The 221,540-nt window shown below is 41.7% G+C and overlaps 7 protein-coding genes, 3 long non-coding RNA genes and 4 other non-coding genes across 23 annotated transcripts in view; 10 read left to right on the forward strand and 4 right to left on the reverse strand.

The window, feature by feature from the left end:
• gpat3 (glycerol-3-phosphate acyltransferase 3) overlaps positions 1 to 5,307 on the forward strand; it is an 11,398-nt gene extending 6,091 nt beyond the window's left edge. Inside the window, exons 5-13 of the mRNA XM_051378583.1 lie at positions 152 to 226; positions 397 to 486; positions 639 to 732; positions 813 to 928; positions 1,911 to 1,966; positions 2,058 to 2,143; positions 2,895 to 3,023; positions 3,935 to 4,014; positions 4,336 to 5,307. Of these exons, the coding sequence (XP_051234543.1) occupies positions 152 to 226; positions 397 to 486; positions 639 to 732; positions 813 to 928; positions 1,911 to 1,966; positions 2,058 to 2,143; positions 2,895 to 3,023; positions 3,935 to 4,014; positions 4,336 to 4,447 (838 nt within the window). The 3' untranslated portion in view covers positions 4,448 to 5,307. The remainder of the gene's footprint in view (positions 1 to 151; positions 227 to 396; positions 487 to 638; positions 733 to 812; positions 929 to 1,910; positions 1,967 to 2,057; positions 2,144 to 2,894; positions 3,024 to 3,934; positions 4,015 to 4,335) is intronic.
• A 35,853-nt stretch (positions 5,308 to 41,160) lies between these two features.
• On the forward strand, positions 41,161 to 93,779 carry LOC127351460 (uncharacterized). The gene is made up of 5 exons (XM_051379008.1): positions 41,161 to 41,302; positions 91,616 to 91,722; positions 92,406 to 92,623; positions 92,676 to 92,945; positions 93,343 to 93,779. Exons 1-5 carry the CDS (start codon positions 41,161 to 41,163, stop codon positions 93,761 to 93,763), a joined length of 1,158 nt encoding a protein of 385 aa, XP_051234968.1. The 3' UTR covers positions 93,764 to 93,779.
• Positions 86,725 to 146,995, forward strand: rpl17 (ribosomal protein L17). Of its 2 annotated transcripts, none has more exons than XM_051378611.1 (7): positions 86,725 to 86,736; positions 144,071 to 144,120; positions 144,312 to 144,352; positions 145,412 to 145,546; positions 145,720 to 145,818; positions 146,494 to 146,685; positions 146,916 to 146,995. In XM_051378611.1, the coding sequence occupies exons 2-7, from the start codon at positions 144,081 to 144,083 to the stop codon at positions 146,961 to 146,963; spliced, it is 555 nt and encodes a 184-aa protein (XP_051234571.1). In that variant the 5' UTR covers positions 86,725 to 86,736; positions 144,071 to 144,080; the 3' UTR covers positions 146,964 to 146,995. The 2 variants fall into 2 exon arrangements, with proteins under 2 accessions (XP_051234571.1, XP_051234570.1); XM_051378610.1 differs by lacking the exon at positions 86,725 to 86,736 and adding an exon at positions 143,565 to 143,638.
• nkx6.1 (NK6 homeobox 1) lies at positions 136,422 to 140,334 on the reverse strand. Of its 2 annotated transcripts, none has more exons than XM_051378598.1 (3): positions 139,371 to 140,334; positions 138,312 to 138,484; positions 136,422 to 137,001 (listed from the first exon to the last, which is right to left on the reverse strand). In XM_051378598.1, exons 1-3 carry the CDS (start codon positions 139,927 to 139,929, stop codon positions 136,756 to 136,758), a joined length of 978 nt encoding a protein of 325 aa, XP_051234558.1. In that variant the 5' UTR covers positions 139,930 to 140,334; the 3' UTR covers positions 136,422 to 136,755. The 2 variants fall into 2 exon arrangements, with proteins under 2 accessions (XP_051234558.1, XP_051234557.1); XM_051378597.1 differs by having other exon boundaries at positions 139,365 to 140,334.
• On the forward strand, positions 144,153 to 144,221 carry LOC127352329 (small nucleolar RNA SNORD58). The gene has a single exon (XR_007881072.1). It is a non-coding gene; the product is annotated as a small nucleolar RNA SNORD58 (small nucleolar RNA).
• LOC127352330 (small nucleolar RNA SNORD58) lies at positions 145,584 to 145,649 on the forward strand. Its single transcript, XR_007881073.1, has one exon. It is a non-coding gene; the product is annotated as a small nucleolar RNA SNORD58 (small nucleolar RNA).
• Positions 146,276 to 146,340, forward strand: LOC127352328 (small nucleolar RNA SNORD58). Its single transcript, XR_007881071.1, has one exon. It is a non-coding gene; the product is annotated as a small nucleolar RNA SNORD58 (small nucleolar RNA).
• On the forward strand, positions 146,763 to 146,830 carry LOC127352327 (small nucleolar RNA SNORD58). The gene has a single exon (XR_007881070.1). It is a non-coding gene; the product is annotated as a small nucleolar RNA SNORD58 (small nucleolar RNA).
• A 2,545-nt stretch (positions 146,996 to 149,540) lies between the features above and the next one.
• On the reverse strand, positions 149,541 to 173,884 carry mfhas1 (multifunctional ROCO family signaling regulator 1). Of its 2 annotated transcripts, XR_007880823.1 has the most exons (3): positions 170,560 to 173,884; positions 150,740 to 150,972; positions 149,541 to 150,662 (listed from the first exon to the last, which is right to left on the reverse strand). XR_007880823.1 is itself a non-coding variant. In XM_051378551.1 (2 exons), the coding sequence occupies exons 1-2, from the start codon at positions 173,504 to 173,506 to the stop codon at positions 150,842 to 150,844; spliced, it is 3,078 nt and encodes a 1,025-aa protein (XP_051234511.1). In that variant the 5' UTR covers positions 173,507 to 173,884; the 3' UTR covers positions 149,541 to 150,841. The 2 variants fall into 2 exon arrangements, 1 of the variants encoding a protein (XP_051234511.1); XM_051378551.1 differs by having other exon boundaries at positions 149,541 to 150,972.
• Positions 152,590 to 153,334, forward strand: LOC127351281 (uncharacterized). Of its 4 annotated transcripts, none has more exons than XR_007880840.1 (3): positions 152,590 to 152,966; positions 153,003 to 153,038; positions 153,255 to 153,334. It is a non-coding gene; the product is annotated as an uncharacterized LOC127351281 (long non-coding RNA). The 4 variants fall into 4 exon arrangements; XR_007880841.1 differs by having other exon boundaries at positions 153,291 to 153,316; XR_007880839.1 differs by having other exon boundaries at positions 153,183 to 153,272.
• Positions 157,574 to 163,353, forward strand: LOC127351278 (uncharacterized). 3 transcript variants are annotated; one of them, XR_007880836.1, is made up of 3 exons: positions 157,574 to 159,912; positions 160,048 to 162,785; positions 163,178 to 163,353. It is a non-coding gene; the product is annotated as an uncharacterized LOC127351278 (long non-coding RNA). The 3 variants fall into 3 exon arrangements; XR_007880834.1 differs by lacking the exon at positions 163,178 to 163,353 and having other exon boundaries at positions 160,048 to 162,002; positions 162,609 to 162,915; XR_007880835.1 differs by lacking the exon at positions 163,178 to 163,353 and having other exon boundaries at positions 160,048 to 162,915.
• Positions 173,885 to 175,977: 2,093 nt separating the features above from the next.
• ppp1r3b (protein phosphatase 1, regulatory subunit 3B) lies at positions 175,978 to 180,536 on the reverse strand. The gene is made up of 2 exons (XM_051378601.1): positions 180,368 to 180,536; positions 175,978 to 178,058 (listed from the first exon to the last, which is right to left on the reverse strand). Exons 1-2 carry the CDS (start codon positions 180,388 to 180,390, stop codon positions 177,188 to 177,190), a joined length of 894 nt encoding a protein of 297 aa, XP_051234561.1. The 5' UTR covers positions 180,391 to 180,536; the 3' UTR covers positions 175,978 to 177,187.
• Positions 180,537 to 190,296: 9,760 nt separating this feature from the next.
• lmbrd2b (LMBR1 domain containing 2b) lies at positions 190,297 to 205,702 on the forward strand. 2 transcript variants are annotated; one of them, XM_051378560.1, is made up of 18 exons: positions 190,297 to 190,496; positions 194,562 to 194,757; positions 194,842 to 194,948; positions 195,386 to 195,487; positions 195,576 to 195,743; positions 195,852 to 196,062; positions 196,142 to 196,216; positions 196,296 to 196,409; positions 197,434 to 197,617; positions 197,830 to 198,011; positions 199,087 to 199,220; positions 200,085 to 200,190; positions 201,818 to 201,915; positions 202,398 to 202,501; positions 202,578 to 202,624; positions 203,286 to 203,400; positions 203,484 to 203,610; positions 204,199 to 205,702. In XM_051378560.1, exons 2-18 carry the CDS (start codon positions 194,584 to 194,586, stop codon positions 204,260 to 204,262), a joined length of 2,112 nt encoding a protein of 703 aa, XP_051234520.1. In that variant the 5' UTR covers positions 190,297 to 190,496; positions 194,562 to 194,583; the 3' UTR covers positions 204,263 to 205,702. The 2 variants fall into 2 exon arrangements, with proteins under 2 accessions (XP_051234520.1, XP_051234521.1); XM_051378561.1 differs by having other exon boundaries at positions 195,389 to 195,487.
• Positions 205,703 to 206,471: 769 nt separating this feature from the next.
• LOC127351279 (uncharacterized) lies at positions 206,472 to 208,685 on the reverse strand. The gene is made up of 3 exons (XR_007880837.1): positions 208,593 to 208,685; positions 208,396 to 208,458; positions 206,472 to 206,616 (listed from the first exon to the last, which is right to left on the reverse strand). It is a non-coding gene; the product is annotated as an uncharacterized LOC127351279 (long non-coding RNA).
• Positions 208,686 to 221,540: the final 12,855 nt, after the last annotated feature.

Consider the following 221,540-nt stretch of genomic DNA (forward strand, 5'->3'; position numbering starts at 1 on the left):
CAGGTGAATTGGTTGGGAAGCGTCAAAGTGAGTTTTGCACGTCCAAAAACGTTTGTGGACACGAACCATCAGACTCCAAAAATCCAGGATGCTCCTTCGACGTCAGTCATAAGAGACTTTTTAACACTTCCTCTCTCTCGTGTTCCTGCAGGATTACGCTGGCCATCATCGGCCTCTCGTGGCTCGTGATCGGAACGGTTCTGGTTGGATTTCTGCCCGAGAGCAGGTACAGCAACGAGACACAGCAACACAGCAACACAGCAACGAGACACAGCAACACAGCAACGAGACACAGCAACACAACAACACAGCAACACCTTTAAAGAAACAGTTTCCTGGTGTAAAGTTGTGGTTTTAATGTTCTCAGATGAAGTTTGTATATTTTGTGTTGGTCAGTGTGAAGAACTGGCTGAGTGAACTGGTCCATCTGACCTGCTACAGGATCTGTGCCAGAGGGCTGTCAGCCACCATCCACTACCACAACAGGTATGTTATCCCCTACCACAACAGGTATGTTATCCCCTACCACAACAGGTATGTTATCCCCTACCACAACAGGTATGTTATCCCCTACCACAACAGGTATGTTACTGTTTATGATCAGGAGCCGCTAACACTTTGTCCTCTCGTCCCCACAGAGAAAACAAACCTCAGAAAGGAGGAATCTGTGTCGCCAACCACACCACTCCCATCGACGTGGTGATTCTGGCCAACGACGGTTGCTACGCCATGGTGAGTGTCGTCCGCGGGTGCGTCTCTCTCGCCACGTGTTTTGATGTGATGTCACACTCAGCACTCTCTGTCGTCCACAGGTGGGTCAGATCCACGGCGGGCTGATGGGGGTCATGCAGAGGTCAATGGTGAGGTCGTGTCCTCACGTTTGGTTCGAGAGGTCAGAGATGAAGGACCGGCACGCTGTGACCAACAGGTGAGACAGGACCTTTCTCACAGCAGCCATTTTGAAATGAAACAGTAGGGTAAACACAGTAATGAAGGCTCTGTTCCATTTAGTGTAGCAGAACCTTTGCAGAGAGCCGACATGCACAACAGCAGCACCCGGAATAAATAAATAAAGATATTAACTGAAGTTTTACAGTTATACAGTAAATATAACTAACTCTCATACTGTAAATGTAACATGTGAGTGTGTTGAGAAGACACGAGTTGGTGTTTTTTGCTGGTTTTCGGACAGTCGGACACAAACAAGCCGAGTCAGAGTTGATCAGCACATTAAAAAATGAGGTTTGATGAATTTAGAGGAACTTACAGGACTTCTGCTTTAATCCAGTGACCTGGTTGTTTTCTTTCTTCTGTACAGGGAGAGTTTGTGGATCTTTAAAATACTGACGGATATCATTTTATATGAAGTATAATTGTTGATGTGTATATCGAAAGTTGAAGTTAACATGATGCTTCAGCAGAGTTAAAAAGAGGATAAATAGCACAAAGTCAATTGTTACCTGGAAATCGTCTCTCAAAATTGTCCAAGTGTCGTCCCAAAGAGACAAAAACGTGATTTTGCTCAGTGTGATCAGTGGTTGTTGGTTAGTTTGTATTGAAGTTCAGGGAAGCAGAGACATTTAGAAACAACTGCCTGCGCACAAACAGTATTCAATTCACTCTCAGTCTTCACCTTAAAAAGTTAAAGGTTATATATACACTTATACAATCACTGCCACTGGATGTCACACTAGAGTACCAGCGTCTCAAACCAAAACAAAGGGGGGGCTACGACCCACCAGACTCCATTAGAAAAAACTTGTATTTTTACCTCACAGATCATAAAACACACTTCAAACACAACAGGATAGAGCCCTAGTGAATGAGACTAGTGGAGGTTTCAGTGGAGGATCCAGAGTTCAGTGCTTGAACTGAAACAATCTACTGACAGTCTGTTCCTCTGTCTGCAGGCTGAAAGCTCACATCGCAGCCAAGACCAAACTTCCCATCCTGATATTCCCTGAAGGTCAGAGTCTGCTGCTGTAGCTGGTGATGTGAGGATGATGATGGTGGTTTTATGGTCGGATAACTTCTGCCTGTGTGTCTGTTTCTAACAGGAACCTGCATCAACAACACTTCAGTCATGATGTTCAAGAAGGGAAGCTTTGAAATTGGAGGGACCATATACCCGGTCACAATCAAGGTAAAACCAGTGGAAACCAGTTAAACCTTTAGAGGAGCTGTAAAGGATTAAACAACCAGCTGAGACCACCTGAAATAAAGAGTCTTTAAAGCAGAATGTGGCGTCTTGTTTAGGTCTCAGTTTAATCTCAACAAGACTTTTATCTGATTAAATAAATGATGAACCAGTGCCTGAGTTGGACCAAAAAAGGGACCAGTACCCTAATTCAGAACAACTTTAATTCTTTTGCTGTTTCTTTTAGTAAAGCATGTTTAATCGAGGAAGGATTACAAGAGATTATAATCTGTTGTATTACAAACTAATAATACAACAGATTATAGCAACATAACTGAACAAAATATACCCTTAACACACCATCCCTCCCTCCCTCCTGCTCAGTAAGTAGTGAACAACAATAAATGATTATGCTGTTTCTAATTCATTTTAAGTGTTAATCTGCGTTAGTTACGCAGTTGTTTATGAGAACCCTTCAGCACTGCTGTACGCAGGGTTTTAGAAATACAGAGGTCCAAACACTGAACTTGTGAGGGAGGTTTGGGGGCATCAAGGTAAAGTTATTTTTAGGCAAATATTCTGAAGAAATACAGAGGTCTAGTGAACTCAGTGGTGGGTACGGCCATACTCACCAGAGGTGACCGCAGTAAAGAAACTCAAGGACAAAAATCAGAAGTACTGACCCGTTTCAGGCACTGCTAGTACACAACAGGAAGTGACCATAAAAGGATGAACTCGCTCTCTCTCTGTGTCTCAGTACGACCCTCAGTTCGGCGATGCTTTCTGGAACAGCAGTAAATACAACATGGTCAGTTATCTGCTCCGGATGATGACCAGCTGGGCCATCGTGGTCAATGTGTGGTACCTCCCTCCAATGACCATACAGGTACAACTCAAACAGCTCCTCCTCTCAACAGGAACACACACTTTCATTACACACAGTTTGAAGCTGATCTGATTTAAATTATTAGATATAACTAAAATATTTAAGGGCCCTTTTCTTGTTTATGTGTTTTTCTTTATCTATTTCACAGCAAAGCAGACATAATATTATCAGCTGACTGGAAGTCAAATAATAAAACATATTGTGGTTTAACACTACTGTGACCAAAGAAGTGAGACTAAAGTTGGACCATATAGACAGCTTCTCTGCAGAGTACACCACATTTTATGTATGTGCATTTATATCACTCAGAGGAGGCACAAGTACACACAGTCTTTACTCAAGTAGAAGTGAAGATACTTAAAAAGGAAGTGATTCTTTACTCCAGTAAAAGTGAAAAAGGCTCTGAAATGTGCTCAAAGTATAAAAATAAAAAGTACCGACTGTTTCTGTGTAAAGCTAACTGAACCTTCAAACCGAGTCGAGTCTCCCTCTCTCATCTGTTTTGTCTTGTTACGTCTGCATTTTAACATAATTATAGACTATTATCATTACAACAATATAAGAAAAAAACACAGATTATAGTTTTATATAGCCGGCCTCTGTCTCTCAGACAATTAATTTATATATTAAATATAACTTAATATTGTTTCTAGAGCAGCAAAGTCACTATATAAACTCAACAATATCTCACTGGAAACAAATTTAAAATAATAAAATAATGTAATAATTTGCTCCAATAATCTGACACTAATTGTCTTTCAAAGACAGTAAAGAGTTCATTGACTCCATTTGACAATAATACCTAAGTTACAGAAGTCAGGACAGATACAGGACAGAAATCAGTGCTCTAGATACAGGGCGTAGGTCAATGCTGTAGACAATGTGTAATCTGTACTCTGTGTTGTGAGCAGGACGGTGAGGATGCAGCTCAGTTTGCCAACAGAGTGAAATCTGCCATCGCTCAACAGGGAGGACTGCTGGACCTGGCATGGTGAGGATCATCCACCAAATACTCAGATTACTTCACTCATTGTCAGCAAGTACTGTACTTATAGAGTATCTGTAGTTCTGAGGTACTTTACAGGAGTAATTATTACTTCCACTTAATTTCAGAGAGAAATATTTTTCACAACTCTCGCAGTTCACTTATATTTCCTCACATGTATCTGCCATCTAGTTTGTGTTTAACATATTATTTATTGATGATTAAAGTTTACAACGGTTGTTTGACTGAATCTATATAATATAATAATAATAATAATAATAACAAGAGTGATATTTTACTGCTCGTCCTCGTCGTTGTCTGTTTCAGGGATGGAGGACTGAAAAGAGGAAAAGTGAAGGATTCGTATAAAGAGGAGCAGCAGAAGATGTACAGCAGCATCATCGTCGGACAGAACTCCTCCAGCACAGAGGAGCAGTGACACTGGTGATACTGGTGATACTGGTGATACTGGTGATACCGGTGACACTGGACAATCACTCCCAGTGACCTGGAACTAGATGAACATTCCAGAGTCGTCTGAGAACTCGTTTTAAAGTCTTATTTTACAGTTTTTAAACTGTCACACCAAAGTTCAAATCAGCTCTTATTTTGAAGTTCTGTGTGTGTAGGAGTGTATTTCTACCAGCAGGGGGCAACGAATGACAACACATAATCTCCTTCATCCATTTCTCTCTCCCCCCCGCCCTCCTCCTGACAGTCACTGAAGACTGGAGACACTTTCTTTCTCTTTGGGAACATATTTTATGTTTGTTTATATTTTTTAAACCATATTTGTTGTTGTGAGCTGATCAGAAATAAACATTATTCATTGTAAACATTTATTTTCAGACAGTATTATGGAAAGGATCCCTACAGAGATGAGAAACACTCATTTTACCTTATTATTATTTTACAGTTTTTAAACTCTCACACCAAAGTTCAAATCAGCTTTTATTTTGAAGTTCTGTGTGTGTAGGAGTATATTTCCTCCAGCAGGAGGCAGCGAATGACAAGATAATCATCCTCTTCATCTATTTCTCCTCCTCCTCCTCCTCCTGACTGCCAGTAAAGACTGGAAACTCTTTCTTTCTTTCTTTCTTCTTTCTGCGAGAACGTCTTAAATGTTTGAATTGTTTATATTTTTTAAACCATGTTTGTTGTTGTTGCTGCTCAAAAACAAATATTGATTGTAAAGATTTATCTTCATACACATTTATATTCACTGCACCTGTGTTTGTTTGTGTTATTGTTTGTGTTATTGTTTGTTTTGATGCAAAATAACATGACAGACAGTCTGTGTATGAGGTGGTGTATGTTGTGTATATATATCTATATTTATGATTATTATTATTATTATTATTGTTCTTGATATTATTTTTAACATTAAGTTCCACACATTGTAAAACATTGTTTTATTCTTGCCAGAAAACGTTCTGTAAAATTATTTACAATAAGTTTAAATAAGTGGAACCGCCTCACTGTGAAAGATAATTAAAGATAAAAACAATGAAAATAGAAAGTAAATATTAACATGAATGTAAAAAACAAGAAACAAAAAAAGGAAAGGAGGAAAAATAGAGCAAAACAAGAAGAAAGACTAGAAATAAAGAAATATCCATAAATAATAAGTGACTTTTTAAACAGTTTTCTAAATGTGTTATAAAGCAGTGGTTTCCAACCTGTGGGTCGAGACCCCCATGAGCGGTCGCAGGATGAATCTGAGGGGTCGCCACGTTAATAAGACGAAGCAGAAACATTCTTCGTCACTTCTTCAAACGTTCCTTTATTCTGCATAAAGTCATTTTACTTCTAAAACCTCGACCACACGAACTCGTGGCAGCGTTTGTCCCCCAGCTATTCTCCACCCTGCTGTTATCACTGACCTCCGCAGGGCTCAGTGCAAGTACATGACTACAACTAATCATTTTTGTCACTGATGAATCTTCTAGGCCGCGTCAGACAGTATCAGACCCAGTTCAACCATTTTGACCGACGTTAAAATCCAGCAGCACAGGTCGACCCTGTTCAGTTGTAGTTTACACAGGATGCAACTTTATTTATCGTGGACTGGTTTAGAAACCAGAGCCGGTCTGGTGGAAAAGGATCCTCCTGGTCCACATTTCTCCTCCCTACAGTTCCTGTTTGGAGCCATCTGATATCCGCCCAGTATCTAACCATCACATGTAACAGGCTGATACTGAAACAAAATACTAATAATACCAATAATAATAATAATAATAATAACAATAATGTTCATAACTTTTTTATAAAGCACTTTTTAAAAACTAGAAAGTGCTTTGATAGATGAAGCAAAATGATATCTGTGATACACAAAATGTAATTAAATATAGAAATAAAAATAATAAACACAAATAAAAATATACAATAATAAGAGCCATAAAAATAATAATAATACATGCATAAGATAAAATAGAATAAAGATGAACACATGAAGGCAGGTCTATAAAAACGGGTCTTCAGAAGTGATTTAAAAGAAGTCACTAAACTTTATCTCTGTAATATTACAGAATATTTCACCTGGTAGAGCTGCAGCCTCTCGTACCGTACGCTGACCGTGGGTTCAACCCCGACCCTCCGGCCCGTCTCATCCTCTCTCTCTCTCTCTCCTCTTTCTGTCACTCTACAGCTGTCTCTATCCATCAAAGACAATAAAACCCCAAAATACATAATAATAAATAAACAATAATCCAATAATCCACCGCTAGAGGGAGTTTGCGTGCCACCAGTGGTACACGTACCGTAGTTTGGGAACCAGAGTTCGAGCCTATAAAATGTCATAAAATAGTTTAAATTACTTTTCCTCCAGTTGAAGCGAGCGGTCGTCAGTTACGCTGAGGGAGAATAATTCAATTTTATTGTGTGAAATTAAGTGTTTTAATTTGAGGTTCCAGAATCTCGTTTTCAGTGAAAAACATGAATTTAAACAAAAATAAATACATTAATAATACTGATGATAATGAAATTAAATCATCACACACACACACACACACACACACACACACACACACACAATGAATCATAAACTTAAGGTTCAAACAGAAACAGGAAGAAATGTTGAGTCATGAAACAGATCTGAGTTACAGACAAACAGATTTATAAAAGATCAATAAAGTTCACAATACAATAAATAAAACTCGTTCTGAATGAAAGAAAAATGAAAACAGTCAGTTATTTTGAATGAATGAATGAATGAATGAATGAAGATCATGAGATTATTCAGACACATTAACAAACAACAAAACAAACATGTCAACTGTCTGACAACAAAACACATAAACAACAAACAAACATCCACAAATAACAACAACATTATTCATAACACAAAATCATCCATTAATGCCGTCTGCTGTACGCCCGATCAGTTCATTAATCAATAATCAATAATCAATATACAGTCTCTATTCAGAAACATCAGAAAGGTTCCATTAAAGCTCTCAATGCTTTTAATTATGATATAAAGGACAATATCAACTGAAATAACAATAATCAATAAATAAATCATAAATCTGTTTCTTCCACTTTTATTCATATTAATAAGAATCAGCAGTTGTGATGTTTATACTTTATTATTTAGTGCAGGATGAAGATATAACAGCCTAATATTAATGATCATGGATTGAATTGGATCCAGAACCACTGAAATAAATGCCAATAACTAAATTCTGAATGATAAATAAAAATAAAACAAAGAGCAGCCAATGAAAATGTCTCCTCGAGTTCAATGCAAAGACAAACCCACAGACATTATTCTTCATCTTAATCAGTAACAGCAAATAAAAGCTGTTTTCTCTCCATGAATATCAGGAAATTCTGAATCCTTCATTGATGTAAAAACATCCACTGAAACCTCAAAATACCAAATACAGACTGAATTTCAAAATAAAGCGTTCATTAGAGTAGAGCTTTGATCGGACAGTTGCATGCACTATTCATAAAATATTACATATATATTTAATATCGTTTTTTAAAACTGACCTACGGCACCGATTGGACCCGAACCCAGCGGATCACATCAGGCCCGACCGGAGGTACGACCCCTGATTAGAGGAGTGTTACTCAGATACTTTTAGACTTTACGAATATTAAAGCTCCAGTGTGAAACATTAATATAATATCTATAGGTAGGTTTTCATTATCGTTTAATCAGCTGATAAGAAGAATCATTGTGTTTATTAGAATGAGACGTTTTTATCTACAGAGGCAGCGGGTCGTCTTCTGGTAGAGTCCGCCATGTTTCTACAGGAGCCCAGAGCGGACAAACCAAAACTGGATCCAGAGAGGACCTTCATGAGCCACCGTAGTTTCTCCCTCGCGTGGGACTAAATCCTACATAATAATTACACAATAATTACACAGTAATTACACAGTAATTACACAATAATTAGACAATGAGTTCAATAAAACAGTAAATGTACGTTTGATAAATAACATTTAATATTCAATATTCCTGTTTTCAATGTGATTGTTAACTTCTGTAAACTGTCAGTTTGACAAAGATCCTCAAATTAAATTATAAGTTCAACTAATCAACTACACATTTCAACTTCAATGCCGTCTTTGTGTTATTACAACATTATTATTATTATTATTAATATTACTATTAATAAAACATTGCTACTGAAATGAAGCTTTGATGGTGTTTTGTTCTATTAATGTTTGTGTTGGTCAGCAAGTCGTTAAAATATTTCAAACTGGGTAAATTAATAAAAAATGCTGCGTTATTAAATAATTAAATAAAATAATCAAAGATTTTACAAACAGCAACAAGAGAAACATTTGCAGAGGTCAGAATTTGAACTGACGTCGAGTAAAAATGAAACTGATAATAATTATTGAATTTTACAGTAAATGTAATTATTGATTATGACGACTTTACACTAAATCTTTGTTTGTATGAGATAAAGTGACGACTGTGATTCTTCATCAGTTTAATGTTTCTGATCAGCTGTAAAATACAGAAAGACAGTAAATCTTACTGTATTTTACAGCAAATTATTATTATAATATTATTATATTATAATAATGTTATTATATTATTATATTTCTGTCTGTTTAATTTTCTTTCCAAATATTCACAAAATACATAAATTCAGTTTCAGTTTATTAATAAAATGAATGAATTAAAGTGTTTATCTTTTGGTAACTTCTGCTCATAAACCCGACAGGTTTCATCATCATCGTCTTCATCGTCTTCCTCCTTTTATAAAACAAACATTTCACTTCTCTCTGAATATTCTTAAAATAATCTGTTGTCACATTTAATTCATGATGTCTGATATTTTATTGAAGAGATTCTTATTGCAACTTCTTTTTCTGTGTTTTTCTCTGGAGTTGAAGTTGTTTTATTTCAGATTTTATAGTTTTATTTTATAATATATTTTAATTAATATAACAAACTATAATATCTGGAATGTTTCCTCTTTTAATAAGTTTTAGTTTAATTTAGATGCAACAAACAATCTTTACAGAATTATGACTTTATATTATATATATTATATACAGTATATTATAGCTGCATTCATTATTATTAATGTTTATCAATGCTTTTCCTCTCCTGAACTGTAATCTCTCATTTTATGGTTTTTGGGGGTCATATTTAAAGACGTCTCTGACATTTTATAGAAAACCTGAAGAATCAATAACATTGAACAAAAAGGGTCCAGAAAGATCATATCATATATAATAACATACAAAAATCAGTCAAAGATCCAGTCTTCAGCTGAGACAGCGCCGTTGTTTGTGCATTTATTCGTAATGAAAGCAACTGTTAGCCGCGGCGCTAACACGCTGTAATATGACTTTCAGTGTGATTGTTCAGGTGGGGCGAGTGTGTCCTTGATAATAAAAATAAAAGCTGGTCGTCCTCCGGCGAGAGCGGAGAGCGGCTGCACAGCTGAGTCGAGGCGGGCCGTGTTTACTGTGACGGCGCTTTAATAAAGAAAGCAGAGACTGTGAAATAGCAGCGAGTTATTCTTCCACACACAGCCGAGCTTACATCTCGCAGCCTCCCCGGCTCTCACACCGCAGCTCCCGCCCCAAATAACAATCCCACAACTCAAATTGCTTGAACAGAAATGTTTGTTCTCCCCTAACAAGATTGTGAATTATTAATAGGATCTAAAGCCGATTCTATAACCCGATTGCTGAGGTGGGATTCTTGGCGAGCGATGCTCCACCACACCATTTACTGTGATGTATGTGTCTGCACATCTTTATATCCAATTTAATGTGATTCAGATAGATTTCAGAGGGACATCATAAAAGGCATTGGAGTGACCCTGACTGCAGACTCCATACAACCACCCCGTATGTCCCAATATGTTGATTCAATTTGCTCAATTTTACTTTTACCCTCCAGTGATCTATACAAATGCAATGCAGGTACACTAAGTAAATATGAATACATTTCCAAATTGAATCCAAGTGAATGTAGTCCGCAGAGGACATCATTTTAAATCACGCTGTGCTGGGAACTGAGCGCTCTGACCACTCACGAGGGTAAATGACTGAGGCTCTCTCTAAGACTCGCCATTAGTTGGAGTGTAATGCCTTTAAATACATTGTTCTGCCATCTATTCTGTGCTCCTGCTGTAATGTATGGAGGCTGAGGAGGTCCAATACAGAGAAAGGGATCAATACACGCAGGCACTGTCCATATTCAGAGCCATTCCTCACATCTAGATGTTGGCCAGCGTGCAGTGTTTCTTATCACAACCACCACATTTACTCAACTTTAAGCTTCTTTCTGCTCGTTGTTTCTCTTCAGGTCGAAATCTCACTCGCTCATATTACAGCTGGATTCATCCGACACAGTGTTCATATATTAAAGCACCGGTTCCAACCTTCATCTCTCACATTAAATCAGTGTCCAGTAGGTGATTTGTTCATTATTATTAATATGGGGGATGTCCCAGTGAGAGCTTTATACTGGAGGTCAGAGCGGAGGTCAGTTCAAATTCAACAAGGTCCACTTCAAAATGTCCTCTACCTTGTGTTATTATTATTGTGATTATTGTCTTGTTTTATTATTTTCCACAAGATAAAAATGGGAAGTCTGCAGACGACTTTTACTTTCAAATACGCTCTGAAATAAACCTTGTTAGGCTAACGGTTGTGTCTTATTTTGACTTTAACATCGTCTCTTACATTGTGTTCTTACTCAATATATGTGCTCTGCTTACTTTAATGTTATTTCTACAGATATTTATATTATCATGCATCATTTAAAGACGGGGTCCTGTGGGACCAGAACCTTTTCAAACAAGGCCCCAACGTAACAGCAGCACATAACATACATATACGTGATGCTGGCAGCGTCCCAGTACAACCAGGACAGAGTGAAACTGACCACACAGCTGTCACTGACACACAAACAACAAACTACAGACGATATAAAGAGTCCTTCCCTCCTGTCTCTGGGTCTCTGGGTCCGTCTGACCAGAAGAGGGAAATATGAGACCGAGCTGCTCAGAGCGCTCATTTACATACGCTAATGAAACCAACTATAATTGGTCAGAATTGATTTTTTTTTTCCTGCTTTGATTGAGCTACAATTGAGTCTGAAGTTCTTCAAGTGGAGAACTGATTGATCTGCGGTTGAATTCCAGTTTATTTAGTTTAGAAAATAATTATGTAGTCGAGCAGCGATTGGAGGACCGCTGACCTCCTCTTCCAATCGCCGTCCCCCCTCTCCTCCCCGGGCTGTTATGAGAGGAATCATCCACAATCTGTCCCCGACCACTCATTGTGTTTGACTGAGTGAGAAGGTGGAGTCACATGAAAAATGTCCTCCAGCGAGGTACATGAAGGTGTGAAATTGCAGACTCCTCTTTGCCCTCGGCCCCGCGCCTCAAAAGGTATTTCTCCTTTTATTGACAGAGCGGCTGATGGCGGTGGCGGCCGCCGGCCCGCCACATCTTCCTCCAACCTTGATTGCTTTTGTTTCCAGGTCACCTCCTATCTATTGCTGCAACTTTTCCAATTTCTCAGGGCTTGTTGTATAAAGACAGAAAGCACCAGCGGCACTCTGGGTAAACGTACAGAACGCTCACAGATCCTCCCTCCTGACGCAACTTCATCAAACGAATAATAATCAAATAAACGTCTTGGTTCATTAATATGAAATGATCTTAGCGTGAAGATTAATTGCGTTAAAGTTATGAGAGTGTGTTTGCTGAGGGTCTGAGCTCGGGGAATGATGGATGATGAGAGCAGCGTGATGAATGGAGAAAGCAGCGGAACTAAATTGAAAGTGTACTCATCCGTTCTCGCCTCACAACTAATGATAAATTGAGCGTGTCGCGTTGAACAATACACGCTGAGGTTTAAACACAGAGGGATTGTGGGCCGTCAGGTAGCCGCCTCTGACGGGAGGTATCAATCTTCATCTGTGTTCATCACCTCACTGCTAATTATTATCGCTAATTATTGTCTTGATTTCGGTGTTTCTTTACAGTTGTAAGGTCTCACTTTTATTTTCAGCGGTGGAAGAATCAGAATGTAGAAAAGTTACAAGTTAAAGTTCTGCTTTTAAAATTTAAGTTAAAGCTGCAGAAGGTTATTTTTATTAAAATAGAAATAGAAAATAGACATATTCACTGAAACTTTTATTATATGAGAGTCGAACATGAGACAGATAATCTGTGAACTGATCAGGTTCCTCTGGCTCTTTGTGATCACACAACCGATCCCTGTGAACTCTGTGCAACCCTCGAATCGGATCCAATCACAGCAACTTCAACCAATCCTAGTTTCCTACGCAAAATATTGAGTCACATGTCACCAGACTAACTTTCTTGTTTCTGGTTGTGATGACGCAGACGCGTGCGATGGAAACCTCACACATTCTCACGCTGCTGCACAAAAGCTGCTGTGAAACAATCAAATCTAAACCAACCTGTGAAGGACTGATTGGCACTTCGCTAACATTACGTTAGCTAGTTTCTGTATGATTTCATCTTGCAGAGCTAATAAAGTCTCACATTTACCTCCAAACACAGATTTTATTCTCTCTGGAACAAGTTTTCTTCATCTGTCCACTTTCTAAAAACATCGCAACATGTATCACAAATAGCTGCTGTGAAATCAGACATATCAGGATGAAACAATCCTACAAACAGCCGGTGAAATCCCGGAGGGACTGAATATATTTCATCATCAACCAAAGAACGGGACACATTCAAATGTTGACCTGATGATGGCGCTCTCTCTCCGATCCTGCAGTGGTTGAACCGAACTAACGGCTCCTCTCTGTGTGTTTGAGTGTCTTTTGTTTAACATGATTTAATGTCCACTGTATCCTGTAATCAACGAGGACTTTACAGCTGATCAATCTGCTGTTAAAGGAACCGTATTAAAGTTCACAATAAACTGTTTAATACTGACTGAAAAGTTATTAAATTAGGTTTATTATTATATTTTATTCTGAATTATTCCATTTAACCTCCATATTTCATCTTTTATAAGCAGAATATAAACAATTAAAGTCAAATTACAGATTTTATTGAGTATCGATATCACAGCGACAAAGACGTCAACTCAAAGGAAATACACACAACAACACATATTTGGCAATAATATAATAAGTCCGTGTGGTTAGTTAGCATTGTTCTAACATTAGCCTTCAGACGTAGCTAACTAGCTAACAAACTATTGATGTAGGTTAGTTAGCTGCTGTTTTTGCTGACGTTAGCTTACAGATGTAGAGCTGCAGGTTGATAAATGATAAAATAAATACATTTATGGTCAAAGGCAAAATATAAAGCTTTATTTTTCTTTTTATGCTCCATTTTAATCATTTAACTGAGAGGACTATTTAAAGATGTGTTCAGGGACTCGTGTGTTGCTGTAAAAGGTAACATGGATAAACACAGTCGGTATTTAGGCTCCGCTGACTGAGACTCACAGAAACAACTTTCAAAGAAAATTACACATCTGGATTTTATTCCAACTTCATATTCGGTTTAAGTCCATGTCGAACGTCATCCATCACAGCCCACGCCTTCTGATCGGCGTCTCCGGTGAGGTTGGGTGGGGAGGGGGGGCGAGGTTCATCTCTCCTCTTCCTCCAACCAGAGCGAAAGCAACGCCGGCTGCAACCCCACGTCTCCAATTTCATTCTCAGCTGCAGGAAATAAAGAAATAAATAAAAAATCAGCTCAGCGGAGCAGCACGCTCTGCAACTTCTCCACGAAATGAATACTTTTTAATTTCTGTGCCGGGGATGGCCCCGGGCCCCAGGACAATGTTGATGGATGATGTTTTAATGCTGCTGAATGTTATTTTTACTGAACAGGGAAAACTATAAATTTTTACTTCATTGGCAATGATTGTGCCCTATGCATAAAGGCGCGGCGGCGGCTGCGCGTCGCCCATGAATAATCGCCTCTCGCAGCAGATGTTACTTTGCAGAAACCAATTCCTCGGATAAGATTTGCAGAAGATTAATTGTCTACAGCTGTTTCATGGCCCGCTGCAATCTTAATACATTTATGATAAGTTTAAAAGCTCACCAGAGGCAGCGGAGCCTCCTGAGTGAGGCTGCCGACAGAAAGAGACGCTTTATTCTTACATCTGGATTCATATCCTCCGTCAGATTCATCATTAGCCTTTATAGGCCGGCCGTCATTAACGCACGAGATGCAACAGAGTCTCCCTCCTCTCCCTTTATCCTCGCCGCACACACATATTTTCATTTCTCCCCTTTTTGAGTGACTGAATTATTCAGATTTGTGCAAATGAGTTGTTTTCATTTTCCCCCCCTGGAAGTGGAAATTGAAAGTGACCCAGCGTGACCCTCATCTATTACTCAAGCTAAATTGCAGTGAATGTGCAGTCTGGATCATTGTAAGCATGCGGGGGCTTTGTTAACCGCCGGGCTGTGACCCCCCGCGCACACGCAGCATCTGTACCAGTTTGGAAGAATCGGCGTGTTACGACCCACACGCCGCGCTTTTATACAGACACATTTGAATATTCTCCGCAGAACAAAAGCAATCATGTTCGGAGCGCGGTGGCGGGTCAGGGGGCCGGCGCCCCCCGCTGGGCCGCTAGTTTAAGGTTTAAAAGTTCCTGACACCGACGGAGGGGACGTGAATGGTCCCGAGGTTTTCATTTAACCCCCGGCAGCTCCTCCTCCCCGCTCATTGTGCGCCTTTCATCCCGGCTCACATCATTTATTCTGTGAATCATCTCAGTGATTGAAAGAATGAGAGGAAACCCGCCGCCGCCGCCGCCGCCACTGGCTCTCTACTGTTTCCTGAGTGGAGATATCTTACGATGATATCTCCATTTGATATTTTACTTTCATTTCAATCAATAATGAATATTTTTCATAATAATTTGAGTGAAAGAAAATAACAAGGACGTCACACTGCAACCACAAAACAAAGAATTGACCCTAAGCCCCGCCCCCTTTTTGCTCTGTGCTCCAATCACAGTCGAGCTAGCCTCGGTCAACTTCCTCCTCTCCTGTACTTAGATATGCTATGCTAGGCTAATCTATGTTTGAAAGACAACCACATTCTGAAGATGGTTAATAAATAAAAGCCTATCTAAACAACTGGTGTAAATGAACTAGTTAGTTAGTTAGTTAGTTAGCGTTTCGCTAACATTAGCTTTCAGATGTAGCTTAGTTAATTATATTTCTGACCACAGATCCTCCTCAATGTTACAGACTCGACCTTTAATACAGTGATAAAAACACATTATTCACAGTTATATTTATTAATGTATTTAAATATTTTATATTCTCCGCACACACAGAACATGTATGTGCACATATTGAGACATTATTGAGGTCATTGGTTTATATATTATTATAAACCACATAGATTCAGCTGCACACAGCGAGGACTGTATCGTCAATATCCTGATCACACACACACACACACACACACACACACACTGCGTATAGGCTGACAGGAAGTGGTCATAAATAACCCGGCCTTTACCTCACGCCTGCGACACCTCAGACATTGAACATGACATAATACGCTGTAATAAAACAAAACCTTCACTTCATAAATTTGTGTGATTTATACGGAGGCTCCGGGATGAATTCTGCATCATAAATATGCAAAAACATGAAAGCATCGCGGCCGCGTAATTTTAATTTATTCTCGTGTGTGACGGCGGGACTTAATTACTAATTCTCTCTCAGCTCTCCGCTCATTAAGAAATTTGTGTTAATGAACTGAACGTCTACCTTTTTATTCTGTTTTTAATTCCCGGCGCTTTACAAACAGCGCTCTGTATTTAACACACATCCCTCCTGCAGGACGCCGGCGCTCCGGCTGCACAGAGGCTGTAATACGAGGAAATAACAGCCACATTCAGTCCTCTCACATCATCATTCCACCCCGCCTCTCCAAGCACACCTTCCCGGCTTTGTACAAACAGATACCTGTCACGTATGAGGAATAGGGCCGCTCCGTAACAAATGCCTCATTCTCTGCGGATTATTTACTTTTAATGGGCGGGTGGGATGAGAAAAGCACTTAATATGTGCTCACACGAGGCGTGATGTATGGGGTCATCGTAGCGCCGGTGGCACCGCCCCGGGCTGCTCGTTTGAAATAAATCTATCTGAGGCTCGCAGCTTTACTACAGTGTACGCTGGAGCAGAAATGTGCTCTATTAGATAGTTGATGTCCCCGAGGAGTTTAGCTTTTTTATCATTTAAGGGGCCTGGAGTGCAGAGGGTGTCACACACTGGAGCCAGAAGACAGATTCCTCCTGCGTGTCAATGGATTCAAGGCTAATATTAAGGTCAACGTTGCTTTTATTGTCTCCTGAAAGAGAGAATTTGCTTTGATTAAAGGGATTGTGTGTAATTAAAGATGTCCATGACGTCACCCTCAGGTTCCTGTAGAGCCGCTGTGAAGCTCAGCGTGGTCGGCTCTGGCCGTCGCCATCTTGGCGGCTCTGACTCCAAAATATGTGTAAAGAGGAGGGGCTGAGGCACCGACCTGTCACTCAAAGCAACCACGGCCTTAATTATCCATAACTTTAATCCTTAATATAATTTAAAGGGGTGAGTTGTACAGTTGTGTCATTATGGAGACTGACTCACTGCTGGAGCCTCTAGTGGCCGTTAGAGGAACTGCAGTGTGGCTTCCATTGGAGGTTTCTGATTGGTCCACACAAAAACAACAATAAAAAAAGATGTTGTTTTACCTGGTGAAACAAATGAATAAACAACAACTTTCCCTGATAAAACTGTAACATTGCAGCTGATTTGTCGTCGTAGCAACGTCCAATCAGCAGCAGATGTATCAATAAAGGGGCGTGTCATCTGGTAACAGCCGAAGGATACATGAACCGGACCAATCGGTATCCTGAATACTGAAACACTGGCAGCTACAGCGGTGGGAGCTAGCATCACTTACATCAGAACTCGAGAGCATTTATTCATTGGAAGAAGAGCAAAGTAGCTAACGTGCTAATGTGCAACAGGACGGTGCTCAGCAGTGAACACGGTTGGACCGAACACAACGTCGACGTGGATTCTGAGTACGAATACTGAGAATTTATTTGGTTGAACAGATGCAGGTAGTGTACAGGAGGCGCAGTCATGTGACCTGTTGCCTGACAGGTAAAACTCAGGGAACCACCGGCTGCTGTTTGTGAGGACGTCAGTCTGCAAAGACAAAAGCAGGATTTTGTTGGAAGATGTTTGTCCCCTCTTTCTCCTCCCTTATTGCTCGTGTGACAGCTGGATGAAATATGCCGGCTCTTTTGGCGCTGCTCCTCCCTGACACGACGTCTATGGAGGAGGCCGCGAGGATTTAAATGGTGCCATTTATTTGCCATTTGGTGTTATTAATATTCATGATCAATCATCAGCAACGAGGCCCCGAAGAGCCGCTGGTTCTGTGTTTTATGATGGTTATTAATGACGACCTGAGCGCTCACTTCTCCCACTCATACGGCTCTGAACTCTTAATGATCAAAAGTATTAATCCCCACAGTATTCCATTATTAATATCCTGGACGGAGATAAAAAGTAATATTAATGTAAGTTCAACATAAAGACAGAGTCATTATTTAAGTGCTGTCATCGTTTGTCTTATTTAAATACCGCAGTGATAAGGCTTTATTTTCATTTAAATAAAGACATTAATTTCTTTAATGCTGAGTAATCAAAGACATATTTTGGAGTTGAACTGAAAAGCCTGTTAGATCGATCATAAATCTTTTTAGGAATTACCGGTTATGGATTGCCCTCGATTACAGTCGTATTATCTGTCTCTGGTGGACAAATACAGACGACCTGATTCAAACATACAGTGAGGTCAGATTGAAATTAAAACTTCAGCTCCTACAGAAGCTTTAAAGAAGCTTTACTGACACACAGTGACAGATTACATTCATAAGAACATTAAATTATTTTATAACTTTGTGAACGTTTCTTACTTTTCCACTGAAGAGAAATCTGATAAATTTACTTTGTTCCTCAGTCAACCTTTGCACCTATTTAACAATAATTGCTATAACATTCATACGGTGTTAAAAACGTCTCATTACGTTCCCCTGAGAAATATTTTAACTGGATAAAACCTGAAGGTCAAAATACTTCCAGGTCAGAAAACCAGTTTTATAGAGTTTTATTTTGACTTTAACCTCAAAAATAAAGGAATTAATTTTGGTTATAAGCAGGTTTCAAACAGATGAAGGACAGCTGAAGGGGATACAGTTACAGGTGATACAACAGGTGATACAACAGGTGATGGGATCCAAACGTGCGACAGAAAACAGGAGCTTGATACAAATGAAAGTCTTTACTTTAACCAGACAGAAATCCAAAGTAAACAAAGACAAACTGCCACAAGGTGAATTAAACAGAGGCAATATATAGTGAGGGGAACTAATGAGACTCAGGTCAACGTGATAAAAACGGCGGAAAAAAGACAAAACCAGGAAATAAAGCAACGCAAGAGGATGAAAACTACAAAATAAAACAGGAAATAACACACGCAGACTGACTACAAAACACTAATGTTTGTGACAGAAACTTCACTTAGAGTTAATCTCTCATTTTGAGTTAATCCATCAGTAACTGTTGTTGTCCTGAATACTGCAGTTGGTTATAAAAGTTGTATATTTGTACAGTAAAGAGCAGCAAAATCCACCTGGAGCCATCATCAACAACGTAAAGCAGGAAGTGACATCGCCTCATTAAACAGGTTATAAACTCTAGAGCTATGATCAATATGGACCCAACAGAGACTCTTGACTCTTTTTCTGTTTTATAAAACTTGAATTGTGAGAGAAACAAGAATTGATTTTCTTTACTGTGGTGTCGTACTGTCGTACTGCCTGCTGTCGGTTTTAAACTCATACCAACAGCAGTCGCTATGAGTTTAAAACCTGAGGCTCCTCCATCCCGCTGCGTCGTCAGGTTGCAGTAAACAGCGTTTCCTCAGAGAGAGGAGGTGGAGGTGGTGGCGGCGGCGGCGGCGGTGGCACTTGTTGACGGAGCGGGGTGTTGTTGGGGGGATGGATCAGTAGATTATGCGACCGGGACTGTGCACTCGGAGAATGAGAAGCGAGGCCTCAGCCCGCACACACCCAGCTGCCTGCTGATCATCCTTTTAATAACCTGTAATATTGTGGCGGGAGATCTGTGCCGGCTCAGTCTGATTGATGGGCTCTCCGATGAGACATCACAAGTGCAGCGAAGATCGACCAAACAACTAAACATACAAATTATTAAAAAAGGAGGGGTTACCCTCTGCACCCCGGGAGGAAAGTGACTAACCTTTAGTTAAGATGATTCCATTTTCCAAGTGCAATTTATAGTCTATTGACTGGAGAAACTGTCTTTTCAGATATGCGGAAATTGTCCTACATTGCAGATGAGATCAGCCGCTTGACACCGGATTTGGGGGCCAGGGCGACAGCAAATATCACATTAGCTGCCCGGGAGCTGGAGAGATGATATCAGACTGTGTTTCTGCTCTGGACAAACACAACCACATATCATCCCATCTCCCAAACACAACCTCAACCACCTTACACACATCAGCTCACTGCAGCCAACACTGACGGACACATCGGAGGCTGCAACCAGTTTTACATAGGAAGTAAAGTATCTGACTTTAATCACATACCTGCAATTAATGTTCACCTTTTTATTAACAGAAACCTTAAATCTTATCTCCAGGGTGCATACGAGTATCTATATAAGTTACTGTATATATTCATTTATCTGTTTCGTTATTCTATGAATTTCATTGTGTACCATGAAGGAACTTCCTTATAATAAATAAATGTCCTTTATTTCTGAATATATGAGATTTATAATATTAATATAGCAGCAAACAACTCACAGCGTTTGCTTACATTGCTGGTGGAGAGTGATAGTGATATTACGGCTGTTTGTGTTAAACTAAAGGTCTATCTCTGTAGGGATCCTTTCCATAATGCTGTCAGAGTAGCTAGATGAACATTTGTTGATTTATATGTATTTTATATGATTAATACACAGTATTGTATTTTGTTGTCAGAAATGGATTCACCATCCTCAATAACCCTCAAACTCACTCATATGTTGTCCAAATCAGCCAATCAGCTGCTGAGATAATGTCCATATAGCTGATTATTAATGCTAATTATCCAACAAATGCAAGTTAGTATCTGTCAGTTTCTAACTGCTGAACATTTCTGACAGGAAACTTTGAGGTACTCAACATTTCTGGGTTCACACACAAGTGAATATTATTGTACAGCAGTTACACACAGAAGTTATCTTACAAATCTGTTTTATAAATCTTTATCTTGTGCAAATTAAATTAGAATATTTTTAAAGATTTAGATCTTATTAACAGAAGTTGTCATCTTGTTTTTATGTTACCAGTCTTTCTCCAACAAGTTCTTAAGCAGATATTGTAGGATTGTGAAGATGTTGCACTGTTTCAGTGTCACACACACACACACACACACACACACACACACACACCAGCACTTCTTCAGTCACACTGATTAGAGGAAGAAATCAGGTTCTTTGTGGTGTTTCTCATTACCTCTCAGCCTGCAATGTTTTGACAGCAAGGATCCTTCACTTGCCACTCAAGTCTATCAATGTCAGCAGCCGGGCTCAGACACACACCCATATATTTGGATTAAACAGTCAGAGTCATTACAGCCAATGTTATTGACCTTTTAAGATACAACTTTAATAGCTTTTCTCTCCCCTCTCCGTCTGTCTCGCTGTGAAACATGAGAGGCCGCCGTGCTGATGAAGTCCCCCTCAGGGTTTGCCTGGAATTGGAATCAAATACTTTAGATCCCCTCTTCCTCGCAGGTAATGCCGCCGGCTTTGTGCCACCGAAAGGAGAAATTAAAGGAAAAGCACACAATGAGAATGAGGAGCAGGCGACCGGGATTACGAGGAAGGACACTCATTTTCCAGTGGCCAGCCAAGCTAGACAAAGCCGGAGAGTGGGACTAAGACCACAGCGGCGGGATGTTAAAGGTGTCGCATAATGCCTCCTCTGACAGGAAGCAGCAACATTAGAGAAATATTATCGAATAAAACAATCATATAAATAAAGTCTTTAAATGAACCAGTTCATTGTTTATCTCATTCAAACTAAAAACCAATAATCCAGAAAATAACAGTATAATAATAATAATAATAATAATAATAGAGAGAGTAGGCCACAGATATAAATCAACTCCGAATGTGAATTAGTCATTTAAGTATTATTTACAAAACAATAAAAAATAAGTTGGTGTATTTAAGGTTACTGACACATTTTACGGATGATACTCGTAAACAGAATATTATCTGAACCTGAAACTCGTTCCAGCCGAGGACTTTTATCTTCATTAATAGAATACAAACTTTATTGTCCACTAATGTAGAAAATTAGAAGTTACATTAATACAAACTAATAATAATAATAATAATAATAATATGATTTATATAATATAATAATATAATAATAATTGTTTATATCATATATAGCTGACACCAGGAGTGTTAATATAATAATTAATAGGCTCAGCAGCCATTTTGTTGCAGGTTTTAATAAATCTGACTTTAATTACAACTGGGAGGCCGACATGTTGTTCTCGTTGGACGTACACATACAGGGCGCAGACTGTAGAATGTTTCATGTCTTTCATATTATTTTCATTTTTATTTAGTTTTATTACATTTTTTCTTAATTTAGCTTAACAAAGCTACGGAGCTACCGCTACAGCAGGTTAGCTCGAGAGCTTGAATTAAACTAATTTAACTAACGTGTAGGTTTCTGTGTGCTACTTGTGTTAGCTGAGCTAACGGCTCAGAGCTAACGGAGCAGCTGCTGTCAGACTCTCTTTGTCCGCTGGAGCTTTTTCAGTCACTAGAAGCACATTCACGCTGTTTGGAAAGGTTTCTGCGTGCTACCCGTTTGTAACATTAGCTACGCTAGTTGCTCAGAGAGGCTAACTCTCCGGTGTCTGAGGGGGAGCGTCAGGCTAACGGCTACGTAGCAGGCTACAGTCTGCAGAGTGGACGTCGGTTTTATGGATCAGGAGTTGGTTGGTGCCGGTTTCAACCAGCAGAGGGCGCTTTGTGTTTCATAGTAAAATATGTAACCAACACTAGTAAATACCCAGATACAGACAGAGGAAGACGTGCTTTTGGGGATTTATTTACTGTTTAAAGTTAAATAGTTTAACCTAACACGTAGTTATTTCCTTATATTTAATAATTGCTGGAGGGAAACCTGGAGACGTCTCAGGTGATTTCCTCTCCACAGGTGTGATTGTGTAGGGGGTGGTGAGGTTGATATCCTGCCCTGTCTCAGCTTCTATTTATCATCTCAGGTGCGTTGAAGTGCCACAGCATGTGATGGAGGATGACTCATATGTATTGACAATGGCCATTTGTAAATCACAGCGAGCGCGGGGTCGCAGCCTAATCTGTTCTCTCACTTTATATAAGAGGAAGATAATGCGATAGAACTTTTCTAAACTCGCAACCTTTTATCGCCGACCCCCCCTCACCTGTCCAAATCAGTCTTATTGTTTTTGTGCTCGTACCTGGCCCCTCCACAGACATGGCAGCCATGTCCTGTTATTCACTGTCTTCAGCCATCAGCCTTTTCCAATCTCACCATCAGGGAAGTCACAGCTCTTTGTACAAGTGCCTTCAGTAATTGAATTTGCTGCAGAAATAGCGGCCTGGAAAATTTCATTTTCGCTCCCCTGGCGGACGTGTGTGTGTGTGTGTGTGTGTGTGTGTGTGTGTGTGTGTGTGTGTGTGTGTGTGTGTGTGTGTGTGTGAGAGTGTGTGTGTGTGTGTGTGTGTGTGTGTGTGTGTGAGTGTGTGTGTGTGTGTGTGTGTGTGTGAGTGTGTGAGAGTGTGTGTGTGAGTGTATGTGTGTGTGTGTGTGTGAGTGTGTGTGTGTGTGTGTGTGTGTGTGTGTGTGTGTGTGAGTGTGTGTGTGTGTGTGTGTGTGTGTGTGTGAGTGTGAGTGTGTGTGTGTGAGTGTGTGTGTGAGTGTGAGTGTGTGGAGTGTGTGTGTGTGTGTGTGAGTGTGTGTGTGTGTGTGTGGTGTGTGTGAGTGAGTGTGTGAGTGTGAGTGTGTGTGTGTGAGTGTGTGTGAGTGTGTGTGTGAGTGAGTGTGTGTGAGTGTGAGAGTGTGAGTGTGAGAGTGTGAGTGTGTGTGTGTGAGTGTGTGTGAGTGTGTGTGTGAGTGAGTGTGTGTGAGTGTGAGAGTGTGAGTGTGTGTGTGAGTGTGTGTGTGTGTGTGAGTGTGTGTGTGAGTGTGAGTGAGTGTGTGTGTATGTGTGTGTGAGTGAGTGTGAGTGTGAGTGAGTGTGTGTGTGTGTGTGTGTGAGTGTGTGTGTATGAGTGTGAGTGTGTGTGTGTGAGTGTGTGTGAGTGTGTGTGTGTGAGTGTGTGTGTATGAGTGTGAGTGAGTGTGTCTGAGTGTGTTTGAGTGTGTGTGAGTGTGTGTGAGAGTGTGTGTGAGTGTGAGGCACATCCCCTCCTTCCTAACCGATCTGCTCTCTCCTCCATTTCCCAGTCTCGATGCTTTCCCACAGACAGCCGTCCCACTCCATTTTGGACTCTGCACCAACAGACTCACCTGCCCCCTCTTCATCCCTCCTCCGCCGCTGTCAACCCCTCCGTCCTCGCAGCCTCTCAACCAACACGAGAGCGCTGATATTCTGCTAAACCCGGGATTATGTTCAATGATATCCTATATTTTTCTTACAGTCAACAAATCCCACGAGAAGCCCCGAACCAACAATGAAATGAACCATTTTCAGAGGATTTGCTGCTTTTCTTTTTGTCTTATAAGACAGTAAACTGAATATTTGGAGTTTTTGAGTTGTAAGTCAGACAAGACAAAACATTTACTGACATTTTATGGAACAAACGATTCATTAATTACCAGATGAATCCGTAGATTGACTGATCATGGAAATAAGTTGTAGTTCTAGTTTTAAGGGAACGTATTAAAAATAAAGACAGTTGCAGTTTCTGCAAAACTTGAATCAACTAAATGATTGTTCAGGGTTCAGGAAAGATGGTCTTTGTTAATTGACCCTTCCTAAGCCCCGCCCCTTTCTCAACCAACTTCCTCCTTTCAGGTACTTAAATATGCTATATGCTAGGCTAATCTATGTAGAAAAGACAACCATATTTTGGAGATATAGATATAAATAATTATATATATTTACACTAACTTGAGCAAAACACTAGCTAATAAGCTAATTATTATTTTCATCTCATATTTTGTCTGTCAGACCCACAAATGAGCAGGTTTTAACATAAACCTCGAAATTCCTACAGACGATCAGAAACTGAATTTCATCAGGAAATATTTGTTGCTTCATTTAAAGTCATTCAGCCATCAGCCTTCGTCTGCCTTTGTTTCTGGTGTTTTAAATGTTCATTTATAAGGTTCCCTGTTCAGTTGTAAAGTCATTTTACTACATTTTAGTTGCTGAAAGTTGTGATAATACTGTTTATTGTAATATCTGATTGATACTGACACATCCCTACTGTGTAATTTTGAACGGGAACCCGCGAACCTCGCAACTGTCCCCCATCTGCCTCTCATTCCTCTCCCTGTCCTCATTACTGGTGATCTCCAAAATCCTGACTACCACCACCACCAGTACCAGTCAGCAGAGCTCTGCTGCAGAGGCGGGGGGGGGGTGCAGGAGGGGTGGACTCCTGGGCTTGTCACGGTGGCAATTTTCTCCTAAATACCTTCCACAAATAATGGTTTTCAGAATGAGCATTAACAGGGTTGATTACACGAAATGGCCCTTTTAATTTACAGCGGGCTTCTATTGATCACAGGAGTGCAGATTAAAGCGTTCAATGAAGCCAGTGATGAGGTATTAACCAGCTGGAGCCCCCCGGGGGCCTGAGGGGATCGGGGGAAGGCTGGCCGGGGCTCTGCCTGTGTACAGTTATTCCCCTGTAATGAAGTGCCTCTATGCAGCGGCATGGAGCCCCGGCAGGAAAAATAGATTGAAGATGATGAGCTCTTCAAAGTCATTTCTTGCTCTCTCATTCCACCTCATGCCCGGTGTCTCCTGTCCTACCGTTCCCGCTCCCGAAAATACCTCGGATTTACTTAGCCGGCTGGACCGATGCAATTTTTATGACCTTATTGCTTTTTTACCATGGTAATAGTTTTGAATCAATTTATCAATCTGCAGCAGCCATCAGGCATGTTGCCCTCAAAGATCAAGTCCAGGTCATTCCATCATTGCACTCCGGAGCACTGAGATGGAAAGGCAGGAGGAAAAAAATACACCCCCCCTGCTCCTGCACCTCCTCCACCTCCTCCACCAACGTACCCCATCACTGCCACGGGCCATATGAGAATGCTCCTCAAACAGCTTAGCAAACATGCTCTCACCAGTTTAACCCCTCATCCAAAACCCCCACCATCACGCTGTCTTTAAGAGCCCAGTGCAGGGATTTCTTATTATCTATCGCCTTGTGATGGAGAAGTGAGGGGGGGGGATAGAGAGGCACCGCCACAATAAGAGCCTCTCCAGTTTCAAAAGTGTGTGTGTGCCAAAAGAGCAGCTCTCTTAATCTGTGCTCTGGCATGAATGTGCCCTCCTAATCAAATGCTACCGCTTTAAATAAATTCACATAAATCTGGAGAAACGCTCCTCCGAGTTTGTTTTATATTTTCTCAGATTGATTTCCTGTTTAACTCAAATCGATAACGGATTGAGGAGGACAATTTCTTCTTGCAGGGATTAATATGTTTAAATGAGCGTCGCGGCTCTACTGTCCTTTGTTTGGCTTCGGCAAATGTCAATTAATGCTCCATATCCTCGGTGAGATCAGGCCTGAGAGCTTTCATTCAATTAGGCTGAATTATCTGAGGCTACCGTACGACACATAATGCCACATCAGTAATGTGATAATGCTTCACATAACTGCACAGATACCGAGCTGCAGTGTGAAATATTCAACATTATATCCTTAAATCATTATTTTTAGATGCTAATTTCACTGTTGAAGCAGCTTGTCTGAAACTTCAAATGTTGAAGCTGGACGTAAACATGGAGGTCGAAATTAGGTATTTTAAATCTCCTCGTTTAAACGTTCAATATGTAATTTCTGCCACTAGGGGGTCTCTCACATCATAATAACAAAATATGAAGTGTGATGAGGTGGTGAAGCAGCGTGGGATCATGGGAGTTGTTGTCTTCACCACCATTGGCGTCATTGCAGTCAGCTTCTCCCGGTTAGGATTCCTTCAGTGTTCATGGTTCAGGAGGTTTCTACCGGGAGCCCAATGATCCACAGAGGTCTCCTCCTCTCCAACACAAACAGACCCGCTGATTAAAACCACTAAACACACTGAATAAAGCAGTTCCACCTTAAACACACTGAATAAAGCAGTTCCACCTTAACAATCACTGCTTCTCCCACGCTGTTGGACAGACAAAGGACGTCCCGGAGGGGCTGCGAGCCGAGCTGCTGCTAACGTTAGCTCAGCTTGTTTCTCTGATAACTTAAGATCCAGACGTCCGATGACTAAAATCCTTCATCCGGTTCAAATCTAGAGTTAAAAAGCACCAAGATCTAAACAGTGGATAGTAAAAATGTGGCTTCTGATTATTGATTATTGATTGAATCAGCTACATATAGAACATAACTCTAGACGCTGTTTAATGATTATAGATTATTGATTTGAGTTCTTGTTGTTGAGCTGGAGCAGCTCTCACTTGCTCATTCAATGGGCTTCATCTTCTCTCCGTATACATCCTGTTCTGGTTCCTCACCTTCACAATGCGTTTTGAACAGTCTCCGCCATTTTAATGAGGAAATGTTAAATATTATGGCTTTAATGTCCCGAAATACTGAGGTTGGAAGGTTTTTGGCTTGGTGTTAATTCGACTCTAAATCCATCCTTTTTATTCGGGATATCCAACCTGAGGACACCAAACCACAATATATGTCATCTGTTAAGCATTTTATTCAACAGCATAAAAAAGAAAAAGCTCACACTTTCCTGGTTAAAGTGGAGAAAAAGATTAAAGCAAAACTTCAATCAAAAGCCACAATATTTATGGAGAGACTGATGCTGTTTTTTTCTTCAATTAATTACATTTATCTCATTATTTAATTCTACTTGTCAACAGGATCATCTCCTCTGTGGTTGTGTGTTGAGCTGATGTGATAAAATTATTCAAGACTAAAGAGGATATTTGGTTTGAGCTTATTTGCTGTTTCGCTGTCTGAAAAGTCAAAGGATCAATAAAGTTATTACAACTCATCCTGATCCTGATCATCATCCTGTTTCAGTCTGGGCTCCAAAATCCCTATAATGATAGAATTTAGGTAACATTTGATTAATAAAAGTACAATTTGCATTAAAAAAAATAAGAATTACTTTTACAAAAGGAGCAGATTAGTTTGAATATATTTTGTGTTTAACTGTACACTCACAATCCTCTTGGTGGTCTTTGTGGTTCACACTTCAGGTCAGCTTTACATCGGTTCTCTGTCCTGCAGGAGATCTCATCCTGTGGTTTTATTTAGTCTGGAATATTTCCACTCTGGGCCTGTTATTCCCACATGGATCCTTGTCCTGAACTGGAGGGAGGGGGGTTGGTGTGATGCTACAGTAACAGAGGACAGACACCAGCAGCCCCCTGTGGTCAGGGGTTGGAGGGTTGTAGGAGGGGGGGCTACCAGCCTGCAGCTGAAGCCAGAGAAGGTTTATTAAATTACTTTAAAGCTTTATGTCATGATCAATAGCAATGTGTTTATTTTGCTGTTATTCATTAGAGATTCAGAGAGCCTTTAAGAGGCTCGTTAGGGTGAGATGTGTGCGGGGATTCACAGATGGATGTCTTCTCTCTGCCGGAGCAAAAAGGAGACGCTTTCACAGGACACTAAATATAGAGCCTCTGTATGCAGCCTGGGTGGTGGACGGACCCCCCACCGGTCTGGTTTTTGTTGTTTTTAGCCGTGCTAGCAGTGCGGCTCTATGGATGTTGCCCCCACTATTGGAGGAAATTCTGCACATTCATCTCTCTCAGAGGATGATTCCCACTTATTTAAATGAACTGTGATTAAAGGAACGCCACGATGAGATTCACATTTAGGCCTTTTAGTCAAATATTTCAACAAGTATTACTAGCATGCTAACGTTAGCATTTAGCTTAAAGATCCCATGAAACAGAAAGCAGAGTGCTGTTTACATGTTACGTACAACTGTTATTGTATTTCATGAATCTCTAAAATACCATTAAAAATACCTAGCTTTAAGCTGTAGCCGTTTCCTACTGAACATTTTACAGTTGAAAAGCTGCTCAAATGGTCACCGATGAAAAGTTGTCCCAAACAGACAACAACAATTCGCTATAAGCTCAATAATGTGGTTGTGTAAAACAACAACAAACCAAATACAGAAGTGTACATTAACTTTGAACGTAGCGCTGGTGCTGCTGTCGACGTAGAGGACTTCCTGGCTGCAGAATCGTCCAATAAGAACGGAGCTGCGCTGTGACCTCGTGCAGCAGAGACCCTCTTTGTTTGATATGGACCGGACGAAGTTCGGTATCAAAGGTGGCCAGATATGATAACAGCAGCCTGATGTACCCCCCCGCTCATCCCCTGCTAATATATTGAAATACTATGCAACATGCTTAAGTAATAGATGAGCCCAATCACAGTCGGGGCGTATGATTGATTATTTGATGACACTTTCTGGTAGTTTTTAACTCATCCTTTCCCAGTGACCGTGGGTGTGTGTATGGGGGGGCTCGTGGGTATTGAACATGGAGCACAGTAATGGGTTCATGGGGCCATATGTGATGAATATTTAAAATGTAACTTACATGCAAGGGCACAGACTAAATTATTAGTTTAGGATCACTCAGAGCTGAGACGACGAGTCCATAAACAAATCCATTTCTCTCTGTCAGGTTGATTTTTACATGATGATTGTTTGTACTTCTGACTGTAAATCACTCACAGCAAATATAATGAATAATACATTATCCTGGTTTACATGATGAACAAAACCTAATCTGAACGACAGGTTCCCAAACTGGGGGTTCGGATTCCTACAAAGGGTCACAAGATGAATCTGAGGGGAAATAAAATGTCTGCTGCACAAAATCTGGTTATTTTTAGACTTTACTGCAGTGGCGGCCGGTCAGACGTCCACCAGAAAGCTTCATTCAGAGTCAGGCTCAGTAACTTATAAAATATTTGATTTTATGAGGTTTGAGGTTTTATATAAAAAATTCACTGCCACTAGATGTCGCACCAGAGCCCCAACATCTCAGACCCAAACAATGGGACCTACAGTCCACCAGACTCCATTCACCAACCAGCAGTTTGACCAGATAATCGTACAACAAACTTCACTCTGGAGAGAAACTTACTAAAACCGTCTTTGTGAAATTTGCTGAAATTCCACCAGGCACGACTTTATGACGTCATGTCTGACTTCTTAAGATTTGAAGACATCTTCAAAAAAGCTTCCTCCTGATCTTCCCTCCATCTAAAACAAGTAAATGAGTGTAAAAAGGACCAATAAAACAACAGGATCAATGAGCGTTTGGCTGAGCTGAGCTAACGTTAGCAGCAGCTCGGCTCGCAGCCCCTCCGGGACGTCCTTTGTCTGTCCAACAGCGTGGGAGAAGCAATGATTGTTAAGGTGGAACTGCTTTATTCAGTGTGTTTAAGATGGAACTGCTTTATTCAGTGTGTTTAGTGGTTTTAATCAGCGGGTCTGTTTGTGTTGGAGAGGAGGAGACCTCTGTGGATCATTGGGCTCCCGGTAGAAACCTCCTGAACCATGAACACTGAAGGAATCCTAACCGGGAGAAGCTGTCTGCAATGACGCCAATGGTGGTGAAGACAACAACTCCCATGATCCCACGCTGCTTCACCATCTCATTACACAAACAATTACAAATTTCTCTGAGTTTGAACATTGTTGGAAACATTTGGGATAATGTAAGAACACAAATCAACTACATATAGAACATAGAGCCAGAGTTTATACACTGTTTAATGAGGAAATGTTACAGATTAAAAATTTAATTTGAGTTCTTGTTGTTTAGCTGGAGCAGCTCTCATATGCTCTCCCTGGGCTTCATCTTCTCTCCATCCCAAGAACACAACTCAACATAGGTCTAGTGTTTATAGACATGTAAATGCAGAAACGTTACATATTATAGCTTTACGTGAAAACTCTTTAGTCACAAATCAAGTCCATACTAAGACCATAACCTGTGATAAACAGTCACACCTAGACATTGCTTCATTTGAAGAGGTCACGAGCCAAAAAGGTTGCTGTAATGATCTGTCTTTCACAAAGAGGTCATTTCCTTGAATGCCACAGCAGTAAATAGAGAATAATGAAAGCATGAGGTCTTTGGGATTAAACAGCCAATCAGGAGCCGGCGTCCAGAGTCCTCCGGCTGCCCTGACCTACAACATTCCCAGAAAGAGGCTCTGTATTCTGGCCAATATTGGACTAATCCCCCCTCTATCTCCCTGCTCCTGGAGGTCAGCCTTAAAAAAAGCATTAAGCAAACAGCTAATGGAATTAAGGCTATAATAATATAGGGATATAGTGAGACAATTCTATTAACAAGATATAAATCATGTTGAGTGTGAGGTAAGTGTTTTTTAATTGATTGATGGAAACGGCGATCCATAGGTTTTCTGGAGACTAACAGCCATTTACTGTCTCCTGCAGAGTAAAAGAGGCAAAAAGGGAGAGATAAGAAAATTACGCCGGGCTGAGGAATAAATTATTCAGAAAAGATAATCATTTTGTGCTGACATTACTAATGTGAAGAAGCATTTAATCTCCCTCCTGTGGGACGGGGACCCGGGTGAAGGTTTTTATAAAGATTAAAACTGCAGCCAGAACGCCACGCTCTTATTACCCACACTGCTGTCCTCTAATCAAGGGGAAGAGAGGCTCTGCAGTGCATTCTGGGATTCTCAGAAACATATTCATTGGCACACACATGTTGGTGTACACAAACACTCATTAATATTGAACATTTACTGTATGTGTAACTAAAGGCAACAGCGTGAGCAGAATATATTTTAAAACTCAATACAAAAAGAGATATTACACAAAAATAGGAAAACCATAAAAAGTAGCTTAAAGGGAACTTTATCTGAATTCCATTCTACAACCTTCTCCTGTAAATGACAATAAAACAATATTGAATCAAATTAAAAGGCAAAGCACAGTAAAGAATTAGAAAGAATTATACTAAAAAGTTCAACAGACATTACATTTCTGACAGAAAAGACAAAGAAGAACGTAATTATTTTGGTTTGTTAAATATAATTTTTTCCCAAAGTACAAAAATAGACAACATACTGAAAGGAATCATTCTTGAAAATAAGTTTAATGCTCATATATGAAAATGTAGGTAGAAATTTCTTTAATTCACTTATTGTGAGTACAGATTCTCCTGACTTCTCTACACATACATATTAATAAACTTAGAGAGGGTTTGGAAGAACTTCCGTTCATCTAATGTTCAGAATAACAGCTTTTAATATTTCTTTTCATTTAATTCTCAGAGCAGCCAAATAAACTGCTGTCAGACAAATAGTGAAAACACTAAAATACCATCTACAGTTCAAAGTTCTTTCCAGCAGCTCTAAGGCTCACAAATATCCTCATATCTACAGATATCTTCATTTGTTTAATCTGTACAGAAACAGAAATGTAAAAAACCCCACATATTTTCTCATATTTTAATCACGTTATCATTTAATTGCTAATCAATAATTAAAATACACAGAGGAATCGAGAAAACAGGCGTTAGACATGAGATGTCCTCGCTTTGGCTGCATCGTCCACCGCTGTTTACAATTGAGAACCACTGCCATATAGTAAGGGGGGCTTAAAAAGTCCAAATATAACCTGCTATTATAATTCACAATGGACAGAAATGGAATCGGAGGGTTTAAATTATTTTCTGTCATGCCCCCCCAGGGGACAGAAATTTTTTCACGCCCCCCCTCAATTGAAATACTATTGATACAATCACCTGATTATCACAATAGATTAATAAAATGAGCTGAGATAACATCTGCAGCAACTTAAAACAATTTCCAAGTTCAGTTTATTAACTCAATTTGTAACATTTAAACAAGACTGCTCAGTCGGTGTTATTCTCAAAACAGAGAAAAAAGTGCAAATGATTGACTGGGATGTGCATTTTTATAGACTTAACTTGGTAACATTCAAAACTGTTTTAAACTGTAAACATTGGTCACTTGTCAGCTTCATCAGCTTATTCCTTTTCAAAAAGGTATATGACTTTTTAACATTTGGGGTTTTTTTGTACAAAATTTGCAACAATATTGGTTATATTCAACGTTTGTCTGTTAGATGTTCTGTGAGTTGTTCTTGGAGGTCGTCTGAAATGTCAAATATACGTCTCCCGATCGTGTCATTGGACAGAGGGACAGTATTCAGTGTCTCTTTTCTCACCTATGATTGTGACCATGTCCAATGCTGCCAGAGTATTAGCTCCTCTGCTGTTGTGTGATGGTTTTTTGCACCTTGCGATGTGGCGGTGTTTGTACGAGGCTAACGGTGCGTTTTTATTTACTGATGCTGCGCTCACTGAATGACCGGCCTGTTGGAGATACTCATCGAAAACTGTACTGAAACTGAAAAAAGTCCAGTGGCTTATTGACATAAGTGGGTGTAAGGTCTCCAGGTGCCGTCTTAATTTGTTTGGTTTCATGCTGTCCGCTGCCAGAGTTTTTAAACATAAAACACACACAGGTCTTTCCTCATTTCCGACCATATTCACGGTAAACCCAGGGCTATGTAGGCTTCGTCATATTTCCTGGTCTTAATAGGTTTATGCCGGTTACCGTCACTTGCTGTTCTTGCCTCCTCTGTTTTTCTTTTTACTCCTGTCAGAAACTTCTCCATCTCTCCTCCTCCGTCCGACACCTCACTGCCGGTGGGGCGCGCCCCACTATTTGAGAAGTACTGGGCTAATGAGAGTTTAGATAGTGAAGTTACCTTTAAATAAGATTGATTAGACAACAATTTGTTACACTATTTTTGTAATATACGAGTGTTAATATCTGAGAGGTTTATTTCATTTAATTTTATTTCTTATTATTATTTTTCATTTGTATCTTGTATTTATTTATTTATTTAATTTCTCCTTTTAGTCTTTTGACTTAAAATTGTCTGTTTGAAATGTTGTGTATACCACCTGTGTCTCAGTGTAGTCTGTAACTGTACACTGTACACACGTGTTTTGAGTAAAATGTCAATAAACATATTGTTAAAAAAAACAAAAAACTGTACATTTCTAATGCCGGACAAGGTTGAGTTCAAAGTTTAGATCTTAAATAATAATATAAACTTTAAAAACTTAATTTAGTTCTGACACCCCTTAAAATCAAGAAGGCCCCATGACCCCCAGTGAAGCTTTGGTGACCCCCAGGTTGGGAACCACTGGCTCAGAGGAACCCAGAGGAACCCAGATCAATGGTTTCTGAGTGTTCACACAAGTTTTGAAGAGTGTTTCCTGAAGACACTTATTGAGGCCTAAGGAGCTGATGAAGGTCTGAGATTGCAGAACTCTGAGGTTGCACAAACCTTTGCACAATCATGTTTTAATTTTTGTTCTGTATATTTAATAAAAGTAATAAATGTCTGAATGTTTGCTGTACATGTCGTGTTTTATGTTCCAGACTTCGGCCTACACCCGCACTGTACTGGTTCCTGTAACGTTACAGATGTCCGTCACTGTTCTGGACGCCTGCAGACGAATTAACGGTTGAGAACCATAGAAAAGAGGAACAAACTGACACATTATGAGAGTTACAAACTAAGATGACAAACGGGCGGTTGAGCAGGAAGTTAACAAGAGCGTGATGGTCGGCCGCCGTTATCTCCCCCTCGTGTTTATTACAGCCGGGCTCTTGTTGGGGCTCGGCGTGGCGCTGACAGTGATCGACAGCTCCTATTAAGAGGCTCTCCGGCCAGCAGCTGGCAGGAGCAGATACATTAAATAAAACTCTTATTACTTTTCATTGGCTCGGCCATAAAATATGACCACTCAATAGTTGCTGCCTTCAGATGCAGTTTGATACAAGATTTTAATTTGAGAGACTGCTCCGTAGCGCCGCTGCTATTGACAGCGGGCTTTGTTTGGGGGCAGTAATGATGGTGTACATGTGTGAGTATTGATGGTCTGTCTGCTCGGGGCTTTGTTTGCCTGTTATATATGTCTCTGCTTGTCAGGCCCCGACCGGGATGTTATCAGACCTTCCTCACATCTCCTCCTCCCGTCTCCTCTCACCCCTGTCTGCTTATCAGAGCACGTCTTAATGTGGCCACCAACTGCGCTCATACGGCGACCAGAGCATCGACGCTGCTGCTGTTAGCGTCTGAAAGCGCTATGAAACAGGAAGTGCTGTTTGCTTCCTCTAAAGGAAGGATTGGTCTCTACAGCAGCCAATAGCAGTTAGGGCTATGAGCTAGCATTAGTGTCTTCCAGTGACCGGGGCCGGACAAAGGACCGAACACAACCTCTTAGACTGCCCGGGAATCCAGTACCAAGGTGGTTTTCCTCCCGGGGCTGAGGCAGTTAGCTTAGCTGCATGGCTGACCGAGCTAACAGCAGTTAGCAGTTGGCTACTGATCAATCTGTCCCTCCAGGATTTCACCGGATTTTTGGGGCCTAACATTATTTCACAGCAGCTTTAAAATAATAATTGCAATTAATTTGTGATGTTTTCAGGCATTTTTTTTGATATAATGAAATTGGAGGAGAAAGTGAAAATTGCAAAAGCAATTATGTTTTGTTTTGTATAATTCATTAAAAATCGAAGGCAACTTGTATCAGTAAGAATAAAATCACTTGTAGTTTGGTGATGTTTTGCGTGGGGCACTGCTCTGGTTGGACAGTTTTTGCAGGTCGTGTAGAATCACAGTGATTGATGATCGATTGATGATTGATTGATGATTAACAGGGTTGAGTTTGGACTGTAGTAACGATACTAAGGATTCAACACATTATGATTTTCTTACAATTTTGTTTTAACAAAATGAGATTGAAGACTGAAAAAAAACAAACAAAATGTACAAAACATTTGTTCTATTTTTGTTTTGTGATATTTTATTGATTTCTTTGTTTTTTTAAACCCACGACAGCGTAAACGTAAACTGAGGGATATAAAGTGACTGTAATAAATACAGATACTGTACTGGTTGCATAAACAAAGATAAAGAACAGATTTTATGCATATGATGGTTTGTTCTATATACTTTGACAAAAATTTAAAAAGCACAAACTACAGCAAATATGATAATTACTAATATTTATCATACAACTATTACTACAAATAATTTTACACACACACACACACACACACACACATATATATATACAGTATATACTGATTGATTGATTATTGGATGCAGGAAAAGAAAAAAAAGAAGCCAAAGATTAACAGTTTAAAGTGAAAACACTGAATTCCAACTTGGTCCTAAACACAAAGAAACAAAACATTCAACATTAAAAACTACAAACAAACATCCTGAAATCCACAAAATATAAAATACAAACAGGAACAACGAAAATAACGTTGATAAAATTGATCAACCTGTTCCCCTGTTCTATGAGCCAATCTCATATTTAAAGACTTTTTATATATATATATATATTTATATAATCTCCCGTGACTAATATTTCAATACTAAAATATACTGTAAAACATTCCTGTTTGATAAACTATTACCCACAATGCAATTTAAACCACAGTATTTTACTGTGCTGAATAAATGTGGTATTAGTCGAGGAGGTTTTACAGTGATGTGATGTGTTTAGCATTGTTAGCATTTAGCTGGAAGCCATGTTGTTCCCGTGGCTGCAGACTTTTACTGTTCTTCCATTTAAACTCTTAATTACGGCTCTTTTTACGTCCCCTGCTGTTTCTTTTATACCTCGCCTTTATGTCTCTTTATGTCCCGTGTGAAGCACTTTGAGTTGCCCGTTATTGGAAGGTGCCGCGCAGATAAACTCGCCTTACAAGATAAGACGTTGTGTCTGCAGCCGCCGCGGTCACACAACAATAGAAAGACGCATATTACAGCTGATATCTCTCCATCCAGCCGCCGAATGGGCCCTGAACACTCATCTAATGATGATGTATTGGAAACAGGACCGTCCAATAACGCCGCGCCCGGGCCCCGTGTCTCCGTGGTGACGGCGGGACATCTGCATGTTGGCTGGTGGCGAGGGTCCATGTCACGTCTCCGGCTCTGTGTGCTGCATATTAAAAGCTTTATGGAAGCAATTAAATGTGTGCTTAATGGCCAGGAGTTGGCAGAATGATTGTACAATTGAATTAGCAGTTATGATGGCCCACATTACAAGATGAAGTAAATGCAATTACCTCAGGCGTTTTCCCTCTCCTCCTGTCAGCTTCAGCAGCATGATGGGACTTAATTAGCTCTTGTCACATACACTTTCCTCCTGATCTAATTCTCTGACAGCTCAGAGTGGAGCCGGCCCCCTCTGTCTGCCTTCACGTCGATGTTCTCGGGGCCCTTTTATGCCGTGATGCATTGGAGCTGACTCATCCCGATAATAATAATGGCTGCTCTGAGAGTTCGGACCGGCACCGGAAACAAATGCAATTAAGATGTGAGCTGGTTTACAACTTCTGGGACGTCGGAAGTTACAAAAAATATCTGTTCAAATGTGTTAAAGAGCAGTTAAACTGTCAGTTTAACCCTTAAAGATCTCCTCAGTTGTATTGTTCCCATATTTAACAACTGACAGAACATCTATGCATTTTTACATCAGAATCCAATCATTGAGTCTTCCTGCTCTGCCTCAACTCCGCTAACTGCTAATGTAGCTGCTGTTAGCTCACTGCTAATGTAGCTGCTGTTAGCGTGCAACCAAACGGGGCTCAGCAGCCTCCCAGTGAACTGTTAGCCAATAGTTAGTTAGGTTGTGCAGCTAACGTTAGCTGACGTAGCTGATTTCTGTTTCGTGGACTTTAAGATAAAACAGATGAGTCGGTCCCTTTCAGTCACTGGATGCATTCGCTTCAGATCACCCGTTTGATGACCTGTTGAAACGTGTCTTTGAGTTCCCCTTGTTTCAGCAGCAGCGAGTGTCCACAGGTCAAAGGTCGTCATCATCCTCTACTTTGCCTAATTACAGCTGGAGAGCAGCTCTCACCCCGCTGCAGCAGTTCTGAATGGTCCTGATGGGAAAAGCGTGGCGGCAGTTCAAAGTCCTGTTATGGAAATCTTTAATATTTAATACATCGATTAACATTAACAACTCAGGCAGAACTGTTTCAACAGTTCCATTATTATTTGATATCTCTCCATAGAGCGATGATGGGTGGTATAATGAAAGGTGGATCTCTATTTCAACCTTGAAGGGGTTGGGCAGAGTGCCAGTAATGAAGACGTATTAAAGCTTAATGTAGCTTAATGTAGCAGGTGTCATATATATAATGTACAGAAGCTCTTTCTAAAGCATTATATTCATCGCTACTACCTTAAAAGCCACTAAATCTTCTGGGCTAAGTTAGTCTGGCTATGATTCTCTTCCAATTAATCAATAGAAAAATTGTTAACACACCTTAACTGGGATCCATTAGAGTGTCCCTGGGTAATAAATGTTCCCGCGGTGCTCTGAGGAGGGGGGGGCAAACTGCCTGCTGCACTCAGGTTAATGGGCAAAGTTGAGAGAAGTGACCACTAAATCTGCAAGGACACCACATTCACACTGGCCGAGCCTCCATCGCTGGCAAATGACCGCGCCTAAGAGCCTTGGCGCTAATCAATTGTTTCTGCGAGAGAGAGGAGGGAGAGCGGCGGCGCTCCGCAGAGACCCAGCAGAGAACATCAAGTGTGATTCATTTAACCTCCGTTGGAGTCCGTGCATGGCGGCTTCGTACAGGTGGAGATGTTGTATTGATACAAAGACCACTTATCACCGCAGACTGGAGGAAACTGCTGTGATGTATCGGCTCAGGTCTGCGAGCGAGGACCTCCCCGACCTCCTGCCTCCACGCTGCTGACCGCATGTGCTCATAGAACTGGATCTATTTCTTTATTCAGCTGTCAGTTATCAGTCCGATTGTAACAGAAAGGTCCAGAAAGAGCTGCTGCTGAGGAAGGAGAAATATCCACAGATCAACAGGAAGCAGAGAGCTGTTTGTTCCCTCAGTCAGAGACGTATCGCAGGTATTGATCAGAGTTTACAGCAGCCAGTAACAGCTAGCGCTACGAGCTTTTCCTGCTGGGTCCGGCTCCTGGCCTCCCGGGGCTGAGAGATTAGCTGCCCGAGCTAATGGCAGTTAGCGGTTAACGTAACATTAATGTGGCCACGGTCAATAAACAACAGCAAGAAGAATTGACTTGTTTTCCAGAATCTCCTCACCTGTTGCCAGTTGAAGTAGAAAGCGTTTGTGGTACGTAGCTAACACCGTACACTGTGTACTAACAACATCATCAGGTTTATCGGAGTGACGAGCTAAAATACATTTCAGATGTTCCAAGACAACAAAGTTCATTTCCAGGTTTTCCAGGATGTTTTGGGAACTCTGCAAACAATACAAACAGTCCAAAGCCTGTAGAGATCTTTACATCACTGACTGGATCCAGATCCATAAATACTGATTGAACTGATTCAGGTTGGAGCAGTTTTTAAAAAGAAACTAATTTCTTGTGAATGATATTATAATAACTTAAAAATGAGTTCATCATATTAAATAAATGTATAAGCAAGTTCAAAACACTTTGTGAACTTATGTGTGAATATAATTTATTGTTTTTTGTTGTTGTTGTTTACGTTTATTATTTTATTCTCTGATGTCGTTGTGTTACTGCAGCAGCAGGTTTGTATCTTATTTGTTATTAATAAAGAAAAAAAACACCAACATTAAGTTTTATGGAGGTTAGGAGACAAATAATTATTACACTGTAAAACCATAAAAGTTATTTTAACCAAAAAAGTTAGTCAAGAAAACATTATTAATCAAGCAGATTTAGTCATTTCAATTGTATAATTTTATTTGTACTGTGTAAACAAAATACCCAGTAAAATCTATTTAATCAGGAAAGTTTCTGTTACTTCATGAAGAATCTTTTTTAACTTAAATAATTGAGTTTGTGTTACTTAAAGTTTTCAGTGTAATCCATTTCAACTGGTTTTTGAAGTAAATTATTACAGTTTGTATAATTATATAATTATTCATGTTCGGGGGGAGTGACGTCCTGGTTGTCTGGGTTCTGGTTCATACACTGATAATAATAATGAAAATAATAATCCAGTAATGTCACATTTGATGGAGCCGTTCTCTGTAACACAGTTTTGAAGTAAATGTTGTGACTTCTGTACTTTTATTGAAGACTTTGAATGTTTAATGGAGTTTTCTGACTTCATGTTGAATAGAAACGTCTCTTTAGACCGCCAATAATCTGTAAAAAGCTGTTCTTTATGTGTAATATTCTCTGTTGAAGCTGTTTGTGACGCCCGTTGGTGTTTCTGTGACCCAGTACAATCCTCCCTCAGACAAACACTCCTCTTTACCGGCACTCCGGCGGGAGATCCGTCTGCAGACGTCGGCTCAGGACGGACGACGCTCGGGATGAAAGGGATATTCTGGCTGCCGCACACGATGCAGCAAAAATAAACGCCTCGCAGCGAGCTAACGTCAGACTGGCGAGCAGCGGAGGCGTGCTCTGTGCCCAGTGTGTGGAGAGAAAACAGCCTCCTCCGCAGGACGCCCCCGCCGCCCACACATCCAACCATAAACCTCTGTTTCTTTTTCCTCCTGAGCATCCAGAGCCTTACTCATGTTTGCTTTGCAGATCTTTTGATGACAGTGAGTGTTGTTGCTGTCCAAAGTCAGCAAATGATTCCTTCATAATGTCTCATCATACAGTTATTGGTCAGATTCACACAATTATCAAAGTCTCACTTATTCATCTGATTGTTTATTAAAATGTCCAGAAATACTCAGAAATACAGGAGAAACACTGGCTGCAGAAGTTGCCTGAGAATCCTCCTGTTTGGTTTCCTTCAGTATGAACGATTCCACTGATATTTATCTGAGTGCACTGCTAACAGGAGCTGCTAATTGCTACTTTGGCTACTTTTAATGGACTTCATTTAACTAAAACGGAACAAATATAGGCTAACAGAAGTTAACCAACAGCTAACTAACTGTGGTTCAGAAACTAATGAGATCTTAATGTAGTCCTCTAAGGCCAAGTGTGTCTGACATACTGCCTCTGAATATGTTGATATTAAACGTTTAGCACAAAGACACAGAAAACGACCAGAAACAGACAAAAACATGGCGGACTCCACCAAAAGAAGACCCTCTCCCTCTGTAGATAACAAGTCTCATTCTAAGGTAACAAAAACACTGAATAATCACCTAAAAATAAGAATCGTTGTAATAAAAAGGATCCTATCAATATAATATTACAGTTACACACTGGACCTTTAAATTGTAACTAAATGATTAAATTATTGCAGCTAAAAGTTATTATTATTCACAAAAGTGGTTAAAGTGAGTATTAAACTAATGACAGTGTCTTTATGGATCATGTCTGTGTGGAGGTCTGGAGACTCCAGATGAAGTCCCTGCTGTTCCCTGCTGGTCCGGACTGTGGGTCCTGCTGGTCCCTGCTGGTCCGGACTGGACCCTGCTGGTCCGGACTGTGGGTCCTGCTGGTCCCTGATGGTCCGGACTGTGGGGTCCTGTTTGTTCAGGCAGGTATTGGAGAATCAACATGTGTGTGAACCTGCAGCAGAAACTGTCAGAGGATTGAGAGGATCTCAGGTGAGCAGCTGTAGGTTTGTGCAGCTGATGAATGAACCTGATACGGAGGACAAAGAGTGTAAAAAGCAGCACATCTGCAGTCTCATTATGTGGCTGCAGCGAGTGCTCTCTGTTTCTCTCCTGCTCAGTAATACTAATGAGAGCTAACATCTGAATCTATCCCTCAAATGTCTGAATAGGGAAAAAGCATGAACTGTTGCTTTTGGCAGCGGCGGCGGACTCGCCATAACACGCTGTTAGTGCTGTTTCTCCTTTGGCTTTTGATGGCAGCGGGGAATTTATGTGGCAGTGGATCTATCTTACGGACCGGCCCATCTGCCCCGAGCTGCCTCCACTGGCAGCGTCTCCCAAACACTGCAGATTGCTAATGTGGCATTAAACAATAAATGGACGAAACGCCGTTCCTTCAGTAATTCCTTCAAGCCGTCAGAGTCAGCAGCTGCACCGTCCTGCTCTTTTTTTATATCTATAAACCACAAACTGCACGCTGGTTCCACTGTGGAGGCAGCTTTATTTACACAGAACGTTTCATCACAACTGAGCTCAACTGCTAAAGTTTGACATCCTCTTCTTCTCTTACAGACAGTTAGATGTTCATATGGACTCATACTGTCAGTACAAGAGCTTTGATGGAGCCGAGCCCGAATATCTGCTTTAAATAAATAATTTTAAATAGTTTATTACAAGTTAAAGTAAACTATTGTATGTATACTATACTGCAAAAAAACGGAGAACTGGGTCCAGTCTGGTTCAGACAAAGAATACTTTAAATATGATTAGACCGATGGAAGTCGCTGTAGCTGCACATTGTGGTAGCAGAAAAACAACAGAACAGGTGGAGAGTAACACAGAGAAACTATGAATGAAAGTGTAACGTCTACAAACAACCAGCACCAAAGCTTTCAACATTACTGCAAAGCTTGTGATAATATATTGTGATATTGTGGTTTTAGCTGGCTAATGTGCTATTGTGAGCTTCCTTCCTAACGCAGACAAATTGCTACCTAGCTAATGTAGCAAATAAAAAAGTGCAGTTTGTGTTCATGCTTTAGTTTATCAGCTGTTATTGATATTGATCAATAGAATTTGAAATATACACTAAATACAGTCGGTTTACTCACTGATGAGGGCTCACTTAAGTTAAAAAGGTCGGGAACCAGCATACTGATATAACACTCAATAAAAACAGTTGTGTGTAACAGTTTATTCATTGTGTTATTCATTTTAAAGGAAAATCGTGTTTCTTCACTTGTGACCTCGTAATTTGTAAAACAACATTTTCAGAAAGCAAAGAGTCGTTGGATCAATCAGTTAATTGAACCATTATCTGGGGACAGGCCGGCCCAGCAGACAGCAGAACAAGAGTATCTGTGGCGAGCAGACATTTGTTGGAGCCGCCGCTTCATTCTGTCTCCTCCACTGCCACAATTGACTTGTCATGTATTTTCCAGCTAATTAGCTCTTTTAAATCAGGGGTTATGTAAGGCTGGCATTGATAAGAACACAGCGGTAAATTGACCGTGTAATGCTGCCATTCATTCGGGGACAATGACCCCCTGTAGCGATAATCAGGATTAATTAAAGACCGTTAAGGAAGAGTGATGGCGGGGCAGCATGCATGCTGGGTAGATAGCAGGGCTCTCTCTTTAACAGTGCTGTGATTGGTCAGTTGTTGTCAGAGTGTCGGGGGTTAACTGGCGGGGACGAGGGGTGACGCTGCTCTGAAAAGAGGAGGGGAGCGTTCAGACAAAAGGTCGTTAGAAAGTCAAAACCTTTCAGTTTACACACAGCAAGTAAAAGTAAGTGAGGCCAACAAACATTTAGAGACCTGCTTTATTTTTATTTTCATTCAGTCGATGCTTTAGACAAATGTATGGAAGCTCATTTATGTCATATAGATCAAATGCAATCATGATAAGAGAAAAAATATGTAAAAATAACATTTATTAGCTACTTTAATTAACTATATTTTATTTTTGTGATGCCTAAATTTCAACCTTGAATTCTGTATAAATTTGAAAATGAGACTCAGTTGATGCCTTCAGTAACGGTTATGGAAGCTCATTTATGTCAAGCAAATGTCAGGAATGATAAAATTAAAAATAAACAAATTTTTTTTAATGCCTGAAAAAGACACAAGAAGTTTTATTTGTACTCAGTTGATGCTTTAGATAAATGTATGGAAGCTCACTTATGTCAAAAGAAGATTAAATAACATTAGTAAGATACTAAATTGAATTTTAGGGACAAAGGACGTCCCGGAGGGGCTGCGAGCCGAGCTGCTGCTAACGTTAGCTCAGCTTGTTTCTCTGATAACTTAAGATCCAGACTTCCGATGACTAAAATCCTTCATCCGGTTCAAATCTAGAGTTAAAAAGCACCAAGATCTAGGGCGCCCGGTTGGGTCAGTGGGTAGAGCTGGCGACCCATGTGTCGAGGCTAAGTCCTTGCTGCAGCGGCCCAGGGTCCAACCTGCGGCCCTTTGCTGCATGTTATCCCCTCTCTCTGCTCCCCTTTCCTGTCTATCTTCAACTGTATCTATCAAATAAAGGCAATAAAAGGCCAAAAAAATAATATAATAAAAAAAAGCACCAAGATCTAAACAGTGGATGGTAAACAGTCAGTGTATGACAGCTTCTGAATATTGATTATTGATTGAATCAACTACATATAGAACAAAGCTCTAGAGTTTACACACTGTTTAATGATTATAGATTTTATTTGAGTTCTTGTTGTTTAGCTGGAGCAGCTCTCACTTGCTCATTCTCTGGGCTTCATCTTCTCTCCATATACATCCTGCTCAGGTTCCTCACCTTCACTTGTACAGAGCATTCAGGGGTTCACCAACACGTCCCTCTCCGTCAGCCTCTGTCCATTACCCTATGCGTTTTGAACAGTCCCCGAGCAGCACTGTGTGATTACTGGTGGCTCTGCTGGTTTTCTGCCATTAAAATCCAGCTTCTCTAACAAAGTGGAGCTCCCTGTGCAGCTGCTGACAACCATCAGACAGGATCCAGGGCTCTCTCCGGGGAGCTGCGAGCTCTCCTCTCCTGCAAGCACAGAAAGGACTTGTCTCTGTTAATTGTGGTGCGCTCGGGGTGACAGGTAATGGGGCTGTGGAGGAGGTGAGGCAGGGGGAGATTGGGGCCCTGCTCTGCTGCAGCCTCCACTCTCCTCCACTCCGTCTATACAGGCTGGCGGCATAATTCACTGACCATTAGCCTGGAGATTTGTTATTGCTCACTTTTAAAGGCACTGACAGAAGGCATTTCAGCCGCCGGACGGCTCCTCCGCCGGGAATTACAATGAAGGATTTTGCTTCTGCCGCTCCATTCCCGAATCCTTCCTGGAAGTCACTGCAGCCGCTCGCTCGCCTCAGCATTCAAAACATCATCTTCACTTCTCCTTCACGTGCAGGGACCAGGAGGCTGGAAATTGGCTGAGGGGATTCCCAGTCATGGAGCTTCTGATTTGTCAATCACTTTTCAATTAGCAAATGAGCTCCAAAGAACCAAGGTAGCTCCTGGTCAGAATGAGTTCAATCACCGGCTGGAAGAGCTGAGGTAGGACGGAGGAGAGCTGAGCCAGCAGGAATTATCCTCCCCTTCACACACAGCAATGAAATTAACTGAATATAATATAATTACCACTATGCAATTGATCAAATGGTCAGATTCTTAATGCGGGGCCACCGAAAGGCCGATAATTGACTTAATCCTGACGGGGACGAGAGAGCAAACATTGTAAAACAGAGCAGAATGAAATGTAACAAATAAAATAAAGCTGCAAGCAGTGATGATCAAACCCTTGCAGTGCGAGTGTGTCGGGGCATACTGCGGTTGCGTCGTGTAGACGACACTGTGAAATGTCAATTAAATCAGATGATTATGCTACACAAGCTTTACTTCCTGTTTCCAATAGCTATGAAATATGACTCAAATGAGTCCCGCCCTGAACACATCTACCAATATTCAAACGTGAAGTTTGGAGCAGGTTGGACAAAGTACACTGATGTTAGAACAACTTCCTGTTTCAAATTTTTTTTAACACCACGGACGCTCTTTGATGAAAATCCAAGATTTCTTTTACAACTTTTCATCGTGCACTTCTTTAGAGTTTACTCAGCAATTTTGAAGTTTATCCTATCAATTCTCTAGAAAGACTTTATTAAAATACAACTGGCCGACTTCCTGTTGGGTTTGGGAAATAGGACCAAGAGACTTTTTGGCTTTTCAGGTAATAATACATACGTGTACCAATTTTCATACATGTTGGTCGTACGTGTCTTGGGGGCTGATAGAAAAATAATTCTTGCATTCCAGTAAATATTAAACAATAAAATACATAAGCAGGATCTCTGTGGTCAAACATTCTTTATTCATTTATAGATACTTTTGTGTTTTTAAATCTATTAAACACAACAGACCAATCCTGGTTCGTAGGTGGAAGTAAACATCATCACTGCGGCATCTCACTTGTTAACCGCTGTCAGCGTGCCAACGAGGGCGTTGATGTTTCCTCCTCTGATAACGACCGATATGAACGAGAGAAAGTCTGTATCCGCCGGCGTCTCATTTAATAGAAGTTTCAATGATCAGCACAAAGGACGTCACAGGCAGCACGGTTCTGCTAACAAACGAACAGTGTTAGCAACATAAATCTGTTGGTCTTCCATCGCAGACAATGAATTCGTCCAGCTGCCATTGTTGGACCGCAGAGGTCAGCAGAAATGAGGGAACCTACAGCGTCTTTATTAGAAGGCCACTGATCAAGCAGCAGTTGGAGTGAGGGTGTGTTCTCTTCCTCCTTTATAAGATCCCTCTGGTGACTGTACCAGATGTACCTGTTCAACCAGAAGGAATTGATCGTCTAACTAATCTCGTTGACGTAGCATCGCGGCTTTGATCGAAACGCCCGGCGACTCTCCTCCATCACGGGTGTTTGATCTCTCCTCCTCAGGTAGGAATGGGAAATGAAGTGATCTGTTTTTTTTCCCTCCCTCCTCTGTCAGCAGCTTTGACCTCCCCCCCTTCGACGTGACAGCGGCCGCTGAAGGACGTCCCGATCGGCTGACGCTGCACTTCCTGCCTGCCGTCAGCGCGCTGGTGGCTGCCAAGGTGTGAGAGGTCCGGCTGCAGCGCGGGCACTTGATGAAGCAGAGGAATCGATGGAGCGAGGAATGATGAAGAAATGAGAGGCGGAGACGGACAGGCCGCAAAAATGAGTGTGGCACATTTTGTGGTGGGGGGTGAAACTTCAAAATAAAATGCAGAGGAGGGAGGAGGTAATCAATAACTGAGATGAAACAGGCATCCAAACATAGGTTGGTTAATGATTTTCATGTTGAAATAAATGTGAATGAAATCCTAATTAAACCATCTAACAAGCTTCCTGTTCGTTTACCTGCTGTTATCCTGAATATTTAACAGAAAATATGAAACCGGCTGAGGGTTCTCAGTCAGAACAACAATAAGCAGACAGGACAATGATTGATGAACAAGTGGAATCCTAAACTGCTCTTTGGTTTCTCGCCAGACAGTCGAGGTTTATTTGTCTTCATATCGGGGCGAGTCTGTGTTTATATTCGGCCTCTGGAGGAACCACATGTCCTGAGAAATGACCCAGCCCACCAGGAAGAGCGCAAATATGAAGTTCTGCTCATCTTAAAGTCGTTCGGTGGGAACAGTGAGAGAACAGTCCTCCCTCTGATTGTGAGATTGAGGGGATTTTAAGAGAATATTCGCCCTTTAATCTGGTTTACTGCAGAGGTACGAGCCTAAAATTAACAGATTTTAATGTCAATGGAGTTTGCTTGATCAGGGCTATACTAACTTATGCTAACTTAGGTCATAGTAAGTAAGTAAGTAAAACAGACAGCTGAAATCAATAATATTTTCAGCTCTTACCAGGTAGTCCACCATTATTTTATATTTTCAACTCTTGCGATTGAGGCACCGACATGCTCAACTAACCAGAGGTTAGGTAACATCACGCTGCCGTAAAGTGGCATCAAAGTCGCTTAATGAGCTCAGTATTGGACCTGATACTGGTATCAGTAGTAGTTTGTGTTGTGTGTGTATATGTAGTGTAATAACGTGATTAGTGCGACTCATGCTAAGGTTAAACATTGTTAGTTACAGTCAGATTGGCACCAAATCTGGGTGATGTAAAATATTACATTTTATAGTTTGGAACTACTATTTTACAGCTAATTTTTGTCCATTTACATTATAGATGTCATGAATGTTGACTTTAATTTCACTTCATTAGATGTATATTTAAAGAGTTCCTCCAACCTAAAACACAGCTGTTAGCTCAGCTACAACGCAATAAATAATATTAACATATATGTAGCTGTTTGTATTGTTAAGTTCCACATTCAGATTTTGTGTCTTCAACTTCTTTAAAAAACCTAAATCTGATATAGAAAGTGTAATAGTGTCCCCACACTGTCCGATCAATACTGAAGGCTGAATATGAGAACAATAAAACCTTTCTAACAACCAGCAGACACAGATTCAATATTTAATGAGCGGAGGTGAAACATCACAACAGTAGGAGCTCCTGCAGTCTGCAGCCGCTCCACCGTTTCCAGGCAAATTGATTTATTTCACATTATTAATGAACTTTGCTGCAGTTCCACTTGTCAGGCTCGGCCTGCGAGGGTCAATAACGAGAGGAAACTTGATGTTAGTGGATCCGGCTTAAGTGATTCTGTCGCGCTAACGATTCAATATATCAGGACAAATGTCAGCTGCTTGTAATATGTTGATTCTCGGGGCCTGATCTGCATAAGCACTGCGTCCACCGGGGGTCTCTGCTGGGGGAGGATGGACAATGACAGCCTGGAAATTCTTCTCAATAAATATTTGATGTGGAGGTAAAGACATGAGAGCAGAGTGAAAACGCTCCTCACTGAATAAACCAACACTGGAGACTGTGTGAATCCATAAAGATGTAATAAATTAAATCTACAAAAGTTATTACTTACTTATTTATAAAGTAGTTTTAAAAGTGAACAGATTCAGTTCAACTTCAGTGTAAAAATAAACTCTGCAGTACTTAAAGTGGAATTTTAGTCTTTTATACTTTATAATTACCTGTACTGTAAATACATATAAAGGTAATTTAGTATAAAGGATAATGTTCAATAAAACACTGTATTGAAAAGGACATGAAAATAATTAATTCCACTTCTTTTTTTTTTTTACAGAGGTACTCCATCCTAAAACGTGTTTTTTGAGTTGTAAACTGAATAATATGAAACACATGGATTCTGTTAATATTCACATTATTAACAATACGTCTGTTTTCAGTCAGCCTGAACCTTGTAAATCCAATGCTGACATAGAGTCGCTATAAGCTGCTAGCTTAGCGACAACACAGCTATTAGCTCAGCTACAAACAGGTAGCACACAGAGACTTTTACAAACAGCGTGAATGTGCTTCTAGTGACTGTAAAAGCTCCAACAGACTCTCAGCACAGCAGCTGCTCAGGCTGGTTAGCTCTGTTAGCTCTGACTACCAGCTCACTGTTCCTGCTACGCTGCTGTGGTCACTACGGTTGGTGTCGAGGCCACGCACCCTAAACTTACTGTCCTCTGCAGGTCTCTGATGTGTCAGTTGAGAGGGAGGGGCTAACAGGACTGAAGGGGCGGAGTAAATATTTATACTTTATATTTATAATAAGTGCACTTTAATGCTCATTTTAAGCTGTAATTCAGTGCACTTATAAAAACTAACCTACAAATGCTTATAGTGGCTCTTCAGTGTACTAATGAAATTAGTTCTATCTAGAATTATATCGTATTCTTACACAAATAGTTTACTTTACTTTATTTGAGGTTTTAAGTTCATTTCAAATACAAAACAAATATAAATTCTGTCACAAAGCATTAAAGCCATAAAATTCATACATGTGTTTAAAAGTGGGAATAGTCTGACATGGATGTTTGCATGGCCTGCAGTGATGTGTGAGCTCCAGGCGGGGAGGCGGGGGAGGCGGGTGGGAGGCGTGTAAACACTTAAGGTGACTAAACTGCTGGCTCGAGTTTTCTGGCCCACTGCAGAAATCAGTGCGATGGATCGGATGGGAGAGATTTAGTTGCAGGTGACAGAGGTCGGTGGATTGTGTATTCTGTGCAGTCAATAATAAAGTTAGGACTTATGCCCGCGGAAAGTTAATGAGCAATCACAAGGACCTTGGAAAGTCATTTGCATCTGGGCACGGGCTCCTCACTTTGGCTGGGAGAGGGCCCCGGGGACACGCAGAGAAACGGTGATACTGCAGAGCAGGAGAGCTGCCGGACGAGGAACAAAGGAAGCAGTGCACACATAACGATCACAGCTGATATCACTGAGCACGAGCTTCTTCAACGCAGACCTTTTCCAGTTCTCCAGTTATTAGTTCTCTCTAAAGCTGCTCACTGTTCTCTGAGCACAACTACATATTTAATAACTACATATTTTAGACATTTAGTGTAATAGATTGTTTAATGTTTAAATAAAAGCTGTTTGATTAAATTTTCTGTGATAAAGGCGACACTAACCGACAATATTTCACTTCCATAACAGACTAGTGGACAGAAAATGCCAAAACACACACATTCAGCTGTTTATTTTACTTGGCATAAGATAAATCCTCATTTGCATATTGAAAATAACATTTTAGAAAACGTCTAATTTCCATATTTAATCATAAAATGTCCTAAACCTTGTAATACCAAAATGAATTCTCTTAATGTGAGTAATCAACTGAGGAAATTTCATGCTGATATTTATTAGTTTAAATTTTGACCCTGTTATTTTACAGTTATTTTTTTAAGGCCGTTTTCTCAAAATTAGTTTTTTCTTAAACTCTGGAAGGTTAAAGTCAGAAATCTCCTCTTCAGTAGTTCTTACATGCATCAGTTTTATTCCTCTCTATAATCTGAAGGTTTTCACTGAGGACTTTGTTTAAATATTATAGCCTGATTTATAGAACATTTTATTACTAAATATATGGCGAATATTCATTTTTTAAGGCTGTTGACAGTATTTTCTGATTTATAAAGAGATAAAAAGAGATATTCTCTCTAAAAACATCAAACTCTAATATGTCGACAAAAGGAAACAAGAATTTGGTTTTTTTCAGTGTTCAGATTTCAGTTCTAGAAATTTATGAAATTAGTGATTTAATTAATGTCTCATTTGCAAAGTAAACATAACATTTGAGAAATAACTGTCTTAATGTGAGTAATTAACTGTTAGTTTACATTCTGACTGCAGTGAATCTTTCATTCAGATCTTTAACTAAATCTCGTTCAGCAGCTTCAGGTTTATTCCTCTGTGTTCATATATATATATATATATCATTCACAGCCTGATTTATTGTTCATTTTATTCATAAAAATAGGATTTTTTTCCCACACTCTCAAGCCCCGCCCCTTGTGCTGATACCTCAGTTGACTCCGCCCCCTGATGGAGCAGCAGGTTTATCCTGGATCTTGCTCTCTGTAGTCTTAGTCTGCCATCAGGATGATTTCTGAGGCAAAACCACATTCAGGCACAGTGAAGTTGGAGAAGTCAATCCCAGCGTTCAACAGGCCTTTAAAGGCATCACCGCCACCGCCACTACGCTCGCATGGACGATTCCCTGTATCACAGGGTCGCGCTCGGCCACACCGCACCGGCCGTGTAATCACCTCGTCTGCTTTCACATCCACAGCTATGAGGCTGTAATCTGTCCAGCACACTGCGAGGCAGGACCCAGGGCCCCTTCTCCTCCTCTCCCCGGGGGCCCCGCTGGCCTGTGTGGCCCCTCTCGGCCTCCAGAGAGGGAACCAGCGAGATCTTCCACATGGAAATGATTTGTCATAAACTGTAATGTAGCATTGGTGCATTCGTTGAAGCCGGGATGAGACGGAGAAAACACATTTAGACAAATCTCCACCTCATCTGCGGTTCCACCTCATTTCCCCCACTGCGGCCCACAATCCTCAGCTTTACTGGAGACATCACTTTATTTTAACATTTAACTAAACTATAAAGTCGTGAATGCCGGTCAGCATGCAGTCACACATTTTGTCCAATCATAAAAACTCACTGACCTGAAAGTATTAACAGGACACAGATTTAGAATAAAAATATGTGTAATTTTTGCCTCTTTGTTGGCAGATTGAGACAAAAGCAGATTTTCATTTCTCGCCATCAAACAGCAGGTTTGTTGCATGCTACATACATATGCTAACAGACTGAGGCTAAAGCTAACAGGGACACTGCTCAGACTATAAATACTGACACTGTCTCAAAATGTCTCTTTGGTCTTTCTGTACAACAGTTTCATCTCTTTTATCTGCAGACAGACTCATCGAATCTCAAATTACATGAAAATGCAGAAAACTACATTAAATGACTCGACATATGTGCTTTAATAGTTTTCAAGTTACATGTGAATAGTGTAATAATAATAATATTAATAATAATAAGATGTGCTGGATCTTGATACTGATCCTCGGTTATAAACATATTTAAAGGATCAGTTTTTCCGTGGCGGCTCCTGGCGCCCGCAGCGCCCTCCGTGGAGCAGAATTGAGGCATATAGTTAAAGCAGGCGGAGGGGAAAAATACATTTCATTACTTTGCTTTGTGGCATTTTTTCCACGTCATTACAGAGCAGTAATGGGCGATCACAGGCAGAAACAGATTGCTCTGCTACTCACATCCAACAGGCCTCATTTTAATGTGCCACCATTACGCGACTCACTGCTTTGTTACAGTCGAGTATGAGCGCCTTTTCTCCCTCCTGCCCCGTTTTCATGCATCTGTATAGAGAGAGTAGACGCTGCTCCGTCCTGACATGAGACAAATGTTTCATTCAAATGTTGCTTTCGCATATTGTGGAGGAAGTAATGAATTCCCGCGCCGCGGCGGCAGGCCCGGTTCAACCGTGTCAAGCCTGAGCGCGGCGCAGGCACGGCTCCACAGCAGCAAAATTAAATTTAATGTTCCATTCGCCGCGGGAAAGGTGCATAAATCAAAGCTTTTGATTTGCATGGACTGTGGCGAGCAACCTCATCCCATGCAAAAATAAACCAGGACAGAATATGATGTCACGGGAAAAACAATGTAATCTCAGACTTCCTAATAAAAACAAGCAACAGGCGGGGCCGTTTAATTCAGACCGCTGCTCCCATGTCAAGTATATTATTAAAAACATGGCTCCCTCCCGCCCTCCGCTTTCATTTAAGGAGAGAGGAAGCAATTTGAAAAGTTTAATATCGTTTCCCCCGAACCAGAAAAATGAAAGTTTCAACCTTTAAAATCAACAGAAACAAGTCGAGGCTGTTAATGTGGAGACAAACCTGAACCCTGTACGGGGGCCAGGGAGCGCCCACACAGGGACTTTTATAATATTTAATAAAGCTTTCTTGTTCAATCAAATGGAAATAAAAATAAAAATATAGATTTTATTTGATCAATAATGTGAAAATGTAAAAAACATTTCTTTGTATTTTTATATTAAAATCCAATCATTGTGTCTTCCTGTGAAACTAAATGCGACGCGTGCTTACGTCAGCATGAACTAACTGATTCCAACCAATAACATCCTGATATGATGGTGGTACTGTTGGGTCTCTGTAAATAATGTTATAAAGAGTTCGCTCTAGACCTGCTCTATTTGAAAAGGGTCCTGAGATAACTTCTGTTATGAATTGGTGCGATACAAATAAAACTGAATTGAATTGAATTCACCCGTCAATCAATCTTTAACTGTTAGTGACACAGAGCTCACTGATCACTGCTGCTAGCTACTGCTAATGTAGCAACCTAACAACCACCTAACAACCAAACACTGGCTCTGGATAGGACCTTTCACAGCCACCGTAGTTTCTCCTGCACACTTTGAAGGCTGACCTGTATTCAGTTGTTTGCAATCTGCAGCTTCACCACGAGATGCCACTGAAACCTGCACAGTGACAGTAAATGGCTTCAGAGAGTCCTTACATTAGAGTTAATGCTGTTTATCACTGATCACTGAAATCAGTGCCGATGTGATCAGATGTGATCAGATGTGATCCAGTAAAGTGGACAATCATGCTGATAACTTTGTAAATCAGTAAAAAGCTGCAGCTGTCGGTTCTGTTGTGTGTCTGAACTTTAATATCTCAGTTACAGAAATCGTATTCATCTTAATGTACTGAAATATTTACCTTAACATCCGATTATTGCTTTCTGTTTGTTTTTCATCTTTTGTTAATGCACACGGGAGGTAATGTGATTACTTCCTCAGTAACAGCGTCTCCATCAGTGCGCGCACACACACACACACACACACACACACACACACACACACTCACAGTGAAATGATGCTTTCAAGTACAGTGATTATCAGGCGTATCTTTGATGTCTCCATTCCTGTAAGCTAACGCCAAATAGCTCTGCACTTCCTCACACACACACACACACACACACACACACACACACACACACACAGGCCCATTAGGAATCAGCCTTGATCAATACCCAGTGAATTAGAGTGCTACTGATCTGATTAACTCCCCATTATTTTCTACTGGCCCTCATTTAGGATGCATGATGAGAAAATATCCCACGTTCTTCTTCTTTAAATGAAACACACACACATCCTGGGCTGTTCCGTTCACCCTCCCTGTCGGTCTCAGAGGCTGTGTTCGATCCCGGTCCGGCTGCTGAGCCCGGTTCTGTTGCCCGCTAATGGCAGATACAGTTAGCAGCAGTTAGTTAGCGGTTAGCTACATTAGCTAAAGCTATCTGTCCATCAGAGAGTTGAATACAGTTAGCTAACAGTAGCTTTCAGATGTAACTACTTAGCTAACGCTTGACAAAGATCAGTTACCTCCTGTTTTGCTTTAGGCTAACTTGTTACAGAGTGAAACGCTAGCTGACTTGTTAACTAATTTACATCAGTTGTCAGTTAGTTAGAGTTTTACCAGAGCCCGTGTACAGAGAGCCTGGCCTCTCCCCATAAGGTCCCATTGTACCGAACACTGGTTGCAGTTCCAGCAGAGGTCCACTGGGGGCGCTCTCCCATCAGTGCAGAATGAATGGGAGCAGATGGAGCTGATTGTGGTTGAGAGATCTCAGATGTGATTGTAGTTTTTAAAGTTCAACATGGGTTATAGGTCGAAAGCTGAATGAACGAGTTCTGATGTCCTTTAGATTTCTTACAGGACGAGTTGTTGTTGCCCATAACGCGCTAGCATTCTGCTAATGAACGCTGATTGGTCAGTGAAGGACTGATTACGACCAGAGATCCCGCTCGATGGCATCGTGGCATCCGAAGCGGGAATATGAATATTTCGGCGTGGGGTTTAAAACAGCCAAACAAAAACTCTCTCTAGCCCGTGTATTGACAGGGAGAGTCTAACCTGTGTCGGCTGTGTCGTCGATGCCTCGAGAGAAAAGGAAGCACAAAGAGACTCGAGGCTCGCCGTAAAGCGGTATCTCTGTACGATGTGTGTGACGTCACTGACATTTTAAAAGACTTTAAAGAAAATAAGTGACTCTAAAGAATCTAACACCCAGCAATGTGTCATTACTAGACAAACACTGATATCCTGAGAGAAGAGGATTGTGAGGGTATAGCTCCATAGAGCTCCATTCATCCTGCTCTCATCCTGTGAGCGCCCTCACATGGAGCCAGAGGGGAACTGCAACCGCTCAGAACCCGGAGGTTTACTGAGAGTGGAAGTTCTCCTTATTAGCCATTCTCTGGTTTTACTGACGTTAGCTTTCAGATGTTATTAGCTAGCTGACAACTGACATAGATTAGCTAGCTAATTACCTAGCTGCAGAGCAGAATGCTAACTAGCTAGCTAATGTAGCTATAAAGTAGGTCTTTTATACAGTAATCAGTGAGGCCATAGATGTCTGTGACACATCGGCCCTTCTTTTATTGATTATCAGGAGACTTTTTTGACGAGAAGCTAACGGTAGCTCATCACTATCTGTTTCCATGTAGTTGTTACTGAACGTAAGTGGAGGCTTTGCGTTACATCCTGTCCGGTGATGAGGTGGAACAGGTCTCACTGTAGACCTGCAGTCCCAACCCTGTTTCCTCGGTGCTGAGTCGGTCCGATCTCTGAACTCTGCTCCTCTGAGAGGACGCCGGGGCAGATGCAGGTTATTGAAATGAAATGGATCTACTCTAAATCTGCTTTTCTCCCCCTGGTGCTGTAACAGTGGGAGATAGAGGAGACGAGAGAGAGAGGGGAGAAGCCAAGTCCTCCCGAGGCATGATGGGATTAGTGGCTGGGGGCTATAGAGCGATTGCGGCGGCCCTGGATGGAGAGGTTCAGGTGTAGCGGCTCACCCCTGTAGTTAAAGAGATTATCAACAATGAAAATAATCTAAAGAAAAGTTCCTGCACTCCACAGACGCCTGAAAAGTCCTGGCATTTTCCAAACAAATTCCCAGAAAAGGCTTTTTATTGTATAAGTGTGCGGGCGGGCGGGCAGTACAGGTGGCCGTGTGCTCACCCTGTGATCCCAGCAGCTCCACTCGCCTCCACAAACTTAATAACACACAGCAGGGATGATAGGCTTTTATATTAAAAGCCATATATTCTGATTAATTCTGCTCTTTGTGAATCCCACGCTTTAAGAAACAGACGGTCGGAGAGGCAGAGACGATGTTACACAATGAAGGTTTTTTACATTTAGTTAATTGATTCACATCACATTGAATCTTTCTGCTGCATCAGTTCACATTCACTGCTGTTCGCAATCATTCAGTCCGTCCAGGAAGCTGCAACTGCGACAATTAACGCAGATTCAACCAAATCCGTGAATCCTGCGCGACTTTGTTGACATTTTTGTTCAACCAACGCAACTTTTCCACTAATGTGACCAATGATCATAGTTTGATCACAGACGTTGTATTTTACTGCTGGTGTCTGTCTCCTCAGTGTTAAATAAATAAAGTTTTAATAAGTTATAACTATTTCAATATTATTCTCAACATGAAGTAAACTTTTCTCTTGAAATATTGTGACCGTTCTATTAAAATCTTTTCCTCACATTTTACTTGAAATTTATTTCAACATTATTCTCAAAATATGTTTTTCTTGAAAAATGTTCTGACTTTTCTTTAAATATAATAAATATAAAGATTTTATCAAAATGTAACATTATCCTTGAAATGTCAAAATCTGACATTTGACTTGAAATATGAAATTTTCCTCAAGTTTGACATTTTTCTGAAAATATACATTTTCTCCAAATGTTACATAATTATTTTCAAAATATTACAAACTCCCCAAAACTGAAACTTATTGATCTCCTATGGTTGGGTATTGTAGAGAGATTCTTTGACCTTTCCAGGAAATCTGTTGCCCTGATCTGTACATAGCCTCATACCATAGCTGTATAATAAATAAAATAATATTAGGGAAATAAATTTAACTGCAAATGTCCTAAGATTATTATTATTTTCATTATAATGATCTGGCAGACTGTAATCTTTTAGAGAGTGAAAATTCAGATTATTCTTCTAGCCATGATGTCATATGTCACAATGTAATATAATTATTGCATTTGAAAAGTTGTATGAAAACTTAAGTTTGTATCACAACGATTTCTTCTTGTGTTTATTTTTGCAGAGACAGTAACTGCGCCACAGTTAGCAAACAGCTAACAGCTAATGTACATCTGTTGTCCCCGAGCAGGTAAACATGAAACATCGAATGCAGATTGACGTTATTTTATATGAAGTTATTGAGTTTCACTGCAGATTCAACTGAAGAAAACTCCTTTAGATTCTCAGATATGAAACGTAATTGACCGATAAAGCAGCATTAATATTCACAGCTACATCAGTATTTTATTTTGAAAAATCCCAAACACACTGATGTTTTGTGTCCACATAAAGTCCGCAGCTGCTTCTCTGGTTTGGTGCGTTTAATGGATTGTCGGCCGATCGCAGAGCTTCTTTTGGACTGTTTATGAACCAGAGGAGGAGTGCGGTTGCGGGTTATGAGCGATGTTGTGGAGGCGGAAACTTCTGAGCATCATGAAACGGGGGGAACCATCTGTGATATTCCCTGTGCTGCAGAAAATAACTGTTAATGTCCATATGTCTGCTCACAGGCAGCCTGCTACAGGGGACGGGACTTTAAGTTATTGGACTTGTATTGATGACGAACAGAAATATTCTCTCTGACTTTATGGTTCCTCACAGCTCACCTGATTGGCTGCTGCCAGCCGCCTGAAAAGGAGGGTCTGAGTCCGCTTTCAGGTGGTTTGTGGTCAATATTGGGTTACAGCAGGGCTGTAATAAGGATTATTCATCAATCTGGTGATTATATTGTCAATCAGTGTAATAATGTGAAATAACTTCCCCCAGTTGATCCAAACTGACCTTCAAATGTCTAATTGTGTCCGTCCAACAGTCAAAAAACCCAAAGTTATAAAAACAGAGAAAGGCTGAAAACCTCCACTATAGAAGGAACTAATTAATAACTGGAACCTGTTGGTTACAATATGCAGCTTCACCACTAGATGCCACTTAAAACTATAAATTGAAGTATATACACTTGAATGCACTTGATGCATAGTGTATATAGTTTAATTTATAGTTTTATATCTTCTAATATCTTCTAATATTAGTAATATTTTTATTGTGATATTTTTGTTCTCTGTTTTTGCACTACTTTGCCCTATTGCTGCTGTGTCACCTGAATTTCTCCTAAGGGGGATATATAAAGGAATATCTTATCTTATCCTACACACTAATAATAATATAAATACAAAATAAATAGCCAACAATAATAATAAGAAGAAGAAGAAGAAGAAAAAAAGGTCTGCAACCAGTTGGTTTGTCCGCTCTGGGCTTCTGTAGAAACATGGCGGACTCTGCCACCAGAAGAGGAGCTGCTCCATCTGTAGATAAAAATGTCTCATACTAAAGTAACAAATGATGAATCACTAATAAAAACATACCTATGGATATTACAGTAACACTGGAGCTTTAATATTTGTTCTGTCTAAAATGTTTATTTGAAATACTTTAATCATAAACATTTAAAAAAGTGAAATAAGTTTGTTGGAGTAAGTTTTTGGCGTACGTGAGTGTTGCAGAGGCGGCGGGGGGTTTGAGGGGTGAGGACGGGGGAGGATTGTGGAGAGGCTGTGAGAAAAACACACAAGCTCATACACCAGCGATTCAAATCAATTTCAAAGCGGAGCCGGAAAGAAATTTCTGTCCCAATGAGCCCGGGGTTCCTCGTTTGGAGAAGAACAAGTACACAGAAGTCGAGAGGGAGGAAGAAATAACCGGCCTCAACTTCTCCGGATTTCAACTTGCAAATAAAAAAGCAAAGCAATCAATCATGTCGGAGAGCCCTCATTCCTCGCCGCTCCTTCCAGGCAGCGGCAGAATGAGATCGGACAAGACTAGAATATGCAAACTTATTCTGGACGGCAGGGGAGAGGTGGAGGGAGGGCGGGGGTCCGAAAAAGATAAATGGGCATTCCAGGGGCCGACGCAGGGGCCTGTTAAAAGTTTACTGTCACAAACACTAATTAATCACCGCAGCAGAGGCTATTAATCATATATTAATGAGATGGTCTCTTTACTTTGGCCCGTCCAGGCCTCCTCTTGGCCCCTGTGGCCCCTGGAAGCCTCGCTGAGCAGAAAGCATCCAGGACTCAATTAATCTTCTCGCACCTCCGCAGACACCTTCAGTGAAAGCAGGCAAACATTCACAGTGTCCATATTTCTGGGGGGATTTTTGGGGACAGTTAATCAGGCGGCGGCGCTGCGTGCAGATCGAGGCTGTCTGTTTCAGGCTGCGGGATAATATCCAGACAGACGGCGTGCTGACGCGTCTTCATCCGGCGTTTAATCTGTTCCCTCTGCAGAAAGAGGTGAAAGTGACGGGGATGAAATGGACTTGGCAGATTATTTGGAGCGATGTCTTTTTGATTGTTGGAATTGCACCTTGGAAACACATTCGCTGGTGTCAAATGAAAGCTCATGTTGTGGTCAACCTCACTGCTCGCATTGCACTCTGGGTATCGATCGAGGTCGTTCTGCTCTGACTGCTGAGACTCAGTTATTTCATTTGATTCGGCAACGGCTCTCAAACACATCATGACGAGCTTTAAGGAGATTCTCTGTCCCACAAAAACAGACAAGATCTGTCTGATATTCACCAAAACTATTTCTCCTAAAGTCCAAATGAAAACTGTTTCTGTTAAATAGAGGTTCAATTTGAGGATGTGATCTTAAAGGGTCAAAGTCTGCCAAAAACCTTACAAACAAATCAATTTCTTTCTCTATTTTTATATTAAATCCAATAATTGTTTCGTCCTATAAAACAAAATGTGATGCATGCTTACGTCAGCATGAACTAACTGATCTCAACCAATAACATCCTGACATTCACCCGTCAATCAATCTTCAACTGTTAGCCACACAGAGCGAAGATTCATTAGTTAGCAACTGAACGGGGCTCAGCAGCCTCTCAGGGAACACAACCTCCGAGACAGACAGTTGGACGACAGCGGTACCGAGGTGATTTATGGAGTTTCCTGATGGGCTCGTTGCTAAAAGAAGCTAATGTTAGTGTCAGCGGTCGTTAGCTCATGCAACTAAGGCTAGCTGACTCAGCCAGGAGCCAAACTTGGCAAGAAAAACACCTCAATACGATATTCCGTGTCGTCAAACTGTCCGTCCACATTGGACACCATATACGTTCGGTCCGTCCACTGTGAGCTATGTGTGAGTGTGTGTGTCTACCGAGCGCCAACCTCCTCTGGCAAATGAGAACTGCAGCTGTGTCTACTATCAGTGTTATGGTGAATTCTCTCGATGTTAACGGGCTCAGACTGATGACTGTAAACCAGCAGCAGCGAGGACGAAGCTCATCGTCATCCTCAGTGCTCACAGTCCGCAGGAAGGTGTGATCACGTCCTCTCTGATGGACGGGCGTAACCACAGAGGGCGATTTAGATGTCGGGGAAAATTAAATTTGTTCCCTTGGCTTCAACCGTTCCTGCTGTCAGTCTTTGTTGTTGATAATATCAGACTGAATAAAATATGGTTCAGTTGGACAGGCTGAGATTGCAGCGTGACTCCTGCTGCTGAGGGTGAATGAGGCCGTAAACAGGAGCCGCTTGTAGCTTCACCGACTGACACACTTTAATATTCCTGCAGCAGCCTGTTGAGTCTTCACCACCATTACTGTCACTGCACTCAGTGCCTCCCGGATCGGATTCCCTCCTCAGACCAGTGGTTGCTGTAAGTTTTGAATAGTTCCTGTTGAAAGGCGTAGACCCTCCTAAAGGGAACAACTTCCTGTAGTGTGCACTTGAAACAGGAAGTGATGTTGTTTCTCTGTGTAGGTTTGTCCAATGAACACAAAACCTTTAAGATACCTACAGAGTTGTATTTTGAAGCGGAGGGCCACTGAGTGAGGTGGTCTATTTGACAGAAGCCGCCACCCACTCACATCGACAGGCACAGAGCAGATCGCACTGGCAGGAAGTCAGACACAAACAGCATAGAGAGTCTGGTCAGTTTTCAAAATATAATACGGCGCAGACACCGGACCGATCAACATCGTGGCACCAAACAGGAAGTCACACCACGGACGACAAGAAACACTGTTTATACACAAAACAACGTTGGACAGGAATATGCTCTGAAGACGCTCACGGAGTCAAACCACGCCGCAATGTCAAAGCCTGGTGGAATTTCTGTCAGAATGTTAGCATGCTAATGTTAGCCTTCTGTTCAAAGCACTAGTAGTTTCCAGTCGTTATGCTAAACTAGGCTAACCCTCCTGACATGAGTGGCATCTGAACGTCTCGCCCTCAGACAGGAACTGAATTCCCAAAACACTGAACTGTTCCTTTAATGTGGTCTCACCTGTGTGATGAGAGGACAGGTCAGGGCTTTCTGGGAGTTGTAGTTTCCGTCGGGGCGGCAGCGTGTGACCTGTGAGCTTCCTCTTCAGAAATGTTTATCACACGTTGGGCATTAATAAACTGGAGGAGTGCATTAAACAGTGCAGGTGTCAGTGCATGCTGATGGAGAGAGCTGCAGTATTGTCCCTGCTGTATGCAGATCAGCCTGAGGGTCAACTACTGCACACACATACTAATGCACAAACAGCGATACAGTATGAAACAGCAAAAACTCACACTGACAACCAGCAGCCTCATTACTGTCTGTGTGCAGCTCACTGAGGTCCAGAGAGATCTCTTATTGTACAACTGTTTCACAATGTATGGCAAAAATGATTCTAAATCAATTTGTAAAGTTATATTGAAATCCAATAGTTTTTCTTCTTCCCGTCCTTCTGCAACCTGCTGCTGGTGTTTAAAATCCTCCGATGACTTTAGGCTCTAAGAGAAGTCGGGTCCTTTGAAGTGTGATGAACAATTTGGTTAAAATACTGTTAGCAGAGAATATTAATGGAAAAATAAAACAAACCAAGTTTTGGACGTCTTTCATCTGATCTAATCTGAGTTATAAGTGGAAGTAAAACAATCTGGTTTTAATACAACAGGAAAACTCATTTTTAATTGCTTGTGCCCAGAAATCTGTTGAGGAGTTCCTGTAGAAACTGTTATAATCCCAGCAGGGTCGGCAATAAATAATATGAAAATTAATTCATCATTGTTGTAAACCTAAAGTGAAACTGAGTGTGTGGAGCCATTACACAATTAATAAAATGTTTAACATCATAAAGGTCAAATATGTTTTGCAGCTGCAGACAAACATACTTTATTTTGAACAAATGTCTCATTAATAAGAAATGTGTATTATTATAAAGTTTAAATGAAAATAAATCAATAACTAAAATAAAAACCTGCCCTTTAATATTCACTCAGACGAGGTTTAACAAAAGACAGTAACTCTCAAACGAGGTCTACATTAAGTTGTGGAAGGACCAGAATGCACTGCAGCAGTTTCCCGCCTGTCTTATGCCCTAAAGAACGGGCGTCATCACATCCTGATTGGCTGAGAGCAGAATGAACCAACCTGCTCTCAATTATTGATCAGGAGTCCCCACAACCTGCAGCAGGTGATCTGATCCAATCTGCTGGTTAAAGGATGGAAGCACAGAATCAGCTGCTGTCTGTTGGCCACAAAACAAAACATCTGAACACATTTTTCATGATTTCTGATAAATAAAGTAGATTTGAGTGAAGGTCCGTGGCGAGCTGAAAGGTCTCGGACTCGGTGTGTTTGTTGCCTCATTAAGCGAACGGAGCTAAATGAAGCGCGGCACCACTTTACACCTGCAGGATCGGCGGCTCCGGAGGATAAAGCAAATGGAGCGTGAAGTTACAGAGCGCCGTCCGCACGAGTTTAACACACAGGCTGACAGACTGTTGCTCTCAAAGTCTCGACTAATGAGCCCCGAAGGAGCTCAATGATTTTACATCCAGCGGTAAAGAAACCACACACGTTACACACCTCAGATGACCGGAAATTTCCCTCCAAACTTTTAACATCAATAACTCCTGGAGGCCTGTTTCCTCCAGAGAGTTGAAGAATGCTTCAGTCCTACAGTCAACACTTCATAATGCTTTGATTCTCACTTCATGTGCACAGGTTTGCAGATGGGCTGAAACTAACGGCACCCCTGACGCTGGAGGCCTGCTGTTTAATTAGGTTTTAAAGATGGCAGGACACACAGGCAGCTCTGTGCAGGTCGGGATGTTCGTCCTGTGAGGAGACCAATGGTGTACGTCCGTATTAAAGGTTTCATATGTAGACTGTGAATCATTGTCATTATATATCTATAATAATCAGTGTGTGTGAGCAGAGAGTGAACGGGTTGTAACGTACTGACAGTACTTTGCTACTAGTGACATAATCAAGCTAACAGCACAACCAGACAATATGTTCCACTAGCTTAGCAGTAATGTTAGCTTTGACTTTGGACTCTGTGTTGGACTCTGTGTTGTGGACTCTGTGTTGTGGACTCTGTGTTGGACTCTGTGTTGTGGACTCTGTGTTGTGGACTCTGTGTTGTGGACTCTGTGTTGGACTCTATGTTGTGGACTCTGTGTTGGACTCTGTGTTGTGGACTCTGTGTTGTGGACTCTGTGTTGGACTCTGTGTTGGACTCTGTGTTGTGGACTCTGTGTTGGACTCTGTGTTGGACTCTGTGTTGTGGACTCTGTGTTGGACTCTGTGTTGTGGACTCTGTGTTGGACTCTGTGTTCAATTCAATTCAATTCAATTTTATTTGTATAGCGCCAATTCATAACAGAAGTTATCTCAGGACACTTTTCAAATAGAGCAGGTCTAGACCGAACTCTTTAACATTAATTACAGAGACCCAACAGTACCACCATGAGCAAGCACTTGGCGACAAGGGCAAGGAAAAACTGTGTTGTGGACTCTGTGTTGGACTCTGTGTTGGACTCTGTGTTGTGGACTCTGTGTTGGACTCTGTGTTGTGGACTCTGTGTTGGACTCTGTGTTGTGGACTCTGTGTTGTGGACTCTGTGTTGTGGTGGGTGTCGGTCGTTTGTAGTCGTTAGCAGACTCCATTTATAAACTAATGTTAGCTAGTGTTGCCCACTGTCGGCACTGTAGGGAAGCGGAGAGAGAAGGCACTCGGGAGCATAAAGGTCACAACCTTTGACCCTCATCCTACATAGAGACACATAGAGATCAGTCCACAGACAGCAGAGGAACAAAGCTACGCAACAACCTGTTCACTCTCTGCTCACACACACACATTGATACACACACTGACACACACACACTGATTATTATAGAGACATAATCAGAATCCCACATATGGAGCCTTTAATTAAATATGTTGTAGATGTATAAAATAAAGTACTTGAGAAAAAGGTACATTTTACTAGTAATTATTGAATATAATTGAAAATTATATTGAGGGGCGCCCGGTTAGCTCATTTGGTAGAGCTGGTGTCCCATGTACCGAGGCTGAGATCTGATGAACACAAACATTATTGACACCGATTTAGATGTAATTTAGAGTTTTGTGTCCCTTGAAGCCGACCTCTGGTTGGTCTCAACACATCAGAAATATAAAGTGGTTCCTCCAGCTCACATTTATCTAATGTAAACCAGCACTATAACCCTCCTCCTCCTGTCTTTGAGTGATCCTTGTTGATCCCCTTTTAAACTGATAAGTTATGGACGGGAATCAAAGCCCAATTGGAGACAAATGATCATAATTAAGCACTCAGGCAGCCATCGGAATAATGAGGGCATGTAAAACCGCACGCCAAAACTGAATCCCATTTCCATCAATGACCTCCAGACGGTGACACTTATCTGTAATAACGGCCCCCGAGTGGAGGGATGACATAATAAACATGCGACCCTGTGTCCAGGTTTGTCACAGAGATGTCCTTTAACTGCAGAGACACTCTCTAATTGGTTTGCCTGCCTCGTGGAGAGAGCGACCCCCCCCGCCTATAATTACCCACAAAAAGCAGGCACGAGGGCTTGCGGGCGCAAGGCGTGTAGGTCCGGGGCTGATGGGTGCACTCGCTGTCCTTCGGTACATTACCCGGGGATCACCTGAGGAGGGTGACACAGATAGATCTCCCTCATGTGCCCCATGGGGGAGTGTGATGGCTTAAAAGCAAGGTGGCCACGGGAGACCCATTGACCTGAGGACAAGAGATGGAGGAGGGGGGGAGGCGATGGGAGGGTTGGGGATAGAGGACGAGGGGGGAGGACACAGTCATCTGCTGTCAGTCTGTCACTGCTGCTTTAATCAAGGACATACTGCTGCAGGGCACCTGAACCTGGTCTCTCCGTATCCGCAGGACTTCACTTCATTCACATTTTATAATATAAAATATATATAAGATGTATTACAACAAACTAAAATGTATTACAACAAACAACAAAAGTTCAGTTTGTGAATGTTACGTTCGGGTCAGTGTCTCCCTCGCTGGTTCCGGCCTGCGAGCGGAACAAATTGGGGGCTCGTCCGGGACTGTCCGGGAATATCAGTCAGCTGGTATTAATCAGAAACTGCGATCACAACAATTAGCACACATTCAACCTTTCATTTTGTCCAATCATTGTAGTTTCATTCACAGCAGACCCTCGAGCGTTGAGTCAGCGGTTGGAGCTTCCTCAGTTCAGAGTTCCTGCACGTCAAAATCTGGAAAACCTGGAAATTTAGAGACTAGTTTTACAGTCATGGAAATATCCTGGAAATAATCTGTGTTGGAAGTTTTTATTGTATTTTAGCCGCTCGCTCAGTTTGCAGCAAACTTCTGGAATCAGATCTATTTTAGAAACGTTGCAGAAGATCCCGTTTACATTCAGACAGCCTGTTATTAATGAGGATTAATGACCATAATCATGATTATTTATTTCCAATTCTTATACAAAACCATTGATCGACTTTATGTTCTATGAAAGACTGTTTGTGAAGTCTTTTAATGAACTATTATCTTACAGGCAGCAGTGAGCGGGAACCCTGTCAGATCCTCTCCTCACGCTGAGGACTGCTGAAGTCTGAGGAGAAGATTGTTTCGGTGACCCTGACATCTGATGACTCAAGCTCCACCCGGGTGATTATTGGCCACTTGACAAGCTAGAAATCGGGTCTTAAAGGTTTCAGTTGTGTCTGTCCGTTGGGTACCAGGGCCCGACCAGGACTGCCAGAGAAGACTATGGGAAGATGGATCTGTGTGTTCAGAGGAAACTGTGTGGTAACATTAATGTTATGATTGGTTGGGCCGGAGCCCTTTGATGACATGCTTAATGAGGGGTCTGAGGGTGCAGCACAGCGGGGTGAGGGGGGAGACCTCCCACATCAAACAGCGACCCCCATCTCCCCCCCGCTGCTCCCCCGCTCTCACCCCACGCTCTCCCTGAAGACGGGAGTGTCGGCCTGCACTTTAACTGTTGAAGCTGCGTTAATGCAGAAGGGGATCGAAACCCGTTCTCATGGTTTAAAACAAACTCTGCTCTTATTTTGGTAGTTTGGTCCTGATTTTCTAATAATAATAATAATAATAATAATAATAATATCTGAGACCTGAAGACAAAGACTGGAAACAAACATACACAGATATAATGATCATTTCCACATAAACAACTTCTCACTATTAACACAAACTTTATAATAATTACGATAATACACTGTAAAAACATCTGTAAGTTTATGGGGTTTTTTTACATGGAAACAATATTATTATTAAAATATCCTGTAAATGTTTAATGTAAAATAATGTGAAAAATCTGTAACTTTAAATGATATAATTACTACTTAAAGAAAACTTTTTTTACATAAAAGATTAATATAAATTTGCAAATCTATAATTTGCAGATATTTACTGTTTATTTAATAGATTAGATTATTAAACTGTTATTATAGTAATACTGTTTATACATTTCTAAAATTATACAGATTTTGTGAAAATTAAATAAAAAAAAGTTTTCACAACAAAAACGTTGAATAAATGTTTTTTATCAGTGTATATATACTCTTTATTATCAGGTTGCCCCAATAAGTCCATTAAAACGCTCCAATTAATTCAGAACGCTGCAGCACGAGTACTGACAGGAACTAGAAAAAGAGATCACATCTCTCCTGTACTAACTTCTCTGCACTGGCTCCCTGTAAAATGTAGAATATAATTTAAAATCCTCCTCCTCACCTATAAAGCTCTTCATGGTCAGGCCCCTTCATATCTTAAAGAGCTCATAGTACCCTATTACCCCACTAGAACACTACGTTCTCTGAATGCTGGGCTACTTGTGGTTCCTATAGTCTCTAAAAGTAGAACAGGAGCCAGAGCCTTCAGTTACCAAGCTCCTCTCCTGTGGAACCAGCTTCCAGTTGTGGTTCTGGAGGCAGACACCCTCACCACATTTCAAGAGTAGGCTTAAGACATTCCTCTTTGATAAAGCTTATAGTTAGGGCTGGATCAGGTGAGTCCTGAACCATCCCTTAGTTATGCTGCTATAGGCCTAGACTATCGGGGGATTTCCCATGGTGCACTGAGCTCCTCTCTTCCTCTCTCTTTCTGCACTCATTCATGTCCCATTAATGCATGTTACTAACTTCACTTCTTCCCCGGAGTTCTTGTGCTTTCTCGTATCGCAGGTTCTTATCGATCCTGGTGGAGCCTCCTGCCATGGTCCTGCTAGATTGCCATTACCAATACTGTTGTTGCTGTGCACCTGTCTCTCTCTCTGTCTCTCTGTCTCTCTCTCTCTCTCTCACCCCAACTGGTCGAGACAGACGACCACCCACCTAGAGCCGGAGGATCTGTCCTAGGTTTCTGCCTTTTAACAGGCAGTGTTTCCTTGCCCTTGTCTCCAAGGTCTTGCTCATGGTGGTACTGTTGGGTCTCTGTAATTAATGTTAAAGAGTTCGGTCTAGACCTGCTCTATTTGAAAAGTGTCCTGAGATAACTTCTGTTATGAATTGGCGCTATACAAATAAAATTGAATTGAATTGAATATATATATCAGTAATAATAATAAGATAATATGACATCATATCTTGTTATTGGAAAGATATTTAGTTATAATTAAGAGTTATTACGTACCACTTCCTCTGGTTGAAGTTACTGCTGTGACTTCCACTTAGCTAACGTGCTAATCTGAAGTTATAGATGGAGACATGAAGCATGACTTGTTTTATTAAATGTTATATTATATATTATATATATATATAAGAAATATATCAGCAACCAACTTTTAGCTGTGTGAGGATATAGAGGCGTCGTGGTGAAACTGCTGTTTTTATCATCTCAACGGTGAATTAAGGATTTATTTCCACCAAACCAGAGTTGGTGATTGTTGGAAACACTAACAGAGACGGTTTTAATGAGTTTTATTTTAGTTGTTTTGGTCTGAGATGCTGCTGCGTCAGTGTCACATTCCATATCTATAACCTTTAAAGCTGGCTAGCAAAAATTTGACAACTACACCAGAAGCTGATGTACTTTTTAAAGCACATTAAGTTCCAACTGTGAAGAATATTTTCACAGTTTTAAATGAAATACCTGCACATATGCTCCTCATTCCTGAGGCTGAACCTGACCAGATTCTACACTTTGGGCCATAATCTAAACTAGCGGCATGTCGTCTGTCAAACATCATGATGGATGTGCGTCCGAGTCAAATAAACCGCCAGAGCTCCGTGTTATTGCACGAGTACAAACAGCTATTCACATGTCTGTAGCTGTGTGTGTGTGTGTCCCACTCTCACAAGTTTACTCAGCTTGGGAATTACATCTTACAGATGGCAGCTTCGCGAGGGGAACGGGCTAATGTCACCGGGGGAAAATATTATTGCAGCGCTGACCTCCGTTTGAAAGCGCTCTGACCTCACAAGACATCATCAAAGACCCGACCCCCCCTTGGACCTCGCTCTCACATCGTGTTTTAAACAGAAAGGTTTGGATTGGTAATGACGACAGAGACACCTTCCTGCCCCAGAAATAACTTTAAATGAAATAACAGAGGTCAGAACCATTAAGAGTCTATTTGAGGAGATGTGAGACTGCAGCGTGTTTTCTCAGAGAGCAGAAATCCCCGCGGTGTTTTCTTTAGACCACGCTCCAGTGCCGAACATCCCTCCACAACATCCACATCAAAGTGCGTCTGCTGAAGGAAACGCTCGGAAAGTATATTTTAAAACTCAGTGTGACTTCACTCTCCTGCCATCAGCTGGAGGAGGAGGAGGAGGAGGAGGAGGAGGAAGAGTTCCTCGCTGTCTGCCTCCAAACAATCCTTAATTTGAATCTGTGAGATTCTCCAGGAAGCTCCATCGGTTACAGACACACAGAGCAACGCTATCTGTCCAACATGTCAAATCTTTCAGATTCACCATGAAACAGGAACAGTTCTCACATGATGCAGATTTAATGGGACCTGCAGGTTCTGGTCCCACCAGGACTGAACAAAGACCAGAGCTGGGAACTGTCCACTTTCACTTTCTCAACACGGTCGAGTTCCCACCGGCTCACAATCGATTTTCCAAACCCCAGCAGACGTGATACGGTCATGTGTGCCGCGTGGTGAGCGATCAGCCACAATACGTCCTCTGCTGCCGTATCGGGTCTTTGAAAGTCCAGATGAAAAGAAAAACGTCTTTTTAACCCTTAAAGACCATCAGTTAAATCATCAGTCACATTGTTCCTAAAACAATTACAACAAATACATTTCTTTGTATTTTTACATCAAAATAATTCTGTCTTCCTGTAAAACAAAATGTGATTTCAACCAATAATATCTTGACATTCACCTGTCAATCTTCAACTTTTAGCAACACAGAGCGAAGATTCATTAGCTAGCTAGCTAACAGCATGGCTACCTGAGCTCACTGATTACTGTACAAACACACAACTATAATAATAATGTACAAAAATGTGGTAGCGAGGTGATGTACAGAGTTTCTGGGATGGACCTGTTGCTTTAAGTAGCTAACTGCTGCTAACGGTAATGTTAGCGAGGGGAGATTGTCTGTTAACTGATCTCAGATCAAAAATATTATTGATTCATAATGAAACTGTGGTGGGACAGATTAGACCGTGGTGGGCCGCCTCAACCTATTATTAATGGGAAACGCTGTCGTGTAACAATCATTAATTATTATTATTAATAAGCAGTAATTCGGAGGTTACTGAGGGAAAACTCTTTAATAGCCTATAGATGTAGAATATGATCATGCAGAATGAGATCTACAATGACTAATAAAGAGCTAATAAGCAACTACTTAACGGTGAATATTTGTACCTTAATTGTTAACATACATTTTTTTTTGTGACAGTTCCAGTACAGTTACTGCTGTCACGTCACTTATTATTATTATTATTTGGCTTTTATTGTAGGTTCTTGTCTTACTGATACTTTGTGACTTTATTTTTTTTTTTGGTGGTGTTTTTATGTGACTAGTGACCACTATTGGGACCAAACTGCCAACCTGATCATTAAGAACTGGAGAATAAGATTCACCCACCTGAACACAGACGGAGGTGACGGGGTTTGTGTGTGAGACTCATTGTGCCTCCGGTCACATGTTTCCATCCCATGACTTTGCTGATCGGGCGTTAAATGGAGGCTCATGATGAAGGCCGAGCTTTGTTACAGGCGTGAACACTAATGACACAGGTTAGAGAGCCGCCTGTGAACACGACCTTGTCATTTATTATATTAAATATATTAGTGCTGTCAAACATTTCAAATAATTAATCGGAATTAATCGCACATTTTTATCTATTCTAAATGTCCCTTGATTTCTTTTTGTCCCATTATTTTTCTCATTTAATGCTCTTATCAACATGGTAAAGTGGATCGGCTTGCTTTGTGCAAATGTTTTTATTGAAAAATCATCCATTGTCGCCTGGCTTTGACGAAGGGGTGGAGAATTCACATCAGCTGTGTGCTCGGCCATCAAGTGGTATTTCAGACTGGACGTGCTGTGATGATAGCTCAGTTCACAACGACAAAACACACAGATCACTTTGGTCTTGTCAATGGAACCATTTGGCAACTTTTTAAAAGTAAACTTTCCATTCAGAATATTATTGGCATCCATTTCGACGTCTCGCTATATATATATATTATCAGGGATGATGCACATTAATCAACATTACACTTTACATTTACATTACACGTGTGCAGGAGCTAATAAGCAGGTTTTCAGGTAGGAGGTAACCTAGAGGTACTTTGGAGTACTGCAGGGGGAACGTGAGATTTTCTTTAATGAATGAATAATTCCTTTAATATTTACACTATAATATGTTTGATAAAACATGTAAATGTAAGTTCAATATATTGCATTTTATATCCAATATTCACATTGTTTAATGCAACCGCTAACTTCTCTAAAACGTCTGGAAAACAGTTTGAGTTTCCTCTGAGAGAAAGACAAAGATCTTCAGTGAAACTCACATTTATCATTAAATTATAAATGCAACTTATAAAATAAAAAACAAGCAGTTCAATGCAAATTCAATGTCTGTGATCCTGATGATGAAATCAGTTCGCCATTAATTTCGTGATGGATTTAAAACATGAAAGTGTTTCTCAGATACAATGTTGGGCTGAGATAACTTTTGTCATCAATTGGAGCTATACAAATAAAACTGAATTGAATTGAGTTTTATTTGTTATTCTGAAAATGAAATAATCTTTTTTAATTTCATTATATCTCTATAATGATTCATTTATTTCTTTGATTTTAAAAAAAGCTGCTTTATATGTCTGCATCAGAGAAACTGCATTATAATACATATAATATACAGAGATAAATAAAAACAATGATTATTAAAGACAGCTGGAGACGAGGAGACTGTTCCCATAGTGGGGGGCTCTGACAGGGACGAGACATTAAAGATGTTAAACAATGTGAACACTAAATGCGTCCGATCGGAGCAGTATGTCATGATGAGCCTGAACTGGAGGAATATACAGCGGGTCGGATTCAGGTATAAACTCATAGGTTGTAAATGTGTATAATTGGGTTTTTATGTCTGTATTTTATCGTGTTTGTGAGGGCAACTGAGAGAGAAACCTCGGTCTCAGCGGGTCCTTCCTGCTAAAATAAAGGATAAATACAAATAAACAAATGCATTTTCTATTATATAGTAACAGTGACAGCCTTGATTTCCTCTTATGAATCGAAAGAAATATTAATATTATATAAAAATGTGCTTTAAAAACAATAACAAACAAATCCAACATACACTGTAAATCCTAAACATCTTAATAAAAGAACTTAAATTAATCCTCCAAACATTTGAGTCATTCTCATTCATTAGTTTTTAGTTCAGTATTTTAAGTTTTGATAATTTAATTCCAGTTTGTTCCATTGACTCATTTTCTTTAAGTTGACTTTATATCTTTAGTAAATTTAAGCCCCAAAATTACCACTTTGATAATCGATTAATTGTAAATAGTTGTTATGTCCGTCAGTTTGACAGGTGATGTAATAATTTGCTTTAGTGGAAGAAAAGTAAATTTACGTGGAAACATTTGTATAAAGAAAATGCTTTAAGTTACTTAATGCTCACAGTTATGTTTTTATTTGATTTCTCTATAACAGTTATTTTTCAGTGTTGTTACTGGATCAATAGTTTTTAATTGAAATGTTATATTATGGGATGTAGTTCTGTTGTTTTTATTAATCAGCGTTGGTCGATCAGGATTAACGCTGTCAGATGAATAAATTGATGATTTTAATTCAAATGAAGCTGATTAGTTAAGGGTTAAGGGTGACATTTCCGGACTGTGTGTCGCTCACATGTGGATGCTGTGAGGGACTGAAGACGCCTCCACGTGGCGTCCGTCGTGCGGCGTCCTCCATCAGGGCATTTATTCGTCCTCCTGCAGATTATCCTGTAGACTAATTAAAGCTGATATTAAGCGTGCGGACGAAACCGTTTGCTGCAATTTGTAACATTTAGACTAATGATGTTAAAGTCTGTCCATCACACAGGTTGGAGGGCGGTCGGATTGGGGGGGGGTATGAATGAGTGTGTGTGTGTGTGTGTTGGGGGCAGCTGGTCGGGTATAGATTGACTTAACCGCTGTCACTCTGATGGCTTTTGTGTCTTTTACTTGTCCAACAAACAGAGGCAGCTGTCCTCAAACCCCCACAGACAGACAGACGGACACACTCCCTCTGAAGCTTTAAAATACCTTCAACACAAATACAGAAGAGCTCCACAGCACCTGAAAACACCGAAATACCTGGAAATACCTGGAAACATAAAAGCAACAATATCTGGTTCTGCTGCATCGATTTTTATCCTTTTTTTTAAAACTGTCCACCGTGAGTTCGACAGTATTCTGTGACGATAAATCGAGTTCTCATATATATTCTGATAAACACTGTGGAAGACGATTAGGGCCTCAAAAATCAATGTTTTACATGTAGCCCTAACATTTATGTTTTTGAGTTTAGAGTACAAAAATAAATAGAAATTCTCAGAATTCTGTGTTTTGAATTATGATTCTTTTTTTCAGAATTCTGACTTTATTGAATTTTTAAAAAAAAAAATTGGCTCGATCCTAAAACTTATTGAGTTTAAAGTACTTTAAAAACTTACTTTACACTCAGAACTCAAATAAAAATGAGTTCCGGTTCTAAAAAAGTCAGAATTCAGAGTTTTGAAACTTTGAACTAATCTTTTCACGTGACCCTCTGATGTGTATTTAAGTTCTGAGTTTAAAAGGAAAAACTGTTTAAAACTCAGAGCTAATTTTATTTTTCAGAATTCTGACTTTATTGTAAATTTATATTCTGAGAATTTGTCCTTTTTTTAAATTCCACTCAAAGTCAAATAAAATGTTCAGACATGGCCCTAATAATCTTCCGTAAATTAATACTGACAGATATGAATAAAAATACCCGTCCCTGATTGTCGGCCATTTCTTCTGCTGAATTAAGACTTTGTAATCAGGCCACATTACAATCCGCGTCCCCTTTGGCATCATCGTACCTCCTTCCAGCCGAGCCTCCCCCATCTGCCTCCCTCCCTCCCTCCCTCCCTGCTTGGAGTGAAAGGGAATTCACTCTGCGATGAATGTTAACCAGTCGGAGGATGAGAGAGGGCCAAACGCTGCAGTGTTGTTGTGATCCACTCAGGCGGAGCAGCATTTGACGGAGAACTTTTTAATAGCCCCCTGGAGTTGCTCCATAAACGGCTTGGCTCCGGCCATTATTTGTCCCCGTTTCCTTTCTTTTGAGAGCGACACTATTGTGCGAACCACCAGCAAGCCAAAGCAATCATTTCCACTGCTTTGGGTAATTTGGGGAGTATGAATGCTCTTGATTTATCATCTAGTCTCCATTAAAATGTACGGGTCAGATTATGGCTCGGTGGCTCATAATCAAACTGCGTTCATTCACTCATTATTCATTCTGTGTTGTTCGGCAAACAAAAGCTAAACGTGCTCCTGGTTTCAGTTCCAGGCGGCATGTTGGAATATGCAGAATAATATCACAGGATGCTTCCAGATGGCTGTTTCATTTTCCTGCTAACACCGGAAATACTTTATGAACATCTGGGAGGAGTCCTGGTGGCACCCCCGCCCCCATGATCTTTTTATTGAAACACTTCCTGTGACGGATATATGACCTCTGAAAAACAACAAGTTGAAATCTGATTTTTCAAACCACTTCAGGAGGAGTTTAGTTACAACTGTGGATGTATTAAAGTCTGACCCATATTTAACAATTTATGACAAAAAAACAAAAAACATTTGTTTTCTTTATTGTTTTATTTCTGTTAAAACCTGGTGTGTGTTTAATTACACTGGCTTGAACCAACCAGTTTCAACCACTAATATCATGACACAGATTAATGCTAACAGTGCATCCGTTAGCAGGCACCTATATTTGAAGTGTTCTGAGTGGAACCTGAAAAGTTGTTTCCCAGCTGTGATTTTTCGGTTCTGTTCAAAAGTCTTGGAACCAGTGATATCAACAATCCGTCATCAACAGACACTTTTGTTCTCAAGGAAAACCTGAAAAATTGGTTCAGCTTTTGGTGGAAACAAACAAGGTGTGTGAACTGAAATGGAGCCAGTTCCCTGCTGGTGGACAGGGAACAAAGCCAGACCGGAACCGAAATCTACTTCTGAGACGGACTGACGGATGGACTTGTTACTAAACTGTAATGTTAGCTGCTGTTGACTAGTTAGCTTGGTTAGCTATACAGTTAGCTTACTTAGCCGCAGACCAAAACTGGCATGAAAACTACGTCCGTGCTGAATTCCCTGTCTTCAAACTGTCCTCTGTTGTATGATGTATTCGGTCCCGGTCAGACCGGGGTCACTGTGAGCTCCTAGTCCAGCAGAGCTAATAGGGCCGCTACAGCTGGGTTGCAGGGAACAACATTCAGCGCTATTGGCTGCTATAAACGACATTTAGTCCCTCCATCAGTGCCTCTTTTAACACTCTGCTTTCTGTTTCATGGGGACTTAAAGAGAACTGAGACCTTGTGGTCACTGGTGGTACTGCAACAAAAAATAAGAAATATTTTAAGTGTCGATGCCTCCAACTGTTAACAAGATTATTACTTTTTATATGATTAACATTTAATCCAGGAAGGTTTTATTATGTAAAAAAAAGTCATTATGGGTGACGTCTTGTGGGCGGAGCCAGGGAGAGAAACACTAAATAGTTTTAAACAGTGGTGTGACTGAGCTGAGATCTTCTGTCAGTGATTCAGTGTTTACAAGAGCAGCAGTAAATGAAGTGGATGCAGGTCGTGTCACTACCGTGTACAGAGCAGAAACACCGACTCGTATTTACATGTAAATGTGTCGACTCAGCCCTGTGATGTCACATATCCCAGCTGTCCCTGTGAGTCAGGATGAACTTCCTGTGAACTCCTGAGAGCGACGGTGTACCTGCTGAAGGACCCTCAGCCTCCTCTGGGTGGGTGGTCCTCTTCACTCACACTGATGGGGGGGTGGAGAAGGAGGAGGACGGCGGCCATTGTTCCAGACAAAGAGGATGGCGGAGGTCGTTCATTAAGCAAATTATCTCCACGAGGAATCTTTACGTCCAGCATCCCCTCGTCCCCCTCCACCTTCTCCTAAAGATAAAGATAAAAGTTAAACTGGGACTAAAACCGGTCTCAGCTGAGAGTAAATTAGAGAAACTAAATGTAATCTGTGGAGGTTTGATAAATTCAGCTGCTGCTGTTTTCAGTGTAAATAATGAAGCCAACCTGCTCTCTGTATAAAACTGCTGCACTGAACAAACAGTTGCACAATTAATGGTTACTGTCAGTAATTACAGTCCTGTAATAAAACGGGATCGTGTGAATGAGCCGCAGGCTGTCGGCACATCAGCACATCCATTTTTCACCGCCAGCGTGTCGTAATATTGTTCCACAACATAATGGCAACACTTGTTCCAATAAAAGGGGCAGTTTTACACCATGTTTTCATAGTAAGCTTTTATTTGACTGCCGTAACAGTGCTGTGAATTCATCAAAACCTTTACAACTCACAGTAACTCATGAATGTCTCCCCGAACAGCTGCACAGACTCTTATAAAACGCTGCTTCCTCACAGGCTGCTGTCTGAAAACATTACAGGATCCCCAAATGTGTCGGACACAGTTTCCACCGTTTCCTTCGAGAGGAGTCAGAGATCAGAGCTCGTACTCATCAGAGCTGGAATCAGTCCTACGAGAAAAGAAACGAATCAAACAGATAATAAACACTCATTAAAAACTGCGTTAAATTTATTTGCAGATGATGAAGCTCTAATTTTGAATAAATAATTTTGTTTCCCTGAGGTGTATTTCCAACACTTTCTCTGTGTTTTTCAGATTTCAATCTGAAGTCAGGATTCTTCAAGAGGACTTTGTTAAAGTACAATGTGTGTAAATCTCCAAAAATGACAAATTAAAATAGACTAACTTATATATCAGTATTGGTCCTAATAACCCCCCGAGTCCCAAACCCTAAAGGCAGACGGAAGCGTATACGTCACAGGTGTATGTTTATTATCTGCGGCCATTTAGGACCCAAACAGAAGCAATGTGATTAATAGACTCTATTTCATTCATTCTGTTTTCCTTCACTTAAATGCAGAGTTTGATAAATACCCGGCTCATTAAGGGCCCCTCAGTTTCGGGGTCAGTGGCGGCGTGCACTATGCAGCCGAGCACACACAGCGTGTGACGGTGGCCCCTGAGAAATCGTTGCTTCATTTAATTGCATTAATTAAAGTGCTGATGTGTTTGTGCCTTTTATAGGAGCCGGTATCGACACAGCAGGCCGGCGGTGACAAATTACACGGCTGCCATGTTTGATTAATAGCCGCTTTAACATACATGTTAGCCCAGAAACATTCGAAATGTAATAATAAAAGAGCACATCATTCAGCACTCAAACGGCCGCGCTCATAAACTGGAGCTGGAAGAAAGCTGACTTCATTCAGACAAACGTGGCAGTTATTACAGAAGAGCACAGCGGTGGAGAGCTGCAGCTGGACCAGGACTTCTGGTTTCAAGTTGATCCACTAAAAGTTTTTTAAGAATCTGAACAGAATAAGTTTTAGTTTTAGAGAAACACTATTATTTTATTATTCATTTATGAATCCAAAAACTAATAACAGCTTATTTTTCATACTTTAAATCAAATATAAAGTCAAAAATAGGAAATAAATTATATTTAATGTGTCCGACCTCTTTGTGTGTTACAGTTGATATTACAAACAACGTTCCTCAAATTATGAAACCTTATGCTAATAATGTTTGACTAAATGAGGAAATAGCAATCAGTTAGCTTAGCATAATCACATGTTTCCCTCTCAAACTGTTGTTATGCTAGCTTTTGATTCTACATTGTAAAAAATGCAGATTGCAGCAGATCTGCTTAATGTGAGAGGCTCAACTGGCAGAAACGAAATGCTGCAACCAACAATAATTCTCATTATTGATCAGCAGTCTATTGAGCTGTAGTTTTCCATACGATCTGACTGTAACTGAGGTCTAGTGTAAATGTGTCTGTCTGAAACCCTGGATGATCCCCGTCCTGTGCTCGCTCTGTAATCAGCCACACATTCCTGTCTTTAGCAGTAATAACAGTGGATGAGTCTTCGTGCGTGGCGTCCCGGCTATCGGCCGGGCGGGGAGGCTGCGTACTGCGACACCTCGTTAAAATACCAGCTGCAGCCGCGGCCGTAAAGCACACAGTTTGTGTTAGCTGATAAGCCTCAATGGACTTTAATGGCTGCATTTACCCCGTTAGACTAATATTATTGTTAGACATGATATTGTGATGTGACAGGCTGCTCATGTCACAGAACAACTTCTCACTCTGCAGATATTACAACAGCAGCATCATTAGGAGCAGATTATAAAGCATTAGGATTCAGTGCATTACAGAATGAATCTCTAACTTTTCATGTCACCATCATGAGTTCATTCATCAGAGAGCAGCACTCAGTATTCTCACATCCAGACTTTAAACTGTACCACGGCAGAGACAGACAGTGGCAGGCCTGCACAGACTGTAAGACATTATGTAACTCATCATAACTCATCATAATGAGATTACCTGCAGTTAATAAGAGAGCTGATATATAAATACAGTGGAAGTCTACTGCATTTAAAGGTTATAAATGAGCTTTGGAACATGAATATAGCAGCAAACAACTACTAGCTAAAGACATAGAGGAGTAATGTTGCTCCGTGTACAGAGCGATTGAAACAGTTTTTATCATTTACGTCGGTGAATTAAGGATTTATTTCCATCAAACCAGAGTTGGTGATTGTTGGAAACACTAACAGAGACGGTTTAATGAGTTTTATTCTGTTTCTGTCCACCTTGAATGAAGTTACAATGATCTGAAGGTAAAATGACTCTCTGGAGAGAGTGATAGCCGTATTTACAGGTTCTGGTTAAACAACGTGAGTCTGTCAGTGGAACAAACAACTACTGTTAGTCTTTAAAATATATTTTACATATAAAAAAACAGGAAACTGCATTACACAGAAATCGCCCAGGACAATGAATAATAATAAGACGTATGAAAGAACAGAAGTGCTGCTGCACAGAAATTACACTAATTACAGTTTCGGCTCATCAATTTTTAATCAGAAGAACAATTTATTTCCAGGAGAAGCAGTTGATGTTTTCCACAAACAGAAGCCAGAGTACAAAGAGTGTGTACACACAGACAGTGTGTACAGACAGTGTGAACAGTACAGACAGTGTGTACAGACAGACAGTGTGTACAGACAGTGTGTACAGACAGACAGTGTGTGCATACAGTGTGTACAGACAGACAGTGTGTACAGACAGACAGTGTGTACAGACAGTGTGTACAGACAGTGTGTACAGACAGTGTGAACAGTACAGACAGTGTGTAAGACAGTGTGTACAGACAGTGTGTACAGACAGTGTGAACAGTACAGACAGTGTGTACAGACAGACAGTGTGTACAGACAGTGTGTACAGACAGACAGTGTGTACAGACAGTGTGAACAGTACAGACAGTGTGTACAGACAGTGTGTACAGTACAGACAGTGTGTACAGACAGACAGTGTGTGCATACAGTGTGTACAGACAGAAGTGTGTACAGTACAGACAGTGTGTACAGACAGTGTGTACAGACAGACAGTGTGTACAGTACAGACAGTGTGTACAGACAGTGTGTACAGACAGACAGTGTGTACAGTACAGACAGTGTGTACAGACAGTGTGTACAGACAGTGTGTACAGACAGTGTGTACAGTACAGACAGTGTGTACAGACAGTGTGTGTGCTGTACACACTGTCTGTCTGTACACACTGTCTGTGATACCTCAGCTCCTCGGTGACGTCTGGACCTGTGATTGAGGGAAAAAAGACCTGTTGAAAAATTGGCTATTTAATTAAGTAGCTAACAAAATACAAATCTCAATAGCTTGGGAAATAATTGTGCAACCCTCATTAAGCATTCCATCTGGGCAATTACCCTCTTTTTAGAGTCGGGGAGTTATAAATGACTGGCCGGTAATTGAAGCTAACAGTCGGCGAGAGCCTGAGATGAACTGAATTACACAATGTCATTAAAATAAATACATCAAATAATTATCCGATGGAAAATAAATGGACTGAACGCGTGTAATTGTTCTTTCGAATTAGTTCCCCCACCACTCTGGGAGCCATCGCTCAACCCCTCCTGCAGGCACACAAAGATCCTCACTGCGATAAATATTTCCCTCTGTGTCCTCCGTTTAGTCTCTAATTTGTTTTACAGTTTTTGGAAGGTGCTTCATTTAGCACATCATTTAGCATCAGATAACGGCGAGAGTGGAGGTGCTCCTGCCGCCAGCGCAGTTTCCAAAATAAGAGCGTAAACTTCTTTGATTGCAGCGTTTATGAGATTAAGCAGCACACAGTTAAAGAAAAGCTCATTTCTTGCTGCGATTATGGAGCACGCAGTGGAGCGGAGCCATTGTGAGACACTTCTTTGTCCTTCTGACAGATTACTTCCTTGATTTGGTAAAAAAGGGGAATCCTTTCCTTTTTTACCTTGAACCCTGCGGAGGAGCTCACGCTTGAAACATTTTCAGCTGAATTGATAGTGACCTGATTTATGGGCCTTATTGCGCCGTATAATTAATTTTATGCATATGACTTCCTTTACAATTACCATGCCGGCCGATTGGAGAAGTTCACTGCTTATATGAAGCCATCAATAATTGCAGATTCATCAGTGGGCGGGCTGAACATCTGCACGAGGACGGACAGGAAGGAGATTGTCTCCTATATTGTGTAAAAGGGCAAACGCTGCGGGTTGACTGAACCCTCTAAAGAACCAGCCTGAATGACGTTCAGAGAGTCAGACTGTTGTCCTGCAGTCGCTCCAACATTCACAATAACAACAATAATAATAATAACAACAATAATAACCGTCATTTTCTGGGGAACATTTAGTGGTTTTAATACAGTTCAGCAGCCTGAAATCCACAGGTAGAGTCGCTTTCACACAGGAAGTGAATGTTGTGTGCGGTGAGATCGATGGAAAGACGCTGACGGGTGAGACAGGTGAGAGTGATGCGTTTGAGCGTTTCCTCTCAGGTGTCAGTCAGGTGCAGCGAGGCCTCTGATTGGGCGTGAAGGCCGGTGGCTCTGCCTGTGTTCGGCCCCGGGGGGGTCGGGTCCAATCAGAGGTTCCTGAGTGAGCGACGAGCAGAGTGAGGTCAGGAGTAATGGAGAGAGCGGACACACACAGGACAGAGCTTCAGGTTCATTCACTGGAATCTGAATAACAAACACTAAAGAATAAAAACTGCTTCAGATACTCAGACAGGATGTGGTTGTTCATCGTTTACAGCTCCTCTCCAGAACAAACAGAGCCGCTGATTAAAACCACTAAACACACAGAGAATATTTATAATTTTTGCTTGAATAATGACTCAAACAATTAATCAATTATAAATTGGTTATAAATTTTAATCCTGATGCCTCTATATGAGCTACAGAAATAAAGATCGTTAATATAAACACGTCCAGAATGAAAGTTCCTAGTAGGGTTTTTAATAGTTATATAATATATAATCATTATTATTACTCTCCACACATTTGTGAAACTGTAGATTTTAAAGAGAAAATAAAACAGATATTTAATAGTTGTTTAAGGTCCAGTGTGAAACATTGAGGAGGATCTATTGACACTGAATCGTAATGTTTGACTCTTTCTCTCCGTCTGTTTCTGGCTGCATCCACTACTTTCTTCAGGTTTTTATGTGTAAATGGAAAATAAAAAAAGTCGATGGAAACACGTTTGGGCCTAAAAGACGACACAGATGTGTATAAAACTCCGACCTGCAGTGTAAATCCAGCTCTCTGACACCTGACATCATCATGTTTAGTCCACATAATTGAAAACCTCTCGCGCTCTACATGCACTCAACAACACATCAGCTGCAGATTGTACAAGACAAACACTGTATGCAACATATTAATGTCAGCCGGTTAAACACTGCGGCGTGTTATCGTCTGAGGGAGGTCTTTATTAAAATGAAATGCATGCAGGGATGTATGGCCCGTGCCAGGGACACGCTGGGACTGAATTGATCTGGATGACATGAATAATTTAGCTGACAGTAAAGGAGGTAATATAAATGCACACATATATTCTAATCTTGGCGGCGGCGGTGCGTGGACGCTGTGTTTCTCGCCGCCTCCGTCCTTCTCTCTCGTGGAAAAGCAGCAGAATTAATCCAGAAATGTATCTGTGGCTCAGAATTATTCACATACAGATGCATGATAATGATTCCCAGATTAATCGGCGCTGAGAGCCGCTGCCCGCTGTCTTTCCCCGCAGCCGAGGCAACTCTTTTCCCTTCCAGCTGACCTTTACCTCGACAGCGGTCTCATTTCACAGCTAATACCCTGATAGACGCTGACACCTGAGTGCTGGCCTCCTCCTCCAGCCTGTCACCCAGAAACCCCGGCGTCCCTGTAAGACAGCACGCTGGGAACAGACGCCCTACCTTCGTCCTCGCCGCAGCCAGAGTCCAGTTAAAGTTTCATTATTACTGCACCATCAGATAATATCATATAGTAACTAGTTTCACTTCACCTGTTGGACTGTCGGAAAATGTTTGATACCAAAAAAAATATTTTAAAGATTTGATTCATTTTTCAACAAAACTCGTTATCTTCTTACTTACAATGTATTATTTTATTTTTTAATCTAAAAATTCCCTTTTTTCAGTACTAGCTAAGTTAGCGTTAATAACAACAAAACTTTGGCGCCACTTTTGCTAACATTAGCTATGTCTCACACATTATAGATGAACGATAGCTTCCTACTAGCAGAGAGTGATGCGAGGCATCCAGCTAGCTAACTGTAGCTAAGCTAAGCTAACTGGGGTTGTCTGTCTGGCTGGCTGTGTCTTGGCATTGCATTGTGGGTCTGGCGTTGGTTGCTTCATGGTGTTGGCTGATGGGTGATTTGTAAACTGTGAGCTAGTTAGTAGCATGGAGCTAACGGTCCTAATAAAATATAGGAACATTGCAGATAGTAACGTTATTCTAAATATGATTGTCAGTTATTTTATAACGTTCAGTGTTTGTCACTGTTGGCCGACGCCCAGGATGCAGTTCACTGAACGACCACTGGTGGCGCTGTTAGCTGCAGTTTGTATATGGGAGCTTTAACAACTATATTTATTGTTACAAACATTTTTCACCTCCTAATAACATGGCCTGTGATTGGTTGAGGGAGGGTCAACATCTCATTTATAAAAGCCAGTCTTCAGCAAGATCAGTAACAGATAAATAAATCTAAATCAAATCAAAATCTGGTGTTCAGACCTTCATTGTTTCAGTTTTACATATTCCTGATCTGGGGCCAGCTCATGTGGGAGGAACTGGGGGCCAACAGGGGCCCCCTACAGCAGCCACGTTTGTGGAGGTCAAGACGGCGTTTAGTCCTGATGCTTCTGGACCAAAGGTCACTGAACTCATTAGGGATTGTCCTCTGGGGGGGGGGGGCAGGAATATCTGCCCTACATTTAAAGTCAATCTGTCGGGAGGTTGTAGAGAGCAGGAAGTTACCTCTACACACGTGTGTAAACACAAACATCGGCGCTGTGGAGAGCGGGGAGTTGGTGTTTTGCCAAACTGCAGCCGCCACAATAGCGCGAGTCTCCCCGGCGCTGCCGCTAACAGATGGCCTGAGGAAAACAGCTCATTTGGACACCAACAAAGAGCCACCAATGATTTAATGATCATTTCTCATTCAGCCATTATTTATATGGGCATATAATCAACTGACACACAATATTTCATTTGTGGGGAGGCTCTTGTGTCAACAGAAGGCCGCGGCACCGAGACTTTCCACACTTGTGAGGAGGAGCGGCGCCACTGTTACAGCCTGAATTATTATGCTGATTATAAGCTGTTTTTATGACACACCTCTTTCAATTAAACGGCCGATAATGAATGCGTCCCCCCGACAGGTGTTTTTGTTGTTGGCGCTCTGATTTACATGGCAGACTAATTTGGTTGAGAGGCGGATATAAAGAAGGTCACCCCCCCCGTGGTGTAAAGTCCTGCTCTGAGGATGTTCCCGTGTAAATACACAACAACGGGCAGGTGATCTAACTGCGAGGTAATGAGCTCTGCAGGTAGAGCTGTTGCTGTGGGGTTCGGGTTAATTAATGAAGTGATCCGGGGCTCGGGGAGGAAGGCTTCCTGCGGGCCCCGAGCAGCAGGTCACAACACTGACAGATGCCCTATTACAATGTTAATGATAGTGGGGGCCGGGTCAGATAATCATATTCAAAGCTTTTTCTAGCAGATAACAATCACATGCCACTGATGGACCCCCCCCCCCCAACCCCACAATCCCCCTAACACCACCAGCACTGAATGGTTGAGTCACCGAGGACTGATCAATGTGATCAAGACCTGATAAGATCTGGTCTGCAGCACGCGCCGTGAGCACTCACCAGGGAACCGTCACCGACTCTGCTCATCGCTGGCAGCGCTGCCTGGTGACACTGGCCAACATCAACCCCGCCCCCGCCCCCCCCAGGACCACAGAGATTCTCTGAAAAATAACAGCCAGACAAATGTAGAGGAGTAAAACGTACAATGTGGTAATAGATTACACCGGAGTAAAGTACGGGATAAAGCTGATAATGGACACCACGAAGGGCATTATCTCTCTTCTACCCTGGTCACCACATCCAGCAATAACTCCGTTTCCATGGTAACACCTGAGGGTCTGACCAGTACCAGGAAGATTCATCACCATCCCATAATATTCTAATGCAATGGAAACGTTCACTACTCCAGTAAATAGCAACAGGAGAGATTTCTAGTTCCCGCAGATATAATAAAGAAAAAATTACTTTTCTTCACCTCGTAGTAACGCGGCTCGTGATTGGTCGAGGACAGTTCAACATGGCCGCCATGTTTTAATCTGTTTTTGGGCTTTATTGACAGAAATAACCTACGGTGATTGGAGAAGGAAGCGAAGGTTTTGGATTAAAGAGCAGCAGACCTTGAGAGGATCCACCAAACCAGATCAGATCGCCCCAAGAGGAGAGGAAGAGAGTCGGACAGGAGCCATACTATTAATCAGCTCCAGTGTACATGTGGGAATTATTGATTTAAAACAAGAAGCCATTACATTTTTAGTCATTATTTGTTTACATTTTGAAGCTGCTATCATTTCCTATTTGCACTTTAACCATGGAAACAGACAACTGTGACTGCTTTACTGTTGATACTGAATGAAAAGATGATGCTTATGAGGCGAACTCTGAAGTTATAGGAAGATTTCTGGATACATGTATGTATTTATATATGAGCTATACATTTCACAGCTGGAACCTGGTAAATAAGTCATCATGGCGGAGAGGAAGGGGCGAGCGGGGCCCTGTGATGTGTAAAAAATGAAGCGAGTAAAAAGAGGCCAAGAGGCAACGCGGGTGAAATTTATTTTTCAACCTCTGTCAGTTCGGTGCATTAATCTAAGAACATCAGCGTGAACGTGTGATTCCTCCGTCAGCGGCCACTCCTCCTGCTCCCTCATCCCAAACATTAAATATCACCTGCCGTGATTAATCCCAACTTAATTAAATCCATCAGCGAGACAATGGCCAGCCAATGAGGTATGTAATCATTCACATAGTAAATTAAAGGAAGGAACGGCTCCTCTGTGTTCTCCTCTGACAAAGATGGAGAGGATGGAGCAGGAGGTCCCAGAAACTCAGCTGGAGGGGGGGTTGGAGCTCAGACTCTTTATGTTCAGGCTTTGATAAAAACATCAGATTTCCTCTCAACTGTAAACTAATTTATATTGCAGCACTGAAAACTCTTCCTAAGCCCCGCCCCCTTTTTGATCAGTTCTCCAATCACAGTTGAGCAACCCTCAGTCAACTTCCTCCTTTCCTGTACTTAGATATGCTATATGCTAGGCTAATCTATGTTGGAAAGACATTTTGAAGATGGTTGAAAGATAAAAGACACACACACACACACACATACATATTAGGGATGGAGAGATTCCCCGATTTGAATCGGTGGTCCGAGACAGACGTTTGCGATGCGAGTGCACCGATAGCTTCAGTGTGCATCCGATGTAACTGCCGGCTAAATGCGCAATGTATCTTTCTTTGCGTGTCTGCCTCGGTAAAACCCACGGTTACATCGATTATTACATAGTTTATCTCCTCTGCACCCGTGTTTTCGAGGCGCCTTAAACGCACCATCACTGTCTTTCTGTGCGGCATCACAGACGCAGTTAGTTAGTAAACAGAAAAAATGAGGGAAGCGACTCAACAGGTGAAGAGGAGATATTAAGCGTTAATTATTAAGCAGGCACTAGTATGGGCATTGCACTATGATGAAGTTATTTTGAAGTTATTTGCACATTGTTGATGTTGGGAAGTTTTATAAGTATTTTGTAAAACATTGTGAAATTACAGACAGAGAACACTATTAGTAAAAGGACCTGAGACAGGACTGTTTGTTTTGTTATTTTTATTAAGAGGCCAAAAAGAAATTGCCCGAATATAATACATTTAGTGTTGTATAAGTAGAGAATGAGATTAAAAACACATACAAATATTTTTTGTTTATGATTTAGTGTTTATTAGGAATAAAACAATCCTCTGTCTGTACCATATTGAATCACATCTTCTTTTTAAGTTGGATTTATTGGTTTGCTTTATAGAAAACAATCAAGTATCAAATACATTAGAAACCAGATGTGTGTTGGTAAATTCTTTGTATTGTGTTGAATCGTTTGAATCGCATTGTATAAAGTCAAATCGTTGTCAAATCATTAATGAATCGTATCGCATCGTATGGACAGGGGGCTCCACTGTATCGTTAATGTATCGTATCGCTGGCAGAGTATCGAGATGTGTATCGAATCGGCCTCAGTGGTGGGGATTCACATCCCTAATACATATACATATATTATATATATATATATATATGTATATATATATAATATATGTATATGTAGTCACATCTTAAGTTAGCTAATGTTAGCAAAATGCTAAAATCCATTAAAAATAAGAATTCCTTCAGTTTCAAAAAGGCCTTCACAGAACTTTACTGCTGGGGCCCTGATCATAATTCTATATAGAGAGACAGATTATATATTCTATATTTATAGAGACAGATTATATATATAAACACAGATTAAATGATAGAGAGACAGATTATATATATTCTATATTTCTGACGTGGTGCTGCAGGCCGGAGGAGGTTCAGACACTGAACACACACACTGATCTTCAGACTCTCAGAAGGTCACACGAGCGTCGGCCTACAGCAGGAAAACAGATGTTTGTGGTCGAGGATGATGCTCACACACACACACACACACACACACACACACTCACACTCACACACACACACACACGCACACACACACACACACACACACAGCAGCTGGGATGTTAATGCCAGCAAACAGGATTATCCTCAGAAAGGATTTCTCTGCTAAGCATTTCCTCTTAATTAGATTTCTCAATCTCAGGGATGAATTGCCTTTTAGCAGCGAGAGCCGCCACTGAGGGAGCTGTTAGCTCCTTATAACTGAATTAAATGCATAATTAGTGATACAATTACATTAGCAGAGGGTCTTTTGTATTTGTGTGAGTGAAGGGGATGGAGAGTGAGGGGGGGGCACTGATATATGAGAGAGGATCTGCAGCTACATTCAGGATCCAACAGGTGAGAATATGAAGATGTTCATACATCTGTGGAGATTACCTTTAATTCACCATTATTTTAATCATAATTAACTATCATCAGTAAGTATTATTTACGTTATGTTTACTGACTGGTTGCTTTCTGATGACGCAGTCCTCTGCTCTCTCTTCTGAGGTTGTCAGTCTGACTTTACCTTCGCATCCTTCTTGACTAGGTCACCATTTAAAAACTGTCTTTTACCCGTTTAAATAAAGGTTAATAATAATAATTATAATAATAATAATAAATCAATGACCAGATGAAACACTCTACGCTGATGACACAGTCCTGTATTCCTCTTTTGAGACTGCGGTTGTCAGTTTGACTTTAAGGAAAAGAAATCAGGGAAATGTATTTATGATTATACACCAAGTTTAATAATGAAATTAGTTTTTAGTCCTTCATGCTGCACACATAGATAACGATTAAAAGAGACTGAACATTAGCAGCCTGAAGTCCAAGCTCTCTATTCGGCTCTCTTCCTCTCCTCTTGGGGAAGCAGCACTCGCCATGATGGAGTTTGTCCCGTCCGGTCGATCTCGCTTTAATCCAAACTCCATGTTTCCTTTGCTGATGACTGCAGGCTGTTTAAGGTAACACATGTTTCAGCAACAAAGAACAGAAACACAGAGAGAGGTTTGAAGGAGCCTGAATGTGGAGCCAAACTCTCCTGAATCCAGCTGGTTTGAACAATTTTGGCTTTAAAATCAAACCAATCAAACATTATTATTATTATTATTATTTTGAGGAGCTTCTGGCTACTACATCTACCTGCACTGCCTTTACCATGGCAACCACAGTACAGAATGATGTACCTGTATCAGCATCTCCTCTCAACCTGCTTTACTTCCCTAAAACGAACCACCTTTGAGTCTCTGGTGCAGCTTCCCTTCAACTTATTGTAAAATCATCCACGTTGCAGATCCAACACTTCCTCCAGAACAGACAGTGTAATATATCGGTATCGTCCCGCAGACAGGAAGTGCGTCTGTGAACATCTGAATGTCAGGTACTGTAGTGCACACATTAACCCCTGATGCTCCTATTTACTACACGTCCACAATCTGGATTCATGGTCAATTCATCATTAGTCACACACACACACGCCCTGAACATACACTGAGCACACGCCCTGCTCACACCTCGCCCCTCCATCCTCGCCGTGTATCCCTGAACCATTCATCACCGGGCGGCCGCTGACAGTGACGGATGGGTCAGCCCGCCACTGGCACTCTCCCAGCCAGAGACTCATACGGCCACAGCAGCGGACTGACAGCTGGAGCAACATGTCAAGTGGTGGAGAGACTGCGGCCATTAATAACCTCCGTCACATGATCACCTCAGTGTGAGGGGGGGGCGTCCACGCCTCAGCGTCAGGGCCGGGGAGGGAGATGTCACAGCGACAGTCATGGACGCCTGATCTTTAATCAAGTGCGCGGGGACGATGGGTAATGAATATATCGCTCACAAATTGGAAGGTGTGGGGGAGGACACGCGGGGGGCGGGGGGGGCCCGATGGGAGATCTGATGACCCATCTGTGGCTCGGGGGTGACCCTGGGGAGCGGTCCTCTTAAAGGCGACCCCGCCACTCTCGCCACATCTGAGCACATGTAACGTGTCATTCATTCAGTGAGAGATCGTAATCATGTGAGGAGGCCTGCTCGATGAGCCTCGACAGGCCTGAAGTCCGCCGCTCAACCAGAACCCGCACAGTGTCTCCATCAGGAGATCCACAACAAAACCCAAATATCCATCAATAAGCCCTCAGATCAGATTAAAATCTGATTCTCAGGAGAGTTTGAGACTCATTGTAGATGTTTAAAAGCTGTAAAGACACACGTGATCTTCCCATAGTGTTCCAGATACAGATCTGTAGACCACAGAACCTCTGCAGCGCTACAGTACTTTAATCTGAGATTTAGACAAAGTTTGAGTTTACATAATGTTCAGAATAAAGTTGAAATATTTTGAGAAAGTTGGAAGTCAGCTGAGGCATAAATTGGTTGAATTTGACAGTTTTTTATTTGACTTCCAGCTGATTTGTCTCACAGGAGATCCTGATAATGAAATTAACTGCAGCAGCGTCCTTCTGAACAAATGATGTGTTCGATGAGGTCGATCTGTGGGAACCAGCCCACAAACATAATCAGTAAAATCTTAAAGCTCCAGCTCTGCCCGGGGAGGGGAGGCCTGATATGATCTCCTCTCTTCAATGCAAAAGAAGCATTATTGTTTAATTGACTTTCACCTCTCCTTGTCCGCGGAGCTGATGTATGCAAAGCGACTGTCCGTGAGCCGGACGCGCGTGAGCCGTTTATTTCCACGCGCTCTTTAAGAGCCGAGATGATCCTTTAATCCAATTCTACTCAGCAATCAAAGATCCATGAATCAGCCCCATTATGAGCAGGCCTATGGCCGAGCCCCACGTTCTGCATGTCATTATTGTGGGTGGGGGGGGGGCTGTACCGTAACAAAGCTGCTTTTAATGAGATTCCACAAAGCTCCAAATCAGGCCATCCCAGCATGCATCCTGGCTAATTCACTTAAAAATAATTCATTCCCAAAGACAATCGCTAACTGAGGAGCAAGGACGACAACCACGCTTCATTTTCAACCTTCACAGCAGCAGAGCCTCATCCCAGCGAGGGAGGGGCCCAACGCACACACAGTGATTAACTTAAATGTCCTCAGTGTCCCCAGACTCACAGATGCAGATTTGGCAGAGGCCGAGGGGTATAAGTCATCTTGTGTAAAGCTAATAAAATCAGAGGCTAATGCTAGCAGCGCTCGCTCCTTTATGAATAGGAAAATAAATATTCAATTACTACTTTATACAGAGAGAGAATTCAATTTCTGTCCGTCTCTTCTGCGAGCATTTGCAGAGAAACGGAGGAATGAGAGAATATAAAAGTCCATCAGTCAGAGGAGGCTGCTGTAAACCGGCACTCTGTCACACAAAGTACGTCTCCTGAGGTGTTCGGACGCAGATCGAGATGGCTTAAATTACCCGCCACGTCTGATGTGGTCGATATATCTCCTCCAGGTGAGCCGGGCCATCCGTTATGATTGTGGAATTATAGATTGGATGTTGGTTTCTGTGCGATTGAGAGCGAGATCCATCAAACTGTCCTACATTTCTTTTTGTTTTTATTTAAATATGAGATCACAAATCACAATTAATACTGGGACACCCACACAGACAGTAACAGCTGTTCTTACGGTTCACATTAGGAACCTGGATTACATTAGTCCACATCGGGTCTCTGTTACAGTGCACTTTGGAGTACTGCAGAAAGTTAGTTTAAAAAATACCAGTAATGCTTAATTCCTAAAAATTATTAAACAATAAGTTCAGTAAATATACAAACATCAGTTGGATAAACCTCATTGTTTAATACTCACATTAAACACTCTGAGAATGAATCATTAACATCCTGTAGGAGTCAATGCAACTTCAATGTCTTAGTGTCCATTAACTCCTGATAACGAACACTTCGAAGGCCGTTATCGTGCTTATACCACGCTCACGTTTTTTAAACAAAATCTACAAGTTTTAACTCTGTTTCCATGGTTACACCTGAGGTCCTTCCTAACACCTGGAAGAATCATTCCCATCCCATAATGTTCTAATGCAATGGAAACGTTGTTCACTGCTCCAGTAAATAGGACGAACCTTAGAGCTAACGTTATGCTAACAAAATTCAAACTCAGTTAATATAATCTGAGTGTGTGTTTACCAACAACCAGACGGGTCATTGTTTGTTTGTTTGTTTGTTTGTTTTGACCATCAATAGATCATGTGTACTGGCAGTAGCTGAAGTAGCGGACAGTATGTAGGAGGATCGATTATATAAAGTATGAGTGAGTTCACTCTGTCAGATATATTTATCACATACTCATATTTTGTTTTCATTAATTTAGATCAGTAAACAATCAGTTATCAATGGACCCCCAGCAGCCAATCAGAGTCCAGTATTCAGACTGTGGTATAATAATGATTAATAAAGTCATTGTAGTCTCTGTGTTATTATGAGTCCCTCCGTCTGTGTTGTGTGTTAAAGGATTTCAGCAGCTTCCTGATCTCAGTGAGTTTCCTGAAGCAACAGATGTGCGTGTTCCTGCCTTCAGATCGCGGCGGCGGGATTACGAGGAGACGGCCGACATCAAGGCTCAGAAACACCCCCGTGAAATCCACAGACAAAGTGTTACACTCTGTGGAAGAAAGACACAAGTCTGAGCGCCGTGTCGGTCGGAGATCACGCCACCTGCCAGAGGCCTGTGGGCGGCGTCCGTTTAACCAAAGCGCTGACTTTCTTTAACTCAACTGTCCATCTGTTGAGGGCCTATTGTCTGCGGAGTAATGCAGCTGCAGCGACTCCTCCTCCTGCTGTTATTCAAATACTGTTACTAACCACTGATTTATTCATTGGCTTTACACTCCACCCCGACCCACACTCACCCTTTTACTGCTCACAGCTCATCCGCCCCCTTTATTTCTGTCCACTCAGACCTCCCAGCATCCAGCTGTCACTCTCAGGACCACGCAAAAAAACTTTATTAAACATCAGCAAAGAACAAACAGGCTTCATTAGTGGTTGTTTAACACGTCTGACAATGAATCCAAGCAGTATAACAGAAAGTTAGGTCGGATTAAATGACTTTAAAGGTTGTTATATAACATACATTAATTAATAACATTAATATATAACAGATATAATTCAGACAGTCTTAAAGCTTTAAAGAAGATTTTCAAGTCATTAATAAACACCACAAAGCTCAGAGCAACTTTATTTTTGTTTGTTTGTGTCTGTACAGTGTTAATAAAGTTGTGTTTGTACAGTGTTAATAAAGTTGTGTGTTTGTACAGTGTTAATAAAGTTGTGTGTTTGTACAGTGTTAATAAAGTTGTGTGTTTGTACAGTGTTAATAAAGTTGTGTGTCTGTACAGTGATAATAAAGTTGTGTGTTTGTACAGTGATAATAAAGTTGTGTGTTTGTACAGTGTTAATAAAGTTGTGTGTTTGTACAGTGATAATAAAGTTGTGTGTTTGTACAGTGATAATAAAGTTGTGTGTCTGTACAGTGTTAATAAAGTTGTGTGTTTGTACAGTGTTAATAAAGTTGTGTTTGTACAGTGATAATAAAGTTGTGTGTTTGTACAGTGTTAATAAAGTTGTGTGTTTGTACAGTGTTAATAAAGTTGTGTGTTTGTACAGTGTTAATAAAGTTGTGTGTTTGTACAGTGTTAATAAAGTTGTGTGTTTGTACAGTGATAATAAAGTTGTGTGTTTGTACAGTGATAATAAAGTTGTGTGTTTGTACAGTGTTAATAAAGTTGTGTGTTTGTACAGTGATAATAAAGTTGTGTGTTTGTACAGTGATAATAAAGTTGTGTGTCTGTACAGTGTGAATAAAGTTGTGTGTTTGTACAGTGTTAATAAAGTTGTGTTTGTACAGTGATAATAAAGTTGTGTGTTTGTACAGTGTTAATAAAGTTGTGTGTTTGTACAGTGTTAATAAAGTTGTGTGTTTGTACAGTGATAATAAAGTTGTGTGTTTGTACAGTGTTAATAAAGTTGTGTGTTTGTACAGTGTTAATAAAGTTGTGTGTTTGTACAGTGTTAATAAAGTTGTGTTTGTACAGTGATAATAAAGTTGTGTGTTTGTACAGTGTTAATAAAGTTGTGTGTTTGTACAGTGTTAATAAAGTTGTGTTTGTACAGTGTGAATAAAGTTGTGTGTTTGTACAGTGTTAATAAAGTTGTGTGTTTGTACAGTGTTAATAAAGTTGTGTTTGTACAGTGATAATAAAGTTGTGTGTTTGTACAGTGTTAATAAAGTTGTGTGTTTGTACAGTGTTAATAAAGTTGTGTGTTTGTACAGTGTTAATAAAGCTGTGTGTTTGTACAGTGATAATAAAGTTGTGTGTTTGTACAGTGTTAATAAAGTTGTGTGTTTGTACAGTGTTAATAAAGTTGTGTGTTTGTACAGTGTTAATAAAGTTGTGTTTGTACAGTGATAATAAAGTTGTGTGTTTGTACAGTGTTAATAAAGTTGTGTGTTTGTACAGTGTTAATAAAGTTGTGTGTTTGTACAGTGTTAATAAAGTTGTGTGTTTGTACAGTGTTAATAAAGTTGTGTGTTTGTACAGTGTTAATAAAGTTGTGTGTTTGTACAGTGATAATAAAGTTGTGTTTGTACAGTGTTAATAAAGTTGTGTTTGTACAGTGATCAGTGAGCTCTGTGTCACTAACAGTTGAAGATTGATTGACGGGTAAATGTGAGGATGTTATTGGTTGGAATCAGTTAGTTCATGCTGACGTAAACACACGTCACATTTAGTTTTACAGGAAGACACACGATTGGATTCTACATAAAAACATAAATAAATTGATTTATTCGCAGTCTTTGGTTCGATCTAACTGAGGAGATGTTTCAGTTGATCTGACGCTGATTCAGAAAGTTACAGGACAGCGATGATAAACCCGTACCATGTCTTTAATGAGATTAATGGTGCAGTTGTCCTCCAACCTTCAGCCTCCGTAGATCAACCCTTGTTCCTCCGTCTGATTGATCCGGTTCACCTCCTGATGAGGTCTTTACTGCAGAGGGCCGGCGGACATCTTGTCTTCCTGTGTGCGATCTGCTCCCCGCCGCTGGCCCCTTTGTGGCTGATTTCATGGCGTATTCACCTCCTGTGTCCCCGCAGCCTTCAGTCTTTCTGCTGACAGCGGGAGCCTGACAGCCTGTCGTGTTCCTCGCCGCACTATACTAGACAGATACCGCCACTTAACGCCGCCGCCTGAGGGAAATATGGCCTCTTTTATGACGGAGGGTTTAAGTGATGAGTTAGCGTCATCGCCCTGTGAAGCTGTCAGCCGAGGAGCTGCGGCCCGGCCGGGGTCAGACCCGAACCCACGGTGGGAATAACCCGTCGGAGGGGGCGGGGGGGGCAGCCCACCCACAGTCCTTTGCTTTAATTCAAGGCTGATTTTTGTTATGCACCCCCCCCTCGTCCTGCAGGGCAGAACAGTTTTACAAGCCCCCCCCCTGCAGCCTGTTAATAAAGGCTGTGAAGGCAGCAGAATGGGGCTGCTGCTGTAATAAAGTGGCCATTCATCCTCCGCTCCCTCTCAGCGGCTCACTGAGGGAGGGGTGAGGGAGGGGTGTGGGGGCGTTTCGGCTACGCTGCCTGTGTATGGAGAGCTTTAGCTTTAATTGATCCTCAGATTTGTGCATGTGAAGTTTCCTGCACCGTCCTTTGTGGCGGCGGCGGTGGCGGCGTGAGATTATGAGGAGGATGAGAGGCCGCTCTTCTGCTCGAGTGGAGAGTCGGAGCACTCAAAGACTGTTCGGGGCCACAGGGACGGATCTGTTCCCCCGAAACACAAACTGCACATCGACTGCAGATCAGACCGACAGTCAAACGTGATCTCTGCTGTTAGTGCCTCTAAATACCTTCAGTGTTCAGATAGACGTCGTACCGACCCGTCAGAGGGTTTAATATTAGCTGATGTTCACTCAGTGTTCCCGTTTACATGCAGCCGCTGGCGAACACGTATAAAATACAAGAATACAGTCCGAACATCAGATTTCTCCACAAACATAAAAAGACTTTCTCCTGGTTGGTTGCTCCCAATATCGTGCTAACTGACTGAGGCTAAGCTAACAGGTCCCAGGTATACACTGTCTGTGTGTCACCAGTTACAGTTGCTGAGATTTAATTGGACAATCACTGATATTCATTTGTTTGATGGACTTGTTGTCAGCATTAAACATCTTCCGAGCTCGTATTAACGCAGTAAACTGAATCCATACGTTATCTGTAGCCTACAGTAAAAACAATCAATAAATGAATGATTGATATCAGTGATCAGCTGACAGATGAGGAACTGCTGTAGAGGAACTTTAAAGCTCGTGGTTGCAGTCAATCTATCGGGACTGTTCATTATCTTAATTAGGAGTTTGAGGTAAATGTCTTTTTAATTCATTAGTAATATCTTTGTAATTAGTAACTATTAGGCTCATCGGCCGAGGACAACACTGAGGTGGCTTATCAAAAGCAAATTAAACATCATCAACAGACTAATGTGGGTTTGATGGTGCCGCGAACAGAGTCTTAACTAATGACGGCGCTCCGCTCTCGGGCTGAGTGGCCCCATTAAATCACGCCGCCCAACTTAATGTTGGGAGGTGTTAACAGATTGATTCTCCTAATCTGTTCAACTACATCAACAGTCAGCCGCCTCTGTGTGTGCGCGCAATTTCACAGTCCGTAGTCACGCACAGTTAAACTCTGCAGGTTCGGCAGGGGGGCGGCGAGGGAGGCGGCTGGGTGAGGCGAGCTGGTGCCTCTGCTGTCGGGCAGAATGGCAATCTTCAAGTTCATTCGGCGTGATTAAACCGGAGCGGGGACTTTTCTTCCCGGCTAATTATGTGGAAATTACAAAGACAATAAAGCATCTGGTAGTCATTCTTCCTCTTTCACGTTTTCCTCAATATTGTGACAGGCTGATGCATTGTGGGTGAGCCCCCCCCCGCGGCGAGCCGGCTGAGAGCTGAGGTCAGCGGAGAGCAAATAGATGAATTTATAACTTTGCCTTTTCAGGGCGCTGTTCCACCCCAGAGACCGCCACTTATTCTGAGGACACCCAGACCGGCCTGGACCACTGAGACCTCCCCCCTCCTCCCCATCTGGAGGACACAAAGAGGGAGAGCAGGGGAGGAAGACTGAGACCCCCCTCCTCCCTCACCTCCTCCGTCCCCCCAGATTGGCAGGCCACCCCGGTGAAGGCGCCATGTTTTCTAATTCTTGTCAACAATTTCTTACAATGAGCAGGAAGTCGACGGTCTCAGAGCGAACTCAGAAAACAGACTTTAATATTCATTTGTTTCTTTAAACAATATTAAAGTTTGTTTTTCTGTATCTGCAAACACAAAACTAACTTTTAAAATTTCTAGAATGTAGAATATTATTTTAATAGTTGTTAATTTCTTAACTGCTTCCACAAATTCAGCTCACAATAAGCAGGAAGATATTATGCTAACGGACTGACGCCAAAGCTAACAGGTTACTAAGATATTAATTATACAACATTTACTAAAGTTTGTTTTTCTGTATCTGCAAACACAAAACTAACTTTCAAAGTTTTTGAAATTCTCGTTTTCTACAAAGTTGAATATTATTTAGTTTTTAACAAAAACATTGTTGTGAATTTATTTTCTGCTTTTTCAGTTACAATAAGCAGGAAGTCACTCACCAAACCGCCACAATTAAAAAACTGTTCAGGAAACTTGTTAAAGTGAAAAATGCTTAATAATTTCAACTGTAGCTATTTAATTTTCAAACACCCAAATAATTAAGTGTTTGTATTTGAAATAATGAATTATAAAAAAAACTTCTGTCTGTTTTTGATTTCACATTAAAGTGCATTAATGATATAAATATGTAGTTTATTAATAAGTAATGTTTATTTCTTTATTTTGCCACCATTAGAAAATAAAATAATAAAAAGTGGAACTCTGTAGAGACACTTGTCTTATTTTGAAGGAACACAATTAAAACTAGTTGATGCAACCTGTTTTTCTTTCGTTCACACCTCGTCTTCCTCCACCTGCTGTCCGACAGCTCTTCCTCGCCGGCTCTGCCGCCCGCCTTAATTAAATGTGCACTTCATTAATGTAAATTGGGGGGCTTTAATGCCCTTGTTGAAATTCTGAAGAAAGTGCAGTGGCCTCGCGAAATGCTCCGGCATCATTGCAAATTAGATTAGGGACCAAGAAAGGCAGTAAAATTAGAATGATAATGGTTGATATGGCTCCCTGACAGGCATGACTATTCAAGGATCAATGGGATGTTGAATGCTTTGGCGGAGCCCACTTCTCAAAGGCCGGGGGGGACAAACGTCAGCCTACAGATGTGCCTTTTGGAAGCACTTGAAATTAGTTTAATTTGGTAAATGGTAGGGATTTAGAAGCTTTTAGCCCGACTGTAACAAGACAAGAATACATTGAAATGTTTTGCCATTCTTTTATTAGCATAAAACGGGGCCGGGGGCCAATTTGCATTCCCAACAAGTCCATTTTTTTCCCTGCATCAGAGGCTTTTTTCCTCCTCTACGAGATTGCATTTGCATTTTCTGCTCAGAACGAACGCTGTTTTTTAACCCGCCGTAATCCTTTTAAAGGGGAGGGGACGGCTTGATTTTATTCCGGCTAATCTAATCAGAGACACCAATTACAAGCTGATTCTGATTAAAGTCCAATAACTCGTAACGAGGAGACGAACGGTCCTGATGAGACCTCTGTTTGGGGCGAAATGATCGTCTCCGACAAGTTCAGAAGCTAAAATCTGTAAATGTCACATACTTCAAAATAAGAGCGTGTGAGGATGAAGCAGGTTAAACAGACTGCTGCAGTCTGACATCATTGACCCTAATGGCATTGTGGGTAAACAGACGGACCCGGTCCACTTCTGGAAAGAGGAGCGGGAGGGAGGGGGATAATGAAAGCAAAGGTTGAGGAAGTGACTTTTTAATTCTCTGGAAAATCTTCAGTCAATCTTAAGTCAAACAGACAAATAAATAATAAATATATCCAGAAACAGAAACAGATGGAGAACTTTATTAATCTCAAACAGCAAAAAACAACAGGGAACAAATATTCTCCACAATTACTTCTCTTTTTCAATTCATTATTCTACAAAGGAATAAAACAGAAAATTGTCTGAAGAGTAAAAATCTAAAGAAAATGAACTTAAAACAAAGAAATTCTGACATCAAATGTTTCTTATTGTGAGAAAAAAATATAAACTAACAAATATAATTAAAGAAGAAAATCAGATTAAAGATGAAGGCCGATGACCTTTAAAAGACCAGTGTGAGGATTACAGCAGATTACAACCGACTGAATACCTCTCGGTCAGTCTCTCCAGGAAGTTGTGATCAACAATTTAAACCGATCTCCTGAATTCTGCGTGATGATGCGATTTTGTCCGATCAGCGCAAATGTATCCAATTATTGCATTTTTAATGAATAATACAGAAACACTGTTAACACTGCGCACACACACACACACACACACATAAAACCATCACATCGTAATTGTTAAGAAAAGTCGTAACAATCCCCAGAACAGTCAGCGAGATGCTGGAACTATATGAGGAACTGTCGCTCTGTTCCAGTTCGATGTGGTTTTACTCGTTAGCTACTTTATGCTTAGAGCATTTAAACATTTTTATTTACATAGAAAATGTTTAAAGAGAAAAAAGAATATTTGTGGAACTAAAATCTTTGTAGCTGCGTTAAGTATTTATATTGTTTGATTCTGAAGTCATAACGAGTACATTTAATTTCCATGTCCATATTCAAACGTTAGCTAACATTTTATGTTTTCCGTTAGCTTGTCTGTGAATCAGCTTTAAAGTTATTTGTTTTTCTACATAACAAATTTGTTTTTCTTGATTTGAAGTAAAATATGAATAAAATGGACGCAGAGGACGACTTCCTGCTGAAAGTACAAATGATAAAACATCCGGCTCAGACAGTTCGGGTCAAACAGGAGGCGATCTTCACCTGATGCTCTTTTTTAACCAGCGGGGGGGGCAAACTGGCTGCCCCATAATTAATCAGCTTCCACTGTAATTAAGGTGTCCATCAAAAAGGGGCTCCAGGAGGTCAACCTGCAGGAATAATGAGTTCACCTTTAACTGGCTCATCCTGCAAACCTCTGCTGGTTCACCTGGGGTCTCCTTCCAAGTCTGGACACCATCTTTGATTCTGCTTTAATATTTGACAAATAAATAAACTCCTTTCTGAAACAACTCTACAACTATTGGATGGATTGGATTCCTCTAGCGCCATCATCAGGTTTCTAATGTGTTCAGGACTTAATGAAGAAAACCTGCAGAAGTTACAACATTCCCAGAGTTTGTGGACAGTTTGAGTTTCTTTGTAAACAGCCAGTGAACCGGCTGTACAGACGTTAGCCATAACGCCGCAGTCACACGCAGAAGAAGCCACTTCCTTTTGGTTCCTTCCAGTTCAGCCGAGGATTTTAGGGACTGCAGATCTGAAACTAACTAAAAGGAGGTTAAACTGTTTATACTGACTACAGGAGTTCTGCACAGGTTACAGTTTAACATGTAACAGACAGAATCCCTGCTTTATCTGTGTATCAGTTTGATCCTTTTATTATCAGAGAAATGAGCTTTATTGAAAGTGGCTCCTCCTGATTACCTGCTGAGACATGCACACCTGCCGGCTATCAGTCTGGTTCTCTTTGAAGAACCACACAGCCTCAGTCACAGTAACTCGTATCATCTTTACTCTGTGATTGATGGATTTATTGTAAAGCTGCAGTCAGTATTAAACTGCTTGTGTCACATATTTGTTTGTTTCAGTGTATTTCAGTGAGACGAGGTTCTAAAATAAAAATAAAATAAAGTTCATCATTATATATGTGTGCACATCTTTAACATTTACATATCAAGAACTTGATTGTGCTCCATATGAAAGTGAGAAGTGATCTAACAACCAACATCTGAGCTTTAATAAAGTTTCTTTAGGACCCTGAATGTCACATTATCAGATCTTCAGTCCTCGATTATCGTCTCCTAAAGAGTTCACGATCACAATATTTATAGAAACTTCTGTGAAATGAATTACACTCAGCTGTATTTTATTTTTAATTATCCTGATTATTAGATAAGAACAGCTGATAACTCAAATATCCTTTTAAAAAAGAAACCAGCAACCAGAGCGAGGACCCCTAGTGGAGTGGAGGGGCATTACACTGTAATATTTTCTCTTATGTCCAAACTTTGTTAATAGAGTTTTGAAATACTAAAATGCTGGCAGCCACTTCAACCAGCTGCAGGGTTGTTGACCTTTGACCTTTCCCCCAGAATTCACTCATTCAATTCAGCAACATTCAGTAAATTAAAACCTTCTTTTCATTTCCTGTTTGTAACCTTGAGCGATCTCTCCGCTGAACGCTCGCCACTCGCTCTCTGAATGCAGCACCCTTCGCTGATGACGCCCCCCCACACAGATCAATGGTAAAAAGTGGAATTAGTCATTCTAAATCATGCAGCTGTGGTCGAAGAGAGCTCCTCCAAAAATCATTAAACAATCATGTATTCCCATTGATTTATTCTAAATACCTGAGCGGAGAGCAGATTACAGCCGGGAGGAGCCGGCTAATGCAGATGAAGCCGCTGAAGGATGGGGGGTCCTCGGGGAACGCTTTTGTCCTAATCAGAAGGAAACAATACTGCTGCAATTACCAGCCTGAGCAGGTCTATTAAGGCTCCTTCACTTGACATATTTATGTATTTCAGATACTGCCGGCCACATTAAAGCCACTTTATTCAACCACGGTTACATCTGTGCAGTAAACAGCGGATCCACCGGGGACCAGGTGAACTCCTGTTGGTCCTACAGCACAAACTGATCAGTACTGTCCTCCATCGATCAATCGGGCAATTCATTGCTCTCATAGTCGACTAATTCTGATATAAACGGTGAAAATTGTCCAAAATTTGTACTTAAGATAAGGGAAAGCAAATGACTTCAATCAATAATGAAACTAGTTGCTGATTTATTTCCAATCAATCGATCGACTGATTGTTTATCCATTTCCAGTCTTAAAGTCTCCATGAACCAGGAAGCAGTTTTCTTCCTCGTGTTTCCTGTTTCCTGTAACAGGCAGGAGGGAGGAGCTGCTGCGGATATTGATTGGAGTTTGGCAAATTCAAAATGACTGACTTCTGTTGGGTCCAAGAGGCCTTTTTGTTTATCTGATGCACATCTGCACCTTTCATACATTCATCGAGCCGTTTGTGGAAATATTCTCCACTGAGTGTTGAAGCAGGTTGCAGCCTCCAAAAATGTGATTGTTTGACAGAAGAAGAATAATTTCAAACTCTTCAGTATGTCTGCATAAAGAAGCAAATGTTAGATTAACACAAGATGTCTCCAATATTGTTAATCATCCTGTGAGCCACTGGGGGGGGGGGGTCGCACCGCCTTACACAAACAGCACCAAGGATAATATCATGATTTTAGAGATTATCCCCCAAAACCACCAAAGCTATTCATGACAGCGGCTATATAGCTGTAATTTGATTAATTCGTTTATATGTAATAAAATATAGATTAATAGAAAATATCAGTTTCCATTCAGAGGCGAGAATACGACGGAAGCCAGATATCCAAAAGTATAAATTACAAAGATTTAAATAAGTCTCACAAGTTGTTTCTGGTGAGACTTTAAAGCCTTGTAACTTATTCCCCGGGAGGAAATATTAATCAGGGCAGATTAAGCGCTCTGCACATTTGCTTAATGTCTCTGAGGAGATATTTTAAATTACACATCTATAACAAAGCTTTTACATCCGAGCTGCGGTTGGGGGGCTTTAACTCCAATCCTCCGGCAGAAATAATGAGTGAGGCGGCGCGGCGGTGAGAGATTTTGGAGAGATTAAACAGACAGATTTAAGTTTCCACAGTGAAGTGCAGCAGTGAACTGTCAGAAATATCACATCCATCACTGTAACCTGGAAAACCTGGAAGTTTGCACACTAATGCTCCCGTCATGGAAACACCTGGAAACTGATTAAAATGACCAAAAATCCTGGAAATCATCTGTGTTGTCCTTTAAAAGAGATACTCTACCCTAACACGTGTTGAGCTGTAAACTGAATTATACTTAAATTTAACATCAATGCTGCTGTTAATATTCACATTATTACCACATTAATTCAAATCTGGTTGAAAGTGTCTCATTTGGTTTCACAGGAAGACACAATGATTGGATTTTATATAAAAATACTAACTGTTCGTACAGTCTTTGGCACACATTGTTGAATCCAGGTACACTATAACTGAGGATGTGACTGTAAATGTTTTTATCAGGAGTTAATGATCTGGTTTTTAACATTATAAATACTTTAAATGAGAAAAATAACCCTAACCCTAAGCAGGAGGAAGAATTCTGCACATTTATTTGCGACCCAAATACGTTTCGCACCTCAGTCTCTGGGAAGGATTGTTCTAGCAGAGGAATCTTTAGTAAATTGGAACTGTAACTTACAGACCAGATTGTTGTTAGTTTGAGGAAAACTGTAGCAAAGTGTTTTCAGTTGGCCAGAGATGTAGCTGAAAATCAGCCTGTAAGGACCCTGAGACACCTGATGAGCCTGCATCCTTACTAAGGGAGGAATTGTTGTGCAGTTAGATGTGAGGTCTATGTGACTGTGTGATCACGTGCTGTACAGCGATTGGTTGAAGAGGGAGCTCTGATATTGAGCTGTGAGTGTGCGGACGGCGCATTAATTCAGAGCGAGGCTCCGTTCTTCAGCTGAGCAAAGAGTCATTGTAACAGTCCTGTGAGGAGGCGACGTGCTGCTGTTTAAACAGCTGGGAGTCAACACACTCTGTTTAACAGTTCCTGCACATCTTCTCAGGGAAATCTTCTCACAACGTCTTTATTTGGCCCTCGGTGCTCGGATACAGCGACTGTTACAGCTCCACCGCACGGCCATCTTATTAAAAATGAGACTGCAAATGTATTAATTACTTTCATCATCAGTTAGGATTCAGATGGAAAACTGGGTGTCCTGTTAGAGGACGAGAGCAGGACGGGAAAATCAGGTGAGGCGGCTGCAGTTACCACCGATGATGTAACACATTGTGATTGGCTGTACTGAGCATGTGCAGCTCTCCACCTGTATCCAGAAAGACCCAGTGGTATCCAACATCATGGACATGTATCCAGATCTGTTTATCATATCATTATATTATATTTATATTATGTGAAAATAAAAATGTAATTTGAATAAGATCCTCGTCTGTTGGATACGACCGTGTTTTTGTGCATTTATATATATATATATATCAGCTTCTCAGCCATTTTGAATTTAGTGGTGATTTGCTTTGTACTTTAACTTCTCATCCTAAGGAATTGATCACATAGACTTCAAATGTGGCTCTAAAGACCGTCACGATAAAAGGTTGTGAAAATCTTGAGTTTTTGTTGAGTTTGTTGTCCGTGGTGTCGAGCTTAGAGGTTTTGTTAGCTAAAATGCTAACTCAGTTCAGGGTTTCAGAATAAGGGCATGATAACAAAAACTGGAGGTTCAGGGTTTCAAAGACATCTTGGCCCCAAAACTAGAGACTCATTGTCTAAAGATAAGTCACTCAGTGGCATTAACTGGCCTCAGCACCACTGTCAGGAATCTTGGAGTTATCTTTGATCAGGATTTGTCATTTAACCCCACATAAAGCAGACCCTAGGACTCCTCTCATTACGTAATATTAGAAAAATAGACACATACTATCACAGACAGATGCAGAAAACTAATCCATGCATTTGTTACTTCAAGGCTGGATTACGCAACCTTATTATCAGGTTGCCCCAATAAGTCCATTAAAACGCTCCAATTAATTCAGACGCTGCAGCACAGTACTGACAGGAACTAGAAAAAGAGATCACATCTCCCGTACAGCACTCGCATGGCTCCATAAAATGTAGAATTGAATTTAAAATACTCCTCCTCACCTATAAAGCTCTCATGGTCAGGCCCCTCATATCTTAAAGAGCTCATAGTACCCTATTACCCTCTAGAACACTACGTTCTCGAATGCGGGCTACTGTGGTTCCTATAGTCTCTAAAAGTAGAACAGGAGCCAGAGCCTTCAGTTACCAAGCTCCTCCTGTGGAACCGGCTTCCAGTTGTGGTTCGGGAGGCAGACACCCTCACCACTTTCAAGAGTAGGCTAAGACATTCCTCTTGATAAAGCTATAGTTAGGGCGGATCAGGTGAGTCCTGAACCATCCCTTAGTTATCTGCTATAGGCCTAGACTATCGGGGGATTTCCCATGGTGCACTGAGCTACTCTCTCCTCTCTCTCGCACTCATCATGTCCCTTTAATGCATGTTACTAACCCACTTCTTCCCCGGAGTTCTTGGCTTCGTCCAGGTTCTCATGGATCCGGTGGAGCCTCCCCATGGTCCGCTTGACTGCCATTGCCAATACTGTTGTTGCTGTGCACCTGTCTGTCTGTCTGTCGCTCTCTCTCTCTCTCTCTCTCCTCTCTCTCTCTCCCACCCCAACTGGTCGAGACAGACGACCACCCACCTAGAGCCGGAGGATCTGTCCTAGGTTTCTGCCTTTTAACAGGCAGTTTTCCTGCCCTTGTCGCCAAGTGCTGCTCAGGTGGTACTGTTGGGTCTCTGTAATTAATGTTAAAGAGTTCGGTCTAGACCTGCTCTATTTGAAAAGTGTCCTGAGATAACTTCGTAGAATTGGCGCTATACAAATAAAATGAATAATTGAATAATAAAGACATCACAGAGGGTCTAATGAAAGACACCATCCAGCTGCATCATGGGAAACGTAGGATTCAGTGTTTTGATAACTACTTTATGGAAGTGTGGTGATATGAGCTTTGGACTATAAATCTAAAGGTATCTCGAGTCCCGACATTAACCCCGTGTGTCAGATATAAACCTGCTTTAGATGATTGTAGTTCTGAGCGCTGTGTGTTATGTAATCTGGTTCATCATGTTTCCATCAGCTCTCATCTCACAGTTCAACTCTGACAAGCAGCAAGAAAACAAAAAGTCAATTCAACTTTGATGAAATCTGAGTGAAAGAACAAAACAATTTTTATCAACTGAGAGTGTGTGTGTGTGTGCGTGTGTGTGTGTGTGTGTGTGAACAGTATCTCGATATAACGCAGTTATGCTGCAGATCGACTCGCTGAGTGGAGCCGCGGAGCCGGTCGATATTTCTTTAGCACAAACACAGAAAATGAAAGCACTTTTAAAGGCTGAGGCGACTGTTCTGCCACAGCAATCTGCATCGAATGCAGGATTGACTGCTCCAGCGGCTTTAGTATGTGGGTAATCAATGAGGGTAGGGGTTGGGATGTAATGATTAACTCTATATGGGGGTTCCTTAGGCTGCCTGGACGATGACTGGGGACACGCACCGGCCGAGGAAGACAAAAGATCCATACCTACGCATTAGTCACCATTTAACACGTTACAGTATTGCACTGTTTGGTTTGCAGCTTACACTCACTTTCCATAAAGCTGCCCCACTAATATTTACTGTAGGAGGGTTGAAATGTTTCTGTGCCACAATCGTCAAACCTGTCACACTTTGATCAGGCCAAAAATTATTCTGTGCAACCCCGAAACATGGAAGCAACCCGAACGTCTGCTTAAATAACTGAGCCAGGGTGGAGTTCATAGTTTACACCATTGCATAACTCATAATAATACTTAATAAAAAATATAGTTCCTTCAGGACTTACAGCAACATAGATTCCTGTGTCGGTCTTAAATGTGACATTTGATGCCTGTGGAGAGAATAAAGTTGAATATGTCCATGATGTTTGAATTTACTTTATAGAGTGATATCAGGTACTTTAATACTATAAAAGTCTATATTGAAAAATAGATTATTGTAAACTTTGATGATGCCTTTAAACATGTGTTTGGGATGGAAACTGGTTGTCTGTGTCCCGGACCCTGGACTTATCAATATTGTTGGTTATCAAATTCTAAGTCATTACATTTTAGACAAATTTCCAATATCTGTAAAACTTCAGCATCAGGTTATATAATGAAGTGCAAATTATTAATAAAATATAAAAATAAATCTCCTTGGGTTGTCTGTATCATCATCATTAAACTCCTTTCAGACTCGAGCTTTGGTCGGGCCCGAAACATCAGGCCCAAGCCCAACCTTAACCTGAATTCTATGTAAAAAAGAAATAAATTACAATTTAAATAGTTTATTACAAGTTAAAGAAAACTATATATGGTGCGTAGTGGAAATTATTACCAAAACATTAGACCCGACCCGAGCCCAAACCAGGGAAGCAATTAAGAGTTTCTGACCCTGAATTTTTTCTTAAATCAAATAAATAATTTGTTTATTAGGACCTTAAGTGAACTAAATTGTGCATATATGAGTGTAAATAACCAAAACATATAAATAACTAATTCACTCATTAATTACAATTGAGCCGAACCAAGCGGGTCGGGTCCAGTCGGGTTCGGGCTGTGGTACTCAGGTGATTAACGCCTTCAGGATATCCTATAAAACAAACACACATTAACACAACACTGACGCAGTGTGTGAACATCATCAGCTCTCTGACTTCATTCTGACCGTCTGATATATGATGGATTTTATAAATATATTAGCCTGTTGTCAATAATCCAAACCAAATTAAAGTGTAGAGACGGACGGTCAGAAAATGCCAGCAGTGTCTGTGTAATTGGAGCCTGGCGATGGTCCAGCCAGATATAATAATGGCTTTTAATGGCTGCTGATTAATGCACATAATGAAAGGCGATCAATAGCAATAACCCGCAGTGAGTTGACTGGCAGACACGCCGTCCTCCCACCTGCAGCTCGTCAGCACAAAGTGAACCACTGACACATTTTTATTTACACCTCAAACACATCATTTGCCTGCTCAGCCTCATGTTGTTAAATTTCCCCCCTTCTAGCTAAAATGTATTGCCATTTAAACATGACAAAGAGGCCATTGAGGTGGCCATTACAATAATCCATCATGTCTACCAGTGCTTGGATCCAGCCTTGCGGTAAATCCAATCTAAGCAGGGTCAACAGTCTTTTTTCCCCCAGTATGGCTGACTGCTGTGTCTGCTCGGCTGTCATCAGTTAGCTTTTGTCAACACGAGGCCATCAGAGACACATTAATGCTGCACACACACACACACACACACACACACACTGCTGCATATCTTACAGCTCATGTTACACTGAAATACCATCATCTCACATACATGTGTTACACAAGCTGCAAAAGAATCCAACTGTGAAGTAACAAAAGCTGCAGTTCCTCTAACAGCCACTAGAGGCTGGCTCCATCTCTGAGTCCGTCTCCATATTAGAATGCTTATTTATATGTTTATTGTTGGACTGATACTGGAGGACTGATACTGCAGGACAGATACTGGAAGACAGACACTGGAGGACAGATACTGGAGGACAGATACTGGAGGACAGACACTGGAGGACAGATACTGGAGGACAGATACTGGAGGACAGATACTGGAAGACAGACACTGGAGGACAGACACTGGAGGACAGATACTGGAGGACAGACACTGGAGGACTGATACTGGAGGACAGATACTGGAAGACAGACACTGGAGGACAGACACTGGAGGACAGACACTGGAAGACAGACACTGGAGGACAGATACTGGAGGACAGACACTGGAGGACAGATACTGGAAGACAGACACTGGAGGACAGACACTGGAGGACAGATACTGGAAGACAGACACTGGAGGACAGATACTGGAAGACAGACACTGGAGGACAGATACTGGAGGACAGACACTGGAGGACAGATACTGGAAGACAGACACTGGAGGACAGATACTGGAGGACAGATACTGGAAGACAGACACTGGAGGACAGATACTGGAAGACAGACACTGGAGGACTGATGGGATACAAACATTCAGTGAGGATTGTGATGATTCACAGGTTCCAGTTCAACATCAACTTCAGTAACTTTTGTTCACCATTATTTTCTGCAATAATCTGAAATCTGATGGAAGAGTCCCGTTGAAGTTGGGATTTGGATTTGGGAGTGAGAGCGAGTTCTGCTGAACAGTAACTAAAGAAAGACCACGAGGCTCCTGCAGGTGAGAAACTCTGCAGTTGTTGTCTGTGAAGACGCTGATAGAGACTCAGACGGGTTTCCAGCTGCGTTATCTGCTGCCTCTTCTCACCAACCAGTGATTAAGTGTGTGACTCTTTAAACTCTCAGGCCAATCATTACACTGTTATCATCAGCAGCGCTGGCTGTTCCCAGGACAAACTGACACTTTAAGGACCAAAATCTCCAGAGGATTAATGTCCGACACTCCGACAGCTGGTGGGTTTCTCTCCTGAAACCTACAGGTAATTTATTTCTTTGGATTCACATTCATTGTTACTGGGAAACATTCGGGTGCGGTCGCATTATGTGCCAACATGTGCCGATTACACCGGGCGCATGTCAGCTCAAGATTCAGACTGTTCATTGTGAACGTACCAAATCTGAAATCAATCCAATCAGTTCTTTTGGAGAAATTTGTTAAAATACTGCACCACAGTTGCACGGTACATTCAAAATGTCTGACTTCCTGTAGCATTTGGGGTTTAGGTCCAACTTGATATATGACTAACTTGAAATATATATGTGCATAATTTTCCATACATTTTCACCGCTGCTGAATGTCGGCTGTCTTTCATATCTTTTTGTTTAAGTTTAAACTCTCAAAAATTGAATTTATTTCTATAAATAATATTTGGAGCAATTCCAATACAGCAGTTGCTGCTCAGGTCTTGATAATGAAAATGAATGAGCTATAAGAAAAATAGAGAAGGTAAAATAAAATTTAAAAACCACCAAATAAAAATAAAGACCACAGAGAAATAATTTAATTTAATATCTTAAACAGCTTTGCAGAATGCAATCACTGAGAGACTAGCTGACACTAACGTTACACTACCAGAGCGTTATCAGTCCCTCCAGGATTTCGCAGCAGCTTTTTAAAAAGGTTGCGATGCATGTTGTGATGTTTGTCTGCATTTTTTTTCAAGTGCTTTTAAACTGTGAGATCAGTGGCGTCCAGTTTCTCTATAGGTCAGACATGTAGTGCCATATAGTGAATTTCCTCCGATGTCAGATGATGTGCTGGTTGTTAATCCACAGTTTAAAGGTTGGAGGGAATTAAACCAAGTGTCACAGTGAACCATGGAGTTGTGTTTCTGTCTGTTTTAAGGCTCCTGACGGCCGGGGAACCGTTACAACCGTTGAGATGCTTCCACGGAGAGCTTTGAGGAGTTTTCTTGACTGGATGACAGAGAGAAGGAGTGAGCAGGACAGGTTCATCTATTTGGAGATGGACAGAGCTCCCACGCTGGGGCAAACAGTCTATAACAGAATGTAAATGAAGTTGCCTGTGCCAACAAACCAGTACTTTCTCTCTATCATGAATAAATATTAGTGGTTCTCAGTCTCCGGGCCGGCCTGCTTGTTCTCCCACAAAGCCTTGTGTGTGGCGTCACATTCCTCGCTTCCTGTTGCTACACCGAGCGTCTTCATCGTCCTCGGTGCTGGAAACATGGAGGGAGGGGAAGGCCGGCTTGTTATCAAAGAGCCGGTTGGATGGTAAACACAAAGTCATTAACCTGCGACCCGGCTGGACGGGGGAGGCAGGGGGGAGGAGCGCTGGGACTGTTTGGAGAGCAGATTCCCTCGAGTCTCTGGGAGGTGTCAGGAGGAGATGGCCTCATCAAATTGGCTTTACCATCAGAATGATACTGAAGCTGGTTAACCCGGATAAATCTCCATGTTTGTGACGTCCTCTGGAGGCTGCAGGAGGAGGAAGAGCAGCTGATCAGAGAGAGGGTTCATCTTAGAGGATCGCACAATGATTCACATAAAAGACACATTTCTCATCTGCTAGCATCAGATCAGAGTCCTAACGTTACATCTGAGAGTTCAGTTTCAGTGTTTGGGTGATTTTATCTTACAAAGCGTATTAGGTTGTTAAATCCAGAGACTAGCTAACGTTAGTGCAGTAGGGGACAAATAACACTCTTCAGATAAACATCATTTTAAAAGATACATTTACAGAAAAAAAAGACTTTTCAGACTCAGGTGACATTTGGATAAATGTGGAATGATTTCAGAATAATTTGACTTTGAATGGAAGCATTGTCCCTTTCCACCTGCCAGGATTTTAGAGGCTTTTTTTGGACCATTGCAACCTAAAGCTTTTCTCAAAGATTGAAATGATTCATAAATTGGATTTGTTTTGGCAATGAAATTGCAGAGAAAGTGAAAACTCTGCGTCTGCATCTTCACAGCTGGAAACAAGGAAGTGAATTTGGTGACATCAACGGTTATACAGGAAACTATAATTGGGCCAATTTTTGGAAAAGTTGCGGTTGTTGAATATTTAATCTTTTATTTGATGAATTGGGAGTGAAAATGGACAAATGAATTTATTCACTCAGTCTGTTTCTGCTTTTATCCACAACAGGAAACATTTATTTCGTTATATTTCAGGTTTTATTTTCCACTCAGGTTAATTCATGAGCCGATTGAAAATGTGCATAACAACGGACAAAAAGTGTCTGAAATGGTGCTGACACTTGTAGGAAGACGAGGGCGGGAACGGGGACAGAGCTGCTGATCTGCAGCAGAAAGTTGGAGCGGCGGCGTGTGAAGAGTTGATTTGAACGGCGTCTCTGGTGACAGACTGCTGTCTCCTCGGCGGTGAGCTTTAAATGGTTTCTCTGTCAGGGAGAATGGAGGGGATAAACTGCACTCTCCAATCCCCAGACCCATTTAGGGAGCAGATGAAAAGGTAGACGGACAGGCTATACATGTTCCTCCACTTTTATTCAGCGCCGGCCGGCTGATAAACAAAACAGCAAATATCCACTGCATTTTTTGACAGCCACTTTTCACCTGCCACTCCACATAAAGACGCTGCCGCCGCCGCCGCCTCCCGCTCCTCCTCGCTCCCTACGTCGCTGTCCATCACAGCTGGGCCTCCCCGATCCGACAGCACATTCATTCAAATCAGCAGCTGAAAATCATTACAGCATTATGGGAACAGTAGTCATTATTTAGAACATGATTAAATGTTTCCGTGTCTATTGACTGGAGCCGCTGTGATTTATGCATTTGTTTAGTCAATAGTGTAGTTGAAATGATGTCATTAATTATGTATGGAGAGTCCAGGAGCCTCCTCCTCCTCCTCCTCCTCCTCCTGACAGATGTAAGAGCAGGAATCATCAGAGTTTAGGGAATTGAACGGTCCCACAATCCATCTCCAGCTCCATCTTTACGCTCTTTATCTCCCTTTTAAATCCTCCCCCTCTCTCTCTCCCCCTCTCTCTCCCCCCCTCTCTCTCTCTGCTGATGAACTTTAAGCTGCAGGTTTTCAGTCTTCATGTCTGACTGTCCTCGTTAGAAAGCTTAAACGGTTTATAAATTACTTCTTGTAGTTACTATTTAGGTTCATTGTACAGTTTTTAATATAATACGAATAGAGGTTGTCAGTTTACTAAATGATAGAAAAGGTTGGGAACTGTTGTTGCTGTGGACAATGCTAATCACATTGGCAGGAAGTAAGAAGCAGAAACGACAAAGACAATCCTATTAATTTTCAAAATAAATCACCACATGCGGACGCTGCATCAACAGTGTGGCACCAGACAGGAAGTCGGCGAGTCAGAGGAAAGTTGAGGTGCAGAAACACACCGTGTGTTTTATTTTTAGGGACAAAGTCAACAACGTCGGGCTGGAAGACGCTCTGAAGATGCTCTGAAGCTGCACAGACGATGGAGCAATGCGGCATCATAAAGTCATGCCTGGTGGTTTCTGTGTTGGTTGATAGCAGCGAGATGCTGTCGGCTCTGGTTATGGTGCTCTAGGCTTTGAGCCCAATCACAACTGTTGATTGATTTGATTGACTAATATCCTATCTGATCCCTCTGCAGGAAGGCTCAGTGTGTATTTTCAGTTTTATCACCCTGTTGGTGAGTCTGCCATCAGATTTTTCAGGACTGCTCTGTTTATACGAGCACATCTTCCAATAAAAGACAAGTAAATGAAAGTATTGGGGCCTCACACACATTTTTTGTCTCAGATCTGTGGAGAATTAAATGAAAATGCAGGACTTGGGTTGGTCTTTATGTTGGATCAATAAATACAGGGTGGAAAAAGCCTTTTTATATCAGGAGAAATTCAACTGTGTCACTGTGTACAGAAAGTGTCCATCATCAGTAGGATCAGCATATCTGGGACCATCCCGGACCCCCAGCGTGTCCCGATTGTCCCTGCTTCCAGACTACAGGTGGATATAATCCGGGAGGTGTTACAGTCACACATCAGTCTTTATGTCAGTGTGACAGCCTCTTCAGTCTCTCTCCATCCTTCCTGTCTGCCTCTCTATGGGATTTCACAGTCTGTGGTCTTAGCTGGAGGTCAAAGGTCGCCCACCGTTCCCTTGTCAAGCCTCCCTCGAGTAATTTCCATTTTAATGTCACACTTCCAATCTATCAAAGGTGTGACGGACATCACACAGCGGCTTTAAGTCTCCTTCCCCTGGGCTCAGCTGATATCTGACAGCTGCTGTACAACAAACACTCTCCTGCTCTTATTGTTGGAAACGGCTCTGCTTTAGTTACCTTCACTCCTCTCTGCTGCTCTACTAATGAGGGAGAAATCCTTTTAAACTATATTAACACAACCAACAATGACTGAAGGATCCTGCCACCGCTGAGACTAAAGATGGAGGACTTTTTCTAAATGTAAATGTACAATAATGAGTCGTCAGCATATTGAGATCAAATTGAGTGTTTGATTGGTGAAACATCAGATTTATAGAGATATTATGTGCAGCATTTCTACATAAGCTTTTACCGATACGTAGAGGTCCTGCTAAGTTTTTCTGATGGGGGGAACCAGTGATGGAACCAGGTGGTGAGATCATGAAATCAAACTCATAAAAAACACATGAGATATAAAACACACATCACTACAAATGGTTTCCTGATTATAGCAATTAGTTTCTCTTTTTTACCTCAACTTTAAAATCAACAAAGTAGCAGACTGAATTCTACTATCAATCAATCAAACTTTATTTATATAGCAACTTAAGAAGTATTAATCTAAGGCTATAAGACAACAGAACAATGTTTCTCTGTATTTTTAAAGAAAACATGTAATCCTACTAATAATGCCCATTTTACAAAATGTAACTATAACCTTCCTTTTAACTGTAATGGATCACAGTCATCTTTATTTTGTATCCTGATTATGTAACTTAGTTACATGTAATCCATTACTCCCAACCCTGGCTAGCTGCCTAAAATCAGCAGTTTCAGAGAGTTTTATATTGCGGCTACCTTAAAGCTAGTAAAATGAACAAGTTACAAAGTTTACACTGGATGTTATCAGTGATGTTATGATTTCACTGTCTGCTGACTGAGAGGATTTATTCTAGAAATAATCTGTTGAAAACGCAGTTTGTTTGGAGTTTGCAGCACGCCATCCCGCTGAGGGGAGGAAGAGGAAGTAACCTTGTATCACCTGGACATTTATATATAAGCAATATTACATTATTATCATTTTAGTTTTTACTTTTAACCTGCGTATAGGAGGGAGTAATGGCGACTGGTTTACTTCCTGTACTGTGTATATTTCAGCTGTGTGTTCATGTTAGATGATAAAACCTAAATATCTTTATCACAGCAGTACTCAGCATTACTCTTTATTGAAACTCAGATTTTAATGACTGTAGATGAGGATTGTGTGTGTGTGTTGACCTGCTGACTGGAGATCTGCTCCCATCAGTCCTCGCTGTCAGTGGCGGCGGCGGCCGAGGAGGAGGAGCATCTAATGTTGATATTTCACAAACAAAATGATGTTTTCAGCGCTGTGAGCGATGGCTGGTTCCAGTCGCTGCATTCCCCTCATGCCTGACTCGGGATATTAATGCGCTCCAGTAACTGTTAATTTCACTTTGGAGAAGTGATTTATGGGTAGACGGCGAGGAGAGGCATAATCTAATTGAGATCAGAATGGCTGTTTCTCACACAGTCACGCCTGCACCTTCCAGATGGGGCATGGTGATTAATGCATAATGAGCAAATAATCCATGAAATTAATAAAAAACAATTCTTCAGCTCTTCATGGAAAGCAGAATAAACAGGAACCAAAGTGTGAATGTGTTTCTCTGTTTTACACACTTGAAGGGAGAGCAGCAGGCGGCACGATCAATGGAGAGGAGCAGCATAATCAATCTGAGATTGGACTGTCTGTCTGTACGGTGGCTTTATGAAACAATGAGGAGGAGGAGGAGGTTTCTGGACCATTAATGTCTTCATCCAAATGTCTGCATCCCTCAGATCATATGACAGGAAGGAGCCTCTGAAACAGGAGCTGATGGTGACTGTTATCCACCGCCGTGACGTCAGATGTCGTTTCATTAATGTACGATTTTGGAAGAAAAAATCTGAATCTGCAATGTGCAAGATATAAGATATATATAGGGATGAGCATTAATGTAATGAGAAAAAAACCTTTATAAAGAATACAGCGCTGCTTTAGAACCCATCACTAAATTCATCGTGAACCAGTCTTCTGTCATCATCATGCAATAACAAGATGGCAGTGAAGTTGCATTAAATCTGTGTTGTTTTGATAAGTTGACCAGCCAGACCGGCTGTGAAAACAAACCACAGAGAGGCTGTGATACAACACAGGCAGAGGGAGTGAGACACCATGTGACTCTGTTTCTGTATATAGAGAATATAATGTTAGCTGCTATGATTAAATCTCATGTATAACCTTTAAGTAGAGCATTGTTGGCAGTTAATGGGAAACTATATCAATAAATGTTTCATTTATTAAACAACATTTTTCTGGTTGCAGTTTCTCAAAAGAGATCTTCATGTATTTATATTACTGTTGGACTTTTCCACCATTTTCTGACATTTTGCAGACAAAATGATTCATTTATTGGACGTGAACTGGTCCTTTTAAGCTCATTGTACTGCTCAGATCCTCCTGATCAGCAATAAAAGGATAACTGTGATTTAGAATCATCGTTGGAATATTGGAGGACTGGACGTCTGAGTGTACTTGAGAAGACGGATGTTGCATGAAAAGGCAAGATGGTGAAAGAAGTGGCCCGTTAATCGATTGACAAAACTAAAGGTTTCCAGCTGCCTCCCTGTCAGCGAGGATCCATAACACTAAACGCTGACACCTTTCTGCACAATCCGCGTATTGATTTCTACATAAGAATTCATCTTTCTGCATTTTGAACAAAGAACAATCAGCTATATTTATCACCATTTGATTGATGCGCCATCGTTGAGACGTGTCCGCGGGGTTAAAGTGCGTCGCTGTAATGAACTGTGTGTTTAATCTTGAGGTGAGAGGGGGGAGTGGGGGGGGAGGTATTACATCACAGTATTTATTTGCTTAGCATGACTCCTGGCCGCTCTGACCTGCATAGCTTACATTTCACACGTAAGCCATTTACACAGCTGGAGCTGTGAAGCTGTTCGCTCCCATCAACAGTTTGAAAAGTCCCTCTTATCAGTCATGTGGGAAGTGTCCCGCGTCCTCGCCGAGTTAACCCCGGCTGCAGGAACACAGCGCCCGCAGTGTGACGCCAAATTTATCTCCCACCGATCAGCTCGGGCAACGAGCAGACACGACTAATCTGCAGTATCTGAGAGGAATATAACGCCGGCCGATGACCTCCTCATCATCACAAACACTTCATCTGTATGTCCGCAGAGCGAGGCTGTCACTGCACATCACACCAACAAAGAAGAAGAGGGCTCAGGCTGCAGCTTGGATGGCGTTTCAGACTTATTGCACTGTTGATATAATGCATAAAGTAATAAAGATCTTTTTCATCATTTATTAAAGAATTCTGCTGCTGTTTTATTTCAGTTCCTGATCCACTAGACCTCCGCTTCTCAACCTGTTTCCTTAAGGAAGTCCTTGACTATCAGACTGTATTTCCTATATATTTGATATTCTATTGATCAATAACAGTAACTGATACACTGTACAATGAACTCAGTAACTGCAGGAAGTTTGTGGAAAATCTGAGATTTGTATGCATTTTGAGCAGATTATTTCCTGTGAATATTGATCAGAGATGAGTTCATACAATTATTTATTTATTTATTTTTATCATTTTCTAACAGATACGAGGCTGTCTTCTAAGTTAAGATTTTCTAATCTAAACTTTAAAAATAATTTATATATAATAACATTTTCTTACACCCCTTAAAACCAAGGCCTTGCAACCCCCTATGAAGCTCTGGTGAGGTTGAGAACCACTGACCACATTTTTTATGTTAAACTATGACATCACTGAAATGTAATTTAAAATAAGTTTTATATTTGTAATATTTAGTTTCTGCTGGCTATGTACTCACATTCATCAACGTCCATGATTTGTACGGAGCTAAACCGTGATGGTAAGCTAGTGAAAATTTACCCAACAATGTGTTTAAAGTGTTTATTTTTCTTTAAATAAGCCATCAGTTTATGATTATTGTAATGTCTGTCTCACTTTAAAGGTTTACATGTCACCCTCTGGCCACCACAGGAATATTTCTCTAGATCCGCCCCTGCCTCTTTGACCAGACTGAGTTGAACACATTTGTAGGAAAAGAATCAATCCGTGGCTCTTTATAGAGAGAATAATTACTAATAACACCATCAGTGATGTATAAATATGCTCATATTCCTCAGAGTCCCCTCTCATGATGCTGGACCCTGGCTGAAACCAGGTCCCAAGGGAGGCCAGCGATTTCAATGCACTCAGAGAGCGGGTGTGCACTTCAGTCTCAATAAATACCTGAGGATTGGATCGGACACACTTAAAGTCATTGGCTGTAAAGGAGCGAGAGCGTGAGGTCAGCAGACTTTATAGAGCCGTTATAATCTGCCCGGCACTCTGGAAACACGCTCACCAAACCTCATTACTCACTCAGCACACACAGGTATCCACCAGAACACGCTTCTCCAAGCCGATCTGCCCATATATTGATTCTGATCATCAGTACGACGTATCGGCGCTCAACAGCAGCCTGAACAGATTCATTATTTCTCTGGTGAAATGGTAAAAATCTCATTATTCAGTGTTTCTTCTTGTTGTGTGCGAAAAGTGTTTATGTGTAAAACAGGAATCACAAGATCATTTGTCAAAGTAGAATTGGAGTTTTTACTTTTCTGTGTAGTTTGTGACTGAAGGTCCAACCAGAAATAAATTATTTTTATTGTTTATTCCTGTATTAAAAGTCTTCTTTTAAATATTGTAAGACTGTAGGTGCTTCACTACATTTATCTGACAGCTTTAGATATTTAGATATACTGAGAAACTTTGACATTTTATTATGATATAAAGATATTTTCTGATACTTTGTACTTATAATATATAAACAACGTTATAAGGAGTTCGGTCTACACCTGCTCTATTTGAAAAGTGTCCTCAGATAACTTCTGTCATGAATTGGCGCTATACTAATAAAATTGAATTCATTTAATAATAAAGAATCTAAATGAGCCTCTAAACTCTTCACTAAAAACCCATTTTTATGAATTAGCATTTCTTCATTAATTGGTCTTGATGTCACTTTTGTAGTATTCCGTACATACACTGTCTATTAAAACTGTCCTTGATGTCCCCCATAGGTTTGTGAAGCTCATCGTGGTCAGCACTGGTCATCATCCTTGAATTTCCACAAGGGTCAATTTTTGGATCTTTGCTTTTGTTCATACATGGTCCCACTCAGTTATAAAGAATAGTACATAGTAACATAGTAGAGTTTATATGCTGATGATGCTCTGTTGTTTGCTGTCAGCAGTTGTAACTGACTGTTAATGTAGAAACACTGTCAGCATCACACACTGTATATGTAAAACAGTCCATAGTCTCTGTGACGTCCCCCATAAGTTTGTGAAGAGCTGCTGAGAATCTTTGAGTGGTCGACCCTTGCTGTCGCCATCTTGGCGGTCCTGACTCCACCGGCTTTAATCCAACAATGGTCGAAGAGGTCAGCTGAGGCTGAATGAAGCGTGGTTTCTAAAAACACACCTGTGATGGCACCCACCTGTCCCACCTAAAAGTGGCCACGCCCTTAATTATGCATAATTAATATGATCCTTAATATAAAGGGGTGAGTTGTATAAACATTCCCCCCCTGTATAGTTGTCATTAGCGGCGAAGTTAGCTCTACTGTAGAGTTGGACAGTTGCAGTTGTGACATTGACTCACTGCTGGAGCGTGCCTCTTGTCGCCATTAGAGGAACTGCAGGTTTGCTGATTGGTATTATTTCTATATTCATGTTGTTTTATAAATTTTGTGAAGCACTTTTTATTATTATTCTATTAGTGACTCCCTATGATTTTTAATTCAACACGTCTTTAAATGCATTTTTTGTGTATGTTAAATAAATAATGTACTACTACTACTACTACTACTACTACTACTAGTCGTACATCCTATAAAATGTCCAAAACAAGTGAAAAATACCTCAGACAACGTCCCTGAGTTTGAGCTGATGTCTCGACACTGAAAAGTCAGAAACATGAATACTGTTTATTGAATTTGAATGAACAACAATATAAAAGTAAGGAAAACAAAATATTTCCATATATGATCAATATAATCAATTGTCAACGTTGTTGATTCATTTTCTGTAGATTGATTAATTGTTTTAGCTTTGGTTATTTTAAAACTTTGACTTCAGTAATGTTTAAGAAAGTAAATTAAAGTAAAAGTGAGAATAAAGTAAAGTTTGGTTCTTCCTCCAGTGAGTTCTGTGTTTGGACCCTGACAGCAGCTGGAAGCTGATTCTCAGAGTCTCTTTGCCCCCCCCCGTCTCTCTGAGCCCCCCTCGGTCTCTGTCTCTGGCCCGTGGAGAAGCCCCACAGGGGCCCCTTTGTAATCCTGTAAAGTGGAAAAATACCAATTTGTAACAATTTGTCTCACAGCAGTGTTTGGTGTTAAAGTCTTTAACCAGCCGCCATCACGCACACAGTTACCCAGCATGCATCACTGCTGCACAGCCCCAAACAACCTAAAACAAATAAACCAACAGTTTTATGTCGACCAATTCAACCACAGTGGGATTTATTTCCTGTAGAATTTACAGTGAGGAGACTAAACCAGCGGCTCCCGACGAGGAGGGTCGAGGGCCCAAACTACAGTCTGAGGGGTCAGAAAGAAACATTTAAGTTTTAATCTTAATATTATAATATAGGAAGATTATAACTCCTTCATATGAAACAAAGACAACATGCTCTCAGGTCGAACCGCTCACACTGTAGGTCCAGCTGAGAACGGGTTCATGCGGACGGCAAGGAGGGAGATCATCAGTTATACACATGGAGATAACCGAGCGCAGACGTCGAGTACTTCCTCTCCTCCACACAGCCGACCAATCAGTGAACGAGGCGGGAGTGATGTCAGAGCAACACCGTCCCCGAGGGTCGAACTTTATCTGGGACCTTTTCACATGTCAGACACACACAGTGTGTCAACCTGGTTCATTAAAGTCGCACATTTATGAGAAAAAAAGAAATGTATATGTTTTTTGTGTTATTCTCACAAATGTATAATGTAATAATCATATAATATTAATTCATAAGAATATATTTTTTTTCCTCATAACAAGGTTTTTGTTGCTCCTCCGTAATTAATATTTTTAAGAGGGTAAAGAAAAACGAAATCAGAGGAGGATTTGTTTGTTTTTTGCAATTCAAAGTCGAACACTTTCAAATAAATGAAACTAGTAGCGTTAGCACATTAGCGCATTCAGCTGCCTCTACAGAAGGCCTTGTGGAGGTGAATAGGAGGAAATTAGTGCCTCCGTGTTAGCAGATGGTCAAGAAAATGTTCCCAAAGATGGTTTCTATCATTTTAGGTCGTTTTGATTGTAGCCCCGCTACTACCATGGGTTCTCTCAGCACACAGACCCACAATACAGGTTAACAGTCCGGACCACTTTATTTATTTCTCCTCTACACAATTAGTCCAATTAGTTATTTGAAGATGCTCACCATCCAGTCTGCCGGGCGGGACCTTGATAACGTGGCGTCGACCCCAATCACTGCTGCACAGACTCCGCTCCGAGTGGAGAAAGATGGATGTATCTGGATATTCTGTTTTTTTGGAGATCTTTTATATGGGGAAGGTCAATAAATCCGATCAGCTGGGATGTGAAGCTGGATTCTTTGTCAGAGGACGTGGAACCTCTGAAACAATGATTTGGAGAGATTGAACTGTTTTTATGTTCTGGTCTGAAACCAGCTGGAAACATAAAGCAGCGTCGGCCTGTTTAAAGCTGCTCCCAGATACAAAAACAGGTTAGAAGTCAGAAAGAATAAAGGCAGATATATCAAGTGCGCGGGGCAGTACTGCATTTAGAGGATTAGAAATCAGATTATAGAATCATCTTAAAGACAGACGAAGAATTTATAATTTAATGATAAACAAATTGTAATGATAATGGCTGCAGAGAGCAACAGGAGCACATTCTTAAAGGAAACCATCATTGGATTAAATACTTAAACATCGATCCATTTTCCTTTCAGAAGAACCAGGGTTAACACACACACACACACACACACACACACACACACACACACACACACACACACACACACACACACACACACACACACACACACACACACACACACACACACACACACACACACACACACACACACACACACACACACACACACACACAGTGGTCTTTGCTGAATATTCAACTCTTTAGGAGGTTTTTGGTTCCTGCTTTTTATCTATAGATTTTTCTTTTGATAGAATCTGAACTTTATTGGGGCTGAAATGATTCCTGTAGACACAGCCGGCCTATAGCTCAGCATTTTAATAGAAGTCAATATAAAGATAAACAGCAGGGAGACAAATAATGTAAAAACAAATTTTTAAAGCCTAAAAACTAAGACTGCTAATTAACTCACTAACTAACTAACTGAACTGTATTTCATCGGTGAAAGAACAACACTGTTCTCGATGGAATAGATGTTTTCTCTCATTTGATATGTTGTATGGTTCATTGATCTGAATGGTAGACGGTGATAGATAGACGGTTCATCTTATCACCTGCTGATCAGCCTGAAGTTCAGTAATTATGACAGTTTATATGAAACATTAAATATGCTCAAATTAGGTCTTTGTGGAGGCCTGCTGGACGCACACTGTTAGTGTCTCTGACATTAATGTCTGTCTTCATCATCTGAGAGCTCAAACATCAGATTAACACTCAGTCAGAGGAAGTTAAATGTCATAAAGTTCACTTATAAAATCCGACAATGCACCACAGAGCGTCTCTACTGCAGGGCTGCTGACAGCGACGGTAAAAGAGACTAAAGCGATTGTGCTGAACTGAGAAAAGGACTAATAATGGACACTGACTGACAGGATACAGTCCTATAAAAGGGTTTATTTGCATATAGAGCGGGAAGTGAGGTCTGCTCACAAGTGGTCACTGGAGACTCCCGTTAATAGCAGCTGTAAACTGGCTCATTGTTTTTGAAAGGTGCTATACTAATTACATTTATTCTTATGGTGTGTTTCATTTGAAATGGGAAGTTAAACTGGGGCACTTTCACTTTTATCTTTATCCTTCATCATGTTTGTCTAAGTTGTTGTTTTTATATTTTTGACTAGAGGAAAATATAGAGGTCATTGTCTGTTACTGCAAACTAAATCTACGTACAGGTACAAATACTGTAACCTCAAACCCACAAACACATGAACAACCTCAAACAGTTCAATCTCTTCTTCAACAGTGTGGACCCAACAAACAAAAACTCTCCTTAATGTGGTTGAATTCATTTCCTAGTGTGTGTGTGTGTGTGTGTGTGTGTGTGTGTGTGTGTGTGTGTGTGTGTGTGTGTGTGTGTGTGTGTGTGTGTGTGTGTGTGTGTCAGGGAGATGGACGAGGTTTACTCAGTTTGTACATTTTCCTAAATCAACTGCAGCCGCTCTTCATTACCGAAAAACAACAGGAAGTTGTTGGCGGCACTCCTGATGGCTAACGGGCTGCGTTCACCTCGCAGTGTGTGAGAGGAATGAGGAACCTTCATTATGGGTCTGAACATCCTCCTCTTCCTCTTTACGACTGCAGAGCTTTCGTTGGCCGGGGCTGACGGGTTTAACGGGACCCTTCAGCTCCTGAGCGAGGAGACAGAGGCGCCTCCTCAGCCGCTCGGGGTGACATAACTAAAGAGGCATTAACGCCCGGTTGCGACACGGCTGAACAAACGGCGGGGCCTCCGTGAGCATGGGAAACCAGCATTAGAGTCCCGCGGTGAATTGAGCGAGGGAACAAGGCACAATCTGAGCCTTGTGTCGTCTCTGTGTCCGTCTGCACCGAGCTGACAACTTTCTATCGTGTGTACCAACTTTCCCAGGCGGCATCAGCTCCATAAAAGGGCCTCTTCCTGCGGCCAGGCTCGTAAATCAGAGCGAGGGTCAAGCCTCTCGCTCGGCAGACACAACATGTTGACGCTCTCAAGAGAAGGGAAACTGCTGCAGCGCCGTTATCTGATCAACTCTGAACACTGAGAGACAGTGGAGGCATTCACCGGCCACAATCGATTGACTGAAGATCCTCCAGATAGTCAGAAATAGAGAGCGGGGCGAGAGTTATGATAATTGTTTAAATTCATCAGAAACAATGAGACAGTCGAAGCTTGAGCTGTTAAATTGTTTCGTGGGAAAAACACTTGAAAGGACGACTGTGGTTAATTTTTAATGTGGCAGAGCTGCTGAGACATTCAGAAAACATCCAGCGAGGATCCGACCAGGATGAAAGTTCCTCCCCACAGTCCTGTCAGAGTCTGTGACTGGAGGAAGATACTAATATCCATTAAGGAGAAGACTCTCACCTCAGACTGTTGAAAGCAATCCCAATCCAGGAGGACGTGATCACAACAATGAAAGGAAATTCAACCAATCCCTGTAAATCCTGTGTGACCATGTCATTTTCTACAGTCAGGGTTGAAGGTTATGTTATTCGTACCCACAGGTAGATTAGGTCTGCAGTAACAGACAATAAGGCCAAGGATAAAGATAAAAGAGCTCCAAAAAATCAGAACTTCCAAAGAGAGATACATTTAAAAAAAGCTAAATTTGACCAATCATTGCAGTTTCCTGCATAAATACTGAGTCGTCTCCAAACTCACTTTTGTTTCTAGCTGTGAAGATGCAGACAGATGTCTCACATTTACCCTCAAAGATTTTATTCTTACTGGAATAAGTTGTCTTTAATTTTTAATGAATTATACGAGAAAAACAATTTCATTGTTAAAAACTGCCTAAAGAGTACTTAGAAAAGCTGCTGAGTCCTTCCTGTAGCTGTCCTGTCTATCTAATGAAGGCAAATATATAATAAAAGAAAAGCTGTGAAATCCCCCAAAAAAGCCCCTGAAATCCTGGAGCGACTGACTGGTGACAGTTTCAGTCCTGGTTCTGTTTTTATTTGCTGTGAACTGATTTCCTCTGTGGCAGTCGAACACGTTAGAGGTCAGAAACTCCTGCAGGTTAAACTGAACTGACACTCTGAGGGCCGACTGACTGCCGGGTTCAGACTGCAGGATCTCTGTGTCCAGTCACTGAGTCACTTCAGATTTTAGAGCCAGACTAAATGTTCGTCCTCCAATCATAGCTCTCCATCTTTCATGACCTGCGTGATGTCATTAGGGAGGAGGAGCTACGGAAACAACACAGTAAACAAACATGGCGTCCGAAGCGGTCTGTCTGACGAAAGAAGAATTGAACCCTCCGATGTTGTCCGGTGTCGCCAGCAGATATCTGAGCTTCCTCTGCAGTCCGATTATCTGCTTATGATCCAGATACATCTTTTAAAAAGCTAATAAAAAGCTGGATGGATTCCCAGAGTGCATTTCAACTTCTGTGCAACCACAGCCTGCTCCAACGTGATTGGTCAGTACTCACTACACTGTGGATAATGCACCCACAGATTCAGCTCTTTTGCTTTGTCTGTAGACGTTTAACAGATCATTTCTAGAGTTTATGATACTCCACTGATCACCAAGTTCAGGACTCTACAGGTTCAGTGTGAGAAGTGATTTGCAGCACTAAAGGTGTAAAACAGAACAGTTTGTTCCATTCATTCTTAATTACTTCCATCCATTAAAAGAAGCTGCTGTTAACAGCACACATCTGGGAGACCTTATCAATACCCACACGTATTGATGGAAGCGTCCAGATAACGTGTGAGCTCAGCTTTAGCACAGAGTCCCTCTTTAAGTCGGAGGCGGGAGCATGAACTCTTTTCACCCGCCGCTAATATCCCAAATGCTTTTATGACCTACTTATGAAGTCAGCCTCAGAGGATGTATTGATCCCAGCGCCAAATGATTTGATGTGTCTGTGCCCAATTGGAGGAGCACAGAGAGGGGGCTTAAGTGCACGTACCTCCCTTTACTTCCCAAATGACCAGACGTTACCCCCCGGGGTCGAGGGTCAGAGGTCACTCACCCACCCAAGGTCGCTCCACATTAACATTGCACCAGAGTTAATTCAGTTTCCAGACAACAGAACTTACACACAGAAATGAAATCCTTTTAAATAGCGGTTGATTGTGAGCGGCGGCGGTGGGAGGGGGGCGGGGAAGCTAATCGAATGAACATCTGATTTAACTGCCAAAGTATTTTCCTCTGCGTATTTAATCAATACTTAAGACTCATAACGGCCCGGGTCAGCAGCGGAGAGATTTACATAATCGATGAGAAGAGGTTCTCAAGTTCAGCAGGTTACTGTGCTCCCCCTCCCTTTTCATCTTTCATGGAGTTATTTATTGTCAGGGTGTCTGTCAGATGGGAGAAATAGTGCAGGCGCTCGGGGTCGGGGGGGACCCAGTCCATCCGAGGTCACCGTCTGTGGACTCTGGTTCTGACTCCGTTTTAAGAGCTGCCGTTTAGCTCCGTCAGCAGTATTTATATTGGCTGAGCTTTTCATATAAGTCTGATGATATTATACTTCAAAGGTTAAATATATGATATTCACTGACACTAGATGTCACACTAGAGCATCTCAGACCAAAACTACGGCTGCTACCGTCCAACCGACTCCATTTACAAAACAATACATTTTACCTAGCAGATAATCATAAACTGAAACAGAATAAAACTCACCAAAACTCTGTCTCTGTCAGTCTTTCCAACAATCACCAACTCTGGTTTGGTGGAAATAAATCCTCCTCGCAGAGTTAGATGATAAAATATTTGTGAAAATGGGGGCAACCCTAATCCTTGAGGACAACTGCAGCCTTCAAAGTGTGTCCACTAACAGTAGTTGTTGTTTGTTCCACTAACAGTAGTCGTTGTTTGTTCCACTAACATTAGTTGTTTGTTCCACTAACAGTTGTTGTTTGTTCCACTAACAGTAGTTGTTGTTTGTTCCACTAACAGTTGTTGTTGTTTGTTCCACTAACAGTAGTTGTTGTTTGTTCCACTAACAGTAGTTGTTTGTTCCACTAACAGTTGTTGTTGTTTGTTCCACTAACAGTAGTTGTTTGTTCCACTAACAGTAGTTGTTGTTTGTTCCACTAACAGTAGTTGTTTGTTCCACTAACAGTAGTGGTTGTTTGTTCCACTAACAGTAGTTGTTGTTTGTTCCACTAACAGTAGTTGTTTGTTCCACTAACAGTAGTGGTTGTTTGTTCCACTAACAGTAGTTGTTTGTTCCACTAACAGTTGTTGTTGTTTGTTCCACTAACAGTAGTTGTTGTTTGTTCCACTAACAGTAGTTGTTGTTTGTTCCACTAACAGTAGTTGTTGTTTGTTCCACTACCACACAGGACAGCTACTGATTGATGTTCACCAAACGTCTGCGAAGCTTAAATACATCTTCTGTCAAGAATCTTGCACTGAGTTTCATCCTCAGCTGTCTTTCACAAAACCATAACTATAACTGAGCACAGACTTATTTTCAAAGTCAAAATAAAAGTCTCTGACCCTCTCCAGGGCTCAGGGTTTAGGCCATGAGTGAACTGCTTTAACCCAACTGGGTTTTCACTGGAACTTTTGGACTTTTTTCCACTCAAAAGTAAAAGTATTTATTTTTCTCCACCATGTCCCCAAAGGGACCCTGTTAACTTTCAACAAACTTTTCAGTGTTTCTTTTAAACATTTTGATTTGGTTTGAACCCCAGAACTGACCTCCGCACAGGATATCAGCTCAGATAACTCACACTAGACCTCTGCAGCTTTATCACAGCAAACACGGCTCCTCTCGGCTTGTTTGACTTGTTTAGTAATTACTTTAACGAGGATGAATAAGCAGCACATATACACACTTTCCTCTAAATCCTTGACTTGTTTTTGCTGAGCAGGGCCGGCTCCACGTCTGCTTTTGATTTTATTTCATTTTGTTTGATTTTACAGCAGCTAGTAAAACACGTTTTGAAACCCGGAGCTGTTAAAGTGTAAAGAGCCTCGACAAAACAAGCCGTCAGCGGACGGCCAATAAAAAATGAAAACCCATTTAAGCCAATGGAGGAGCAGCAGTGTGTCTGCGGTCAGTCAATAAAGCAAACAGCGGCCGGCAGGTCGGATCAGGCTGAGCGAGCGTTCGGCGACAAGGTCACCGAAGAAATCTGAACGAAAGCTTCGACAAAGAACAATCCAATTTAAATATCAATACGCGTTCACTGACTCTTATTTTTTCAAGTTAGAATTGTGACCTCAGCCAGTCGCACTGCAGGACGGACTCACAGCACAACTACTGAACACATACTGTGTATTAAAGGTACCTAAGTTACAACCTGTTCATGGATCAGGATGTTTCTCTCATTGTCAGCATCCACTTTCATGATCTCAAACCTCATTTTTAATACTATTTATGATTGGTGTTTTCAGACAGAGCGAGGTGGACTTAACTCCCTTAAAAGAGACCTGAGCCGGGCGCCCGGATAGCTCAGTGGGTAGAAACTGGCGATCCATGTACCGAGGCTGAGTCCTTGCTGCAGCAGCCCAGGGTTCGAATCCGTTTGCTGCGTGTGCGTCTGTCTTCAGCTGTCACTATAATAAAGGCAATAAAAGCCCCAAAAACATATACTTTAAAAAAACAAGAGACCTGAGCCCCAAATTATCAACCAAATACTTAAGCATTTACATCACCTTCCTACTCGTCAACTAGTGCCGCCCGCTCAGTGGCCCTGGCCTCATGGCGCCAGAAGAGGACCCGCTCCCTCTGTAGATAAAACCGTCTCATTCTAAGGTAACAAACACAATAATTCACACTGTCAGTGGATTTTCAATGAAAACATCCTTTTGAATATTATATTACAGTAATGTTACACACTGGAGCTTTAATGTCACTTCTTCCTACAACATAATACGGTGTCTGACATGTCATGTGGAGGAGGAAATCATCTTTCATCCTGTGAGCGTTTATTTAATGTTGTTTCCCTCCGACAGTCACAGCGAGAAGCTCGTCGGTGGTCACATGTCGTATTGAGCCCCTTTCTCTGTAATGGAGTGACAGACGCCCCCTAAAACACATTTGGGTAATGTGATGGGGCTCTCCCTGTTTATCATGTGATGCATTCAGTGGAGGGCCGGAGGAGGAGGAGGAGGAAGCACATTGTGTGCATAAGTCACCAGCTGCATTCGTCAAAACAGAGATCTGTGTGTAGGCTAATGATCCACGTGAAATTAATGACTCCATAAAGTCGAAAAATCCTCCGTTCACACGAGTGTGACGGGATCCTCCGGCTTTGATAAACCGTCAGATGACAGATAATCAGGAGGGAGGGGGCTCGTCAGTCCCGCAGCACTTCACCGGCGGTAGACGGTACGAATGTACGAGGACCTGGACTTTGTACCGCAGTATCTCTACTACTACTAACTGTGTGTATCTCAGCCTATTATATTATCCATAGAGCTCCATTGTTCCAAAAACGATTAAAAACAAACCAAATACTCACTACAGCACCAAATGTGGATTCATCCGCCGCTGGAAATAGTCCTAACCCTAACCCAACAAAAGACACTCTGTTTGTTTTAATGAAGCTCCAGTGAGCAGTTTAAACATGAAACTGTATATTATATAGTTCTTATATATTTGTTAGGACATTTTACAGATTTAGGTCCTGGTTGCCATGGAGACAGACAAGTCGGCCGTTTTGAATTTAATGTGCAATTTTGGAGCCGTTTTTATCATTTTCAGCTGATTTAATGAAGTCGTTTTGCACAATTGATCGGATATACTTCAAATCTGGTCAGTGCACTTTAAAGATGTTAATGATGAAAAGTCATCAAAACTTTGAGGTTTTGTAGGACGGCGTGTCCGTGGCGTGGTGTGGCGTCAAATTTGCTGATTCGACATGAAACAGGAAGTTGTTGTAACTTGAGTGTAGCGTACATTATCTAAACTTCACTTCCCGTCCCGCCCTGAACACATCTACATGCCAATATTCAGTCATAGCGCCACCTACTGGCAACAGGAAGTAAGCCTTATCATCATCTGACTTACACATGATAATGCTAATGTAGCATCACAAACAGATGCTAATGCTAATGTTATCGCCGTATATTCACACTAACAGCGGCTGTACGAACACACGGCGGCTCATCAGTGAATGAATCCATCTCCATTGTTTTAATTTCATTAATGCAGTTTATTACCTTTTTAGTGTCGCCTCAATTTACGGCAGAGAAACAGCTCTGGGGGGTGGAGGCTGATATCAGGGAGCCCCCACCCAAATGAATGTATAATCAGACTTTGATATCCAGGTCTGCGTCAGACACACACAATCTATTACTGCACTGCCATTTCCTAAGTGTTTGCTCCCCAGGCTGACCCCGCCACTTTATCTGTTGCTTTTTATTTGCAGAGTGCACGCTGTCCATATGTTACCCTAATAGTCGCTATAATTCTTGTGCAACAGGGCTCGTGTTTTATAAGTCCTGAGTAGCGAGAGAGTCGGGGAGAATGCATTTTAATAAAACCTCTGTAGCAACACACTAATGGGCTGACACCCAGATATTTGCATAGAGATGAATTACGGCCGGCCGCCTTGACGTGACTTTTAAAATATGATTGAGGAGGTTATTATTGCTGCACTATGATACGTGTTAACAGGTTATTTTAGCGTAGCTAGTGCTAATAAAATTCAGAACAAAAGACTCGGGTGATGAGGGCAGGGTTTTTCATTGCCAGAGTCTACTGAGGGTGCTCATTTTGTCATTACTTAACCCCCCCCCCACCACCACCTTCACCAGAGCAGGAGAAATAACAGGCAGCATCCCTGAACAACTTCAGACTTATAATTAATCATAATAGTTTGTCTTTATTCTGAGGCAGGGAGGGGGCTCAGAGGACGAGACCTGCCCCCCAGGTGGAGGTGCTGTGATTGGTCAGCTGTCTGGAGAAAGAAGGCGGAGTTTAAACTACTCTTCTTTCATTCTTTAAATCATTCTCACACCGGTTCCCAACCTGGGGGGTGGGACCCCCACCAGGGGTCGCCAAAGCTTCACAGGGGGTCGCGAGGCCTTCTTGATTTTAAGAGGTTTATGAAAACTATAAGACGCTGTATTGTTCAGTCTCTGATCAACAGCCTCGTCCTGCATCAGAAAGCAATCAGCTGATCGATCAATAATCAGAAGAAGAATATTAATATATAAATAATACAGAATACAGAGAATGGATCAATATATCAGGAAAACTCATCTCTGATCAATATTCACAGGAAATAATCAAACTGCAGTTATTGAGTTCACTGTTTGGATTCATTGATCAGTTGATCAGCTGATACTGATCAATAGAATATGAAATATAAAAAACATACAGTCAGATTACTCACTGATGGAGACTGTGACCACTGAACCCGTTTTCATTCAGATATCTTGGGGTCAGAGGTCAAGATCCTTTTGCAAATTTTCCATCACCAGAATGTGTCCTCTCCGTCCCACATACACAACACATAGAACATCGCTGTGTTATTGTTCTAATGCAGAACTATACAGATTCCAGCTGTGGGAGTGGAACAGTAGCAACCCCCCCGCACTGCTGGGATTAGCCCTTAATATGTTGTTACTGTGTTTTCTAAGTCTCACCTGTTCATAAGCCAGTGTACAGGAGACGCTGCAGTGACAGAGGGAAGGAGGTGAAACATCATTAAAGGAGATTATCTCCAAATAAATACTCGACTGAGGTTAGAACCCCGAGCTGAGGGACCTGCTGATAACAGATTATATCTCCTCCATCAGATGATCCGCCTTCAGGAGCGCCAGCCGGCAGGTGAGGTCTTCCTCTGGAGGAGCACCTGCTTTAAAGCCCTGGATTCACTTAATGATTCACATAAGTTGTCATTAAGTTGCTCAAGCAGACAGAGCAATTAACAGTGACTTTATTCCCGTACCCTATGGGCCGCTGATTATTGCACTCAGTGAGCAGCACCGTGCCGCAGGAATGAATTACATCCTGTCAGAAACGTGGTGCATTCAGGGCCCCGGCTCACAATGTTTCCACTCAAGCATGAATGTGTGTTTAAAAGGAGGAAGCAGCGAGAGAGAGGGGGAGAGAGAGAGAGAGAGAGGAGAGAGAGAGAGAAAGAGGAGGCTGCTGCTGTGGCCCGTTAGCGTCTCATAATGGAGGATCCCAAGGCGCTCCTTATCTCAGAGCTCCAGGCGGGTTTAGAGCGAGATAAGACCACCATTCATGTCTGTGGGAACCCCCGTGACACATGTCCTTGTGTGTAATCTCTTGTAGTACACGGTCAACTGAGAGCTCGTCAATGGGCTCTTTATACAGAGCGGCTAACGCTAACACATTAGTCACGCCAGCAAACAGGAGGAGATTTACTGGGAGTCAACAGGTAGACGTTGACTCCCACAACCACCTGCTGCTGTACAACAACTGATCTAAACACACATTTCATCATTTTATTTCTAGTATTTGTATTCATCAGATGCAGGGGCGTGTCCAGAGGGGCCCACCCCGAGTGCCCCCCCATCATCCTTCCCTCTTCCACTCTGTCTGTCTGTCTGTCAAAGTGAAGATACTGGTGTCATATCAAACTACGAGACCAAACGCACCCATCGGTACAGACCAGGTTCATGCTAGTATGTCGGGAAGGGCGTTAAAAAAAGCTGTAATTTAAGCAAAATGTTGGCGATGGAAAAAAGGATCTTGACCTCTGACCTCAAGATATGTGAATAAAAATGTGTTCAATGGGTGTTTTTTTTTGATAAATGTTATATCCATGTTCCATAAACAGTGTTGGAATTATATAAACTGGGAATTACTGGAAAGCTGAGACACAAACTTAATGCCCCCCCAGTATCAGTCAGTGCCCCCCCAGTCAAAAGGTTTGGACACGGCCCTGCAGACGTGCAAACAACAAAAATAAAGCAGAGAGTTTTTCCTCTCGTGTTCCTCCAGCAGCAGAATCTCTTTGTTTCATTTTGTTTCAATAATCAAAAACATCCGTTAGATTATTTCCTGTTTTCTATCGCAATTAATTCAGCTGCATTTGGAGCCACCAGGATCAGATCCTGTATTGTTTTTGGGAGTCTGGAGGTTAATGACCTGAGGAGGACATGATGGGCTTTTAAAGGACCATGTAGGATCTTTTGGCTCCTGAAGACAAATAAAGCCTAAAACACCTTCAGTCAAAAACTCCTTTGTGAGAGTTTAATGAGCTAAAACAAGGGTTCAAATTACACAGCGACTTTGGGAGGAGCCATATTCAAATATCACACAGCACATGTTAAAATAATAAAGCTGAACATTAGTGAAGAGACTTCTGATATTTAAGGGTTGAATCAACATTATCATCTGATCTTTGTGTATTTAAACTAATTCGAAGAGTTCCTGAATCAAAATGATCAAATAAACACTGACATATTTTTACTGTTATTATTTATTTCAGGAGCCTCAATGTACATAAAATAACATGAAATATAATACAAATATATATAAAATAAAATGTGACATTTGACACAAAAACAACGTTCATCTTAAATATCTCAGAGTCGCTCGGGGGGTCGAACAGTTTCTATTATCTTTAAATAATCTAACAGAGTTTGTAATGATTTGTTTTTATTTATTCATTTATCTGAAAATGTTAAAATGTTTGAAGGATTTGGTGGCATCTTGTGGTGTAGCTGCAGATTGCAACTCCCTCACTCCAGTAGCAGAAACTCGGTTCAACATGGCGGACCCTGCCAGAAGAAGAGCGGCTGCCTCTGTAGATAAAAACGTCTTATTCTAACAAACACACAATGATTCTTATGGTCAGCTGATCTTATTATTATAGATATTATATTAATGTGACTCACTGGAGCTTTAAATGTATATAAATATTAAATCCAGTAACAGACGGATGTTCTCTGCTCACATCGACGGTGGATCGTTAATGAAAATGATTGTTTGAGTTCTGTTGGTTTATCTGGAGCATCTGTGATGTCATGCACCTTAATCAGGTCATGTGATCCGGACTGTGATGTAACATGGTCACACCTGTCCCTCCTCCTCCTGCAGGAGCTGGTGGGAGTATCTGCAGGTGTAGAGAGAGAGCGGCGGCTGGCACAGGAAGTGAGCGAGCAGATGGTGCAGCGGGTCCCTGAGGGCCCGGGGGGGGCGTGTTCACCACACCTGGAACACATGAAAGTGATGTTCCTCCACACCTGGAGTCCGCAGAGAGCTTGTTAACTCCACCTGGACCCACACGATGCTCACGCCCCCAACACCACCGCTGATGACCTCACAGCAACAGGAAGCAGGAAGCACCCGAAACTGCAGCCGATAGAGTCGGTTTACCTGAGCAGGTACAACACACACACACACACACACACACACACACACACACACACACACACACACACACACACACACACACACACACACACACACACACACACACACACACACACAGTCACACACACACACACACACACACACACACACACACACACATGTGAATTTACAACAGAACAAATAATGAATAATAATAATAATGTTTGTTGTTGGTGTTTATAAAGTGTGTACAGTTTCTCTTTGAAGGGAGTCGGAGGTTAAAGCGGTTCAGTGCCAGCAACCAGTGGAGGCTAGTTAGCTTAGCTGTCAGTGTCGGCCATTTTGCTAACTTATAAATTACAGTTGATATTTGTGTCCGTTAATTAATTCTGTTAGTCTGGAGCAACTTGTGGTCCTCGACCCAGGGCCGTCACCAGGAAGGGCCATGGCCCCCCCGATTCAATTACTGGCCCCATATCAATAATATCAGATATTTGACATTAGGCAGTATTCATTTAATCAGTGTATGTTGATTTAAGATTAATGTATATTAAATGAGTTTAAACTTTGGGGGGGTCGAGATAAATAAATAATGTTTCCATGAGAGAGAATTTTGTTCTGTTGGTATCATAATATATATAATATAATATAATATAATATATCATAATATAATATAATGTAATATAATATATCATAATATAATATAATGTAATATAATATAATATATCATAATGTAATATAATGTATTATAATATATCATAATATAATATAATGTAATATAATATAATATATCATAATGTAATATAATGTATTATAATATATCATAATATAATATAATGTAATATAATATAATATAAAATAATATCTGTGCACTGAACTACCATCATGCATCATTTATGGGCTGTAAATCCAACACAAAGCAGTTAATGCAACAATATACGAGAATAATACTTTATATTATACATTATATATATAATCAATAACTGATTGATAATATCAGTTATTGATTATAATCAGAATCAGAATCAGAAATACTTTAATTATCCCAGGGGGAAATTATTAGTATATATATTCAATAACTGATTGATAATGTCAGTTATTGATTATATATATATATATATAATAACTGACAAGTTCAGTTTCTTGTTGATGTCGTGATTGATTTATTATATTGATACGTATTGATACGTATGATCAGGATTTGATGGATGTGAGCTGAGGTTTGTCATTGTGACAAATAAACTAAAATAAACGTATTTTCACTTATTGATTAATCGTCTATAACCAATCATCCAACAGATCGATCACTGAGAGAAACTTCAGGCAAACAATTTCTCCAATTTCCTGTAAATCTGATCAAATAATGAACTTTATTAGAAACAGTTCTGTTATTTTTATTGTGGATTAATCTGATCGTTATTTTCTCCAAATAAAACAAATTTAAAATAAAAAAAGTAAAAAAAAAACGTTGTTTGTTCTAAAATCCAAAGAAATTCACTTTAATGTGAAAATCTGCAATAAGGTAAAAAATAAATCAACTAATCAATAAAATAAAAATATTTTTTACACCATAATGTGATTAGTTAGTTTAAACCATTTAAATTCAGTATGTCAAACTAGATATTTGATTTAAAGTACAAGTAACTAAGTATTTATTGATAAGGTAACTTAAATGAAGTTAACTGAACTTAAATCTAGAAAATCAATTTAAATATTTGAACAGAATTTAACTGAATCTTCTTCAAACTAATTAACTTACTCGGTTTTCTTCCACTAAAGCAAATGAGGACGTTACCTGATAAAACCTACAATAAAAACTATTTATAATGAATCGCTTATCAATAATCAATAATCATTCATTGTTCCTGCTGCTAACTGTTTGTTTCGTCTGTGATTAACATTAAATCTTTAAACTTTGGGAGGATTCAGAATTCTCTGGATGCATAGAAACTGAAATAAGAAGCATTAAAAGACAGAAACATCAAACTGTAAAATATATAATAATATAAAATAAAATATTAAAAATAAAGAGTATTTATTTCAGTTAGTTTTCAGATTTAATTCACAGTAAAATAATTTAAAGTGAACTCATTAAAGCTGCTTTCTGTTTCTTCTCTGTCCACTTCAAACTAAAGTGTTTCTGAATCTAATTAAAAAAATATATATATATATATATTAATATTTGTTTATTTGTCAGCCCTTCATTAACCAGAGGTTCCCAACCTGAGGGGCAGGACCCTGTGAGGGGCCACAGGATGAACCTCAGGGATGATGAAGAAACATTCATTCTGCTGAAGATGAACTGGAACCAATGGCAGATTCAAGGTCGAGGACAAAGTCTTTAATGAGGTTTAATTAAATTACTGATTAATTAGAATTCATTGTTTCATTTATTGAATCTTAATTGAATTACAGGTTTTAATCAGCTGTTTTCTATCTGAGTGTTTGTGTGAACAAATAAAGATAAATCTCATCTAAAGGAAAAATATTCAATATTCAATAATTAAAGAATAAAAACTGAACTTCATCCTGTAACTTTCATTTAATCATAAAACTGGTTTTAAACTGGTTCAGAAACTGACATTTGTTCTTCTGAGTCTTCAGCTTTAAACACAGTTACATTTAGTGATTATATTATATTATATGTTATATTATATTAGATAATATAATGTTATATTATATGTTATATATAATTATTTACCCGTGTGAAATAAGTCTGTTTATATTTCTGTTGTTGGACTTTTATCACACTGTTCTTTAGAAAGCTCCAACAGGGAAATACACGACTTTAGATAAATCAAATAAATATACATTCTTTCATAAAACAGTTTGTATTTATATATTTGTCATTCATTCATTCATGATGTCCAAACTGTCCTATTCAATGAGGAGAAATAAAGGCACTAATTAAAGCAAATAAAGGGATTCATTTAGCGTTATTATTGATATAATTTGAGGAAATAAAAACAGAGTGAACGTTATTAAAGGAGAGAGGAGCTCCAGACAGCGGGCAGGAGGACGAGCCGCAGCCGAGAGAGAGCTGCCTGCTGCCGGCTGCGTGAGCCACAAACACCGCGGAGGAAACACCCGGAGACCTCCTCCTCTTCCTCTTCCTCTTCATCTATCACTCCTTCTTTCTGATCGACCCGCAGCTGCACTCATCTGTTCATCATGAGCACCAACCTACGGTGGCCTCGCTGGGACAATCAGAGGGTTCACCTGCTGCTCTCTGATGTTTCTGTGTCCGGTAAAAATCTCCAAAAAAAAAGGTCGAAAAGTTTGAATTTCCCCCAAAATAAACCAAATAAACCCTCTAATAATAATAATAATAATAATAATAATAATAATAATAATAATAATAACCTTCCTGCAGGGTTGAATATTCAATATTGATTATTGATTATGGATTGGATGAATTAGCTTTTCTCTGTATTAATGACCACTTCCGGGAAACAACAAACAAACATTGGAGTTTTTTTATTAAATAAAAGTGCATTACATTCACCTGCCATGATACACAAGTGCGCAGGCGCCGGCCACAGATGAACCTTATAAATAAAAGTGTGTGAAATCTGTGTGTCTGTACAGGTGCGTGTGGTGCGTTCAGGGTCCTCTCCTCCTATGTGTGACAGTGAGATAGAAAAAGGGAAATAAAGAGTTCTCAGCTCATCAGACATTATTCACACGACTCACGGCTTATTTACAATCGGAGTGGCGGGAAAAGGCCGCCTTTGCCCGGGAGAGTTCTCGTCCAGGAGCGGGTACCAGGGGCGGGAATCAGGGTCCGGGTCGGGTATTAGGAGCTGTCGTTCTCCGACGTGTGCAGCAGCAGACCCGATCCCGGTTTGTGTTTGTTCAGCAGCTGTGTGATCTTCTCGTCGTCCGAGTTCGGGTCCAGCGGTTTGTTGTAGTCGTCGTCCTCGTCCTCGTTGTCCGAGGTCCCCTTCAGTCTCTCGGTCTCGGAGTCCTGCTTCTTCTTGGCCGTCGCCATCTCCGCCGCGTGCTTTTTCCTCCACTTAGTCCTCCGGTTCTGGAACCAGACCTGGACCCGGAGCGCACACACACACACACACACACAGTCAGCTTCAGCTCTCATAGATTATCGATCTGATATTAATAATCCACTGATAGTGATTATTGATCTGATATTAATAATGCACTGATAGTGATTATTGATCTGATATTAATAATGCACTGATAGTGATTATTGATCTGATATTAATAATCCACTGATAGTGATTATTGATCTGATATTAATAATCAAACTTTATACACAATCAGAGTTTCAGTCAGATCTGCTGCACGAAGAGAAACACACAAACTGAATATTCTAACCCCTGTTCTAGACTGATATAGTAATAATAATAATAATAATAATAATAATAATAATGAAACGTATATTTCTGAAGGGAATTTCAGAATAAAATGTTCTGAACGAAAGATATAAAATAAATATAAAAATCCTCCATTTAATATTTAATATAAATATATAATATATATAATACCTATAGCATATATTGAATCCTCCAGAAATAAATAGAAATAAAATAAACACAATAATAATTATATAGGATCAAACTAATAATAACAATAATAATAATTTTCAGAGTAAAATGCGCAGCACGGGGGGAGGGGGGGGTCACATTTAACACATTAATTTATATTCATTAATAAAAGTAAAAAGTAAGTAATGACCTGTTTATCCTCATTTAAACTCAGTGAAACATTAAACACATCTGAAGATGAAATAAAGTTTATTGATTTCCACCTTTAGGTATTTCTAATCAATACTTTACTAATAATTGAATGATCTTCATCTGACGGTTTCCCACCAAACAAAGCCCCCCCTCCCGTAATTATACCTCTCTACATCCTGAAATATAAAACATAAAGAACTGAAATAAATTAGAATTATTACTAATAAAGATGAAATTCAAATAAACCGGATGTTTCGGCGGTGATTGTCAGATTAAAATGCTCTGAATGATGCATTATGGGAGCAACATGAAGCTCGTGTCTAACTGATAAAAGGCCTTTTGCATTAAAACGTCATTTTAGTGTAAAAGAAAGAAACAGTGCGTCATTTTACGTTGAAAAACAAACAGCAAATATCAACCAAACTACCTGTAAAAAAAGCCTTATTATTATTATATATATATTATTTATTAAATTAGCAGCATTTAATGTAAAAATGTGAAAACAATTGTGTTTGTTTCCAACGTGTAAAAGTGTGTTTAACGTGCTGCATGATGGGAAAGTGTCTGTCTCTGCTCCGGAGAGGACAAACTGAGGATTTTAATGTTTTTCTCTGTTTGTTATTTTGAGACTTTTTCAGGCGGAGTTCTGAATTACCTTGACTTGGCTCTCGGTCATCCCCAGAGAGTAGGCCAGCCGCGCTCTCTCGGGCCCCGCGAGGTATTTAGTTTGTTCAAAAGTCTTTTCCAGCGCGAAGATCTGCTGCCCGGAGAACGTGGGCCGGGTGTGTTTCCTCTTCCCGTCCTTATCCAGCAGCACCGAGTTCTGGTCTGAAAGCAGCACACACCGAACCTCATTAGTGTCATTAATGGAGGGAAACCCGACAATATCACCCCCCCCAAAACACTTCTCTCTCTAGAGGACATTATGATGCATCTCGGGTAAAACAGGAGAAATTAAATAATTCATTAAAATATCATTTCTGACATTTATTTCTATTTTTAGATTAAACATAAAATGTAGAATTTCTGCTTCAATATTTCACATTATAGATAATAGGCTATTACAGCCAACAGCACATATTATAATAATAATAATAATAATAATAAGAAAAGAAGAAGAATAATCTGATCAACTGAAAACAAATATCCACATTTACATTTACAGAATCAAACAGAAACATTTTATTCTAACAGTTGTTTTAATGCATTCTATATATATAGGCTATATATATATATATATATATATATATATATATATATATATATATATATATATTTAGGTTATATATCTATATGTTTATATATTTATTTATATGTGTATAAGATAAGATATTCCTTTATTGATCCCCATTAGCAGAAATTCAGGTTGGCACAGCAGCAACAGAGAACAAAGAATATCACTAATAAAATATTATAAAATACAAACTATAATAGAAGATATAAAACTATAAATGAAATAAACACTAAGCATTGTTGAAGTAGAACATGGAGAGCAAAATATATGAGCAGAAAATTCAACTTGAGTAAAACTAAAAAACTAAAAACTAAACTGTACAAGTGGAAATTAAATGTAGATGCAGACTGTTGAAACCAGTGTTAGTCTGCGGAGGTTGGAGGTATGTTTCTATGTTTATGTATATAATTAAAGGCTTTATATTTATATGTAGATTTAGATATGTATATATAATTAAAGACTTTATTTGCTCACACTCACGGGGCGAACACGCGAACCTCGCGTCCCTCCAGTGGGGACTCTGCATGACTCCCGGCCAGAAGATCGGTGTCCGGCCCGGGAGATCCGCCAGGGGCTTCGGGTACCGGGCCACGGCCACCGCGGCGGCGCTGGGGCTGAAGTAAAGTCCGGGAGGCGGCGGCGGGCTGAGGCTGCTGAAGCGGGGCAGCCCCGACAGGATTCCCGCCGCGGAGGAGGCGGAGGCGGCGGCCACCGTGGCCCCAACGAGGGACGCTGTGGGCCGGCTGAGGATGTCGTTTATTCCGTGGGGGGTGGCGGAGGAGCACTGCTGCGGGGAGCCGAGCCCCGAGGACAGCCCCGTGGAGGAGCTCTTGATCCCGGGGGAGGACACCGCCATGCCGCCCGGGTTAGGGGACGTGGTGGCCGGGGAGGTAGAGGAGTTGGGGCCGGTGGAGGAGAGCGGGTAGGCCGGGTACAGCGGGGTCTTCATCTCGGTCATACTGTGCAGAGCTGCCAGAGGGGGGGTGCTGAGGAGGAAGGCGCTCTGTCGGGACCCGTCCATCTGACCCACCGCTAACATTACCACCGATCTGCAGGATCCGGGACCGGGTTCTTCTCTGGGCTCTTCAGGGGCCCCGCGCACCTCACAGACAGGAACTAAACAGAAACCCGGTCCCCTCTGGAGCCACAGCCCATCTCAGGCTCACAGAGAAACCCAAAACCTCCACAACATAAAGCTCCAGAAGCAGGTCCCCGGATCCAGGTCCCCTCTGAAACCAGGACTGTCAGGAACCGGGACTGTCAGGAACCGGGACTACGGGAACCAGGACTGTCAGGAACCGGGACTGTCAGGAACCAGGACTACGGGAACCAGGACTGTCAGGAACCGGGACTGTCAGGAACCGGGACTACAGGAACCAGGACTGTCAGGAACCGGGACTACAGGAACCGGACTGTGCAGCTGCAGAAGTTCTAGAGATAATAAAACCGGATCATCTGCTCCTGCTGTCTATCACACAGTCCAAACTTTGAGAGGAGGACCTGGAGGGGGGGGGCAGGAGGCGCCTCTGTCCGGATTGGCTGACCCCGCAGTGACGTAGGGCCGGGACCGCCTCTTGATTGGCTCAGAGGGTCGGCTCTGATTCGCTGGAAGAAGAAAGAATTCATATTTCATGGAGTTCAGTGGAAGAAGAAAAAGAGATTCAATTATTCCAGCAGCTGTTTACAGGATATTGATTGATTATTGATTGATTATTAAAGGATTCATTTACATCTTTAACGAGGTTTCAAATGAACAAACTGCAATATTTTAAATTCTAAAGAAAAGTTCAGTTTATTCTTCAACCTGAAAACAAATAATCAGCAAATAAATTGTAACTTTTAATCATTTTTACTCAACAAAAGTCTTAAAAAACATTTAAATCTTTAATTAAAATGTCAGTAAAATGTTTGTTGGTAATATTTACTGATGTAGAATCAATAGAAATAATCAGCTGATTAATTAATTAAAGCTCCTGTAAGGAACCCGTAATCTGTGTTGATTCTGGCGCCCCCTGTGGACAGAACGTGTTTCTACAACTCGTTTCATTGATTTCAACGGGAATCCGACCTGGTGGCACATTAATTAATAATCACTATATAATAATATAATATCATATAATATATGATAATATATAATATATAATATAATATTTCTGCTCTCTGGTGTTTACGAGGCTTCAGTATTATTTCATGATAAAAACTCTTTGTAGTAAAATAATAACATAAATGAATGTAATGATCTGTTATGGTCACATGTTACAGAAAGATATTGATCTCTAAAGCTGCCGAGGGCGTAACCACACATTCTTTATTTAATATATTTAATACATTAAATATATTTAATATATTTAATATGTCCTTTTTGGTTTTTTATTTTCAGTTTATTTCTGCTTGTTGAAGAAAGATTTTGTGTTTCCAACTTCACTGTAAAATAAATGTAATTATTGTAGTTTCCAGAACTTAAATAGATTTAAATGATATCAGTTCTGTTGATTTTACAGTTAATATTTTACTGAATAAATAAAGTTTTAGTTTAGATATAACAGTGTTTCACTGTTACAGAAACTTTAACCTGTTTACAGTCTCTTACTGTTTTCACCATAAACACAGTTTTTACAGTGTTTGTGATTTATTTATTTTATATTTTATATTTTATAGTTTATATTTTATATTTTATATTTTATATTTTATATTTTAAATTTTATATTTTATTAACATGTGACAGATTGTTTATTTTGATGGTAAAAACTATTAATAATAAAATACAGAATTTTACTGATAAATGTGATCAGAATATTTCTGCCTGTGTGACAGAAGTCAGAAGTTCAGATCGGAGAACATGATCAATATTTATATTTTCATTATCAATCAATCGATTAGTTGTTTGGTCCATAAAATATTGGTCACAACTCTTCAAACATCTCGTTGATAAAATAAGATTCAGTTTATTGTCACAGACGAAGAAAGAAGCAGAAAATATCTGATCACCTGAAATCAAAGATTATTGATTATCAGAATAGTTGCTGATCCATTTAATAGTTGACAACTAATCAATTAATTGTTGCAACTCTATAAACTCTAATAATGTGAAGACCTTGAATGCAACACCAGCAGGCCTCCAGGTGGACTTATTGATCAGTTATTAGTTATTAGTTCATCCATTCTCTGGTTTATGTGAAGAATTAATATCAATCAACTTTCACTATTATCTGTCAATCACTATCAATAATCAATAGATGAATTGGTAATAAGTTAAACAGTGACTGAACAAATGGATCCACAATAAATCGTAAAATATCTTTTAATAAACTTTAATATCCTTCATTCAGATTCTGATCATGGTTACGTTATTTTATTGATCATGTGACTCATCAGTGTGTGTGTGTGTGTGTGTGTGTGTGTGTGTGTGTGTGTGTGTGTGTGTGTGTGTGGATCAATAACTGATGGTGAGGCTCTGAAAGACATTTCATTAATTCATTAATGTCATTAAGAATAATAATCAATAACTGGTTGTGGAGTTCAATCAGGTTCCTGACACACTGACGCCCCCTGCTGGTCCCTGAGAGAACTGCACAACATAGTTCAGCTCTACCTGATTATTGATTATCACTGATTATTGATTATCACTGATGATCAATCTAATAATGAGTCAGAGACATACTGCACTCTGTGAACTTTTATAAAGCTGATACTTTAATTTGTAATGGAGTATTTTTATCCTGTTACAGTTTAAAGTTTCACAGTTATTATTAAACTACTGAAGGATCAATAATGTTTATACCTTCATACGCTGCTTTTATTCAATTCAATATTCCAACAGTTTCATTAAGATGTTCCTTTATTGATTAGTAAAAGTCAAAGTTTGAGTAAAGAAAGATAATAAAATACAATAAAATATAAATATAATAAAACATATGAAATATATAGATTATACACAATAAGGTAGAATATAGTGAACCTGTGTATCTCTAATATCAAAGAGATCAAACCAAACACACATGTTTCCTCTAATATAACTCCAATAAGTAATATTAATATATAATAATTAATATATATAACAGTCCTTAAAGGCACAATCTAAAATAAACAATGTATTATATATATATATATATATACATATATATATATCTCACTGCTGTAAGTGAATTTCCCTGAAGTCTAAATGATCTTCTATTATCTTATCTTCAAATAGTTTAAAATAACCCTTTAAAATTCATAAAATTATATAAAATAATAATCAGGAATAATTTATTGTTATGTTACAGTTGCTCACAAGATATTATAGAAATAATAATAAAAAGAAGAACGTTAAAAATATGTATTATATTATATATTATAATATCTAACAATAATATCAATAATATAAAAATATAAAATACAAAATATTTAAAAAAAAATAGAAATATAAAAAAAGAGTCTAAAGTATGTACATTATAATACAATATATGACAATATATAGAAGAAAGAAATATAATAACAATAATAATGAAAAAAGATAAAGTATAAATAAAGTTTATCTTAACTTTATTTATACTTTAATTTTATTTATTCTTATACTGTCTTGTTAATAGTTCCGGATGTTTCCAGGGAGGTGTGTTTGTGTAACACCGCCCCCTGCTGTCCGACCGCAGTCACTGCACCCAGGCAGCAGCGCCTCCTCCCGGCCGCCAGGGGGCGGTGAATCTTCCCAGCAGCAGAAAAGAGGAGCGCTGTCGCCGGTTCTTCCTCTTCCTTCCGCGGCCTCAGAGGTAGGAGACCAGTCCCGCTGATGGAGCCGAGAATCTGTGTTAAATCTGTATTAAAGCGGCTCCATCCTTCATTTTAAACGTTTGCTTTCTGTGACTTTATCGTTAAACACACCGGAGGATGTTAAATGTTTGTTTATTGATCCGTAGATTCAGATTTATTGAGATATTTGTGAGGATGCCGGTTTGGTGGTCCGCCATGTTGGCTGCGTTGGACGATACAACCAGACTTCAGAGAGAAAACGATCATTTCTGCGTTTATTAATGTTTCTAATGTTTCTAATGTTTGTCGTTAGTTCTCAGTGATAGTGGATGTTCATTAGTGCCGAATCTTGAGCTAACTGAGGCTAATGCTAAAGCAGCTAACAGCAGTCATGAGGAGTGTGATTATTGATAGATTGAAGCTGATTATTGATTATGTATCTCCTGTTGCAGATATCTGAAAATGGTCCGCTACTCTCTCGACCCCGAGAACCCGACTAAATGTGAGTGGAGTGAAGCTCTGTGGTTGTTGTGGCGGCTGTGATGACTTCTTAGGACACCTTTGGATTCCACATGAAACTAACTGATCTAAGATCTGAGCCGCCACATTAGTTACACATTAATAACTCATTAATTACTCATTAATTACAGATAAAGTGTTAATGAATCTGTTTAACTCGGTTTCTTATTTCAGCATGCAAGTCGAGGGGCTCCAACCTCCGTGTTCACTTCAAGGTACAACAGTGTGTGTGTGTGTGTTTTTACACTAACGGCTGCAGTCAGATTATATTTATCAATACATACATACATATTTAGATATATATAGAGATATATAGATATACAAACTGTGCTGGTTATGTGTTTATAGTTTAAATCACTTTACATGCAGTCTTTATATCTCTTATACGCTTTATATATGATATCTTTGGACTTTGTGCTGCAGGATTTGGTAAAAACATGATATTGGGATTATTGGGATGCTGCAATATGATTATTGATTAGTGGGAATGATCAGATTTAAATGTCACAAGCTAGTAATGTGTGAAATGTGAATATTTAGAGTCTGAACCAAACAAAGATGATTCCTGAATCAGAAATACTTGAATGATCCCAGAGGGAAATTATTTAAAGGAGAAGATTTCTTCTGATCTACAGTTTGTTATAAAGCTGTGACACTTATTGATCTTTGTGATTTGCACATTGAACTCTGACCTCCTGTGATTTCAGCTCTGACTGGATATTGGATCATTTTTATAGAGTTTGCATATAAATGAGTTTAATGTATGTGAAACTGTCCTTTCATATGTTTTCATGTTAATCAGAAACATTAAGTCTCTCCAACCTGATCAGTGTTTGTGTGGATGGATAAAAGTCCATTAATCAGAACTATCTGAAGATCACTCCATAAAGTAATCAATAGTTACAGAACCAGTTAATTAAATGATTCTTTTCAATTAGTGCTGCACATTTAAACTGCATTATAATGAAGCTCTGGATGAAGCTGTAACACACGTTTGTTTCAGACTGCAAAGAGAATTCTCGTCAATCCTGAATCAGTTTCTTTTTCCATCGAGCAGCTTCAGTTTAACACTCAGTGGCACAATGTGGATCTGAGATCAGCTGTTAGTTTCCTCTTGAGTTCAGTGTCATTGTGAGAATTAGAGGAAGGAGTTGGATACTGACCCGTCTGATATGAAGGTGATCTGACAGCGGTGATCTCTCTCAGTGAATATGTGGAGTGAAGCTGACTGTCTCTGAAACCTTCTCACATTGTTTGTTTGTTTTCTCCACCAGAACACCCGTGAGACCGCCCAGGCCATCAAGGGCATGCACATCCGCAAGGCTAACAAGTACCTGAGGGACGTCATCGTCAAGCACCAGTGCGTCCCCTTCCGTCGCTACAACGGCGGCGTGGGACGGTGTGCCCAGGTGAGCTCCGACCGCAGCGCCACCTGGAGTCTAAAACCTGCCATGATGACTACTTAGGACACCTTTGGATCAAAGATGAAACTAATCTATTACTCTGAGCAGTTTCTGTGGATTAACTGTTTCAAATGGAGGGAAACTCTCTTCTAAACTGTTGTTGTTGTTGTTGTTTTCAGGCCAAGCAGTTCGGTTGGACTCAGGGACGCTGGCCCAAGAAGAGTGCAGAGTTCCTCCTGCACATGCTCAAGAACGCCGAGAGCAACGCTGAGCTCAAGGTACGTTAGTCAGTTGCTACGTAATGTAATATCTGTGAGCTGCAGACTGACGTTAATGTATCAGCCTGGTCCCTGATCATTATTATTGATCCCACAGGTCAGAGGAAGAGCAGGGCTTTATGGGTAATTAAATATTAATCACATTCACAATAAAATGAGCGGGAAAGTTGCTCCACTGTTATTTAACTATTAAAAGCTTCTCACTGGAGGAACAGGAGTTTACCTTTATTAGTCACAGGAAGCGCACAGGGATCAATAATCGATCAGCTGTAGGAGAGTCGACCAGATAATAGTTATTGATCCTCTGAGAGAAAATACTGAACAGAAACTGAGGACCTCTTTAATACGGATCCACTCAGTTCTTCAGTCACAGGACGGTTTAAAGAGTTAAAGGTCGTGTGGCGTGCGGCGGCGGTGAGGATCAGCTGGTTCCTGTAGCTCGCTGACAGGAGGACGGTTGCAGTGATGACCATTTAGGACACCTTTGTATAAACCATGAAAATAAAACAGAGTCTGAGCAATCTGATCTTCACTGTCAGTCTCTGGATGAGCTGGGGGGGGGGGATAAACTGACCCTGGATCAGGTTTATTGACGCTGACTGCAGTGAGTGGTTAATGTCTGTACAGTCAGACGGAGTGAGAGTTGTGCTGTCACTGACCCGTTGTGGTTCTCAGGGTCTGGACGTGGACTCTCTGGTCATTGAGCACATCCAGGTCAACAAGGCCCCCAAGATGAGGAGGCGTACGTACCGCGCCCACGGCCGCATCAATCCCTACATGAGCTCCCCGTGCCACATCGAGATGATCCTGACCGAGAAGGAGCAGATCGTCCCCAAACCAGAGGAGGAGGTGGCCCAGAAGAAGAAGGTACGGGGGGGGGCGCAGGAGGAGGAGGAGAGGAGGTCACGGTGCGTTCAGGTGACCTCCTCTCCTCCTGGCGATCGCTGCGGTGATGACCACTTAGGACACCTTTGGATTGAACCATGAAAACAAACTGTTAACTCTGAGCAGCTTCCTGTTGCTGTCAGTCAGACAGGAAGTCATGTGACTGCCGGTAATAACCGAGATCGTCTGTCTGTCTGTCTGTCTGTCTGCAGGTTTCACAGAAGAAGCTGAAGAAGCAGAAGCTGATGGCGCGGGAGTAAACGGAAAATAAAGTCTACACTTGTTATTACAACGCCGACTGCACGACTTTTTATTAATGTCTCATATTCAAGGTCTGACCTCGCTCTGGTTCGAACAGAGACCGCCCCCCCGAACCGAGACCGCATTGTTCTATCAGTGTGTGTGTGTGTGTGTGTGTGTGTGACTGATCAATAATATCCATTGATCACAGCATCAGTAATATACACATTAACCCTTGAGGCACCTTTTAAAACGAACATACAAGTTTGAACCTGGGGACCCAAAATGGTCCCTCATAAAAGTGTAATAAGTGTCCTATATTAATATTGTTTTTCACTTTCACCACTTCAAATCTTTTCAACAACTTCAGACCTAATCATAGACAGTTATTTTTTGTAAGTTTTTATGCCCTGATTTTCTCAATGGCAAAAATACAAAATTAATTATTTACCAAAAATGAGGTGCAAAGTGGAATATTTGGGCTGAGGTTATAAAAGCCTTTACTCGGTCAATAATTGATAACATTGATTTGGATGCATTATCATTTTGGAGCAGTGATAGTTTATTCGCAAACATTTACAAGTTTGAAGCTGGGGACCCAAAATGGTCCCCCATAAAAGTGTCTATTATATATTTTTTTCACTTTCGCCGCATCAAATCTTTCAGGCCTAACCAAAGATAATAAAGTTTTTACAATTTTTAAAATATTTATGTTATTCTGCCCTTTCTGTCATAAGATGTCATGTGTATGGTCTTTTGCCTGTGTTCACAATTCAAGGCACAAACCACTGATTTAAAGTTTTACATGCATGTGCTCCACATTTGGTGCACTTTTGTCCAAACCCTTCTGCACTGTGGGCACAAGACACACTGCCTCTGCTTTCTGGAGGGCCTTGGCTGTGGCTCCTCCTCCTCCTCTTCCTCCTCCTCCTCTTCCTCCACTGAGCTGCATGGCACTGGCAGGAACCTGGCTGTAGTATAGCCTCCTGCAACCCTGCGTCCTCATATGGGGACATAGTTTTATAGTAAAAGAAAAGTCCTGATTTCCTCATGAGGACATCATTTTTTGTGAAAACTACAAATTGTTCAAAAACAATGCTTGTTTCTACGTCTATCAGGTCCTACTAATCCTAAATAACAATTGAAAATGCACCCCAAACAAAAGCTATCAGGAGGGAAAAAGAACATTGAGTGGTCTGAAGACTAGAAAGGTATTTTATACAAGTACAGATCCATTTACCATTTACCATTCTGACTATTTACCACTATTCTAACTACTCTCACACACTTCTAACATTCACCTGCATAAACAGGCTATACCCCGCATCCAACAGGAGAGAGGAGGCGCTCTCTCTCTCTCTCTCACACACACACTATTTTATATCTCTCCCAACATACCAAGACCATTTTTATGGTGTTCAGTTTTTTTTTATTGCCATGCATTTTGCAAGGTAAGAGGGCCAGGCCTCCATTGACACTGTGTGTGATGAAGCTCTGCTGCCCCTGGTGGTTTGGGGGGGGTCATCAGACCTAAAACCTGTTTTCCCTGTATTTTGAAGGTAGTGGCTTAGATTTATTAGGTATTCATGGGAAAAGCATTATAACATGTCACAATTACAGTATATCAAAAATATGTGGTTATAATGAGAGTCAGTGTGTCCACGTCAGGCCCGAGGGTAAAGGGTGTAGGTAAATATTCAGAGCTCCTATCCTATACACCTTACGATAGAGGGGATCATGGAGTTTTACAAAAAAACAAATCCTGGCCACGTTTCATACAATTAGCCTTTAAACTGATATATTGAGAATCAAATAAGCTGAATGTACACGTTTGGTCCCCCAATGTGCCTCAAGGGTTAAAAATAAATATTTCATGTAGTGTTCTTCACTAAAATGAAGTAATGCAGATATTTGTGTACATTAAGTCTGACCTTTAACCCCCAGAAGGACTCTGACCTCCAGGTTGGGAACAGCTGCTTTATATTAAAGTATTTATATTTAAGTACCAAAAATAAAAGTACTCCTGCTCTATGGCTCATTACAGAATAAAATATATAATAAATGATATTAATATTAAAGGCAGAGCGCATTTTAAACCACTTTCTATACTTCTGTGCAGCTTAATCAATAACAATGTATTGGTTTCATATTAGTCTGGTTGCAGTAGAAAGTACAGAAATACTCAATACTCAAGTGTATTTAGTTACTTTCCTGTAAACGATACCAGCTGATTAATGTGTTAATGTTTGATAAATAAAATGTATAGAAACTAACCTGATCAATATAAATTCTAATCAATGAAAACGATCACATTTCTTCCTCTGTGGTTCCCAGACCTCCTGCTGGGGGGGAGAGGAGCTCAGTGTCTGCTGCCCTCTGCTGGTCGGGAGGATTAATAACTAATCAGTGATCAATAATCTGCATTAACGAGGAACCCAAGCAGAAATATGAAAATAATCTAAAAGTTACTTTTCCTACTTTACTAATGAAAGTAAATAATTACTCAAGTAATTTAATTACTTCAGGGAGAAGCTTTGAGTGGAGGATGCTAACACTAACAGATCGAGACGGACAGAATGAAGGACAGGTAGCGGTGCTGAAGCCAGTCTCTGGTTTATTTGGTATCTGTGTTGAACTGTGAGATGTTGAACATATAAAACCCCAGTTCACTCTCTCTCTCTCTCAGTGAGTCACTCTCTCTCTCTCTCAGTGAGTCACTCTCTCACTCTCTCAGTGAGTCACTCTCTCACTCTCTCAGTGAGTCACTCTCTCTCTCTCTCAGTGAGTCACTCTCTCACTCTCTCAGTGAGTCACTCTCTCACTCTCTCAGTGAGTTCATGCACAACATTGCACAGTAAATGAAGTCAAAGCTCGTGTCAACATACAAAAATAAAGATATTATTTACATCAGACAAAAACGAACGCCCCCCCCGACACTCATCCAAAATCATCCAAAGTGAATCTGAGACCGTGAAGTGAAACAAAGACCTGCTGCCCTCCTCCCGTCCTCCCCCCGTCCTCCCCCCATCCTCCCCCCATCCTCCGGCTATATACACATTATATTAATATCTGACCACCTCGCCATTGAAGGTCGTCTGCTAACTTTACATCGTCAGTTCCAACCTCTGTACAGGAAGCGGAGTTCAGACTGCTGCTCTCTGACAGTGGAGCTGTTGCTGTGTCACACAGTATCTCACTAGCTTAGCATTGCTAAACTGTTGGGTAGTTTAAAATGAGTTCAACCTGATTGATGTGATCGTTGGACAGACTAACAAAGACGCTTTAGGTGAGTTTGATATCTGGTAAAATGTTTCTGTTAGTGGAGTCTGGTGGTGTTGGTCGGTGCTGGTGCGACGTCCAGTAGAATACGAGCTGACACAGCGACAGCTCCGGCACGCTTCAGTTCGCCTCAGGCACAGATAAATATGTACACATGGAAACAGCTGCTCTTCTCGCCCCGCCCAGGTCGTCCTTTACGTCCACCGGTTCAGTCCTGATCTCAGAGTCCTCTCAGGTGTTACAAACAAGTTCCTCACAGTTACAAACAGGTTTTTCAATAAATGTTAGAAATGATTCAAACGTCCTTGAGTCTTTGAGATTAAAAAGCAGAGGAGACGTGTGGAGACGCATGAAGACACGTGGAGACGCGTGGAGACGTGGTGGGTCCGTGGAGACGCTACTGTGCTCATCAATACTGTCAGCGAGACATCAGGATCCACCTGCAACACAGGAGTCAACACGTAGGTTGGATTCTGAAGGACAGAACATGAGACGGCAGTGCGGAGACTGTACGTACGAGGCAGTGATCCAGCCTTCAGCCGCAGGTCGGTTCGGGGGTGAGGAGGGGTGAGGAGGCTCTGGTGAGACAGCGAGGCCAGCCGGGCTCTGGCCCCGCGGATCACTTGAGACAGGGGCTGACCACGGTGGGCGTCGGAGGGTAAACCAGAGCCACGTTGACCCGCTCCGAACCGTTCTTTGGACAGATGATCTCGGTCAGACCTTCAGGCCGCGGCTGGCTCAGCAGCTCACCTGTAACAGAGCAATCAATCAATCAATCAATCAAGTGTAGTGTGTCACATGAACTCAGATCCATCATCTCACCCTGCCTGAACCAAAACTGAATACTCCGACTGTATAGCCGCTTTTAACCACGATCAATAAATATTATCAGTTTTAACCTCCAGCAGGATTTAGAACTCTAAGGTTTTATTGATTACGTCTAAAGCTGCGTGGCGGCTCAGCAGAGGTCTGTATTCGGTTCCAGAGGTTACAGAGCGTTTGGGGCTCTGTAACAATCAAACGTTGGTTTCTAAAGTCCTCTGTGAATAAATAACAATTATGTAATCAGATTACAAAAGATCAATAACTATAATCAGCCCAGTTTACAGTTAAAAATAATGAGATCAGTTCCAGTGCTGAGTGAAGGTGGACGTTGTGGTTACAGCACTGGTTCCCAGCAGGGGGCGCCCAGTCGCTGGTTTACAGCAGCTCAGTACTTAGATCTGTTTACCCTGAGCTCTGACTGACAGGCCGGACAATACGGAACAGCAACACTTTATTCTGTAGTATTATTTTATTGAGAGAAATTAATGAATTAATTATGTATGTAATATGTTTGTATTCTATGGGGGTTTAATGACGTCTAAATTAAATGTTTTCATAAAGCACATTTTAACCCTCGTTGATCGCAGTGCTGCACAGACCAGAGCGGGTACAAGAATCCACATCAGGAGGATTCAAACCGAGAGAATAAAAGTCTGTTTAGAGCCTGAACTCAGTGAAGAGAGGGGGGCGATCTGATCTGAGGGCGGGCACTGTCACAGTCCGGGGGCAGAAACAGGAGCCTGATGTCAGCCAAGGGACCTGGATGTAGAATAAGGGGTCAGGAGGTCTGTGATATAACTGAATCGTACCAGCAGCCAGCGGAGAGGCCAGGATACAGAGAATATCTCTTCCTGGATCTGTCTGGACCGGCTGCAGGGCTCTGGACCGGCTGCAGGCGGGACAGGGTGCTGGCTGTAACTACAGCGTTGACGTCCTTTAAAGGTTTAACAGTGGACAGGTTGCATAGACTGTTGGACTCAGTGTGTTTGAGACACTGTTACATATTCCAGCTTTAAATGTGGGACAGCTGAAGCGAACTGCGGACTGTCCCGTTGCACACAAACAGATCAGCGTGTTGCCTGGGAGGCTGAACTCGGGGCAGAGTGCTGCATGCGGGGGGGCAGAGTGCTGCATGCGGGGGGGGCAGCTGCTGTGTGATATTTCTATTTCCTATGTGGGGGACAACCATTGTTACGGCCTGCGTCTCCTTGGTGAGTTCATGTGTTCACTGTAAATAAAAGGTGATATATAGGAGAGAGTTTGGCTTCCTGCTTCGTCTCACGCACAGCAAACAGATCTTCATCCTCCTCCTCCTCCTCCTCATCAAATAATGAGGGCGGAAGCAGCTTAATGCCGTAATCTACCCGTCTCAAGGCGCCACGTCTGGGGTCGACCCCTCCAGGACTAAATACACCTCCACAGTCAGGAGACAGCAGGGGGGGAAGTCACTGCAGACACCCAGAACATAAACTGGTCCAACTGCTGACGGAAACCAGAACAGCTTCTTCCCACCGCCATGAACTGTCAGCGGCACTAGAGTAAACCGCTGTAGTGCAGAGGTCAATGGCGCTACAGTAAACCGCTGTACTGCAGAGGTCAGTGGCGCTACAGTAAACCGCTGTCCTGCAGAGGTCAGAGGCGCTACAGTAAACCGCTGTCCTGCAGAGGTCAGAGGCGCTAGAGTAAACCGCTGTCCTGCAGAGGTCAGTGGCGCTAGAGTAAACCGCTGTCCTGCAGAGGTCAGAGGCACTAGAGTAAACCGCTGTCCTGCAGAGGTCAGTGGCGCAACAGTAAACCGCTGTCCTGCAGAGGTCAGAGGCGCTACAGTAAACCGCTGTCCTGCAGAGGTCAGTGGCGCTACAGTAAACCGCTGTCCTGCAGAGGTCAGAGGCGCTACAGTAAACCGCTGTCCTGCAGAGGTCAGAGGCGCTAGAGTAAACCGCTGTCCTGCAGAGGTCAGTGGTGCTACAGTAAACCGCTGTCCTGCAGAGGTCAGAGGCACTAGAGTAAACCGCTGTCCTGCAGAGGTCAGTGGCGCAACAGTAAACCGCTGTCCTGCAGAGGTCAGAGGTGCTACAGTAAACCGCTGTCCTGCAGAGGTCAGTGGCGCTACAGTAAACCGCTGTCCTGCAGAGGTCAGAGGCGCTACAGTAAACCGCTGTCCTGCAGAGGTCAGTGGCGCTACAGTAAACCGCTGTCCTGCAGAGGTCAGAGGCGCTACAGTAAACCGCTGTCCTGCAGAGGTCAGAGGCGCTACAGTAAACCGCTGTCCTGACACTCACACTCAGTGCAGACAGTTGTATTGTATTACATATATATTATATATTATATATATTATTATACAATATCTGATTATTATTATTCATACATTCATTTGTACGCAGTGTCTTAATGTCTCGCTCACTGCTGGAAAATATGAATTAGCAAGATTCGGGTCCGTACGACCTCCATCAGGTAAACGAGCGGCAGTATTCGTCTGACTGGCGGCTTGTCTCTGTCCCTCCAGCATCTCACAGCCTGTGGGTTTGGACTGTTGTGGCTAAGAGTCGGGTCTCACAGGAGCTTTTCTTAAAAACCGCGATGCGTGTTTTCGAGAAGAAGTAGAAAGGAAGGAAGAAAGAGAAAATTGCTAAAATTGTTAGCTAAAAATCAAAAACAGCTTGTTCCAGTGAGAATAAAATGGTGCTGTTTGGAGGGTCAATGTGAGACTTAAACATCTGCATCTTTACTAAAAACAAGGAAGTGAGTTTGAGGACTTTAGCAGGAAACCACAATGATTGGTCAAATTAGGAAAACTGATATGAATGATAATTTACAGCATGATAGCTCATAAAAGCGCTGACGTATCAACAAAATAACAGGGAAGGAAGAAAATGGCCGGAGCGGGTGTCCCTCACTGACACCGGCTGAAAGGGACTTCTTCCTCCTGCAACGCACTGAACAAACCGACTAAAACGCTCCAGTGCCTGGATTACATTTACATTAATACCTGTTTTTTCAGGGCATCTACGGCTCAAAAATACCCCCAGTCTGATCTGGGTTTATCTGCACAGATTGACCTGCTTTCAGTGTCCATACTGAATATCTGCTGTACTGAAACAATACAGACGCTCACAGAGAGTCTCATCCACAAACAGCAGCTGTGTGCGGTGACCTGCCATATCTGGATCAATGGCTCCACAACAATTCTTCATTTCCAAATCCAGTTTATCTTTCAATCAGTGTGATCCCAGATTAACAGATGATGTGCTCATGTGGACATTGTGGAGCACAGAGCACTAATTGTTGTGTCAATAATACAAATCAGCTTTACTGCACACAAATATCTCTTATTAGCTTCAAATATGATTTCAATATGTATTTTTATATTTTATAAATGAAATTCACTGCCCAGTCTCCATTAACCAAACCAGTAATTTAGCCTGGAGATAATCATAAAACACACTTCAAAGTGGACAGAAACAGAATAAAACTCATTAAAGCGTCTCTGTTAGTGTTTCCAACATCACCAACTCTGGTTTAGTGGAAATAAATCCTTAATTCACCAACGTAGATGATAAAAACAGCAGTTTCAGTCGGAGCAGACCGGCTATGGAAACAAACCACAGAGAGGCTGAGATACAACACAGGCAGAGGGAGAGAGACACCATGTGACTCTGTATATAGAGAATATAATGTTAGCTGATATATTAATGTTTATAATCTCATATATACAACCTGTACAGATTTATGATGGATTATATACATGTTTAGTCTGATGTTTTGATTATCTCGTCCATCCATCTCGATCTCCTCCACTTTGTGTTTCTATGACCTTGCCTATAATATGATGAGCACTAGAGGGCGCTGTCACGGCAACCTAACCTGATGTCATCCTCGGCCATTTGCTGAAACGATGATGATGATGTTGTTGTTTTTCTTGGGAGGACAGCCTCAGAGGAGAGGTTACACCCAAACCTGATGGTTCTTACAGACCAGAACTATTGATGTGTTGATTGATCGATGTGAAAGCCTCTTAAACAGTGGGCAGGGCTATAATTGAACATTTCCAATGCTGTCCAACGAGTCCAAGAGTGAAACGTGCTGAACAGGGCTGGGCCTCGATACTTAAAATCAGCTGTTATGAGCCCTGGACTTAAGACATCAATATCATACCCGTCAGTGTAATGTGTCTCAGACCAGCAGATCAGGTTGCAGACAGGGGTTTTATAGCTGAAGCTGGAGGAGCTGGCGTTGCCCTGTTTGCTCTCTGCTAAACTAACAAGATAAGAAGCACGTTTGTTTCTGACAGAATAAACCTCAGCAGCAATAGCCCTCACTCATACATCCATTGTCTTCAGCAGCACTTAAACCATTAGGCCTATTGATCGCTTCTGCTCTCTGTGCACGTCTGGAGCTGTTCGGTCTGCTGGGCTGAAGCCAGATACAGTCAGAGCTGCAGTCAGAGATACAGTCAGAGCTGCAGTCAGAGATACAGTCAGAGACACAGTCAGAGATACAGTCAGAGCTGCAGTCAGAGCTGCAGTCAGAACTGCAGTCAGAACTGCAGTCAGAGATACAGTCAGAGCTGCAGTCAGAGATACAGTCAGAGACACAGTCAGAGACACAGTCAGAGCTGCAGTCAGAGCTGCAGTCAGAACTGCAGTCAGAGATACAGTCAGAGATACAGTCAGAGATACAGTCAGAGATACAGTCAGAGCTGCAGTCAGAGATACAGTCAGAGACACAGTCAGAGACACAGTCAGAGCTGCAGTCAGAGCTGCAGTCAGAGCTACAGTCAGAGATACAGTCAGAGATACAGTCAGAGATACAGTCAGAGCTGCAGTCAGAGATACAGTCAGAGATACAGTCAGAGATACAGTCAGAGCTGCAGTCAGAGCTGCAGTCAGAGCTGCAGTCAGAGATACAGTCAGAGATACAGTCAGAGATACAGTCACACCTACAGTCAGAACTGCAGTCAGAGATACAGTCAGAGATACAGTCAGAGATACAGTCAGAGCTGCAGTCAGAGCTGCAGCCAGAGCTGCAGTCAGAGCTGCAGTCAGAACTGCAGTCAGAGATACAGTCAGAGATACAGTCAGAGCTGCAGTCAGAGATACAGTCACAGCTACAGTCAGAGCTGCAGTCAGAGATACAGTCACAGCTACAGTCAGAGCTGCAGTCAGAGATACAGTCACAGATACAGTCAGAGCTGCAGTCAGAGATACAGTCAGAGATACAGTCAGAGATACAGTCACAGCTACAGTCAGAACTGCAGTCAGAGATACAGTCAGAGATACAGTCACAGCTACAGTCAGAACTGCAGTCAGAGATACAGTCAGAGATACAGTCACAGCTACAGTCAGAACTGCAGTCAGAGATACAGTCAGAGATACAGTCAGAGCTACAGTCAGAGCTGCAGTCAGAGATACAGTCAGAGCAGCAGTCAGAGCTGCAGTCAGAGATACAGTCAGAGATACAGTCAGAGCTGCAGTCAGAGCTGCAGTCAGAGATACAGTCAGAGATACAGTCAGAGATACAGTCAGAGCTGCAGTCAGAGCTGCAGTCAGAGATACAGTCAGAGATACAGTCAGAGCTGCAGTCAGAGCTGCAGTCAGAGATACAGTCAGAGATACAGTCAGAGATACAGTCACACCTACAGTCAGAACTGCAGTCAGAGATACAGTCAGAGATACAGTCAGAGATACAGTCACAGCTACAGTCAGAGCTGCAGTCAGAGATACAGTCACAGCTACAGTCAGAGCTGCAGTCAGAGCTGCAGTCAGAGATACAGTCAGAGATACAGTCAGAGATACAGTCACAGCTACAGTCAGAACTGCAGTCAGAGATACAGTCAGAGATACAGTCAGAGATACAGTCAGAGATACAGTCACAGCTACAGTCAGAGATACAGTCAGAGATACAGTCAGAGCTGCAGTCAGAGATACAGTCAGAGCTGCAGTCAGAGCTGCAGTCAGAGATACAGTCAGAGATACAGTCACAGCTACAGTCAGAACTGCAGTCAGAGATACAGTCAGAGATACAGTCAAGCAAGTCAGAACAGTCAGAGATCAGTCAAGCATCAGACGCAGTCAGAAAAGTCTGAGATACAGTCACAGATACAGTCAGCTACAGGTTTTTTTCCGCCCTGGGTAATGTCTGCAGGTCTTCCTCACAAGCTGCATTGAACCCCAGCAACCCCCCCTGAGGGGTCCTGGTCCCTCCCTGCTGCTGTGATGACTTTGTTCCAATCACAGATTCTTTTACTGCAGAAGTTAAATATGTGAAGCTTTCTTCCACTGCTGGGAGTCAGATGTGTTTTTCATTACTGGAAGCAGCTGATGGCTCATACATCCAGCTGTGTGTCCTGAAGTAGGTCAAAGCCTGATAACTCCTCCTCCTCCTCCTCTGTACACACTGTGACTGAGAGGAGTCACACAGTAACCCACAATAACCTGACATAAAGACGCAGGAATGTGCTGACCTCCCCCCTCCTCCCTCCTCCTCCCTCCTCAAACACCATCAGCAGGTAGAGCGATCACTCACATTCCTGCTCTGCTGGGCTCGTTTACTCGCACACTCCCTCACCGCCTCCTGGAAGCCTTTCACCCACAGCCATAAAAGGAGAGAGCCACTTCTTTGGGTGCAGAAGTTTTCCTGTCTCCAGGAAACTCTCACTGGGATGTTGGATGTTTGGAAAGAATCAGTGAAAGAGTCTGGTTGAGCCTTCAGGGCTCTATTCACAGCCCGCTTTCACTTCCTGTTCCATTGTGAGCGGTCTGAGGAGGAGGAGCTCCAGGACTCTGTGGACTCTGTGGACTCTGAGGACTCTGAGGACTTCTGGACACAAGCGGACCAGGCTAGTGGGCTACAATGGAAACCGCTAACTGATGCAGCTTTTTAAGGCTTCAAAGTGTGATTATTTTAGAACAATGAATCAATCAATCAATCAATCAATCAATCAATCAGCAACTATTTTAATGATCAACTTTTTAAAAGCAGATTGTGATGATTGTGGCGTTTTAGACGTTTTTATTGATATAAACTGAATGTCTGAGTTTTGGAATATTGGTCAAACTAAACGTTTGAAGACTATTTTCTGTTTATGGACAAATCTAATATAGATTATCACTTAATAATAATTTAAATAATAATTAGTTATAGCTATAAATTCATTCATTATTTTCTTACTCAACCATTTTAACTTATGTACTTTATGTGTTGTGTCTTTGAGTATCATAAAATATAAATAAAATGTATTATTATTTCTAATTTCACCAATGCTGTGGACCAAAGTTCAGCTGATGAGCTGCAGTGTTGTGAGGATCTTAAAGGCGGACCACGCAGGAGTCGGTTGCTGTCTGTCAACTCAAACAGCCCCGCACAGACAGACAGACAGACAGACAGACAGTGGTGTAACCCAGAGTCCTGAACTCAAAGCCTGCACACAGCAAAAGCAGAAAATACAGGCAGAGGCTGCAGCGTCTCCGCAGACACACACACACCGTCAAACAGACCGTCACACACACACACACCGTCACACACTTGTAGAGGCACAATATGTCTGTCACCAGGGACGGTGATACACTAACTGCCAGAGTTGTAAAATGTTTATCGGACACTGAAACAGTGCAGTCTGGTCCTGGATCACGTTTCATTGTGTCACCAGGAGCTGAACATCTGGGTCAGCACTCTTTAGGAATCATATTTAAGGATTAATCTGGTGTTGTAAACGCTCTCTTCTCTGAAACAGGATGGGGGGAACGGACTCTGGGGACGTTGTTGTGTCAAAATAAAGTTAAATTATTAGTGCGAAATAGGGGTGGGCGATATGGGCAAAAAATAATATCTCAATATTTTTGGGGATTTTGGCGATATCGATAATCAGTCGATATCCTTTAAAATGTGATTAGAATTGTCTGAGCTGGACTTGTGTCCACCAAACGCGTTTACAGCGCTGAGAGAGCTCAAAAACTCATTTTCCAAGCGCCCAGCGGTGTTAAAAGTTGAACAGATTTCAACTTGAAGCGCTCTGAGCGCTGCGCTGACATCTTTTTACCGCTGAAGGCGCTTAGCGCTCTGAACGCTGAAGCCCATAGGACCCACGTCTCGGCACTAAATCATCTGAAGTACCGGTAGCTTCAGGGACTGGAGGTGTTTGCATTTTCTCTCTACCATCACAACGCGCTGCTAAACTGTTGCAAGGAGGATGCTAGCGAGAGGTCACGTGATCACGTCATGTGATCACGTAGGCCCACTAGTCATGTGACTGAATCCTGCCATGCTGTAGAGAGCGCTGCTGTACCGTGTATTAATGGATGTGAGGAGTTTCCGCGGGCGTTTCATTGTTTTTGTCGAAGTAATTTAAATACTCGATAATGGAAATTTGCACATCGTCAAAACAACAATGACGATATTATCGCAAACGATATATATCGCCCACCTCTAGTGCAAAACAATAAAAACTGCTCTACTATGATCAGACTTATCTACCAGACCAACCCTCTCTCCGTGCTGCCTGCGTCACATTCAGTTTAAATATTTACAATCTTCAGCCTAAAATAGAAATGTGTCTCTTTAGAGCTGCACACAAAGCTGAGAGAGGACGAAGACAGAAAGCAGTGAGGAGTGTCAGTCAGCATCCGTCTGCAGAGTCACTCTCTCTCCATATTGATGAGGGCCGATCCTGTCTCTCCTTTCACTGATGCCTCTCTGAGCTGGGACCAAAATCTGCTCATCACATGCAACCCCACAGAGTGGCTGTGAACCGGGTTGCACCGGCGGCCGCACCCAGAACAACAGATCACATGTGAGCCCAAATCAGCTTACGTCTCAGTGAGGCAGAATAACCACAGAAGAGAGAACTGGTGTTCCTGGCTGTAAGAGGTTTGATTGCTATTATTGATCCTTCATTTATTACACTGATTAAACAGTCAGTAACAGTTAGTAAGTAATCTGTGCCCCAGTCCCCACCCCCTTTTCAAAAGTTTCTAAACCGGTCCCTGTCCACACCACCAACAGATGTGAGACGCCATCCTGTGTGACCTTTCAAACGGAGTCAGAAACCAGAGCTCCACCACCTCCCGGCTGCTCCACTAATAGTCCTCAGCTCAGGTTCCAGGTGCTGCTGACTGAGGTGGAGCATTTAAAGGGGTTCATGGAAAACCAGGGGCGGCAGCAGTGCGGCGTGTTGAGGGTGGCAGACAGTGAGCAGCGTGAATGGATCCGAGGGGAGAAGAGGCCAGCAGCTCAGCCTGAGGATTAACACTGCAGTGTGTTCAAACACAGAGGATCAACCACGTCACACTACCGACTCCGAGGACCAGAAACAGACAGACTCACACCGACAGCCAGCAGACTCCATTTCATGCCTCTTACATCGTGTGTGTCTGCACGTACACACACACCAGCTGAGGAACCTGAGGCGGTCAGCTGTGCGTCCACGCGTCTGCAGTCATGATCTTAAGTTCATCACTCGGGCCTCATTTATAGAAACGTTCTTAGACTTTTACTTGGACTCTGAAGATCATTTCTTAAGACAGTTCTACGCAGTCCCTCTGTAACGTACACACCTGTGATCAGTGGTTTATTCTTTTCAGTAAACTTATTTTAGTGAGAAATGATGATTATATTGAAGTAGTCTGCCTCTCATTCCCCCCAATAAACAGAGCTTTATAGTGAGAGAGCAGCATATATATTACATTCAGATATATTACTGTATCGTTAAAGAACATTTTCCTGCTGTAATCTTTCTCTTTTAGCTCTAACTCAGCGCCGTGATCACACTGTTCATGAAGTAAGAGTTTATAAAGAACTACTCATACGTGGTGAATCATTAAGATCCAAAATTGATCTGAAGCTCGTTTTATAAATGCGGCCCCAGGCCTTTAGACCTGACTGGATCTGGACTCACAGAAGGGATCACAGCGTGGGCAGAACAGCGCTGAGACAGCTGGGCTGTAGAGACTGTGTGAGATCTCTTACTAGATAAAAACCAGGATATGTGAAATGGAGCAGAATCAGCCGGCAGGATGCGGCTCAGAGACCCAGATATCGTGACCAGTCTCTAAAAACACAGCAAATTAGACTAATCCCTTCTGATCAGCAGCTGGACTGCCAGAGAGCCTAGATCCTCAGGAATGTGTGGCCTACTTCCACAGCAGAGGAAACGGACCAAAAATAACTCGGACTGGTCACTCAGCAGGCCTGAAAGTCCAGATACAGGCCTCACAGTCCAGATACAGGCCTCACAGTCCAGATACAGGCCTCACAGTCCAGATACAGGCCTCACAGTCCAGATGCAGGCCTCACAGTCCAGATGCAGACCTCAGAGTCCAGATGCAGGCCTCAGAGTCCAGATGCAGGCCTCACAGTCCAGATGCAGACCTCAGAGTCCAGATACAGGCCTCAGAGTCCAGATACAGACCTTTGAGGATTTAAAATGATCTTCTGCTTATTTAAATTCCAAAGATTCAGTATTTTACCAGGAACTGTATCCAGTGCAGAAAAAACTCTGAGAGCATTAAAACCATGTGGCAGAATAGATCCTCACTATGGAAACTAATTAGATCCAATAACTGGATCTTATTAGCAACTGAGTACATATCAGAAGATTAGATTGTATTATTATTACGTCATTTAGGTGGTCACATTTAAAAAATATTATCATTTTTCAGGGTTCGTCTTAAAAAGACCAGCGTGAAGGATTTAGCGAATGAGCCACAGAACTGAAGCAGGGTCGACCGACGGAGGCCGGCTGATGACCAGCTGTTCTGACCAGGACTCTGACTCTGGGGATGAAGACACGGCGGGTTCAGGCAGCGGTTATTATTATTAAAATAATATCATCAACATGCTGAGTACTGACTACTAGGCGACTAGGAAAACCTTTAGTCGGGGCAGCCCCAGCAGAAACATGGCGGACTCCATCAGAAGAGGACCCGCTCCCTCTGTAGATACAAACGTCTCATCGTAAGGTAAAAAACACTAATGAAAACACACCTATGGATAATACATTACTGCCAACAGATCCTCCTCAGTGCTACACTCTGGACCTTTAGGGGACAAAGATAAAAACAAATGTGTGAATGTTGAGAAGCGTTCTGTCAGATTAAAGTTTAATCTGATCTTAAAACAGACGAAACCAACAGGAACTTTCATTTCTATTATTCAGGAAAGCCTGAATCGCTTCTCAAATGTCGACTCAAAGCTCTGGGATTCCCCTGTGTGCGTGTGTGTGTGTGTGTGTGTGTGTGTGTGTGTGTGTGTGTGTGTGTGTGTGTGTGTGTGCTGCAGCTGTTCACATCTGCTGTGTAATGAGATACACTTTCACAACAGAAGCCTTTATGTTAATGTGCTAATCTGTTTTCTCAGACAGATCTTCCAGGAAAACAAAAGATTTAACAACTTTTTTCTGTTCTGAGGAAAACTACCCAGCTGCATCCTGAGGAACTTTCTTTCCTTCCACAGAACTCCTTAAAATAGAAAGTGGAATTCTGAGCCAATTGTGGTGTTTCGTAACCCTGTCAATCACGGGAATGCATGAATTATAATCATCAGCCTTATTCATGTTGATTCAACAGGCTGCAGCTCCACAACAGGACCTGGTCACCGACAGACCTGACAGCAGCTGAACCTTCAGTCCTGCTTACAGCGACACGTCGGTGACATTTCAGTGTGAGAAACCAGATCCAAACCACAACCTCAGCAGCGACCTCACAACTTGTGACTCACTTCAGACAACCTGGAGATGGTTACAGGTAGTGATGGAGTTTGGTGCCGTATGGCTCATTCTCGATGCCGTTTCGATCTGCTTTGTTGATGTGGGCGGGTTGAGGCGTCCGTCACAAATAAAGGTGGTACACATTGAACTAGAAATACAGGTAAAAATAGGTAAACATAGAAGTGTCACAGGTGATATGCACCGGTCTTGATGTTGGGAAGGCGTGCAATGATGCAAATAATAATAATCAATAACTCCCCTCAAATGCATTCAAACTAAAGTAAGGAGTAGAAAGTACAGATATTTGTGCACAAATGTAGAGGGTAAAGGTAAAACGTCAGAAAAATAAATACTCTGAAAGAACTACTTGCATACTGTAACAAAGTATTTGTACTGTCTGTTATTGTTACTTCCCGCCTTTGACAATAGACCAACTGCAGCACTTCTGGTGGACTGACGAGCATTGTCTAGAACGGGTGTGATCACCAGCGGCCACGGCCCCGTAATACAAGAAAGTCTGTGACCAGGGAGGAAGCCATTTTTTCCTGCTACACATGAGCCAAAAAGCAAGCCCCGCCCAACTCGCTGTACATCCCCACTCAAGTCAACCAACATGGCAGCGGCCATAACGCCAAACTCGAGGCTTCAAAATGGTACTCTACAAACCAATGGGGGAGGTCACGATAGGTTCACAGTTGGTCAGTAAGTTGAGCCTGGTTCAACAGTCCTCTGAGTATGTCCACATGAAGACATGAACACATCTTTTTCTCTGTTTCCAGAGAATCCAAAGGAACTGTTGACGGCGGCTCTATTTAGGGCAGCCGGAGGGATGATAATCAGTGTTGGAGATTCTTGACTGCGTGCTGACAAATTGCTGGCTGCTTGCGATGAGCAGACATGCCTTCAGCAGCCAAACACCTCGTCGTGGTCTCGCTGTTGCTGCCATGCTGCTATTTAGCTGTCAGGACTCGGAGCTCAGGAAACCACTCGACTTTAAATTAAAATGCTGCTTTTTCTGCCGTGATGACGTCCAGTCAGGAGGACACAAACACTTCCTGTTTACAAGAAAGCCAAACCTGTGAGGACGCCTCAGGAGCTGTTTCTTACGTTTGCACCCAAAACTGCATCTGATACTTTTTCTAAGGAATCAAAGGACCACATGGATATTTTAGTGGGCCAACCCAGAAGATAGCTTCACCCTGGTTCCTTCTAGAGTCGTTCCGCTATCAGCATCGGAAATTCCTGCGATACTGCCAAAAATGTGGCATCGGGTATCAGCGAGTCTGTGCAACGATCCAATACCACAAAATGTATTAGCCCTGCTACTTCCCAGCAGTGACTGACAGGGTTTAACCTGAGCGAGGCCAAGTTCTGGTATCACAATCGTAATCAGGAAGGAAAAAATAATACTGGAACATCTCTAGTTTGACAAAAATCCACTGAGATTGTTCCATTGGATTCTGGATTATTGCAGAAAATAAACTTTGTGGCCCACAAAGATTTATGATATTTTGTTCAGCAAGATAAGGTTCACAAATAATCTTTGGTTATCTAGATTAACTGATTAATCATTTGCTTTATTTAGTTTCACAAAGTCCAAGATGATGTCCATAACACCAAAATATTCAGTTTAATATGATAGAAAACTGAAAAAAGCAGTAAATCTTCATATTTAAGAGGCTGAAAACAGCAGTTTGTGCAGTTTGTGCAGGTGGCTGTGACACAGACAACACGAGGAACGATGTGAAGAAAGACATGTATGGAGCCGTCTGTGCACTCTTATTTCCCTATCACCTCACAGCTCAGGTAGAGGCAGCTGATGATGCAGCGTTCAGGGATCCACCGTCATCACAGACCTGCCCACCAAATCCTCTGAGTACTTCCTGACCCACCACAGTCTCAGTCACATGTCTGAGATAATACAGCAGGCTTACCGCAGCAGGGTGATGTAACAGGATTGTCATCCTCTCCACCAGATTACTCACCGACACATTTCACTCCTACAGATAATGAGGAGCTATGGCAGGAAACAGCGACTGAGGAGTAACTTCCCTCTGAGGCATCATTGACGACCTCCTGCCTGACATCATATCTGATCAGAAACTGACAGACGTGTTTCAACAGGCTGCTGAGTCAAACACACTCCAGTTAATGTCCAGTTAATGAGGAACCCAGAGTAAGTCTGATCAATCCTTTGTTTGTGTGCAACAACGTATAGAACCACATATTGAACCTCATACAGAACCTCTTATAGAACCACATATAGAACCACATATAGAACCACATATAGACCCACATATAGAACCTCATATAGAACCACATATAGAACCACATATAGACCCACATTCAAACATCCACAGGCCTCCATCACCACGTTCGTTACAGTTAATCAATAACATCTCCTCATTAAACAGTGTATAAACTCTAGAGCTATGTTCTATATGGAGTTGATTCAATCAATAATCAGTAATCACAAGCTGTCATACATTGTCCTCAGGGCAGTCTGCTGTCTGCCCAACAGCGTGGGAGAAGCAGTGATTTTTAAGGTGGAACTGATACATGTTAAATCCAGAGAACAAACGTTGTCTCACTCTCAGTGTGCTTCATGTGGCTGGATGGTGACACAGGACAGACTTCTAGTACAGTATCAGTCCACAGTGGATCTCTGACAGCGTTAACTGATCCTCAGAGGATGAGTTGTTCACAGTCTGAGGTGAAATGAGTCAGAACAAAACAGTTCAGAGACTGAAAGAGGGAACTGAGACTGAAACTTGGTTTTGAGTTTAAAAATATGTGGATGTAAAGATGGAGGTTTATTTTTACTTTTTTAAAAAGAGCCAATCAGGATCCAGGATGCAACTTGCACTGAGACTTTCCAGTGACGGAGACATCCTGTTTAAATCTTCATATATTCAACGATGGAGGAGAAAAGATTCTTATATGAGACACAAATGATTATTTGAAGCAGATTATGTATGTGTGTGTACTAAAACATGTCTGGAGGGGATTCTTCATGTATTTATATTCTGTTTTATGATGATATACATTTTCATTTGTATTAATAGTTCATTAATCACAATATCTTTTAAAGAAAACCTAAAATACTGGAATTGAAATGTCAGTCAAGCAGCTGTAAACAGATCTGGTGTTAAACTACAATGTGTTACCACGAGCAGCAATCTCTCACACGACAAATGATTGAATGTTTGATTTATGGCTCGTAAATGTCTGATGAGAAGTGTGTTAAAGTGAGGCAGCAACAACATGTTGAGACTGATACCTGGCTCACAATAAGCCAACCGCTGGCAGGAGAGTGGGAGTGGGAGGAGTCGGATACACCTGAGGGACAGGACAGGTAGGTCCACTCCTCTGTTTGTCTTGTTGCAGAGTGAGTTAGATCAACTTCGCCTCGCTGTTCATCCACTGAATCTGTAACTCGCTTTAATCCCGACTGATCCTGTAACTGGATTAAGAGGAGCCGGCTGAGCAGACCGAGAGAGAAGATCCACAGCAAGAGTGAAAGTGCTGCCCGAAAATAACTCAACACACACAGACTGTATCTAACAGGAGCTGCAATCATCAGCCAATTCATTCATCAGTTGATCAACAGGGCAGTGGTTGCCTAAAGCTTTGCAAAGCAAGTGTGTGACCGGAAGGTTGCTGGTTCAATCCCAACTTCCTCCTTTCCTGTACTGAGATGCTATATGCTAGGCTAATCTATGTTGAAAAGACAACCACATTTTGAGGATGGTTAAAAGATAAAAGTTACATACATACAGTCACATGTTCAGTCAGCTAATGTTAGCAAATCACCAGCTAACTATTCACTCAATCTTTATGCAGCTAATTTGCTAGATTAGCTAGATTTGATAGCATTAGCTATCAGATACTAGCTAGCATCAGCCCATTGGCTGTTTGTTGAAGGAGCCAAGATGCTAAATTCTAAAAAGCTAAAGTTGGATTACGAAAATACATCATCACCACAATGCACCACAACACAGCACAGACACCGAGCACAGACACCGAGCACAGACACCGAGCACACCGAGCACAGACACCGAGCACAGACACAGACACCGAGCACAGACACCGAGCACACAGCACAGACACCGAGCACAGACACCGAGACAGACCCGAGCACAGACACCGAGCACAGACACCGAGCACACCGAGCACAGACACCGAGCACAGACACCGAGCACACCGAGCACACCAGAGCACAGACACCGAGCACACCGAGCACAGACACCGAGCACACCGAGCACAGACACCGAGCACACCGAGCACAGACACCGAGCACACCGAGCACAGACACCGAGCACACCGAGCACAGACACCGAGCACAGACACCGAGCACAGACACCGAGCACACTGAGGCTGAGGAGTAAATAAGGAAACAGGGTAAGAAGGATCAAATACAACACACACTGTGTTTACTCTGTTGCGCTCCAAGCAGCCACAGAGACTCTGTCCATAAAAGGACAATGAAACACACTCACTGCACAAAGGTATGTGTGTGTGCTCTTAAAGGAAGCAGACCGAAGGAAAGCTTCTGGATTATTGCAGCTCATCTTGTTAACCGCTGGAGTTTGAAGGGTGTGAGCAGGAGGGTAGGGATAGGAGTTTATTGATAACTGATTATTGGTCGAGATGAGGTGTGAGCACGTGGAAGGAGAGGGAGAAGCGAGGGAGTTGTATCTGTAACTGCACCGCTATATGCCCCTAAAACCACCACGCTGGTCCTTAAAGAGACTAAATAAGACCCCTTTACACAAACAATGCCCCGTTTACTGGGAGCGTGAACATTCACTGATACGATATTAAAGACTTTTTTTAATTAAATCATCAGTGCAAAAACCTCACATACAAAGAAACTTTCCATGCCTCACTTTTAACTTATCACCAACAAAGCACAACACCTCCCCGCTGATCCAGCACACCGAACACTGTGCAGGCCCCCCCGAGTGGGGAAAAGTCTCAGTGGTAGATTCAAACAAATTACAATATAATGCATCACATGACCCAGTGAGGAAGTTCCTGCTGCAAACAATGTGTGATAAAAAGCTGTTTTCGCTTCTCAGCCCTCACAAGATAAAACTCCATAGCATTTCCTGATCTGGTCGACTGCCCGAGCAGAAGCATTTCTCTCTCTTATCAGGCTGCTATAAAATGACCCATTGAACATCAGCGCTGTAATCACTGTGGAGCTATTTTATCACACAAGTCCACATTTCTTTGTCTGCTGCTCTGAAGACACAACATGCAGAGTCCTAAAACTTTCTGCTGCTAGTTCTCCATCTGTTCATTGAATCCGGATCATTTCCACTTCCTTATCAAAGCTTTTTAGGTTGGTTTTGTAGAACAAAGACATCTCTGAGACTGAAGGGCTGTCTCTGGTTTTACATTTTGTCATTGAGTTGTTTAGTCTATAAAACATCAGAAAATAGTGAAGAAATGTACATCATCAAAACAATCCGTTTACAGTGATATCAAACAGAGAATGTACCAGTGTAATCGTATCTGAGTCTGAGGCCTCACCCCGCCACAATAAAAGCTCTGAAAACCTGAGTGCCTCTTACGATTCGGGTATTCTGCAGAGAGTCGGACTCTAATGTCTTTGGGTTGTGGAGATTTGAGGACGTCACCTTTGGCTTTGACAAACATTTGCCACCATTTTCTGACATTTTCTGACCAAACAACTAATCCATTAATCCAGAAAATGATATTAATCGATAGTGAAAATAATACTGGTTGATGTTGTAAGTGGTGGTAACTGTTGTTATTACACAGTTTCTGTACAGATTAATAAGTTATAACATCAGTGAGTTTTACAGCAGCTGGTTGGTGGATTTGGGGATCAGACTTAGGAGGACTGTACCAATATGGGCGGCTGTGGCTCAGAGGCAGAGCGGGTCGTTCCTTAATCGGAAGGTTGTGGGTTCGATCCCCGGCCACATGTCGAAGTATCCTTGAGCAAGATACTGAACCCCAAATTGCTCCCGATGCCGTGCATCGGTGTGTGAATGTGTATGAATGTTAGTTTCTGTTCGATGGACATGCCATCACTGAGTGAATGTGTGTGAAAGGGTGAATGTGGCACGTAGTGTAAAAGCGGTCGGAAGACTAGAAAGGTGCTATACAACTTACTATACCATTTACCGGGATCCTGTGGGACCCAACGCAAATCTCACAGGTGCAAAATAAACTGCGGCTCTCAGGATTTAACTCGCACGAATAACAAATGAAAGTGAAAAGAAGATTAAAGCTTTTTTTAAAAAACAAAAGCAAAGTTGTAACGGACAGAAAAATAACTTATTTTCGGCGGGAGGATTGATATCCTATAGATATAAAAAAAAAAACTTCCCTCTCACCCTCTTGGGGTGGTATCTGTGTGTCATCCTCAAGCTCGGGTCCTCTACCAGAGGCCTGGGAAGAATATATATATATATATATATATATATATATATATATATATATATATATATATAATAAACACACACACACACACACACACACACACACACACACACGAACAACTGATCAAAGAAAACTCTTCTTCTATTGATACACACACACACATATGTGTGTGTATCAGTCTGTGAACATCCAGATAAGAAAGAGAAGAAGAGTTTTCTTTGATCAGTTGTTCATGTCGGTAACAGAAGGAACTGAACCTGCACAGATCAACATGAGGTTGATACAGAAGCTGCTGACAGAGATGACATCATCTCACAGGCTAACCCAATAAAATGTGATCATCATCACATCTTTACATTACAGACACACACTGTCAGTCTGAGGCCTGCACAGAAAGCAGGTCAAGCTGCCATGACGACCTCATCCATCACTGCATCAGGACAACCAGGATTATCTCTGTCCCTGAGGGGGGGTTTACCCCTGTACCCCCCCCTTCTAACCTAATATGTGCAGCCTTTGTTCACCCCCCCACTGACACTGATGGGCTTCCTGGCAGAAGAAATCATCCACTGCATCTTTTATGAAGACTTGTTTTGGATGAGGGTGGAACTCAATCTGATCAATAAGAGCCAGGGAAGTTAATTTAATTAAGTAAAGAAATGTTTCTCTGTTGCAGTCAAACAGGAAATCAGAAAAACAGACAACGGATTGGATTTTAAATTCAAGTTATTTCTTATTTCTGGGTTGTTTTCTTTTTCACGGTCAAAAAGGGATTTTTATATATTTTATGATATTTAAAATGAAAACTTCCTCTATACAGTAAGAATGATTTCCTTTGGCGTCTCAGGTCTTTTGGGCAGATAAACAAATAATAATTCAGTTTTTTACATCTATGATAATGAGTGTTGTAATACGACATGGTACCAATGTCTGTCCGCTTCTTTAAAGACTAAATGAAAACATGCTCAAAGATTGTCGGACAACCTTGAGAAACTTTATGAATAATACAGAATAATATTTTAAGGCTGGCCAACAACATTGTCTCTCACCCTGAACAGTGAATAATGATTGTTACCATCAAACCAGAGAAACTGGACTCAAAGATTTCACTAATAAAGCTTAATCCCAATCAGATGCACATTGAGGTGCTTTTAATACTGCCTTCTGTTTTTGTAATGTTATGTTAAAAGGTATTTACCTTTATTTTTCAGACTCAATCTGAGTATAAAGTATTCATCATCATTACAAAACAAATAACTAATTGATTAATTGAGAAAATAATTGGCACATAATGAATCTAGATGCAGTCTGAATGGTTATACACGTTACAAGTGAATAAGATGATGATAGTACTGTTGATTTCAATCTGACATGAGGAATTAAAGATCATTTACCTGGAAAGGCGTGTGGGTTGGACGACCCTCTCTTGAGGCACTTGGAACAGAGAATATGTACAGAGTAGTTGAGGCCGGGCCACTCCTGCAGCAGCACATTCAGCTCCTCCACCAGCGGAGTGATGGCCTGCCAGGCGGTCCAGATGTTGGGCAGCGAGGCATGGCTGGCGATGGACAGAGTATCTGCCTGCAGCTTCCCTTTGGAGGGCCGGTGGCTGATCACCACAGGGACTTTACCTCGATAGGCGAAGATCTGGTGCCTGCCGTCCGATCTCTGAACCACATGGCTGTTTATCTGCACACTGAAGCGTGCAAACAGTCCAGGAGGAAACAGGAAAGGGAAGTTGTACTGGATGTGCAGCTGCTCCACAGAGAAGAAGTGACACACAGGCAGAGAGCTCCCGCTGGCCGAGGCCTCCGCTCGGGGCTCCTCGTTGCTGACGTAGCTGGGGAACTTGTACCATGCTGTGGCTCCATTCAAAGGCTTGCTGCGGGGTTTGTTGATGCAGTAGCAGATCCCCATCTTCTCCAGGAGCTCCATGATGAGGTGGAGATCCTGCTGGGTCTGGATAAGCGGTCTGAGGAGCAGGCGGATGACGTTGGAGGGCAAAAGGCCGTGCTGCAGGAAGCCCTCCACATGGTGCTGCAGATGTGTCACCCTGAGGTTCTCTCCCTTCTCGTCCTCTATAACCAGACTCACCCTCCCCTTGTCCCCCCTCTCCCCCTCAGAGAGGAGCCTGTCCAACAGTGTGGACTCGTCCCTCTGGAAGAAGACGTTGAGAATTGCAATGAATCGTGGAAGATTATGAAAAACATATTCCTTCAGGGTGAGGCTGTCCTCAAAGTAGAGTAGCTTCCCACTCTCGTGCAGGTAGGATAAGGCGCTCTGCAGTCGGTCCTCCGTGAGCCCCGCCTGCAGGCCCAGACGGGCCGAGTCCCACCAGGAGAGCCACAGATCTTTGGGCTTAAAGTGCAACTCCTCCAGCATCTGCCAGGACTTTGGCAGCACACGGTGGAGGTTGGGGAAGATCTCCCTGTGGTCTGCAACAGACATGAGCTTCTCTCTCAGCCTCTGAATGTTCCTCTGGGTCTCCGTGCAGCTCACACTCAGCACAGGAGACAGGATCTGCAGCCGGTGGTTCAGCATGTACTGCAGCTGGGCTTTCCTCCGCCTCAGGTTCCTGTCAGAGACTCCGTAGAAGAGGACGTGAGGGCTGGAGGAGCGGACGATGAAACCCTGCTCCAGCGCCTGATCTACCTGCAGAGCCAGACTCCTCAGGCTCTGGATGTCTCTCTTCTCCTGCAGGCCAATCTGTCTGTGAATATCCAGACTCTTCTCCTCCAACTCCACCTCCCCACACAGGTCGGCATGCGTGCCCACCAAGTACACAACAGCGTGGGGTACTTTGGCACTGAGGAGGTGCAGGAAATGCCCGACGTGGGCATAAAAGTTCTTGGGCGAATATGCTTTGAGATTCACAACGAGAATGTAGAGAGCACCGGGGGAGAGAAAAAAGGGTTTGATGAGGTCGTAGTTTTGCTTCCCTGACAGATCATACACTAGAAATGTAAGACAGCGATCAGCGTCCGCCACCCAGTTAGTGACTTCAATTCCTTTGTTTCCCTGGATTCCTTTAACATCCTGCTGTGTGCTCACCACACTCTGCCTGAGCCGGGTTTTCCCAGCGTTTTTCATCCCCATCAGGACCAGCTTCAGCCGCGGCTTTATAGCGAGCTGCGAATGTGCCAGCTCCTTCTGATAGGCTGCGATGTAAGGGATCCCCTTCATGCACACCTCATACGGAGGCTGGATGAGAGGGTTATCCTTCACCTTCCAAATGTTCACTTTGGACAGCTTTCCAAAATTATCTGGAAGTATGGCTATTTGGTTACCCTGTAGAACAAGTTCCTCCAGCTTCTCCAGCTCCACGATGGAATCTGGCAGATATGTGATGTTGTTATTGTCCAGCCAAAGGTTGGCCAGCTTCACCAGCTGCCCTATTTCCTCTGGAATGTGAATCAGTTTATTCCGGCTCAGGTAAAGTTCCTCTAATCCTGTGATGCTGAAAATAACCTGGGGGAAGTTCTCAAACTCGTTAGAGGACAAATTGATCATTTTGAGTCTCTGCAGCCGACCAAAAGCAGGAGGCAGCAGCGTGAGGTTGTTCCCGTCCAGCATCAGGCTCTCCAGGTTGTGCAGCTGACAGAACGCGTCGGGTAACATGGACATGTGAAGACTGCTGAGCCACAGGATTTTGCCGAACTGCAGCTTCATGATGTCTACTGGTAACGTTTCAAACTTGTTTCCGGAGCAGTCAAGTTCCTCAAGCTCGCTGAGGGCCAGGATCTCAGGGGGGAACTGGTTCAGCTTGTTGTGATCTGCATCCAGAGTCCGCAGTTTGGTGAGGCTGGAGAAAGATCTGGGGAAATCTCGCAGGTCGTTGAAGCTGATGTCGAGCTCCTCCAAAAACTGAAGTGCTCCGATCTGAGCCGGCAGATACTGGATTTTGTTGTGACTGATGCATAGCTTCTTCAGCCCCTTCAGCTGACCCACACCCTCAGAGAAGCTTCTCAGGCAGTTGTGGCTCATGTCGAGCTCCACCAGCTGCCCCAGCTCAAACACCACACAAGGAACGGCTGAGAACTTGTTCCTGCGGAGGACAAGGATGCGCAGGTTGTTGAGGGTGGATCCCAGCCCGTCTGGCAGCTCCTGGAGGGAGTTGTTTCCCAGATTGAGCACCTCTATCTCGGCTATATCCTCCGGCAGTATGATCTGGTTGTCTTTGGAGCAGAGGGTGAGCTGGCGCAGGTTGCTCCGCAGCTTCCTGGAGCGCAGGGCGGCATCCCTCCACAACCTGGCCGTTTTCAGATTGTTCTCCTTGTCCTCCATGGCGTTGTAGCCCGACCCCTCCTCCTCCTCCTCCTTGTTTTCATTGAGAGTTTTCATGGAGACCGAGCGGGCAGCATGGTGGACGCTGAGCCCCAGAAACCAGCAGTAAACCCTCCGGCGGAGAGAAGACAACAGACGGCTTGTGTCGGGAAATATTGGAGCTTTTGGTCGGCAGCAGCAGTGTGTGTGTTCGCGGAGGCATCCTTTTCTCCTGCGCCACTCAGTAACAATGAGAAGCAACCAGCCGCTTACAGATCCGGGTTTAATCCACAATCCGAGCCCCGCCGCCCCGTGTGCACTCTCTGCTTCCCCGGCGTCCTCATCGCCACATCCTGCCGTCCTCTGGGTCTCTCTCCCGCGGTCGAGCAACGCGTTTGTGGGGCTTTCTGAGCCGCTGAGTCTCTTCCTGGGAGCGGGGAGTGGAAGTGAGGCAGCAGCCGCTCACACTGCGTCAGATCTCTGAACCCTCCTCCTCCTCCCCCCTAGTATCCCTCCCTTTCTCCTCCTTCCTGCTGTGTGGAGAGGAGGAGGAGGAGGAGGAGGGAAAGTGTTTGTCCTCACTTTGTTAAAATGGTTTAAATCAGCACAGAAAGAAGAAAGATTGATGTGTTTATTAGAAACATCCCAGAGTTTAAAATATAATATCACATAAAGATAAACAGCTTCAGATTGTACACAGCCTAAATGTTTACAATAAATAATAATACATAACAATAAATAAATGACATTTTGAGGTGAAATAGTATAAAATGATAAAGATCATTCTTCTGGTCCACATGGTCCACTGAGCCAGGACTCTGTCTCCACCTGCAGGACAGGATGTGCACCTGAGGAAGTCCATTACTGTGTCCCACTGCTGACAGCCTACTGTCGGACTGGGACCTGGCTGTGCCATGAAGAATATGTTAACCTAAATGAATCCAGAAGAAAAAAAGATCTTTTTACAAATAAATGCAAAATGGTGGAGTGTCTTTAGGGACAGGTGGGCGTGGCCTATATTAGTACAGTTGGCATCATGGAAGGAACTCACTGTACAAAAATGTTTTTGATGCTTAACGATTCAGGAGTTATTAGCAAAAATGTAAAATGCTTAATAACCGACCACATGGTGGCGCTGTTGTTGGAGAAGCTCTCATTGTGCTCTGTGTACTCTCAGTGTTGGTGTATGGTTGCATATGTTGGTGATGTCACTGTGGACTGATCTGGATGCAGTTTGCTTGTAAACAAAGACTTTCTGTGGATTTTGGAGCATGTGAATGAACACTTGTGGACGTATTCATGTTGATTTGTATATGTTGAAGTATATGACCGACTTTTGAGTGATGACGTACGGACGCTTTATTTAGATTTTATAAAATGTTGGAATTGGAAATGCTTAATAACCGACTACATGGTGGCGCCATTGAACGCATGCTTTAATATGTTTAGCAAATCTCCATCGACACCTGTGTACCAGGCGTTAGCATTGTATACTATTAGAGATTTTGCTTGCAGGAAGCACACAGATGGGTCGAGTAAAGGATCAGAGAGCTCTCTGTATTTTATCTGACTGTGACCAACAGTTGGATTATTAGTTCCATAACCAGCATTAAAGCCTGAAGTCTGTCTGAGAGTAAATAAGTGGAAAGAACTTGTGCTTGTCTTTTCTCCCACAGTTCAGTCTGGTTACATAAATGAACCTGTTTTACCTGCAGAACAAACACAGCAGGACAGGATGATGTTTCAGGTCCACGTCCACATCATCTGTCCTACATTCTCAGGGTCATCGAGCAGAGACATGCAGGTCATATACACTGCTGAATAAACAAAATATTCTCACAACAAAACAAATGTTTGGAGTTAACTTTGTCTATATTGTTATTACGGGACACTGTTTGAGGAAACTGTGCTGAGAACAGATAGATTGAGGAATATAACAATATAATATATATCTTATTATAACATGAACAATCAAACAAACTCTAGTCCACAGGTTTCCATGGGAACACTCAGTTGTGCAGTAACAAACATTAAGGTTGTTTTATCCATTCATTTCCCCTGAGCCGCCACAAACAACCATCCTCCCACCCTCCATACACACTGTCATTCAGTGTGAAGTGTACATTTCGATTTCAATGCAGTTTAATTCAAACACTTAAAGCAAAACTTAACGTGACTGAGAGGAGAGAGAGCTGGCTGCAGCCTCACCAAATACTAAAAAACACAAACACAAAATCAAACTGATAAAGCAACCGCACTCTTTGTGGACATTTTACTCTGAATATAAACTGTGGACCTCTCCTCCCTCCCACTCTGCTCACAGTGAGCTGAACCAGGAACCAGGAACCAATCTGTGAGTAGATGCGTGTTTCCAGGGGAGTATACTGTGGATATACGCTGCAACCTCCATATGAACCCTTCAGACACACAGGAGCTGATGAACTGTGTGGATTTGTGTTCCATCATTTAGCTGCAGCTCATTAATAAACCCTCTTTTATTCTCACAGATTTTATTGTGTTTGTGCAATTAAACAAAAGTCAAACTAAAATTCTACAAATATTTCATTTTATTGTACTTGTACACAATTTTTTGCACAAAACATTGTAATAACACTTTTACTAATTTTACTGAGCAGCATCACAACAACCCATTCAGACACCTCAACACTGAGCATGTGCAGACAAAGGGACATTAAAAAGAGACAGGAAATCAATGCTAATGCTAAATTACAAACAGCTTTAACACTGCAGCATCTTTGTTCTTGTGTGCAAACACCGACACACCTAGTGTTCAAACAGAAGGTTGAAATATAGACACAGTGAGGAAGAACTCCATATGAAGAGCCACCTGAGCAGTGATTGACAGCCTCTCATCCTGATAAAAACCACGTAGAACTAGTTCACTTAAGAAAAATCACTAAAAAGTAACATGAATGACACATTTCATTCCAAAAACTGGTGTTGTACCTCATATTGTAACTGAACGTGTGTAGATTATTGTGAAAGAGAAACCAGATAAACTTCAGCTGTGTCATGTTGGGAAACCATCTGAAGCAACAGCTCCTGTGAAATATTAAACCATCACCTCAGCTGGAGGCCGAGCTCCAACGGATGGACATTTTTAGTAAGTTTAGATGGATAATGGCAGAGATCATTAGAACTATGTTACAAAGACAACAGTCATCATTTGTCTTTAATGGTGGCAACACATCTATACATGAACTTAAGAGCAGCTTCTGTTAACCTCACAGCTGCTGTTTGGTTTGAGGGGGACACAGTGACGTCTCTGGGGTCTCACTCTCATTCTAACAGACATGTATCCATAGAAACGTATCACAAATATTAAAATCAGCAACAGACAATGTGTGAATGCTTGTTTCCATCCAGCAGCAGTATGTGAGCTGGTTCATCAGATAAACAATAGGTGGCGCCAATTCTCCAGTTGGGAAACCAGAAGAAGGGACTACAGCCATTTTTAATTATACAGTCTATTCTCACACTAAACTAATCTCTCTGGGTCGCTTTGTGAGACACTGCGACAGACATTTTAAAGATCTATTAATGAAGAAAATACTGTGAAGTGATAATGAAAGTGATTCTGAGTTGCTGTAGAGTAGAGGTAGAGGTGGCCACAGGTATCCTCTTCAACAATAACAAAGTCCAGGTGACATATTTAAAGTAGATGAGTTTACAGTGATGTGCAACAGGACAACAGGACATTTAAAAAAAACCCACACCAACCACAAACGTGGTTCCTGTTCAGTAGTACGGTCCGGTATTCTCGTATCCTGCGTAACTCGGCCAATCGGGGAAGATACCGTGTGAACAGGTGGGGCTGCCGTATCGGTCAAAATGAATCCCAAAGTCGGACTGGCGGCTGCAGGCGTCCCGGTGGCTCCTCTTCCTGGAGGACCAGACGATGCTGTAGTTCTCCCCATGGTTGCTGTCCCAGTACTCGCATCCACCCACCTCGTAGCAGACGGCGAACTCGACGCACTCGTGCGGCCCCAGCTCATCAGGTAGAGACACGTTGAAGGAGAACGTGTCGCTGTACGAGCTGGGATACGTGTCCTTCATGTACACACAGTCTACATCTGTGTGGCTCTTCCAGGTGTCAAAGGTCACCCGCAGCTTCACAGACTTCTCAAAGGACACATTCTTGACCTTGATGGTTCCTGCTAAGGCCTTCTCCTTCAACACGCAGTGCTCCAGACAGACGTAGTTCCTCTCCAGGCTCTGACGGAAGCACAGGTAGTCCGAGGACGGCTGAGTGAAGTCCAGCACCAGCTGGTCCTCCTCAGCTGTCAGAGAGAGAGCCGAGTTGAGCATCTCCTGGATGTTCAGAGGAATATCGATGGGATCGTTGAACTCAGAGAAGATCTTCACTTTGGTTAGAGACAGGCCTTTATCATCAGCAAACGTCACACGCTTCTTGGATTTCCTGGAGGATCTTCCATCCTCGGGCTCAGTCTGATCGATGCAGCGAGGGTGCTGGAACCTCAGGCAGGAGTTCAGAGCAGGTCTTCGAGTTTTGGGAGACGTCCTGTAGACAAACTCCTCTTTGGACAGGTACAGAGGTAACGCCATGTCAATCGGCATGGTGAGCTCGGGAGGAAACGCGCTCAGTGCACTGAAAGAGAGAGGAGACATATGATGGACTGTGGACAGACTGAGTCTGATCTACTATAGACACATTTCATATGAGGGTTTTAAAAAATATAATTATTATTCTATTATTATTATTCTTCCTGCTCATCTCCTCAACCAACTCCTAATAATGGATGGAAACATCATTCTTTTATTTCACCCCCGATTTCCTCTAAATTTGGTTAAAATCTTCGACACATTTAGATGGAACACTGTCGTATTATATGTTACATCACATTATATTATATTATATCATTATATCATAATATATATTATATTATATCATAATATAATTTTAATATATTATAATGCGATATAATATATTATATTATAATATAATACCAGTGCACATACACTGAGAATGTAGTTTACAGTGAAGTAGGAGGAGGTCCGGCCCACTGAAGGTTGGCCTATAAGAAAACTTACACAATATGAATATGTACAGTGAGTCTATATCTGTGTGGAGAAAACTCACTTAGATTATTAGGATTAAAGTTTACATTGTTATTATTATTTATATTATTATTGATCCCAGCATATACTGACAGAGCTTCACTCTCTGATCAACAGCCTCGTCCTGTATCAGAAACCAATCAGCTGATCGCTAAATCAATAAACAGTGAATCTGTCAGAAAGAAGAATATTAATATATAAATAATACAGAATACAGAGAATGGATCAATATATCAGGAAAACTCATCTCTGATCAATATTCACAGGAAATAATCAAACTGCAGTTATTGAGTTCACTGTTTGGGGTTATTGATCAGTTGATCAGCTGCTGTTATTGATACTGATCAATATCAAATATTCAGAACATACAGAGAGTTCTTGCATTCAGGAACCAGCCTCTATCTGCCCAGTACTGTATCTGGATCTGGATCTGGATCAGTACTGTATCTGGATCTGGATCTGGACAATCAGTATTGCACGTATCTGTATCTGGATCTGGATCAGTATGATCTGGATCTGGATCAGGATCAGTACTGTATCTGGATCTGGATCTGGATCAGTACTGTATCTGGATCTGGATCTGGATCAGGATCAGTATTGCATCTGTATCTGTATCTGGATCTGGATCAGTACTGTATCTGGATCTGGATCTGGATCAGGATCAGTACTGTATCTGGATCTGGATCAGGATCAGTACTGTATCTGGATCTGGATCAGTACTGTATCTGGATCTGGATCAGGATCAGTACTGTATCTGGATCTGGATCTGGATCAGTACTGTATCTGGATCTGGATCTGGATCTGGATCAGGATCAGTATTGCATCTGTATCTGTATCTGGATCTGGATCAGTACTGTATCTGGATCTGGATCTGGATCAGGATCAGTACTGTATCTGGATCTGGATCTGGATCAGTACTGTATCTGGATCTGGATCTGGATCAGGATCAGTACTGTATCTGGATCTGGATCTGGATCAGTACTGTATCTGGATCTGGATCAGGATCAGTACTGTATCTGGATCTGGATGATCAGTACGTATCTGGATCGGATCTGGATATAGTACGTATCTGGATCTGGATCTGGATCAGTACTGTATCTGGATCGGATCAGTACTGATCTGGATCTGGATCAGTACTGTATCTGGATCTGGATCAGTACTGTATCTGGATCTGGATCAGGATCAGTACTGTATCTGGATCTGGATCTGGATCAGTACTGTATCTGGATCTGGATCTGGATCAGTACTGTATCTGGATCTGGATCAGGATCAGTACTGTATCTGGATCTGGATCAGGATCAGTACTGTATCTGGATCTGGATCTGGATCAGGATCAGTATTGCATCGTATCTGTATCTGGATCTGGATCAGTACTGTATCTGGATCAGGATCAGGATCAGTACTGTATCTGGATCTGGATCAGGATCAGTACTGTATCTGGATCTGGATCAGGATCAGTACTGTATCTGGATCTGGATCAGGATCAGTACTGTATCTGGATCTGGATCTGGATCAGTACTGTATCTGGATCTGGATCAGTACTGTATCTGGATCTGGATCAGTACTGTATCTGGATCTGGATCAGTACTGTATCTGGATCTGGATCTGGATCAGTACTGTATCTGGATCTGGATCAGTACTGTATCTGGATCTGGATCAGTACACTGTCAGTGTCTCCCAGCTGTCCCACTCTTCCTGCAGTAATGCGGAAGTTTGGGAGTTTGGTTTGAGGCTCAGCAGAAACCGAAAACACCCCCTCTGCGCGTCTCGACTAGCAGCTGCTCACAGGTAGACCCGCACAGGTAGACCCGCACAGGTAGACCAGAGCACGGACTTTACCTGGAACTCTTCCGGACAACCATCTGTCGGGCTCTGCTTTGAGGTGACTCGGGCAGCCTGTCTGCAGTGGGTCGGAACCGGGTCTCTGTGGAACCAGGTCTCTGTGGAGTCCAGACGTCCTCTCCCTCCCTCTCTCTCTCCCTCTCTCCCTCCTCACACTCTCAACGTGTTGCATATTTCTCTCGTGGCTCAAATCCCACACAGGGTTCACGTGAACAGTGGCAGGCAGCCAATCAGAGAGCGCGGCGGCGGAGTGATCGACGCAGAGTGCAGCGTCACCTTGGCCGCAGGACCTCTGCTGACAGCCGGTATGGAAGCTCCTTCAGGCCAAAACTGCTCATTCTGACCTCAATGTAATCCATTACAGTTACAGAAAATACAACTGAATTTATCAACAAAGAATCCTATAAAGTCTGATTGTTATAAATAATATAAATACAGATTAAATAGGAAATAATCAAATCTCTGTTTTTAATGGAACTTTCTGCAGTTATTGAGTTTGTTGTTTTTAATATATGATAATGTGATTGTTCACTTTCTTTATTGACTTTATCCAATGACATGATCAGTAAACAGTTTTCAGCTTTATGATCACATTTCATTTGCTCTACTTCTTTTTTGAATTAATTTGATTTATTTAACTTTTTAAACACTTTATTGTTTTTTAATTACATGTTCACATTAAAATTGTATTACTTTATTTGCTATTAATAATCCTATTTTTATTTTTATATAATAGGTATCAAAGGTTGCTTACTTACATTAGGAGATTTTTATTTTTTGTATTGCAAATTGTCTGAAATAATTCGATAATGCCTTATTTGAATATTTAAATTTCTTCTCATTTGTACTTTCAGTCACACTGAACACATTGAACACTTTACGTAATGCAGAAACCTTCTTTAATGAATGAAAACAGGGACATAGATACAGAGTAGGAGGGTGAGGTGGTCCTCTAAAGGTGGTCTAATGTCCTCTGGAGGACTGCTGCCTCTCCATGTGTAGTGAGCAGCCGACCTCAGAGGCCCAGAGGTCACTGAGACATTTATAGACAAGCAGCAGGACTCTGACACCCTGAAGCCGGTGAAGAGACCTGAGAACTGCTGTGATGTGTTCAGGGACTTTCTGACTGAGCAGAAGTTGCAGCATTAAAGTGCAGCAGTACATAAAAAGTTCATTTTGGCCTCTGTCGACCCTGCGGTAACAAAGTTACGAAACTGATGGCTGAGGCTCATCATGTAAATGTTTGTTCAGGGAACCTGAGCGAAGATCAGGTTTATGATAAGTTATGAGGTCTCTGATAAGGACCCTGTCCCTGACTGCACCGCCATACACCGGGCTCTTTCCTCATCAGCGTGACTGAAACAGCGGCAGTGAAACATTAATCTCAGGTCGATCACAACCGCACACTCTGAGCTCTCTGAACGTCCTGAAACAGGCCAAACATTAAATACAGAATGTGATATGGGCTGCACACTTACTCAAAGTAACAAGCTGCAGTTGTTTGATGAAGGTCAATGTGCACTCTTAAAAAAAATCAGTAAAATATATTTCGGGCCCGCGGGAGCTGCAAGCGGACACTGCTATAATACAGATATTCAGGTTTAAATTTACTGAAGAGTGTGTCTGTTATTATTTGATTTTTCTTATTTTAATCAGAATTTTAAAAGTAAACTGTCACTAATTTTACATCATTTTAGAATTGTATCAACAGTATTAAACTTGAATTTAACAGTTTAATATATTAAACAAACAGTAAATATCTGTGATTAAATTATAGATTTGCAAATGTATTAAAATTAAATTTTCTCTAAATAAGCAGTAGTTTTATGAGCATTTACAGTCTATTTTCTTTCTAAAATTCTAAAAAAACAAAGAATCTGTAAAATTAATGGGAAAACTTTTACTTTTACAGTGCTTGTGACAGCAGCATTATGATGAAGTAGTGCAGCTCTGCAGAGAAGTCCTGACCTACAAATGTTTGTTCGGTACTACAGACCCCAACAGATAATGAGATTATCAGGATCCATCATGTTGTTTTTCGTAAAAGGGAAAACTGTGATGCAACAACCATCAAATCATTCTGTAATATCTGTTAAAATATCTGCAATATGATGTTTTGACCACATGGTGCAGCCCTAATGTAAATCTTTATTTCTACAATAGATAATACATAATACAATATTATTAGTATTAATATTCATAACATATGAAAATATGATTACAAGATGTAACAACACATTTATGTAATAACTCCACGAAACATAATACATAATTTCTTTAAGTAATACCATCCATTTTATTTTAGACACCTGAATAAGTAATATATTTTATTGTTATTAAAAAAAGATTATATTTTTATTAAACTAAAAAAATTAAAACTTTATTATTATAGTATTTGATAGTGATACATTCATTACAGTAATCTATATAAAAACAAAATCATTGACCAATTAATGACTAACAACTATATTTTAAGGAAAAGCTGAATTTTTTCAGTTTGAGGTGAAAACACAAAATCTGACAAAATCAAAATGTTTGGTTTCACATATTGATCAATAAGTTTATTTTATTCTAAAAGACAAATAAGTTTGATATTAATTTGACTTGTTAAGTCTTTACACTGGATCAGTGTTTAATCCAAAGGTACCAAGTATCTGATATAAATGACTCCTTGTAGTTTCTGTGTTTAGTCGTTAGTCACTAGAGGTTCTTCAGTTCATACAAAATAAGCTAAATTGATTTGAAATAAGCAAAATCCTTAATCACAAAATTACAAAGCCTCTTAGGCGACCTGGAAGTGGTTTGACTCTTGGGTTTTACCCTAAAGTGCTTTTTTTTTTACATTCAAAAGGCTTCTATGGGGAACTTAAAGTGTTTGTCTCATTTATTTTCAACCCCAAAGTCCCCAAAACCAAAAGTTATGTTTGTAATGTAATTGTTTGTTATACTTCTCTTTATATCTTTATATCTGTAATAATGTCTGTAATATAAAATGCTGTATAAATAAAGGCATTTTTATTGGCATGGTTTAACAATTTTTCACTATAAAATCTATTTTATAATCTATCTGTTGTACAGTGTAAGAAAAATGAAGATGGCAAAATTAAGAAACCTTTGTAAAAAATAAGCAAAATCCTTAAAAAGTAATGAATGTAGAGTAATAATAATTATTAATATTTTGTTATACTTAAACAAAAAAAATATCTTTACATTTTAACAGCAATCAATAAATGAAAAATTCTGAATAAAAAGAAAAACAATCTGACTAAAATAAGCAAAACTCTTAATCACAAAATTATGCAATCTTTGTACAATTTGGGGTCGTTAATGTATTTCAGAAGACTCTTAATATAATCAATAATCTTTTTCTATATTTGTTAAAATGAAGAAAATGCGTCTGTTGCAGGCCTTTAATGAGCATAGCCAATCGTTGGCTTCGGTCTGAATGAACTGATTGGAAATGATGCACCAGGCGGGAACTGTTTGTTAATGTGTTTTCGGGGAATGGCTTTGGAGGGAGGCCTGAAGTTGTTACTTTCACAATCAAGCCACCCCTTACAAGGGTGTCTAATGTTTTCTAACCTTTGTTTGGTTTACTGTAGAAACATGGCGGACTCCGCCAGAAGAGGACCCGCTCCCTCTGTAGATAAAAACGTCTCATTCTAAAGTAACAAAAACTTTATACAAAATAAGCTAAATCTGTAATTACGAAAGGAAGCATTATTTACAAAAGCAGGCACAAGTTGTGTAAAATAAGCAAAATCCATAATTGTAGAAAACAAGAAAATGGTTTAATTACTAAAATGAGCAAATCCTTTATCTCAAAATTAAGTAACGTTTGTACAAAATAAGCAAAACCCTGAATTACTTAACACTGGACAAAAAGGAAAGATCATATCATATAAAAATAAATGTAAAATCTGTTAATGATCCACATCGGACAAATACCGACCATTTCCAAACGTATCACCACCTCTGATCCGTTGCAAATTAAAAAAATTATCACAAAATTAAGTGAAATGCATGAAAAATAAGCTAAATTATTCATCAAAAAATCAGGCAAAATTCCTGTTTTTACTGTACAAAAATAATAATAATTCTTGATTTCAAAACTAATGAATTTTCTAGAACTCATTTGAATTATTCTGATTATTTTCTGTCCTGCTGTCGAACCATCTATGATACAAAACATTTTCAAAGTCCTGGAGGAGGAAATCTTCATAACAAAAAAAACATGTCAACCACAAGGGGGCGCTAAAGTAAAGTAATAAACTTAATATCTCAATATACCTGCTAATGAAACTATATATCTGTGAGGTGTTTTTAAAGATATACGTCTTCAGCAGCAACAAACAGGAAGTCAGAAAGTATTGAGAGACGGACTAACATGTGGTTAGTTTTGGTCTTTTCATGCTCAGACTAATAAAAATATAATGAGTATAAAAATGTAAAATCGTGGACTGAGCTGATGGTTGTGTGAGCTGTGAATCCATGTGGATGTGAGAGGAGCTCCTTGGAGGTCCTACTCTGCTCCCTGAGCTCCTTCCTCTTCAGTCGGACCTCCTCCAGCTGCAGGAACACCTGGGTTATAATCATCCAGCTCAATGTTCTCCTGTCTGCCCGGCTTCTGCCCCCTGCTGGCCTGGAGGGACATGACAGCATGAGTCCCTTGTTCAGTTCAATAAACAGACAGAGTGCTTCATTTCAGTCAGTCCTCTAAACAACAGACAGTGTCAGTACCTTACAGCAGACATAGAGGGCGATGGTCACCACCAGCAGAGTCAGCAGCATGACGACCACTCTGATGAACTGATGATGAACTGTTGGATCTGATCAAACACAAGGACAGTCATCACATCACACAATCTGTGAATTAGTTTGTACTTGAAAATAAAAGTTACCGATGTCCACAATGCAAGAGAAGACTACAAGTGTTGTCAGGTTGCAGTTTCCACAGTGTGAAATGTTATTAAGAGATGGCAGTTTAGGGGAACTGTGGAGGTCAAGATTAGATCTGGAAAACCAAATATCATTGACAATCTGTGGGTGGATCTGAAAAGAGCTGTGCATGCAAGATCCCCAAAGGGTAAAGAAACTAAAAGCCTCTTTAAAGGAATTATGTGGAAAAATCCCCAACACAAGAACTTCTAGCTGCTACAGAAAGTGTTTGCTCTGATATCTGCAGTTACTCAGTACTGACAATGTAGGGCGCACCATGATACAATGATGGTTTTATTATTGTATTTTTGTTCACGCCCATAGTGAGATAGTGAGTATAAGACAACATTTGGTTTCCAGGATAACCCTGGTTCTCTGAGCACCTCTGAGTAAGGTGTCTGAGCACACCGCCCTTCTTGCCTCTGTTAGGTGGAGGAACTGGACTATAAAATGGTGATTTGGGGCTGAGGGCTGTTACGACAGATGTGTCAGAAGGTGTTTCTCACAGTCACATACATCAGTCAGTTCTCAGAGAAGTGATCCTGGTAACCAAACACGCTCGGTGCCACAGTTCTATAAGTGTGGTTGCTATATGATGTGTGTAACACAACGAGAGCAGTCACAGTGTCACTCAGACAACAACATGCATGGACTCTGTTGTAGTGTTGCTTTCGTCGTCAACAAACCTTTATCACATGACGGAAACGAGACGAGACGCAACGTAAATGGTGGTCATGTGACGAAAACTATAATCAAATATATAATGCAATATTGTTGACGAATCCTGACTAAATGTGGTTTGCAAAATAAAAACTCTGCTAAAATATCTCTTCATTTTCGTTGACCAAAACGAGATGAGACAAAATGTTATAACGTTATTTCGTCTCGCTATTATTATTATTTTGAAATATTTCTGTTTCCTGAGTGTGCAGACACAGGCGGCATCACTTCCTCAATCCCCACTCGCGGCATTATTTAATGCAGCTGCGGTGGGTTAACGTTAGTCACAGACACACATTTTATTTGCACTTTTTTATTATGTTATTGTAGCTCGAGCATTCAAGCACCTTGTTTCTCTTTAAGTTAAACTTGGATGTAATGTCAATTCTTTCTGGCATTGTCATTTGAAGCTATTTTATTTATTTATTTATTTAATTTAAATTTATATGTGTGTACTTCTTACATATTACATGTCAAATAAATATGTTGTAAATTCAAATCAGAGCGTCTTCCGTGTCTGGAATTTTATGTATTCTTGAGTCTATAAGGTAACAATAATATAACAATAAGATAACCTTGTTTGACTTGTGAAATGGGTGACTTAAAGAAAATGTTGGTTTTGTCTATACTATACTAGGTACTTGTACTATATTAACTGGGTTAAATAGAATTGCATTACTAAAAAGAGACTAAAATGTCATCAGTTTTCATCGACTAAAACTAGACTAAAACAGTCATGGATAATTCTGACTAAAATAAGACTAAAATGCTCAGACTTTTAGTCGACTGAAACTTGACTAGACTAAAAAGAGTATAAACGTGACTAAAACTAATAAAAACTAAAATGACAGTTTGACACAAAGACTAGACTAAAACTAAAATTAAAACAGGCTGCCAGAAACAACACTACTCTGTTGTCAGCAAGCTGCATGTAAACAGTCAGTGAGACAGTTTCTCTGCTTCAGCTTACCTGAGACAGTGAGAGACAGCAGACGGCTCTCAGATAAGAAGTTGTGAAAAAAAACATAGACGTGATAAACACAGCTGTAGTTTCCTTGGTGGGCGGGCTCTGCAGCAGGAAACAGGAAGTGGGCAGAGTGACGGACAGCCGGCTGGGTGTAGTTGTGTGCTGTGTTGGAGGAGGTGAAGGTGAGCTGGAAGGAGCCTCCTGAGTACTGTGGCTGGATGAAGCAGCTGATGGTGAAGGTGGAGCCCCTGAGGACCCAAACCCCTGCTGCTGGGCCTGGGAGACCCCGTCCATGGAGGAGGTCACAGAGATGTTGGGCTGAACCAGCTGATCTGTAATCACAGAGAGAGTGATGACAGACAGTGTGATGTCAGTGGACTGACATCAGTAAGAAAACATGGAGCAGACTGCACATACATTGTGTACATTATGTGACTGATGGGATTACCTGAACAGGTGAGATTCAGAATGGTGGAAGAGGACTCTGCTCTTACACAGTCCCTCAGAGAAGATCCAGAGAGAGCACAGTCAGACCTGATCCACCACACAGGTCTGTCTGAGGACTCCTTTTTCTCTCGTACAGAAACAGTCCAGTTCTCTGCAGGCAACAACTGATTCCTTCGGGGTCCAGTGGGAGAAACGGTCATCCACTGGTCTCCATTCTCCCAGATGTTTCACCTCCAGTGTTCCTGCACAGCGACTGTCTCCTCCCACCAACCTGACAGACTCAGGCTCTGAACAGAAACAAGAGAGTCATCAGTAAAAGAATAAAGTGAGTTTCATCAGAACAGAAATGAACCAATCAGAGCTGCAGCTCCTCTTCTACCTGAGCAGGTGAGTCCAACAGCTTTTCCAGGTGAGCAGGTGTTTCTAGCTGAGCCTGAGCTTCTACAGTCCAGGAGAGCAGACTCATGGCCTCCACACTGGAACTCTTTGGTCCACATTGGAGCCTCCACTTCTCCATAGAGCGCCCCCTGGAGGACTGAAGGAGCCCCACAGCCGAGCTCCCTACAGACCACCTCTGCCTCCTGCTGGTCAAAGTCAGCTTCACACACTGAGAGCCACCACTGGTTAGACTGGTCAGACTTCACCTCCAGTCTGCCTGAGCACAGACTAGTCCCATCCACCAGCCTGACAGAGTCTGGGCAGATAATAGAAGATAAAGTAGAGAGAGATAAAAGACAGCAGACACAAAATAAAAAGGTGTCATCAAACAACAATTCAGTGATACAAACTGGACTCAGAACAATTCCAACAGAATTTCATCATTAACAACAGAACACATCTTTATAACAGCACAGACTGCAGCAATGTTCCCATCAAATTTACAGTGAATGCACATCAGTGTACCAGGGCAGAGCCCAGGAGGCAAACTGGCATCTCTACAGGTGTGTGTGTGTGTGTGTGTCACACTTCCAGCACACAGTTTTAGTCTGTTTGCAGCTAATAGAGCCCTATTGTGAACCAGAACTGCTGAGTTCTCTGTTAGAAATGTTCAGTCTGGGTCTTCAGATGCTAACCTGCATATGTTGGACAATTGGCATAATTAGCATTAATAGTCAGCTATACAGACAATATAGGGGTTATTGAAGATGCTGAAAGAACAAAATGGCCGTTTAAACAGGAAGTGGCCATATTTCAGCTCCCGGTGGGCTGACTCCACCAACTATGTGCTTTAAACTGGTTTTTAACTGATTGTGGTTGCCGATGTTCCCTCTGTTAAATACAGTTTCAGTCCATTAAAGATGATGCTGACAGTGTGCGCCCTGCAGTTATCTCCTCTGAAGTGATACACTGATAAACTGTCCCGCCCGCTGTTTAAGTGCCAACACGAACCAATCGCTCTATCTGGCTGCCAATCAACAGATCAATATCTGATGGTTCTGAGCAGAAGAAGGCCTCAATAACAACCTCTAAAAAAAAAAAGTATTCAACAAAATAAAAATGAATTTTAAAAAGTAGTGCCAGTACCCTAATTCATCACAACCCTCCTTTTTAACGAGGACATTCTCAGTGCTGTTTTCTTAAAGTACTCAGGCGGATCATTATTGGATGTTGAAAGGCTGACACGGTGTGACCGTCTGCTCACAACCATTTAACAACCAAAAGATACCAAAGCTGATCGGCCCTGTTCAGATCTGCCAGATATGTGCCAAATATTCATTCGTGATTGGATCAGGACCAGAATGTCACCATCAGACCCTGGCTGCTGGGAGGTTCAGTAGGACAGATGAAATGGTATATAATATATATAATATAATATATACATATTACAGAAGCCCTAAAGGGCCATGCATTCATACATTTTATTTCCTCCGTTTTCCCGTCATAACGAGTTAATTTTCTCGAGATATCGAGATAACGACTGTGATATGATAACTGTGGTCAAATCAGCCGTTACTCTGATCTCTATGGTCAAATCATCCACACTTAAATTTACAGCGTATTCACTTCCGGTTTTCAAAATAAAGGTATTAAGAACAGTAAGCTATAATTCGAACCTACATTTAAAATAAAATATGTTACATTAAAGTGTTTCATGCGCCCCTGATGAATAAAAACATACTAAATATCAAGCATTTTACTGGACCAATGTGGAGAAATGCCAAAACAAAAGTTCCATATTTGTACCTCCAAGTGGCATACAGTAAAAGCAGGTACAAATATGGAATTTTATTGTTGAATTTCTCCAAATTGGTGCAGTAAAAATGCTTGATATTAAGTATACTTGTATTCTTATATGTGTAGACGTCAAATATACCGTCCACAGCCAGGAATTGTTTGAGGTTTGAATTATAGCTTACTGTTCTTAATACCTTTATTTTGAAAACCAGAAGTGAATACGCTGTAAATTTAAGAGCAGCTGATTTGACCATGGAGATCAGAGTAACGGCTGGCTTGACCACAGTTATCATATCACAGTCATTATCTCGAGATCTCGAGAAAATTAACTCGTTATGACGGGAAAACAGAGGAAATAAAATGTATGAATGCATGGCCCTTTAGGGCTTCCATATTATATTATTTATATATATATTACATTGGAATATCTTGTTGGAAAGAAATAATGGAAACTCAATCATCGTTTAATTATTTAAAGACAACAGGAATAATAAAGAGAATTTAGTTTGTTTTCATTTTATTATTATTTTTCCTTGCGAGCGACTCCGCCACACTCCAGCAGATGGCGGTACTACACCTACAAGCTGTTTTCCAACCGCCATTAAAAGGAGAAGAAGAAGAAGAAGAAGAAGAAGCAGAAGAAGAAGAAGCATTACTGCGCACGCGCTGAGCCTCGTTCGCCTGTCTCTGACGTCAGCGTCCACTGCTGGTACAAAAGCAGGAAGTGATCGATGTTTGTGTGTCGGGAGGAAGCTGATGTGTTTTTATGTTGAAGGATCGATCAGGAATATAATCGGGAATATAATCAGGAATATAATCGGGAATATAATCGGGAATATAATCACACCGACTGTGTCACGGTCCACCGGAAGCACCGCGGTAAGAGTCAACGCGGCAGTGACGTCGCATGCTAACGTTAGCATTAATGCTAGCGAGCTGCTTCTGGGCTGTAACTGTCCTAACAGACAGACAGTCAGACAGACAGTCAGACAGACAGACAGTCAGACAGACAGTCAGACAGACAGTCAGACAGACAGACAGTCAGTCAGACAGTCAGACAGACAGACAGTCAGACAGACAGACAGACAGACAGTCAGACAGACAGACAGTCAGACAGACAGTCAGACAGACAGACAGTCAGTCAGACAGACAGTCAGACAGACAGACAGACAGTCAGTCAGACAGACAGTCAGACAGTCAGTCAGACAGACAGTCAGACAGACAGACAGTCAGTCAGACAGACAGACAGTCAGTCAGACAGTCAGACAGACAGACAGACAGTCAGTCAGACAGACAGTCAGTCTACCGGCAGTCAGACAGACAGACAAACAGACAGACAGTCAGACAGACAGACAGTCAGTCAGACAGACAGTCAGACAGTCAGACAGACAGACAGACAGACAGTCAGTCAGACAGACAGTCAGTCAGACAGACAGTCAGACAGACAGTCAGACAGTCAGTCAGACAGACAGTCAGTCAGACAGACAGTCAGACAGACAGACAGTCAGTCAGACAGACAGTCAGACAGACAGTCAGACAGACAGACAGTCAGTCAGACAGACAGTCAGACAGACAGACAGACAGTCAGTCAGACAGACAGTCAGACAGTCAGTCAGACAGACAGTCAGTCAGACAGACAGTCAGACAGACAGTCAGACAGTCAGTCAGACAGTCAGACAGACAGACAGACAGTCAGTCAGACAGACAGTCAGTCTACCGGCAGTCAGACAGACAGACAAACAGACAGACAGTCAGACAGACAGACAGTCAGTCAGACAGACAGACAGACAGTCAGACAGACAGTCAGACAGACAGACAGACAGACAGTCAGACAGTCAGTCAGACAGACAGTCAGTCAGACAGTCAGTCAGACAGACAGTCAGTCAGACAGTCAGACAGACAGTCAGTCAGACAGACAGACAGACAGTCAGACAGTCAGAAAGACAGTCAGACAGACAGACAGACAGTCAGTCAGACAGACAGACAGACAGTCAGTCAGGCAGACAGACAGACAGACAGACAGACAGACAGTCAGACAGACAGACAGACAGACAGACAGACAGTCAGACAGACAGACAGACAGACAGTCAGACAGACAGTCCGGATGAACGAGCTCCAGTTAATGATCCAGTGTCTGTCTGTCTGTCTGTCTGTCTCCAACCGGTAGTTACTATGGTAACGGCCAAAAAACCCTCAATCAATTAACAGCGTTATAAGTCGGTGTTTAATTGGGCGGGAATCTGATTATCCAACCAGCTGTTATTATATTGATCAGTATACACTGTATCTTTATTGATTATTGATCAGTATACACTGTATCTTTATGGATGATATTGATCAGTACACACTGTATCTTTATTGATTATTGATCAGAATACACTGTATCTTTATTGATTATTGATCAGTATACACTGTATCTGTATAGATTATTGATCAGTATACACTGTATTTGTATGGATGATATTGATCAGTATACACTGTATCTTTATGGATGATATTGATCAGTATACACTGTATCTTTATGGATTATTGATCAGTATACACTGTATCTTTATGGATGATATTGATCAGTATACACTGTATCTTTATGGATGATATTGATCCTGTATTGACAGTCAGACTGTGGACATATGACGGCCTTTAGCTCGTGTTTCTAGAGTTACGTGTTGTTACGAACACGTTAGGAATTGTTAAAATGTGATATTTCTTAAAGGGAGTTTGGTGCAGGGAGCTTTTAGTTGGATTCAAACTGCTGATATGGATCATTGTTAACGTTTAGTCTCCACTACAGAAACACTAGCTAACTGCTGAAGGCTGATCAGGTTGATTAATGCTTTATTAATGGGAGTATTGATTACTGATCAGGCTGATCAGGTCTAATCCATCAGAATCGTTTGCCTCTGACCTTAACGATTCCTTTATCAGTGGCAGCATGTTTCTCTGTCAGTTGGCATTGTACGGTCTATCTGCGCTGATGAGAAGGAGTGATGGTGAAGAGGAAGCTTTCACTGTTTCACTGTTCAGATTTACAGTAAAACCAGTGAGGAACCAGTCTGTAGAATCTATAATGGTATTGGTATCAATACAATCACATTAATGTATTGTAATGACCGTCCTGTTCTCCCAGTATGATAACAGTGATCACTGGTCTGAGTGGTCTTGCTGCTCCCATCCCCCATTGCCGTTGTGGACATAAAGACCCCCGAAGGTTTACAGGTCTTTAATGTTGCTGTGAGATGAAGGTTGTGATTGTCCTGTAGAGTGGCAGTAAGTGGATGAAGAGGAGCAGCATGTTTGTGTCAGCTGCACTCATCATCATCATCATCATCATCATCACTTCCTGTAACAGTGACTCTCTTTATCTGTGACTTGAGAAAAGACAGGAGGATGTTGTACCGGCCTTGAAATCAATAATCAATAACTATTTCCTCCATTATTTTTGTATTATTTTATTGTCCCTAAAAGTATTAACTGAGATGTTCCTTTATTATCAGCATCGAGGACTGTCGGACAAATACAGTAAAATACAATAAGATAAAATCAATAAAGATAAACTGTAATAATATAAACAATATAATCAGTAAATAGAATAAACACTCCAAACTTAACATTCACAGTAGAATAAATATCAGTAATTTAACTTTCTTGTGTCACTTTACCTTCTAAAGCTGTTACACAATATCAGCTACTGTCAATATTGGCTCAGCTCAGTGCACACAGCCGGATCCTCACTGCTCCGAGCTCTCAGCATTCCCACAGCATTCCCACAGTGTTCCCACAGCATTCCCACAGCGTTCCCAAAGTGTTCCCAAAGTGTTCCCAAAGTGTTCCCACAGCGTTCCTACAGCTTTCCTACAGCTTTCCTACAGTGTTCCCACAGTGTTCCCACAGCATTCCCACAGCGTCCCCACAGCGTTCCCACAGTGTTCCTACAGTGTTCCTACAGCGTTCCCACAGCGTTCCTACAGCGTTCCTACAGCATCCCCAAAGTGTTCCCACAGCATTCCCACAGCGTTCCCACAGTGTTCCCACAGCATTCCCAAAGTGTTCCCACAGCGTTCCCACAGTGTTCCCACAGTGTTCCCACAGCGTTCCTAAAGTGTTCCCTCAGTGTTCCCTCAGTGTTCCCACAGCGTTCCTACAGTGTTCCCTCAGTGTTCCCTCAGTGTTCCCACAGTGTTCCCACAGTGTTCCCACAGTGTTCCCACAGCGTTCCTAAAGTGTCCCTCAGTGTTCCCACAGTGTTCCCACAGTGTTCCCACAGTGTTCCCACAGCGTTCCCACAGCGTTCCCTCAGTGTTCCCTCAGTGTTCCCTCAGTGTTCCCACAGTGTTCCCACAGTGTTCCCACAGCGTTCCTAAAGTGTTCCCTCAGTGTTCCCTCAGTGTTCCCACAGCGTTCCTACAGTGTTCCCTCAGTGTTCCCTCAGTGTTCCCACAGTGTTCCCACAGTGTTCCCACAGTGTTCCCACAGCGTTCCTAAAGTGTTCCCTCAGTGTTCCCACAGTGTTCCCACAGTGTTCCCACAGTGTTCCCACAGCGTTCCCACAGCGTTCCCTCAGTGTTCCCTCAGTGTTCCCTCAGTGTTCCCACAGTGTTCCCACAGTGTTCCCACAGCGTTCCTAAAGTGTTCCCTCAGTGTTCCCTCAGTGTTCCCTCAGTGTTCCCTCAGTGTTCCCACAGCGTTCCTACAGTGTTCCCAAAGTGTTCCCTCAGCGTTCCTACAGTGTTCCCACAGCATTCCCACAGCGTTAAAAATATTAAATAATCTTTCTGACTACAGCTCAGCCTTTCTGTCCCTCAGGTTCTAAACTACAGGTTAAAATGCTGAATTATTGATCATGTTATCGGTTATCGGCTGTAAATGATCCATATGGTGAACTCCCTATTTGCTCCTCGTGGTTCCTCTGTGTAAAGATCGCTCTGACTCTGAGCTGTGTTGCAGGTTGCTGTCGGAGCGCAGCGGGATGAGCGGGGCTGCTCTGGGTATCGAGATCGTGGTGGTGTTCTTCCTGGCGCTGTTCCTGCTGCACCAGTATGGAGACTTCAGGAAGCAGCAGCGCATGGTGCTTTTTGGCACGCTGCTGGCCTGGTACCTGTGCTTCCTCATCGTCTTCATTTTACCTCTGGACGTCAGCACGGTCAGTTCTAACGGAGACGTCACAAGTCCGATCCCAGAGACTGTGCAGACGCCTGAACTCTGTGTCTTTATTCTCTGCTTACAGACCATCTACAAGCAGTGTAAGATAGACCACGAGCACACCTCCGCTCCTACCGCCAGCCCCTCGTCCAATCACACGGCTGCAAACTCATCTGTCACTCCCACTAAAAGGTCAGTGTCTGTTCCTCCTGTTGGAGACGTTTAACGCTTTGTTAGATCTGCTATTGTTCCCTCAGCTGGTTCCATCCTGAGCTCTGAAGCATTTGGAAATAAAAGTTTTGCTAAATGAAATGATATTAATATTTTAACTGACAAGTATTTCTCTAACCGACTAACGAGGGTAGCTAACACACCTCCCTATGAGCACTTGGTCCTCACTGGGCATCCAAGGCGGTACGGTTAAGCTAACTAGCTGGCAGCGGTTACTTCACTGTCCACCAGGAAACTCTGTAAATCACAGAGAGGTGAGGCACTGCCCAAAGACACCAGAGAGAAAACCAGAAAATATTTTCTCCACTAAAGACTCACACACTATAAACGTCAGTGCAACAGACAGAAAGATAAAGTGTCAGCCGCTGTCTGTTCTTATTTCTCCCTCCTCTCCACAGCAGTGTACCAACGCCATGCTACAAGCCATGGAGCTACATCCCCGATGGCATCATGCCCGTGTTCTGGAGGGTGGTGTACTGGACGTCCCAGTGTCTCACTTGGTCCGTATGATAAACCATGAGCATCTGTGGTTTGCAGTATTTGTCTGGAACATACAATCACACTGACGTTGTTGAACGTGTGTTTCAGGTTGCTGCTGCCCTTCATGCAGTCGTACGCTCGCTCCGGAGGCTTCTCCATCACTGGGAAGATTAAAACGGCGCTGATAGAGAACGCCATTTATTACGGGACCTACCTGCTCATCTTCGGCTCTCTGCTCATATACGTGGCCGTTCATCCAGAGTGGCACCTCTCCTGGTGAGTGCACCGGATCCCAGTGCAGACACCCACTGGTGCCCTGAGGGTTTAGGAAACGACGGCCCCTCTGTGTGACAGCGCTTTGGTTTGTCCTGTTGTGTGATTCAGGTACGAGCTCCAGACCATCGGGATCACAGCAGCTAACACCTGGGGCCTGTTCCTGCTGGTGCTGCTGCTCGGTTACGGTCTGGTGGAAATCCCCCGCTCCTACTGGAACGCTTCTCGACACGGGCACTTACTCATCAAGACGTATTTCAAGGCGTCCAAGCTGATGACGGAGAAGGCGGATGCGGAGGAGAACCTGGAGGATGTGATGGAGGTGGGCGTCTCACTGTGGACGTTACTGTAATGTACGAAGGTTAGCTCGTTTACTTACTGTGACGTCTGGTTTGCTGCAGGAGGTGAGAAAAGTCAGTGAATCCATCAAGTATAACCATCCGCTGAGGAAGTACATCGATACAATTCTGAGAAAGGTAAGTGTACAGAACTTCAACAAACACAGTCACAGTTGTGATTCATAGATCAGATGTAGTGATTAACCTGTGCCCTCAGTGCCCGGTGGACTACCAGGAGAAGATGGGCAGGAACATGGACGACTATGAGGACTTTGATGACAAACAGAACACTTATCCCAGTGAGAAGAGCCTGGTGAAGCTTCATAAACAGGTGGGAGGTTCCTTCTTCACCTTGAAAGATAAGATGGTTCATAGCAGCTGGAGACTGAACTTCCTTCTCTGTGTTTAAAGAAGGACTTCTAAAGTGGAAGTTCTCCAGTAATGAATCCAAAGTTGGATCCAAAATTAACATAAGATTTGAGCTTTATATTTCAGGATTTCGGGTATGTGTCAGCATTATCCAGTTGTGGTTCGGGAGGCAGACACCCTCACCACATTCAAGAGTAGGCTTAAGACATTCCTCTTTGATAAAGCTTATAGTTAGGGCTGGATCAGGTGAGTCCTGAACCATCCCTTAGTTATGCTGCTATAGGCCTAGACTATCGGGGGATTTCCCATGGTGCACTGAGCTCCTCTCTTCCTCTCTCTTTCTGCACTCATTCATGTTCCATTAATGCATGTTACTAACTTCACTTCTTCCCCGGAGTTCTTGTGCTTTCTCGTCTCCTGGTGGAGCCTCCTGCCATGGTCCTGCTAGATTGCCATTGCCAATACTGTTGTTGCTGTGCACCTGCCTGTCTCTCTCTCTGTCTCTCTCTGTCTGTCTCTCTCTCTGTCTGTCTCTCTGTCTGTCTCTCTCTCTCTCTCTCTCCCACCCACCTAGAGCTGAAGGATCTGTCCTAGGTTTCTGCCTTTTAACAGGCAGTTTTTCCTTGTCGCTGTCTCCAAGTGCTTGCTCATGGTGGTACTGTTGGGTCTCTGTAATTAATGTTTTAAAGAGTTCGGTCTTTGAAAAGTGTCCTGAGATAACTTTTGTTATGAACTGGCGCTATACAAATAAAATTGAATTGAATTGAATTGAATCTCTAATAACAGACGTTGGGTAGAAAGAAAACAGTAGTAAGCTGCTTTGATTTAATGATACATACGGTGGGCGGTGAGGGTCATGCTAGTCTTCGCTGGTGATGATGGATTGATGACTGATGTATAACTGTCTGTGTGTGTGTGTGTGTGTGTGTGTGTGTGTGTGTGTGTGTGTGTGTGTGTGTGTGTGTGTGTGTGTGTGTGTGTTCCAGGTGATCTACGCGGTTCAGAGACACAACAGGACTCGGGTCCAGTGGCAGATCCTCCTGCAGCAGGCCATCCACCTGGAGGACGTAGCCAAGAATGAGACCAGTTCCACCCACCAGTTTGTCCACAGCTTCCCGTCCTCTGAGCCCGCCGGCTGGTTCAGCAGATACATATACACGCCGACTGTAGGTGGGTGTGAGTGCAGGGCCTCTATCATTAGTACCTCTCCTACATATACTGCGCACTGTACTGCTCAGTACTTCTACCTGTTACTGTAAACAACCAGCTGAAGAATATTTAAAGTGCACTTGTTCTCAGTGTCAGTGATGGGATGAAGCTCTGCCTTGGTACCTTTGAGCCTTGCACTCATCTCCTCTGTATGAATGTGTGTGTTTGTGCAGAGTGGTACTGGGAGTGTTTCCTGAAGCGCTGGTTTTACCGGCTGCTGTCTGTGGTTCTGACTCTGTTCAGCGTGGCCGTCGTCTGGTCTGAGTGCACCTTCTTCAGCACCCGGCCCGTCCTATCGCTGTTCGCCGTGTTCATCCAGCTGGCTGAGAGAGACTACAACTACCTGTACATCGAGGTGAGACACGCACACAGCACGCCTATCAGCTCATACACTGTGGACTGAACCACCTATCAGCTCGTACACTGCGGACTGAACCACCTATCACCTCGTACACTGTGGACTGAACCACCTATCAGCTCGTACACTGCGGACTGAACCACCTATCAGCTCGTACACTGCGGACTGAACCACCAATCAGCTCATACACTGTGGACTGAACCACCTATCAGCTCGTACACTGCGGACTGAACCACCTATCAGCTCGTACACTGTGGACTGAACATCCTATCAGCAGATACACTGCGGACTGAACCACCTATCACAGACAGACTGTGGCAGAGTGTAGTTTATCAAGTCAGTCATCATTAGTCAGTGTCAAGTCAAATCTCATTAATATTGCCCAAAATTCCAGCTTTACTAGTTGTCCGTGCAACATACAGCATCCTCTGACCATAGCCCCTTGATCTGGGTAAGGACAAACTCTCCAGTGAGTGTCCCATAAACACTGACCCCCTATCTGTAATGAATCTGAGACACTTCATCATGAACCTGCTTCATTAAAGAAGCAACAATAAAACTGGAGTTAAATGTGTCCATACTAACCCTGATAGTGGATCCAGGAGGACTTTACACAGCTTCACAACTTCTCCGAGTGAAAGGCCACACACAGAGAGAGAGAGAGAGAGAGAGAGAGAGAGAGAGAGAGAGAGAGAGAGAGAGAGAGAGAGAGAAATACAGATCACATCAGCAGAAACTCTCTCAGGCGACCAAGAACCTTTTTGATAAATTCAGGAACAAACAGAAGAACCACAGAGTAAATGTAGTTGCAGTCGACACAGTACAGAAACAATACTGTGTAATGGCTGAACGGTGGTGTTAACATAGCTGCTAGAGAGTTAAAGAGCAGACTGTAACACTGAGGAGGCTCTGTTGTCAGAAATATAATATTTGTAGGTATGTTTTCATTAGTGTTAAATCAGCTGGAAACAGGAAACAGGAAGAGATTAGGTACAAACACTGATTAAGAAAAGAACTTTCTTTCTTTGACCTCTTTATGTGACTGGTTTGTGATGACACTTCTGTCCACCAGATGGCGTGCTTCATCACAATCTTCTTCCTGTGTACCTGCGTTTACTCCACGGTGTTCCGCATCCGGGTTTTCAACTACTACTACCTGGCCTCCCATCACCAGACTGATGCTTACAGCCTCCAGTTCAGCGGCATGTGAGTCTCTCTGCCATCATGCTCTTTTATTTTACTTTATTTTGTCTGAATTCAGGAACATGATTGAGGAGCAGACTTCCTCATCAAACATCTGTACAAAACCTGCTTTTTCCATATCAAGAACATTTCAAAACTTCCTCAGTTTCTCTGACGCAGAAAAACTCGTCCACGCCTCAATCTCCTCCAGGCTTGATTACTGTAACAGCCTGGTATACCCAATAAACACCTTCAGAAACTTCAATTCATTCAGAACTGTGCTGCCCGAACTCTGATGAAAACCCGCAAATACGACCACATCACCCCCATTCTTCAGAACCTCCACTGGCTCCCCATAACCTCAACAATCCAATACAAGATCGCCCTCATCACCTACCTTTGCATCTACAGCAACGCCCCCAATACCTCAAAGACCTCCTTACCCCTCACTCATCCACCCGTAACCTCCGGTCCCAAAGCACAAACCTCCTCCATCAGCCCCGCTCAAGACTCTGCACCATGGGAGACCGAGCCTTCTGCTCCGCTGTCCCTCACATCTGGAACTCCCTCCCTGAACATCTGCGAAAACCCCAGTCTGTGGACACTTTTAAAAAAGGGCTTAAAACTTTCTTGTTCAGGCAGGCGTTCTTAAGTTGTCCTTAGATTTTTTTGTTTTTTCTTAATGTATTTTATCACTTGTATTCTTATTGGTTTCTGATTTTAATGTGTTATTGCCCTTAGTGTTTCTTGTTATTGTGTTTGTTGGTTTCTGTAGCACTTTGAGATTCTTTTATGAAAAGTGCTTTACTAATAAAATGTATTATTATTATTATTATTCCAGTAAAGTCTGAATATGTGATGAAGGATGTGTTACTCTTCACTCTGCAGGTTGTTCTGTCGTTTAACGCCTCCTCTGTGTCTGAACTTCCTGGGCTTGATCCACATGGACTCTGCCATCTCCCACCAGCAGAAGGAACAGACCGCTTACACCTCGGTAAATCCCCCTCAGTACCATCTGGGATTCGCTCTGTATGAATATCTCAGTACATATGAGCCACTAAGACACACAGACAAACACCACAGCCCGTCTAATACATACAGGCTCTCTACATCCATATCACCTCTTCTAAAATCAATAATCAATAACAGAATCTGTGCTCACCCATCACTTTGTTGAGCCCCGTCCTAAAGCCTCCAGTTAGTCGGAGCCAGCAGAGGTCACGTAAAGCGAGTTGCTCTGCTCTCATTGGCTGCTCGCCTGCTCACACAGGATCTGGTATTCCAGATAAACTGTAAAATATGTTTGTGAACAGATTTGAGGAGAGAAATAGTCAACAACAGAATCTGGATCCATATCTGATCAGCACTGTTTGACAGTTTGATCTGAGTTTGGTTGAGCTGCACGGACTCACTGAGAATGAGCTGTCAATCACAAGGTAGCCCCGCCCTAAAGCATACCCTGCTTTATGGTCTGTTTTACTCTAAATGGGACCATCAGTTACTAAATGAACATCATGCTGTATGGAAGAAGACTGAAACTAGAGACTGAGACCAGAAACTCATCAGGAAACTGTTTACTGAGCTCATTCTCCATTAGAGTGAATGGGATCTGTGTCCACTCTGTATACTGTCAGTGTGTAAATACCAGTGTTAATTTTGACAGCAAATTCTGATTTAGTCTTAGTCTTTTGAATAACACACCATTTAGTTTTAGTCATATTTTAGTCATCTGAAATCTTTTAGTCTTAGTCTAGTTTTAGTCGACTAAATATTAGCAGATTTTAGTCGACTAAATCACGGTGGTTTATCTGATAAAATAACCTTAGCGTGTATGCTAACCTTTGCATGTATTTCTGGATGAGTCGTCTGTAAATGTCACTTGAAGTTGGTGGTGTTTTTCCCAGCGATTTTTGCTCCACACGGTTTACAGATGGTCTTGTTGTCCTTGTTGTCATATGGGAAGTGTGACCAGATGTCAATTCTTCGTTTTCGTCCTAGACCTAGCGCTGACATTTCTGTTGTTCATGAGCCATTGCCCTCGGACCGGGTGCACTGCAAAACGTTAGGTGTTGCTAACGAGCAAAATCAACTGAAATCAGCCAAAGCTGTGTAACTAAGACTGTGCAACTAAACACAATTAAATATAATGTAAACAACCAAACTGTTGTGAAAACGTCCTCGAAACTGAGCGAAGTTCTGCAGACTCGTTTAGCTGTTGCGTCTGGATTTGCCGCGGCTTTTTAAATTGGCTCTGCTGCTTCTGCATAGATCAACCTACCCTCAAAGATTCGCTCTGATTGGATTTCTTCCCAACTTGTCCCACAAAAAGAGTATTTCTGATTGGATCTCTTCTCCATTCGTCCCTCCCTAACATTTTCGTCTCATTTTTATTCGTTGACATAAGTGTCAGTTATATTTCGTCACAGTCTTCGTTATCATATCTGACTTTTTATTTAGTAATTATTTAGTTTTCGTCCGTGAAAAAGGTTTGTTGGCGAATATTTTTTGTCATAGTCTTCGTCAACGAAATTAACACTGGTAAATACAATATTAAAGTTTTGTTAAAACATGTTTTATTACTTTCTAAAGTCTAAAAGCTGACCGCAGCTTTTGTTTTTCAGATCATGGGATCGATGCGTGTTCTCTCTTTCATTGCTAATGGCTTCTACATCTACTACCCCATACTGATCGTGATCCTCTGTATCGCCACCTACTTCAGGTGAGACTACTCTGCTGTCTGGAACATTGAGGGCTGTGTTTTAATGGCAGATCACCAGCCATCAGCACGAGCAAACCGTTGGGTTTGACTGTGCAATGTACTGAGGAGTCACTGTCACACACACATTCATACACTGATGGTAGAGGCTTCTTTGCAAGGTGCTAACTGTCATTTTACTTGTAGATCATCTAACTTCACTCAGAGTGGACAGAAACAGAATAAAACTCATTAAAAGCATCTCTGTTAGTGTTTCCAACAATCACCAACTCTGGTTTGGTGGAAATAAATCCTTAATTCACCGACGTAGATGATAAAAACAGCAGTTTCAGTCGGAGCAGACCGGCTATTAAAATGTTAAAAACTAAATGAATTAGACACTTTGAATCAGTATCAATGTATAATATGATTGATTCCTTCAGTAAATGTCGTCTGACTGCTTTATACGCTCATTGAACTGTGGTTGTAATCAACTCTTCTGTCAGTCTGGGGACTCGCTGCCTGAACCTTCTGGGCTTCCAGCAGTTCGTGGGCGACAGTGAAATGACCTCTGACCTGATCGACGAGGGCAAGGAGCTGATCCGACGGGGTAACGGCACGTTCACTTACAGTAATATAAAACAGCTCAGCAGCATGCTAATGTGCATTCATTAATGTTCTTACAGAGAAAAGGAAGCGGCAGAGGATCGAAGATGGCGAGAACAGACGGAGAGTGAGTATCACAACCTCAGTCAGAGAGACATTTATGTGAATAGAATGAAATATAAGGACAGATTTTATCTACCAAAGCTTCCTGAAAATGTTTGAGATATTTTGCTCAACAAGACAAATGAATCAGAATGAAAGCCCCTCAAAGGAAGTGACTGAAAACAGAAGTAGCTATAATGCAGTTTATGGTTATTCCCCATCAACGTCTCACAAACCCATAAAAGGTATTGTTTAATTATGAAGAATATATTTAATGGCTGTTAACAGAAACCCTCGTCTCGTCAGTGAACAGATTTACTTCTCTTAATGAGACCTGAATCATCACTCGAGCAGCCCATGGGTTTTTAGGAGCCACGTAGTTAAAGTTGCTGTGTACGAGTTTCAGACTCGAGCAGCATCATCTCAGACCACAACAACTGAACTGAGACCACCAGACTCCACTGAAAACCTCCTCCTCTTAACCATTGTAACTGTCCTCAGAGTGAGTCTGTCCACTGTTGGCAGCAGCAAGCACCAACTCTGGTTTGGTGGAAATAAATCCTGAATTCACCAACGCAGATGCCACCATAACCCCACCTTTACATACCGACCCGCTGGTAGAGGAGAGGTGTGTTTGAGTCTGTGTCAAACCAATGTGTGTGTGTGTGTGTATATGTGTGTTGCAGGAGTGGAAGGAGCGTTATGGAAACCAGAGAGAAGACTACACGGCCAGGAACAGGAGCAGTCATGAAATGAAGGAGACCAGTTACTCAGACACTGTGCCCCCCAGCAACACCAGACGTAAGTCCAGCAGCACAAACTGCTGTAGCAGAGAAATATCTCTCTGCTGTTCATTACAAATAAAGTTGTTGTTTGTCGGGCAGAAGCTAAATATTCCCGCGCCGGGAGTCGGGCTGAGAGGGACTGCATCGAGCTGCTGCAGGACGCCGAACCTTTAGACTTCAATGCCGATTCCCTGACAGACGACCCTCTGGACGCAGAGTCTGGCAGGTAAAGACGACCTCTGTCCCTCCTGCACCACCACCGCTGTTGTCCGTGTATGTGTGTGTGCGTCCTTCACATTACAGATCTGACACACTTTAAAGAACAATAAGTGTAAATATATCACTCCAGTGGATCCACAGTGATATCCATAACGACGGGGGTGATCCATATTGTTGGGGTCACTTTCAGATCCATTTGATGAGCAATGTTCTGCTATACAACTTATTAAATGCTTATGTAACGTATATAATATAATATATAATATCAGAGTAAAAACATTTTACCAGAGGCAGATAAAGTTTTTATCTTTTGTATCAAGTGCTTTTATTTCTTTTTTATTTCCATTTTTTTGTGTTCTCTTTGTTCATTTGGGAGAGGCTAGCAACCACTGACCCTAACGCTAACAAGTAATGTTAAAGGGAGACTATGTGAGTGAAGCGTAACCACGGTAACTGAAGTGCACAGGTGCTGTATTATGACTAGTTGGAGACCGTCAGTCCAAACACAAGCAGACAACCTAGGAGGAATATTTGACTTCCTGCAGCAGTGTGTCGCTGAGAGTTGAGACCTTCAGTTGTGTATTTTGTATTTCAGACACGCAGGAGGACGCTATCTGTCCATGTCGTCATCTCGGAGCCGAATATTTGACGACGTCTGAGGAGGAGAGAACGTCAGCTGAACGTCACAGTCTACAGGAAGTAAATGTACCACATGACCTCCTCCACCTCACAGCTCACAGGCTGTCCCCCCCTCCCCCATGATGCATGGTCATTAAATAACAACCCGGTCAGTGACGTCCTGTTACCTGGAATATCTTCAGGAACACTTTGCATCAGGTCTCGTGTCCGGCTGCGAATGGAGGCTCTTTAGAAGGAATCTGTATTAAAGTTCTATAAACTGTCGGTGTGAATGCAGACTGACAGATATTGATCCAGACCCCCCCCCCGTCTGCCTGAGCTGCATGTGCAGGGGTGTGAGCATGCTCATGAATGTGAGTCTGCAGCTGCATGTCAACACGCCGCGTCAGTGAACGGTTCAATGAAGGTCCATGACTTTATTTATATTGTTTATTCTATGTTTATCTGTTATTTATTTATATGTCGTCATAGAAACAGACTGATAAACATCGTCAGCAGGGCTGCAACTAACCACTATTCTCATTATCCATTATTCTCTCCATCACTTCTCATTTAATCGATTAGTTGTTTGGTCCATAACATGTCCTCAAAGGTACTCAGTGTACTGTCATAGAGGAATAAAGCAACCAGAATCTTCACATCTGAGGAGCTGAAATCAAAAACAACAAAAATGACTCAAAGCGATTAATCAATCTTTAAAATAGTTGGTGATTAATTTAATAGTTGACAACTAATCGATTAATTAACTAATCGTTGCAGCTCTACTGATGAGTTTGATGTGCTGCTGGTTTAATCCGTCACTTCATCTGAAGGTCTAATAATAATGAATTGTAATCATGTAAGAAGGTGTGAATGTATGAAAGCAGCTCTCACATGGAGGCAAATAAAAGCTGAAAACCTTAAAAATATAAAAAATCACTGAATTCACAGCTGCAGTAACTTTTATAACAATAACCTGATCTTGTCTGTCTCGTGCTGTCAGGACACAGTTTCACTTACCTTACCTTACACTTAGTTACCTACTGCAGCACTGAAGTATTTTATTTTGAAAACCATCTGTCTGAATTTTGGTTTGAACTTTTAACTTGACTTTACAGTCAAGTTGAACTTGTTCATCTAAGTGCTACAATTTCTAACATTTTGTTATTTCTGAGTTCACAAATTCAAAATGTAAAAAAGTTTTATTTATTTGACTGTTTTTATTCTTTAAAGTTGCTGTTAGTGATGTTTTTAACTTTTGTTAAATAGCATTCAGATGTTCTGACAGTCGGCACTGAGTCGGCACTGTGGCTCTCTCAGTCCCTCCCCTCTGCACTAACCTGAGCATACATTTCACATTCATCCAATCAGGAGAGAGAGCTCCACAGAGAGGCGGTCCTCAGGCAGCAGTCGGTTCACACTGTAGAGTTCATGTACAGCACCTTTCAGTTACACACTGTTCTCACTCCCAGTACAACCAGTCTGACCAGCAGCTCCAAAAACCAGTGCTCAGCAAAAAACAGACTTCAATTAATGTTCAGAATTTGAGGAACTCAATTAAAGCAAGTTTTAAAACCTAGTTTTTGAGAATCCACCCACAGACTGTAAATTCAGTCAGTGAAACACTTAAACCCTTTAATTCAGTGGTTTCCAGTTCCATAGGAAGTATTAGACTATAATAATAATAATAATAATATTAATAATAGCTGTTATTTGCCTCCATCAGTTTTACTTCCTTTGTGTTTAAATGCTGTGAGACGTGATTATTGTGGTCCTGAACCATTTTGTTTTCTCCATGTTGTTAAAATGGTTCCAGATGTGCCATTTCCCCCCCAAACTGCCATAAATAGATTTCTGTCACCCTGAAGTGAAGATGGCAGACGTTTCCTTTATCCCTCTGTACATACACACTTACAGAAATAAGACAAAGACAAGTGACCTGAGTGTTTTTGTGTGTTTTTGCTCATTTGTACATCTTCCTCCTCTTCCGCTGCGGTAGAGGGCGCTGCGGTAATGAGCGCTGCGGTAGAGGACGCTGCGGTAGATGACGCTGCGGTAGAGGGCCCTGCGGTAGAGAGCGCTGCGGTAGAGAGCCCTGCGGTAGAGGGCGCTGCGGTAGAGGGCGCTGCGGTAGAGAGCCCTGCGGTAGAGGGCGCTGCGGTAGATGGCGCTGCTGTAGAGAGCCCTGCGGTAGAGGGCGCTGCGGTAGAGGGTGCTGCGGTAGAGAGCCCTGCGGTAGAGTGCGCTGCGGTAGAGGGCGCTGCGGTAGAGAGCCCTGCGGTAGAGGGCGCTGCGGTAGATGGTGCTGCGGTAGAGAGCCCTGCGGTAGAGAGCCCTGCGGTAGAGAGCCCTGCGGTAGAGGGCGCTGCGGTAGATGGCGCTGCGGTAGAGAGCCCTGCGGTAGACTCAGCCGGTGAGCCTGCGGTAGAGAGCCCTGCGGTAGAGAGCCCTGCGGTAGGGGCGCTGCGGTAGAGGGCGCTGCGGTAGATGGCGCTGCGGTAGAGAGCCCTGCGGTAGAGGGCGCTGCGGTGAGCTGTAGGATGTTTGATTTGTAGTAAATGTGTTAAAACAAGTAAAAACACAGGTCTGGTCATTTTAAACATGGTTAGCATGTAGCGTTAGCTTGATGAAGACACCCTGCTGGCAGGTTTAGCTGAGCTTCTTAAGATCAACTGACCTGAGAACAGTGACTGTGTGCTCATCATGTATGTGTATATATATATGTATGATATCTTTTGTATTATATGGGCTAATTAACGACTCACACTGTATCTTCTCTTTCAGTCGGATCTGACTCTGGTGATAAAGTATTTAATTTTATCTTCTGAATATCTGAATATTTATTGTCCGTCATGATCTCAGCACATTTCCCTCTATGATTAGTTGATCTGTGTTATTTACAGTAGTGCATTATTAAGAGAAAAGATGGTGTATGTGTTACTCTGCTGCCAGTGTTGTGTCAATAAAACTGATATGAACAGTATGGTCCTGTTTATTATCAGAAATACACTGAAATCAAATTAATTCTATGTTTAATTCAGGTTTATTATGGCGTCACTTTTCTGCCATATATGGTGATAATATACTCAACAATTTATTAAGATCTATAATTTTAGCACACCATTTTATTGCCTGCATGCCTTATTTATATCTAATGATTAGTATTATTTTATTTGCCAACTCCTGTATAAAGTTTATTATTATACTTTATCCTTACATCTTGTTACCTCGATATCTTTATTACCCCTCAGGGCAGTTTTCTGTACACTCAGCAGTAATTACATAACCATCAGACAACCACAGTCGGTTGTCCCTCATTAGCCCGGTCTCCTCTCTGCTCCAACCCGGCATGCTGTTCTACTACTTTCCCAAGTCTAGTTTTGCCTGTGCGAGTCTGCTGAAGACATCCTCCTGCCAGCCAGCTCCCTGCTTCCCCTGCCCGCTTTAGTTCCGGTTTTGTTTTTGGATTTCTATTAAAATATCTTCAGTTCCCACTCACCAGAGAGTGTGTCTTTGCTTTGGGGTCCAAGTCTCAAGTGAACTTAACACATTCATCACAAACTAACATGAACACTAAGACTACAGACAGCTTTATTCATTCAATACGTCCTCTCCTTTCACTTCCTGTATGACAGCTGACGCTTTATTGTAAAGCTGTGTGCAGCTATGTTCTATATGGAGTTGATTCAATCAATAATGTATAATCAATAAACAGTGTATTAACTCTAGAGCTGTGTTCTATATGGAGCTGATCAGTAATCAATAATCAGAAGCTGTCACACATTGACTGTTTACCATCCACTGTTTAGATCTTGGTGCTTTTAAACTCTAGATTTGAGTATTGGAGAAGATTGGAACTCTAAGAAGAATGACTCTTGGTGAATAAGATGTGAAGAAGACAAACAGAACCATTTTACTTGTTGGTGAAACAGGAACAGGAAAATCTATTCTGATCAACTCTCTGGTCAACTACACCATGGGAGTGGAGTGGGAGGACGATGTTTGGTTTCAGATCAGAAGGAGCGATGGAGGATAAACTGAATTTCCAAGGACAAAGAATGTGTATCTACCCTGATATGATTTTGATGCTACTGTTACACACTACTACAAGTTCAACTAATGTACTCTTACAAACAAAATGATTTGTTATAACACTTATTTATCTAAGACCAACTTGTAACTTCTTCTCTTCACTGGTCTTCACACAGCAGTGATGACCAGATGTCTGGAATCACATCTGTAAAAAAACAAAACATATTCAGTGTACCAAATGCATCGGCCTGTAAAACTATTTGATTAGAGATAAGTTTGATAAGGTTGTTCTTATTGTACATTCAGATGGAAGATCTATTAATGGTTGTCGTCGTTTACCTTGGTTTTCCAGCCGGTTCTCGGCAGGATCTCCGGACTGGACCTGCTTGCTGCTGCCCAGATTGGAGAAGTTGTTTATGGTCTTCTGTCTTGTGTTACTAAAGTGAGACGATAACTGTGTTAATTAAATGTTGGTTAATGCTTATTACTGTTATTTTTGTATTTAATTTAACTTTGAAATAACATTAAACATGAAAACTTTAGCAAATGATGAAAAATATGAAAGAAAAATAAACGAATAATGAACAAAATAGTTTAACTCATTCAAATCTGTTCTGGTTTGGTTATTTCCTGTTTTATGTTGAAAGACTTTATTTGTTGCCTTTGTCATTTTCCCGCCTGTTTTCTGTGTCACCTCATTATCCTTCTGTCTCTTGTGCATTTAGTCTGTGACTCCGGTCGAATTGTAAAATAAGCATCATAAACTGATCATTCTGAAGTTTCATCATCTGTAACCAAAGAACGATTCAAATATTTACGGGATATTCTAAAGGCTGCAGTACAACAAAGCCCAAAATGAGGAATAACTAATGCTAACGCTACATTGCGCTATGACACGATCATTTTAACGTAATAATGTTTAAACAAGTTTCACAGTGTTTCACACAGGACCACAACTTCCTAACAAGTACATTTTACAACAGCAGTGTCACGTTCACAGTCAGCCATCATGACACGTTAGCATAATGAAAAGCACCCTGCGTGTTCCTTTCCTCAAGCCTACTAGCCATTTCCTCAGTATTTTCCCAGAGTTGGTGAACTTTGCTCTTTTTATGGACTTTGGATTTTGCCTGTTTCCATGGATTCATTTGCTTTTGCTGAACTTATTCTCTGACCTTTCATTTTGCCTCCTTGTCTTCATTTGGGTTCAATTACCTTTTGGTTCAAACAGCTTCAACAAAGTGGGAAAAAGTCATGTAGGTGCTCCACAAGTGAGCAAAGTTCATGCCTTTCTTGTCAGTCTCTTCCTTTATCCTACATCCATGTTCTTCCATAATAGTGCAGTTATCCATCTGGCTTGTAAAAACCCAAGAAATGAGTAGTGACTGCTGCTGAGTTACATTAGCAGTGTATTCCCAGTAGACAGAGTTTGGCTCATAAAGGAATTATACATTCACCTTCACAATATCAGAACCTGATTGGTTCATACTGATCATACTGATGTGTTATTCCAGTGGATAAATTCCAGTAAGAAACATGAATAATACACCGGTATAGTGAGATCTTCCATTTCAAACTGGAATGTGACTGGCTGGCATACAATCGTGATAATTCAAGTTCAACGATGTTGTAACATCCAAATCAGATTTAAGACGTCAGCAAATAGATAATCAGGTTCTGATATTATGAAGGTTAATGTTCAAATGCTGCTGTCATTTCCTCATAATTACTCTTTATACTCCTAATAAACCCTCTGACCTGCAGTTTTAGAATATGAACAACAACAGCAGCTACCTGTGTGACCAATGTGTGCAGGAGGGTCTACATACATGGCAGGTGTTCAGGTGAATATTGAAATGAGCAATAATTAAAATCTTAAAAACAAAGTCTGTGAATGAGGAGCAGGTGGTCTGTAGAGTACCAAAAGGTGTAATGATCTGAGTAAATTATAGCTGATGGAGATGGTTTTAATACATGATAAATTTTAGTTTATTTAACAAAATACAGGTTTCGAGGCGAAATTGAAAATAGAAGCTTAAAAAAGAAGTTAAGAAGCAACATGAGCATTGCTACAGTCAGCATTTATTGGTCAGAAAACATTTCAGCCATGTTTCAACATTCACACTATGCTGAAGAATCAAATCATTTATCAGTCCCACTGAAACTTCATTAATGAGGTCTATATATATATATATATATATATATATATATATATATATATATACAGTCTATATGATCAGTCAGGTCCAGGTTTATCAGAGGAAGGGCTTCATGCACAGGTACGTCTTCCATTCTTGTGAACGTAACATCTCTGGAACGTTTTGAGGGAATTTCTTTAAATTTAACCATAAACCCAGCATGCTCTCTGATCACCTGTGAGTAGTGTTAGTGTAGAGTTTTTACTTGGTTTCTGCTGCAACATTTAAATACTTACTGAGAATCAATAAAGATGTATCTTATCAAAGTGAACTCTGCCTTCACCACTTGTTATCAGCAGTAAGACCCTTTCTCTGAAATCATGTGACCACAGAGCTCCACCCTCTCTGCTGATATAAATACTCTCTGCTCTGTCTGCTTCCTCAGCATCAGAGCTTCCTGAAGCAACAGCAGGTAAGAACACCTTCAAATATTTTAAAATGCCAAGGTCAGGAGTTAACAGCAGATAAAGGCATGAGGAACAATGTATCTGACATAACTAATAACTGATCATGCTCCCTTACATTCCTGTGATTCATTCATAGCTAACCTAGTGTGTAACATTACTGCAATATAATGTTCATAGGTATGTGTCTGTTAGTCCTCTTCTACGGAGTCTGCCACTTTGAACCGCCATGTTTCTACAGTAGCCCAGAAGGGACAAACCAAACACTGGCCACAGTTGTTTCTCCTGCACACTCACAGCCTCCCTATTGCAGTTTTTAGATGTTCTTTGCAAAGAGATGGAGATTTTACAAGCAGCAGGTTGAGTCAAATGTTCCCTTGTGTTTCAGATATTTGAGTGATATTGGAACAAAAAGATACACAAATTCATCATTATTATTGTTACTACTATTATTACTACAGATACTATTATTACTATATTCATTGCTCATTGTCCCCATCGTTGTTGTCGTCGTTATCATCTTGTTCATGTTAATCATCATCAGTCACTACTATTAGTGTAGTTGTTGCTACTGTTGTTGCTGTGCACCTCTCTCTCTCTCTCTCTCTCTCTCTCTCTCTCTCTCTCTCTCTCTCTCTCTCTCTCTCTCTCACACCCCAACTTGTCAAGGCAAACGACCACCCATCTAGAGTCGGGGTCTGTTTGAGGTTTTTCCTTGTCGCTGTCTCCAAGGTCTTGCTCATGGTGGTACTGTTGGGTCTCTGTAAATAATGTTATAAGGAGTTCGGTCTAGACCTGCTCTATTTGAAAAGTGATCTGAGATAACTTCTTATTATCTTCTTATTAATGGGTGCTATACAAATAAAACTGAATTGAATTGAATCATTTTTGGGAGTTTATAAGCTGCAGTGACTCTGGAAGAGTGCAAATGTATAATTCCTTTATGAGCCAAACTCTGTCTACTGGGAATACACTGCTAATGTAACTCAGCAGCAGTCACTACTCATTTCTTGGGTTTTTACAAGCCAGATGGATAACTGCACTATTATGGAAGATCATGGATGTAGGATAAAGGAAGAGACTGACAAGAAAGGCATGAACTTTGCTCACTTGTGGAGCACCTACATGACTTTTTCCCACTTTGTTGAAGCTGTTTGAACCAAAAGGTAATTGAACCCAAATGAAGACAAGGAGGCAAAATGAAAGGTCAGAGAATAAGTTCAGCAAAAGCAAATGAATCCATGGAAACAGGCAAAATCCAAAGTCCATAAAAAGAGCAAAGTTCACCAACTCTGGGAAAATACTGAGGAAATGGCTAGTAGGCTTGAGGAAAGGAACACGCAGGGTGCTTTTCATTATGCTAACGTGTCATGATGGCTGACTGTGAACGTGACACTGCTGTTGTAAAATGTACTTGTTAGGAAGTTGTGGTCCTGTGTGAAACACTGTGAAACTTGTTTAAACATTATTACGTTAAAATGATCGTGTCATAGCGCAATGTAGCGTTAGCATTAGTTATTCCTCATTTTGGGCTTTGTTGTACTGCAGCCTTTAGAATATCCCGTAAATACCAGAACAGATTTGAATGAGTTAAACTATTTTGTTCATTATTCGTTTATTTTTCTTTCATATTTTTCATCATTTGCTAAAGTTTTCATGTTTAATGTTATTTAAAAGTTAAATTAAATACAAAAATAACAGTAATAAGCATTAACCAACATTTAATTAACACAGTTATCGTCTCACTTTAGTAACACAAGACAGAAGACCATAAACAACTTCTCCAATCTGGGCAGCAGCAAGCAGGTCCAGTCCGGAGATCCTGCCGAGAACCGGCTGGAAAACCAAGGTAAACGACGACAACCATTAATAGATCTTCCATCTGAATGTACAATAAGAACAACCTTATCAAACTTATCTCTAATCAAATCAGTTTTACAGGCCGATGCATTTGGTACACTGAATATGTTTTGTTTTTTTACAGATGTGATTCCAGACATTTGGTCATCACTGCTGTGTGAAGACCAGTGAAGAGAAGAAGTTACAAGTTGGTCTTAGATAAATAAGTGTTATAACAAATCATTTTGTTTGTAAGAGTACATTAGTTGAACTTGTAGTAGTGTGTAACAGTAGCATCAAAATCATATCAGGGTAGATACACATTCTTTGTCCTTGGAAATTCAGTTTATCCTCCATCGCTCCTGCCAGGTGCTGGATGGTATCTCACTCAAAGACCTGGCAGGGCTAATAACTTTAAAGGAAGGATACTTTGATATAATGTTTGCTCAAATCTTTCAAACTGTTGATTAATTCATAAGGGGTCATGCAGAAGGGTCTGATAAAGATATATACACTATTGATATATTTGAGAGGAGACAGATATAGATAAATACCATTTTAACACAGTAGCTATTTTTAAGTTGACAATCCTTCCATCTTAGTCCTGTCCTCTTTTGAAAATATCTATCTTTAGATTTGAATTAAACAATTTTTGGCTTAAATTATATATGATTCTATTTTCACAAATAATCAAAGCAGCAGGAGTTCCAGTTATAACTTGGTTGTCATATCATAATGTCATTGCCATTTATGTTTTCTATCCTTCAGGGAAACACACAAAAATCACCACAGAACTGCTGAATAAATCATCAAAAATGGGGAACCAACCGTCAGAACATAACATGGGCGACAGCCTGAGATGCCACATATGTTATAAGGTCCTGCCTTCATGTAACTCATTCAATGATTTATGCCAACAAACTATTCATGGGCGGACTGTACATGTATTCAATGGAGGTGAATACTACCGACCAGTTGGCTACAATAATTTGTACGAGTGTGAATATTGCTTTTATAAGCCAATCAGGGATCAAGAGGAAAGGAGGAGAGAAGAGGAAAGGAGAAGAGAAGAGGAAAGAAGAAGAGAAGAGGAAAGGAGGAGAGAAGAGGAAAGGAGAAGAGAAGAGGAAAGAAGAAGAGAAGAGGAAAGGAGGAGAGAAGAGGAAAGGAGAAGAGAAGAGGAAAGAAGAAGAGAAGAGGAAAGGAGGAGAGAAGAGGAAAGGAGGAGAGAAGAGGAAAGGAGAAGAGAAGAGGAAATGGCAAAAGAAGCTGAAGAGAAGAAGAGACAAGAAGAACTGAATCAAAGACTACAAGAATCACACCAACAAGCTAAAGAGCAACATGAGAAACAACTGAACAGCGTCATTTCAGAAGAATTTGAATCGAAGCGAGATGTTCTAATCAGGCATCTGAATGAGTTTGAGCCTAACTATGAATCAGGCAGTGACGAGCTTCTAGAAATCCTCTCTTTGAAATGCAGTGTCCCAGTTTCAGATCTTAGTCTCACTCAGCTGACAGCTGATCAGTTGGGGAAGATCCTGTACATCCTGGACCAGCTTCTGTTTGATGAATGGATCCGTGCTCCCCCGTCCCTCAGCACTCTGCAGCACACTCAGGTCTTCGTCACAGAGCTGTGTGTCCAGTTTCTGGAGATATCTGAGGGAGTATCTCTAAAAAGCATCTCCAATCATGTCCACTCTCTGGTGGAGTCCATCAGCCAGTCAGCAAGTAATGTCTACGAAAGTTTTCTATTGACTCAAGCCCTGTATCTGAACCTGATGCACTTGTTCAATGACAGCCCTGATACTGATGCAGTCCTCATAGCCAAACACTGGGCTGAAGATGAGCTTTCCACTGAGAACCTCTTTCTTATACAGTTCCTGAGCGCCCTCACATCATCACTGCAGAGTGTCATTGAAAAAGCCTCTGTGCTCATTTTGAAGATAGAGATCCAGTGCCTTAAGCTCCTCTTATCCACACTCACTCATCTGAATGGAAAGGAAGCCCACTCAGAGTCCACTCAGATGCTCCTCAGACTTGTGCAAACAAACCAATGGACCCCAATGGAGGCAGTGATCCTGCTCAGAGCCCTGTCACAGAACTACATAGACGATGTTTCAATAACTGAAGTCCTTACATTGGTACAAGTGCATGACTTATCACCACAGTGGACAGATGAGTCTGGGCACTCTCTCATCCAGGCTCTTGACTTTGCTGGCCCTGAAAAATTCCATCAGAATTTCCAAAAGATTCTCAGAAAGAAAGATGAGAGTAATGTAGTTGCAACACTTGAAGAAATAAAAATATCATGGGATTTGGATGATTCTGTGATTGATATGATAAAAAACATCACCACTGGTGTCCTGCAATATTCAGAGAATGCGTCAGAAGATGCCCCATTAATGAAAGATTCCTTTGAATGTGTAACATTGGATGCAGACCACATACAGAAGTCTCTGTGCCAACTCTGTAAAGCAGTGTTTGACACAAAAGGCTGGTGGCCCACAATGAGGCAGATGCTGCGGTGGTGTGCGTTGGTGCTGACTCAGAAGAGTGGAGCTCTACAGCTGGTTGGTGTGGAAGAAGACCCGTGTGTCACAGCCATGTATGCAGCCACACGAGTCTGCACAGGAAACAAAGTGGACATCGTGCTGAGCTCTGACGTTCACTCAGAGGAGCAAACTGAAGACTGGTCTGACTTCTACAAGAACCTTGGAATTTCTCTCAACACAAACATGAAGAAAAGGAATGAATCACACAGGGATGTCTATGAAGCGGACATTGTGTACGGTACCATCAATGACTTTGTCTCTGATTACTTTCAATACGGCGCAGAGGTGATGGAGGCAGGGAACCCGCTGCTCAGTCGTGGATTTATCATTGAAGAACAAAGTCTCAGTTGTTCCTACAATCTGGAACCTTCAAAGCTCAAGGAGAATGATTCCCTGGTGTTTGCTGCAGAGGTCCTGCAAAACCTCATGGGTAGATTTCACAGTGAAGATATGGAATTGAGACAGAAGTTTATTAAAGCTCTTTTTCAGGTGCTGCACACCAACCTAAACAAAGACACAAACACTGACAATAAAATCATCACCATCTTAAAGAAAATATCTGGACAGGGATTGCCTTCTAATGAGGTCTTCATTCTGACCTTCCTGGAGAATCTCCTTAAAGTGGTCACTGAAGAAACAGAAGGTGAGAAAAACAGAACATCTCCTGCAGGCAGATGGTGTCTGGAGATATTATTTGGCTGTGTGGAGAATTTCCAAGCATCAACAACTACAAAAGAACTCTTCCAGATAGTTTTGAATCTTGAAGCACAAGGACTTTGCTCACCAGTAGAGGCCTTAAACCTCCTTGGAGCATTAACTGACCACCATCATGATAAAGACTGTATCTCCATCATGAAGATTTTACATTTAATGCAAACATATCAGGTTTCTACCAAGTGGACAGATGAGAACAAAAAATCTCTCCTTGAGCTCTTGGAGTCTGAAATTCTGATCAAGCATTTAGAAGGGAGCCTTAGTCATAAGAAAGAAAAAAGCATTGAGACTCTTGTTGATGAAATACGGCAGATGAAAGACATTGATGAACAAACACTGAGTAAATCATACAGTGTAGTAACTCATGTAACAAACCTGATCAAAACCGGTGAAATCAAAAAGCACACAGATGTACAGCGAGCTAGGAATCTGAGTCACAGCACAGACACAGAAGACCTTCAGGAAGTCCTGGCAGTCTTATGCAATGCTGTACACCTGCAGATGGCTGAAGGGAAGTGGTGGCCCAGGAACAATCAAATGATAAGCTGGTGCCTCTTGGCCCTATCCGACACTGGGAAGCTCCTGGAAATGGGCACTGGAGAAGGAAAGTCTTGTGTCATAGCAATGTTTGCAGTGTTGCGTGTGCTTAGGGGGGAAAAGGTAGACGTGGTGTCTAGCTCTTCTGTGTTGTGTCAAAGAGATGCAAAAGAATGGACGAACTTCTACAAGTACTTTAACATAACAGTTGACACAAACACAAACAAAACCGACGACAAGGATAGAAAAGAATGCTACCAGAAGGACGTGGTCTATGGAACTATCGAGGCCTTCTCTGCAGATCATCTTCGCCAGATATTTGAGATGAAGGATGTGAGGCCTGATCGCAGCTATCAGTGCATCATAATCGATGAAGTGGATTCATTGCTGCTGGATCAGGGAGTGCAGCTGACCTACCTGTCCAGCCCCATGGTCTCAATGCAGCACCTCAACGTTATTCTGGCCATGATCTGGGGTCACGTCAGGCAGTATGGCTTCCTGTCCACAGGACAGCAGACATTTGTACAGGGTCCTCCTGCTTCATTCTTCAAGGCCATTTTTGACTCAATAGACACAGAAGAAACTGAAATTAATGATCCAATTGACATTTTAAGCATCGCTGAAGAATGCAACACGGTGCCAAAAGGATTTACAAAGGACCCATGCCAAAGTGAAAAGGATGAACTTCACTTAACTAAAACTGTGAGTCAGGATGCTGTGGTGGATTTTTTCCAAGACATTGAGCAGTATGTCCCCTATGGTTTTACTGTTTACACTCTAGATGACAAGGGATTACTCCGTCTTAGAAAACACAGTCCATACAACAACGAGGACATTCCAGACCTCACATTTCTTGTCCTGGAGGAAGGCCTGTGCTGTCCTCTCTATGATTCAGAAGAAACTCTCATCAAGCCCATTGCAGAATTAATCTCAGGGAGGCTTCAGTACACCCCCTGTGCAAACAATAAAGACAAAATAAGCATTCCTGGATTCTTGAAGAATCTGGTGGAGAAGAAAGTGTCAGTGTGGGTTCAGAATGCCTTTCTGGCAATGCAACTGAAGGAGGGACGAGAATATGTTGTAGAAAACGACAATGTCTGTCCTGTGGATTTCAGATCCACTGGCATTGTGGAGCTGAATAAGAAATGGGGTGATGGGTTGCAGCAGTTTGTTGAGATTAAACATCAAGTCAAACTGAGCACAATTTCAATTGTGACAAACTACATTTCTAACATCTCCTTTTTTGAGAAGTACAATGAGAAGATATACGGAACAACTGGGACACTTGGCAGCAAAACAGACATTCTGTTTTTACAGACGCTATATCCAAATCTCTCTGCCTGGAAAATGCCAACATTCAACAGGAAGAAGTTGTTTGAGGTCAAAGGTACACTGAAGACCTCAGCTGAAGAGTGGAAATCTGAAATAAAACGGGTAGTCAAGGCTCAGATTTCCCCAAATCCATACAGAGATGGAAGAGCAGCCCTGGTGATCTGTGAGACTATCAACAAAGCCAAAGAGATCTATGAAGAGCTGAAAAGCAGCATCCCAGGTGAAATCATTCTCTACTGCCGCAGTGACAATGACAGTCTGAGCAAAATAGACAAGGAACTGCGTCCTGGTGATGTCATTGTTGCCACAAACCTTGCCGGGCGTGGCACAGACATAAAAGTGTCAGATCAGGTGAACAACAATGGAGGATTATTTGTGATCCTCTCCTTCCTTTCTGAGAACACAAGAGTGGAACTTCAGGCTTTTGGTCGAACTGCACGTAAAGGTAAACCTGGATCTGCTCAAATAATCTTCTCGACTGAACACCTGGAGCAGTCCTTCAGGACAGTGTCTTCTCTGGAGGAAGCTAAGAGCACAAGGGATAGACTTGCAGCAGAAAAGACAAATCACATGATGAATGATGTAACTGAGTTGAGACTTCGGGAGGACCTGTTCTCAGAGTACTGCAAAACTCTTCAAGATATTCACGAGAACACAGATGGAGATGAGAGAAGAGCGGTTGTTGCCATCATGAATGACTTCTGGGGGATGTGGTTGCAAATTAAGTCAGCGGAAATTGACCAGTTGAAGAGAGATAAATTGCAGAAGAGTTTGAAAGATGATTTGTCATGGGCAAAAAGTCGGTCTGAAAGTCAGACTTCACCATGTTCCAGCATTTATCACTACATCAAGTTTGGAAATATCGCTCTAAGTGAAAAAAAATGGGATGTCAGCAGACGACTCTTTGAAAAAGCCATGAAACAAGATGAAAGTTGGGCAGCTATAGCTTTCTACAATCATGCATACTGCACCATAAAGCAGAAGAATGGAGATGATAAAGATTACCTCACTCAGGCCAGAGATGATCTAATGAAGGCACAGGAGTCTCTAAAGTATCTCAGTGAGGAATCCATGGTCTGTCTGCAGCTTGTAAAAATGTCATCTGCTGACTCAGCCAACAGTAACCCTACCAGCCTAGACAAACAGTTCACAACCAAGTGCACAATGTTAGGTTACATTGACAAAAACATTACTGAGGCCATCCAAAAGCTGGATGAAATAAAAGGAAAAGACCGGCATGCAGTGGCCAATAAATCACCAATTTTCTCTCTGCTGTCTGGTGCTGATGATGATCTCCAAGTGGAAGCCAATAGCCTCTACAGTCAAGGTCTGAAATACGTGTTTTCTGTGGAAGAGGAGCCCCGTTTTCCATGGGAAGCTTTTCTAGTGTTCTGTCTTGGAGTTTTACAGATTGTTGGAGGAGCTTTGATAACTGCATTTACGTTTGGTACATTAGCTCAAGTTGGCATGGGTCTCATCACTGAAGGAATATCAGACTGCATCTATGGCATAGAGGCCATGGTGACAGGAGAATTCAGCTGGAAAGCATGGGCTATAGAAAAAGCCATTTCTATTGGTGTGTCTCTCATTGGGTTTGGAGTTGGAAAGCTGATCGCAAAAGGCTTCAAAGCTTGTAAAACGTTAATTAAGGGAATCGGCAAAAAGCTGAAGTCACTGCCAAAGTTTCTTTCCAAACAAGCTAAAGACAGTTTGAGTGTTGTCACAAAGGAAAATATGAAGAATACTGTAAAACACACTGCTAAAAAAATGGTAGAGGAAATCATTAACTATGGATTTGGTAAGGCAGAAGAGAAAATACTGTCAGAAATACTAAACAGCATTGAAAACGATGTGAAAAACGGAATTGTTGATGACGTGAAATCCAACATGGAAAAAGAACCCTTGGCTACATTAGTAGACCTTGTTATCCTCTCACACATTGACAAGAATGAGCAACTTCATGATCTCCTGAAGGACAAGAACAAAAAGAAACAACTGCTGGACATTTTCAGAACATTAAGCAACACTGCAGTACAGCCTTTCTATGCAGACCTTGACTGGCAGAACAAGCTGAACTCATCCTTCTCCACAGTGATTGACAGTGCTAAAAAAGAGGCAAAGGGAACAATACGTGGGATTCTAACAGCCATCAAAGTTTTCCACATGGTGGCACTGGCAGGAGACGCCATCAGTGTAGTCTCCAGCCTCTCCAGCAAGTTTTTTTCAAACTTTCAGGAACAACTGACTAAATTAAAAAAATCAGAGAAAGAGAAGGTAAATGAACTATCTGCTTCAGACAGTGAGCTGTTGAAAGAATTCAAGCAGGATTTGGCCGACACCATCAGTGCTTTATTGGCCAATGCTTTGGTACAAGTATTCCACCAGAAGTTCTCCAGTCACTGTGTTTCTGTTGTTCAAAACAAAGTAAATGGCGTCATTGGCAATTATGTACAATCTGGCTTAAAGAGTGACAGAACAGAGGAAAAACTCAGAGCTGGACAGAACAACAGATACATCGCAAACATGCCAGTAGATTCAAATTCTGAGCATAAACTTGCAGGAGAGGCAGGTGACCACTTGGCACAGTCACATGCTGAAAAGATCAGGGATCCCATGACTGTGGGCACCATTCTTGATATCAGAGTCCTGTCAGAAACCATCCGTACTAAGGTTGTCATTCTAACAGAGGATAGCCATGGTCGACTTATCAAAATGCAGGAGCTGAGCCCGAGCACTGAACACACCGATCAAACTGTGACACTGATCTACCAACCAAAGAGTGCCCAATACCCAGACGGCCATTATGATGTGCAGATCAATAACCAGAGAGTGAGCATAGACAATGAAGACAAGGGTTGCCTTTTTCATGCTTTGGCACGAGGCATGAAACCAGAGGCCAGTGAAGGAGAGATTGCTTTGGAAGCAAACCGCCTCCGATCTGTGGAGGCCGACACTCTCCTCAAACACCCAGGCCAATGGGAGCCTTTCATCAAGCGCAAAGAGTGGACTGAAGCCATCAGAGGAGGGGACTGGTACATGACAGAGGGAGCTGCACGAACAGAAAACAAAAAGGTACTTGAGGAAGAGGTTGGAAAAATAGAATTATACAAAGAATGGAAAAACTATGCAAATCAAAATCCAGGAGTTGGACAGTTCATCAATGCAGATCACCAGCCAGCAGTGAGTAGTATTTTAAAAGCTATACAGCTGAAACCGAAGAGCAAATTAGCAGTAGCCATGCTTGAAGTGGGAACAAACTCATCTCCTCTGGATAACAACCTGATTCCTAATGTGCACAAATATCATGGTCCTGGACTTCTGACTGTTCAAGTGCCTAAAGAATTACATCTTGAGTTTCCCAGTACAAAGTCAAAAGACTATAGAAACTGTTTAGCTAGCACCATAAGCAATGATGATGTTGTGGGCACCTTCAAACTGGCAATTATTGGCTCTATGCCGAGATTCAAATTGGATGGCACCAAGAACTTCAAAGACTTTCAGAACGACCAGATGAGTAAAACCAGACTTGCCACGTTTGAAAAAAGCTTTCAGCAACACAGTACAGGGATGGTAGAGCGATGGTCTAATGTGCTTCAACCCAAGGGAGTCATGACAGATACAGATCTTACCACCATTACTGAATGGATCAACAAGAAGGGCTACAATGATCAAAACGATCTACACAGGGACCAAGTCTCCAGCCTCCTGAAA

This window comes from Dicentrarchus labrax, unplaced genomic scaffold (assembly GCF_905237075.1).
Source record: "Dicentrarchus labrax unplaced genomic scaffold, dlabrax2021, whole genome shotgun sequence".
Taxonomy (NCBI): domain Eukaryota; kingdom Metazoa; phylum Chordata; class Actinopteri; family Moronidae; genus Dicentrarchus; species Dicentrarchus labrax.

Bases quoted from the DNA above. Each gene is read 5' to 3' on its own strand.
- LOC127351460 (XM_051379008.1), top strand. From the start codon at position 41,161: ATGAAGTCCCTGCTGTTCCCTGCTGGTCCGGACTGTGGGTCCTGCTGG. The intron at 41,303-91,615 runs GTATTGGAGAAT...TGTGTGTTAAAG, and splicing joins GGTCCTGTTTGTTCAGGCAG to GATTTCAGCAGCTTCCTGAT. The intron at 92,624-92,675 runs GTGTGTCTGTAC...GTGTTAATAAAG, and splicing joins TGTACAGTGATAATAAAGTT to TTGTGTTTGTACAGTGATAA.
- nkx6.1 (XM_051378597.1), bottom strand. From the start codon at position 139,929: ATGTTAGCGGTGGGTCAGATGGACGGGTCCCGACAGAGCGCCTTCCTC. The intron at 138,485-139,364 runs GTGAGCAAATAA...TGCTGCTTTCAG, and splicing joins CGCGTGTTCGCCCCGTGAGT to ACCAGAACTCGGTGCTGCTG. The intron at 137,002-138,311 runs GTAATTCAGAAC...CTCCGGGTCCAG, and splicing joins TGACCGAGAGCCAAGTCAAG to GTCTGGTTCCAGAACCGGAG.
- rpl17 (XM_051378611.1), top strand. From the start codon at position 144,081: ATGGTCCGCTACTCTCTCGACCCCGAGAACCCGACTAAAT. The intron at 144,353-145,411 runs GTACAACAGTGT...TTTCTCCACCAG, and splicing joins ACCTCCGTGTTCACTTCAAG to AACACCCGTGAGACCGCCCA. The intron at 145,547-145,719 runs GTGAGCTCCGAC...TGTTGTTTTCAG, and splicing joins GCGTGGGACGGTGTGCCCAG to GCCAAGCAGTTCGGTTGGAC.
- mfhas1 (XM_051378551.1), bottom strand. From the start codon at position 173,506: ATGAAAACTCTCAATGAAAACAAGGAGGAGGAGGAGGAGGGGTCGGGC. The intron at 150,973-170,559 runs GTAAATGATCTT...GCTCTGTTACAG, and splicing joins CAACCCACACGCCTTTCCAG to GTGAGCTGCTGAGCCAGCCG.
- ppp1r3b (XM_051378601.1), bottom strand. From the start codon at position 180,390: ATGGTTGTCCGGAAGAGTTCCAG. The intron at 178,059-180,367 runs GTAAAGTCCGTG...TCTCTCTTTCAG, and splicing joins GTTGTCCGGAAGAGTTCCAG to TGCACTGAGCGCGTTTCCTC.
- lmbrd2b (XM_051378560.1), top strand. From the start codon at position 194,584: ATGAGCGGGGCTGCTCTGGGTATCGAGATCGTGGTGGTGTTCTTCCTG. The intron at 198,012-199,086 runs GTGAGACACGCA...TCTGTCCACCAG, and splicing joins ACAACTACCTGTACATCGAG to ATGGCGTGCTTCATCACAAT. The intron at 202,625-203,285 runs GTGAGTATCACA...TGTGTGTTGCAG, and splicing joins ATGGCGAGAACAGACGGAGA to GAGTGGAAGGAGCGTTATGG.